The sequence below is a fragment of the Astatotilapia calliptera genome, chromosome 23, assembly GCF_900246225.1.
Source record: "Astatotilapia calliptera chromosome 23, fAstCal1.2, whole genome shotgun sequence".
Taxonomy (NCBI): Eukaryota; Metazoa; Chordata; class Actinopteri; order Cichliformes; family Cichlidae; genus Astatotilapia; species Astatotilapia calliptera.
The window spans coordinates 3,078,213-3,354,478 of NC_039323.1; the positions used below are offsets into that span (position 1 = coordinate 3,078,213).

The window sequence follows — 276,266 nt, forward strand, 5'->3', positions numbered from 1 at the left end:
AAGAAAGACGAGATGGCTCGTTTTCCTTCCAACATGAGTAACACAAATAAAAAAGTTTTGACAACAGCCAGACCAAAGCTATTAATCATCGCTGCCCACTCTTCTCCCAGATGCCTTTTCCCCCCGATCACCCTCTCTCTGCCAGCACACAGGAGCTGCCACCTCTTCCCACAGATGACTGGACCCCTCCCCACCCAGCCACAGCTCAGACAACACTAAGCCCAGCTAGCTACTCACAGCCAGTGGCTAACAGCTTCAGACAGGCGTGGGAGCGGGGATGTATCCAAGCAGGATCTGCCCCCAGAGCTGTCAGGTCAGGCAGGACAAACAGGGGCTCAGGCCAGGAAACGAGGCCTTCTGCCTCGGGGCCTGCGGCCTCTTGCTAATCCCCACCCTGACCACCTCATTACCCTGTCAGAGCCTTCACACCTCTCTGTACCTCAACACTATCAGTACATTAGTCATGTTGTACGGCCAGTCTGCATGCTTGTTTCTCTGTCACACCGTACTTTTACTTACTTTATTATGTTGTGGCTAGTCAAGAAAAAGCCCGCTACAGTAAAACATTTTAAATTAAGTCTATGGATGTGGGAGAATTAATCTAAAATGTAGAACAAGAGAAGTTACCAGCACCCAAAAAGTGGAAGTTTCATCTTAGAGTACAAAAACCCTGCTTAATTCTTAATAACTGCAAGAATAGTGACTAAAACTAACTCCAACTCTTAGCTGCAATCCAGTTGTTTAATATGTTTAATAGCTCCATTAGAACATTTTTCATCAAATTAAACTTTCATACATTTGCTATTTTTTATATTTAACTGTATATTAGACTGTAGTCAGTCAGTTGGAGTAACTTCACTGGTGGGAAATATTTGTTTGTTTTTTCGTTAGAAAAAACCCGACTTCCTTAAACCCCTCTGAACCTATGCTGTATTCTAAAGCGAGATGAATCATGTATCATATCGACAGGATTTTAACTGGAAACTACTTGGTAAGTGACAAATTATTTTAACGTAGAATCCCCCAAATTCACTATAATTCACTTTATAAGAGCATGAAGACAAAATATGAACAGGTAACTTTTTTACCAACATCAGACACACAGTTAAACGTCGCAGCCACTGTGCTTTAAAGGGTAAACATGAACTAATTAGACCGCCATTCACTGGACACTTTTTTAGTTCCACCCGTTTCACTGCGCATTAACCTAAATATATAATCAGCCATTCACATCACAACATAATGCATTTAGACATGGTCAAGTCAACATGCTGAAGTTCAAACTGAGCATCAGAATAGAGAAGAAAGTTGATTTAAGTGACTTTGAATGTGATATGGTTATTAGTACCACATGTACTGGTCAGAATATTTCAAACTGCTAGTCTGCTGGGATTTTCCCACAAAATCATATTTAGGGGTTACAGAGAATGGTCTGAAAAGGAGAAAAATATCAACTCAGAGCTGATAGGAAAGCAACAGTAACTCAACTAACCACTTGTTACAACCAAGGTGTGCAGAATAGCATCTCTGATACAGTCCTCACAGATTCGCCAGAATTGGACAATAGAAGATTGAAAAGCATTGTCTTGTCTGACGAGTCATGATTTCTTCTGCCACATTCAAATGGTACAGTCAGAATTTGGTATAAACAACATGAAAACGTGGATCCTTCCTGCCTTTAATTAACAGCTCAGGCTTCTGCTGGTGGTGTAATCATGTGGGGGAGATTTTTTCATACACTTCGGGTTGCTTAGTACTGACTGAGCATCATTTAAACACCACAGACTGCTTAAATATGCTTGATGGACATGTCCGCCCTTTTATGACCACAGTGTACCCTGCTTCTGAAGTCTCCTTGCAAGAGGATGACACACTACCACAAAGCTCAAATCACCTCAAACTGGTTTCTTGAAGATGACAATGACTTCACTGTGTAGTGATCTACAGTCACCAGATTTCGGTCAAATAGACTTTTGGGATGTGGTGGGATGGATGTGCAGCTCACAAATCTGAATCAGTGGGATGATGCTATCATGTCAATACTGAATGTTTCCAGCACCTTGTTCAATCTATGCTGCAAATAATGAAGACGCTTATGAAAGCAAAAAGCAGTCCAACAATACTAGCAATGTGCATCTAACAAAGTGTCCTGTGAGTGTAAACTGGATGCTTATTTAAGGGTAATCGAATGAAGGAAAGATAGCTACTTCATCTCAGACAGACAATTTCACATGTCCAGTTTTATTTTGTTCTAAATGTTGATTCCACATTGTGCCGCCACACTGGATATTACATCCATCCTGAACCACTTCAGCCAGAGTTTGACATTGGGGGAATTTTCTCTCAGGAACTGATCATAAGTTTGCAAGATTTTCTGAACCACTTATGCCACTGGTAGGAAATCATGTAGCACGACTCCTACAGCATGTACTTTTCCAGTTTTGTTTTAATGTTCTTCACAAGTTTTAGCAAATCTCAGTTACATTTCCAGTCATATTTCCCAGTTTGCTAAGAGATTCACTGATGGTAGCAAGTTCACAGGTTCTCTTTTCCTTTTCCATGAAATCCTGAGAAGTACTGAGGGTGAGATGGATGGACAAAGTTGCTGAGTAAACACTTGGAATCTATTCATTCGCACAGTGGCTCCAGGGGATGGGGAGGAGGGGTTCATGAGAAAAAGTGGGGGAATGAATGAGCGAGGGACAGAGGGAAAGAGAGGGAGACACAGAGAGAGAAACACACGGGAGAGCGCAACCTTTTTCTTGCTCAAGCTCATCAAGTACGGGCCAGGGCTCCTGAAAACGCAGGGATTACCAGGGAACAGGGGCTGTACTGGCCAGGGCCGCCTCTGCTCACTCCTGCACTGCACGCTACACTGCCCCGCTAAAGCACAGCGCATGGTTCTCACACACACACACACACACACACACACACACACACACACACACACACACACACACACACACACACACACAAATCAGTCATGCTTGATGCTTACATATAAGGTAATCAGAATCAGAATCAGAATCAGAAACTTTATTGTCATTGTCATGAGAACAACGAAATTAAGAATGGTCCCCGATCATTGCATCATCCCTAGCAATATCAAAATATAATATAATCATATCTCATTTTCAAAATTTCACATGAACACACACAGATAAAAAAAAGAGTGAATATATGCATCATAAATAGCTTTATAATTACTTCACAAGTAGTAATTTAAAAGTAATCATCTCTAATTATTATTATTATAATTTTTACATTTTGGGACGTTAATGCAATAATAAACTGTCTAGAGCAAACCCCAGTTTTCTACTACTGACCTCTGACCATTCAAATGAAGAAACAGACTTTACTTAATACAGAATATACAGTTTATTCTGCAATCGTTCCTTCACCAGGCAACATAAACCTTTGACCCATTGCTATATGATTAAAGATGTGCTACTTAAGTTGCTTCCTGGATAAATACTTGTCTGCCCCCAAGACACCCAGACAATCCCTCAGCCTTGGGCAATGCAGTGAGGGATGCTGCAAAATACATACGTTAGACTGAACACCAAGCAGAGGTCAAATCCTGTTAAGGTAAACACAAACAATGAGGAAGTGAGCAACATGTGCATAAAGTGGAAAACATGACCATCTGACAGAGTCTGATGAAATGCTTCAGGGGATTCTTTTAGCAAGAAGCAAGCGGTGCATAAACAGAAAACTGAAGGTTAAGGAGAAGGGAAAGCAAAATATAACGGCGAAACTTTTAGTGTTGATGTCTAAGCCAAAAAATATCAAAATAACTGACTGTTAACATCATTAAAGGAATAATTTGGCCACTTTAGAAATGCATCCATTAGAAAGATGAGAGGATTAAGTCCACTCTTTCCATTAAATATAAAGTTATAGTAGGAGATGGCTAGCTTAGCATACACAGTGAAAGCAAGCAAACAGCAAGCCTTGGTATATCCTATCTGAAGGATTAAAGAATTCACCTAACATCTTAAGTGCTCTCTAATTTAACATTGCATAGCCTAATATAGGTATTTCCAGACTTTCTACCCATTTGCTATTATAATGGACTAGTTCTTATACAGCACTTTCCACTGGTGCTGTGTGATACTACAAAAATTGGCATTTATCCGATACCAAGTAAATACAGAGCCCATACTCCCAACACCAATATCGATACTTTTAACCTATAAAGGCAGCTTATGTATGGGAGAGCAGGGCGTTATGAGTTATGAGATGAATATTCATCAATTTGCAAATTCTGAACATATTTTAATGATCACTAAATTATTTGTACTTTCTTCTATAATTGAATAATCTGTCAAAACACACCTTACAGTTTCAGCGGGTGTTTGTAAAGCTGGGTTTTTCTGGAGACCTGGAATGTAAATGTTCCTGTCTCTAAAGCACTTTGGGTCAACTTGTGTTGTTTAAATGTGCTACAGGCTATAAATAAAATATAGATGACAGTCAACACAAAAACATTCAAACATTTTTCATACTGGATGTTTAAGAAAAAAATTTTTTTAACCACAATTCAAACTTTTACATACTGAACTTATAAGATGGAAACAAAGTATCACTTTCATTTTGCTAGTATTGATCCAATACCAATACTGGCGCTGGTGTACTATCACTAATGATACTACCCATATTTGGATCCATCTGCCCACATTTACTTTCCACTATAAATTTCATTCACCCAATCGCATTCATTTTATCTAACATTCACACATACACTCAGATCAGGGACAACTTCATGTTCAGTATCTTGCCCAAGGTAACTTTGACACAAGGACACGATTGATCCAACAACCTTCCAATTGGTAAACGATCCGCTCTACTACCTGAGCCATAGCCACCCTAGTTTAATGACATAAAACACAGAAGTTCTTATATTTAGGGGCTAAAGTAGTCAGAGAAAACAACAAACAGCCTCGTTATAATAAAGTGAAGAGGCAAACACTGCCCTAATACTCCGCTTCTTAGTATGATCAGTCAACAGGGGGAAGCTTGCTGAGTGTAAAGGTCTTGGCTGACTGGTCTGTAGGTGCTTTTCTATAACAAGAGCCGCTGACAGAAGAGCAAACAGAGGAAACCATACACCCCTCTGTCCTGGAGAGCTGAGGTGGCCAGAAAACAAAGGAAGGAAATTCTTTGTCTGCTGAAAATAGTTTCACATAGATAAATAAAAACATAATAATGAAACCTTGTTTAAAGCATTAAATATACCCACAAGCAAACCTTTAAACAGAAGGAAATATAGAGCATGGTGATCTAATTCAGATACTGAACGTTGGAAATACTGTTTGTTGGCTTTACTGTATGAGGTACTGTGTTTTTGAAGCATTCCTGAGAGGCTATGTGGACCAGACTGGCAGACTGGGTGATGAGTAAAAGCTCACCACAGAGGGAAGAAAGGCATGGCTGGCTTGTGTCTGTTTACATATTATCAAATGCACACAGATGTTAGGAGTAAATACAAGTGTTTTACTCTTCAAAGCTGTTTCACCTTGCATTATAATCATCCCAAACTGCAGAGCAGAGTATCAGTGAGGTCACAGTGACATAGGTAAATCCTTCATTAGACGTCAGAGTTTCGGAGCAGAGTGAAAAGGCAAGAGAGGTGGGCTCAGAGCGGAGACAAGGACTTTCATTCAGCTCCTCCATGTCTCCTTGTAAAACTATCTTTCAACATGCACTTCTCACTCTTTCAGTGCAAGCCTTCAAGCTTCAAGCTTCAAGCTTTGAATGTCTTATTTTACTCCAGAAAGGAAGCAAAAGGAAGCCACATTTCCAGTAGAACATTAATTTTATTTAATCACAAGTATTACAAACTGACACCAAAAGTGTCAGTGTTTATGTCACCATCATTAACAACACTTCTTGTATATCTCAAAGCAGTCATTGGTGCTGGCATTGCCTGGTGGTGAGAGATGGCCAGCAAGCATGCAAGCACACAGCAGCCATCTTCAAGGCATTATTACTCTGAGAGAGAAGAGAGTCGCGATAAGACCCGGCCTTTACACAGACTGATAATGTAGGGTTAAGGTGTCTCTCTCTCACACACACACACAAACTGTATGCACACACAAATACAGGCATGCACTTGTGTGTGAGATCAGTTTTAGTGCCAAGTCCAAATGGTCAGCCTTCATCGTGAAAAACTCATTAAAACAGAAAGGTCAGAATAAAAGTAGTTTCAAAGGCTGGATGTTTTCCAACACATATAAATATAAAATATGAAGAAAAAAAACCTTACTGGGAATGGAAACGCTTTTCTACTCTATTTGAGCACTCAAACGACTTTATATAACATGCTTTGTTCACACAAGCAGATTTTTCTACACTCAAGCGCTTTCTATCATTCACACACAGATGAACGCACTGGAGAGCAACTCTGCCCAAGGATACTTTCGTAGTGGAGCAGCCAGGGATTGAATCACCAACCTTCTGATTAGTAAATGATCTGGTTGACCTCCTGAGCTACAGTCACCTCAAATAGACAAGGATAAGAAGAAATAAGAATATAAAGCCAAAAGTACATTCAGTTTTAGATACCCAGTTATTCTTATGTTCCCTCTTGCTGTCTACTTCTAATGGTTTGTGTGCTCATTTCTGTGGAAGGGACTTAAGACAGAAGTAGCTGACCAATGTTTGCCATCCAGTACCACACCCTGTCTCCTCCTATTGTCCTTCCTGTTGTTTAAGACTAGCCTATACAGGTGGGATAAGCATTCATTATGTCTTCTAAGACCAGTGTACACAAACCACCACAAGTAAGATAACTAACTAAGCAGATATTCACATATGGGCTGAAGATACACATGTAGGTACATGCATCAGGTCTGCATGTTCTCCTCTGCATCTGTCTGTGAACAGGTTCCAGCCAGGTCATCTCTGTTCTTCTGACACCCCAAAGAGATTAGCTCCAGACACCTCTTGACCCTCAACAGAAACAAAAACAAAAAAGAAATCAAAACGTCTTTACATCAACTGAAATGCAGAACAAATACAGACTTAAATGTAGTTTAAAAATTATTATTTTTTAATTAGTCCTTTATTTATCAAGGTAAAAATCTCACTAAGATTAAAGATCTCGTCTCCAAGAGAGACCTGGTGTCATGGCAACAAAAGTCAAAAACACATGCACCACATAACTACATAGCAATTAAAATAAATACAATATTCCGTACAAATATGTGAAAAATATACAATAACAGCTTTTAGCTTTTTAGTGAATGAAGTTTACATGAATGTCAAAGAAGTTGAGCTTACACTGACAGTGGATGCAGGCTCTTACACCCATCTAGTGGTTACCAGATCAACTGCAGTCTCTGAAATTACCTGAGGTCAGTAGGAATTCTTTTTTCCAACCATAATTTGACTGGAGATCCTCGGCTTGGTCACAATATGCAGTTAATCCTATAAGAGTTAAGTATAAGTTTTTTAATTACAGTCATTTTTATATATAGTGGCCATATTAAATTGTGACTGGACAATTGTAATTGAAAAATTAGGGCCAGGCGAGGTCTATTCTTTCATTATTTAATGACAAATTAAGAAACTAAAAGATCTGGAGTTGATCCCAAGTGTTGAACTTGCAATTTGTAGCGTTTCATTAGAATTCAGTCAGTGCAAGTGAAGGGGGCCATAATTAACCCCCACATAAATCTATTAGAGAAAGTTGCAAAATCAGCAATCTGGTTCCATCTTAAAAAGAATGAATACTCTGGAACACCAAAAGGTCAGGAAGATCATGGAAGACAACCAAAGAAGATGATCACAGAATTCTCTCTGTGGTAAAGAAGAAAAAAATCAGAACATCTACCCAAGTAAAGAACACTCTCAATGAGGTATGAGTATCATTATCCAGGGTTTACAGCAGGGTGCCATCCACTAGTTACACTTAAGAATGGGAAGGGCAGATTAAACTTTGAGAAAACATCTAGAAGACATCCACAAACAAGCAACAGCTGAAAAGTGCTGCAGTAAAGAGAGAAAAACAGTATTTGGTGATATCCATGAATTTTAGGCTGCAAAGGATTTTCAACCAACGAATAAAAACTGTTTTTATACTTAAAATTGTTGAAATTGTCCTTAATTTTGAGCTTCTCAAAATAGGGAATTGTGTATAAAAAGACAGTTAATGCAGTTAAACCCCATAAGGTAAACCTGAAAGTCTGCACTTCAGTCAGAGCTTGACTGCATGATTCAAAATCCACTGTGGTGGTGTACAGAGGCACATTTGCAGAAAATTGTCCCAGTTTGCAAAATCCTAAGGCTGTAACTCTATGTGCAAAGACAATTGTTGCTGTTAAAAATGAAGCAAGCTTCAGAATAAGGAGAAGGAACTTAACTAGAGCTTATGGGATATTCTGAAGGAAAAGATTACGTAGCTACAAATCGTTTAGTAAAAAAACTAATTTAGATAAGCCGTGATAACTGTACTTACTTCAGTACTGTAGGTGCAACAGACATTCCAGTTGCTTTTAAACGTCGAACGCGGAACAAAAGCGTGAGTTCATGTTTCTTCCGGTTTACAGAGTCGGCGTACAGGCGGTTTTCTTCAAAACATTATGGCGTCGAGAAGAGCGACAACAGTTCCAAGTAGTTTTAAAAGTATCCCCACCGACTCTAAAAGGTAGTTTCTATATTCCCTTTTTCTTTTACACTGCTGTTGTAACATTCTCCGGTGTGTGATTTGTTTTAAATTGTAGCTTATTTTAATGTGCAGAAAACACACTGAAGCTCAGCGGTTTTTCTTTGACGCACTATATATTCTTTTCTTTAGCGACAGGCCTAGACGTATTTAGAAATAGTTTATAAGTAGAAATACATTTACAAGAATTTTTTTGTGTAAAGAAAGCTCAGGATAGCTCGGCTAACATTATAGCGTCTGGCTTAGCATACTTTCTGTTTGTTCCAATTTTCGTCCTCATTTCTGTATCCTTTATTTCTTCTCAGTTCAAAAAGCAGTAACCCTGCTAATAAAGCCAACAACGTCGGATCTGTGAAGAAAACTGTTAAATGTAAGTATGCGATACTACTATGGGCTTAATAGATTGTTAATTTTACCTACAGCTGTCAGTGTCAGACATCACATTAATTTATAGTCCTAAAAACTCCTCAAAGGGTCTTCCACAAGGTATTTGAGCTGATCACTGTCTATGTGATTTTCCACAAAAGATCTAATAATGCAACTCAATTTGCATGATAGCTGTTAGGTATAAATAAAATAATCATGACACAATTTTTCTAGAACTTGCTGAACTATTTTTCGTTTATAGAGGACTTTAGTGATGTGAGGCTTGCACAGATGTGTTACAACAGGGGTGGGGAACTCCAGGCCTCAAGGGCCGGTGTCCTGCAGGTTTTAGATAGCACCCTTGGTCAACAGACCTGAATCAAATGATTAGTTCATTGCCAAGCCTCTGGAGAACTTCATGACATGTTGAGGACGTAATATAGCCATTTAAATCAGCTGTGTTGGATCAAGGACTCGTCTAAAACCTGCAGGACACCAAGGCAGTTGGGGCCTGGAGTTTCCCGCCCCTGTGTTACAGCAACATTCAGCCTAAATGTTTTTTTTTCTTTCTTAAATAATATCCATAAATGTCCTCATTAATCTTTAGTAAGTGGGACTGTTGTTAAGTCTCGATATCTTCAGTCTGCTGAGAAGACATCTCTTTCAAAGGTAATGCTATTTTTATTTCTGTTTTTCTGTACAATATGTGCTTCACTTGTTCATTAGATACATCGTTCTTCATCGTTTTACATAGCTTTCAAAGCTAAGATGTTGAGATATTGTCTTCAGCCTCACATTTATATTTAGCACACGTCTTAATTTCATCTTGAATTTTGCTGTCACGTTTTTCATACTGATTGCATCTCTGTAAACATTAACAGAGTAACTCACTGACCAATGAGTCGAACACTGTGCCACGACCATCTTCACCAAAACCCACAGGTGTCAAACCAAAGGCGGGTACTCCGACTAGACGCTCAATGGCCCCATATGCAACATGTAAGTAATCCCTGTGGCCATAGTTGTGACTGTGGGTGCTGATTCAGACATGTATAGTAAGTGTTGTGTGCTGTAATCATATTATCAGCTTTATAAAAAGCTTTTATTTTCATCTGTCAAGACTTTGATGCAGATCAGAGGTATCCAGTTCACTTTAGAGCTCAGTAATTAGGTCTACCTTAGCCAACATGCCAATAAAATCATGCATTATGATAATAGATTTACAAGTAGGCTGCCAAACAACCAAGTCACAACCACTTGAAATATTACAGCTACTGGCAGTTTTTAGTTTTGGACTGCAAAAGATCTTGTATCATGAAGTTTACAATACTGCATGCGATCTAGCCTTCTGGAGAGAAATTGGATACACATAAAAATAAAATAAAAATTTAAAAAGAGAGAAGTGAGAAAATCCCTCACTTTGGCTCTTCTAAGATAAAACTTTCCAACTACATTCCATCAGTTTGAGACTTGATGGAATGTAGTTTTATGCCTCTTTTCAGTTCAGCGGCTTTCCAAATCCACTGTTCCTGGATATGGATGTGCTCTGCTTGTATATATATTTTTTTTAAAAAAGGGACAATGGAAATTATGTGTTCTGAAAAAATATTATCAACTGACAAATGGATACAGTCAGCTATTTAGATTGATTCTAGTTGAATTGTTTTCAGTTAATATCTTTAGTAATGCAAAAAACACAGCATCTGAGTAAGCGTCTATGGTCTAAATCAGCGGTCCCCAACCTTTTTTGCACTACGGACCGGTTTATGCCTGACAATATTTTCACGGACCGGCCTTTAAGGTGTCGCGGATAAATGCAACAAAATAAAACTAGTACCAGTACTGAAAAAAAGATTTATTCATAACACATGTGAAAAGACCCAGGAAAACTGAGTTAGCGATAAAAATGATAACAAAATAACACTGAAAACCAATAAAAACCCTGAAAACTATACATTTCACACCTGAGCCTCAACTCTCGCGGCCTGGTACCAAACGACTCACGTACCGGTACCGGTCCGAGGCCCGGGGGTTGGGGACCGCTGGTCTAAATGATAGCTGTAAATAACACATTCACATTTTTCTTCCTTTTTAGCAATGATGTCACGTGAAAATGAAGCATCACTTCTTGGGAAAAGTGTTCTGCAGTCCACATTCTCAGATAATCCCCGCTTTCGACCAGATTTAGATATTTCGGTTATCAAAGGTAAACTGAATAAAAATGCTGAAAATTTTTTATGATTTGGACTGTCCTGTAACTTTGTTTTTTGTTCTATCTCCCAAGATCGAACAGTCATTGAAAATGCAGTAGAACCTGAAAGAAATCCAGAGAATGAAAAGATGATGGTTGAGATGGAAACATTTCTTCTGGCCTACCTCACAGCTAAGGTTAGTTGATGTAATAGATCTGATAATAGTTCAGTTAGTGTACAGTAAGATGCTAAGTAAAAACATAGTCATCTATTTTATTATTTTGGTGACTTCTACATCGAGAGATATTATGCTTACAATTTTTTACTTAAGATGGAGAGCAATACAGCAAAACTCAAGGCTGAGGCAGAAACAAAGATTCTGCAAGCAATGGAGGAAGAGCAGTCATTGCATGATGAGGTCAAGGAGAAGAAACGTCAGTACCTCCTTGCAGAAAAGAAACGGCTGGTGAATGAACTGCTGGATTTGCAGGTCTGGAATAATAAATGGTGTTTTCCTTTTTTAACATGCGTTTTAATTAATACTGTTGTGTGTTCTGTTGTGGCACTGCTTACAACACTTGTAAGCAGATGAAGCATGGTTCTCTAAAATCTGCTGGTAGATGTCTGTGTTGATTTTGGACATGAAAAATGCAGTGATCTGGACCTGGATTCTGTGACACTGGCCTTCATTCACTCCTTGTGAATCTCTCACATGTCCTTGAATCAACTTTTCTTGACAATCCTCTGAGTTCTGTGCAGCTTTTCCTACCACATTTTTTTTCCTATTTGTTGATAAGATAACAAATAGGAAAGATTGGGGAAACCTGCAGTCAGCTGAGACTGAAGAAGTCACTTGGATGAGTGACGAAACGTTTCTCCCACAAAACGCTACGTCCAGATGAACAGAATCAACTTTTGGAGAGGTCCTATTTGTTGACTTCCTATTAATATGCTTTAGTACAGCACTCTGTGAGCATTCAGCCTTTGCTGTCCTCTAGAGGGTGTCGATCATTGTCACCTGAGCTGTGTCCCAATTCAGGGGCTGCATCCTTTGGAGGATCGGGCCTTTGCGGTCTACGTGGGCCAGCTCCTTCAAAGACCAAGAAGTGTGAGGCTGTGAAATGGGATGGTCTAGCCTTCAGATTTGTTTGTATTTGAAAAGAGTAAGAAGAAAAATCTTACAACCAAGTAGCTGCCGTCATTGAATTCTGGGATAGGTTGGGCCACGACGGATACACCCGGCCCATCCTTCAAATTCGGGGAAATGAAGGACTCATTTTTCGGCTGCATTTGGAGCCTTCGAGTTGGGACAGCCTTCATCACCTGGCTGTGAGGTAATCGGCCTTCAAATGCGGCTTCCGAAGGATGCAGCCCCTGAATAGCACTGGACAACTGTCATCGGTTTTCCTCATGTGGCAGCTGTTAACCAAAATCATCAAAATTAAAACAAAAAAGGCTTGAAATATTTCACTTTAAACATACTGAATATAAACTATATTAAACCTTTACTTTTTTTAATTAAGTTACAATTGTTTTTTTGGGTTTTTTTTTTATGATTCTAGTTTTTGGTGACGCACTAGTATATTTAATGTCCATTTGAATTTTGGGTTAACTAATGCGAAAATACACTTAGGTAGCAAACTTTGGTTCTTTTGTACACTCTTTTGAATCAAGCTGGATTCTATTAATGTCTGGTCAAAACATGTTTTCGAAATGAAAAATGGTGGACACACAAAGCGTATAATTGATTCATGTTCTATAATTATTGCCCCTCAGGTTGCTACACTGACTCCTGTGGCAGAGGCTGTTGGTCAGTTTACAAAGGACTACAAGTCTTTTGCTACAGCTGTTGACACCACCCGACATGAGCTGCCTGTTAAGAATTTCTACATTGATGGAGATAGACGTGAATTTCTAGGTAATTTTTACGTTAAACTCATAAGTACGATTTAAAAAAACAAACAAACAAAAAAAACCACAAAATTGCACTGATGCAGACTCCATTAAGCCTCCATATAAATGTTTTGATCTACTACTTATGTTGGTGAAATTTAAAAGCTACATGGAGAAATCCTTTCTATGTCAAACTGTTGACAGGAGGAGGATACACACACACACACACACACACACACACACACACACACTAATTTAAAAATATACTTGATTTAGCTGTGGTTTAATAACAAAGTGCCCAGCAGGGGGGTGCTCTGACTGGAAAAATAAAAAAGACTTAAAGAACTGCATTTAAAAATAAATAAAATAAAATTCTTCCATGAATCAAGTTTTGCTTGGGCTCTGTTGCTTGGATTTTACAGGATAGTGGTATACTGTAAGGCTATGGTAAGAGCCTTGTTTTAAGTCTAATTATATATTTAGAAATATATTTTTCAGGCATTTACATGAGTGATTACACGAGTGATTACATGATCCATTTAAAACTGTACAACCACCATGGGCTTTTGTTACAACAAAAGTCATATGTGGTATGTAGCTTGGAGAAAATTATTGTTTTCTGATCTCTCTTTTTTTTTTTTTTTTTTTTTTAATAATAAATTTAAATTGAACCCTTTCAGATAAAGCTGTGGCATCCTTAAAGGAGAGTGAGAAATTGCTGTTGGAGTGCACAGAGGGTGATTATAAGGACAACAGCACATCTCTGGAGTGCCTTCGAGACATAAAAGTAACATCAAAGGACATCAGTCAGCAGCTGTCCGGGTAGGCGCATGTATAAAGAATGTTGTGTTTTGCTGTGTTAGGTTATGATTGTTTTGTTCCTTCACAGGTTGTGTAACAGTGTGGGTATGGCAGCTTTATCAAAACCTTTTAAAAACAATCACTTTTATTTTTAGTTTTATTTTTTTTCCCCTCCCAGGGCCTTTAAGGAGCAGCTGGAACTGTCATCACTGGTCTGTCGTCAAAGAATCTATGTGCAGCAGAGCACAGAGGAGGAGCAGCTGGGCAGTTCAAGATCCAGAGAGCTCTACTGCCCCAAACACTGAAGGATCGCATTCAGCATGGCATACACAGAACAAGCACTTTGGATATGCTCCAACTCCACATGTTTTATGATTTCTATATATTCACAGGTTTTGTCTGTTTTTGTGTGTACTGTGTAGGTGTACATTTGTGATTTTCTTTGTGGTTGTGTTGTAATGTTGTAAATGTGGACTAATTGCTTCTTTATAGATGTGACCAATAAATACAAGAAAGAATTTAGATTTTGCAGACTATGAAAAATCGCATTGCACTAAGAATCCATAATATCCTAACCAAGGTTGCTGAATACAGAGGAGTTTGAAACTTTGATCAAATAACTCTAACATACTTTGTCACTAAATCACAAACTTGTGATATCTCAGAAATTGGCAAAATTATTAATTTGATTTATGAGTCTAACAACGCGTTTGAATTTTTGTTCGACCCCTTATGTGTGCTTGTTTTATTTTGCAATTTTAACTAAACATCAAAAACTACGTTTTAAAGTCATAAAACATTCGACCTTAAATGAGTCCATCCTCACCCGGATGTGACGTTAATCAAGACAACAATGGGTCATTTCTATTGGTAGTTTGTGGAAAGTGACGACCTTCCCTTTACTGAGAGCCAATGAATCGCAGGAGAAGCCGTCGCATGTGAGTAAAACATTTATTTCACATAAAGTGAGCATTTCTTAAAATTGTATTATAAACCAAATGTCAGTTGTATGTTTTTTGCTTCGAAAAACAGATGTTTGCGTGGAAATAACGATGTGTTTTTGTTTGGTAGCCAACCGTCCAGACCGCTAGCTAGCCGTCCAAGTTAGACATTAGCATGATGGTCAGCGCTGCAGTAACACCTGTGGCAGATATATATATGTATGTGTATATGCGGTGATTTATCCTTTACACATTGCATGCACGACACCGTATCCTTTGTTGCGTTGTGTTATTCTAACCCTGAATCTGCAAAGGAGCAAGAGAGGTATTTTAAGATTTGGGGCTTCCTGTTTTAGCGGTGGGATGAAAACGTTATATTAAAAAAAGTTGCTTGTTGCACATTTACTTGGATAAAACTCGAATATGCACATTATAATACAAATGTTAGCAAAACGTTTATGCTGCAGTTTAAAAATGTTGAATTGGCGCATGTATGAGGATAGTGAGACGGTGGTGGCGTGTGCAGTAGCGGGCATCAGTACTGAGATTTTCCTTGTTTGCAGTGGTGATGGACAGGCTGACAGATGAGGTCAGGCAGGAGTCTCCATGGACCATGATCTCTGCAGATGATATTGTGTTCTTTAGCGAGAGTATGGTGCAGGTATGCTCTGGCGATGAGAGGAATAAAAGTCAGTAGAAGCTAGACAGAGTACATGTGTGAATAAGAGGGATTAACGCGCAACAGCGAAGTTGTAAGAAGTAGAGGTATTGAAGGTAGGTACGTTTAGATACCTGGGGGCAGCCATCAAAACCAAAAGACAAGAGAACAGAAGAAGAGGGTGCAAGTAGGGTGGAGCAGGAGGATACAAATCTTGGGACACATTTGTGACAGATAGCAGCAAGAGAAAAGGGGAAGACCTATGAGATGGTGAGACCTGATCTGTGGTTTGGAGACAGTGGCACTGACAAAAAGACAGGAGGCTAAGCTGAAGATGCTAGGATTTCCATTGAGAATGACCACAGGATTGCAAAGATAGGGACTGTTCAGGTTGAGCAGTTTGGGGGCAAAGTTGGAAGCAAAGATGAGACCAGAGAAAGCGGTAAGAGCAAAGAAAATGTATTCAGCTCCAGAGATAGTCCTTGTTCTATTCAGCAGTTATTGTTGAGTTTTGTGGACCAGCTGATGAGCCAGTTCTCCACCTTCTGCAGGGGCTAGCTACAGTGGCTTCTACCTCACAGCAGTTCCCTGGTGTAGAACTACCATCGTCAGCTCCAGTTCAGTTGAAGCTCCAGGAACACAATCCCCAAGGATGACATTTATCCATATATCATCTTTGCTTTCAAAGACTGAGTATAAGCGGTAATGTTAAGATGATGCTGGGAAAGATCATGATTTTAGAGGCAGCACAGAAATGAAGTAGCAGCCTCTGTTGTTTACCGTGGCAGACGGATTCAGGCACAAAGCAGGGCTCATTTAAGTTTGCTTGACAACGAGTAGAGATTACTTGTTGTTGAAAAAGGTAAATATGAGGTAAAAGGTGCTTCTAATACTTGCTTTGCAATATCAATATTAATTACTAATTAAACTGTCAATCAAACAGATCTCACTCACAGAGGAGGGGTGCACCATCAGAAGGACAATGGAGACAAAGGGATAAAGAGCAGTGGCAAGGTGAAGGGAAAGCACAAGTTAGACAGGCGGACGAGGAGGAGCAGAAACCCAGACAGCATGAAGAGGACACGGTGCCAAAAGGGACCTGCCAAACGATGTGCCCCGCTCAGGAGTTACGGGATCGTGAGGCTCAGAACCGACTTCACCATTTTGAAATGTTACCAGGCACAGAGAAAGATCGGCGGCCAAAAGGAGACCCATCGCGTGCCGTTAAGGAGTATTCCAGACCAGCAGCTGGGAAGGACTCAACCAAACCGAGTGACCTCAGACCACCTCCTGTGCTGCTGAAAACTGTTAACTACCTTATTAATGACATTGCAGCCGCCCCGAGCCTGTATCCATGGACTGAGGTACGTAATATTTACACCGATCGTTCAAATTGTTGATTTCCACAAAAGCTTGGGACTTTGTGTAACAGTAAATAAGTCCAACCTTTTTTCAATATTTTACAACTGGATGATGGCAACAGATTTTAAAAATGTTGGAAAAGGAAAGAAAGGCTGTAAAATGTGTAAAATACTGCATTCACAAGAGTCTTTCTGAAGTAACATTTCTCAGCAAAAATCATTTCATTGTTTATGGTACATAATATCAGGAAATGATTCATGTTTAATAACTGAATTGGTGACTTAGAAATTAAACTTTTGTTATTATTTAAAGACAGCTAAAGAATTTAAATTTAGGGCCCATTTATTTATTGTGCAGAAGTGTGTGTTACCATCTTCAAAACAACATGCACGTGCAGAAGCCAGTTCTTTATTTTACCAAGAACCTAACGGTGCTTTGACAAAAAGTGCAGTTGTAAAGCTTTAATTTTTGTTGTTGTCATAATCCCAATTCTTGAACCTTCCTGTCTTAAACTTGCTGTAGGTTATTCTGCTATATAAATTTAAACTGTATTGCAAGTGATTCTTACAAGGGATTTATGCTTCAGCGGGAAATCTACAGCGTTGCTACGTTGTAACTAATCGTTGGGTCGACATAGGCTACTTGCTGTGAGTGACTCTTTCAATGTGGTCACTTCCCCCTGTGCATTACTATTGCTACAGCTACTTTTTTGCTGCAGTTTTTGAATTTATCAGTGAAAGAATAACAATCACTTTCTCTTGAACAAATAATCATGACATCGATATAAACACTCACAAATGTCAGCAAATTCTTGAAGGGAGATTGGTGAAACTATCAGAATGAATGTGAGCAAATGTACAAAGAAGTGGAAAAATTTAAAGATACAAATATACTTGCCCCCGAAAATAACTAACCACAACAAAGAGGCGGGTCACAGCTCGCTGTACAACCCAGGGACATTACAACAAGGTAATTAAAACATAATACACCAGCACAAGCATAAATGCCAGCAACGACATTAGCCACCTACGTAGGTTATGTTATAGCCTCTCTCCAGCAGAAGTCTAAATCAAGCCTTGCAGGGAACGACAAATATTTCACTGTCTGTTCATTTTAAAATATGTGAAAATATCTGATGGAAAAATAGCAAAACAGAATCTATCATCGTAGATTAAAGATGACTAATTTGTTGTTTACTTATTTGTTGTCGCGCAGGTTTATACCTTTGTCTTTGACCGTCTTCGTGCTGTGAAGCAGGACATGATCATCCAGAGGATGTCAGGATTGGACTGCGTGGGCATTTTAGAGCGAACCGTTCGTTTCCTCATCTATGCCTCTTATCGTCTTTGTGGGGAGCCGCTGCGTCTCTACGACCCACGTATCAATGATATACACCTGCAGGAATACCTCAGCTGGTTGCTGGATTGCTACATGACCAAAACAGGACCTCATCCCAACCAAGAAGAGTTCCAGTCGCTCAGTTTGCTGTACAACTTGGGTTGGTGACTTTGTTTATCATCTGCTATTTTGGTGTATTTGTATGCATGTTCAAGCTGGAAGTCATGCATGCATTAGTTCAGTGTTGTGCAAACAGATTTTTGATGCAGGGAATGTTTTTAAAAATTAAGGACTCCTCCACGTCCTCCAGAAAGCAATTAATTTTGTATGCTTTATTTTCTCTTACAGGTTCAGCTCGCACTATGCAGCACACCATGCAACTCCCATTGCGACTACGCAGCACTCCAAACATCAAACTTGCTCTTTTCATCAACCAAGCTTTCCTTGAGAGAAACCCTGTCCGTTTGCTTCGGTTGGCTCAAAAGCTAAACTTCCTACAGACCTGTGCGCTGCACCGTCACCTGATGACATGTCGTCAAGATCTGCTGCTCGTATACAGCCACGGATACAGCAGCCGCAACTGTCGCTTTCCTCTTGACAGACTGGCTAAGCTCTTGTTCTTAGACGCATCACTTACAGCTCAACTGTGCCGGTCATGTGGAGTTGAGGTTAACAAGGACAATCAAGTAGTATTCTCCAAAGCTGCTTTCACGGAGCCGGGACAAGGAACACTGCACTGTAAACTGTATCACAGCATAGCATCTGAGAAACAGAGAGATCTCACTGTTAAGAATATTGTTCAGAGCTGTGTTGAGACAAATAAGAAGTAAACAAGCCATACAAATACCGCTCGGTATTCTTATAAATTAGGAAATTGACTGTTTGTTTGTTTTTTAAGAAATCTGGACTGTCACTGAGCTGATGGCCACGAGTTACATTAAGATGTGAATTACTTTTATATTACTACCAATATTTTGTGTTGATGTTTCCCTTGAGTATTTTTTTACAAGAACTGTACAGAAATTCAAAGGTGTAACTGTTTACTCATTCTTATAAATTCAAATTTTGGAATCATTTTAATAAATTTGGTTACAGTCGAAATACAATGGTGGTCAGAAGTTTACATACATCATGGATTTGATTGTCGTGGTAATTTTGAGCTTTTTAATGATTTCTTTCTTTAATGGCTGGAATGACTGTAAAGTGTACGTCTTTAAAGGCTTTTTCTTTAAAAACAAAATGAATTTATTTAGGATTTTCTGTAATCCACACAGGCTCGTGCACTCACTTCATTTGTTAGTAAGTGGTTCTGAAGGTTCTACAGTGTCTTCTACCTTGACAAGACTTATTAACTTATGGTGATCATCATCAACTGAAACTGGTAGTTTCTTTGCCAGTTTAAAAAACAAAAGGATTTGTCAGCACTCGTTGGACTGACCAGTAGTCGGCACAATGTTAAAAGTCCAAGGAACTTGGTGTAGATCTAAGAAGGAGAATTGTAGATTTGGGATAGTATCTTGGGGTCATTTCTAAACAACTGCATTCTAAGATCACCAGTTCAAGCAATTGTACGCAAGTACTAGTTATTCAGTTATTCACTGTCACCCAGACGTTCACCCTCAGATGAGAGGAACTTGATTACGACGTTCAGGAACCACAAAAGCTCAAGCCTGCCATGAACTGAAAACTGCTGGTTATCCAGCATCACTGTATACAGTGAAGTGGGCTTTACATCAACATGGACTGAGAGTGTGTGACCAAAAGGCCCTGCTCCAAAATTGACACCTTCCAGTCCAACTGAAATTTGCAGCTGCCCACATGGACGAGCCTGTTTTGGTGCCAGTGGTAGTGGTGCATTGCACAGTGGACGGAATAATGAAGCGTGACTATCTCCAAATTCTTCAACCTTACCACAAAAATCAACAGTTAAACGGTTGAAACATGAACACAGCTGGGTGATCCAACAGGACAATGATCCCGAACAGATCAAAATTTATTTGAAAACGAATAAAGAAGGCTAACGTTAAGCTTCTGGAAGCTAGGATACGCTTAAACGCCTTACCAGGAAACCAATTTAAATGAACTTTACTAAAAACATGTATACTGTACAATCATTCCACCCTGGACAAACAGCAGTTCGAAAAAGTAAATAAAAGACCAAAATAACCATGACATTCATGAGTGTATGTAGACTTCACGACTGCATCTAAACCTAAGTGCCACTAGAGGGCAGCAGATATCTTATCAGGGCATCAATGAACTCCAAAAGTGCAAATTTAAGTGAGTAAAACTGTTATAATCATGCCTTCAGTAATTGAATTGTGTCATTCACACCGCTTGGCATTTCTGTTGTGTTTCATAACAAAACAGAGTAGCTGCAGATTTGAGATATTCTGACTTTTTGGCTGAGCTAAAAACGTGCAGATAGTTTTTAGTGGCTAAAAGGACACGTTGCTACTGTTTCTTAAGCTGGTCTCATTCATGCTCTCTGCAGAGAAGAGAAGGTATCAAAGCGAAAGAAGCGCCGTCTGAAGCCTCTCAACGCGATGCTGTAGGAGCGGAAAAAAAGACCATCCGACTTGAGATCACCAGGAACAACCGGGACAGCGAGAGCTGCGCGGATTTTAGATGTCAAACAAATCGTAACGGTGACATTTCTCCGCGCTGAAGTGGGAGGACACTTACAAATTGTAATGCTGAAATATGAGAGAGCGAAGCCGGGGCGGGTGAAGGCACATGGGTGAGGACTGCTCGTATACTCCGGGCTCTAAAAGACGAAAAAAAAAAAGGCACGATTTGCTTGGACCTGGATTTGGCGAAGACAGATGAATTCATTAAGTTGATCTTTGGTTCTCAACGGAGCTCTGCACACCTTTCTCTCCTACCGATCTCAATGGATAAATAGATAGACCGTGAGGGCTGGGATTAAATTTCATTTAACATTTAATCAGGGCTTTCAGAGCCAGTCTCATTCAGACGGTAAAGACTGTATCCTGAAGTATCCTGGGCTCTGGAGCCAAAATGTTACGGTTGTCTCTGACAGCTTTGAGGCTTTCGTGGATTTTGTACATCTGCACCGTGAGCACAAGTTCTGCACAAGAAAGACAGTAAGTAGCCTGTGTTACATGTGGTGTCTTTGAGCTGCTGTGTGCTCTACTACAAGCATTTCCCGGTGCTTTAAGTATGGATAGACTGTGATTGTTCATTGAAAAACTTTTAAAAATTATCTTTAAAAATAGTTTTATTTAAACTGAGTGCATTTCATTGTACGGATCAGTCAGATTAAAACCTTTTTGTGAATAAGCCACAATTTAATGTTATTACTGTCCCAACCACACTGCCACTAATGTATTGTTGTCATACTTTCATTAATTGTGTTACTAACCTGTGAGGTTGTCACACAGAGTGATGCATTAGGTCAATGATAGCCCATAACTTGCCAAATATGAATAGATGCACTCCTGTGTGTCTTTCATTGTTGTTTTGTTTAACCCAGACCCAGGACGGATTCTATCAGTCAGGTGCTTGAGGGGTTAATTGTGACCTTGGGAGATAACAGACCAACTAGTTGTAGCCAGGGGCGTAATTTCCAGGGGGGTTAGGGGGGTTATGACCCCCCCCCCCCCCCCCCCCAATAATCAGACCCAACCAATATACCCCCCCCCCCCCCTCTCCTCCCCCCAATAAAATTATGAATTATCTTGCATAAATAGGATGTTGATTTTCTTTACTCATTTCAGGTATTACCAGCAAAATAGTTGCATGTCTAATCATCTGGGAATTTACCCAGATTTATTTATTTAGACAGAGATCAGCACAAAGTTACGCCGATGGTTGTAGCAATTCTTCCAGGAAGAGAGGAGGGGTTACTATCAAACTCAAGCTAAAGCAGATCTTTTTGTGAAGCTTTAAACAAGTTAGCTTAGAAGTTTAAGCAATGAGCAAAACATGAAACCATGTGACTCTTAAAAGCTTCACCTACACATGAGAGCAGGCTCTTAACTCCCACAGGACAAAAGTTGAGCAAAAACAATTAGAACTTGAGTAAATGGAGCCATGTGACTGAAATAAGCACGGTCTCCACCACCTGATCCCAGCTCATCCAAGAGCTGGTTAAACTCACTGTAGATCAAACGCACAGAGTCAATTTCCTCTTATTATCCTCATTCTCCCGAAAGCCTTATTTTCCAGGGGATTTTCTCATGACTTTTTCTCTCTCTCAGGAACTGCAGTTGCCTCTAGCTGTAATGCCGTTGTGCTGTAATGCCAACCACCTGATCCTTCTCTCATGCATGCAACTGGGCTTGTGCTCAAGGATTTGCTCACCTCTAATTTGTGTGATCTTCAGTTAAGTTGTTAAGGGGTGAGTTGGCCCAGTCGAAAAAAGCTGCAAGGCTGGGGTGAGCAAGCAATGAGTTAGACTAACAGGAAGATATTTACACTTGCGTTGCTGTATCAGCCTCGGTCATCACATGGTCAAAAATAATTAAACTGACTGAGTCTCAAACACAGCTCAACATTTGGTGGACACTTCAGTGAACTTGCTCCACACACTCTGGTGATTGAGTCATACTGGAGCATGCTAACAAGAGCACCTATTATTCTACCTTTGTTACCTGAGAGAAGTAGCCCCTTTGTGCCAGAAGGCATGTTCTTTCAAAATAAAACTTAAATTGAACCCCCCCCCCCCCACACACACACACACACACACACACACACACACACACACCCTAGACTCTTAATAAGCATCAAAGAATGACCTTTGCTCTGTGACCTCAGTGACAGGTCCCCTTCCCTCAATTAAATGTCAGAGTGACTGTGAGGAATCTCAGCCACTATTTTTCCAAACAGATGTCGAGGTTCTGTCAGAGGGTGCCGGACCACCCAAAGAAAACATTAAAGCAACAAGCTCAGTGGTCGTCAGGCACTGCATCCCTGGTGAAAACTGCAATTAACCTTGTGCGTGCACGGAAGTGAAAAAGATGAAGCGAGACAGAAAAAAATGTGTATTTACACCTGGTCTCCAATCTCCTTTTGCCTCCCTTGCCATCACCTGTATTCTCCCCCTACTGTCATCTCACCTCACTTTACCCCCTTGCTCCCTCCTTCCTTTAAACTCTTTCCCTCTCTCTGCCCTCCTGCTCTTCTCTCAGGGGTTACTTGGTCGCTGCACCCTCTGTCTTTCGAGCAGGCGTCGAGGAGAGCGTGAGCGTAACCATCTTTAACGCGAAAGCAGAAACCCGCGTCCAGGTGCAGCTGTCGGTGAAGGGACAGACGGTTGCCCACAGCCATGGCTCAGTGCTCGGTGAGAACAAATTCTTTAAGCTAAAGTTACACTGGCACAGTGGGTTACGTTTGGAAACAAAGCATGCACTGACAAGTTAGGCAAGCTAAAAGATACCCCCTTTATGTCACTGTTTTCAAAGGATGCAGGCAGGCAAAATATACACATAGATTAAAGAACACACACACACAGACGGTGTGAGCCTCTGCTACAAGACAAGCTTTGGCTTTTATATAGATTATCTGTGACTGAAGGCATCAGTTCAGTCCAACTCATCGGCCACTTAATGTACACACTGTGTGATTTGTTTGACAGCATAGATAGATGGTGCTGACTCTGCTTAGAGGAGACAGGTTGCAGCTGGAACAGCAACTGAACTGACTTAACCACAGCGCTTACAGTTAAAGCATGTTAGAAGCATGCATTTTATTGATCACTTTACAGATCTGTGAGAAACTGAGGTTTAGTTTAGCTTGGTTTATTAAGATCCCTATTAGCTGTAGCAGCACAGCAGCTATTCTTCCTGGGGTCACAGATCTCTACACTTTGACTGTAACTGATTACTCAAAGCCGTACAGCATCTTAACAAAAACAAAACGAACCACACATGCAAACAATCAAACAGCTCCTCACAACACAAATGGTGTTCCGCATCAAGCTAGGCACTGATGACATACTATTCGTACGTGCACACTAGTTCTGCTACATTGGCAATGAATTCTATTCCATAACAGACCAATAGAAAACTGCTCTACTGATTGAACTGGTTCTTGCTGTGAGTTATAAAATCTCTCTGTGGCGTGTTTGGTAGAATAATTTGTCATTCATTTTCAAACAAAATCATTGGAGTGTTTGTAACAAAAGCATGAGGCGTTTGTGCATTGTTACAATGTTTGTTCTGTACACACAACAAAGGACAGCATGTGCTGCTCTGTTTTCTACCACTTGCTACTTCTTAATCTACTTCTTTGTGCCACGTAATGTTGGGCAATAATCAAGATGAGACAATATCAAAGTCTGGACAAATTGTTTCATTGGGTTTGGTTTCAAAAACTTTGCACATCCTTTAACTACAGAAATCCAGTTTTTCCCCATTTTAGCGAATAGCTTATTAATGTGTTGAGTCTCAGGGACTTGATCATCAAGCACATCGTTAATAGAAACCTCTAAAAGAGTGGTTGTAACCCAACAAAACCCATTCAAAGTCAATTTATTCCTCTATCTATTTGCACTTAAATCTGAGGTGCAGTCAGTGGTCTAATCGAGTGTGTATGGCAGAGCCTGTGGGGGGAAAAAATCTTACTTTAAATCTCACTTTTTCTCCTTTTAGACAAAGGCGCCATCAAACTAAAGGTGAGTGGAACTTTGTGTGCCACTAAGTGCGCTTTTATTTTCTCAGCAGCGGTGACAGCTGCACAGTAGTGAGAGCCCCCTGTCCGCTGTGTGCACATTCCTCAAGCAACATGCAAATCAACACTAACATTATTTGTAATGCAACATCTGTCTCTGCTCATTCATTGGGAATAAGGTAACAGCCTCGATATAATATGCAACAGCTGTTGACGTGCATGTATGGTCCGCCGCCCCCGAAGGCTGGAATAGATCAATCTAGTATGCACGACTTTTAGAGATTCTTTGCCTCTGTCTCTCTCTCTCCCTTCCCTTCTCATAACCTCTACCCTCATTCTCGTAAAATACTGTCGCGTGAAGCGTACTCTGTTGGAGGCTGACGTCTTCTCTGCTTTTTTTTTTTTTTTTTTTAAATCTGTTTTTGTTATTCTGGAGCTTTTGTTCTCTAGAAAATGAAATTGAATAAATCACGGCCAATAATTCAGCCTCGAGTAAACACTTCAGTCCTAATTTACGTTTTCAGTTCCCGCTGACTTTGCTTTTGTATGCGTTTATGGATGTGTGTATACGCCACCAGGTTCCCTCGGGGCTGAGAGGCCAGGCCCACCTGAAGGTCTGGGGGAACCGTCACCTCGCGGAAGGAGGTTACATTTTCCACAACTACACCACCGTCACCGTGGAGAGCAAGGGCACAGCTGTGTTCATCCAGACTGACAAACCCATCTACAAACCCAAACATAAAGGTTCCCTCATAGTGCACCTGGTAGTTAATCAGTTAATCACAGAGTAATGCCAGTTAGTGGAAATAAGTCAGGGGATGCAGGCATGTTGATGCTGCATTTGAGCTGTACAAATGTTGTAGACATAGCTGCTGATTGCATAATTAAGGATTTCAACCCATCAAATGACTTCAGACAGCTGGGGTTGTTTTCTTTAGAAGTATCAAGATTTTCATGTGCGTGCAGATTTTTCTGATTAGAAACACGAAAGACTTATTTTAAGATTATTGCATTTCTTTTTTTGTCTTTAGTTCTCATCAACGTTTACACAGTTGACCCTGACTTGAGGCCAGTAAACGAGAAGGTAATTCCGAATTGATCTCATATTCAGACAAATATTAAAGCAATTTGTCGTGCTTCTTCAGCAGATTCACAATAAACAGTAAACCCATTGAATGATAATCTTTAATAAAAATGGGTTGGGTTATTAGCAAAACCTGTGTTTTTACGACAGAGTTGACAGACAGACTTTGATTTATGACCGAGTGTTTACTACAGGCATACTTTTCCACCTTTTAATTGGTGGAGTTAAGAGGAGAAACTTTGCACTGTGTGCAAGAAAATGTACAGTTGCCTATTTACTGTAGCCAAGCTAGACTCATTTCTCTTGGAATGTTAGCAATGACTCCAAAAATACTGTGCAACTGTGCACACAGACAGCTTATTGAGGTTTGCAGCTATAAAGGTACATTGCAGGTAAAAGGGCAATACTTAATTGTACAGACAGAAAATTGTTGAAATCGAAATGAATGGGATGAAGCATAGAGATAAAACACAGGATTTGTACTTTTTTTTAAGCAACTTTATTGCAACTTTTTCTTGTGTTTCTCTCTTTTGTTCTTTTTTTTTTTTGCAGATTGAGGCATATATTTTGGTGAGTGCAGGCTGACAGGACCACCCAGGGTTGGCAGAGCCACGTCCGGGATGGGACAGTGGCAATTTTAGTTCCCAGCCTGCTTGGAGATTACAGAGCAGAAGTCAGGGCAGCTCACCTAGATAACAGGGTGCTCTTTGGACCAGTACAAGGATAAACAACATGAAAGGAACCTCTTTTCTTCTCTTCTCTTCTCTTCTCCTTTGTCTTTTTGTATCTGTACATCTACAACACACTATAATCCCTGTATTAGCAAACCTAGCTCACATTGGATCTTCATTCATCTTTCCAGATCTTAGGAAATATTTGGAAAACACCAAGCAAAGACTTCATGGGAAGCGAAGAAAAGCTTATACATGAGTTAACAGTAGCAACAAGCACACAGATGCATTTTTCTTCCTCAGTTATAGACTACAGTATATGTTATTTTTGGAAAGAGTTTTAAAAGTATTTTGGAAAATATATCAGAACCCAGATATCTGGGTCAAGTTCAGTGAGGGGACTGTTCAGCAATAATAAAACTATTTATGACTTTTTCTATTGTGTGATAACAACATTCACTGAGCAACTAAACTTGTACCGCATTTTTGTTTCGGTATGTGAAGTAAAGGAATCTTAACATTGGTTTGTGACATCCTGCTTTGATCTTCCAGGATCCACGAGGATCCAGGATGGTGCAGTGGAGAGGGCTTAATTCTGTCTGCTGTGGTGAGCCGCATCATTTGCAGTATTTTTACATCATCTTTGTGTAAGCTGCACGTTTACATTTCATTGCTAGGTTGCTCTGGGGGATTGAATTAAAACACTACTTTTCTGGACTCATAATTGAAGAACGGTGATATATGATTGCTACAGTTTGGTTAATCACTATCAAGGACACAGGAATTAAATGTGTTAATTAGATTTTTGCGTCCTGTAGGGGTGGTGAACATGAGCTTTCCTCTGTCTGACCAGCCTGTGTTGGGAGATTGGTTTGTCTTCGTGGAGGTGCAGGGCCACACCTATAACAAGTCGTTTGAAGTGCAGAAATATGGTGAGGACCTACACACTGTCGCACACCTGCCATTGTTTATTGAGAGCACTGTAATGAGTGTGTGTGTGTATGTTTTTTTTAACATTGTAGGCTGTTTTAAATGCCTGTCTTTTTATTTCAAGTTGTGTTAAAAGCATATTTACTGTTTTACTCTACTAAAATGTGTGTAGTTGTCAAATAATATATTACAAATAAACAGCAAGGCTATTGATGTATAAGATATAACACAAGAAAAAGTTCAAAAAAAAAATATTGTGCTGCCTCTCTTTCAGTGGCACCCAAATTTGAGTTGGTGATTGATCCACCGCGCTACATCCTTGATCTGAACTTATGTGAGCAGGCCACAGTCAGGGCCAGGTAAGTCACTAAATATTCAGCGCTGTACGAAAGTGGAACAAGACTTTAACCTGGACTTGTGGAGTGTTTTCTTTGTTTCTTTGTTTACACTAATCAGCCACAGCATAAAAACCATTGACTATGGTGAAGTCATAATCTCATTCCAGTGCAGCACTCTTCTGAGAAACGGTGGGTACTTACGTGCGGACTTTGACACACAGCGCCTGCTAAACATTCTTGCAAAATGGGACATCTTCCCATGGTAGTAGCCTCCTCCTTTAGGGGGTGTGCTCTCATATGCCACATATCAAAAACTGCACAGGATCAGCTTAAAGGACACATTAAAGCGCACAAAGCGTTCACCTGATCTCTAAACTTAACTACCAGCATGACAGAGCAGCCATGGGGTGCACTAGAACAACCCTGGTCCACAGAGCCCACTGCCATTGTCCCGGTGCTATACATCACATGAAATCCCAGCAGGTATTGTTTCCATGCCCCCACAAGTCAGAGCAGTTTTGAAAGAATGAAGGGGACTTACTCAGTGGTAAGCAGTGTTGGTCAAGTTACTTGAAAAAAGTAATCAGTAACTAATTACTGATTACTTCCCCCAAAAAGTAATCCCGTTACTTTACTGATTACTTATTTTCAAAAGTAATTAATTACTTAGTTACTTTTTTAAAAAACGATTTACAACCTGAAGAGGTGATAAAGCAATAGATCTCTCAGCCCAATTCTACTTTTTCTGCATAATCCATCATACAAAATGTAATCAAATGGAAAAGTCTCTTTTTTTTTAAACTTGTTTTATCAGTTTTAATCTTTTAACTTTATGCATCAAGCAAAAATTAAATTATATGCAACATTCTCTGACTTGAAGAAATTAGTTTAACATTTAAACCTATTTTCTGCACATTCCAGCACATAAAATAAAAATATTTTTTGTGTTTACACTCAGTCTTTCAAATAGATGCAAGTAAAACACAGCAGAAAATAAATAAAGTCAAAGACTCAGTGGTCCTGTTGCTCTATTTTCACCTGTAAAGCAGGAGCAGGGTAGGCGGAGGTTTACCCTGGTGCAGGTGTGCCGCAGCGGTCAGGTGAAGAATCCGCGAGTTTCTCTGTGAGTTTCCCATTACGTCGTTGCGCACTCGGTGCTTGTTTAGGGGTTTTTTTCGGTGTAAAAATAAGTTTTCTTCCCACGCACAGCGGACACTAATGTTTTTGTCACTTTTTATGGAATCAAACTCAAAGTAAGGTCAGTACTTCCACGCTTCAAACGCTGCACGCTCATACTCTCTCTGCACTCGATATATGATCCATTGTTGATCTGCACACAGCTGTTATCACAAACGTCGCACTCGCTTACGTCACTGTCATGAGACATTCTCGCAAAAAAATCATGGTTTTAGTAACGCAGTAACGCAGCGTTCCTACGGGAAAGTAACGTAATCTAATTACCGTTTTTGCAATAGTAATCCCTTACTTTACTCGTTACTTGAAAAAAGTAATCAGATTACATGTCCATCTCTGATAATAGGTTATAAATGTTTTTTATTATTGTAATGTTTATTTACAATACAACAAAAAAGAACATCAATTTTACACTCTGGCATGTCACTCTTATGCAGATATACCTTTGGGAAACCCGTAACTGGGAAGTTGACAGTAAATATGACGGTGAATGGGGTCGGCTACTACCGCCATGAGATGGGCCATCCTGTCATAAAAACTATGGAGGTTAGTTTATTTAATCCCTATTCTACATGCTTTGTGAATGTATTAGAGACTTCCAAGCTGATATGGAAACAGGGTTGTTGATTGATTGTTGTTTTGTCTTCAGAGTTCCTTCAAAGTGCTACTGTTTTATGCATACACTGTAAATCATTGTTATTATCTAAGAGGTTAAGCTCCAAACCCTGACACCAAAATTATACATGTCCTGCTGTACCTGATTACATCTTTTCTGCTGTCAGATCAAAGGCTCTGCAAATTTCAGTCTGTGCGTCAAAGACATGATGCCCTTGGATGTGGCTGATCACTTCAGAGGGACTGTTAGCATTTGGGCTTCTGTGACCAGTGTAGATGGAAGCAAGCAAGCCACATTTGATGATTCCACACCAGTCCATAAACAGCTCATTGACATCAAGTACTCTAAGGATACACGCAAACAGTTCAAGCCTGGTCTGCCTTACAAAGGGAAGGTGAGAGCCCACAAAAAAGTTATTGGCACCGTGGGGAAAAAAAGAGAAGAGAAATACGAATCAGCTTGGATCTTCATCTCACTGGGATTTGCTTTGAGAAGAGCTCAGAGTATATTTATTTGTTGTGCTTTTTAAATAAAGTATGACTTTAACTGCTAGTCAGTTAGATGCTAAAGCTAAATTAAGCCTGTATGCAGCCATGTACATTACTGATTCACAAATGAGTCTGCATTTGCACACTCAGTCGTTTTCCCTCTGCTTTGTAGATCGAGGTCACCTATCCTGATGGGAGCCCTGCTGAAGGGGTAAAGGTGCGCGTTAAAGCAGAGCTGACCCCGAAGGACAACGTCTATACCAGCGAGCTAATCTCCAAGGACGGTCAGGCCACCTTTGAGATCCCTTCCATCCCGGCAGCTGCTCAGTATGTCTGGCTTGAGGTCAGAACTTCCTATTGTCACGTAATATAAACAGAGTGATGCAAGAAGTAATTTGAAGCTAATCTTAATTGCATTTTCTTGACAAAGACCAAGGTGATATCCATTGAGGACAGGACAGTTGGAAACCAGTACTTGCCCAGCTACCTTTCTATCAGTAGTTGGTACTCTCCTAGCAGGTGTCACATCCAGATCCAAAGTCCCAGCACCCCGCTCAAGGTAGGTGTGACCTTTTTCGGTGGTATGAGTTTCTTGCTTAACTTTGGATGATTTAAACATGTTTCAAAACATCAGATTGTGAAGTATATTTATATCTGTCTGCATGTATAGGTTGGACAAGAGGCAGAAGTGGCTCTCAAATCCACTTGTCCCTGTAACTTCACCCTGCATTACGAGGTAGCATCCAGGGGAAACATTGTCCTATCAGGCCAACAGGCAGCCAACCTGACAGCCTCCCACAGAGGAAAAAGGGCCACAGTCACCTTTGACAAGAACATTCACAGCACCCACCTGCCTCCTTCTGCTTCTGGTACTCATTTCTTCTTATTACAACTCTAACTTCACTGTCATCCAGGTAATTTTAAGAGCTAAAGTTTCACAGAATAATCCTTTGATGAATCAGCTTTTTTTTTCTTTCATTGTTGTAGTGCTTGGGAAATCAGTGTCCAAGCTTCTCAATCGTAGTGGTCTTTGACATCAGAATGCCAGATAGTTTTGGAGAAAGCACTGTCACCCTGTCACTCTGCCAGATGTTGCAGGCTCTTCCTCCCAGACTGAGATGGACAGATGTGTGTCCTACCTACGTTTTCCTGTTAGTCACAGCATGGCACCACTCAGCCGTCTGCTGGTCTACTATGTGAGGGAAAACGGTGAGGGTGTCACAGACAGTCTGCAAATCCCTGTCAAGCCCGAGTTTGAGAACCAGGTTTGGAAACAGAACTATTATAACTTAATTTATCCAGAGAAAAGTACTGCAGTTGGTACTGTTGCATATGCTTGTTACGAAAACACCAGTGTTTTTGGATATACAAAATTAAGTTTGTCTTTTCATGTTTTGTTTGGGGGTTTTTTTGCTGCTAAAATAGCGATTTATTAAAACCCGGAGAAAAGGGTGCACTCTCTGTATACACCTTGGAGCTGAGCCTAAGTATCCATGCACCAACCATTACACCACAGTGTAATGTCTGTAAACAAACAGCTGTGTTGGCTTGGGAGAGATCCCCAGTTCCTGCCTGCATTAGGTGGAGTTAACTCCCTGAAGTATTTACAGCTCTCTGGTATGCCCTTACAACACTAAGTGTGTGTGTGTGTTGTGCGTATGTGTGCCGGAGGAGGGGGTTGTGAGGGCAGGATGAGACAGCAGCCGCACAGGCCGCAGGCAGATAGGTGGGGTCATGACAGGAGAGGATGACAGGTTACAGAATGGTGAAAGGAGGGCAGCGGAACCGATTAACGGTGTTAATTTGTGATTTTGTGCTGGTGAGAAATAGTTCTGATTTGTGAAAGCTGACTCTGGCCATCCCTCCCTCTTTCAAAGGCTGTAGTTTTCCACTCTCAGTCAGAGCTTTCCAAAGTTTGCTGCTTAGAATTCTCAGACTGATATTATTCCGAATGCCACTGAGGATCTGCCAGCTAGTGCTGAAATTATTTAGTTTTTGACCTGACAGTTTGATATTTGATATTGACATTTTGATAGATATTTCAGATTTTTCTCTTTCATGAGGGAAACATTCAGTCTTCTGGTTCAAGTTTTATGTTCAAGTGACCAATTTGAAGACATCTCTGTGAACCTTTTCAGTAAACTTATAACCGTACAGTCTTACAAATTCACAATTCTGTGGAGCGGAAATGTGTTAAATGCACCTTGTTTATGCAGAATGCACTTATGTGTCATGTTTTGGATTGCAGGTATCTATTTCTATGTCGACCAATGAGTCCATGCCGGGGGACTCGGTGACCCTGCGCGTTCGGGCTCAGAGGGGATCCTGTGTTTGCGTGGCCACTGTAGATAAGAGTCTTTACCTGCTGAAGCCCGACTTTCAGCTGAGTCCTGAAAAGGTTGGTCATATTTATAGATTATGGCGATATTACACTTTAATAAACAATCGATTAAAGCGTTCTGTAACTTAAAATCGCTTTATAGTATAGATTTAGAGAGCTGGTTTAAATTACTTTCTTAGATCGTAGTTTTTAAGATGTTACCTGCTGTATTTTTGTAAATAACTTTACTTTTACTGTAACTTTATATAAATATGTTTTTCACTCTGCAGGTGTTTAAAGAGCTGGCAGAGTTTGATGTTTCAGACGCTTTCAACATTCCTAAAGATGACGGACACTTCTGGTGGCCTGGGCTGACGGCAAAAAGACGGAGGCGGTCCTCTGTGTTCCCATGGCACTGGGACATCACTAAGGACGCGCGCTTTGCTTTTACAGTGAGAACATACACTTAGTGAAAGAGCTCAGCTAGTGCTGTCACTGGGTTAAAAGGTAATCGTACTAGTGCGTGCAGATGTTTACTTCTCTCTATATTTAATACAGGAAACGGGACTGGTTGTGATGACAGATATGGTGAGTTTAAACCATCGGCAGAGTGGGGGCATGTACACAGATGAAGCTGTTCCTGCCTTTCAACCGCACACCTCTACCTTGGTGGCTGCTATGCCCTCCCGCCCCACAAACAGGTACAGGATGTTCTTTATAGGTGTCCAAGGCTGTCCACTGGGCATCAGCAAACTCTAATGATCTCATACCTAAAAATGTGCAAATTGTATTATTCAACGTTTTCATAAATGGCGTGAAAGTTCTTCTTGTACCAGCCGACGTTTCTTTATATTTTACTTTTCATTTTTTTAAAGTGGTTTTGAGAAATAGTTCTCCAGGCTTTTTGAAGGACTTTTAAAGTTTCTCTTTAGGCACTGGCTGCTTTTGCATTCATTTTGATGACCATGACCATTTTTCATGGAAATGATTGTCTATGTGACGCTTAACTCTGTTGAATCATTCAAACATAAAAAGGGCCCCTAACTCAAGGGATGAACCAGTCTTGTGTCTACACATAATGGGCAACTTAGCAAAAAAAGCATTTTAAATTGTATCGTTAGACACTTTGTTACTAGCAGCCCGCTGCAAAATTAAATCATTTCTTCATTTTTTTAGTTGAATCTACAAAAATCTCTATTTGTCAGCGTTTTTGCACCATTGAGGTGATTCCTAAAGAGCTGTAGCCAAAAACTAGCGTGTCCTTAAAAAATGAGGAAATTGGACAAATCCAACAAAGACCTGACACAGGACCTAAGAGATTAATCTGGCCCCTCAACTGATCCATCTGCTGTTCACTACTGCCCGCTGTTCATCAGAATTTATCTCTGTTAAAGGGTGGCTGTCAAAGAAGCCATTGTAAAGGAAGGGAAACAGGGGAAAAGGCTGAGGTTTGCCAAAGAACTGGACTAAAAACCATTGGCAACGGGTCTCATGGAGTGATGAATCCAAAATTGGCATTTTTTGTTCAAATTGTTGTCAGTATGTATGGAGGAGGTCAGGAGAGAGGTGCAGCAGTGAGTGTCTACAGCCCTCTGTAAAGTACGGTAGAGGCTCTGTCAAAAACTACCATCAGATTTTGATCTGCCATGCAGTGCAGCTGGAAAGTATCTGATTGGCTGCAGCGTTATTCAAATAACATCCAAAGAAAAGCTTTGAATTTCCTTTAAGAAGCCTGGAGAACTCTTCCTGAAAAATACTTAGAGAAATCAGAAGAAAGCTCATTCAAGAGATTTATTTGTTAGAACTATACAAATAATTGCATTTGTGCAAAACACATTATTTAATGTGTTTTGCACATAAATTGAAATTTGGCAGTTTTCTGGCAAGATATAAAGGAATGAGGGGTGGATCAAGACTTTTACACAGGACATTATAAATTTTAAAAACATGAATTATAGGAAACTAGCTTATCAAATACCATACTCTATTGGTATTAAAAGCCAAACTGTGAGCCACCTGGGTGTGGTGTCATGTCATAGTCAAGGTTATTCAGTTGTTTTTGTGTATGTTGGCTCATTAACTGATAAAAACAGATGATCCTTGTCTGTTTTGGAGGTTCTTTTAAACCATTAAATTTGTGTACTTGTATGTATTACTCCACCCTCTTTAATGTCAGAGGGAAAAAAGTGGTTATTATTGTTGAAGAAGATTAACTGTAATCCTTCACTGGACCACACACTGTAATATGGGCATGTACTTTACCGAAAACAAGGAATCTGAACGCAAACCCATAACAGAATAATAATTACATCAAGATCGCCCTCTTTGTTTGATTTCACATGTTAGGCCTGCATTCCCCTGTGCTACAAATACTTTTCATTTTAGTGCCGAACTTCAAACACATGATGTGACTTATCATTGTGGAATTTTAAATAGTATATTTTTCCATTATGTTGTTATTTTATTAGCTAAAGCTTTTTCACTGATGTCTTCTTGTGTTTTGGCTGTAGAGTAGAGAGGCGGAGGCGTACATTTTTCCCAGAGACTTGGGTGTGGCACTGCCTCAACGTCAGGTATTTAAATCTTTAAATAATATTTGTCTTGTGTGAGCGTGTCTGTGTGTCTGCGTTACTTGCCTCTGGCTAGATATATCAGGTGCAACAGATTGTCTATCCTTTTATGTGATTTAGTGCTTGAGAGAATAGAGAAATGGAAAAGAGAGGAGCAAATGTGGGAAAAAAATGATAGCGTGAAAAAGATACAGGAAAAATATTTACAGAGAGCAAAAAGGAGGTGAGAAATATGTGAAAAGCAGAATATAGGTAGAAGAAGAAAGGCGAGAGTAGAGCTGGAAGAAAAAAGATTGGAGAGTACTGGAAAGGAAAACGTGAACATGACAGACTCTTGGAAGAAATTTGTGAGAGGAAAGGTGCGAGGCGGTGCTGTATGCCAGACGGCCGATCTTCCATCATGCAGCAGCATCCGCCACTTCTCCCACTGGGTGTGAAATGCCTCATTCAATCTTGGAACAGACTCTTACTTTCTCAAGAGCTCCTTCCATTCATGTTTAGCCAATATAAATGAATTGCCCATAGATTTCCATATGCTTGATTCCCTTGGATGGGACTTCAGCTCTCACTAATTTCCTGTGAAGTGCAGAGCTCTGATTTTTCCTTAAAAGTATATTAAAATGGATTTTGGACGGCTTTGATCAAAAGGAAGGCTGTACATGCAGTTTTTGAAGTTTATTGTGCCCTCTTGCAGTTTGCCAAGACCAACATCCAGTGAGCGCTGCCAATAATGACTCCAGCTCATTTCTTTCAAAGAAACAGATTGGGTCAACACCTGACCGTCCCTTGAAACCGTCCATTTTAGAGTGTTTGCTGTAGTTATATTGGTGCAGATGTTGGTGTTGACACAGGTGCTAACATTAAAGTAATCTCCAGCCTTTGATCAAGCTCTTCCTTGTAGTTGATGAATTTTAATAGCTTGTCTTAAAAAGAAAATATGCTCGAATTATTTTATTCCACTGTTGTTTCTCCACGTAACAGCTCTGAAACTGGGGAAGCTGAACTGCACCTGGATGCGCCAGATTCAATCACCACATGGGTGGCAGAAGTTGTTTCCCTGTCCGAGCAGAAGGGGTTGGCGTTAGGAACGAGAGCAGAGCTTCGCACCTTCAAGCGCTTCTTTGTGGACTTTACGCTGCCCTACAGCTTAATCAGAGGGGAGCAGACCAAAGTTCCCCTCACCGTCTACAACTACCTGCCTACCTGCTCTGCGGTAAGATGTTTTCTTAATGTGGCAGATGGACAGGTCTCTGACATTAGTTCCTAGCAACTGCCTTCAAGTCCAATCTTGACATCATATTCTTTAAGACAGGACATGTCACATCTGTGCTTTTTAATCATTTATGACTTGTAAACCATCGCAGAACATATTTTTAATACATTTTCACTAATTATAGGTTTGTATGACATATTATGCAAACTCTTAACAGTTAGTTTTAACACTAATCCTAAAATGACTCCATCTAAACTTGCTAAGAGTCTATTAGAACATCAAGTTAGGAACCACAATGACGTCACTGAGACGTCTCTTCCTATTTAAAGGCAGTTTTTCCTTCCCACTGTCGCCAAGTGCTTCCTTACATGGAGTCGTTGGCTTTTCTCGCTATTATCGTAGGGTCTTTAACTTACAATATAAAGCACCTTAAGACAACTGTGATTTGGTGCTGTATAACAGACCATTCTCACTCCTGAGGCGTAATATACCGACGATTTGTCACGTCCCAAGGTGTTTAATAGGAACGCGCCCGGCGCGAAAGGTGACCTTCAGCATTCTTATGCTGCGTGCTGGGTTGTGGATGAAATCCAGTAGAACGACGGTCCCGTGGTAATAGACGTTCCAGCCATGTATTCCAGCCCTAACCATAACCTCATCCCTAACCTTAACCACCACTTTAATGACGTTAGATAGTGTTTTCCAAAGCGATTTAAGTAAAATAAACGTACATGTGTAGATTCATTCCAAACGGTTCTCCTGTTTCCTAATTTTTCCGATCTCGTAATATAGAGACGTGTTGGGTGCCCGGAAGCGTAATATACCGACGATTTGTCACCTAGCGTCAAATGTTACGCTTTGGGAGTGAGAATGTGTTGCGTATAAGTAAAAATGACATTAAAATTGTATTAAAGTGAAGAAGAGCAACCCATAATGTAGCGCCCGAAAAATTAAAAGACCACACTAGGCAAATATCTCAGTAATCTGAATTTGATAGTTAAATAAAAGACGTAGGCAGACAGACAGACTGCTCACAACTCTCACTATGATCAGACCCCAGATTTGGTTAAGAAAAAGGTTTCTAAGAGGAAAAGAGAGAAGGATCATCAAAAAAGAAACTGCAGGTTTGTCAGTCAAATGAGGCATAAAGTAGGTGCTCCGTTTAGTTGTTAGACAGAAGTAGGTCAACGATAAGCTGATAAAATCCATAGTCATAGAGATTTGGGAATCTTTGAACAGGATGAAACCAGCCAACACACAAATAAGTTCTCAAACCACTTCAGGACCCCTTAGAACACCTCGTTCCAGCGGATCTTTATGCAGAGCTTGTGGTTCAGACCGGATACGTCTTGGAATTTGTCCAGTCCTTCATTTTGTTCATAGCTCTGCACTAGAAATGGTACATGCCATAAATCACAGAGGATTATCCAGGTAGGAAATATTAAAATATAAGATGCAAATAACTGTGTTGATCTATTTCTTTAAATTATTATTTCTGCATGTATCAGAACTGGTTCGATATTATATACACATGCAGAACAAATATTTTCAACTGAAATAACTTCTTCGGTAGTAAGTATAGGTTTGTAATGTGACCATGAAGAGATTAGCCTAGTATGTTTGTTTCAGCACTTACTCCGAAGAGCCTTCTAAGCTCTGTCCTGGCCTTAAATGGGTCCATCCTGCACGCCATACGGATGACATCATGATGTTTGCAGATGAGCCTGTTAAATGGCCTGTGCGTGTGCTGCCCTGATGTCATGTTAGGTGAATATGCAAACCAGAATAGCCCATCCTTTGATGTCCACCCCAGCAACATGTGATTCCTATATTTTCTGCTCAGTTATTTATGACTTGTGGCATGCGGATAAAGAACAGTTAAAAGATCCTTCTGCATTACTGAGCCCTGTGAAAATTGGACGATGAGTGGAACTTAATCCTTCAGGGAGTTTGAGAAGCATGAGTCAGTCAGCATGGAAAATTCACAGTGTGATTTAAAAAATTCGCCCTTGCTTTCAGAGCTTTGATGAAGCACGCTATATGAGGGAGGGGCGTGCCTAACAGATATGATGTCATTAAAGGCTATCAGAGGAGATCGCTTTTCTCTGATTTGTCTCTTCTTCTCCTCTCCACTCGCAGGTTCATTTAAAAGTGTCGGTTCCAGAGGGCATCAAGTTTGTTGGCCATCCTGGAAAGCTTTATCTCACCAGGAAGAAGTGTGTTGCTCCTGGAGAGGCTGCTCCTACAAATATTGTATTGTCGTTCACTGAGCTGGGATCAGTTAACATCACAGGTATCCACAGAGCTCAGTCAAATTCATAAAACTCGCTTATTATTTTATTTCTAGTACTACGTTGATAAAGTGGCAGAAATGTTTTAATTAGGAAGCCATAATTATTTTGTTGGGACACGTATATGTGAGCCACAGGGCAAAGTCAGAGGGCAATTTTTCACTTCTTCCAACTGTGGAGAAGCATCTGTGCAGCAGTGCATGCTCATGGATGGTGATTGTGTTACCAGTACTATAAAAGCACAGACCTGACAATGCCATAAAGTTCCCATTCTCTAGATCAGCCATTCTTTAGAAAAAAAGAATGATGCAAGGTTTTGATGCTAATGTGAATGTTACAAGATTGATTTGTGCTGACTCATGGAAATGGCCTTATTTGCATTCTTTAGTGGCGTGGCACTTACAAGCAACAGCAAGCTTTCACCAGGACTTTGGTCCACTCAGTGTGATTCCACACAAAAGGGCGAGCCTATGACTGAGGAAAGCTTTGCTGGCCAAGGAGCCGTGTGTGTGATCTGGTCACCCACCCAGGTTACAAATAGTCCCCTCCGGAGCGCATGTGAAAACAAAGCAGGCCAGCAGTGGGGGAGTAACCAGAGCTGCACTGTGACACTCAGTGGCATGTTGATGAGTTTGCAGGTCACTGGCGGCCAATGGGCCCCCCATGGCCCCACTCCTAGTCCACTAGCCCCTTGTGTTTCCTTCTCACTACACACACACAAAGAGACACAATTGGCACAGGGCCACATTTCCAGTGGGCTCCCCAGCAAAAGAACTGGGAATCCTTTTACAGATATGCTTGTCTTGTCTAATGTATTTTGATGTCTGGAAATTTTGCAAAACATATTTATTTGACTGCTGATCATCTCACTAAGAAACTAATTAAGGTAATTAGAAAAAAAAAAGTATCCCAAATAGACTTACAGAAGTACAGATGGGAACAGGCTCACTATGCCTCATTTCCCTGGCTAAAGAAGAGCAACTGCTCAAGCCACTGTCTCTGAAGCTGCATATGGTGTCAAGAAAAACAAAATCTTAAGCTGACTTTTGTTCTGTACACAGCTCGTGCCATTGCCTTTAGTGAACCAGGCTGCTGCTCAGATGGATTCCAGATAGGCAAAATAAGTAACGACATGATCCAAGGCCAGGACTATGTCCGTAGGACTGTCCTGGTTGAGGTAAGAAAGCTGAGATTTTCCTTTAATGTTTTTTTTTAATCCTTTAATCTTTTAATAAGAAAGAACTACTTTTTTATTGTTTGTTTTGTGTATTTCTGTAATGTTTTTCTGCATCTTTTCTCTTGCTGCCACCCTGTTTACAGCCAGAAGGCCTGCCCAGAGAATACACCTACAGTGTTTTCTTCTGTCCAAATGGTCAGTGTAAATCATTTTTAATTGATATAGCATAATGAGAATAAACTTTACAAAGTTCAAGTTTATTTTGCATTTCATTTCTCAGAGAGGATTCATATTTCTACCCCCAACAAATATGAGTATCAGTATGTGAAAAAGCCAAGCAGGATGAACCAGTTCCTGGTGGCAGTAAAGACACACAACGATGCCCATTTTGCCCTCTCTGCCAGTCCCCACGACAGCGTAGAGATGCTGGAGATCGTACTCGGGGGCAGGCAGAACACTCGTTCCTGGATTTCCGCTGGCAAAATGGGCGAGCCTCTTGTCAGCGTCCCTACGCCAGGGATCCTGTCTTGGGATGAGTTCCGCAGCTTTTGGATCAGTTGGAAGGGAGGTGTGGTACAGGTAAGAAGAGAAAGGAATCATAGATGTAACACTTCCAAATGTACGGCAGATTTGCTTCGAGGTTGTGCTCGGATGCTCTGACACAAAAAGAAGTGCGGCAGGCCATGGGGTCTGTGTGTTAGGAGAGCTGGCGTCGTTTTTACTGGTGTGCCTCTGGGTGAACTCACACTTAACAGGGGACACTGAGGGCAGTCGATGATCCATGGCCAAGGACTTGCATGGCAGTGAATGGCTGGCACACCACTTCCCGGCTCCAGCCACAGCATTAATTAGACTTGCACCATTCACCAAAGGCAGTAATTAAAAAGCCGCGTATTACTTCCCAAAGTACTTTGGGAATACATTTATTTTCTACAACACCAATAGCGTTGGGAAATGGATGAGTTTCATGGTCTTATGGTGTAATGTGATTATGAAATTAAACTCTTATACGGGAGAGCAAGTGTGCTCTGCATGGGTCTGTGTGAGTGTTTGTTTTTGGGATTATCTGTGGGAGGTGCATGAATCACAATGGCATCACCAACAGCTGGAAGAAGGACCAGCTGGAAAGGAACTGTACCAGTAGGTTCACAAACCTATCCCATAAAAATTAAAATCTTTAACACTGTTAGCATGTTCATATGGGTTTTTATATATATATATATGCTATGAGAGAAGTCAAAGCCATGGCTAAGAATTTTCACTTTGTACCTCTATATGTACCAGTGACAGGAGGGCACCTGCTTTGTAACACACTAGTGGAAATCCCTTATTTTATTCAGTTTGAATGGGTACCATCCAGGCAGTGCCCACTGTGGATTTGGGACCTTTTCCATCTCCTGATCGTCTGGATGGATGTTGTGTCTTGCTTTAAGTAGCAAGAGAACCCAGTTATGAGTTATGAGACTGCAGATGCAGTCAAACAATAAAGGGGTGAGGAGGGAACTGAGTTCTTGGAGCATAGTTTCAGTAACAGATTATCTGTCAGCTATCTTGGGTCTAATCTGTGCCAATGTTTTTGTTGGTATCGTCTATAATGGGGCAAAAATAATGAAACATTTCAAGCAAATGCAGAATAATAATTACAAATAATTATTCCTGCGTTCCTTCCAGGTGGGCCATGGTTTACATCCAACCAATGAATCGGTCATCCTGCGATGGGCAGGCCAATTCACAGGACAGGTTTGACACTTTTATGACATCTTTGTTCCAACTCCAGGAAATATCTTTAGAGATCATTTCTGTAAAAATACCTTTTTTTTTCATCCAGGTGCGGCACATAGGCTTTTCTACAGGCTGGGGCTCAGTAGGGGAGTTCAAGATTTGGAGGAAGGAAGACTCTGATGACAACCACAATGAGGCTTTCACACTTGGAGTCCCACAAAACATGGTGCCTGGATCAGAAAGAGCTGCTGCATTTATGATTGGTAAACTGTTTTCTGGTTGGATGCTTATATATTCCATATACTATTATTACTTCCACCATTGTGTCATTTACATCTGAAAAAAAAACTATTTTAGATCATGCAATCCTCAAGCGAATGGAACTAATATACAGCACATTTTGCAGTGTCAGTAAGTGAAGTGTGTTTGTGTATCTTGCTCTAATATCAGGTGATGTTATGGGGCCAACTTTGCATAACCTGGACAAGCTCTTGAGGCTACCCTTTGGGTGTGGTGAGCAGAACATGATCCACTTTGCCCCCAATGTCTTTGTTTTGAAGTATCTGCAGAAGACCAGGCAGCTCAGCCCTGAGGTTGAAAATGAAGCAACTGACTACTTACTTCAAGGTAAAGAAACTGAATCCTAACAAATCGCTTCCTTGGATCAGATATTCAGTATTTTCTTTTCCTCGTAGGTTAAATATGACCTCCTCGCTTAGACAAGCTCTGATGGTCTCTTTAGAATTATTTTTTCATGTCCAAATGTGCTTGAGCTGCCATCAGAGTATTTAAGATGAATAATATATTAACGAGATGCTGAGTTAACTCAGTAACACCAATATGGTGATTCTTAAACATATGGATTACTTTCAGTACCACAGATTCTGCCATTTGTGCCCTCCCAAATACCCACCGATGTAAACCCAGTTAGAGACCAGCGCTTTAAACACAGGAACAAGGAAGTTATTTAAGTTCTTCAAGAGTGTGTCATGAATTTCAACAAGTCAAATCCTTTCTGGCATGAAGCTGCGCAAAGTGGCGTCATGCTCAAAGAAAGGAATGATTTCTAACAGTTTGCTGTTTTCTTAAAGTTATGCATCATAATTGGGCTGTCTGCAATCAACAAGAATATAGTTTACCTTGAATAACAGAGTTCATTTATCAGACAAAAAGTTTTTTGGCAGCGGAGCCTTGGACTGGCTGGGATTCAAAACTTTGAATCGTAACCCGAAACATAAAGGTTTATTCAGAGTTATCAAGATTAGTCTTTGTCCCTCACAAAGATATAAAAGGAAAACTTCAACTTTAATAAATGTCAATAGGCTTTATTATTGTGCCACACAAGGACAGGTCACCCTGCACATATATGTAAATTCAAGAGTTTGCCTTTGACACTGGGGCTGACCCTAAAACAAAGTGGAAATTCAGCTACCGAGTGTTTACTGTCTTAGGTACAGCAACAAATGTTTGAATATTGGTAAATTATTATATTGTGGGCTATTTTTCTTGTTCGTTTGTGTTTTTTAAGACCTGAAAACTATGCTGGATTCACCCTCTTGGAGGCAAGCACCAGAACATCTTTGCACAGTTTGCTTCGTTGCATAGTTGCAAGTGAAACCACTTGACTGCATATGTAAGAACATCGAGAGCATGTCCGAGTAAATGTTCTGTTTTCCTTCATTTATTTAGTCGCAGCACACTATGCACCACAGAGCTGGGTGAAGAATCAGAAATCAATGCCAAAAGAGAATTTTAGGGATCCAAGAATACCACAAATGTTATATTTTTGAAATGTATTTGAATTTTTTGGCTACCTTTTAATATACCGTGTTTAGTTTCACTGCGTTGATTCTGGTCTGCCTGATCTTCCAAGCTCACACGGGCTAGTTAACATGGTGGTGCTTCTCCTGCACATTACTTTTATTCTGTGCACATTTCTGCAGTGGTGGATAAAAACGAAAAAAATACATCCACCTCGAGATTTATCAGCAAACCTGAAAAAGATGTACATAATTTCTGCGTGTTCTTAGGAACCAACCTTTCTTACAGTACTCTCTTCTCATCCAGGCTACCAGAGACAGCTGACCTACAAGCGGCGGGATGGATCATACAGTGCTTTCGGAGAGAGGGATTCCTCTGGCAGCATGTGGTAAGTAGCTGTAGGTGTAGTTGCTGAAATGTGCACAACACATACCATCTAAGCTATGCTTGGCTGTAGCCACATTCTTCAGCTTTCAGTGGGACATAGGTTGCCGGCCAAAGCAGTAAAGTTTTTATCAAAACCTTCGTACTCTGTGCTCATATTAATCTATTCCTGTTGGTATGTTTAAATCTCTGAGTTTTTCCCTTTCGAGTGTTTACTGCATGTTTACAGTGCCTGGAGGCAGGCAGGCAGACAACCATGTTAATATTTATAAAACTCAATTCGGTTGTCTCAATGGGGAGCTCCACTGCTTGTATTTTGAGGCCCACGCAGAATGTACATACCTCTGGTTGATTTATGAACTGAGGTGGGTATTGTGATATTTAGTAGAGCTAACACCGTGAAACAGCAGGTTACATAAATGACAGAGAATCATAAACAAACTGCATAATTGGATCCCTGAGGTAGGCAAAGTTGTCAAGATTTATTTGCAATTAATCAGGGTTCATATCCGTAGCGCTGAGTGGACCCATGCTGCTTTGGCCCCACAAACAAGCTCTTAATGCCACTATTGGAGACAGTGTTATAAGTTGTCTGGAGCCACTTTACCAAAAAGGTTTTACCTTTTTTTGACATGGTCTAGAAAATAGAAATGGTGCATGTCTCCTTATGACTCACTACCTGGGTGTAATTGGTAACATTAAACCGCTGCTGAAAGCTTGAACTCTTCCCCTGATGACTGTGAGAGGATATGAGGATGTAACCAGCAGCGGTTTGGAGTTTTCCTTGGCACCCAGGGTAACAAGTGTGGGCTGTGGGCACAACACAGATGGACACAGATGGTGAACATTCAGTAAAACTGCATCAGACACTTTATGAATCCATCAACAACATGTTTGCATCCAAAACAAGCCCAGCTTTTGCTTCAGACTCCGGGTTCATGAGCAGAGCACTGCTTTACTGCCTGCTTAAAAGCAGCTGTAATGCAGTGTTAATGTATCCCAGGATGTGAAAATGTATCAGTATGGAAATTGACAGGGTTTAATGAAAATACAGAGCAGAATGACACAGGCTGGCAATAATGGTTAGGTGTGTAGCGCTAATGATCTCTGATGCCAAGGCCGTTAACAGTTCACAAACTGGGCTGAACGTTCGCTGACTTGATGTTGTGCAAAAGTAGAGAAACGCTGGCAAAGAAAGAAATTATGAGATGTGTTTCTGACCCTTTACCTCTTTCATTCTTATGGTGATAAGAATTAAAAGACCAATATTTTGCAAATACAAAAATATAGAGATAGAAGAAGCAAGTGATGACTTCACCCAGTCATTCGCACTGGAGCTGAGTTTAAGCTGAGTGCAGGGCTGTCAAAAATAAAGCCCGGGGACCAGAATCAGCTCGGTAAACACTCCAATCCAGCCCAGCTTTGGAAAATGTAAAGTAGGGCCTAAATTTTCAACTTTTATCTTAACTTTTAGAATTTTTTTCTAATGATAAAGACATTCCCATGGCCATTCTTACTACACTGAAGTAATTAAGTAATAGTTAACAATTAAAGGACCGAAAAGTTCTCCTATAGAAATTTCAGTTTTTTACAGTGTCCACAGTTAAAACAATAAATAGGGCATTCCTTAGAATTAACAGACATCTGGGCAATGAGAAGCCACATCTTTTTCTGTAATTTTACACATTTCCTTTTTCCAATTCTTACCCCAAAGAGTTGTGCTGACAGATATTTTTCATTTACTTCAAGCAGAATTTCTTTATCATGCAGAAAAACTGAGACATACAATTGAATTTGCACTTCTTTTTCTTATATTAAGATATCTCCAAGATTAAATGTGCATTTTAACCTCTATACACTGACAGAAAGGAGAGTTTCACTGATCCAACCCACATCAAAGTGATTTGTATGCGGCCCACAATGTAAAATGACTTCGACATCCCTGGCCTAGAGATTCGCTTTATGGTCCACACCATCTCTTCTGGTTGGAGCCAGGATGTTCCAAATATGGGAAGGGAGCTAGAGCAGACGAGTGCCACTTGATCCTGACTGGGGTGCATAGCTAATGTGTACACATTGTACTTAATGCCAAAATTGCCTTGTCAGTCTCTCTAGACCAGGCATGTCTTTTAAGCCAACCACGCCCCTAGAAATACCTCCTTTCAGGCCTGATATTTGCTTCATATTGGAATTAATTTCAAGATGATCACCAGCACACCGAATCGTATGAAGTGGGTTTAGCGAATGACATCACATGGACTTGTGGAACCAATTTACAGACTTACTATTTAATGAGAGAGGTTGACTCATTTTCATTTGGGGTCTATTGAAGGCAGAGATTCCTGTTTTGTTTTGTTTTTTTTTAAGCCAGCACCTGGTGATATTGTACTTTAAAGTACTTCTGGATTGTCTTCAATTTAAGATGTGAAGCCCGTTCACTGACAACATCAGTTTCCCCTCACTTAATCCCTAATGTGACCTTTACCCCTAAAAGTAATTGAAGCCTTGAACTTCATTTCAAACTAGAGGTATGAATTCACTATTCGGATACAATTACAAGATTTTTACATTCCCCCTGCACAATATTTTTAATATTCCAGGCAGACAGTAAATAAAACTTCAGAGTGAAGGCTGTCTTGCAAACTGCAATAAGCCTTCAAATTGTCTTGTATTCTTTAATTTTAGCTAAAAGAATAAAGCAAAGTTGTAGTAAATCAAAATGTGCTTTAAAAACTTGTTGCTTTTTCCTTATATAATTATCCTTAATAATAGGGTTTAGTTCTTGGCTCTACGTGTTGAGACCGGCATGTCATTTGTGTCTCGACCCAAAGGTTGATCTGACAGCATTAGCAGGGTTACAGGCTGAATACCTGAGATTAAAAGAACTGATACACAATGCTGTATTAACTTAATATCTGTTTCCATTCCTGTGCCAAACCTGTATGTCAGTGTTTGTGTTGTCGCTTGCCTTCTATTTGCAGATGTGTTGTAAAATATGTTTTAAAGTAAAGCCATTTACTGTGTTAACTATATGATATATATAGTGAATCCAGGCTCGTTACAGTAACGATAAGCACTTTCTCTGAATCCACCTCGTAAAATTCTCCTTAACGCTTATCAACCTCAGCTTTATCATGGAGCACACCCATGTATTGTCTCAGAAAAGTCCTTTAGCTCTGACGGGGCTGAATAAGTGTAGCTCATAGAGAGGATTTGGATGTGTGGAGTCAGAAAACAGGAGAAACAATAAGTGAAGGCGAGAGTCGTGAGATGGTGACCTTAGTCGTGGGGTGAGTGGTGGAAGTGAGCTTGTCTACTGCTTCCTTCCTTCTCCAAGCTAAATCATATTTACATTTTCCAGTACCTTTCCCTGAAGCCTAACATTTAAAGTCAGTGACACAATATCACTTAACATTATAAAAATTCCAGCGGACTTGTGGCTTCAGCCCTAGTTTTGTCTCTGGGGAGGAATAATCCAGGTTCCAACCACGGAAGATTTAATGTTTTTGGTTTATGAGTGCAAAGATCTTTTTTTCCAGTTCATCCCCTCTGGTACTCTTTTCTTGGAGTGTGATCTCACTTACAAGCTGCGTTGAGAAACTAGAGTGTGACCTGTTTGTTTATTCCGTTATTTCTCTCTTGTGTTTCTTTCTCTTTGTTGTAAACAGCTTACCTCATCCTGTGAGTCTCTTTTGGTAAGGGGGTGCTGTAATGGAATGTCTTGCTGTCACTGAGCAGTTGTTGGCCAGAGACTGCTGCTTTCTACCAGTACCGGGAGGTCTGTTGTTTATGGATGCGTGTATGTTTATTAGCTCAGCCGTGTCCCCCTGGGCTGACCTTAGCCTTTCTCCATTTCTCCCCTGGTTCTTCTCCACTGTGGCCCACTAAAGCCACAGCTCATAAACTCTCAGTTGCACTCCCAGGCCAACTGGATTCCCAACCTTCGTTCCTGATATTCATGTTTGTGTAAGTTTCGGAATGCTTTCGGGGAATCTTCGAATCACAACCAGAAACATACTTGATTGGCCCGTGTGCAATTTCACATTCCCAAGAGCACAGCTGCCGCATCCTGTAGCACTGATCAAACCCTGCCGCACCCATCTGCTCCCCTCCTTACTTCCTTGCTTTTTTCCATTTCATCAGCTCCATCTATACATACCAGTCCTCTTGGAAAACAACATCCCAACATTTATGGACGTCTCTATCAGCCCCTCTTCCCATTTGTTGACAGATAGAAAGAGTGTGGAAAAACGTCTCAGTCCACTGAAATAGTGATTCCATATGTTGTCAGAGATCTTTGATATCTTTTCCTTTCCCTTACTCGTCTTTTTTTCTCTCACCTCCATCTGTCCTTCCTCTAAGGTTGACAGCATTTGTGCTGAAGTCCTTTGCCGAGTCTCAAGGCTTCATCTACATCGACCCCGATGAGCTTCATGCAGCCAAGTCTTGGCTCATCAAGCATCAGGGAGATGACGGCTCCTTCCCCGCTATGGGACGCATCCTCAACAAAGACCTGCAGGTAGGGCTGTGTCTACATAGATGTGAGGTGACAGATGTTTAATTTTCTGTGCTTGCAAAGCAGGAACGGGTGTAAGAAGTAGATTGGATAGACAAGATGGATAATGGCATTGATTGAGAGGGCAATAATCACATAAATTTACAGCATGAACCTGGTGTCAGACTTTTTAGCTAAAGGATTTCTGGACCGATGAATACATTTAAAGTTTAACTATATATATACTGCAGAGAAATGAGAGCCGAGATGTTATTAAGTGAAAACATGTCTGGTTTTGACCACAGGGAGGAATCCATGGGAAGATTTCACTTACAGCTTATGTGGTAGCAGCTCTGTTGGAGACAGGGATGACCACAGAGGTAAGCAGGCCAGCAGCACTGAATGACACTGCAGACTATTTATTCCTCTCGCTTCACAGTTGCTCCTCAGGGGCAAACGAAATAGTGTTGAATTAGGCAGGCCTAAACAAACCCACTAAAACATGCTAAAGTTTCTCATTTTGACTAATACGTCACGTAAAATCAACGCAGTGGTGTAAAATTTGATTCATGGTTTCATCCAGTCTCAAAGTGAGGTGCTTTACTTAATAAAACATACCTGCTCTATACTCCTAAAGTCCTTCCTCGCAGCCTGGGTCGTGTGTGGACATATCGCTGCATTCCTCATAGTTGTGAAGATGGATGTGTTGGCAGTCCGCCTACTCAAATTTGTTATGCCCCAGTGCTGCTAATGTACCATCTTATCACGTTTAGGACTACTTCAAAAGTTTCAGGCTGATGTGCAGAGACATTTGATTCCCATGAAAGACACCTCTGTTGCATTGCTCTCTTTCTGCCATCTGTTTTTTCCCTTTGTCCCTCCGCTTTGCTCTATTTTTTTCCCACCTTGCTTTTTCTTTATTCTCCTACTAGTAGCCGCCCTCGATAAATAAACATTAGTGTTCACTAAAAGAAGTGGAAAAGTTAGGAAAAGAGTCTTCTATGATCGTCCTCAGCGTGTGCTGGAAATTCCTTAAAGATGAAAGCCTCCAAACCTCAGATTGTTTTTGTCTTTGCTCAACAATCGTCCAGATAGTTGACTCTTTATTTAGCATTTCCTCCGCCTGGCTCCTCTCCACCCATCTGTCTTTCCCCCCTTCCTCTTCTATCTCTCCCAGAAGGTTTCTTCTGAGAATCTGTGCTTTTACAACTGATAAAAACCAAAAAGGTATCCTTCACTTCAAAGCAGTACACCCCCCTCCCCCCCCCTTCAATTTCACTTAATTAAAAGATGACTGCTGCAATTACAGTGAGTGGCTCTGGAGGCCTATCATCGCATGGATGAGAGGGAAGGTCACGTCTGCATGAGATGAAAGTCACTCTCAACTTTTTAATGGCTAAAATGAGTGTTTATTCAATAACTACTGTCGTGTTTTTGGACAGAGCAGCCTCTAAAAAATATTAGGTTGGTGATGATTTTGTGTGTGTGTGTGTTTGCATTGGGGACACGGGATTAAAAGTGTAGCAGTAGTTTCAATAAGTAAAAGCTATATCTGATGATCCTGGGATATAGAATTGCACAAACAGACCAAATCACTATAACCCACTCTGTTATTTGCAATGTAAACTATAGAGATTTTGTCGCAATGTTAACAGCGCATTAAATGTGAAATGCAAATGCTTCACCCATGAACAGCGGACATCAGCTATTAGATATGAAATGTGTTTGTATCAAGGCATACACATATTTCTGCCAATATGACACTGAGTAGAACATTTTTACAGATTCTAGAAAAATGTCTCTATGCCACATTTTGTAAACTTTTGATCACACGTTCATCTGTGTTTTCCCTGTGGTCTTTCTTGTCTGGTCCAGGAAGAGAAAGTGGCAGTGGCTAAAGCCAAGGACTTTCTGGAAGGGAACACATACACTGCTGATGATCCTTACACTACCGCTCTGTCTGCATATGCCTTGGCGCTGCTACGCAGTCCTTATGCCCCGCTGGCCTTGCGCCGCCTCAACCACATGGCTATCACCCAAGGTACCACTATGAGCAATACTGTTAGTAGTAGTAGTATTTTAAATCAGAACTTAACCAGGAAAATTGAATCAAGTATTTTTTGTAACCACGACAATATTGCACGTTAAAATGTAGAGATTTAGATCTTCTTTGGTCAAATCTTTGTAGCAAAACAAAAGTATTACTGGTTTATATTTACAGCTTCCTGCTCACAATTTGAACAAGCAGTCAGGCCCAAACTATAGGAGAGCAGCTACTTTAAAACCAGCTGCTGCAGTATTCAGCAGCAGTTCGCTCCACCCCTCCCTTTCCCCTTGTCTTTCTTATCTTATTGTTGATTTCCTTTGGCCATTTCCTTGTCTTCCTCTTGCCTGAAACGTTCTGCAAGTTTGGCAGATTTAACAACGTTGCAGGCGTCAGGGGGAGTGGGGCTCTTCCTTGATAGCAATAATTTTATTCCCCAGGTACAGTAAAGGCATAGGGTGGGGTAGCAAAAGGATAATCAGGATAACGATCCATGAAATATCTAGCATAGTTAGTGAGCCCACAGTGAGCTAATGTGTTGAACTTTGCTTGTTTCACTTTGTCTTTGGGCTGGCACCGTCCCCATTCTGGTGTGGATGTTTTCTTTTAGTTTTTATCAAAGGAGATTGATGGAAGGAGCGGTGAGTCGTTACCCCTGCCTGTCTGTTTCACCTGGTTTGTCTTTATAGATGGACTAACCCACTGGAGTTTAACTGGGAGCACAATGACAGATGAAGACACTTTCATGGGCTTCAGTGATGGCCTCGCTCAGTCAGGTATATTGTACATCTGCAGAATAGCTCCTGCCTGTGTAATATAATGCAAAGGAGGTGACAGCACAGTACTATACACTAGCTTTGAATTAGCCTCTGTCAATAAAAACACACTGAGAAAATATACTGCCCTTCAAAATCAGTTTTTATTTGTAGTGGTATCAGCAGAAGTGGAGATGACCGCGTACGGTCTTTTGACCTACACGCTGCTGGGGGATGTGGCATCTGCCCTACCCGTCGTCAAATGGCTCTCCCAGCAAAGGAATGCCTTGGGTGGCTTCTCCTCCACACAGGTACCTCTGTTTTTCTTTTCTATATTTTGTTGTAGATTAAATTAACTATAAGTAATAAATGACAGCAAACTGTCTTTCAGTGTTATGGACAGTTACTACTAAAGTATAAATTGTTAACTTGATGCTTCTTGAAAACCCCTTGTGCCAGGACACATGTGTGGCTCTGCATGCTTTGTCGGAGTATGCCATCCTGTCTTATGTCGGAGGGGTAAACCTCACTATCTCACTGGCCTCCACCAACCTTGACTTCCAGGAGACCTTTGAACTCAATAGGGACAACAAGAAGCTCCTCCAGAGTGCCAAGGTAACCTGAATACATGGTCTAGTTTAATGTCAAGGCTGTTCAGCGTTTTTGCACACAGGTCATGAAGGAAAAGGAAGAAGTTGTCCTTACGCACATGTACCACACAGCAGGATATACACACATCTAGTTTAGGCTAGCGTGGTCACACACACACGCTGTGAATCCTTCTGACAATAAACAAGCTATCCTCATGTGGGAGCAACAAAGGACGAACTCTGCAATATCTAATGTCTTGAAAAGTCTGGAACTGCAGTGCGGTGTGTGAAGATGACCTAATTTGACAGCGCTTTATCAAAAATGAAATCCCTTAATCATTACCAGTACTTGAGGTGGTAAATCCTCCTTAAGAGAACCCAGTGCACTTTAATGCAGTTTAGGAGCTGTGATTGATGAGCAGTTATGTACCAGAGCCACACACCGGTATTAAACATTAATCCCCGTTTCCGTGTTCAACTGTGCAGTAGCCAGGACCTTTTGATACTGCCAAACCATACCAGGCTTAACTGGGCCGGATTTCCCAAAAGCACCTTGTTGGTCTGTTGATTTAATAACTGGATTTATACAAACCTGACAGCTTGGGCATGAACTACCTTGGCCAGAGCACTGTGGTGTCAGGTCAGCACTACTCTGTGTGTGTGTGTGTGTGTGTGTGTGTGTGTGTGTGTGTGTGTGTGTGTGTGTGTGTGTGTGTGTGTGTGTGTGTGCGCGTGCGTGTGTGTGTGTGCGTGTGTGTGTGTGTGCGTGTGTGTGTGTGTGTGTGCGCGTGTGTGTGTGTGCGTGTGTGTGTGTGAGAGAGAGAGAGAGAGAGAGAGAGAGAGAGAAAGCGCTCCATCAGCCAGCTGGAGTGGTTCAGGTGAGAGTTCAGTAGGTTCTCTCTGCCAGGCATATTCCTCCACTGTGATTAGTAGTGTCATCTTAATTGGGGCAATTAAGGCCTGCTGGTTAGTAGCCAGGGAACCACAAGTGGCAGTGTAGCAGCCTACAGCATTCATTCACTTGATAAATGACTCATTCACCTCTCTCTGCCCCCCTGACTCTCTTTGTTTCTCCTCTCTCTCCCATTTTTTCAGATCCCCAGTATCCCCACAGGCCTTTTCGTCAGCGCTAAAGGAGAAGGCTGCTGTCTCATGCAGGTACTGTGCTACTACAGACACAGGCTCACACAAACACACATTTGCATTCTTGAAAATTGCCCAAAATTGAACTTTAATGCAATGCTTATTTCAGTGACTCACAGCAACACTCTGCCAGTAGGGGAGAGGCTCCATAACGCCTCAAATTCCAACATGAAATTTGAAATGATCTGGCATAATTTGGCCAGTTGTTTTGGGGTGTGTTGATCCCTGTTGTCTCTCCCTGTCTTGTCACAGACAAACAAAAGCCCCTTTTATAAACAGAAAGAGTTATTTTTCTTTGTAGACGATGACCGTGCCTCTCTTCTTATCACTCATACTCAAACATGTGTCTGCTTTAAAACTAAACAAGTTGTAAATGAAAAAGCATGTGCGATCAAAGATGTTTACAGTCCCATTTTCCGAATCCTGTATTTGAAATCTGACTTGATTTGAACGAGGCACTAGAGGATGTGGTGGTCGGCTTCCAGCTCTCTCCCCTCTGCACGGTTCCCACACACAAACATGTTTTTTTTCTTCACACCTCTCTCCCTCTCTGCTTTCCCCATATCCACACCTCTCCGTGAGTCAACACACCTCTCTGTCAGCCCCTGGGGCCAGCAGCACCTGGGCTCTAATGAAATACTTGAGCGGTCCTGCCTGTGTATGTGTTTGTAGGCATGCAATGAGTATATGCAGTTGCCTCAGGAATATCATTTAGCAGCTCTGCTAGGGTCTCGGGTAACACTGAATGATTTATCAGAAATGTGGACAGTTCTGTTGAGAATAATCTTCTGTGAAATGAAAACGAGCATCAAAGCAGTGAATTGTCCCCAGGCTAAAACACAGGCTGCTGAATGCATTTCTGTTGTCCACAGAATATGATTTGCAGTTTATACTTTAAAGACCTTTTCTGCTTTCACTTTTTGATGTTAGAGGTTATAAAAGAAGGCGTCAAATTTTTAAACATTTTGTTACTTTATTTTTATTTTACTGACCGTGTTGGTATTTTTTTTTTTAAAGTAAAGCTTCCATCCAAAAAATGAAATAATTTGGTTGAAAACAAAAGGCTTCACCTCTGTAAGATCAAAGTTAATGAAGAGGAAATAATCAGATTTCACTTTTTTAGAATAAACTTGAAATACGACAAGGACTACTAATCAAGATTTAATATCCGGATCACAAAGGAGCATTTGAAGTCTACAAGACCAACAGGTCACAGTCATACTACTGGCTTTATAAGACAGAACTGTTCTTAGGCATCAATGTTTTTCAGTTAGCATAAGGCACCTCGAGGAATAATAATATTACTATTTGCATTTATCATTAAACCTGTGGTATGGAAAAAGTGGTTGTTAGATTCAACTTGAGGGGAGCGTGAATGTCGATAACAGCTTTAATGGTTGTCCATTAAGCAACATAATGATACAGGGGAACGTTGGGGAAATACTAAAGTCAGCAGGCTTCATGAAATATGTGAGCTTTTACCATAATTTGGAAAATAGTTGCAAAATGATGGAAAAATGCAGTCATGGTAAAAATAAAGTACACTCACTTTCACTTCTAAGAGCTTACGCAACAGGACATAACGACATTCTGTTCCTTGGAAGGTCTTAAAATTGCGTAAACACAACCTCAGATGAACAACAAAACATGATGTATTACATCCGTCATTATTTAATCAAAAGCCAAAATGAAGAAGCAGTATGTGAAAAATGAAGTACACCTTTACTCCTTCCACGGGAATTAAGAAGGTGCTGCTAATCAGATGCAGTTGATTACTTGATCATCAGCAAGTGTGACCATGTTTGTAGAAGCAGAGGTTTTGGCAGTTTGGAGGTCTGGAGCATTCAGGTGTGTTCACACAATGCCAGGAAGAAAAGTCATCAACAGTGATCTTGGAGAAGTAATTGTAGCTCCCCATCAATCTGGAAAGGGTTAGAAAACCATTTCCAAACAATCTTAAGTCCATCATTCTCCAGTGAGACATATAATTCACAAGTAGAAAAAAATTTAAACAATCTTCCCAGGAGTGAACATCCCAGCAAATTTGCTCCAAGATCTGACTATTCATTTCTCAGGGAAACAGTCCAAAAGTTGAGAGGTACATCTCAGACTCAATAGACCTCTGCTAGCATGTAAATGTTAAAGTTCGTGGCAGTACAGTTAGAAAAGGACTACCGTATTTTTCGGACCATAAGGCACACTGGATTATAAGGCGCATTAAGCGAAACAAAACAGTCAGATAAGTCAAACTTTACTCAACTCATTCTTCTTGCTTCCTCCACTTCTGTACCATTGATTCATTAATGTTGAATTCTTTGCCAGCTGCTCTATTCTCATGTTACTGCAGTATATTAATGACTAACCTCGTACTGTTGATGGATTATCTCAGTTGTTTTCCTGACTGAAGTTTGGTCTGTTTACAGCATCCTGCCATGCGATTGCATTTGTCCCTAACCATCGGGAACCCTCACGTTAACTTTTATCGAGTGGTAAAAAGTTAGCGTTCATCCTCCAGCTTCACTGTGTTTGTGTTATGCTAACATAGCTGTGTCGCTAGCGATCACGTAGCACATCATTATATACCAGCTAGCCCAACTTCAGTAACCCTACAAAAGTGCTGTTTAGTTTTCTGTCTTGATTTATGTTGGAAGTGATAGCAGAGCTGTACCTTTTAATTTTTTCGGAAATCTCTCAGTCAGAACATGCTATATCGTGTTTAGGTGGAAACTAGCGAGCTAACTTATGCTAACTCTAACTCCATTAAATTGAATAAATTCTGTTTTCATGGATGCCTGGATGTTAAACTTAATTGTTACACCTGGTAAAGCAGCAACGCTGATCATTTTATTAAAGATGAAAGAATTTAGACAGTTTTTAACTCTCAGTGATGCCGCAGTGTTCGTGCGACTTTGGGACCTGAACCCAGATTACTCCGCGAGGCTCCTGACTACGGTAGCCCTAATGCTCCGACAATCCATCAACCGGTGCAGCTTCGTAGCTTACCAAAGTCATGCTAAAACATTTTTGACAGGTTTTTTTGAGCACCATGTACAACATAAAGTTGGTTCGAGGTCAGTAAGCAGAACCAGAAGTCATACATAAGGGGCACTGGATTATAAGGCACACTGTCGATTTTTTGAAAAATTAAAGGATTTTAAGTGCACCTTATAGTCCAAAAAATACGATAAACAAGTGTGGCCTATTTGGAAGGGTTGCCAGGAGAAAGTCTTTTCTCTCTAAAAAAGCATGGCAGTACAGCTTACATGTATGTTTGCAAAATTCACCCAACGTCTGGAACAATGTCCTTCGGATGAAATGATACCAAAATGGAGATGTTTGACCCTCATGTACAGCACCATGTGTGAAGAAACCCACGTACAGGATAAACTCATACTGTAGATCATTGGTTAAATGATCGCCAAACAATATTTGTTTATGCAGACCTGCCTGACTGTGGGGGGCTAGTCCAACCGGAATAGTATGGTGGGGGGAGTTTTGTTCTTCCGGTACTACCATTGTGTTTTGTCGTGTGCTGGAGTACGCATTAAAGTTTTACAGCGGACCAACATCCAGAGTGATCATTGGCTCGTCACATCACACGAGAGTGCTACACATACCAAGTGTTACGCACGGTGGTGGCGAGGTGATGACTTTGGCTTGTTTTGCAATCACTGAATCAACCATGAACTTTTTTGTATACTAAAGTATTCTAGCGTCACATGTGAGGAAGGGGTGTTCACACTCGACTTCTTGGTCTTGGCTTTGCTTTTATTAAAAAAAAAAGAATCACCTGTGTTGTTGGTCATCTGAGTTTGTATGTGCTTTTATTATGTCCTGATAAGTAAAACCTTAGGATTGACAGAGGTTGTGCTTTCTTTCTACTATAACTGTAGCTCAGTGGTACAGACCCTGAAGCCACATTGCTAGCGTGCCTGATTTTCACAAGTATCTCCTTCTCTCTGTGTGTCTGTAGATCGACGTGTCTTATAATGTACCTGACCCAGTTTCCAAGCCAGCTTTTCATCTCAAGGTGGATCTGAAAGAGCCTTTTCAGGAACGAAACCTGCAGCCCCTCTCCTCCTCCTCCTCCTCCTCCTCCTCTGCCCGTCATTCTACTTCACGATCCCGGAGCCGCGCTGACAACCGCTCTGAGCTTAACTGGAAGCGACGGGCACCCATTGACGATGATGACCCAGCAGCCCACCAGGACAAATTGGATTATCACATCTCATTAGAAGTTTGTGCAAGGTAAATGATTACCACACACTTACACACAGAGCTGGGGAAAAACATGTATTCATCGCCAATCCTTTGTCTAGGTGGCTTCATTCAGGCTCGTCTAACATGGCTGTCATAGAAGTACCTATGATTTCTGGTTTCCGAGCAGATGTCGAAAGTCTAGAGCGGGTATGTAATCGCACATGACCACACTTTAAAAGAGGCATTTAGCATTTAGCCATAGTGACTGACATATTGCTGGACAGGCAGGTAATCAGGTAGTTGACTAAACTGAAAAGAAGGTAGAAAGAGACAGATTCATCTTGAGGCCATTTAACAATAATGAGTATGTCATGGAATTGATCAAACCCCTTTGCAAACACCACGCTCACACGCTTCACAACCTTCACAACCAAACAGGATGCAACATTTAATTCACTCACATAAACAAACACACACATTTGAGATATTGTTGGGTTTTAGCGTAAATAGCACAGTGAAGCATTCTGTCCCGTGTTGTTTGACAGCACAGCGCCGGAAAACATCCTTCAGATAGAGGCAGGTCATTTAACTACTGCATGTTATGCAATATGTGCTGCTGAAATGTTATATTCATGTGTCTGCATTAGGGCTGCCACAAACGATTATTTTGATAGTCGACTAGTCACCGATTATTTTTGCGATTAGTCGACTAATCAGATCATCATCCATTAGACGTAAAACTACAGCTTATTGCACCAGCAGCATCTGCTTTTATATAACTATCATTAGCTTACAGCTTTAAGTGTTTAAGGTCTGTGCTAACTAAAAATAAAGACAAGATGATAGTTTATTGAATTTTAATGAAATTTGCAGATTGTTTCGGTGAAGATTAATAAACTCCTTGCTATCTAAAATATAACAGGACACTGGAGTATATTCTGGAGCATCTCACACTTCTGATAATCAGCTGTCTGCTTGACGTTTATTCAGCTGTGTAAAAACTATAACTTTAATCTCATCCAAACCGATTTACTCAGGAACAAATAAAATACTAAAAAAAAAAGCCAAACAATAACATTTTAAGTTATCTAAGTGACTCATATATATTTAACCTGAGTAGCGAAAGACGGCGGTGGGTTTGAAAACGATTTGCGGGGAGTCCGGTGTTCTCACGGCGCTAGTGAGCCTAGCCCCCGGCTCGCTAACGAGCTAGTGGGTAACAGATGTCTCCGAAAACGTCGGAGCGCTTTTGAAAATATGTGGTGTCCTGATAAACTGAGCAGATATTTGAGGTTTACACAGCTACATTCTCGCCTGAAAATACGTTAAACGTTTATTTTGTGACCCAGAAAGAATAATAAGAGTAACATTAAAACTAACTAGCTGCCGCCATTGTTGGAAACTGCGCTGGGCCGCGCTATGAATTCTGGGACACAGCTGCTTCTTCTTCTTCTTCTTCTTCGGGGTTTAACGGTAGCTGACATCCTTGTACATGCAATGCTGCCATCTTCTGTTTCAGTCCATTATTACACTCTTAAATCCTGCCACTTATTCCTGCGTCTTTTGTGATCGTACAAAGTTTCAAACGACGCGTCGACTATTAAATCAGTCGTCGACGATTTTGATAGTCGACGTAATCGTGACTAGTCGACAAATCGTGGCAGCCCTAGTCTGCATGTGTGTGTATGTGTCTTGCTGATGGGGATCATTTTTAACTTGGAGGTTAAAAGTCGTCAGGCCTCTCTGGGCTTACGAGACCGTAGACATACACTTCACTAGGCCATGTGGGGTACATAGAAAACTTGTAAAGTGTAGAGTTGACAGACAGCATTATGCTGGATGGATGAAATGAGTAATGGAGAGTAAGGTAAATTTAAGGGCTGTATCAAGGTCAGCCCTCCAGCCACCAATCTGAAACTTGTCCCTCATTACTAGAAAGTTATAGGGCTAAAGTCTGCAGGCTTCCACCTCCAAAAGAGCCACCTCTCTGGCTACCTGGAGAGATGTAAAACACGCATACTCATACACACATAGTACTGTGAGTATATCAGTCATGACTGACCCGAGTTGTAGTGGCTAACAAGCTCAGTTTACACCCCTGGAGTTTTACTGCTGCCTGCCCGACTGCCACTTGCATTCCTCAGTTTATGGTGGCAAGCTTGGCTTCTGCAGTGATGTCTAGTTGCATTCATTGATGCTGCAGTACTGAATGATTAGTCCAGTGACTGACTGGGAGCTGCCACAGCCATGGCCTCTTATCACCCAATATAATGAGCTTTCTTTAACAACCCAGGGCACTTTGGGGGTATAACATTTGAGCAATGGGAGTTCATGAGCAATTTTTGGTTATTATATAGACAAACAATGCTCTCGTAAACAGTGTGTAAGTGTGTGTGTCGTGGTGGCGCCAGCTCAGGCTGAGCACCTCATAAACCCCTGCTGTCCAAAGGCTGCCACCTCTGACAGAATGAAAATCCCCTGGTGGGGGGAATTAACTGCTGGCTCTCTATGCACACACTCTGATTCTTAGTAAACAGCATCCTCGTCGGTCATTCATACCGTCCTAATTATTAGACCGTAACAAAAGCCAGGCCTGCCTATTTCAAATTCTTCCTTCCATATTTAGTGGTGAGTCGAATACAATTCTATTGCAGAGACAAATTTTTGTGACTATTAAGTTACATACAGGCGAACGTGACACGTGGCAACAGTAACGTTGCATTCGCAAGGGGATGATGAATACAAAAATCCCAAGAATACTGATGTTAAATGTTTTTAAAAAACATATAGACATGAAAATTGCTCCTTGTGTGGTGATGTTAATGCAAAGTTTCATTCATATTGCCCCAGGGTACATACAGGAATATATACATACAAACCCTATGATCATTATAGTAAGATGTTCATGTAAACATGATTATTTGTGCATAATTTAACTACTTAGAAAAAGCCTTTCTGAGTCTTTTTCATTTTCCACTGTGGACATGACTTCATGATAGAGTGGGTATGGTTTGCATTTCTGTTGTTGCTCACACATGCCACACAATAATAGAAATTCTTTATATTCACTACAGTCATAATCTGTACAAGCAGAAAAGGGAGCATTTTAGTTAAATAATAATATCCTAGATGCACTGTAGTGTAGTGGTCACGGGGTTAACATAAGAACTGTGGGTTTTCTTTCATGTTTGACATATTATATTTACTGGTCTGTGTACGGTAAACCTTGGTTGGCATGAGGTGGAGCTGTCCAGACTGCTGTGGTGCTGATTACTGCTAATGTCCATTGTTAATGACTTCTCTGCATGTTCATATATAAATACTGGAGCCGTACATGTAGCTGACTTAGCTGGATGCCATGCATTATGCGTTTTTAAATTGACATTTTATAATCTTACTCGACTGCAATTTTAGAAAATCTAAACACGTTTTTATCAGGATCTGATAAAAAGGACCTTTAATTCTTCTCAATAGGTACAAAGGCAAGAGATATTCACAAACCCCTTCCAGCATTATAAAATCAACGTTATTAAACTTTTACTATTTTAAATGAGAATGTCAAGAGATCGAGGTTAATATTTGCGTATGAAGCTTGATTTCTTTATGTACTGTGCTGGTCAACAGCTGCTTATGGACAAGAGAGTCGGTCTGAAGAGATATGAGCTGAATGGGAGAAAAGTGTTGTTCTACTTTGATGAGGTGAGTGCAATCAAAATTCTTGATTGCTGCGTCTGATTTTGCACACCTGTTGCATCACTGTAAACACAAGATAAAAAGAACCTCTGATTTATTTATTTGGTTTTTTTAAGCAGGTTTAATAATACCCATGTTTGTGTCTGTATTCATGTGTATGTGGGCTAGGGTGCTTTCATAAGTCTTTCTCTGTTTCGACCTTTTGTAGATTCCCAGCCAGTGTATGACGTGCGTGGCCTTCCAAGCTGTCAGGGAGTACATTGTGGGCAAGACGGCGCCTGTTCCGGTCAAGATCTATGACTACTACGAACCAGGTGTGCCTCTGATGAATATTTTAACCCTTTAAAGCCTGAACTGTGAAATAATTGCCATAAAATTCATATTATTTGAAATTGGAGTGTTTATTGAACCTTTTGACAATAAATAAATACATATTAATATGCATGTATCATATTTGCTACATTCTGCATTTTGTTTTTGCAGTTTATTGCTTAAATATATTGTCTGATATATTACGACTTTTTTAATAGGGGAGAAAATCACACTGATGATGAAGAAGTCTTAAAAACTCTGGGCATTAAGAGCTTAAGTGCTCCTCTTTAAGGAGTTAAACAATTTTTTTTATGACCTACTAATGGTGAGCTTCATTGTTTCATGTGTGTGGATGTGTGAACATGCTCGTGTGGGTCTGTGCTTGTCGTGCAGCTTTCGAGGCTACCCGGTTCTACAATGTTAGTGAGAGCAGTCCACTTGCACGGGAGCTGTGTGATGGACCTACGTGCAATGAGGTGGAAAGTTCAACCAATCAGTGGATAGGTGAGAAACATGTGCAGCGCTCCTAAAAGTGTGGAAAGGCCTCACTTTCATGAATCTAATGAAAAATTCTGTTTCTGCAGGTTTTGTGCAGGCGAACCAGTGCAACAATGTGTTTGGCTGTCTGGAGGAGGAGCGGTTTGAGCGCTGCACGTGCTACAGGGATTGCGGTTACGATGGGGATCCTGTTTGTGGGTCAGATGGGCAGCTCTACCAGAACCAGTGTCAGATGGAGGTCTTTGCCTGCAGAAATGGCACAAGAATCAAGCAGGTTCCGTTGTCCCAGTGTCCAGACGGTAAGAGCTCTGTCATCACGCATCATCTCATCTGTTCACAGATTCTGGACCTCTTTGTTTAACCTTAGTTTTTTTTTTTAGTTTTTTTTTTTTAAATGCCTCTAATAGTGATGTTTGCACAATACCATAGCCAAGCTGCAGACCAAAGACTCTCCCAAATCCTGGATTTGTAGTGATTAAAATAGGTCTGGTTCCTGTTGACATTTGTTTCCACCCAATGGCTGAACAAACATTTGAGCAATCACAGTTTAGGCAGTGGTAAGAATAGATCCGTCATGTCTGTTCATCAAAAATGTATTTCAAGTTTTTGCAAGTCCACATGTTAAAAAGTTGTGAAAACATCCTCTGCCAAGTTCAGTATCAACAGAAAATGTCACAGACCAGATTTATACCTGACTCGCATCACAAAGGATGGCTGAATGAATGATCCAAAACTACTGTTAAATTATTGTGTACATGTCCACATTTCTCTCTGTTCTGGAAGAGAAATGTCACAGAAATAGACAAATTTCAGTTAATATAAAGCATGTGTCATTTCATTTCTCTATACAGTTAGTGGTCTGTGGCTCTCGGGCATTAACAGCGTGCCCCAGTGTATTTTTCCTTAACTGTATGTGTTTTTCCCAACTCTCATTGTAGGTCAATGGGCTCATATGAATGTGTAATCCTCATTTTTTCCTTTATTTTTATTTGCGTCTGTTCATGTACACATGCCTCTGTGTATGCAGTGATCTGAGTTTGGGAAACAGCTGTTCAGGTGTTGAGCTGATTACTGAATGAGTTTGGGTTGTTTTTTTTTGGGGGGGGGAAACTACCCATCGCACCCCAACCCCCCACCCCCACCATCCTCTCTCACTCGCTGCTGTATTACAGGGCTCCCTCCAAATGACAGAGTGCTTTTGTCCAGCCTTTGAAATCCTTGTCACATTCCTTTCCGACGCACAGCCCAACAACAAAGGAGCCTTCATGTTGTGGAGCAGATTGGGAAAAGGCATAGACAAAACTGTGGTGGGAAAAGACCTCAGTTTGTGCCAAGTCGTTCATGCTAGAGATTATCAAAAGGATTGTATTTTTTTGTTTAGGGCCCTCTGACCTTGTTTGTTTGTGTACAGTTGTGCGAGGGAGATTCATGCCACCGTTTCCCAGTTTTGAAAAGGAAAAAGATATGATTTGCTTCCACACATGGCCTCCTGGCCATGCTTTGGCCCCTGCTATTTTTGGATAGATAGAATTTAGTGCGAGCCTCTGTTCAGACTGAGTGTGCATCATTGTCTTGCCAAGAAGTGTTGCTCAGTGGGGTGGATAATGCTTCTGGCCAGTATTTAGATTATGCAACAATGAAACTCTGTTGAATTCATTACTTGTTTTTTAGGTGCTGTGGCAGCCACATAAATGTGAATAATCTAACATGTGTCTGTTTATACTTCCAGTGAAGACCACGGAGGACAGGCAACCAATAGTGAGTCAGGAAACTGAGCAACCCTCAGTGCCTGTACACACAGGTAGCCTCCCATATCACACCTTTTCCCCACTTACACAGCTTTGCATTCTTTCATCTCCTCTCTGCACTTTCTATGCATTTTTTCTCAAACTCGTAGTTTGTCTTAGAGACAAAGCTTTGCTTTTTTTTCTTGTTTTCCTTCATTATTTACATGTTTTAAAGAGCCGAAAGCAAATCTACTGACTAATCCACTTTTGCTGCCATTATAGGTGAAACTCTATTTCTATGTTAACTAAATGTAAATGCAGTGGGCAGTGAGCAACCCCGTGTTTGTGGCACATTGGAGTTTGCAAGGGCAGGGAAGAAGAAAGGATTTAAGACCAGGATGAAAAGGTTGAGACAGTGTGTAAGGGCAGTAAAGCTAAAAAGGAGAAAAAAGAGTGAAGGGGACAACCAGGAGATGGGATCAGAAAAGAGAAAAGGAACAGGGTCAGTGGGAGAGTATAGGAAAGTAGATATGCAGGTGGGGCGTACGGCAGCACATTCCCCTGCCACCACGTCATGTTTTTACAGTCTGTGTGATAAATAGGTGGATCGTTTTCAAACAGCCGGCTTGATTGTTGCTCTGTCATGAGCTTAGATCAGCTGCCATTTTCAGGGAGGCAGCCAGAAAATTCCTGATAGGATGTTTGGCTGTGCGTGCAAGGAGGATGTAGCTGTGTTACATTTGGCAGTGCAAGCATTAAAAAAAACCAGTCATTCACAAGCTGCAGGAGCGTGTACTTGCATACTGTGTGCGCACACCGCATGCTGTTATATGTACATGATTTTAAACTCGGCCTGCATGAAAGTCTGAGTTGCCTACAGGTGCGTGTGTGTGTGTGCGTGTGCGTGCGCGCACCCCGTGTGGCACAGCCTGCACTGACTTGTTGCTGAGCCCGCTACCCTCGGTAGCTGCAGTTCACTAAGCTTCTCTCACTCAAAGGTCTCCTTAGTACAAAAGCCAATGCTTCACACTCACCACTGGAATGTTGTTTCGCACTTACACAAACACACACACATATCTATACGTGCACACATAACGCATACACTTCCTGCATGTCCATACAGGCAGATATTTGCCCACACACAGAGACACACGTGCACACTCATCTAGAATAAGATAACCCTGGGGTGATTAGATTGAATAAGTACTGTAAAAACACTGTCATTGTAAACCATTAGAATGTTCACTACATGCCAGATAAGTGCACCGAGAGTGTAATGGGTGAATGTGAGTCTTGCCATGAACCTGACAGTTTCCAGTGTAACAGCGGAGGACGCTGGAGCTCTGGAATTAGCTTCCTTGTGCAGACTTGTCATGTCGGTGACCTTCTGCCAGAGGACAACATACAGTAGAATACCTATACAGGCATTCCTTCAGCTGATTTTTGGTCATCACACATACATTTCTTTTTGGTTACAGACTTTACAAAATTCCCACATCATATTTGTCTTAAATTTGTTTAACTCTCACCATATGTGCTGCAGGCCTCAAAGAAGGAAACTCTGATTGCAGGCTACTCAGAATAAAGCGAACTTTCATAAAGCTATACCTTGAAAAGACCGATTCAAGCCTAGCACGCTTATACGAGGAGACAACATTTTAAGCAAGGTGCGACCCCTGCTGTGTGTGATGTGGTATTGCTCCTCAAGAGGTCCAGATGTGCAGTATATTAGAGGTGTCCTGTGGAGCTGTCTCGCAAGCCAGCAGGGTTAGGTTTAGATTTAGTGTTGCTAGCCAGGATTACGATCTGCATCCTGCAGGTCTAAAAACATTTTTCTTTCTCACAGTTTACATCACTATTTACTTCTTAAAAGTCTTCCTCATCCCTGTGTTGAAACATTGATATGTTTTTCGTGGCACATTACCACCCCCTGTAGTTTAGTGTAGTAGTACAACACCAACTATATATATATTCACATCAGGACAGATTTTTAGAGTATCCATGACAGCCAGAACTTTCATTTTTATCTCGCCTATCTTGTCTCTGTGTTTCTCACTAACCCTGTTCTCTCCAGGCGAAGAGGAGCAGGGCTCTATGGCAGAGGTGTCCTACTACTCCTATGAATACGACCCAGACTCTGATCCTTTCCTTGCTGATGCAGAGGGAGGGGACCATTTTGATCTTCCTGAAGGCGGCAGGGGTGTGGAGCATAACGTGCTCCTGCCAGTAGATTCCCAGCTACCCACACTGGACACAAAAAACACCCCTGAGCGATGGTATGAGCTACATCTTTGATGTATTTGTTTAACAGACTTTGGATTAGTAGACCTCTCTGATGTTTTCTAGGTATCTGGAAGAGTCTGTTGTGGATATTCATCTTTGGTAATAATATTAAAGGAATAAAAAAGCAGTTGTACATCTCCCAATATTATGTCTCCACAGACTTCAGCAAGACTTTCCCCTATAAAGAGGACATTTAATCTCCCCTGTTCCCAAATGACACCTCGGTATATATCAATAAAGTGGTTTGATGACCATTAGCTTTCCAGTTTTTCCAAGGGTAGCTGCACAGGGAGAGACTGTCCTCACTTACTTTTGATAAAAACCCAGTCACTTTGTTTTAAAGGCTTCAAGAGTTACTCCTAGGAGGCTTTCAAGGGATAAAGAGTTAAAGATGATCCTTTAAAGAACATATGTTCTGTTTTCTTGTCATCTACAGAAACACTCCCAGAGTGAAGCCATACCCACCTCCGAATTGTACATTATTTGTGAATATGCTAGTGAATGGAAAGAGAAGAGAGACTTGCTGAAAGGAAGACATGGGGGGGTCTGGAGAATGAGTGTTTGACCTTGTGTGAATCAGAGTGGATGCATTTATAAGCCTGTGTGTGCGCTTGGATGTGACTGTGTACGTTTTTTATTAAGCTAGTATCCTCCAGACTTGTATTTTTCCTCCTCTAGACTCCTAGTAATCAATAGGCACAATATCATATTTGTTAATCACTGTACTGCCATAATAATCACTAGAAGAAATAATCAAGTATTTATGTTTGTAATTACACCTGATGTTATGCAACGTATTTTGTTATATTTTCTATCTGTGGTATTTATTTTTAGATAGAGATCATATCATTTTTATTTTCTAAGTCGCCCCCTCAGTACAATCTACCTGCCCCTTGTGGATTTTTAAGATGTATGCTATACTATCCAAGGCATTTTTCTTTTTCTTTCATAGCAAGCTTTAACCCAGTTATTGCAATGTTTGATGAAATTCCTCTTCTGGTATCCTGCTGGAAAACAGACATATGCTAACCATATGCTTTACGGAAACATAAGCTGAAATGTTTTTCATTTTAAAGATTTTTGGGGGGCATTTTTGTCTTATTAGACAGCAGAGTAGAGATTGACAAGAAACACAAGGAGGCAGAAGGGGACTGGCATGCAACAAAGGCCTCTGGCCGACTCTGACTTTTACAGTTCGACCCAGCTGTAGTGTTTCTGAAACTATTCTGCCAAGATACCAGCATCTCCTCTCACCATTGAGATTTGATTGTACAGCTCATAAGCTATTTTATTTTTTTGTTCAATTTTGATCTTTGAAGCAGTCAAGTTAAAAATATTAAAGAATAATAAAGAATGAAGTTTTGATTTCTGTAAAAGTACCAAATTTGATCAAATGTAACCCAGATCGATATCAAATATTGTGATTTTTAAAACAAATGAGAATAAAATTTGTATGCAGTTTAGGCCTTTGGTTTTGTTACTTCACTACCTGTGTTTCTCCAACTGACTCACTGAGATATCTGCATCTGCAGCACAGTACGTGTCTCTTTTTTCAACTAGCAGAGCTGCAGTGCAGTTCTTTATGAGAGATGTGTTGCTCCATTTCCCTTAAATGGACGGTGAAGTCAGCAGTCAACTGTATTATACTCAGCTGTTTCAAAGGGCCTTCTGCTTTCACTCTCTTATTCCTTGTATGTAGCTGCATTAGAGACAGAAAGCATGTTAGTGTGTGTGAATTTGTACCTAACTGCATAGAATAGAATAGAATAGAATAGAATAGCCTTTATTGTCATTGTACAGAGTACAGCAAAATTGGAGTGCCACTCCCTTGGTGCAAGATTCAATAATAAATATAAATGTAAAATATAAAAAGTACAATAAAACAATCGCAAGTATTCAAACAATAGTAAATAAGATATATACAGGATAGCAGCATACTTGCACATGTTTGAGCCTTAATGTGTTGGTGTTATTTAGGTTGCCAAAGGAGGGCACCCCCAGGAGAGAGTTAAAGCCTGTGAAAGTTTAATGTTTGCTTACTGCACGTCACTTGTCGACCCTCTCGGTTACAGTTGTCTCTGGAAACTGGCAGATCAGGCCTTTAAACCGAATCAAATCAACACATAACTGTGTCTGGAAAGTGTGCTTGGCTCGAGGTTAAGGTTGATAAATCAGGGGGTTGTTAATTCACTGTGTATTCCATCAGTTCAACAGGAGATGCCAAAATACAGGTTCATGTGTGCTGCACTACATTTGACTCTGGTTTGGGGTTTTATAGCGTGTACTCTGCATCAAAGCGTTGCTGTGCTTGTTCATTCATTTTAAAGGAAATCTTCTCTCTGCGTTCGTACTTACAGAAATAATATAAAGCCATGTGGCTGCACTGTATAGAGATCTGGTACCGTCAGCAGCGTGAGGCCAAATTTGAAGTTATCAAACTCTGAGCAGTGACAGCTGATGTAGCTGCTCATTCTGAATGGAAAACTTTGTTCTTGTTGTGACAACGAGGCAGCGGTGCAGGGGACCAGGCTGCAGCAAGCTACCCTCAGCAGTCTCCGTGGCAACTGTACGCATGGCTGAAGAGTGATATTGCGTCTCCACGCTGTGATGAGCAGAAAGAGTCAAAAGAGAAAGGACGGAGAGGGGGATCTTGGTTTCATGGTTTGCAGGGGGAGCGAGCTAGCGTTACATGAGAGTGAATCGGAGTGATGACATTGTTTCTAAGTGCCAGCTGAGTGCACCTATACACCTACCCCCATGGAGGAAGGGCTAATGACCTGTCCAAGCATCCACTGATGAAGCATTTGGACAAAGGGGCAAACGGGCAGACAGAGTAAACCCTATCCAGGGTAGATCCTCCTCTGTTGTTGACACTTTGACAAGCATTATAGGTCTCAGGTTTCCTGATTGCTTTGGAGGAAATTGGTGATTGATCCTAGATCAGGCAGGGTTCTGGGTTTCTAAAGTCACCTGGGGCTTTGGTGATGCTGGATCAAGAGGAAGCACAGATATCTAACAAAAAAGAAACAGACAATAGACCAAGAGCAGCCTGAATGAAGGAATCACTTGCGCCTCTGAATCTGATGACTGAATTTCCTGAAGCCTGCCTCACTTTTAGCTGAAAAGGGACATTACCTGTGCAAAGACCCCAGTTCAGCTATTTTTATTTATTTATTTTTAAATGGTTTTACGAGCATATAATGCCCAGAGCAATCTGATACTTCTATAGAACCACTACCATTGCTGGACTCCTGAAGTAACTATCAATTCTGCAAAGAGTAAGATGGAGAAAAAATACCCAGTAATTGCTGGACGAGAAAAAGGTAAGTCATCGTGAATAATGATCATGGTTCTTTTTTTAAATGTAAATTAATATTTACAAATAAATATCAGTAGCTTAATATACTGCAGTTAAGCAGAGTGGGTCGTTTTGCAGTGGGCAGACCTGTCAGGACTTGCTCCACTCTGTGAAAAAAATGCTCCCACCTTGTTAGCTGTTTGACATAGTGTGCATAATAGTGTTTCATTCAAGGCTGAAAACTGGAAGGCTAATCTCTAAAATTCACATGAATATTAATTTGTATTGTCTAGTTATCTTAGGCAAAATTATACAGACCTTATTTGCAGAGAACCTTACATAAAGCTGCGTTCACAATCAAAGGAGCCACTGTCACTTTAGAATTGTCCACATGTATGATTTTTGTAAACTGGATGTAATTTAAGACACTTGTATTTTGAGGTTATGGCAACTTTGTGACATCTTCTGCTGTTTCAAGGGCCTGGACCTGGTCGCTATGGGCTTCCTCCCACTATTGGATTTATTGGCCATGACTTCACAAAGTCAACTAGCCCTGCCTACACTTTCCATGGAAGGATGACTGATAATAGTGAGCACTGCTCTTGCTTTATGGTTTATCAGAAGTGGGTACTTTGAGGGCTAGTTTTCAAGTTTAACTTAAAGCTAACTAAAGTTTTACTTTTTCTTTTTTTTTTTGCAGATTTTTTTCTTTTTATTTATTCTATGACTAACTAAATAACGCCTTTTTTTTGTCAAACTGCTGATTTAGGACACAAATTAGCTGAAAGCATTACAGTCACCAATACACACATTTCACAGAATTTGTGTACAGTAATTTATAATGTTTATGTCTTTGTTTTCACAATGATTTCCTCTCCTGTAAAAATGATCTCACAAAAATTTCCGTTTGGTGTGATGTCAAATTCAACCACTAGGTGGAGACAAGACGTTTTTCTTCACTTTTTGTTATTTTTTTAAAACTGCATCTACAGATTTTCAGGATCAAATCAAATCAAACTAAGCAAAAAGAATGAAAAGAAGTTTACTCTTTAAAAATATACATTTGTAATTATCCAATTAATTTTTAACAGTATATAGTGTTGACTCCAGTCCAGGGCCTCGGTATCACATTGATGCAAGAATCACTCGATTTGGAAAGGATGGCACACCTGCATACTCAATGCTGGGTAAAGTCAAAGCCCAGAGTAAGTATGCTTTCCTTCATTATTGGAGTTTATTTTAAAATTAATTGTGACATATTGTATATCAGTCAGATCAATAGATTAGTGAAGAAAACATGTACTTTTGACCCTTCTGGAGAACCCCATGTGATTGTCTTCTGCTCACTAGAGGAGCTTTTCCACACACCAGGACCCGGTGCATACAGCCCTGAGAGAGCCCCACCATGCAACCTGCAGCGCAGACCTCCATCCTACACCATGGGCTCTCGCACACACTACCGCAGTGTTGACTCGGTCCCAGCTCCCAACAAGTACTCTCTACCGCCACTTATGGGCGCTCAAGTCCCAAACAAGGCATCCAGTGCAAGCTACACAATATCAGGTGGTCTCAGCATAGGGGGACCATCTGAGGATTTAGCCAAGACTCCTGCGCCTTGCAGATACAATAGTACAGACCCAAATGTTTATCTGCTCCGACGGCCAGCGTTTTCCATGTCGGGACGTCACAGTTTACCCAGAGATGGCACCAAGAAACCAGGTCCAGGAACATATAATCCAGAGAAAGTTACAGTCCACAAGGCCCGGGCACCAGCCTACTCCCTGGGTATCAGACACTCAGAATTTGTTACTCCACTTATTGTCAATATTTCTGACTAAACAGTCATCTGAGAGAAAATTACATCATCCTTCAATTAAATAAAAAGAAAAGCAGCAAGTATTAAGGAATTAGCATATTTTATTTGTCCAGTATCAAAGAACTTGACAAATCAACCATAACGGAGAGCCAAATGTATATCAAGAAATAACATATGCACATAAAATACATACATTCAAGGAATTATCAAGAAATGTTTTAACAAAAATGTTAGGGATGTCATTGGTTTGAGCAAAATAAAAATCATATGCTCATATGGCCATTTAGTAAATAGATCAGTCTTGACAACATTACACCTAAAGATAAAAAAAAAATTGGTAAATTGTACAATTGACAGGCAAACTTCCACCTTCAAATTGTTTTAAGTTATCATTCACAGTGAAAACAAGACATTTTTGTCTCTCATAACCTCTAAAAACTGAGGAAATTTGAATGAAGAAACAAAAATATATACACACAAAACTACAGGGCATCTACACAATATATCACAACACATATAGATTTATGTGCAGGACAGATATAGGATCGAAAGACAATACATATCAGCAGAGGAGATAGCAGGTATTTTAACAGACAGCTTCCCCTTTAATCCTTTGGGAGAGGCCTTCTGAAAAGCAGTATGTGTGGCTCTAGGGAGTAAAGCAAGAAAGGATCTGTCAGCATCATCAGTAAGTCATCAAACACAGTCAAGCCTACAGCTGTACATCGTCTACACCCAAATTTGATCGTGGCCAAATAATGCAGTGTAGAAGCTGTACAATGACAGATTCAATTCTTATGTCAACTTTAGCATAATACTCATATGCTGTTGAAAGTATATTGAAGGGGTTTCAAACACGGGGGCCAAATGCAGCTCAGCAAATGCAGAGCCAAGTCAAAATTTTGTTATCAACTTATTGAAATTGAAAAAATAAGAATTTTGAGTTAGTAAGTCAAAATCTTGAGACAATAACCTGAAATTTTAGACTTAGAGCTTTTTACTGTCATTGTGCAGTTTCTTGCACAGTGAAATTGGGTAGCTGGACCACAAAGGTGCAAAAATAAGAAGAGAAAACAATATACAACAAGGGGGGAAATAAATAAGAAAATAAAATAAAAAGCAATATATGTATACATATATGCGAGTGAAACTATATACACATGCTGCATGCGTAAGAAACATTGAAACAGAAACATTGTGGGTCTGTATACAAGGGCAATTATAAAATATAATAATTGAAATGGTATGGATGTCAAAAAAACGTTCTTATGTTTGTTTATTTTTACCAACAATAACAAGGTTCTATAGGGTAATTATTAAATGTTTTTAGTCAGTAAAACACCTTGCCGTTACCAGCGTTTCTTCACATGACTGATAATTTATGGACATTTAATTCAGATTGCTTGGATCATAAAAAAAACAAACACAAAAAAACCAAACAAAAAAACCCCAATATTGCTTCTTTCCAAAAAAATTAACATTTAAATCTTCTCTAATTTTGTATATTCACTGTGATCTACACATTTTAATACATCTTCCTGGGAACCAAGGAAAAAAAGAATCTTCCCATTGAACTTTTTTGTGATTACCATCCTCTTTGGAGCTAAAAGAGGCCACCCAAACACATGGGATATCAATGGAAAGCCCAGAATGTCCTCCATTTAGTCCCTCAGGACTTAGTAGTATAGCTCAAATAAGTCAAAAGATATAGACCAAAAACAAATGCCCATTACAAAGGACATAAATGAATAGGCTGGTTCTCAGGAGGATGTGTCATAATGGTACTGGCTGTTTTTAAAACAAACAAACAAAACAAAACAAAACACCTTCTTGAAATTGTGCTTATTTTTCTTACAGTTTCTCAGGGTCTCAACCATCTCTCCTGTGGATGTACTACTTCTTACCCACACAAGATCAAACTAGGCTCTTATGAGTTTGGCCCTGATATAGGGTCACCATGAAAATCACCCTGATATAGTCATCCCTCTTCTTTGATACATATACCAGGAAGAGATCTGTTCATAATGGCCAATAGAATACACACCATGTAAAAAGGCTGAGCTAAAGCTAAAGGCTTCAGCGTAGAGTGAGCAATGTTATGGCCTGTAAATGGTAAGTGGCCTGTATTTGTATAGCGCTTTACACTACATTCAGTCATTCACACATTGGTGATGGCAAGCTACAATGTAGCCACAGCTGCTGGGGCGCACTGACAGTGGGGAGGCTGTTATAGCTTTTTTTTTTATAATAGCAACCCTGATCATTCCCTGGAGACGCTTTCCTACTCAAGTGACAGTAAACAGATGGTGAAATGTCTGGTTTAAAACAAAAAAAGAAAAGAGCCCTAAAACACATATTTGCTTTTACTGTGCTTCATAGTTTTCCAAAGGTTTGACAAATACACAGAAACGTGGTATTTTCACCACCTTAGATTCAAAGAATGATGACGTCAATTTGTAGTTCTTTAGATGCACACATGGGCGTCTGACTTAATTTTCAAGACAAGACTGAGGAAAATGTGAACTTATCCTTCACACCGTGATTACTGACCTGGTTTATGGATCATGTAGTGAATCCAGCCCTGGCTCTGTTGGACTCCAAGTCCTCTCCACTCTTCTTCTGTCATCAGGTGGGAGGAGGGCACCAGTTTGGACAGCTGCTTAGGAAGCACAACATGCCTGAGGATGGAAATATAACAAACATATTGTTAATTGCCTACTAGGGGTCAGACAGTTTATTTTGATATATTTTAATATCAACTGCTAACGCTAACACAAGACGTCTCAATTTACAGCGGCAATAAGTTATCTCCACCACGTTCAAAAGCTACTTTGACCTTAGCTAATTACTCGAACTAAATTAACGGACTCTTGAAAACGTTAAAAACACAATACCTGTACTCGAAGTCGTCATCGGTGTACTTGTCAGAATAGAAAATCTGTTTTTTCGACATTTTCAGTTGACAAAAGCAACAAAACTGAGCTTCAAAGAGCTGATATTGGATAATGTGAACCAAATATGTTCGCTAGCAGTATCTACAAGCTCAACGAACTACTGTCATCTGCCGCTGTTTTCTGGGGATGATTCAAACCCCAACGGTTACCCGCACTCCCCTGATTGGTCAAAGCAGCAGCACGCGGACTTAACAGGATCGTCTATTCAAAGAAAGATGACTCCCTCCGCAAGGAAAACACAAGCCTTGAGGCGAAGCGCTATCGCGATAGAATTTGTACATTTAACGGTATATTAGGAATGGCTATATATAAGATTAAAAAAAAATACGTTTTTGATTTTTTAAACCCAAGGTTTGTGTTGTATTTTGAAAAGTTTGTGGTCGTTTTGTCAGATATGTTGAGAAGTTGACACAGTAAAAGATCTTCGGCTCTCAATTATCTCTGCTACGTAGTTGATCTTCTGCAAGAGAGGACTTTTGACGTAGACGAGCCGACAACGGAGGGTAAACTTTCAGGAGAAAAGTACACAGGGTTGGCGATGTATCCACTGGGGGTGAAATCGTATGTATGATTCACTTCTATACTTTCTGTTCGACCTGTGGTGTATTCACAACAGCATGGGAATATTACGGAGCCCCGCAGAACACTTAGCATGACTACATACATTTTATTATTTTTAAAAAGCACTTTTGTCATAGAACACTGAAAGTGAATATGGCAAAAATATTTAGAAAAGCATCCATCAGCATTATCAGTAAGTGATTAAACAGTACAGTCAAGATGCAGGTCGTTTACACCCAACTTTCATAGCCAAATTGTATATATATGTTTTGTATAAATAGCCTTATATTCTCAGTCTACTAACTTACTGCGAACTCATTTTACATTTTAACCAAATAACAGCTTAAATTTTCTGTGCTGCAGGTACCTTATGACGTTTTGTTGTATTAGGTTGTGTCAGTGGCTGCTAATGAGTGGTGTGTTATTCAGAGCAGGATTTGTTCCACTTGTATATGTAAATTCATGAGGTAAATCCGTTGACTCTTGAAATACAGAAAAAAAATGTGTGAATTAAATTGGAATTGGTATCATTTGTAGAATGAAAGTGGAAGTAAGAGTTTGAGGAAATAACATGAACACTTTAATTTTATACATGACACTCAAGTGTTTTGCCAGGGAAAATGGGGAACAGAAAATACCGAGAAAGGCTACTGCATCTGTCAACATGTATCGATTACATCTGGTTTATCAGTAACTTTTTATACTCTAGCAAACAACCACTGCAGTGGTCATGTAGCAGCTTTCTCACAGCCTGACACAGGTAAGATCCATGCTTCTTTCTAACTTTAAGATTGCAAATGTGTCAGTCGCATGCCTGTATAATCTATTATCTTGTTACTATTGTTCTGAATGAATTGGGCTGTAGTTTGTTTACTGTAGTTGTTCTAGAGTTGGTGTTGGATAAATGCCATGGTCTCCAGGTTCTCCAGATTCTCTGAAGCGCTGTAGAAATCCCGTGAATTACAGACCTTTCTTCAGCTTTTTGGCATGACAGAGTGTTGGGTTAGACACAATATATTTCTAGAAACTTGTTTTGGGGAATAGGTTTTCCTTCTGTCTTCTGTGTCAGTATCCTTTTTACTACTGTACCTGTTTACGTGATTCGACTGAAAATCATCGTTTAACTCGCTTTATGTTTCTCACAGAGAATCCTGACTCCTGATGCGTACCTTCTGTTGCCTTTGTGTAAGACGGAGGAATGCAGTTGTGAGAGAGAAGCAGGAAAGAGGTTGAACGGGGGAAAGGGAAAAAGAGAGAGCAGCTAAAAGGATCTTGCTGAGATGGCTGATTGTTCTCTTGGGAGATGGTTGGGAGGGAGATGGGAAGGGAATTCAGGCAGATGGAATAGGGTGGATGTTTTTAGAGATGTAGTCCCTTAGGAGAGTGGCTGCATTGTTTTCTTTGTGAAGTCTTTGCCTATAACCAGGATCAATTATAAGCATACATCAAATCATACAAAATTCACTTTAACTAAATGGACAGGAAATTTTCTGATATTCATCAACATCCAAACTCAATACCCTAAATATTTTAACTTTATATCTCAATTTAGCTAGTTCTAGAGCTTTGTTCTTCTGTTGCTGTACATTTGTGTTATTTGTTTTTATGCGATTTACAGTAGTGTTGGTTACTTTTTGAACATGTGAATTTAAATTAAGGACATTATTTTGTGTTAGTTATCAAAATGCAGAGACAGTTGAAATACAGAAGGCATAGATAAAAAATAAACAGAAAATCCATAGATAAGAAAAATTCCAAATGATAATGAACTGACAATGGATGGGCAAGATGCTTCGGATGTTTCCAGCCTCTCGCCCAGTGTTAGCTGGGATCCCAGCTGGTTAAGTGGTTAAGTGGATGGATATATCGTTTTATTTCAGTCATATTTTTACCGTCTTAAAAGCAATGCAGCCTTTTTTATAATCTTAATATCACTGTTTTTTTTATTGTCGGAGGTCAAATGCTGGCATAGAGTTCATTTGAGGAGTAGATTCCAAAATGTAATGATTACTGGCTCCAATTACTGCCTTGCTGAATGTACTTTATGTAGAAACACAGGTGCTCTGTAGTGTCAATGTGTACGTGTGTCTGGGAGCCGGGTGGTTCAGGCAGATGTGTTTTGGCTAATACAGTCTGAGAGCAGCTGGGCAGGGCTAATAGACCAATGACATCATCCAAAGAGAGAGAGAAGAGAGAGAGCAAGACTGGGAGCACAGCTTGCCTAAGGCAGGGAGAGGGAGCGGGGCAGCTCAGTGAGGAGAGCAGCATGAGAGCGGGACAGTGTGTGTGTGTGAACGGGAGAGGACCAGACAGCATTCAGTTGACTTTGACAAGGATATAAGACCAACAAGATTTTCCTGCTAGTTTTCTTCTCCTCCTTCTTTGCACCTTTCCCCCTCCCCTTCCCCCCTTTCCCCTTTTTCTTCCATCCTGTGGCAGTTATCCCCACTCACAGGTCCTGCTTCAGGCGGCTACTCCGGGCATGCTCCTTAAGCCAAAGTATGACCGCTTTCGCAATGAGTCTGTGACCTCCTCCGACGACCTAATGCAGAGCTTAGCCATGAGCGGCAAAGTTGTGGCCACACCAGTGGTTCCCTCCTCCACGCCAAGCCTTCCTCTGCCTCCTTTGCCTCCCCTGGATCCCAGTGCCAGGTCCTCCTCTTCTGCTGGGGCTATGGCCTTGGCCGACTCTCCTTGCCTGGATGGGGAACAAGATGCCACGACAACCTTCTGCATGCTCATTCCTAAGATGCCTCAGTGGAAATTCTCCAACTCCCTGCTTAGCCGGAGTCCATCCAACTCCAGTTCCAGCTCCAATTCTAGCAAGGACTCGGGCAAGACAGCGGCAGCTACTTCCCAGGCCTCTGTCACGTCTTCTTCATCATCACACAGGCCCGGTGGTGGAGCCTCAGCCAGTGGCCCAGTGGCGAGCCTTGCAGCAGTGCTTAACTCCTGTGACCCGGTGTGTGTCACTCCTTGTTCCCTACAGGCCATTCGGGGGCAGCGAGCAGTAGCAGCGGCAAATTCTGCCAGTCCAGGGGGGCACGTATTTGGAGCCGCAGAGGTCATGGCGAGCCCCGGTGGCTCCAGCAACTTCAGATCGGGAATGACGCGCAGCACAAGGGTCGAAGGCATGTGGCTTGGGGGAGAGGACTTCAACCAGAAGGGCAGCTTCATCCACAAACCCTCTCAAGGCTGGCTGCACCCTGACAAGAAGATAGTAGGACAAGGAGCGTCCTACATTGTCAGGGTAAGCTAGCTGGCACTTTTTTATTTTCTTCAAAGAAATAAAAAACAACCAAAGGAAATATGCAGTAACTTTTTTCAGGTGCTCATCAATGAGTAAAGAGAACAAGATAATTGCAGAATATTAAATATATGACCCCACTTAAATATTCTCTGTCTGACTGCACAGAAGACAAAAGGACACCTCACTATCAGGCAGTTTGTTATGCAGCTCATGTGGGAAGACTGGGGAACACATAATTTAATCCAGATAGATGGCTGAGCGTTGCTCATTGGGAGACAGCATGCAGGCGTCAGGGTGGAGAGAGATAAACCATGAAATTATGTGTACAGACTGTAGAAAGGATTGTGGTTCAGCTGCACTGTTTACCAAAGGTAGAATTTATCATACTGTACTTAAACAATGAGAATCTGTATTTATAGAGCTTGTAACTTAGGTCTGATTGTAAGCTCCCACTGCAAGCTTGTGGGAGTGGTTGCTCTTTGTTTTGTTTCGGGATTGTTTACGTTCTTGTGTGCAATGAATTATTATGATTTTACCCATAAAATGTTAATTACTGCATCTCAGCATAGTCGATACCAAATGTTTATTTCATTATCATGAAAATATGCTCAATAAAGCTTTTTTATTATTCTGTAAATTTGTATCAAAATAAATTGATACATATAGAAATGAATGTGATCATTTCAAATGATATAGATAAATCTGAGTTTCAAAGAAATCTTGTTCTCAATCCGAGCTCGCTGTGTTTACAAAGGGCTACCAGCCTGAGCAGAATGCTCGATGTCCCCTCAGCAATCCCCCCATAACTGTTCACCTCTGCCCCTGTGCTCTCCTCCTCCTCAAACTAATGACATGACTCTTGATTAGCCCAGACTGGGGCCCAAGCACGCTTTCTAATAACATTATACAGGCACCATTCATTCCCATATTCAATTACATTTAATCACAGTCATTTGCATCATATGATGTGGAAGAGGATGGTTGGATCTGTATGGGAGCAGTCCAAATGTCGATTACATATGAGCTCTCACAGCCAGGAAGGGCTTTCTGAAATGGATAACAAGTGCTCTTTTCATATCTGACTCATAATCATATTAATGATGGGACCAGGCTTTTAACAGCTTGTTGTTGTCATCAGAAAATGCCCTCTGACTATTGCAGATGACCTGAAAGAGCCAGTGTTTGAACGTGTTTCACGCCTCTTAACGTAGTACTTCAGGAGACATGTATGTGCAGCATGCATTTCAATGGGAAATCTATGCAGGGAGGCGTAGTCTCTGCATGTATTAGTGTCAGAGTGATGGTTGATTTCTGCTGCACCTTGCCATTTTTAAGCAGCACGGCCACTATGCTGAGCGACTCTCATTCTCTCACTCACATATTCATACATATCCACTCCTCTGCTGGGAAAGACACAAATCAGATTTTTAGCAATGCTCTTACTCGCTCTCTCTCCCTCTCTCTCGCTGCATAGCCACGTCGAGATCTGTGTCTGGCCTGCATCTGCCGCCTCTGCTAGTCAGGATTTTGCACCGACCATCAAAACACCGCTTCTGCTAAATCATTTGCAGAGAGAGAGACAAACTGTTTCTATTTTGTGTTTTTCACTTATTTCACTATCAAAGCGAAGCATAAATATTTGCAATGTGATTGCCTGCTGCTAATTGATGCAGTTTCTAGAAGGGTCCGTAGACTTGAGTTGTTGTAATTTTACTGTCATATATTTTTGAATATGCTCTGCATAGTGTGCAGTTAACCAGGAATAGAGAGTAACCAATCACATACTTTTATCTGATCATCCTTTACTACATGGCTGTTGTTTTGTTGTAAAATCTGATCACATTGGCTAATAAACTTCTTTTGGAAATCTTTTACAGTGACAAACGATATAATTTGGCAATTATTTATGTCAAAGGCAGCCGCTACAGCAAAACACAGCTAAAGAGGACATGCTAATGTTATAAAATTTCTAAGGAATGTGTCTTGGAAAGTCTACGTCCCTGTAGTCATAGCAATAGTGTGCAAGAGACTTGGCCAAAAGGACAAGAGTGCAGATAGGGTGATAGAAGTAGGGATGTTGCATCAGTAGATTGAGTTTGTGACAATGGAAGCATTGGCAGAGAGAGGGAAAGAAAAAAGAGAGGGACAATTTCTCTGATGGAAGACGTCCCTCATGTCCAAATCTTGTTAGTGAGCTCGTTATGTTCTCTGGCTCAGAGGTCCCACTCTGTTTCTCTCTCCGTCTCTCCAAATAAGTTTCACAAAGAGCTGTGCTTTACATCCCCAATGCAATGTGCTGCATTTAAGATGAGTGTCACATGTTTTTAAGGAGGCTGCGATTCAATCAGTGTAGCAAAAAACACAGGAAAAAATGTTAATTATTAATATTCAATGTTGCATCTGTTGTTTTTACGTATTCATGGGTTTATTTACCTATGCAGCAGGAATGTGGTAAATGGTAGAAGCTTTTTTAAATGAGTTATTATCTCCGAGTTGGTTTTTAGAGACTGATTATGGCAGGCAAACAAATGCCAAGCAATTCGTTCACCACTTCATCTTTTCATGATAACCACACAGATATGCAAATAAGATGTAGAGGGCGTACTCACATGCTGATTGTTTACGCAAACACACTCACATCCCCCAGAGGGCTGAGAAGCTGCAGTTTATCCATGATTTGGAGCTCTGAGTGCTGCTAATCTAGTCACAGTGCCATTAGCACCCCAACCTGACAGGCATTAGGAAGCTGCTCAGCTGGGACCTTCCCACTGGAGGACACTACATTAATGGGCTATATGGGGATTTGATTTAGATTACTGTTGAAAGTAATCACATGTACCAACAGAGTATAGTCTATTGTGAACGTAACATCTCTTTCTGGAAGTGTTGTGGTGTAGTTAAAAATACAAACTTAATTTAAATGCAGCGCATGTTTATAGTTCTGTATTTTTGAATAGTTTCATTCAATTATCTTTTCAGATCATAAAAACATATTTGAACATATCATGAGTTTATTTTTAAATTAAAAATAAGGTATTTAACTTAGATTTTAATGATTTTTCTCCCTTTGGTTTTTTCTTTACAGTACATGGGATGCATTGAGGTGCTGAAATCAATGCGATCCCTGGACTTCACCACACGCACTCAAGTGACAAGGTAAGCTGGTAACCGTCATATCTGACAGTGTAGATGTGTAGTATTAATTGAAGTGTGAAGAGTTTTTTTAAAATATATATATATATACTATATATAAATACTTTTGCTTTAGCATGGCCAATAGATTTACACTTGTCACATTAGTCTTCTTTGATCAAGAGCCACAACTTTGAATTTCAAGTTTACGTTGCAGTGGAGCTGTCCAATAACTCATGCACTTGCAAGAACTACATGCATGAAGACAGCAGTTATAGTGTGGGACTGTTAAGAGATAAACAGAGCTGCTGTATTTGTGTTCACTGGCATCAAAGGCCAGAAGGTTACACATTAAACTATGCCTCAGGGCCTTACTATGTCTGTGTCTTGGTGTTTTTATGCCCTACACGTCATGTTATTGTTATAAAAACAGGGTTTTTTGCAGTCCTCAACCTCATGGGAGAAGTCCTTTTCCCCACTCCCTCCCTGTCTGCCTCGCTCTCTGTCTCTCACCCTCTCCTCTCTCCTGCACAATCGATCGGCAGTAATCTGAGCCCACCGTGCATCCGAGGCTTAAGTGCAGGGGGGAGGAGGTAGCAGAGATGGAGTGATGGAGAGGGAGATCTATTATTGATGATGTTCGTTAATGACTGTAGAAAGCTGCAGTGGTCCCCATGAACGCACCCTGCTGGATAATGTCTGCGGCTGTAACTTCTTGAGGGGGGAGGAGGAGGAGGAAGATGTCCAAAACAAAGCAGCAAAACAAAATGTTTGCACTGGGAGTAGCCATAGAGAGTAAGATGGCTATGTCTGGTCTTGTTTTTATGTGACTGACTGAGTCATGATTATTTCCAGCAATGATGAATGTTTTTTGTTTGCATTCCTGTCGTGGTTGATTTTAAAGTCCCATTTAAGTGTGTTTACCCCTCGGTCAAGGTCAGAGGGGCCCTTTTCACCTAGTAGCTCACATAAGGCATTTTTTAAAAATTCAAAATAGGTTCAAGTCCTCCATGATGCTAACAACACAAGGCTTTTGTTCCTGGGTCTTTCCTTACTTTGTTTGCCAAAGTCGTGATATGTGTGTATGTGAATTGCTGGATATCATTTAAAGGCAGCACAGTAAGGGCTTACATATCCATTCAGAACAGGCCATTCTTCAGCTTCCTGACTTATACACAACTTGATTTAGTCCTGGAAGACCACAACGAAACAGTCAGTAGCTTCCAGTATTTCAAAAATGTAATTCAGCTCCAGGATTTAAAGAAGGTGCTTTCTCTTAACAGTCCTCTCTGTGTTTTTTGCCGTTTAACTGCAAAATGAGTGAAACGAGGTGCAGCATTTTATTGTAGTCGAAAACAACAGCTCATCTCTCCCCCCCTCCTCTGTCTCCTCCTCCTCCTCCCTCTGCTCTCTCATCAGCATGAGTCATTCGAACATTGTGGTGTTTTTCAAAAATCCCTGAGAAGACTTTTACTCGAGATGGGGCCCGGGACGCTGCTTTTTAAATATTTACGAGCCACTTGATAGGGGCAGCTAGGTTCTTGATTGTTCCCACTGTCCCCTGGCAGAGAGCGTGTGAGCTCCCGCCTCAAATCCACTTTATGGCTCAGCCGTGCCATCATGCTCACACAGGGACAGACCCTTTAAATGCCCATTAGGCAGTCATTCCCAGGAGTTATATCAGTTTTATCACCAACTTGTAACAAATGTGCAGGGAGAATTGCACTGCAGAAAATTAATGCTAATGCCCTAAAGAGGTCTTATACACTATTTACTTTTTATTTTCTTCATCTGATGCTGTTTATTCTCCCATACTTTGGGAATTTAAATTCCCAAATTATTCATCAACAGATGAATGCTGTTATTGTTTTCTTTCTCGGGTTAACATTTCCAACATTAATGGATAAGAATGTTGTGACTTTCTTATCTATTTTCGTGACCTTTGAACTACGATTTGCCTACGACCTATGGGCTTGTTTGGAGGAAGGGAAAACGTCTGTTCATGTTTAACCTAACGTTTTCCATTGCTGTGGGGCGGCGTTTTGTGTTGTGACTCAGTTTTCTGTATTTTTGCACAGACAACACAAGTCCATATGATTTATACGTTATATAATATTATTATTATTACAAATGGCTGATAATCAGTGACCAGTATATTCGTCTTTAGTCTGATCTGAAATCTTTCTTCATGTTTCTCTTTAGGGAAGCCATCAACAGACTGTGCGAAGCTGTGCCAGGTGGAAAGGGGGCTTGGAGGAAGAAGGTTAACAGTAATTTATAATTCTAACATACATGCAGTACTTTTGACAAGCAGTCAATAGTAATTTTATATACACACAAGATGTATTAAAATAACAACAAAGGGTAGAAAGGACTGCTGCTGCTCCATGCGGCTGTTTTTCTGGTAACTAATATACAGTATGACATTTTTATCTGTATCTACAAATGAAGCTATATAACTGTAATTTTCATCGTATCCTTTATTTTGTAGGTTCCAAACAAAGCTCTGCAGTCAGTCATGGGGAAGAGTAACCTACGATTTGCAGGCATGAGCATCGCAGTCAATATTTCCATCGATGGTATTAATCTGCTCATTCCTACCACACGACAGGTTAGCTGATACTTAATTAAGGTGGCGAATGTACTTGCATGACCACAATGTGATTAAGACCTTTATAATGTGCCAGCTATTATTTTTGCATTTTTCTTTATTCCTATAGCTTAGCTTTACATTGACGTTAGCATATTTTCTCTTAACTGTTAATCACTGGGTAAAATATGTGCGAAATCACTGATGAGATAAAAAAAAATTCTTTGTTGGAAGTTTGTAGTGAACAATTTTACACTCCTATGTAAATATTATAAATAAATACCACTTTTGTGAGGTACAGAGTCAAACCTTTAACCTTTAATTGGGACTTTGCCCAGTTGTCCATTATGTGTAGATACAACAGGTTCATCGCTGGATTTAGGTGCCTTTTTTATGCTTGAATGAGTAATAGGCCAGAGTTAGGTGGCTAAACAAACAAACAAAAACATGAAAACAGTTAAAAAGCAGCCAATGTCCAAAGAAAAACTTTGAAAGATTTTCAGAAAACCTGGAGGGCTGTTGCTCAAGACCACTTTATAAGAATTCAAAGAAATTTTAGCTCCTTGGAAGCAAAATATGAAGAAATGAGGGGTGGGTCAAAACTTTTACACAGTACTGTACATTCATTGACAAAATAACGAATGGCTTCCTTTCTCTTTCAGGTGATAGCTCATCATCCCTTGCAGTCCATCTCATTTGCCTCTGGGGGAGACACAGTGAGTGCAGCATTTAACATTTACTCTCCATTAAATTGTTGGAATGAACATTTTGCCTATGCAAACATGTATGACTTGAATTAATCGTTAACAGTCTCGAGCTTCAAAAATTACTGATGGTTTTGATTTATCGAGCTGATTTTCCCCCAAACTGATATGTTGCAGGACACACCTGATTATGTTGCATATGTGTCCAAAGACCCAGTGAATCAGAGAGGTATGTTCTAAAAAGGTTCCCTTTCTCCTTCCATACATTTTGCCACTAGACAAACACGTTTATTTTGTAAGGCAAAATAAGTTGCATTAGAAAATAATGTCTGTTGTCTTTTTTACTGTGGATTATAACATTACTATTGCGATATCTATAGACATTTTTTCTTAAAAATGCTTTGATTCCACCTCTAACTGTATTATGTGGTCTGTCTGTGGCTTAATTACAATTATTATGGGTTTAGGGTGGGTGAGACTGTAACAATAACAGTACAAAATCATTTAAAAACAATATTTTATTAACAATATTGATGATTTGATTTTATCATTTGCATTGTAAACATTAGTATTTCATTTTTAAACATCACAATTATTTAAAAAAAACTAAAGTATATAAAATGTGGTAATATGCCGGTGTCGTAAACCAGTATTGTTATAAAATATCAGCCTATTGCACCACAAAATATACTTTGTTGGAAATTAAATAGCTAATAAACATTGTGTTTGCTGATGTCTTAAAAAATATTAATATTTTAAAAATCCACATATGTAGAAGCCAATAAACTATTGGCTCATTGCTGTACCGGGAGTTTGAATAGCTCGTGGCAACTTTTTAACTCCTCACTCTCTCTCTCTCTTTTTCTTTCAGCATGTCATATCCTGGAGTGCTCAGATGGTTTAGCCCAAAGTGTCATCAGTACCCTCGGCCAAGCCTTCGAGCTGCAGTTCAAACAGTATCTGCACAGTCCACCAAAAACCATGACATCTGTGGAGAGGTAACAGAAAGTCCTGCCACTTCTCACGTACTTAACTGGATAAAAAAAGATGTTAAGAGTTGTTGTTACTCTCCTTAAAATCAGTGACATCGGTGAAGCGGTGGGATATTGACTCATAAATTATCCCAACGTGTCAAATAGAAAAATCTAGTATGTTGACTTCATGTAACAAAAGCACCAAAAAACACTTCAGTTTAAGACTCCCAGGACTGTATACATCCCAAGCATTCTTACCAGCAGCTGTCAGACTCTATAATGCAGCTTAACACTCTTTTGGTCATCTTACTCACCAGCTTGTTTGTTTACTGCACATTTTATACATATCTCTGTACAATTTTTATATTTTTCTATACATATTCTGTACATTGTTACCTGTATATACCTGTATATACGAACCTCGGTTGCTTGTGTCTTCCTTTTATATTTTACTTTCACTTGCTGTAAGAGCTTTGTAACACCGAAATTTCTCATCCGTGGGATAATAAAGGTTTATTCTATTCTAAGCATCCAGCAGAAAGAGCTTATCCACCACCAACCTGATCTAGTTTAGAGTTCTCAGATTTCTTTCTTATTTATTACAAGGAGATGTGATACTTTGTTCTTGTATTTCTTCAAAATCAGTCTTACAGTGTTGTAAATACATAGATTTTCTCACACATGAGATGCTACCGCAGCGATGCCACTGCAGTCACCAGAATAAGTCCAGACAAGCAGTTTGTTTCTTCCTGGTTTCAAATAAACATCTTCTCAATTTCGGATGTGGAGATGTTACTTGATCAGAACAAATCAATTTAACAACGCTGATTTCCTCCTCAAATTAATGCTGTAACGTTAACATCATTATAGAAATGAATACATAATCATATTTGGAAGTCGTGGTTAAAATACAGTTTTTTGCTGTCTTTATTTGGACATGTAGTTCTGTTGTCAGACTTACACTCACAGTATATTTCTCCTTAGGTCTGCCAGGACAGAAGAACCAATTTGGAGGGATGATGAGGACTTCTCTGAGCCGGATTACTATAACCGTATTCCAGGGAAGGAGCCTCCTGTTGGAGGTGTGGTAGACTCCAGACTCAGGCCCAGTGGAACCCTCATTGGTCACATGCACACTCAACCACAGAGCAAGACAGCAGCTCAGGTGAGTGTCCTGACATGGCTATAGAAATACTGTTAAATCAGGCTCTGCATGTTGTAGCTCTACTGTAGCTGAATCCAGTTTTGAGGTAATTGCATATTGTGTATTTATATTTTTCTATTTGTACGGTGTATTTCTGCTTCTCCAAATTTCATCGAGAAGACCTCCGGTGCATTTTTGTGTAAAACTGTAAAACCTGCATGCTTGCACTACAGACTAAACTAAAACATCTGGTCATTATCATGAAGTATTGGATTAATGTTTCGAACAGAACTCTCTGACATCTCCCTCGTGAACTGGTGACTGATGTGTTTTCATGCTCCTGCCTCATATTGTTACATGGAATTAAAGCATAGGATCATGAAAATATACTCCATAACTGTGCCTGCAGCATAATTGCCTAAGACAAATACGATTACACGAAGAGCCTTGGGTTCTCTGTAGCCTATCAGGTGAAAGGACCCATTGCCCCCTTTGTTGCAACTTGTTCACAACAGGGTGACATGCTGCAGCTAATGTTTCAAATAGAGTGCTTCGAAACTACATTATGCAGGGACACGAGATGAGAGTTCTTGGTTATACAGATCCAGATGTATTTAGGTTGTGTTCTTGTGGTGTGACTATGTGTTAGCAGATGAGCTCACCAGCCAGGAGAGATCAAGCATCTCACCAGCCTGGTCAGCTGTGTTATGAGCTTCACTGGGACACGGAGACAACCTGCAGCTCAGGTGAGACATCCTGTGGCAGGGAGCAGCTGTAACAGCTAAAACATTGTGACCTTTTAGATTAGTTTTTATAATACAGTTGTTATATAGAGGTGATGTACTTAACTGGGGGGATTTCAAACAGGTTTTTAAATGAAGGATTTTTTTTTTTTAAATATATGAGTTGCAACGTTTTCTAGTCACATACTAAACAATGAGGATTGTCAGATTTGTTTTGTGTATATATTTATGTTAAATTGTCTCTGAAGGAGGTTAGTTGTTTTTTTTCCATCCTTATTGTATTACAAAGCTAATCATCACAGTTCTCATTGACTGAGGGAGCTCAGCGTTTGCCCTCTTAATTAACAGAAATAGGATCTTGGCATTTTTAATAAGGCCCCCTTCATACTTCATATTGTTTATCATCTTTAACTAGACTGATGCTAGGAGGATGATCAAGATAGGTACGACAATTAACTTTTTCCTTTCAAAAATATAGAAAATAATAGTTAGACTTTTAGTAGTTGGAAATTTTAAGTGACATTTTGTGATTTTTTTTTCTTTTATATAATCAGTTGTTTCCGTTAGCAGCAAACAGTGCTGTAGCACGGGGCAGAAACTAGTGAATGAAACGCATTTTGTGCGCACCTTTCTGTCTTAGGTCTGACATCAGATGGTTATTTGTGTGCTGACGGTCAGCCTCCAGGCAGCAGAGACTATGAGGAGCATCAATATGTTAACACCCAGAGTCTGGAAAACCTGGATTCACTCACTCAGGGTCCTGATGGGCACAGAGGCACCAGGGCACCAGAGAGTCCCAAAAAGGATCTCTTTGACATGAGTAAGTCCCTGCCTATGACATCTTCGGACATATATATAACAGAACGACAGCCAGACTTTCTCTCAAATGTTTGATTCCCACCAGATTCCCTTTTTGACACCGTCCTTTTACGATTATCCACGGATCTTTTACTAGTTAGGCAGACCACTACACTATGAGGAAACAACAAAACCTTGTGAAACATCTCAAGCGCCTTTGTCGTCTCTGTAGGGCCCTTTGAGGATGCCCTGAAACTCCATGAGGCCTGTGGTGTTGGGTCCACTATATCTGGAGGCTCTGGTGCTGAGGGAGGAGTGGGAGGTGGTCGGGTGTTGGAGGATCAGTGGCCCAGCCCTCCACGACGCAGAGCCCCCGTTGCTCCAAATGAGGAGCAGCTTCGCCGTGAGCCCTGGTACCACAGCCGGATGAGCCGGCGAGACGCAGAAAAACTCCTGAGCCGGGACGGAGATTTTCTGGTAAGGGAGAGCACTACCAATCCTGGCCAGTATGTGCTAAGCGGCCTGCACCGTGGCCTCCCTAAACACTTACTGCTAGTGGACCCTGAAGGAGTGGTGAGTCTCTTAAGAAGTAGTTTCAATAAATCACACTGCTTATTTGTTTTGTTATGAAGTTACACTGGTGTACTCCTTTTGTTTTGCTTTTCCCTTCAAAAAAAAGGTCCGGACCAAAGACATGTTATTTGAGAGCATAACCCACCTCGTCTCGTTTCACCTGAAGAATGAGCTGCCTATTGTAGCAGCAGAGAGTGAGCTTCATCTCAAACGGGGTGTGAGGAGGAAGCAGTGAATTACCTGGACCTGTGTGGGACTGTAAGATAGCAGTATACACTATGGACTTTTCAAACCAGATACATGAATAATTTAAGGTTTATAATGCAGACGTAAAGCAAGGAGTGCATGCTAACATTATCATTTTAAAAAGCATTGCTATTTCTTTACATTGTTGAGGTGTTCAATTTGTCTTTAACTGCAAAGGGGAGGTTCACATTTTAGCGTGTAGATTATTTAGATTCACACACTTGGTTACAATAGATCTAAGTAGAAATAATGTAGTATTTCTTTCTCTCTCGTTCTACAGTGCTAAATTCCTATGTGCCCATACAAATCACATAAAAACTGAATCTAGGACTCATTATGGGATGATTTTTCAACGGGAAGAAAGAATATCAGCAATACTTTCTTTCCATGGACAATCCTTCTAAGGAGTCTGCAGTATCTGATATATCCCTGTACTTCTGCTTGTTGACTACCAGGATAAACCAAATATCCCTCATCTGTCATAAACTCCTCAGCATGCAGTTATTAAGCTAACAAACCAACCAGGATCCACAGTCTGTGCTGTGCCCGAGCTGGATAATCACCAACCGAGGTCAAAAATTAAACTGACAACCTGTCTGGAGAGGAGCCAACCTCAGGAAATCACAAAAGGATTTAATGCACAGTGAAGAAAAGCCTGTAATTGTGAAGTGCTTCCTTTAAACCACAACTTGCATGACTAGTAAGTCACAGGTTATTCAAATCAACCAGTTGTGGGAATCACCAGAACAAACTGTCACTAATTTTCTGGTGCACCAAAAAATTCAAAACAAGATGTCCAGTTCGTCCAGTAGTTCATCTCGGTACAAATGCAGGAAATGAAAATTCTGCAACTGTTTAGAATGTAAAGACTGTTAAATGCTCATGTTCAAGGTCTGCAGTATCTGAATTTATAACAGCCACAAAGCCTTTATTGTTTCTCTGAGCTATTTTAAGCCTCACATGCATCAAAAAAAAGCATAATCATGATACACCGATTAGCCCCAACATTAAAACCACTGACAGGTGAAGCGCACATCACTGATTTACCTGGGAAACATTGGGTCCTGGCATTCAAGTGGAAGCTATCTCGAGACATCAACCACATAAACAAGTTCCAAGTAACAGCAACCTCAAGTGCTTTCCTCAGGAACAGTTGCAGAACATGACAAACAGTGCAAGCTGTTGAAACAGCCCGCCTCCCTGCAGGTTCTGTTTTCGGCCACAAGATGGGCCAGAACAAGCCAATCCACTGCACCGACTCCATGCAAAGAGCCAGACAACACGGCGCACCCCAAAACATCACCTGTCGCTGCACCGATCGGTCAGAGCCGTTTAGGTGGAACAAGCGGGATCTACACAATGGATGCTTTTAATGTGGCTTTAGTGTATTTATCAGTGCAGTGGAGATCGATACATTGTCCTGACTGAGAAGTTTGATCACATTTGCTATTAAATCTGCTATTTGTGCTGTTTGTAAGGGCTGTTCATTATTTTAGGAAGTCATGTGTGGTAAAAACTCCTCCGCATTAATGCTCAGTATAGCCATGCCCGTTCTCCCCAGCCTCCCCCACTTCAGTGCCTTAATAACTACACTGACAGGCGTTTGTGTCAGCGTGTATATAATGTGCATTTATGCTCTTGTTGCAAAAGAACAGTTTTCTTGCCACGCCAATGAGTAAATGAACAAACTTCAGGATGATTTAAAGTTGTGTACATGTAAACAGTAATGGAAGCTGCTCTTGTTTTGGGGTGAATGAGTAATACTGTCTATGATGGTCTTAAATGTTATCGTCTTATATGTGTGTCCCTCAGAGTTTTTAAGTCAGAGGTCAGTCATAGACATGTTAAAGAAGGAGCTTAATTTTTCCCAGCTCAGGGAAGTGCATCACTTTATTGTCCTTATTCCCTGTCTGTACATTTTACTGACTTGCTGGGTTTTTTTTTTTGCTCCACAGCATTTCATTCCCAGTTTTGACACTGTAATACTTTAAAATTATTTTGTCTGCTTTCTGCCCTTTTCCCCCCTCTCTGTTCTTGGCTACTTAAGTTTAATCAGGCCCTCCTTTGTTCTTAGCCTCATAAATGCACATAAAGATGAGGTAAACTTCAACAGTTTTTTTGCGAGATCCAGATCATTGTCATTCTTTTGTATCTCCCCTCAGGAATTTCCTGGACCTTTTCTTCTATGATTAACTGACTGACCTTTTGTTAATAAAATGTATTAAAAAAAGGTGGGTTGTCATTTGTGAGCATAAGTTTAACCATCTAACCAACAAGCAAAAGATCCATGTTTAGATCCCATCTAATAGGGCACAAATCCCACTGGGGTTGTGTTAGGAACGGCATCGGATGATCAAAAATGCAGTACAACTTTTTGTGAGTAAGGAAGCAGCTGAAAGTTGTTTACACCGTGTTTTTATCCTCACAAAGTATAAATGGTTGTATGCACGTATTTCAGGCATATTAGTTGGTTCAAATATTGTGTCTCTAGCTTCCTTAATGTATGTGTATAGCTGCTGCAGAGGGTCATGGATCAGGATGGCCAGAACAGCATGCTGGCTTACATACTGTAAAATAAGGACCCTTAGTGTTTTAAATACGCATTTGACATATTACTATGCATTTTTCTCGCACACTCCATAGTATAGTTACTGGAATGGATCCTATATTTGTGTGCTAATGTATCGGGTCCACAGTTAAGCCCAGAGTCAGTCAACCGACACTCTTTGATGGATCACTTTAAAAAGAACACAGTGAACCGCAGAGAATTTATCTTCTTTTTTTAATTAAAACTATTATATAAAAAAAAAACAAATCAATGCATCTGGTATCGTCTAAATATTCACTCTGTCACATTCACATTCTGCTTTCATAAACTCCTCACATACTACACAATAAAGGCACTCCATGTTCCATTTTTCTATCGGTTGTTTGGGTTACTACATTACAAGCATGCAGCTATACCTGACCACAGATCAGTTGTATTTGGCTTTATACTGGGTACTGGTCCCACAGGCTGCTGTGATAGAGCTGCTATGCTGCCCTGTAGAGGGGACTGGAGCTGAGAGAAACTTGCAGATGCTCTAAATTTCATTGCCCCTCGTGTGTCATCTTCAGGATCTGGAGTAGCAAATGCTGCACCTCTTCATCCATGCGACCCTGTTGACAGACGATGATGCCATCTTGAAATGAAAGGTAACCGATACTGCAAATAGCAGTCCAAGATACTTGTATTTCCAGAAAAACAATGTCACCAACTAAACATTACAATAACTGTCCCATTTTAAGAGAGGCATCAAGAAGACAATTCCTACCTGCTAAAAGCATTAAAGGTAAGCAACTATGCAGCCAGCTCAACAACATAGAACAATAAATTATAGCTAGCACGCCAAAAGGTAATAACAAATGAACAATGAACTGAACACTAAAAATCACTGTGATCTAGATAAATCAACTGAAAAATACAGGCGGCAGCCAGTGGTACCCCTCAGGCTCCTATTAGATATACCTTTGGTATCAATTTGACATTGACCTTGAGGTCAAGGTCACTGAGATCTAAATTTGTCCGAGATTTATAGTAGATACACCTTTGTATCAGTTTGAAACTCCCATGTTGCATCATTCTGGAGTTATCACACTCATAAACGTGTGTGTTAGCGTTGCCTGCCTGGCAGGATGACTACAGTACTCTGTCTTTTACAGCTGAGGGTTAAAAAGTCAGAACAACAGGGTCAACAATGTGTACGCACCTGATGTAATTATACAAAGACTGCTGTTGTGTGATCCAAAGTAGACACAGACACACAAACAAATCCTCAACAAATTTCCATTTCAGTCCTAATTGTTGTGCATATGAGTGCACTGAACTGACCTGCACAGCTGCCAGTAAGTGTGAGCGGTATACAGTCACCACTTTTTTGTGCTTTCTCTCCCAATCCTGCAAAAAAAGGACAATATCATTATCATATTACAGTACAAATCTGTCTACAACCCAGTCAGGCCTTTCCAGTCATCAAGTGTAGATCTTTTAACTGTTCCCAGAATTAGATCCAAGTGCACTAAAAGCTGACTTCAGTTATTGTGGTTGTGTTCATTTGAATAAGCTCCCTGCTGGCCTCAGATCAATTATATCTATCCAAACATTTAGAATGAAAAACCACTCAAAACCTTTTTATTCGTCCAGACTTATGAGTACATTTTCACTTTGAATCTAATAGATCACCTGGAGCTGTTGAGTGAGGATGGCAATCCTATTCTGCAGAGCCATTTGCTGTCCAGGGTTACCATGATGGGTTGATGAGGAGGAAGAGGTGATTCCGAGAGGAGGCGAGAGAGCCCCCAGGGCCTCTTTCAGTCGGAACACCTCCTTTGACAGCTCTGTTATCTGCACACATATTGAACACATCACTTTTCACAACCTTGTTCTTCAAGAGCAGCCGTGAACTTCATGAACAGCTAGCATCTCACCTTGCGGTCCTTCTCTTTCACGAGGCTCTGCGATTCCTGGATGTCTTTGTGGAGTTCCTGGATATGGGTTGACTGGGCTTGTAGTTCAGCAAGTTGTTTTTGAACTGTGGCGAGCTGCGACTCTGCGACCTGCCGCTCACTCTTGTTAAAGAGTGCCTCCCTTTGTACCTGGAATACCTGCAGTAGACAAATAATACCAACAGTCTCATCCTGCCTCTTAATAAAAAAAAAAATCTCTGCATTTAGCCGTTTAGTTTATTATTTAAATGCAACAGCAGATGTGAAGGAAAATTCAATTTGGAGTGTCCCTAAAATGAGATTAGATGTACTTTATTTATCCCACATTTGGGAAGTTAATTTTTTTACAGCAATTAAAATCAATTAAATGCAAAAATATATAATAAAAACTTAAATTAGTAGGATAGCTGTATTGCTTTCTGCTGTTTTGTTATATTTTGAATTGCTAGTGCACAAGCAAATTTAGTACATGACTCAGATGGGTCATTGCAGCAAAAAGTACAGAAGTAATGGAGTAGGATAATGTAAAGGCAGGCAGGAGGGCATCAAGGCCCACAGCTACTGCTGCTGTTGCAAAACAATAACATCTGAGGTCTCACATAATATCATAGACACACAGACCTCAGTGCAGGTCTTCTCGTGTTTACGAGTAAGATCGTTGAAACGGGCCGTGACGGCGTTGATCTCAGCCTGCAAAGAGAGCCGAAGGGCCTCGTGATCCTCCTTAGAAATCAGACCCTGTTCTGCAGCCTTCTGGGATTTCAGCTCTCTCAGTTCCATCTCCTTCTCACTCAGAGCATCCCGAGCTGCTGCTGCACCGCTCTCACTTTCCTGCAGGGCGTGCTGGAGCTCTGCCTGTGAGACGAGCCAGGATTAACTGAAGAGTTTTATTCCGTCTGACCATGTGTGCATTTAAAACAAACTTCTAAAATTTGGAAATTCAATATCAGTATTATTATTATTATTATCATATGCCATTTAATAATGTGCAAGATGGCAAGGTTCATTAACAAGGGATCTGTTTGCTTAAGAGTTGTGGTTGAATAAAATTAAAAGCAGAAGGAGAAGTCAACTAAAAGCACATGTGCATAGCTCTTACTTCTCTCCATACCTCAATAAACAATTTAAAGAAACTGCAAATGCCCATTTTGTAATTCGTTGTATTTAATATTAAAGATTTTTCAGGAAAAAATGGAGGCATCATTCAGGCCCTGAAGTTTCATGCTTCAGATAAAATGTATTAATTTTCACTGCAGGCAGATTCACTCACAATTAGCTTTTTACAGAACAATTACAGCAACTTATTACTGTATATTGTGCACGTGAGTTAAGGTGATGAAAAAATGTGAACCTGTCCTTTAAAAGTGGAGGAAATGGTTTTCCTTCCATTTATCAACAAGCTTCTTCTGCTGAGTCTATATTTAACATATTTAAGAAGAGCCCGGCCTTATCAGCTACTTTTGATCACTGACCTTTTGAGCTGTTATTATCATATTTGTACATTTCTGCTGACCTTGACTTTCTCATGCTCCTCTTTGGGAATGGCATCCTGCATGGCCTGCAGTTTAGCCTCCAGTGAGGCAGCCTGCTCCTCAGCATGGCCCCGAAGGGTTTTTTCTTCCTGGAGCTCTTGCAGTGTCTGAGCAAGTTGTTCTGACACCGCCGACAGCGCCTCTTTATGTTTCGCAAGTGGCACCGTGTCCTTCAGCTGCAGGGCGTCCTGTGCCCGGCTCTCTCGCTCGGCGCACAGACAATCCAGAGCCTGAGCTGCTTCCTGCCTCGCTACTTCAAGTTCTTCTCTCACTGCTGCTAAGGTGCGTCTGGAGTGCTCTGATTGGACAGAGGCACAAATAATAACACATGAACTCAACCTGTGAACTAAATACAATGGTTTTCTACTCATGCAAAATGACACTGCATTATCAGTTGTACCTGATATGACTGAGGGCTCTGAACTCTCTGAATGCTCTTCCTCCTCTTCTTCATCTTCCTCTTCTCCGTGTGGTGGAGGTCTGAGTCTCTCCAGCTCCAGGAGGGCATCGTTGAGCCTTCTAGCCACATCCGCCCTCTCCCTTGCCAGCTGCTCACACTGGAGTCCCAGATTCACCTGCACCTCCTCCAGCTCCGAGCGGGGCACACATTTCCTCAGTTCTCCCTCTAGCTCGTGCAAACGCTCCTGAAGGCGATGGACCTGATCTCCATCTCCTGCTCCGCCTCTATCTTTTTCTGATAACCTGCTCTCTGCCAGGGCTGCCTCCAACTTAGCAACGTTGTCACGTAGGCACTTCACTGTTTCTGTATCTTCTATTTTGTCTTCTTTCTCCTCTTCCTCTTTTGTAGACTCCTTCTGGGCCAGAGCAGCCTGGAGTTCCTTTACTTTCTCTGTCAGCTGTTTGATTATGTCACTGTCCGAATTGCTCTGACCCCCAGCCTCACCCGTTCTTTTAGAAAGCTCCTCCTCCAACTCTGTCACCCTGGCTCTCAGCTGCTCTGCCTCCTGGCTCAGGCCCTCCTCTGAAGCCCCAGCACCTGCTGCAGCAATATCCCCTATACCACACTCCACAGAAAGCACCCCGACACGCATCTGCTCCTTTAGCTCCTCCAGCTCAGATTTGGAAGAGGCCAACTGCTCCTCCAGCTCACGCAGCTTCTCCTTCAGAGCTTCTGTATTCTCTGAATCTGCAGCTCCTCCCTGAGAGCGCTCATCATCACTGCAAAACAACAGAGACTTGAAGTGAAATTAAGAAAACATGCTATATTCATATGAGTCAGACGTTTAGTTATTACAGAAAACAACACAAGGTGATGTCCTCAAAAAACAAAAAACAAAAAAAACCCAACGTAAATTCTAATCAATTATAAATATTTAGCCTTTATGAAAACAAGTGACATACAGCTTATTGTTAAACAAACAAGGGTGTAAATGAGTGACTGCTTCAGAATTAGATAACACTTTCTCAGTGTATTATTGAAGTGTTTTGTTGCTTAGCTGCAACACAGATGAGGTTTTATATTTTTTCAAAGAAAAATAATACACATGATGCAACAGCAGTCATGAAGCCTTATGTCACGAGGACTCAATTTGTAAACAAGCACATTTTAGAATGAAGGCCAGAGCCAGTGAACGGGAACTCTTCCTGTGATTCTAGTTTGAAGTGGTAGTATTTCAAATAAATTCTTACTGCTGCTCTTCCACACTTGAAGCCTCTGCTGAAGCCTGGGCCTGAGAGAAGCGCTCCTGAAGGGTTTCATACTCTTTTCTCAGGGTTTCATACTGAACGAGAGGGACAAAGTCCGAACTGGAGGTCTGCATGTCTGTGTCATCCTTCTCGAACATCTCCAACATCTGTACACAACAGAGGTGAAACTATAGCAGCTTATTAAAAACTCAGTTAGCTTCAATATGTGAGCCCAACAGAATGTGCACAGAAAATTCAGGTAGTGTCGTTAGAGTACCACGTTTTTGTGACAGTGTGAGCACATGAGCATATACTGCCAGTTCAATTCAATTTTACTTCAGTTTATTTAAGTCTTTATTGAGTTTGGACTTTTCATGTTTCCAGTGGGGAATGAACAATCACACTATAACAGAATGCTTCATAAAACCATCAGCACTAATAAGCTCTGATTAACTTCAACTAGCATGAACCGGTCAGCATAGAACGCCTGCAAAATGCCTCCATGTCTACATCTGATGTTGCTGTGTTCTATTTATACCTAAATGAACTAACTGCCTGGGTACATTAGTGCACCAAAGTGAAGCATCCCAAAGTTTAAGTGGTCATGACTAATGCTTGAATGAAGGACACTCAGCAACTCTTGAAACAGAATCTTCATCTCTTGCCAGGAAACCAATTAATACTCTTTTGACTACCAATTTATCTTTGTTAATGAGCCAACATAATGAAGGCATGAAAATGGTGTCTGTGCATGTGTGAGAGTAGGTACTTATGCATTAGCTGTGTATTTATGCATTTATGCTGCCTGACCTGAACTTTCAGAACAAGTTCAGCATTCTGGGAAGTAAGTTCCTCTATTTGTTTATGCAGCTCAGCAACAGCTCCTGGGTCTGCAGGGGCAGGAGAGGGGCTGACTGAGTCAATGTCCGTTTGAGAAGAGGCCTCATCCTGAGCAGGGGAGGCTCTGGAGCGCTTGGAGAGCAGCTTTTCTAGAGCGAAAGTTAAAAAGAAACAAAGACAAAAATAAATCAGCATGACTCCCTGACATGAAAGATGTAAGAATACCCAAGTGGCACAGCAATGACACCGGCATGAAGTGCATGCACGCTCTGTGCTAGGGACGGGAACGGTCACAAATATTTGGATCGCATACCTGGGAAGTCCAGCATTTCATCCAGGTCCTCAGAGTCACTCGCCCCAATACCATGGACTGCTTTCAGTTCCTCAAGCAGTTTGTCCCTCTCTGCCTCTGCCTCCTCCAGACGTTTCTTTAGTTGGGAAAGCTAGTGAGCAAACACACATAATATTGGCCACTGCAGTTGCATTCAGAAAGTACAATTTCAATCACTCATGGTTTAAACAAAATAAGGGAATGCACGCAAGGCATTAAGGAGACTCTTGTTCAGTACCTCCTCCAAGGCAGAGAGGGCACTCTGCTGCTGCTGCTCCAAGGCTTTGATCTTCTGGAGCAGACGGCCTCTCTCCAGTCGCAGCCGCCGAATCTCCTCAAACACCTCCTCGTCTTCAGCCTAAAACAAAACAAGCAAAAAACAACCCAACACAAAATAATTAAACCAACGATAGTCTGCCTTTTATGTTAAGATAAAGGAAGAAACCCTTAAAAGCCAAATAAGAGCCAACATTACAGTGCTAACCTGGGGTGACTGCTGGGTTTCTTGAGGCTGGGGAGAGGGAGGTGGGGACTGGGACTGATGGGGCTCTGGAGAGTGGGCAGGAGGAGCTGAACTCTGGGACTTTTGGGAAGGTGGCACACCCTGCATTTTTGAGATCAGAAAAAAAAATAATCAAGAGAATCACATCACACAGATCAATAAACAATCCAGTTAATGTCTTGAGAAGCAATGTTGTAGCTTAGAGATTTCACCAAAGAAATGATGGTACAATTAGTATAAACAGGGACACCTGCCAATTCTTTCAGAGTGCCAAGTGGAGCTGTAAACTAAAAATTCATTCACATCTTTTTATTTCCTACAGTCAATCAAAAGAAAATCTTAGGTGTAACATTTCTCAACTATTAAACTAATATCACTTCATGTTTAGGGTACAGGAGATACTGACAACACTGAACAGAGAAATGTTTCGTGCCCACTAACATGTTTCTTACAGTACCTGAAGAGGAGACCGAGGTGGTGGAGGAGCTTTCCGTTTGCGGGGGGTAGTCCCCCCTTGCACTGATGAAGCGGCTGAGGGGGTTTGAGAAGGCTGCATTGAGGTGAGAGGGTGATAACAAGCAAGCAAAGATCAAACTCAACTTAAAAAACAAACAAAAGGGAAAAAATGGAGAAAATCAAGATGAGACAAAAGGTCGCCAACTAAAGAGAAAGAAAGCCAACACAAAGAAAGCAGCACAAAAAAAACAAAACGAAAAAAACAATGACCTCATATTGGAAAACATGCACAATATGATTGCCAAAGTGAGCCATGATCTCATTTATGGAAGGAGTGATGCAGCACAAGAATATGCAACATTACCTCCTCCCCTGCGCCCTCAGAGACTATGTATGCATAGGGAAAGAAACATTAAAGCACTTAAACCTCACTTGCACAGAGACTCAGAAAACAGCTAGAAAAACATGCAGACAATGCCCTGAAATCCCTTTCTAATATGCAGTTTACATGGGTGCCATTCATGTATTATGCAGTAAATCTATGAAAATCTCTCAAATTATTATGAACCGATGTGGTCAGGCATCATGTGCACACCAAATTACCTCCTTCATCTTCTCAAAAAAAGTCAAACATCTGTTTTCCATGTAACCTATCAGCAAAGTCTTTGTTGAGAGATAAAAGCGGAAGCAGCCTTTTTCATTTTTATGCCCCACTTTACAATCACGCCCAGCTGTCCTTCTGATCCACTTCCCTCTATTACAGTTGTTTTCCAAGGAGGCCAATGAGAATGTCTGGATCTGGAATATCACAGCAACTCAAACCATACTCTGGGTCTGATTATCTCTGGAAAGTCACTGTGTACCATGTGTTACAGTGGGGATCAGAGTAGCTGTGTTTTCACCATTCCCAAACATTCAGTAATTTGATTGATTATCTGAGCTGCACTACTGAGACAGGTCTTTTGAGATCTTAGAACAAAAGCAAATGCAAACACTACTGAAAGAAAACTTGGGCCTCATACCTGAAGGTACTCCATCCTGCAGCATCTCAATGATACGTTGGTTGCCTGTGGTTACGCTGTAGTCGGTAGCTTTGTGTCCGAGGCCGTCGACCAGCTGTGTGTTGGCCCCACCTCTCAGCAGAGCCTCTACAGTCTCAACGCTGTCACTCTCACAGGCCAGCATCAACGCAGACCTGTGACCCCACACAATATATAATTACAAGGCAATAAAAAAAATACTTACGATGAGGAATGCAATACAAAAAGAAACTACAGAAGTATTAGAGAATGTTTATTTCTTTCCAGGCCTTCACTTACATATTGTGCAGAGTTATCTCGTTTGGCATGTCAATCATTGCAAAATAAAATATGCTAAAAAAAGGCGCAATGTTTCATTTTGTTCAAAGTTTCCAGTTATAAAAGTCAGGATGTGTTTTGAAAAACAAAAAACAAACACACTGCAGGATACTCAATATGAAGCAGAAAATACTGCAGTTTTTCATTTTATGTCAAATTTGTGTCTTTTCCCTTGTTAATTTTAACCCGAGGACTGTTCTCTAGTAATCCTCTCCAAGGGGCCGTCTAAAGCCAACCCGAAAGCTGTTGCCCCAGCTGGAGATCCTGACCTGCATCCCTCCAAATCTCTCGACTACTGGAGTAATTCTATGGGAATCCTTTCTGCAGACCCAGACTGCTGTGGGAGTAATCCTGAAGAGATTTTATTTTTGTTCTAGCTTAGCTAGAGGGTTCTAGTGGTTTCATGACACTTTCTAGTGATGTGAAATTCCAACCTGTTTGACACTTCAGTCATTGCATCTATAATGATTTCAAGAAACAGGAAATGAAGGCCCAAGCAGTCATACCCTGCCTCACCAAGCCATGCAAGGAAAACAATATTTGGGATACTATCAATAACAGTTCACTACCTTCCTTGATTATCTTGTATGTTTGCATTTGCACCTCGACCCAATAGAAAGACACACAGTTCCACTCTACTCATCTGGGCTGCCAATATCAGAGGGGTGGCCCCGTCCTGAAAAAAATAAATAAAAATAAAATTTATTTTGGGTCAGCAAAAACAGCAAACCAAACAGCTAAATTGTCAAACTTACAGTGTCCTGTGCATCCAGATTGGCTTTAAAGTCCCACAGGGTCTCAGTGCAGGACATGCAACCACTGACCGCTGTGAGTATAACCAGCGTTCAGGCAATTAAAAGTTTGCATATAGTACGTTTTGCAATGACATGATTAAATTCAACTGAATTTCTAAACAGAACGATCAATAAAATCTTGTTATAAGCAAACTGTTATGGAATTAAATAAACTGGTGTAATAATTTTATGCTGTAACAGCGACCTGCAAGATGGAGCGGTGTCCTTCCAATGCTGTCCGTGCAGTCTACCGCCATTCGTTCCTGTTAGAGGAAACAAGCACGCATCATTGGTAACCGGATAAATATTTAAAATAATGGCCATTATTTTTATTAATGATTTCAATAATTAATTGATTAGCTATGGTGTCATTGTTGGGTTTTTTTTTTTTACCTGTAACAGCCTCTTTAAGCACTCAGACTGGCCATTTTTGGCTGCAAGATGAAGGGCGCTGAAGCCTGGAGTCAGACAGTTACATGTATTTTATAAACAGCCCAGTGGCTTACAGGATACAACTATGTTTCTGTTTAATAAAATCCCTCACCAGCCCCATCGGTGACGCTGATGTCTGCACCATGAGAGATGATAACCTCCAGACAATCTAGCCGGCCTCGGGATACAGAGAGGTGAAGCCTGTCAGGAGAAACAGGACATGCCACCACATCTTACAGGTGAGAGGATAAAAATAAAAATGGCTTTTATTTCTGCATTTCTATTGCAAAATGTCACAATTAGTGATCCTTCTCATCAGTTAAGTTTCAGCTCAAGATTCTAGTTACTTTTATTTACACTTGTGGTCATAGATTGACATTCCCTAATTATGGACATGAATGTGATTGTAATTTAAGTTTTTTAATGATTTCTTTGGACAGTTTTTTTTCCAGAGTTTTTGTCTAAGGTGCACTTTTTGGTAACTGTTGGTAAGTTTCTGGCACAGGTCTAGCTGATATTTGACCACTCTTCTTGGCATAAATGGTAGAGTTCATTTGAACTGCTTGGCTTCCTGGTACTACCTGGATACAAATTTTCAACAGGGTTGAAGGCACAGCAGACTTAGGCACTCAACTTACGCCGACTTGCCCTCAGCATCCAGCTTGGTAGGACAGAGACCTTTTTTGACAATGAGAGCTGAGACTTTATCGGGTTCATTCTGCTCCACAGCCTGCAAGAGCCTTTCATCACTCTTACTCCAGTCCTGACTCTGAGGGGGCCAAAACAGAGAACAGGTCACCACGAAAACTGATACCGTACCACTTCTCTTACCATTCAACACAACAGTTGACTGAGAAATATGGAGCAGTTAGAATGGGCAACAACTAGTGATAATGATCCAGTAAAGAAAAGAAAAACACAGTAAAGACAACAGAGCACAACAATTTTATAGTTTATGCAAAATAACTTAAATACAGAAATATTATAAACTACGGAGGCAAAAAAATCACTTATATTTCTATGTGATACCTACTGGCAGCGGTAGCAGGCTGAAACAAGGACAGAACCTCTTCATCAGGCTATAAACAGGCTGTTGAGGATCCATGCTGCTAACAGGGTGTCACACACAACTAAATACAGCTACAGTATACGAAGCCACCGCAGTGTTTCCTATCAGACAATACACACTGCCACCTGGCTTCATAACAATACAAACACACTCCAAATGATCGAGAGAAAAAATCAGCTACCCCTAAGTTTCTTTAAGCTACCCTTTAGAGGTCAGAGCAAAAACACAGCAAAGCTCTACCTACCAGAGAATTTATGCTCTTGTGAAATCATACCTCCAGTGAAAACGAAGGACTGTCACACATAAACTGTGACGCACTTACACATAACACAGCTATTTTCTGTCCTCCCTCTCCGCATTTAAAACAGCATCCTTTCGTCCTGCTCCAGCTGCTAGCAGAGTCGTAACAGTCTATCCACTGCACCACACACACTCTCCCTCCTTTCCTCACTGCCCTCCTTTCTCTAACCTAACATTTTCTCTTGTGCCTTCCTCTCTATAGCCACCTCATTTCTTTTCTTCATTAGTTTTTTTTTTTTTTTTGCCAGGTCTTCCAACAGTACCCCTTGGCGTCAGCGTCACAGATCTGTGCCTCTGCAGCTTCAGAGTAGGGCCTGTGCGATGTGAGGACTCAGCAAAAACAGGAAAAGGGAGCTGGACAAGCTGCACGCTGCTCTGCAGGTTTGGGACGTCATTTATAGGGAACGGGAGAAAAGCAAGACACAAACACAAATAGGTACAAACCACAAAAACAGGACAGCCCGAACTAGCAATTTTACCTATCTGGCCTCTTGGAGTGTTAAGTTATAGTCCACACAGTCTCACCTAAAGAGGTAACCTTCATTGCCACTAAGTCAGGGTGATACAGCACAAAGAAAAGCCTATAATTGTTCTAAAAGCATCACCACCATGAAAATGCTAACACAAGTAGGTCTAGTTAGATAAACCAGCAACTTTCAGTGCAGCCTATCAGTTTGAATACACCACACTGCATCGTGTAGAGGATTGCTATAATTCTCTGTTGGTTCTTATTTAAAAAGTAAAGTTAACATTTTAAACAGCTTTCATGTGAAAAGGGATGACAGCAGGATGATAGGAGCTATTTGTGTGTGCATGTGTGTGTGTGCAGGTACATGTGAATAATTGAGGGCTACCTGAGATCTCTGGTTACAGCTGCAGTCTGGAGACAGTCCTGCCTTCCTGCTGCTCAGTGACACCAAATCCCACTGCCCCCCATACACATACACACAGAAAGCAACCTGGGACTGTATAAATGACTACATAACACAGTCCAGTTCAACACCTTAACATTCATTTAAAAACCAAATAACTTGAAGCAGCATATCAGACAGGTGTGCTCCTTTAAAACATACCCACCTGTAAAACTCAAGATGCCACACAACAGATGGCTCTTACCTCAATCTTTTTAAATTTTGCTTTCAGGCTTTTCATAACGGTTGGACAGCCTTTGTCTAAACAGGTGCACTGCAAGGTAAGAATAAAAAAGAACTAAAGTTAAAATGCTAGTGTAATTCTCAGTGGGTCTTAAGGAGGGTTTGATTCATTTACCCATTACTCAGCTCTCAACAGTGGACCAGCCACAGGGTTAGTACTAAAATTTGGGGAGTACATAGGGAATGCACCACCAGGCTAGCATCAACACTAACGCAGTTCATGCAGACACACAATTACACAGCTGGAGAAACGTGCAGCCTACCCGTGGACGACCGTCTAGCTCCAGGTGAGGGTTTCATCTGTCCCACGAGCTCCTCGCGGCAAAATACTGAAGTCACTGCTGCCTGGCGGACAGCAAGAATGCGCCCGCCCTAATCGTAAATTAACCAATCAGCACTGCAGGAAACGCCGGATCAGCGTTTGATTGGAGATGATGGATGGCAACTTTGTTCTGTCGCGTGCAGCACAGCCAGCCAAAGGCAGACTTGTTCTAAAAGTTGTGGTTTCAAGACGCGTAGAGAAGCAGTGACGAGCACAGGCGTTTCATAGGGTGATGGTGACATTATCGAGGTATTACGTCATATATGATTTGTTGTTTTGTCGCTGTTTTCTGCGGGTAGTGGTAGCGGTGGGAAAGTTCCACAGTTTAGAAAATTTTAGCCAATCACAGAAAGTAAACCTCACCAATGGCAACACTGGAGGGCCCGACCCCGGAAGCAAACACCTTTATGTAATAAGAAAGAGTGAGGTGAGGGAAAATAGAATTTACCTTAATGTTACTGTATTACAGGTGCCACGTAAAGACTAGTGTGTGTTTTACTAGACTGATTCGCTTTACTGCCTCTGCGGGTTATTTTTGTTTTTTTGTTTGCAGTTGCTCTGTTCTTTGTCATAACTGCAAGTAACTGACAAGTAAGTTAACTGTGGTTAAAGTGGGACACTGGTGTGCTCATGCTTATTAAAGAGCACATGGAATGCAATGCACACCAACCACCAAATGAGGGCAGTCGATGCAAGGCAGATGAAGCTATGGAAATCCGCTGCTTCTACAGGTCTGCTTTGCACCCCCCTCACTATCTCCTTTTGTCAAGGCAAACGCTTATGCTGACATTAAGATTAAACTCAAGGCTTTGATATATGTGTGCATCACTGTGTATGTGTGAAACCTGTAGTATGTTTGTGTTTGTCAAATTTCATAAATGATAGCACATTGAAGCCAAAATCTGAGTGAAGCTTGGAGTTCAGAGGAAATGTCACCTCTATATTTAGCCCGTTATAATGAGGCAGCCTTATTAATTCTATGAAAAGAAAAATACAGAGCTTCTTTTTCTGTTATGTAACTGCGGTTATTTTGCATGGAAAAAACTGCAGTCACTATTTACCTGTCTGATTGTGTGCCTGTCAGTCTGACTGTCTCTGATTTCATGTCGGTGAGAGATCCAAATTTTCCATTTCAGTTTTTCTCCCCTCTGTGCTCTCCATGTGTCCTCCTCTTGCTCACTCTGACAGCTTGCATGTCTGTTCATCTCTGATTGTTCCATCTACTGCTTAGTCTCTGTCTTTGAGTTCTGGCTTTCACCCTGGTCGGGATGGAAATAAAAAATTAGATGTGTCCTCAATATGGTACTCGCTAGGGGGTTAGAGGAGGTGTTGGATTGAAGGGATTGTGCAGATGAAAAAAGGGGAAGGTGTGACTAAGGGGAGGGGGAAGAGAAGAGATATTACAGCTACAGTGAAAGATATGAGAGGAGATAAAAATTCAAAGGTGGAAAAGAAAGGGCAGGGGAAGAGATATCGGGAGCTAGTAAAGCTCCAGGAAATAATGACAACCAAAAGATGGCTTTTTTCCGTTGTCATCTGGGAGAAAAGATTGTAGGTAATTTGATAACATGATTTTGTGGGGACGGCATATTTTTGTTAATAAATATATGGATCTAATTCCTATAAGATAAAATCTTTAGCACAATGCCCATATGATAACGACTGATTCTCAGACTACTTAAACCTCACAATGAGACTTTGTTTTCAACTCTGGAAACTTTCTTTTCCCCAATAAGAATAATGGCAGGCATTTAGTGGCTAGTGAAATTGAATCCCTTCTTCACATTTACTGCTTCACTGCTATAATTGATTTAAATTGAGCTGCAGGGCCCACAAAGATTTGCATTCACACTAATAAAGTGCACTCAGATTTTTTTCAGAAACACCTGGAGCCATGTTTTTGATCTCTTGACCCTCTTTAGGTATGGAGCCAGTACTTGGTAAACACTGGTGGAGACAGACTCAGTAGGCACAATGGCGGAGATGTAAAAAGCTAGATGGGATAATGTTGATGGCTGTGCTGATAGCGTGGTGGGGGTGGATTCTAGCTTGCTGACCTCATCCTTTCTCTCTCACCCCTGGGAGAAAGTGAGCTCATAAAGAAAGAGGCATTTACGGTCTTTTAACAGACTTAGATGGTCCTTAACCGCTGTTGCACACAATCCAATTTTCCTGCCTGTGCAGTGGATGATGTGACGTTTGTGAGAGGATGAAACACATTCAGAGAGGTCAGTAAGGATTGAAAAGAGAAGATGAAACACAAACATCCTTAAGTTTTTCCTCAGAGTGGATGGGACTTGATGCCTTTTGGCATCTTGTTTGTGTGGTAGGGCTTTCTTTTGTTTGGTCCCTACAACCCTGATCATGTTGTCAACTGCGTGGGAAGCAGATGACATTTTCAGTACTATTAGTGCGTTTGAAGTTCCCAGTTGTTAAAGGCAAAATCATTTAACTTACCTAGACTGACGCTGAAACATTAAAATTGTCCAATGATGTCATGCGAATAAATAATGCACAAGTTTGGATGACATTCGTGCGAGGTGTTTTTTTGTTTTTTCTTTATTTCAGCTCCTAGATTCAGTTTTTGATTTGTGCTCCTCGTGCACCGCTTTAAGAGGATGCAGCTATTGTTGAAGCATGTGCGATGTGCAGATATTTCAATGAATGAACGGTCGGCTGACTGCGAAAGGGAGTAGGATGATATTCCACAGGGAATGAAGCACCTCCCCTTTAATCGCTCGGTTGAGTTTCTCTCGGAGCTGTAGTCGGTCTCGTCACTCGCGCATTTTCCGCCAGTCGTTGGAGGAACTCTGCTGGATTTCAGGGCTCTTGTGTTAGAAAGGATACTGTTTGTTTTGGTTTTTTTCTTGTGCTTTTGTGGAATAAAAAGTGGAAGTAGAAGGTTTTGACACTTGTCGGTGTCGTTTTGTTGTCATCGAGATGGAAAAACGCGGAATTAAGCATCCAAAGTGGCTGAAGGACTGAATTGGCTGGGTGAGTGAATGTGCTTTCGGAGCGCAGCGCTCGCTCTGGCGTTTAAATTCAGTGTTTTGGTCATTGCTTTTGAGGGGAAGTTTAGGGAAATCCGCGTATCTTCGGCTTTCTGAAATAAGACTGGGTCAAAACTGAACTTATTAATTTGTTTTCCTCAAATTCCAAAAAGTGAAATCGTTAGAATTTAAAACAACTTATATTTATTTAACTCCTCGTCTATTTCTAATATTCTCTTCCACACTTTGCTTTTACTTTTGTATCACCGCGTTAGAGTCGCCTTTTATTGCTGGGGTGTGAAATGTAATTGCAGCCTTGGGCAAAGTCCAGATGCCAGACGTTATTGCTCCCTGCGTAAAACAAAAGGAGTGCGTAAAGCCCAGCTGTCGGTGTAGTTTAATGTCACACGAATGCATGTAAAAGCACCGAAATCGTGGCTCTGTGATCAGGGGGAGATAATCCTACACAAATATTGTTAGTGAAGCAGGACCTGTGGATTATTATCGTCGCGGGGTTTTTTTTTTATAATTGAAAGATTTAATTTTTAATCATTGACCTGTCACATTTAGAAAAGCACAAAATCTCACAAAGCAAATCCAGCACATAGCTCACAAAGCCTTACAAGAAAAAAAGGTAAAGCAATAACCCTTTATCTGTCCATGTCTATCTCCTCCAGCCTCCTGCTCTCCCTTCACCACACACTGGCATATTTGGAGTGGAAATGGCCAAGTGGTTAAAAGACTATCTGAGCTTTGGCAAGAAGGTGCCTCCACAGCCTCCAACACCAGACTACACAGAGAGCGAGATCCTCAAAGCCTATCGGCTCCAGAGAGACCTCGATTTTGAAGATCCCTATGAGGACTCAGAAAATAGATCCAGGGGAGAGTCTGGAACTTCTGAACCTGCAACACCTGTCTATGGGTCTCCCATGAAGTCATCCAGTGTGGACGTGAAGTCTCCTAAACACAGACTGATCAAAGTGGACTCACAGGAACTGGGACGCACCAAGATCCTACTTAGCACCATCTCTTTAGAGGATCAACAAGAGCCCGTGAGTTTCTCTTTGTACCTATATAAGGAAAAATGTAGGCGATGACAAGCTTTTTATGTGGCCTATCTCTTGAGAACTAGAGGGATGACCGGAAGGCTAGCGAAGGAAAGAAACTCTCCCACTTCTCTCATCCCATTTTCATCATTGTGACAGTTTTATTGATCAGACTCCATAAGCAAGTGACTTTAATTTGTGTCTGAAATATGTGTTGTTTACATAAATCATGATATGTCCTATGCAACACATAATCTTACTACCTTAGATTGAAGAAAGAATTATTGATGGCTTGAGCGGACCATTGAATCAGAGAGGGTCACAGTCCCCTGAGTTTATGTCCTATAAATAATAGATGTGGTTTGGTTTTGCAAGCTGAGAGAGACCTCCACATGAGCAGATGTTAGGAACCATATACTGTATGGTGTATGGTGATATGTCAAGGGCCAAAGGGAGCTGAAATTTATTCTTTGGCGCTGTTTGGGTCATCAGGACTGTATTGCTCTCTTGGCTGCGTGCGCTGCATATTGTGCTGTAGAAAAGCTACTGAGAATTACAAAAAAAAGGCAGATGTTAACAGAACGACTGAAGAAAAAAATAAAAATCTTACAGCAGTATGGTGTACACATCAACTCGGCAACATATGTTGAATAAGTTATGGAATATTTCCGGCTTTTCATCACTGCAGTTAAATCTATGACTCCACTCATGGAAAATGCTACAAGTGCAAATGTCCTGAAGTGGCTTGAAGTAGCAGTCTTAACTGAAGTCAATAGCTCCCCTCTCTGCCCCACTCTTCTTCTGTTCTCATTAATTTCCCATGGTCTGTGGGAACATCCGCATTCTAATTAACATTGCAGATTCCTGTGCATTGATAGATAACCTGTTACAGAATCAACATGGGATTAGGATGTAATTTTACCAGGGCGTGGATGTGTTTATCTTGAAATTGGCCAGCAAGTCTCGCTACAGTGATTTCCTTTGTCAGAGAGTGACAGACAAAGAACATTGTGCGTGCGCATGGGTTTGTAGATGCATGTGCGACCATATGCTTTCCTATGTAGCTGTCACTGTGCCAGATTACAACTGTTTTCCTCCTGTGCTTGTAAGAAAGAACAAATGCCACCAACTGGACATTTCCCTCTTTAATCTCCTCTTCTCTACCTTCAGCCAAAAACTGGGTCGTGCTAAGATAGGATGATTTCTCACTGTGTTGTTTATTCATTTAATGTGACAAGAAAGATGCAGTATGTTTCCTTCAAGGGATTCAAGAGTTAACTGCCTTGATTAGCTGCTAAATATAGTATACACGGTAATGCCGTACATGTGTATTTGTTTGTGAGCAAACACCTATTTAGCATGCCATTGAGTGGGGATCTTTCTGTGCAGCACTCCTCACTTTTTTGGCATTAACATGGAGACTGTGATTCCCAATTATCCAAAAAACTCTTGTTTTCTAGGATTGGCTCGTTTGATGTGCAACTCCAGAAATGATGGATAAAAGTCCAACTAATTATAGCCTGTCGCTGGACTTCTAGCTCCTTTTGAAAATGTGACTCATTATACTGAGTCAGCATTTTCTTTCCAGAGGGTCAAGTTAAAGTTGTGTAAATCTTCTCTTTCATGAGGAAGTTTGTTTTGTCCTTTAGGTGGTGCCGTCCGCTCCGTTGGCTGGAGACACAGATTATTCGGACCCATTTGATGCTCGACTGAACCACCGACCAGACCCAGATCTTCGACCTGTTCCCTGTGAAAACAACGGCTATATGGAGCCCTATGAGGCCCAAAGGGTCATAACAGGTCAGGGGGCCCTTAACACCCTAATCTAACCAGTCCCAGTTTTGCCACAGGTTTTAATTTTTTTTCTCATCCTTGGCCTTTTTCATCTAAATGTCACCCTCTTTCCTGCAGCTTCAGAATACAACAGCTGGATGTGTTGCTGATTTTAGCAGATGGCATTACGTCACCTTAATGGTATCTTCTCTTCATTAGCTCCTTGTACATTTTAGGTTCAGGTTACTTTATTTGTACCCAGAGGTAGATTTGGTCTGCAGTAGTACGTCATCCATCTTCACATGCACATTTTGAGTACAAGTACAGACATAATACAAAATACTAAGAAATAAATAATAATACCAAATTTGCACAACGTCATGTAGGACAGCCTGTAGGATGACTCGTACATGTGAGTGATGGCTGCTTGAATAAAGCTTTGTTGTTTTGCACTTTGGTGCCAGAAACCTCGTCCAGAACGCAGAAACCTGCTATGAAAAATACAAATATAACTGAACCAGTGAACCACTGTAACTGTCTGTTGTACAGGGATGCTGGGTTCATCTGTGGCTTACTAAACATCCTGATTAGAAAGATTTTATGATAATTTTTAAAGTATTTCTTGGTCTGTTTCCAAGCTACACAGCCAAACCATTACCTCCATCGAGCTGCTTCTCAGCCCTCGGGTCATTCATAGTCAAGACTGTGCCCTCCAGCTTGGAGGCGCCCAAAGTATAAAGCTTGTGGAATAAGTGCCGTTTTACTTCCTGAAGCACATTTTTATAGACTTGTGAAGTTTTTATTCTTGCATGATTGTTTCTATAACATAATGTTGCTTTAACTTTCCCTTTTTTAAATTTTCTCTCATTTTTGTTACTCTTTCTCGTTCACATTGCTGCACTTTGCAAACACTGGTTTTAAAGTTGCTATAAAAGTAAAATTGTCATTCTTAATATACGCAGCTCTTACATGTAAATGCAAGTAACAAAATCACCGATATGTAATTTGTCAGCTCTCCCTTTACTGAACAAAACCAGAAGACCAATATAACAATCCTTTTCTCTGTAGTTCAGTATAAATATCGTATAATATGTTATTTAATTGCTACATTTATTCACCACCTTGAGCCTTGTAACAGACCATCCCAGAGTATTTTAGCAGCCAGCTGTGTCAGTTCTCAGCCTCACGAAAAGTCCCTTTAAAGAGTCTAGCCACGATACAGTCTTGAACCCCTCCCCACCTCTGTGATTATTTTCTCCCACATCGTCTAGCTCACATCTATCGTTTTCCATTTGTCTCTCCTTCTATAACATCTCTGTCTGCCCCTTTAGCCCCTCTCTCCCCCTCATCTGTCCTAGTCATTTAGTGTGAAAGCCTGCCCCCTCCTCTCTCTCCATTTCTCTATCTCACTTCATCTCAAGGGCTCTCCCCGGCCCTGAGGGGAGTCATTGGCTGTCACTCTAATCTGTCCGTTACCGAATTTTGTGCCCTGTCCTTTCTCCGCCGTCACTTGTGCTGCCCTTTTAGTCGTCACGTGAAATTCATAATATCATGGATAAGTGCATGGTGCATCCCTTCCTTCGCCTAAACCAAGAAATGCTGGAGAAATTGTTTTGTGGTTCAGCTGGATGGAGCTATTGGAGAGATTAGATGTGCAGTGGTGATGGCGCAGCATTTGGGAGGCCATTGTAAAATTTCTTTCACTGACATTGCATTGAGTCTGTCACTCCTGGGCTGTCTGTCTGCCTGCTTTTGTCTGTCCCTCTGTCTGTCTAAATCTGCTGTTTCCCGCTAAAGAACAGCAAAGCAGCAAAATCAGGTGCGCAATCAGAATTTTAATGATCTCACACAAAGACTGTCCTGAAAACGGTACTTTTTAGTAGTAAAGATCTTTAATGCTTACTCTTCTTAAGCAGCTTCGTCGTGATTCTTAAATTGTGCTCGTGGGGATAAAAGATTGGTCTCCCAACACGTCTGCATGCCTAAACACTCAGCAGACTTCCTGTCGTCATTCCCTTCTATCTCCAGTGTCTGTCACTCTGTCAAATTGCTGTTTTCTTACTCCCGCCACCCCACCCCCTGCTTGTGTTTTTCTCCATCGTGTTTTCTGTGAATTTATCATTTTATTTCCTTCATGTCGGTTTTTATCTCCCGACCTTCATCTTTTCCATCTCCAGGCTGCCACGGCACCACGGGTTCCCAGCGCAGGTAGAGCAGCATACAGCCCCGCTGTGCTTCTGTCTCAATGACTTAACATCAAACACTGACAGACCCCAATCCTCCCTCCGCCCTTCCTTGCCTTTCTCTCGCGTCCTCCTCTTGTTTCCTCATTGCTTCCCTTTCCCCTTCCTTTTCCTACGGCTCCACCACATCCTCTCCTCCTCTTTCCCTCGCTTCTCTGCCTTGCTCCTTCTCTTTTACGATTTGCCCTCCACCCTCATCTCCATTACCTCTGGGTCTTTCCCGAGGGGCCCACCACTTGGTCACCATGGTGATTACAAGACCGCCCAATAACTGTATCTTGCTGTGTGAAGGTTAAAGTTTTTCTCTGCCTTTCGAAAGCAAACCTTTCCATCTACTCTTCCTTACAAAACAACCAGATGTGTGCACAGAAATGTCTGCTCTTCTATTTTTTCCTCTCATTTTCACTACTAACACTACTTTGTTTTTTTAAAGCGGGCACATTTCTGAGGTCTACATATAAAAAGCCATTGCTGATTGGTATTGCTGCAGCATAGAGGCTCTCACTGATGCATTTGGAAATCAGATTTTCACCTCTTGGTTGCATCAATAACCTTAAAGCCTTTTATCTCATGGCCACGTTTGACTCCACATAACAGTTGCAGGTGCCAAGTAGCATTTGTTGGTTGAAAACCCGCAGAGAAGGTAATGAAAATGTTAACAGGGAATTGCGGATGCTGTGTTGAGCTGTGCAAGATTGCTACTGGGATTCAGGTTGGACAAGAGGAGGGGTGGTGGGCTGTCTACTGTGTTGCTGCTCAGCATCTACCCCAAGGCATCATTAAGCCCCCCCATATGAGATTTTGAGCTCACAGCAAGCTGTGCAAACATAATTTGTCTCTTTCCCCTAATTCTAGTCGAGGCAGAGCTCAACAGGCTTCGTTTAAATTTTTTAGCTCAGAATAATATTAGCATAGGGGAACGTCATCTGTGTCAGATAATATTTTGTAATGTTATCTGTTTTCTTTCAGACTGGTTAAACGCGATGCAACAGACATATTTTTGCATGTATATGTTCGTGGCGATGTATGAACTTGTGTTCTTTTGGATCTGACGTGACAGAGCTGCAGCGTAACCCAGGAGGAGGACAGGCGCGTGGAGGGCTGCAGCTCTATGACACCCCCTATGAAGACATCCGAGGCCAGTGTCTGGGTTTGGTGTATGGAGAAGCTCAAGAAGAGGGCAAGGAGAGCAGCAGACTGCCGCAAGATGACGAGAGACCGGCTGATGAATATGACCAACCCTGGGAATGGAAAAAGGACAACATCTCTAAAGCTTTTGCAGGTAGTTAGAAAACTAACTGTAGTGCTTTTTTAAACCTTTGTCAATATTTTCCAGATTATAGGTTATTTAATGCATTTCCCACAAAATGTAACCAATGGAGACTCTGAACTGCGCTTTGTTTTATAGTTATACTGCCTAATTAGGTAGTAATTTATGAAGAAGCGGTGAATCACACCATTTCCCTTCAGTCAGTGTTAAGAGAAACAGATGAAAGTTTTCCTTTTTCACATGTCACACAAAACAGGACATGATTCACTTCAGAGGCGCTGCTCACTGCTGATAATGTCCTGTTTAATTTAAATGAGGCTGTTGCCTGGATAGAGCATGCAGGACGCATGATGCCCACTCACTCACTATTATTTTACTGGACAATTACACGTGTTATTCTCACACGGGGGCATTTGAACATTTGCATTCTCATCGGCACTCCATCAGGTAATATATATATAGAAAGGTTTGGGGTTGCAGTGAATGTGTGAAACTGCTTTAGTCAATGCAGTCTCACATAATAACAGGTTATTTGCAAAGAAAAGTGCCCACATATTGGCAGTTCTCTATTCTGTTAAAAGTACCTCGGAGTAAACCTGTGAATGCCTATCAGACGAGAGTTCTTGAAACCAGATGGTGTGATGTTAGTCTGATCCATGAGGCATGTTTAGTTTTTCAAATTTAGTTTTAGCTTTTTTAAAAAAAAAAAAGAATCTGTAGAATATGTCAAGATGGTTAAAATCAGGATTCAAATGTTCTGTTTTTAAAGGTCAGAGCACTCCTAGGAGCACACAGACAACCCCTACTGCTGATACTACATGGCGAAATAATCGTCTAACTCTCTTGACCTTTAATATAGTTATTACACCCCCTCAACCCCACCCAGTCATTACATCTCCAACCCTTTTTCCCTGGAAATAGCGAGGGCTCTGACTTTCACTCTCATTTCAAATGACGAAAAGCCTCTCTTTTAATGTTTAAATGCTTTCTGGTGAATATTGATTTCTTGCTGTCACACATGTGACTGACCGTGGACTTAATCTATGAAGTGATCATTAAAACCAATAATGGTTTCTTCTGTGTCCGTATGGGGGGAAAAGGAATAGTTGTCAAGAAGAGACGGATAAAGATCAACATTGTCATATTAGCTACAGTATGTCTTTAAAAATTGACATAGCGTGTCATTTTTCCCATTTGCTAAAGCTGTGTAGTTCATGTCTCACATCTCGTTATGTTCCATATAAGGAGTCAAGTTGGAGGGAAAGAATGAACTGGGAATGAAAGAGACTGAGGGGTAAAGCGAAACACAGTAGGACTGATAGATGATTTAGGAGTGGATCAGTGCAAGGCATTGCCAGGCCAAGCCAGTCTAATTGAGCTGCATCTCCAAGTCACCAAGGTCAAGGTGATGGGATAATAAATCAACTTGCCTTGTCCTCACTCCCCTCCAATACCACTCTCCTCCCTTCTCTTTCCCTGGTGTGTATGCCCACCACCCCATCCCCCTCTTCTCAGTTAATTACATGCCTACATGTGCGTGACTGATCTAGTGCTAATAGGAGAGTCATGGTCAGTACACCATTGTCAGACACATACACACTTTCAGAATCCTATCCATGCACACTGTGTTCATGCCCAAATCGCGCTACGCAGAGGAGCAATGAAAAGACACGGTAACCTATTTGAGAGTGATTTCAAAGAGGTGCATGGCAGTTCATTTAAAATCTAATATCACTTTTCACCTACTTAGCATTTATTCCTGCTTTATCTGTCATTTACTTCCTCTTCAGCTTTTCTTCCTGTTGCCACATACACCGTGCACTCCTGCAGAGGAGCGCTTACAGCACCATTAGAGAACGCAGTGGAGGAAAACGCTTGTGCAGCTCGAGTCGTCTGACCCCTTGTTTTTTCCATTTGGAGTCAGCACTCTGAGCTGGCGTGCTGTCTGTCTGAGCACAGCAAAGCACTGAAGTGTAAACACACAAACAGTATTTTCCATTCTCACTTTAATCCATATTCCCAGGCCCTCTCAGCGTTGCTAGGCATGGCCCACTTGCAAGGATGGGGAGAGATGGGGAGGTCAGAGAAATAGAGGGATGTAAAGAAGGGGAAAAAATGACACGAGAACTAGGTAAGAGAGTAAGAAAGATCCAAAGAGAGATGAAAACGGAGAGAATGCTAGCTGGAGCGTAATAGGAAGGGACATCCAAGGTTATGGTATGTTTGGTGGCACCTCACTGGATGTTTTTTGGAGTCCCAGTGCCTCTGCGGGGAGGGGCGGTGAGGGGTATTAATGGTCGGGAGCTATGGCGAGGTGTGGAGGAAGGAGAGTCAGGGCCATTGTAGCGGGGTGCAATCAGTCATCCACTAACGCAGGCTCACACATACACAGCAGCCGTGACAGGGCTGTCCCCTCAGCCCTTCGTCCCTGCGGATGTGACATACTCACTCAGATAACCTGCTGAAGGGGGCAGCGGGGAGGGGGATGCTATCTGCCAGCATCCCTACATCATCACCCACTCATATGCACAAATATACACACACACATAAAATAGAGTTTCTACTAGGTTTCCCAGCTCTGATTATCACCATGCACCTAATTCAAGGGTGTTGCGTGCTGTTGGCACAGATGAGTGTGTGGCTGTGGGGGAGTTGGGAGGATTGCTGTTGCATATTGTGTGTGGATCTGTCTGCACTGCATTCATGCGAAAGCTTCTCTGATTGTGATTTTCACAGCTTATCCGTGGTTACATGTAATCACATGGATGAATATTGAACGCTGTAGCTGTATTTCATATATTATCAAAAATAAGCTTGCCTCCAAAGCATTGTACTTATTTTCCGTTGGTTGCCAGGTCCATATCAGCCAGTGCTGTGAGGTTGAGCCTGTCAGTGCCCGAGGAGTCGGACATGACAGGCCTCTCTCAGCCCAGTGGGTTTTAATTGCAACGTTAGAAAGCTGTCACTAGTTACTACCATCCAGCTCAAATTACAGCAGTCATTAATTCCTGGAAGTTAATAGACGGTCCAGCAGTGAGAGATTGGCCCTGCAGCCATTCAGCATTATTAGTGAGCTAATGAAAGGCACAGTCTTATTAGTTCTCCGATGGCCACACTTAATGAACAGATGAGTGGGCGTATAAGGTATTTCATGTTTTTGTATTTTATAGTCCACGACAATAGCTTTGAGCCATGTGATGCCAGTGATGGCTGTGTGAAGTCTGAAAGAGTGGGCACATGATGAGAGAGGCACAAATCAGCTGGAAATCTGGAAAAGGGAAGCTGAATGAATAACATTGCCACCCCTAGTGATTACTATTATGGTGCCATTGAGCAAAGCACTTATCCTCCACTTGTTCCTGTGCAGCTGCTCATTAGGCACCACCAAAGGACTGCACCTCCCCATACACAGAAGCTGCTCATTATGAATATTTTGCATCCTAAAAGCAAGGTGGTGGTGAATTCAGGGCTTATTTGGGTCTAGCTTCAGAATAAGTCTTGCAGCACAAAAATACATTAAAGTGAAATAGTTATGAATCTATAGTGCATTTTTCTTTTTAAATACAGTGCATTAAATATACATAAATTAGCTTATTTCAGGCTAAAAAGAAGGTGAAATTTCCACTTCTGTTGCAGTAGGGATTTTGCAGCCTGTGCAAGTATAGCACTGGTAAATGTACCATAGTTTAAAAACCCTGCATTGTGGCAAGGTATTACTCACCGGAGCAGCAGATTCATACTGGTGACTTTTATGTTTGACTTTTGATGGCTCTTCTTCCATTTCCATTGTGCAATTAGCATTTTTGGGGTTTTTTAGTCAAATGTTTTGATAACTAGGTGATTGCTGTGAATTTTGGTTTATACTTTCGCATTTCCCAAACTGTTTTGATGATTCGTTAACTTTTCATACATCATCAGGTCAGAATTTTGATATGCTTTGGTTTGTGTTTTATGTGCAGCGATGGATTACTCTAGCAGTATTATTTCTGTAAGCATGTTATCATGGTGCTGCTAGGATTTAGCTCTTAGTACTGATGCATTTAAAAAGTAGGTTGTGCTAGCGGAGAATTGCTTGATGAATGTAAAAACAAAGAATTACCAGATTTTTTTTCTTTTTTACCAGATTTTTGTTTCTGAGAAAAATGAGATCCACATATGAGGACATTCGTTTTAAATTTTGATAGAACATTGGCAGCATAATGTCCTCGTAAGTGGACATCAGGCCCTTATAGAGCAAAATTTAGTATTTTGGTCTAGACAACCCCAAATGTGATGCCCACATATTTGGACACCAGGGCCCTATTTCAGGAAGCCGGTTTAGAAAACTCAGAGTGAAAAACGATACTCAGGGTTGAGTAACCCCGAACTGTCCAACTCGGAATATTCGGTTTCAGAAAGGCTGATAACAATTAGTTCAATCAACGTGGAGTTGCTTTAACCCCAAGTTAAGCGCGCGCACGAGGATACATAAAGCCCTGATTAGTGGAGCACAGATTAAGCGAGTCACCATGGAGACGGAGGGAAAGAAGGCGCGGTCAATGTATTTTACAGCGCTTGAGGCCGAAATTCTGATGGCAGTATAGGGCTTTGGAGCGTGATGTCACGGGGGTGGGCGATAACATGCAAATTTTGCGGGACAAAAGTAACACAGCCTCAGCTACAAAAGAAAGGGAGCATGCATGGCAAAACATTGCCGACAGAGTCAATGCATGAGTGTTAATTTAAACACTGATCTAGGGATTTCCACCCATTTAACACGTTATTTTATTATATTTTATTTTATTTTTTATTTCATACATTTTATTTTGTGATGTGATTTGAGCGCAGGTGCAACCCAACAGGCCCCAAACGTTCCTGGCAGCAAGTAAAAATGAAATATAAAAATATAGTCCAAACAGGTGAGGTGTAATTGTATTATGAGCCATAGTGCTTGGTCTGTTTGTCCGATGTAAATCAATTGCAGTTAGAGGCTACATTAATTTTCTTTCTGTAAGCACTTATTGAAATTATCTGAGCACATTACAAGTACATATTTGCTTACTCTATATTCTCAAATGTGACCCGTTATAGCCAACAGAAAAAAAGCGGAGGCCTGAAAAACAGGTGGGGGTCCTCCACCACCACCACTCACAGAGGCTGAGCAGTTGGCTTCCACATTTGTGATAATGTTGGCAGCATCACATATGATCTTCACAGTGCAGAGAACACAAATTAGCATCCATTACTATAATGAAATAATTTGTTAGTTTGAAATGCTACAGGGAACTATGTACCTGTACATTAATGCTGTGGAAAGACTTCCTGTTCACATAGTCTCCTTCATTTACTGAAGGAGCAATGATTGGAATGCAAGTGCCATCTGTACAGCCAATCACGCCTGGGAACCGTGAGAATAAATGTAACATTTAAGTAGTAGTTCAAATATCACCACATCATGAATTAAGTTTTGTTCATCCTGATACCTGCAATTTTGTGGCATCCCTCTTTGATAAATCTTGTGGGTCTGTGACCGGGGAACACCACAGATGAGTACAGGAGACGTTTCAGTGCAACTGTAACATTCCTGACTGCCCGACAGACGGTAGCCTTGGAAACGTGCTCAGCGTCACCAATATTGTACAGAAAGCTCCCGTTTGCAAAGAAACGGAGTGCGGTACAAAGAATATGTAATGGACTGAGCGCATGTCCGCGATGTGTCACATGCGCAATATATGGCCTGAGGATGTTATTCAAATAACTTATTGATTGTGCTGAGAAACGGTAACGTTCGCACAGGAAATCATCAGGTAATGATAAAATGTCCATACGCGCTCTGATCACTCTCTCCCGGTGGAGAGCTCTGCGGAGTATTTGGGCTTCAAGATCTACTGGCTCTTCAAGGAAGGGACACGCCATGTCTGACACTTCCTACTGTCAGGTTTCCGACAAAGAGGCGGGGACAGTCAGGGTTAGTTGTAGTAAACCTGCTAGGGGGCAGGTTAGCTTCACGGAGTGTGTCGTCATAGTGACTCACTCAGGCTTCAGCTGAACTCACTTTGTGAAACCGAAAAACCAGAGTTTTCGTTAACTCAGGGTATACTTAGTCAGACTTTGCACTAAACCGGCTTCCTGAAATAGGGCCCAGGTCCTAGGAGGTTAAAGATAAAGACAACAGTGTGCGTGATTCTAGCTGAATATTTAATTATTCTTCTTGGCAGAAATGGAAGAGTTCATTTAAATTGGCTGGTTTCCTGGTACGGACCATGCTTTGAAAAATAATCCACAATTTTTTAATAGGGTTCAGGTTGGGGCTTTGGGAAGGTCTGTCTGGATTGTTTATGTTAGCCTACTTTATTCATTAAAAAATGTTTGTTTGGTATCATTTTACTATTGGAACACACAGTTATGTCCAAGCCCCAGAATATGATGGTACCACCACCATGCATGATTGTTGTTATAGTGCTTTTAGGTTTGAAAGCTTCTACTTTACTACTGCAAACATTTTGTTATTGTAGACAAATAGCTCTGTTTTTTTTTTTTCTCATTTAATCATAAAACTTTCCTCCAGAAGGCTTTTGGCTTGAATATGTGAGTAGCTGCAAATTTAAGTTAAGCTAGGGGGTGTCCGTCTTAGGGCAGGGCCTTTTTCTTGGTCAGTACTTTCTCAGTCCATGGTGATGTGCAACAGACGTCAGTGTGGACAGTGACCGCCGGTGTTCCAACACTTTCCAGTTCATCAGGGTTGAACCTTGGTGGTTTCTGGTGTGTTGCTAAACATCCTAACCGATCCTAGAAATCTCATCTTAAAATTTTCCTTCTTAGATCTTCACTGAGTTCCTTGAACTTTGCCATTGTTCTGAGCATTGGCCAATCCAATGAGCCCTCACAAGCATATCCTGCTTAAGAGAAACTACCAGTTGTAGTCAATGATGATGTTATTAATGATGTTAATAAGCCATGGCCTTGTCAAGGTAAACATTGTAGAACGAGTATAACTTGTTAACAGATTTAAGTGATTGTGTTTGTGTATATTTGAGCCTGTATGTATACTTTTGAACATGTGTGGATTAGGAAAAGAATTAGCTCAAACCTGTGCATCCAGTCCTCGTTTTTCAAATGTAAATGTGTATGAAAACTTTTGATCACAGCTGTATGACCTTTTATCTGCAGGCAATTGCTTTGCAGGTTGTCCAAGAAAATATACAGATGAATAGTTCAAATCCTTCTCTTAACTAAATGGCACCGTAAGCCAGATGCTGAAGGGAGGTTTAAAGTGTTCATGATTACCAAAGTAGATGCTTTTTTTGTGCAAAGCTTGCAAAGACACCATGACAAATGGGGTGTGCGTATAGGCTTTATCTTGATGCATGTACTCTGACAAGGCAAGGTTCCCAGGGCTACCCTGAACATGCGCGTGTGTGTCTGCATGTTTGTTTGTGTGTGTGTCTATACAGTAACCTGTGTGTGTGTTTGTGTGTGTGTGTGTGTGAGGGGAAAAAAGGAAACAGCAAATGAGATTTCCATTTCTGGATTGATGCTGCTCTCTGTATCTCTAAGCAGGCCCTGGGGGCATCTGACCAGTCTCTTCATCAATTTACTCACACAATAGACTCTGCCCGCCTTCCGTCTTTCCCTTTTCCCTCCTTCAGCCTAAACCTTGACTGGCATTAATGAAAAGACATTTCATTTGTGTCTCTTCTTCACTGGCCTGTACGAGAGATAACAGAAGTAGAGTAGGGCAAGAAAAGAGACGATCAAGGTAGCCTGAAAAGAAAGACAATGTCCCAGTTAAAGGGGGAAACGGGTGAAGGAGTAGTGATGAAGAAGGAGGAATGCTCAGCATGGAGAAAAAAAAGACGGAGAGCACTATAAATCCAGAGGGACATGGATATAATGTAGGTCTGTAAAATGAAGAAAGAAACGATGGGTAAGGAGTTGTTATAGAAAGGGAACTTGTTTGAATATACATTTTTCTGGTATAAGGTGATAATTATAAATCTTACTGGCGTCTTTGTGTCCAGCAGAAGGTCTTTGTGTGTAGAGACACGCTGTGATGCCAGAGGTATTTGGAAAAACAGCTGTCTTCATTACTGGACCTAATGATGCTGTTATATTGTCTTTGTCTGCTCTCCCTTAATTATGAGGACACAGAAAACAGCTGGTGCACTTGAAAAGTTACTTATCCATCACATGAGGAGATGTGTCCTCTGTGCAACACGCAGAGTCAAACCTACTCTCATTTCCCTCCCCCTCAGATCATTTCTGGTAATTGTCAGCAGGTATTTTCGGCAACAGGAGATCTTGGCAGGCCACAAATGGCTGTTACCTGCTTCATTATCTGGGTTAAAAATGGATAAAAAAACACTCTTTTTTTTGCATAGACATTATTTACTTTACAAATGAAAAAGATTGCCTTTGTTTATTGATGTGGGCGCCCATTTGTCTGTAAACCATTATTCTCATTGTTTTGTATCGATGAACTTTCTGTGGATGACAGACCCACAGGTTCCATTAGGAGTGAATGGAAAACAGATGTTCCCTGGTAGTAAATCAGTGACATGCTGTGAGTGTGTGAATTTGAATAAGTGTGTGTGTGTCTGTGTGTGTGTGCTTGCTTGGGATTCAGTCTTTTGTTATTAAATGGAGGAGCTCTGTGGTTTGTGCTGTAATGCTTCTGCTCAGTCTTTTCCAGAAGAGAAATGCATTTGGATCGCAAAGATAACCTGTTTTTTTCTTTTGTTTCTTTAAACTAAAAAAAAACTAAAAAAAAAGATGTCCATCAAAGCTCTTGTATTACAGCCCTTCAATAAATTAAGTGAGTCTCATATCGTGTCCTCATGAAGTGTTTGATGCTCTACCACAAAATACCACCTTTGATATACGGGTGCAGCCCTCCCTGTTACAGATGGGCTGTTGTAGTCTTTGTAGCATGTGTGCAAAGGTCACAGCACAAGTTACACAGTCACAAAATCTGTCTTCTGTCTGACAGTTTCAGTTACTTTCTGAGCAGTTATTATTTAATACGTGAATGTAACCTGATATTTAAGGAGCAGTAAGGGTTCCCAGACTGTTGTTGCTGCTGATTCAGTCGCTTTATTTTTCCCCCAGTACTTTTCACGCCTTACATAAATAATGCCCCCCCCCCCCCAATATTAGTAAGTCAGTGTTAACTTTTTGCAGATTTCCCAGCATCTTACTTGTCTGGTGTTTGTATTTGTCTGACTACGAATATTTCGCCAGTTTTTGAAGGTTTCGTACTCTCAGGCTTGTTCTTGGTGATAATCAAGGCTAGTGCAGTAACATGAGGTGTCTAAATAGAAGTTGTGCGATCAATAAAGAAATTAAGTAAAACACCTTGAAACCAGTGTGTTGTTAAAAATATTCAGTCGGATTCAGTTAAAGATGAGTCGTTTTTCTATTAAAGCAAAAATCTACAAATGATGTGAGACGGGATAAACAGCTGAACCACTTCAGTCTTTCAAGAATTATTAAATTTTTAAGTCAGTTTTTTGATGAGCGAGCGCAATTAAGATTCAAGAATACCAGAAAAACAATAGGAGTAAAAATGAGGAAGCTTGATGGACTTTTCTCCTCCTGTAACACGCCACTAGCTGAGGTTATCTCTAACTCAGATGGCTGAGCACATTTTTGATCTCTAATAAATTGTCTCAGCTGTCTCCAATTTCTCTTTCTCTCTTCTTGTTACCCTTCACTTGCTTTTGTGTGCTTCTGATGTTAAACCTTCCTCTCGTTCCACACATCCCTCTCAGTTTTACTTGAGAATTAGAGGTGTGAAATGTGATGTGGAGGTGAGCTGACAGGCAGCAGAGTGTTGCAGTGGCAGCGTTTTCGGGGTTTCAGGTTAAATGTGTGCATGTGTGCGTGTGGACCTGTGTTTGCGTGCGTGTCTCCCATTGAGGGGTGCCAGGCCACACTTTAATCCTGGCTTGAGCGGAGGTGCGGCCCGCTCCAGATGGGGCCATTGTACTGCGCCATGCATCAATAATTCACCGAGAGCCAGAGAAAGTGGCGGAGTGTGTCTGCCTGTTCAATAATTAACCAGGGAGGGAGAGAGGCATGTATGTACAGCCCGGGTCTCTTTCCAAACGCCCATTCAAATGGCCTTTGATGTCGTGGGCCTAGGGGGTCTTTGGATTTGTCGGCTCATTAAGATGTCACCCCTCTTTCCCTTTTATTTGTTTTGTAATCCGTTTTTGCGGTGAGCAGGAGCTGAATGCACAGTGTGAAGCTGGAAAGATGCATAATGTACGTGTGTCTCCTTGTGTGTCTGTGTGTGTAAGGCTGCGGTAATGACTGTTACATTAGATGGTCGCCTGCCATGGTATATAATGAGCTATTTTCAGATCTGCCTCGGAGTGCACCTTCAGTAGCTTTTTCGCTGTAGGTACGACGGTAAATGGAGCATGTTTCGTCCCCACGCGTCACAGTTTCTCTGTCACGCTGCGCTGTGGGTTGTCTTGCATATGAAATCCTTGTTTTCATTACATCTAATGCTAAGGGACAGTTTCTTAAGATGAACTTATAGAGATAAATAACCCACGCCTGACATCTCCTGCTCTCTCTGTTTCATTTTCTTTGCTTTCTTTAGTCTTCTCTTCCACAATAAATTACTTTAAATATTGGCTGTGAAACACTACGCTATGTTTGTTCACGTGTGTAGAGAAAGAGGAGAGAGAAGGTACAGTATATCACTTCTCCCCTTCTGCCTAGGTTTAGTTAACTGCGCTGAATGGCACTACATATCTCTCATTTGACACGTCTTCTCTCCTACTCTCAGCTTCCTCTTTCTTTTCTTTCTTTTTTTCTTTGTCACGTCAACTTCTCACTTCTCTTCACTCTAAAATCTTGCACCCAAGTTCACTTTCACTCCTTAATCATCACCATTTTCCTCACTTGTCTGTTTTTTCATGCTTAACTTTGCTTAAACCCATCTGTTGTTTTCTCACTCCTTTTTCTCTTGCCTCCTCCCTGCTCCCGCCTTTTATTAGAAATGAGGGAGTTGGCGGAGTTGCCTTGGCCTGCCCCTGTGGGTCAGCTGGAGGAGGAGCACCCCACCAAAGAACAAGGTGACCTCTCACCCTGAACACCAACAGCCCCCTTCCCCTACTTTCCTTCTTCAACCCAAGCACTGAAACATGCAGTCGCCCTGACCTATATGACCCAAGCTGTTGTCCTGCATCTGCTCTGCCTCCACTCTGAGCCACCAGCGGCCTGCATCTGCAGCACCTGCGTCTGTCCCTGCCTGTTGTAACTGTTGGATGTGGTGTTGGGGGATGTAAGCACTCCCTTCTTACCGCATTCCCCTCGTGCATCAACCATGCATGAAAAGCTCCCCATAAACGAGGATGTCGGCTGTGTTCATGTCAGGGTACTTAGTAGTGCTGTGGTGCACTTAATGTTTAATTACAAGTTCACTAGGTTCAATTTCACAAAATTCAGGCAGAAAAGGGGTAAATAACACTTCAGTCTCTGTAATTTGCTCCAAAGTAGTATTGGTACAGTCAACATCGAGTAATCTGCATTGTCTACTGCAAACAAAGACATGTGCGAGAAGGAAGCAGAGAAGACGCTAAATTCCTGCATTCCGCTGCCCCCCTAATCTTACAAACCCACCGATCGTGGTAATTGTGATAATACTGCTGATAGTTTTGTCACTGTTGGACCCCGACGTGCTGTCCTGTAGTGTGACCCACCCATGAGGCCTATGCCGCATGCGCAGCTTTGCAGTAGCCCGATGTCTAATGTTTACCCTAGTCTGGCTGAGAGGCTTAATCCCTTTTGATAATATTGCTGTGTAAATAACATGACTCACTCTTTCTGTCCCCGCCTGCCAACAGTGCAGTTTGATAATACAGAGTGGGATCGCTCCTCATCGCCAACAGAGCGGTTGCGTCCCCTGGGGCCCAGATCCAGTCCGCTGGCGGGAGGGGGAATGAAGTTTCGAATGCCCCACGAAGGCCTCACAATGGTGGGGGAGAGAGTGGACCCTACTCTGCCTCTGGAAAAGCAGGTGTATGTATGCTGTCTTTTTTGAAACCCATAGAAAGTCAGCATCATCAGTTTCTGTTTATCAGTATGGGCCATACTAGTCAGGTTTTAATCAGATTAAGAGGCCTGCATGCTCTGATGTTCAGTTACTTCTGACAGGAAATGACTGAGTGCCCTAGATGCTGTCACTTCATTTACATTCACTGTAACACAGGATAAAGACATTTCTACAGGCATCAAACTGTACGGGCAATGCAGTGAATGATTCAGTGTTCAAACACAGATCACTCCAAGTACATTGAAGAGTTGGATGTTCAGATGTAGAATCAAACCAGGTGCTTCATAACGCAGATTCATGTGTTGTAAATTAACAAGAAAAGTCTACAAACATATATGCTTTGCTGCTATGCGCATACCTAAGGCATCCCTATAAAAGTGGTTTTGAAATTGGGGGATTGTAGGTCCCACGAAAAAAATAAAATAAAAAAAGCCAAAGCTTGTCTGATTGCACTGCTTTGATCTATTAAGGGCTTGGGCACATTAAAGTGAAACGATTATGTGTTTCGGCTAAGCAGCACTCATCAGACCTTACAGGACTGAGTAAGGTTAGAACGAGAGCTAATTAAGTCAGAACATTAAAAACACACATTTACTTTAGTCTTAATTTCAGACATCATTGGTGTAATTTATGTGCTGTTTCTGCGCACATTAAGGGTCATTTTACTAATGAAATCCAAGCACACACACCCCTTAAGCACAGATACACATTCAAACACACATGCAACACTCTGGGTTGCTCTCACAAGCCTGAACCTTTGTACACATTCACATGAGGATGGTGTTGATTATTACGCTCCATTACTCCCTGATGATCTCTTAGAGGCTGTTTTGAGCTTTGTGGTTTCCTCCGCGAGAAAACAGCATCTCTGTCAGTCTGTAACATACAGCACCCCTTGCTCAGACATCTCCTAATAAAAGCTCATCGTTATAGAAATGGATATTGCAATATCCTTTTTTTTTGTAGCCCCCCCCCCCCCCCCCCCCCCCCTTTAATGACACTCCAAAGATTCTTTGCACTATCAGTCTGTCCAACGCTTATGTTCACACTGAAGGTTTTCAGCAGTGAGTGATGCACTGCAATAAAATTCTGTCTGGACATTCATGCTAGCCAAGAGAAAGAACTGATGGGTTTGGCATTTGCAGTTTTAAGTGCTCAGCTGTTGGATGAATTGCAGCGAACTTTGCTTCAGATATCTGTGTCCCACTGAGGATGCATTTAATTTGTGTGATCCCACAACCTGCTAGCAGGCATCCTGGCTTGTTGACATTTTAGAGCTAGGAAAGTAAAATGTGTGGTGCTCTGAGTTTGTCATCATTACATTCTTTGTAATAATAAAAAAAAAATGAAGAAAGAAGGAAAAACTTTACTCTCGGGTCCACATTGTACCAAAGACTGCTGCTGCACGTACCGGGGTCAATCTTACAATATATTTTTATAACACATGTCAACATCTGTTCCCAAAGGTGTAAAACTGACCCTTTTTTTGTTTATTGGTTTTGGCTTTTTTCCCCTCATGCCTTGTCATGTCTTTATGCGTTTGCTCAGATGGTACCACGGCTCGCTGTCACGTTCGGAAGCGGAGTCGCTGCTTACACTGTGTAAAGAGTGTAGCTACTTGGTGAGGAACAGTCAGGCCAACCGCTCGGACTACTCCCTCTCTCTTCGGTAAGAAACACACGCATGCATGCACACGCAACAACAGGCAGCATAACACCTGAGCACCCTTTCAGATGAACAGCTATACAGTTTAATTGCATCTTTCTCTTTTTTTCTTGCCAAGTGTGGTAGGAGGAGTGTGTGGAAAGTATGTGTGTGTCACCACCTGAGCTACTGATATTATATTGCAGTCTCCCACACCGCTCCATCTGTCTCTCCCCCTTCTCTCCCCCTCCCTTCCCTTTACCATCACCTCCACTTAAGATCACTGCCACACTGATTCTCCTCCCGATACTCATTTGCAGGGCACAATACTGCTTATCTGGTCAAATCTCTCCCTTGTAATTACTAGCATGATCCATTGTCCTGGCCTCACCACCATTCTCCCATCAGCGGTCTGTCCTCACACCAACCTTGGGTTCTCTCTGTGGCCTTCCTTCACGGCCCCAGCGGGCCTTCTAAGTGGTAATCAGCCAGGTAGAGCACACTTCAGTGCACACATCATCCTCCACATAATCACTAATGAATATGAATTACCTTCTGTGGGACACACAAGAAGGAAATTAGGCAGAGAGAGGAGAGAGGGAAGAGGAGCGTGAGGGGAGAGGGAGGCACAGTGTGTCACCGTGTTGTGCTGACATATAAACAAGCTCATGCATTACTCATTTACATGAGAAGATGGATGTGACACACACACGCACATTTTTCTCCAGCAACAAGGTCAGTACTGGTAATGGTTCAACAGCTGGAAAATGTGCAGGAGAAGTCATATATCCAGAAACTCTTTGAACCATAAAGAAGCTGGCCTTCACTGAAGTCAACCTTCAGGGTCCAGCTAAAGCAATATGATCCTGAGATCTACTGACATACATCACTAAAAGACACCAAAAAGACAAGCAACCTGATGAATACAAAAAAAAGCTTTGTTAAGAAGAACTGACTTTAAAGATTAAAAAAAAAAAGATAAAGTGCTTTCAGATGCCACCTTATTCCCAAAAGGGTTACCACAATGGATGAATCTGCATGTTTGATTTTACAGAGATTTATAACTTGTTGTTGTGACCCCCAGAGTCTGGTTTTTTTTTCTCCTAATACTAATTTGAACCCTTAAAATCTGTAAAAGCCCAACTCAGGTATGTGTATCTTCATAATCCTTTGGGTTTTACCATCTAGTGCAGTGGTTTAACTAAACTGGCTGATCTTGTGCCAGTACCATAGCTAGAAAAGGTAGACTAAGCTACTGAAATAAGACTAAACTATTGAAATAAGGGAGAAAACTGTCCTTCTATGAAGATGTATCAGTTTAATCTTTATCAAGGTGTTTTGGCTGATTGGTAGGCTTTTTTTTTTTTAAATTTAATACCAACAATAGAACCTTCAGAAAGATTCTTTGTGTAATAACAAGCAGTACTACCTACATTTGATCAAAAAATGCATTATCTGTATGTTTTGGGGTGGGTTTATTTTCGGCCATTGCTCTTATCTGTCCTTGGAAAATGTGAACCCCACCTACGCTATTCTAAGATTACACAGAAATGTGAACAATAGAAGCAGTGACTGATTAAGGATGTTTTAATGGAGACAGGAGGAAGCCGTGTCAAAGTGAGTCAGCACTGAAGTAGGCAGGCCTGCTAGGTTTAAACCAACATGTAATATGCACAAGAACTGGTAGGTTGTAATCTACCATTTAGTACAAAGAATCCCCAAACATACAGGACTGGATGGAAACACGCTGTCAACTCTGAGCTCTGACATGATGAAGCGTCTGGCTCTGGTGCTCAGGAAGCCAGTGGGACGTTACATACTGCCGGTTGTTTGGCTGTTTATAGTTGCAGTGAGTGCTTTTGGTTTCACTGCTCTTCAAAATTTAATTTGGTTTACTTGAACAATGATAATTATGGTGACCGGTTTCAGCCCTTGTCTTTCCCTCCGCTTCTATAATTAGACATACATCATGGCTGGCTGGCTGGCTCTTAAAGGGGAAGTCCTGTCGCGCTGCACCGATTTTAAAGGGGAGGTGTGGTCCTGTGAGCGGAGCCACTTTCACAGTCTGGAGCATTCATCTTTCTCGCTCTCCCTCTGACTTTGTGTTTCTCTACCATGTGTTAAAACACCGCTTATCCATCCATCATAATGTCACTTCCTTCCTAATTTGTGACATGGTGTTAAATGTTGGTTAAAATTGTGTCCTCAAAGCGAAAGAAAAAAAGGCGTGAGCATAAATCTGGCCTGTCACTTTCACCGTCATTACGTGACAAAATGTGTGGAAGCCTGAATGGTGTTTTATGTGCCCTACATTTAATGTCATCCCTCTTCTTTTTTTTGCTCTTTCTCCTTTTTATGTCCGTCCTCAATCTACGGTTCTGCTTTCACTCTCACAGGAGCTGTCAAGGTTTCATGCACATGAAGTTCACCCAGTGTAAAGATGGCAAGTACGTGCTGGGACAGAACAGCCCGCCCTTTGACACCATCCCAGAGCTCATCCACTTTTACACCACACACAAACTCCCGATCAGAGGCGCTGAGCACCTGTCCTTGCTATTCCCAGTGCTGGTGCAGACACTCTGACCGCCCTGGGGCGCCCTTTCAGTGATCAGACACTTCAAACATGAATGTTTGACTGGATCTACCCAGTGGAGTGAAAGCGTTCTCCTCTATTTTGACTGGAAGACTTTTGATGATTCAACACATGAGGAGCTTATCTTACCTACCACTGCTGTGTACCCGTGCCAAGCTGAAACATCTTGGGGACTGATTCACGTGAAATGCAGTACCTGAACTTGAGGCACCTTTTCTCTCTCATCCAAACGAGGCTGACTTAAGGACAAAAAAAACGTTCATTTCATTGCATTTCTTTCCAGTGGATGTTTGCAGAGCTCCGAAGAGGAGAAAGTGTGTATTCTGAATGTACCGAAGACCAGCAGGAGACTGAGATTAAATTATTGCTGTTCCACATTAACACCTCATCGACACTGGTAAAATATTGCTGTTGTTAGGTGAAAACCTTGCAGCCATTGTGCTGATTTTTCATATTTCTGCTAGAATCAGTCAGTTGAGTTTTACTGTATCAGATTAGATTCCTTCTTCATCCTCAGGCTTGGGAAACCCTTTTGTAAACATTGAAAAATCCATGTTGCAAGTATGCTATTTTCAAGTGTAAAAGGTTTTTACCAGCAGCAGTTATATTCCAAAAGCTTTTCTACATAAAGTCTTGCTTATTTCCATCCAGTCAGTTCCGTACAGTTTTCTATTGATTTGCTTGACAGAGTTACGTTGTTGATTTTCCTTCATAAGCGAAGAGAAGCTGTGTTGTATTTGCCTTGAGCTCACTGACCTTTTATCTCTTGTTTCTTGCATTTGAAAGACAATACTGGGTTTATAAAAGCTGGTCTCGTCTTTGACTAACTTAAAGATAAGATAAGCCCAGAAACTGAGGAGAAGGTTCATATGAAGAAAGAGATGCGAATCAAATATTGAAAGCCAAAACAAATTGGGATTATTAAGAACACTGGCTATATTAAATCACATTTGATTGAATATTGCACAATTTTTGTCTGGCATAGTCATTACATGCTGTTAGTAGAAGATTCAGTTCAATTCAATTCAATTTTATTTATACAGCGCCAAATCACAACAACAGTCGCCTCAAGGTGCTTTATATTGTAAGGTAGACCCTACATTAATACATACAGAGAAAAACCCAACAATCATATGACCCCCTATGAGCAAGCACTTTGGCAACAGTGGGAAGCAAAAACTCCCTTTTAACAGGAAGAACCAGGCTCAGGGAGGGGCGGGGCTATCTGCCACGACCGGTTGGGGTGAGAGAAGGAAGACAGGATAAAAGACAAGATGTGGAAGAGAGACAGAGATTAATTATGATTCAATGCAGAGAGGTCTATTAACACATAGTGAGTGAGAAAGGTGACTGAAGAAGAAATACTCAATGCATCATGGGAATCCCCCGGCAGCCTACACCTATTGCAGGATAACTAAGGGAGGATTGAGGGTCACCTGGTCCAGCCCTAACTATATGCTTTAGCAAAAAGGAAAGTTTTAAGTCCAATCTTAAAAGTAGAGATGGTGTCTGTCTCCCGAATCCAAACTGGAAGCTGGTTCCAGAGGCCCTCTTGAAGATGAATTAGATGTTTGCAAAATGGGATGGAGTCTCATTGCTGCTGTCTGGTAACAGCACTGACTGTGTGGTTTAAAACTCCTGTTAGGAAAGGGATGGTTTCTACCAGACACATTCGAAAGGAAAATTAATTTCAATCATTGTTTCTTAAGGCTATAAAAATGAAAATTTAAAAAAGGCGCGAAAGATGTTAGGTTGCACTCTATAACCTCTGCATTACCCTGTAATCAAATCAGTGTTTTTAAAGGGTTGTCTTGTACATTTTTAATCACAATTAGTGGTTCCTGACTTGGGGAGGAAATGTAGAAGATTTGGAAACAATAAAAATCTCATTTCTGCTTTGCAACATTTTTTTAATTTCTTACTCATTTTGATTTTCTTATTATGAAATAATTTTCTTTGTTTGTTTGCAATTTACCTCCTTTGGAAAAGCTACTGGGGAATGGGAAATAGCAGAATAACTGCTTACAGCTTAGATGTGCATCCTGTGAGTAGTTCTAACACGTTGATGTTAGTCATGTGTAATAAAGGTTAGGAACCACTAATGTAGGCGGGAAAAACCTTCCAAAATATTCTGATTAAGAGCATTGCTGATGAAATTGTATACAATAGGCTCCTTTGCAGCAGGAGAAAAGAGGCACAAAGGACTTGGCAAGATTGCGTGCTTCACATACTCAAACACACACGCACACACATTTGCTTTCCTTCATCCATTAACAGCAGGGTTGGGAGGGAGAGGGTGAGAACTAGGGGTGAGGTGTGGCTGAGGAGGGGTGAGGCAGTCCTCATTATTTGGGCTGCGCTGCAGTGAAAAGCACTGGGATTGCTTTCATTACTGAGGCAAATGAAATAGCAGAGGCTGATTACCCGCGTGACGGAGAGAGGAGACGAGCTGGATCACCCTGTTTTGGGGAGAAAGAGTGAAGGGGGGAAAATGGGAGGGAGGGAGATGAAGAAAGTGAGGAGGAGCAGGAGGGATGGGAGGGAGACGCAGCCTGGCTGTACTTCCCCAATAAGACTCCAAACAAGTGTGCGCGTGGGTGTTTGTGAGTCTAAGAGTGAGACGGTGACATTACGGGGAGGGGGGGCTGCTTCAGTCCCATTTTTTCAAACAAGCCTCCCTGGGGAGGAATATGAATAATAACGACAGCGGGAATGCAGCATGTAAAAATCAAACAAATATTCCCACATTTTTCTGGCTTTTGTCTAGCGCTTAGCTGTTCTCTGCTTTGAAGGGTGTTTTTATTCGATTTTCTTTTGTTTTTATCAGACAGAAACTTGCCTACTGTTAAGCTATATTTTTATGAGCGCATTTGTGAAGGTTGGAGAAGTGGCTCCATCCCTTCAGCAATATCCAGTAATTCGGAAAAATGTGTGTCTTCCACTGTGTCTGTCTCTGTGTGTGTGTGTGTGTGTGTGTGTGCGCGCGAGCGGCTGTCATATCAGAATCAGAATGTGTGTAATGTCAGATGTGGTGGGTGTCGGCGATTATGCGGTGACGCCAGCTGTTAATCCATCAGATAAGCTTGGAGGAATGAACACCTGTGATCACCTCAGAGCCAGACAGCATTTAGGGAACCACATAACGTATACACACAGATCCATAACATGCAAGTAGAAGTATTCAATACATAAATGGATTTCTTACAGTTTAGATACCTTTTGTTTCAGGGTCAAAGTCTTGCTGTTGTAGAAGCCTGATTGTGAAAAGAACACAAAGACGTAAAAATTTTGGTTGTTTTACGAGACATTTCGGTGGGGACTAGGTGACCCATCCGAATATTGCAGTGTTTAAACCCGGACCTGATGACAGACTCAGACATCTGTTGTGTTTAATGAATGTTATGTAGAAATATTTATTCCATCTCCAGCCCCAAGTTGCCTTGGGCTTTAACATTTATGAGATGCACACTTTGGATCTTCAGCCTCAGTTTCTCTTTCGCACAATATTGCACAGAAACCTCCAGGCTGTTTGCATGCACAGAGGCAGGGAATTAGCCAGCTGTGCACACAAACTCAGTGCCACAAGTGAGGGACGGGACATGCATGTCAGACTAAGAGGCCGCCATCCTCCCTCTCACTTAAACCCCTATTCCAGACATGTTAATCCCTACAGTTGTGGCAGGCAGGCGTACAAGAGATAAATTGGAGGTCAGTGTGAGCAGGTGTGTGTTTGCCGTCAGAGCCTGCCAGAAGACTGCAATCAGAGAAGGCTGGGTGAGGGAGGCAGCTGCTGTTTTGGGGGGTTTTGAGAGGGAAGGAATCTTGAAGAGATTGCTTACCCACTCCTGCCACCTATCTGTTCAGCTGTTGCCGAACGGCTGGTTGCTCAGACTGATGAAAACATGACGTGTGTTCATTTAATCAGGTACTGTATTTAATTTTTCTTTTGCAAGAGAGACCCGGGTACTGCAAAATAGAACAAAGATGAGCTTGTTTAACACACCACACGCAATCACACTCAGGTTTAAAATGCACACTCACTGACCATGGAGTTCTGGTGACTGTGCAGGGCATTTGAGATAATTTGAGCTTTGTGACAGCCGTCAGAAAAAAAAGTACACTGTGGTCAAAAACGGGCCAGCAACAGTAATCAGGTAGGCTGTGGTATTTAAACAATGCTCATTTTGGTACTAAGAGGCTCAAAATATTCCGGGAAAATAACCCCCACACAATTACATCACCACCACCAACCTAAACTGCCGGAGCCATGACGGAGCCATTCAGCTTGTTCATGCCAAATTCTGACCTACCATCCATATGTTGCAGTTACAATCAAGACTCATCAGACCAGGCAACATGTTTCCGTCTGAACTGTAGTCTCAGTTTCTTATTCTCAGCTGACAGGAATGACACACAGTGTGGTCCACACTGTAGTCCAGTGGCTTCATTTTTCCATTTGTACTACATTCAGATATAATCTTTTGTATACTTTGGTTGTAACAAGTGGTTATTTGAGTTACTGTTGTCTTCCAATCAACTCAAAGCAGTCTGGCCATTCTTCTTTGATCTCTCGAGCGCTGCCGCTCACTGGATATTTTCTCTTTTATGGACCATTTCCTGTAAACCCTGGAGATGGTTTGTGAGAAAATGAGAAATATTCATACCGGCCAGTCGGGCACAAACAACCACGGCACATTAAAACTCACTTAAATCTCCTCTCTTCCTCATTCTGATCCTCTAAAGTTCAGCAGGTCGTCTTGACCATGAATGAGCATAAACGCATTAAGTTGTTGCCATGTGATTGGGTGATTCGATATTTGTGTTTACGGGCAGTTAAACTGGTATACCTAATTATGTGGCCGGTGAAATATTAAATTCCATTTATGTGGTGCAATGCATTAGACTTCAGACTTTCTAGGTGTGGTATTTGTGTGGCGTCATGACAGATAACCTGATAAACTGGAGATATGATGTCCTCCTTGAGCCTTTCTGGGAGACATTAAAATATTACTTTACAAAAATCTCCTGTTTTTGTTGCCTGCATGTCGTGTAGTTTGTGTAGTTTGGGTGATGAACACAATATTAATTCCTGCAAACAGACACAGAGCACAGATGAAAAATACTTCAGACTGTTTTTGGACAGCTGATCATGACAGAATAAAATATTTCCACTATCAAGCGCAGACATGATGGCTAGGAATAAAGATAAAAATAGATGAAAACAGAGTCTCTATTCTCATATGAAAAACCAGTAAGTAAGTCTCTCAGCATTTAATCAGACATAAATAGGTCATTAGGTAATTTCTCTAGCAAATATTACTGTTTATGTGAAAATGTGCAGTTTTCTTTGTCTCTGTTTTTTTACCATTCACACTGTTATTAAGCCAATAGGCTGTTTAAAACCATCTAAGCAGGCTTTGGAAAATGGAGATGAGAATTTTTCTGTTATTTTCACACAGTTTGTAGAAGGATTAGTACATTAATCAAAAATCAATTAAGAGTGAATAATTAGTCGCAGCCCTACAAGCCACAGAATTGGCTCTGTGCTCATCTTTGATCAGATATTGTCTCGTGGTTGTCTAGTATATTAAGATGTTTTTGTTGATGCTGAGAAACAAAAAGTAAAAAATGAAAAAATGACTTAGCTGAGATGATAAAAAAGGCTGTCAAATTCAACTATTCTGCTTTCATTCTACTTGATCAGCACTAGACAGGAGAATTAATGGCAATGGGGTGCTGAGGGGAATGCTGGGAGGAGTGTCCACCAATCCAAATCTCAGCAAGCTCCTCCAGATATCCTCCTGCAAAGTGACCTTTGCCTCGGCTCCCTCGGCTTCATCCCACCTGCTCCCTAGATAAAGCCCCGTGATCCTGGGGGGCTTATCACCAAAGTCTGTTTGAGTCTTTGCTCTCTTTGTTCCACGTGTAATTACACTGTATTGAATCGAGGAGCAATGGAAGTGAAGGCAGGGGAGGAGAATCATCACACACCAGATGAATGATTCCCTCCTCTGGTGAGAGTGGTACAACTCGGCTGCAGAGCAGGGAATGGCTTCAACTCGGGAGCTCCCAGCGTGAGTGGCCGCCTCAAATGGGACCCCTCGCAGCTCTCGGCCTGGCTCCACTCCACCTCCAAGCTACATCAAAAAGGGACTTGAGAATGACAGAAGTGTTTCATACTGGCACATTCAGTGACTGGACCAGATGGAGTCTTTGTTCTTTCTCTGAAACACGCGGCGTGCACACGTCTGTGCACAAAAACGGGATGTGTGCAAATGCATGCACACGCATGCACACTTCCTCAGCACACAGCGGTATAAAGCCAGGATTGTGATGATGGGAGGGGGTGTGATTCTCTTGTCCTCCGTTGTGTTCACATTAGTCATATGCAAATAAGCATTGTGCACAGAGAATAACACAAATCCACCATGTCTAAATCCTTAAAGAACACTAGTCATGGCTATTTAGTTAACATGATTTATTAAGGTGATTGACCTAGTTAGCACACAGACCATTTACGGTGTTTGCTTCAGGTACTGGAGAAATTGAATCTGTCATAGCTTGGATTTGAAGAACAGGATTATTATTTAGAAAAACAACATTTATTCACTTTTCTACTTTATGTCTTCACAGTCCCCAAATTAAGGCCCCTGGGCTAAAGTCCTTTTCTTTATCTGGGCATAGATGTTGGGCAAAGAAAGAAGGCTTTTGGATTAGAAAATGATGCCGACATGTGCAACATTGTGTCTTTTATTTCCACCTTTTTGTTTTCTCTCTTAAAAAATAATGACTGTTGTCTGCTTCTGTGTTTGTTAAGAAGGTTTTGTACAAAAATCATTATCAGTGGCAGTAAGTGATGTTAGGAAACCACAGCTGATATATACTGTAAGTTATTATAGGTTTATATTATTAAACGTTTGCCAGCACATCTCCAACACTGTAAAGCAGGTTATTTCAAGAAAATGTACTTGGGTCAACCAAGAACTGTCTGTCATTTCAAGACAGACTGACATCTTTTTATGACTTTCTTCTAATACGTTGATCCAAATACAAGGTCAGAATGAAAAAAGGGGTTCTAAAATCAGCTGGAAACTGTAATTCACTGTACTTTCTTAACACATAAAGTACACATACATACTACACACGTCCTTAAATAACATTTCAGCCAACACCACTACAGTCAAAAGAAAATCTTAGGTTACATTTGTAGTCATTTGTAAATGTTAGTGTAGCTTTGTTTTGGGACCTCCCCACCCTTTCTCATAAAGCATAAAAACATAAGGAGCTCACCTCCCCACTCTGGAGGCAGCTGGAGGAGTGAGATCAGTAGCAAAATCCCAGCATAGAACTGAGCAGTAAAAGGGGTGGAATACAGGTGGCTTGCAAAGAGGCTTGCAAAGATACCGCAGCTCTGGGCAGGTTAAGTCAGCATGGACTGTTTTGCTGAGATTTGGCGAGTGGAATGTCTCAAACTGCTTCAGCTGAGCCGTCACCCGGTGCTTGGTGACACTGAGATCAGCTGATCTGCACAGCTGTTAAATACTTTGGTCCCTGTAAAAATCCCACATTGTTGTAATCTTGACCACTGTGATTGTGTTGCTTCTATTTTGGACAATTCTGCCTATGATTTTTTTCCCCCAAGTTATTTATTCATTCCTTGTTTTTCATTGTATTGTCTATGTTTTGGAGTAGCAGTCCATCTTGCTGTTACATTATTTGTACATGATAGTGCCAGAATATTTAGTTTACTTTTTTTTGCCATGACATTAAAAGATTTATCTCAAACTCCAAACTTTATGTTAAGGAGGGGATGAAGAATAATCATCCTTTTTGGAATAGATTTAATTTAACGTGTTTTAAATATCGCTGGATCCCCTCGGTGAAATTTCTGAGAGTGAAATTTTCTATAATTCTGTATGTTGCTTATTTTTATGGATTTTTATTTATCTTCTATTCTTTGCAAACCTGTTTTCAGACCAAAAAAAGACAGATTTAGCGGAACTAAAATGAGGATGTGATTTAATAAAGCAATGGTGAGGATGAAGCAGAGATTGGGTAAACTGTTTCAGGAAACACAGGATACACTGTCTATAAATCACACTACACAGCTCAACATTTGGACATTTTCCGGTGTTCCACGTGGCATAAGGCCACAATCATCCCCAGCTAATTCAGAAAAGAACGTGTTCAGACATTTCTGACAGGAAGCAGTCAGTGACCTTTAAGCTGGAAATGTTCGGCCGGTATTGCGTCCTCGCTGTCTCTCTTCATCAGAACTGGAAGTGCAGAGCCGAGACACATCCTTTAGCTGAGGCAAGTATAAAATGCCACTCTGACAGCACCTGTCTGGTCTAGCGGTGCAGTAAAAAGATCAAACTCTGCTCATTTGTCAGCTCAGTGTAAAAGTACGCTTTAGTGCAGCAGTATTTTAGGACAAAAACAAACAAATTCTTTCCTTGTCTTTAGTTATCAACGTCTAGAAAATATGCTGCTTACACATCTGATTATTATCTGTTATACTCTGCCAATCAAATCATTCACACAGGTATCACTCTTTTTTTGTTAAAGAAACATCCTAAATGATTTTCATAGAATTCATACAACACCCAGACTGTTTTTCCACAGTAGCCACAAGTAGTATGCCTTTTATCGGCAAATGACCTCACTGACTGGAAAGATCAAGTCATAATAAGGATGAAGAATTTTTTTTGCATTATTCATCAGCGTCTGACCCATGTCTGCATGTGTAGGCGTGTAAGATAGCAGGAACGTGCTCCCATTAGGGTATTAAATGAGTGCAGCAGGTTAAATCTGATGACATTTCTTCTCTCCTCTGTGAAAAGCAATTAATAAACCAACGGCAAATTATACCGCACATTAATAAATGTGTGGAATTCACGGCTTAGGCTTCAATAAGGATCTTATGAAGGATTGATAGTAGTAGAATCTGCCATTCATTTGGCAAAAGGTTTTTATCATCGGGTTTTATGACTATTCTTTAGCAAATTTATGCAGCTGGCGATCACAGGGACAGACGAAAAGAGAGGAAGGGGATTCGGAACGAGCCCCTGATTCCATAAAACAAAATGACGCATGAAAATCGGATAAAAGCGAATAGAATTTTATTTGCTATTTAACGTATCAGGCAATACATCACCCTCAGCATAAATGTCATTTACAGTCTACAACTTTTAAATAATTCACATCCAACACTCGTATTTACTAGTGGTTAGTTGATGGGCAAGTGGTTTGTAGATGTGCTGATGAGACCCTAAAATTTTCACGATTGTCGCTATTAGCCAGGCCGATTTTGCTCACAGTGTAGCTTCTGTTGACCTGAACCTGAAATGTCCATGAGTTGAATCCCACAAATTAACACCACCTCCTGCAGCACTACCATCAGGGCATACTTTACTATGTTGCCCACTAGTGGTAAGAATCAACTACTAGCAGTGTCATTTTTCCTTCAACCAACAGGTTTTTTGTTGTTTTTGGTTTGTAATTATGCACATCACAGCCTGATGAGGCTGCTAGTCTGGCACTAAACTTATAGAATAGGTTTCTCTCACAGTGCATTGCAAATAATCAATAATAAAGTGAACAGTAAAGTCCTAGTACCATGATGGGTTTCATGCACACAAAGCAAAAAACAAACAAAAAATAAAACACTGCTGTGTAGCATTAAGGTGGCAAATGTTCTCACAGAAAATAAATAGTCTATCAGTCAAGTAATGAAAAATGCAGGTGTTTGAAGATTTCCTGCGTATAGTACATGCAAAAAAAAGAAAAGTGCAAGAATTTGATCATTTTGCTTAAAATGACAAGAAAAAAAAAAACAACTCAATGACAGACAAAACACTAAAAGAGTAAATCATGCTTTCAATATGAATTCAATGTCAAAAATTTCTAAATCCAAGTAAGTCTCCGACGCTGTATTCGAGCGAGTTTAGTGTTGGAAAAGACATCTGAGTTCCTGTAAATAGTGGCTTTAAGAGTTCCTTTGTACTATGATTCAGAATCAGATGCATTTGGTTCCAAATGAATTTCTGAATGTATTTATCATTACTTCATCTAAGCCATGCTTCCCAAACGACACTGTACAAGCAAAAAGTGGCTGGTAGCAGGATTATATCAGACCAGTCTGTTTCTGTGTAACTGTAACACCTCATTTAGGCTTTTCCATTTAAAACTTGTTGAGGGCTGGCAGCGCTCCCGCCTTCACAAGTACAGCTGAAAGCAGGTCTGCTGGCCCTGAAGGATGGGGCACGGCAGTGGCGGAGGGATCTCCGTGCTTGTTGTCTAAGTTCACAGGTGTGGGAACCTTCCCTCTATTCATTGTAGACTTCCCATCCCCGCTCCCCCCTCCTCCACCAAAACTTGTCTTGCTGTTTTCTCCTGTGGGGATGATTGTCCCTAGGTTGGGGTTGCCCACTGCAGGAGTCCCAGTGTGCTCCATGCTGGTCTGACAACAGCACAGCAACCGGAAAAATGCGCTTCTCATTTCTCTGCTGGACAGAGTATATATGAGGGGGTTAAGGGCAGAGTTGAGTACAGCAAGGGCAATGAACCAGTCCACCTGGTAGAGAACAGGGCACTTATCTGGACTGCAACCAACATCCAGCAGGAGCAGGAGAAACAAGGGAGACCAGCACATGACAAAAACCCCAAGCACAATAACCACCGTACGAAGCAAGGCCAACGAACGCTCTGAAGGCCGGCTGCTCACCCTGCGGCTACTGGAGGTCACCAGACGGTAGATCCTGATGTAGAGTATAATGATGGCCACCAACAGGGCACTGAACACACTGATGCAGAAAGCAATATAACTCTTAGCATAGAGCGGCAGCACTGTGGAGCAGGAAGGCAGATTGTTTAGGCAGTTCCAGCCCAGGCTGGGCAGAGCACTCAGCAGTACCGACACAAGCCAGCAGGCTACCAGCAGTGCTAGAAGCCGACCTCGACCTGCTGTCTCGCAGGGGCGCAGACGCACCATTGTCATGTGCCTTTCGATCCCAATGGCCAGAAGGCTGAAGGTAGAAGCGCTGAGGGCTACGAACATGCTGCCTTCTCTGGCCAGCCACTCCAGTGGTGTCAAGAAGAAGGTTTTGGGTCCCGAGGTAAAGATGTTAACCATGTAAGCCACCCCAGCCAGCAGGTCTGACAACGCTAGGTTTCCAATGAGAAAGTACATACGGCTATGGAAGCGCTTATTCCTCCAGATGGCGAGGAGAACTGTAATGTTCTCCAGAACAATCAGCACGCAGATGAGAAGCAGCAGCACCATTTTACAGGCCCCACTGACGCGGGGCCGTTCCCACTTTCCCGAGTGGTTGTAGTGGATGACTATGACAGGGTTCATCCCCTCCTCTATTTGATTACTCATACTGCCTGGCCCTTCTTGACCTTCCTCGGTCACACAGCAGAGGGCGGCACAGCACTGGACACAGAGGCAAGGGTGGTCAAGTTGGCAGAGTCACATCCTTTGAGGAGCCTGTGAAGAAAAGTTAAAAGATAACGTTTAAAAATTACTCGGTTTTCTCTGAGCTTGGGAACTAAAGAAGATTATTCTATAGAAACATCAAATCTGCATTGAAAAAAGGAAAGTATTGCCAGTTTAAAGCTATGCAACTAAGCAAATAAGTACATCAGAACAAAAATCCCTTCAGACAAGTGTCCTGACAAAGACAGCAGTGGCACTTACAGGTTAAATAGAACACAGTCTCATGAAGAAACTGAAAACAATCAGATGATCTAAACTGCCCGTTCTTTTGTTCTATCCACTACCACTTACTTCAAGTACTTACAATTTTGGCATTATAGTTGAATAATGAGTCTAGGGAGTGTTTATGTCATCATTTATTATTCTTTCTTTCTTTTCCTTAAAAAAAGAAAAGACTTTTATAAAGGTCTTTAAATGATCCAGAAATGCCCCCCTCACAATGACGCTGAACATAAATTAAGTTTCTTCCAGTTTCAGAAACAAGGCACAGTGTTACAGCCAACTTCTTTACAGAAGTAAAAAAATGCCAGAGGCTTTAATTGAAATCCTGCCTCTGCGTAACTTTCCTCTTCCTGACTTTCCTGTTTTGTGAAAGTTATCAAAAATGACATAGAGCTCGTGCATTGTTAGCGCACAGTCTTTGCGCAATCGGTGTGTTTTTCTTCGCTCCCGCAACAGTATGCTAGAAAGTTATCCTACCTGTCAGAACGATGTGGCTCGTTTGAACATCCCTGCAATGAGCAGATTTCCAAAAATGTCGAAGTTGTTGTTTTATTTGTTTTTTCCTCTCGTGCGTAAAGACGCAGAATTGATGCGTTCCAAAAAGGCGGTATACTCGATGTAAAATTAAAGTTTCATGTCCTTGTCCGCTTAAAAATAGCAGTAAAGTAAAGACCTCGTTAATATCCACAGTAGGTTCTGTCCTAACTTTCCAGCGTCCTCTCACTTTGACTCTCCAGCTTCCAGCTTTGACTGTCCCGGTCTCACCCCTCACAGCCAACGGGGCGGGATTTTCCCTCACCTCTCATTTGGTTTTCACCATTAATTATGAGTCAGGAGAGAAGTCGAACCCACGCGAGTCATTGCGCTATACTTTTGAGCCGCGCAGTGTGAATGATACCGTTTATTTTCCAAGTGTAGGTCAAAGCGATTTGTTTTTGTTCTCCGTGGTCAAAGGACAGCTGACTATTTCAGAGAAGAACGTCTAATTTGTTTCTTCCAGTGTGTCATAAAATTGCTGCTCTTACTTGTTGCAACACATAATAGATTTTGCCCGTTGGGCCTTAATACGCCGCTTGCATTACATCACTGTAGCACGCCTGTTGTTTTGATCGTTTGATGTTTACCAGTATAAAATCATATTCCTTAAAAACATCGGAAATGTTGCAGAGGAAAATCACAAACCAAAGTATATCACTCTATCCAAAGGTTAATATTTCATTTTCATAACACAATCAGCCATCTGTGGAATATTCTCCTCCACTGACAGGCCAAGAAGTTGCTGGAATCCACTCATTGTTTTTCATGCTCAGATAAAGGATCACTGAGTCCCTTTAGTGCTCTAGGAGTGTGAGATAGGTCAGACCTCTCCCATTGGAGCCAACTGGAAGGATGGAAAAGGAAGAGTTACAAATTTCTTATCCTTTTATGCACTTTCTCTGAACAGATAAGATACTGGGGTATTACGTACATGGGTGTCATCTCTAGCTTGTGGAGTTCTGACAGTTAGGTCATTGCAGAAAGGTCCATATTGGCGAAAAGGGTTAGGGATGGATTTGTGAGTTCCAAAAAGGAGATATACTCAATGTAAAATCAAAGGTTCATGTCCTTGTCTGCTTAAAAAGTAGTAAAGTTGACCTCCTTAATATCCACAGTAGGTTCTGTACTAACTTTCTAGCATCCTTTCACTTTGACTCTCCAGCTTTGACTGTCCCAGTCTCATCAGTCCTGGCCAGCAGGGTGGTATTTTCCTTCAACTCTTCATTTGGTTTTAACTATTAATTATGAGTCAGGAGGGAGTCAGAACAGCATTCAAAGGGAAAAAACAAAAATGAAATTGGACATAAGTAAGAAGGTAGAAAACACTATGGCAAGCCTTATCATTATTGCATAAAACCACTTTATTTAGTCCAACTTTATCAGGTTGGACCTTTTGCCTTCTGTCCATTACACCACATCCCAAAGGTCTGTCAAGCCCATTTCAGTAGAGTGAATTTATTGTCATGTTCAAGAAACCAGTTTGAGATTATTTGATCTCTGTGGCATGGCTTGTCAGAAGATGGGTACACTGGTTATAAAGTGACATTGATATCAAGGTAACAAAATGTGCCAACAAAATATCCCTGATAGTATTACACCACCATCGTGAACTTGAACCGCTGACAGAAGGCAGGATGGGTCCATGGTTTCATATTGTTTACAACAAATTCTGAAATTAGAGCAAGCGACATTTTTTCAAGCTTCTATTCCCTAACATTGGTGGGCACGTGTGAACTCGTGGTGTGGTTTTCCCTGTTACTGCTTCAGGGTTCAGTGTTGTGCAGTCGGAGATGCTGTTTTGCATACCTTGGTGGTAATGAGTGGTTGTTTGGCTCGGTGTTCCCTTCATATCAGCTTCATGGACTCTGGCCATTCTCTCCTGACCTCTGGCATCAACGAGGCATTTTCACCCAGAGAATTGCAGCCCACTGGATTTTTCCTCTTTTTTTCTCTTTTTTTCGATGTTCTCTGATGTTTCAGTGTTCTCTGGTTGTGTGAGAAAATCCCAGTACATCAACAGTTTTCGAAATACTCACACCAGTCCAACTGGCATCATCACTGATTCCATATTCAAAGTCACTCAAATTGCCTTTATTCTCTAATCTGATGCTTGGTTAGAACTTCGGCAGGTTGTCGTTACCGTGCCCAAATTCCTAAAATGCGCTACTTTGCTGCCATGTGATTGGCCAATTGAATATTTGCATAAATGAGAAACTAAACAGGTATACCAGAGGAATGAATGGTGCTTTCCCCACTTTTCCTGCTATAGTGTAACAATGGAGAGACTATTTTAATTCCTGACATTATTGATTTGTAACAAATCAAACATAAGCTTTCAGTGTTAAGTAAAGACGGATAAATAGTAGTGAGACCACGTTCCCCCACTTTATGTGGAAACTAACTGCACTGCATTTTTATCTGCATAAATTCACTCAAGTTTATGAAAGTTAACACTCTCGTAGGAAATCTGCCCTAAAAACAGTAAGAAATTTGCTGATCTGTGGTTGTATACCTACTGAAACCTAAAGAAAACTGGCAAAAAAACGCTCAAGGAGTTTTGAACAGTTATAACAGTTATGGGAAGAAAAAGAAATGACAAGAGAAAAGTATAAGCGCATGGAAAAAATTAGCTTTTCATTTAGCTTTCAATAAAAAACAGCCATTTGTCAATAACATGATCGATGTTAAACCTATAACCAGCATAATTTGTGTGTCTGTTTAGGTTACATATACTTTGAATGTGACTACGTTTCAGTCATTTCGACCTAAAAGTGAAAGTAAAAAAAATACAAAACTACACATGAATATACTGCAGTGAAGTTTAAGGACGGGATCCAAGGCCTTGTTCTGCGGTCACAGATTGATTTGACTTGTGCTGCTCGATAAGCCTATTCCAAGGCAAGGTAGTCATCCTTGATATGTTTTAAAAGCATCTAAAAAAGAAGTGAAAGCGGGGGCTATTTTGTTTTGTTTTCCCTTTTTCTCTTTTCTAAGAATGGCTCTGTTTTTCAAAGTGTCCATCACTTCCATTTTTTTGTTTTCACATTCTTTGTTTTTCCTGGATCGAAAGAGCTTGAGTAGCATTGGACAGGGTGGAAAATGGCTCTTCTGGCTAACTCAGACCGACAGCGTAACAAATAGTGATGAAAAGAAGAAGAGATGGTAAGAGACAGAAAAAGCAGGAGGCCAAGGTGCAGCCGAGCAGACAGCTTCTTCTTATTCCCGCTGTATCGCTGGCTCTGTGATATCACAGATAGTGAGCGGTTACAGGCAGCCTGGCCCTCTTACAAATGTCAGCCCAGGGATGGTAGATTAATGAATGACCTCCACAGCTGTTGACTTTACCCTGAGAGCAAGAGATGTACAGACACTCTGACAACACATTTATAACCAAAGAAAAACACTCCAAAGGCCTTGGCTCGGTGTTGGATACACACTTCCTAGATTTTTGGTGCTGTGTTGGAAAGAGGAAATGCTTCAGGTCACCAGATCCTGAAAACTAGGCCCAGTAATTTGCCATTGCTCTGCTGTGTGTGTGTGCATTGTGCATATGCATGCACATTAGTGAGTGAGTCAGGGCACAATGACGCAAGCTCCAGTGGTGAGTTAGATGTTTGGGAATGCAAAGTGTAGTGGGAGCGAAGAAGGAGCTGTGGTGGTGGAAAAGGAAGGCCTCTTAGGCCGTAGACCCACTGCCCTCCACTCCTGCTGTTTACCCACACCCACTAAAAAAATGTTCTGTTACAAAATTAGACATACATAGATTTACAGTACGTATATTAAGTATGCACACATTGTTATTATTTATTAACGATGAATTTGAGAATATTTTATGTCCTCGATAAGTAAATGACAACTGATGTACCACCGTAATCCAACTTTTGATGGGCACCATGCAGATATATGTAACAATAAATGTAATGTGTGCGTTACATTTGATTAGATTGGTTTCCTTAACTTCTTTAATAACTACATTTGGTTGAAGTTTGGAAGAGAACAGCATTAGACTCTATTTTCCTTTGGTTCGCAAATCCATCTGTTGTTGATGAAAATAGCCAAATTTCAGTTTGTATAAACCATGCAACCATTTGGCAGGCTGAAAGGACTGAGCTCAAGAAGAGACCGACCAGTGTTTGATTTATCTTTAGTGTGACAGAGAATGTTAGTAAAGACAAAACTTTTCCTTCGTTTCTAAAGGGCTGCCAGTTTCTGTCTGCTTTTTGGTGGAAGTATCCACCACAAGTATCTGTCTGAGGACGGGGGCTAAGGTTACATCAGTGTTTGTCTGAGTTTTTGGGCAGAGAAGATATGGCCAGACTTTTTTTTTTTACCTGATGGCATTTGGTTTGTGAAATTGCCAAACTACATCATAACTAATAGGTATGAATCGAATTTAGGTATTCAAATTCAAGTAGTGTTGTGACATGTCTAAATGTCTAAATTGAGCGTTTGAGCTGTTAGCTCTGGGGCAGTCACCACAGCCTTTGGGTTTTGGAATCTAGACTTTTGGCTGGATAGTGACATGTTGTTTGGAGGAACCTCTGGATATACTAATTTGGTGTAGCCCCCATTTATTAATTTCAGTTTTGGGTTTGGTTGCTGGAATTTTGCCAAAGCGGTGCAGATTTGTTTTCTAGAACTCTCTCATCATGGGAACATTTTGCTTTCAGTTGAGAGGTTAGCAAATCTGACAGATGTTTTTCTTTTCTTTTCTTTTTTGCTTATAGCTATTTGGCAGAGGATCTCTGTAACATTGTTCACAAAATGAATATTCATTGAAAGGTTGAAAGGATGAGTTTTTTTCACAGTTTTATGTGTGCATGTACATGTGCAAACATGTTGACTGAAATTTATCGTTGGGGAATTCCATGTAAAAACCTTTAGTTTACAATCTTGTACATGCACAGTCATGAGGAAAAGAAGGTTTTCACAAGACACTGTGCGGTCTATGAAAAACTAAGTAGATTCCATGACTCAGTAACTTGTAGAACCACATTTAGTAGCAATAACCTGAAAGTTATTGCAGGCATTTCTTTATGCACATCCCTCTTTAAACTCATATCAGTGTTTAAGTTGAATTGAGACTCGGACTTTGACTGGACCACTTATATATATATATATATATATATATATATATATATATATATATATATATATATATATATATATATACATATATATATATATATATATATATATTAGGGGTGCAACGATACACAAAATTCACGGTTCGGTTCGATACTTTGGTGTCACGGTTCGATATTTTTTCGATACAAAAAAAAATGTTCATGCCTTTTTAATTTGTCATTTATTAAAATTATAAATATATATTTTAACTCAAAAGTACAGTTTTTAAATTTAACCCTAACCCTTGTGCGTGTTTTTTATTTTGACAGCGAATGCGCACCTGCGGACCACTTATGTGCAGCCCTGGTTATTTAGCTCATCATATCACAGCCACAGAAATTCTTTTGTCCATGAAACCATAAAGCTGCACTTTCTTTTTGCCTTATAGTCTGATTTGTCATAACTTCTCCGTTTTGTGGTAAGCTTTTCCTTGGCTGTCACTTCTTCACCCTGACCTGTCTTATTTGGCTCAGCAGAACTAAAATATATATCTGTCTGTGAAGGTTCTCAGTCATCCAGGTCATCGTAGTCAAATATATATCCTGCTGCTTTTACACACGCACTCACATAAGCTCAGCGATTCTCTGCGCGATCAACCTCTCACATGTTTAAGCTGCGGGAGATTTCACTTGTCATGTTTGCATAGTAAGCTAACAATTAATAAAACGATGTCAGAGGAATTGGTGCGCAAATTATCATCACTCACCAATCAGTGCTGTCGCTCTCTATACACAGTTCGCACGATTGCAAAGTGAAAGCAAAAAACAAGCGCAAATTCAAACGCGATTTCAATATGTCACATATTGACAGTGGCTCACCGATGCCAATGACATAATTACCCAGCTACATTTCTGAAAGAATGCAAAAGCATTGACATATATTTTTCCTTCCTACAATAGCCCGACGGGCAGGGCAGAGATAGATTTTGGTAGCCCGACTGGAAAAATCGCTAGCCCCGGGACGTCGGGCAGGCGATTTTGCGAGCCCTGTATCTGATTGAGGAATCAGTCATCTTTGGAAAAGAGAGTTTATTACAGAGAAATGGCTCTTTCCAAAATAAAAGCTATACTATACGCTTCTTCTGGGCTATATTCTCAGCAGCATATTGTAGCGGGTCAGGGCTGTTCGGGGTTCTGTTTGTACAGTTATGTTTTGTTTATGTTGCCATAGTGACGGGTGACGCCCTCTCGCTGCGACGGTGTGTCCTTCCGGGGTCAGAGGGCGCCCTGTGTGTTGTTGTTGTTGTTGCTATGCGGTTGCCGCGCTGAGCAGTTAGCTAGCGGCAGTGTTCTTCTGCAGATGTCAATAAACGGCTGTGCTCCCTGGCTAGCTCACGGGAAGCAAGACCAAACGACACCTCCGTCTCCTCCTTGTCTGAGCTCGCCACAATATTAAACATATCAGGTCCCCATAAGGAGAATCATGTGCTAACGGCTGTCTAAATGACTCGGGTAAAGTTTGTAGCATGCATGCTTGTTGTTTTTGTCTGCTTCCACTTGTCTTTGCACTAGGATGATGTCGGCGTAAATGTGCAGTCATATTCGTTGTGTTCCCTCTAGTGCTGTCAGCGTTAATCTCGTTGAAATGACATTAACGCCACAACACGGCAAATCTCCGTTAACGAGCTACCCCTGCATGGGGCTAGACGGCCAACACGTTAACCAGCTAACTGCGCTAACACACTAGTTCCCACCCATGTAATTGAGCATTGCGTGGCACATCCAACATACTGTTTTACTTTAGTCCATGACGCGCTTACCTTCAGGGTCATACATCACATGAAAACCAAAATAATTCCAAACGCCAGATCTGAATGAGGGTGGGGGAGGTTCAATTTGCCATGTTGCAAGGAGAGCTTAACTTCTGTCTCGCTAGCTTGCCCTGCGCTCTTCCTTCTGATGATGCTGTCTGTGTTGAACGCTCAGTGGATCTGCGCTCGACAGTGCAGCCTAGGCGGAGTAGTCGAACGCAGATTCACTGAGCGCTCAACACAGACAGCATCGTCAGAAGGAAAGTTGATAAAATAAATTACAAATGTTGTATTGTTCGATACATATGCGTACCGAACCGAAAGCACTGTATCGAACGGTTCAATATCGATACGAGTATCGTTGCACCCCTAATATATATATATATATATATATATATATATATATATATATATATATATATATATATATATATATATATATATATAAGACGGCCGTAGTGATCGATGTAGCGGTTCCGAATGACAGCAATATCAGGAAGAAGGAACACGAGAAGCTGGAGAAATACCAAGGGCTCAGAGAAGCGCTCGAGAGGATGTGGAGGGTGAAGGTAACGGTGGTCCCCGTGGTAATCGGAGCACTAGGTGCGGTGACTCCCAAGCTAGGCGAGTGGCTCCAGCAGATCCCGGGAACAACATCGGAGATCTCTGTCCAGAAGAGCGCAGTCCTGGGAACAGCTAAGATACTGCGCAGGACCCTCAAGCTCCCAGGCCTCTGGTAGAGGACCCGAGCTTGAAAGATAAACCGCCCGCAGGGGCGTGCTGGGTGTTTATATATATATATATATATATATATATATATATGTATATATATGTATATATATGTATGTATATGTATATATATGTATATATATATATGTATGTATATGTATATATGTATGTATATATATATATGTATGTATATGTATATATGTATGTATATGTATATATGTATATGTATGTATATATATATGTATATATGTATGTATATGTATATATGTATGTATATGTATATATGTATATGTATGTATATATATATGTATATATGTATGTATATGTATATATGTATGTATATGTATATATGTATGTATATGTATATATGTATATGTATGTATATATGTATATATATATACGTATTTATATGTGCGGGTGTGTGTATATACATAAACATGTTTACTATTTAATACATGTTACTAACTTGTGTTTAATTATTGTATTTTTATTTATAATGTGTCAGTATATTTATCTTATTTAAGTTTTTATTTGTAATGACCATAGAGAGCCTTCAATCTTGAGTCTGGAATCCTTTAAATTCATCAAAATTTAAACATCAAAAGCCTTATAACACTTAAAGCATCTTCTCACACAACAAAAGTGAAGACTCACCCACACTTTTTGTTTACATTTGTCTTTATTATTGCATTATGACATCCACGGTGGAAACAAACCACAGATCAAGATTGCACAGCTGCAACCAAACTAATGATCACAAATATTAAAATGAAAGCAGCTCTACTGCTTAGAGGCAAAATTATTTATTCTGATTTTCAAATCACTTTCCAGATCACCTCAGACTACATCAGTGACTTCCTTTCAATTCCTGACAGATTAAAAAAAAACTCTGCTGGTGTCGATTGAAGCGACTGATGGTTCTAAGAGAAATGGATCTGTTTACAGTTTTTTGCAACTTTTATTTGGTTTTATTTTAAAACATCCTCTCTGTTTACCTCACTCGCTTGGTTACTTATTACTAAAACATAAATGCATTCTCTCTTTTGGGGTTTAGTGGGTTTTTTTTAAATTTCATTATCGAATATGCACAAAAATTGAGGTATTATTCCTTTGATTTCCCCGGAGTAAAAATATTCTATTTGCACTTAGCGGATCCAAACAGAAAATTACAGCAATAACAACAAAACCCCCTGTTTGATTCTGCTCAGCCCACATGATTTTAACATTATCTGGATACTGAGTACCATCACATATTTTCTTTCGTGAATCATGTTACCTCACTGTTGGAGGCTGTGAGTAGAGTTCTGAGGGCTGATAGTGTATCTGGAGGACTGGTGCTGCTGGTGGGTTATCAGCAGAGGTCTGAAATCTTTAAGGGCACAAGGTGACTGCCTGTCTGAGATACAGCCATACTGCTTCTTTTAGATAACGTTCTTATCTGCATTTAGCTCAAAATAGTTCCATCAAAGGACGCACAGCTGGAATAATAATTGGAGGACAGATGGATGTACATATTTAGCGGTAAGTTAGCTTTGTTAACTGGCACAGTTACATTACATTAAGATTCCATCAAAGTCTCTCTTTTATATACATAAACACACACACACACACACACACACACAGGTGCAGGAAGATATGAACGTAGGATATGGGAAGATAAAGCGACGTGTGATTTGACAAAGACTTCATCCTGCTTGTAATCAGTTGTCAGGGGGGAGGAAGGCAGAGGAATTATCAGCTAGAAATCCTCAGTCAGCCCTTCTTGGTTCACACTCTCACACACACAAACACGCAAACACACCCTTCTTGCTGTGCACTTTGGAAAAGTGTGAAAAAAAAACTGATCTGAGACAGGAGGTTGAGATCTCTTGTGTTGCAAAATTCATGTTCAGAAACAGCTGCATGACTTAAACTCTCAAGATTCGCAGTAAAACACAATGAAAAAGCTGTGGACCTCAAAATAACATTGAGTGCATGTAAACACAGCTCCATATCTGAACTTCTCATCGTCCAGCCCCCGCCCCACCCCCAACTTTGAAATGTCACCATCTATTTTCTCACACAATAAGCCTGCGACTTCACATGTCAAGATCTTTATGATGTTATTTATATTCTTTAGGGCTCTAAACACTAAACTTCAAACTATTTGCCAGAAAAAAATGGTAAAAATAACTTGGACCCCTCTCATGTAAACAGTCATGCCCAATTTTCTCAGAACTGCTTCTCTAATGTCTGGGAAAGAATCCTCTGTGTGTGCGTGCATGTGTGTAAGACGAATGAGTTTTTCTGTAGGCATGATGCATGTCTGCGTCTAATTACTTTTGTGTGTGTGTTTCCGTACTCCGTTTTCATGTGGTTTTCATGACTATTTGTCAAACACAAACATTTAAGAGGCCGTCATGCAGAAGAAAATATGCATCCTTTACATTCAGGAATTATGCATCCTGTTTTTTCAGGTTTATTTTCACCGCCTGTTATTTTTACGGCTGCTGTTCTTTACGATGATGTCAAAGGTGCATTTCCCTTGAGATGAGCCCAGTGTGTCTGCTCCACACATGTACCGCTGACCCCAATCAGACACTATCCGCTACCCCCACATCCACCATTACCAGCAATCTTCCCAAGTGCAGAGAAACCCTTTACCGAACCCCACACTCTCAGTTCCTAAAAAGAAAGGCAGCAGAAGCCTGAGAAAGAACTAACCCACTGACAGAAGCATACCAGGCTCAATCTACAAATGCCATCAGTGCAGATTTAGAATCACTCAGACCTTTGAAAGACGAGCACGTGCATGCTTTCCCCTCCCTGTCCTTTAACTAGTAGCACAAAGTGGTACACAGATCCGACCTCACGAACAGTGCAGATCTAAATTCATAAACAAAGCTAAATTATACAACAGTAGATACACATACACTCAATGGCCAATTCATTAGGTACACATGTTGGAGTGAAAAGGTGATTTCAGTGACTTTGAAGTGGCACGGTGCCTGTAGTTCACATGGACTCACCGAAACTGCAGAAAGCATATCAGAAAAAATGTTGCCTGGCCTGATAAGTCTCGATTTCAGCATCTGAGTGGCAGGGTCAGAATTAGACCATGTCCATGTCTGTGTGACATCAGCATACGCATCTTCCAGCTGCTTCCACTAAACTAAATGTGGTCACTTGAAACTTTTTACTTTTAACTTTTTACTACTTTTTACTTTTAAAATGTTGATATGCTCAGTTTTCTTATAGAGAGTTGTATTTGTATCTTATCTTATGCCTGCAACACACCTAGACTTAAACAAGGTATAAAATTTGTTACGTGGTACAAAAGGGCAAAACACTTTCTTTTCATCAGTATATAAAAGTAAGTACGTAAATAAGTATTTGCTTGTCACTATATCGTTTTGTTTTTCCTCAATTTTCATCAAAAATGTATTTAACAAATGTTGCATACATTACATAAAAGTTCTGTATTGCGTTATCTTTCTACAGAGGCTGGCTCTTTGGTCTTGTTTCCATTCTTTCTGCTAAGTCAAGCTAACCACCTGCTAACTAGCTTAAAAAGTTTACGATTTCTTAGTTTGATTTGTATCTTATCTTGTGGCTGCAGAGCACCACACGCCCACAGCTGTGTCCACATTGTTTTTCTAAATTACATTTTTTTAAGGCATTAAATAAGATTTAAAATATATACTGTGACAGGCTAGGACAGAACTCTTTCTTTTCATCAGTATACAATAGTAGGAATATAAGTAAGTATTAGCTTGTCACAATATGTTAGTTTTTCTAGCAAAGTCAAGCTAAGCTAGCACTAGCTACTCAGTTTGGCATTTGTTTTCTCCTCTTACTTGCAAAAAGGGTAACAAAATTCATCCATCCATCCATTTTTTTTCACTTGTCCGGGCCCGGGTTGCGGGTGCAGTAACCTAAGTAGAGAAGCCCAGACCTCCTTCAGCTTGTCCGGGGATATAACAAGGTGTTCGCAGGGCAGCTGAGAGGTATAATCTCTCCATGCATGTGCTGGGTCTGCCCCAGGGCCTGCACCCTGTGGGACATGCCCAGAACACCTCACCCAGGAGGCATCCTAGTCAGATGCCTGAACCACCTCGACTGGCTCCATTCGATGTGGAGAAGCAGCGGCTCTACTCTCAGTCCCTCCTGGATGGCCAAACTACTCGCGCCTCTCACTGGGCCAGTCACCCTTCGGAGGAAGTTCATTTTCCCCGCTTGTATCCGCGATCTCGTTCTTTCGGTGACTACCCACAGCTCGTGACCATAGCTGAGGGTAGGGACATAGATCGACAAGTAATCGAGAGCTTCGCTTTTACACTCAGCTCTCTCTTAACCACGACAAACTGGTAAATTTGTTAAAGTACGGTGTAACAAAATTAATAACTAATTTTTCAGCATGTCAGTTGTTGTATAGCATGTTAATGCACAATTACAAGTTTAAATTTTTTGTATAATACAAAAAAGTCTTCGGGTGAGGGCCTCCAGCTCGCACTGGAACGGTTCGCAGCCGAGTGTGAAGCAGCGGGAATGAGGATCAGCACCTCCAAATCTGAGGCCATGGTTCTCAGCCGGAAAAGGGTGGAGTGCCCACTCCGGGTCGGGGATGAGTTCCTGCCCCAAGTGGAGGAGTTCAAGTATCTCGGGGTCTTGTTCGCGAGTGATGGGAGAAGGGAGCCGGAGATCGACAGACGGATTGGGGCTGCAGCTGCAGTAATGCGGACGCTGCACCGGTCCGTCGTGGTGAAGAGGGAGCTGAGTGTAAAAGCGAAGCTCTCAATTTACCGGTCGATCTACGTCCCTACCCTCACCTATGGCTACGAGCTGTGGGTAGTGACCGAAAGAACGAGATCGCGGATACAAGCGGCAGAAATGAGCTTCCTCCGAAGGGTGGCTGGCCTCTCCCTTAGAGATAGGGTGAGAAGTTCGGCCATCCGGGAGGGGCTCAGAGTAGAGCAGCTGCTGCTCCACATCGAAAGGAGCCAGCTGAGGTGGTTCGGGCATCTGACAAGGATGCCCCCTGGGCGCCTCCTGGGTGAGGTGTTCCAGGCATGTCCCACCGGGAGGAGGCCCCGGGGCAGACCCAGGACACACTGGAGAGATTATATCTCTCGGCTGGCCTGGGAACGCCTTGGTATTCCCCCGGATAAGCTGGAGGAGGTGGCTGGGGAGAGGGAGGTCTGGGCCTCTTTGCTTAGGCTGCTGCCCCCGCGACCCGGCCCCGGACAAAGCGGATGAAGATGGATGGATGGATGGATGGACAAAAAAGTCTTACATTTTTTAAATATTATAAAATGTAAATGAGGAAAATGAAGTTATGTTGGTTCAGCTGATCAAATTGCTCTTCAGATATGGTTACTACATTAACAGACATTTCAAATACTTTCTATTGCTATAAAAAAACACTCTGCAGACACATTTTGCTCTGATCTCTTAGCTTTTTAACTAAAGTTCATTGTGTTCTGTATATAACTCTTGAATTTTTCAGAGATTTCAAGGTAAGCCACTAACTATAAGGAGCTTCCTATAGTGCTGATAAATTAAACAGCAAAACCCTTTCATATATGGGGCTGGACTATGTGGACATGCTCAGGGGCATTCTGACAGAACGTGACCTTGCCATAGTCACTGTTTGAGATGAATGGTGCATGTTTGTGAATGAATTACTGTGTGAATGGTGTTCAGCCAGGGTACCAGTCTCTCGCTGACAGTGGGCTCTGTGGTCTGTGTGACATAGCGATGGTTCACATAAAGAAAGGCTCGATAGAGATCTGCAGAGGTAGTAAAGGCTGCCATGGTGACCACTCAACCAGCAACAACAATAAGACAGGTTGGCCATCGGACACAGCAATCCTAAAGCTCTCTGGCTCCAGGGACATGCCGGACAAAATAAAGGCTAAAACACACACTTCACATCTCATTAGACAGGCCCACTGTGATAACCGACTAAGGGCCCAACAAAGGTTGACTTGACCATGTAACCTTCCCAAAATCTGCATGTGAGGAATACAAATCATCAAATGTTTACCTGGTAGACCTGCTTGTAAAGAATAATTATTACCCCTCTAACATACTTTTACTTAGAAACCCTTTGTCATACTAAAACAGCCATGATACTTAAAATGTTTGCATGGTTTTTAAAATAAAAATAAAAACAGACTGCAAGACAGGCTGTTTTTATAGCAAGACTGTTTTCCTAGAGATCCATGCTGGAGTAACCCATTTACAAAGTGGCTTCATATTGTCTTACTGAAGTAATCCCCCCAGTTCACCTTAAATGAGTTCAGGCCCAGAGAAGGGATTTCCAGAGGTCACATAAATGCAGCAATGAACTGTGGATTTAATGTAATGCATAAAACACTAGGACATTACAGGATCATATCAGTTTTCATGAAAGTTTAAAACAGGGAGCAGGAAAACAACCGGAGGAAGCACTCACAGAACAGGTTTAAAGACTGATAAACCAACCTTCATTATTATGGTCAAAAGAAGAGAAAACAATAACAAAAAAGAAAAATGGGGCAATAAACAGGAACTCACAAAGTTGCGGTAAACAGACGCTCTGGCTGAGAGCACTTACCAACTGACGCTTTAAATATACAACAGGTAATGAAGGAAGTGGAGCACTGACTAATGTAATGACACACAAGTAAAAATAAATACAAGACACATTAGAAAAATGACAGGAAGTAACTTGACAGGGAAACGCGTAGACTGAAGCTCAAGGAATCAAATAGAAACCACAGCCTCAACCACAAACAGAAAGTAGATTTCAAGGGTGGCAACAACTAAACTGAGAATAAAATCATTTAAAAAAAAAACAGCAAACATTCACCATGCAAAACTCAAAAAGATCTCAATCAAGAACACAAACACAGAAAAGCAAAACTACAAATAGTGAACCCATCATAGAACCCACATGTCAGTACAAAAACTGCAGACACAGTGTAGACACAACCAACCAAGGGTGCATGACAGTTTTGTTGCAATAGTGCCTAAGGGCCTGAATATCACATCCATTTCATTCCAACACAAATTATCTGACTCTACTAAGGAGTAATGATTATAATTCAGTTTTAAAAGTTTGGTTACTGAGAAGAGTTACTTTTGAGTTATTTGCCCAGGCAATGCATCAGTGTTTTTCCACCCGTTTATGTTAAGCTTCAAAAAAACTTGTTTTTTAAGCATGTTTTTGTCATGCAGCCTGGTACAATGGTGTTAGCACTGTTGCCTCACATAGTGTTGGGGAGTAACGAAATACATGTACCGGCGTTACGGATTTAAAATACAAAATATAAGTAACTGTATTTTGCTACAGTTACCGTTTAAATAGGTGATAATTAGAATACAGTTACTTTGTTGAAATAATTGGATTACACGGTGGTCTTTTCCTGTTTCATATGTTTGCCTATGGCCTCTCTAATTTTGGTAATTAAATGCATTGCCGGAAATCCAAACAAAACATGCAATAAGATGCTCTAATGTAAGCGTCCTGTTAATGTCGGTGGTGTCAGTTACACGGTGGACCCGGAGCCAGCACAACAGAGCCAGCAGTGCACGGGCAGGAATAGATTTCTTACTTAGAAACTCCAACACCACTTCATATTTAAAGAAGAAAGGGATGGGTGAAATCTGACCGTGCAATGCAAAGTCTGTTTGTCAGCAACCTGCTGCTCTCAGCGTCAAAAGACTCCACCTCCAACCTAAAGAAACATCTGGAAGTAAGTTCTTTTTTTAAAAACTAACGTTAGCCTACTGCAACTACCTTGTTTTAGTTGTCCGACCTTTTTAAAAAAAAGTTTTCCCATCGACATCAAACTGAAACCAGTCACTCTAATTTATTAAATTTTGACATTATAGTAAGTTAACTGAGTGTAGATAGATATATTTGATTGCATAAGTATAATTACAATCAAATCACACATTACTGCGACTCTTTCATTTAAGTAAAGCACTGAATTTCAGTTCCTGGTCAACATGCTTTCACTGGCACACAGGTTTGAAATGTTCAAATTCCTCAGATTGAACACAGTGATGAGTAATGATGTTTTCAGCCACTGTATACTAAATGTGTTACAAAAGCTCGGGCCATCTGCGGGGCACATGTTGCTGCAGTTCATCTGGTGACACATACACATTTCCAAGAAGGCACACAGCGGTTCAGAAGTCTACCTTTGTTTATGATTCCAACACATGATGGTCCATCACACTGTTGAGATCACAGCAGTCTGCTCCACCTCCCATCCAGCCAGCCAGTCATGCCACATCTGTCATCTTCTCCCTGCGAGTGTGCTGTGGGAGCTCTGGTGGTTTCTGAGAGGGTCTAACAATGGCATGTTGAGAAAATGTGGCTGTGATCGTCACAGTTTGTTTATTGATGAAGGCTGAAAGGAACAAGCAAGAGGAATGAGGGTGGAAGAGGTGTACTGGAGTTGCCCGGGGAGAATGTGCTGTTAAAATAAATGAACTGCTCTGCAAACGGTAGATCCAGCAGCAGTGTGTCAGATCCAGTTCTGTATAAGCTTTGTGCGGCTGCTGTATAAGCACTAAAGATTTGCCTGCTTTGTGAGATCATCCTTTCCTACAGGAAAGCCATAAAGCCAATGTCTCCACAACGTCTCTGACTGAGGTAAAGTAAATCTGACATTTGCACAGACATGCACAAACACACACACATGCAGACACGCACAAACCTTGCACAATGCACAACTGCCACGACCTTGCCCTCGCCTTGGACCTCTGGACCATTTTCCCTGGAGGCTAAAGTAAAACAATCAAACCACAGGAAAGTAGACATATGTCTCCAACACAGCCGTCACCTTTACAAGCCACCATTCTGGAAACACACACACATGCACACACTTCTTAAAACATTGTCTTCTAGATAAGATCTCTAAATTGTTATGAAAAGCTAGCAGTCGCAAATAAGAAGGGCAATTTATCTTGTGTTTGTAGGTTTTGAACTTGTCTCCAGCACCCATATTTCAGCCTGCTGTACTGCTACAGTTCCCATCTTGGTTCTGCACCTTATCATACTGCTGAGGTGCTCATCAGAGCAAAGGCTTATCAAGGTGAGACGAATAAAAACAGGGAAACTTGCATTTCTAAAGAGGTTGGGCCTCTTTGTTTCCTCTGCAATTCTCAACCCAATGGATTTTTTTGTGTCTTGTTTTTTGTGGACACATGCCAAAAGATAAAGACCTGACCTCTCAGTGGACTGCCAGTTCTCTGAGACCGTCACCACAAAGGCACTCGCTCACTTGGCATTCTTGTTGTCTTGGAACATTTTACTTCCAATATAGCCGTAAACCGTTTAAGGGAAAACAGTCATCATGGAAAATTACCACACCACTTTTGTTAACAATCAGAATAGAGACGGGCACAGGCTACTGGGACAGGTTTTCCTACTTTAGTTTAGGTTGTTCGTTATTAAGTATGATCATTGCAAACACATATAAATATAAACTGAAAAATGCTATTTAAAAAATCAATAAGGAATATGAACAATTTCCATGGAGCAAGATTGAGTGACTTATGTGATCTACAGTAGCAAACCAGCGACCGTTAAGTAATGGCGTAACATTTCAAACAGCCTGTATCCACTCATATGACTGTGAGCCAGTAAAAGGCAGCTGGTTACGATCGCAGATTAACTGTGGATTGGGAACAGTAGACAGGTTGTGTGCTGTATCTATGGGACTTGTGTGTACACACACCAGTGGGTCTTCAGAGTGAAAGGCCTATGTGTCTGGGCGTCAGTGACTTAATGACACCACTTACCGCCCTAATTCACACTCAGGTTCTTGTACATATTTTGAAAAAATAACACGAACGGAAATCCTGCAAACAGAGAATCACTTGTGTCAGTCAGATGGGAGATGTTTGACCTGCTTTGATCCTTCTTCTGGGTTAAAATAGAATTTTGTTGACGCTTTAGTGCAACGGGCATCATTTGGTAATGTTGCACATTAACTACCTGAAAAACGATGCCTTTTAAAAAAAGATGAAATGTTTCAAGTCAACTCAGCTGCTGAGCTACTAATGAAATAAGTTGGGGCCAAAAATGGTAAATCTGAGGAAACGTGGTTTGGAGACTTTCTGTGAAACGGAGAGTGATATGGGAGTCAGAGGGTGGAGCAGCACTAAAAGGGGACAGGGCAGAACCACATACAAATTTCCACTCCTGTGTTTTTATTTGAGCTTGTTGTGTCTCACAGGAAATGCCCACAACTGTTCCACGAAAACATCTTTTTCTACAGGAAAAGTCATGCAGACTATTAATAAAATACGAGGACAGAATATGCTGTTAGGATATGAGTGTAACCATAGCATATATTTTTGTATTTTACATTAAGTTATTCCCAGTTCAGTAAAAGTAACTCTGCAATTTGCATTTGTCACTTTATATGAAACAATTAAGACTCTGCAAAAGCACAGGAAAGGAAAAAAATGTCAGTCTTGCCCCACCTCAGGTTTCCCCTCTCTTCTAAGTCGTGCTTTGATAACTCACACTGGGCAACATTGTTTTGCCATGAAATAGCTTGTACTCATGATTCAGATCCTGTGCTACCAAATCACTGCCCAGGCAGGCATCTAACATTAACTGGAGTTTGTTCACACGCACACCAACACAATACACGGAAACTCAAGTCTCCCGAGTCTTATTATATCACCTACGACTGTATTCATCTTTGTATTATTGGTCATAATATATAACAGCGCTAACATTCTTTACCGCACTTGATCTTTAGCACCCAAACAAATCAGAGATCACCTCCTGTAGATAAGAAGTATGACATCCTGAGATCTCTTTGAACATTTACTTTCTTTCTTTTTTTACACAGAGTGTGAGCCTGCTTGGGTATGACACGTGAGGCTGAGAAGCAATGTGAAATATCACACGGGGAGGGGGGTGCCTCACTCTCAACACACGCTGTCGGTTGCACGACCTCCTGTGTTTTGCTGTCTCTTTCAGTGTGTTGGTTTAGTGGGGAATCCAAATAGAAGCCCTAAATCCCAGTTAATCTGTCACATCATTGGGGAAGCTAGACACTCCACGGTGAGGCTATCAGATCATCAGCTTTCCACTGGTCTACTGCGTCCCCGCTGAGACACAAACATCCTGTTTAGAGAGAGAGAAAGAGAAAGAGAATGAAATTCCAGTGAATATCCTGAATAAGTGAATGAGAACGGGTAACGGCAAGTATGTCTTACAAAAGGTGGGTAGAAAGTTCCAGAACTACCTGGGGCTAGAGACAGGATTGTCAGGACCCGTGTTTGCATTTCTTAGAATTTGTGTCCATGCAGGATCACTAAGTGTAAAAGATGAGGGATGTTAATAAGCCTAGAGAAACCTGGGATGGAAACATGCCAGCCAGTACCCTGAAAATAAGACCACTTATATCCAAAATGTACTGCTATAAAACTTTTGAAAACCCCCCAGACATGTATACTAAATGTAGAACTAATAGAGCTAATGGTTAAGAAAACTTGTAGTTTGTGAAACAGAGTAGTTTAGTGCCAAGCTCGAGCTCCTGAGTTGAACAATACATAAGTCAGCATTGCCCCCTTGTGGAATGGTAGTTACAGTGTAAAAGAAAGCATACTGTTACATATAATTTGTCATATGTTTTGAAAAAATATTTAGAGGCCTTATTCTGAGTCACATCAGACAGAAGAGAAAGATTTAAAACGAAGACAGAAATCAGGACAAAGCTTCACTGTTCCTTAAAAGAATAAAGAAAGAAACATTGTAAACAGAAAATGTATAGGTCAGCATTATTCTAGCAACATTGTAAACACTTTGCAGTGATGTACGTGCACAGGAGACCAGTTGCACAAGGTATTTCTATTGTCGTACTTTATTAAAAGTACAGTTTAATATATGTTTTAAATGCATTAAACACAGCTCAGTATACGAAGAATAAAACAGATGTTTAAAGTTAAAAAAGGAGGTTCGTGTTTTTACACAGCTTGACATTTTTTGTGTTACACTGGGTGAGCTGTGGTGGTTAAAAAGTTGATAATCATGAGCTCGGTAAAGAAATGAACGCGGTCAGCCACACTTAAAAAACAAAAAGTCATTCCCAGGAAGTCACTTGAGGAGTAAGGAAATAACTTCTTCCTCCCATTCTTTTCTAATTACTTTGTGAAATAAGGAACTACAAAAGGTGAAACAGATCAGCTGCAGATAGTGAAACTACTCCAAAATGCTTTGCTTGTTGGTTTTCCACCTCCTCCCAAACTATGTCAACACCAAGTTTTATTTACAACGTACAAAAAAGTTGATTTCCTGTTCCTGTTGATGTTAAATTAAAACAAACTACCAAAGTAGGCATCCATTAGCTCCCCAGCTACCCAGTACCTTACCCAAAATAATTTACACACTTTGTCAAATCATAGATTACCATTTTAATACTTAAGTTAGTAATTAAAAAAACATTTAACTACTTTGTAGTAGTTTTAATTGCATTACAGTGTCACTTTTCATATTACAAAAAACCTCTGTATATTTGGCTTTTATTAAATCAATCCCAAGATTACTAAATGTGTTTTCAGTGCATCATTTCTGAAACATTTATCACATGGGATGAGATCACATTTCTTTGCTGCACAGTTGGCATTTCACTTTGACTCTTGTGACAACTTAGTGCTTACCACGTGTCTAAGTTGCACTCAGGCAGAGCAATCACTAATCGCATACAGTGCATCCAGCGATCCATTTTAAACGACCGCACATATTCACAATCATCGCAAACAAATGCCCATGTCACAAACACCCACCTCTGTTACTGTTTTTACTTTTCTGTGCAAAGCAGTTGTTCTGGAACAAACCCTAATGTGCCCTGAGGCCTATCAGCTGACTGCTACCCTGTAGCATTCTGCTGGGGCTCGTGAGGTTGTCAGGATAGCACAGCTTCCAAACGAGTCTCAGATTGGACAGTCTGAACCTCCTGACGTGAGTTCTTCTTTTGAAAAGCATATGTACCGAGTAAAAAAAAAAAAACATCTGATCTTCTGTGTGCTCTAATGAACATTTTAACATCTAATCACTTACATCACGTTGTAATGTCTGCAGTGTGTCCTCTCTGTGTTTACATTTCTCTGACTTTCTGCTCTGTCTTAAAAAAAAGACACTGGGTGATAGCTGTTACATTGTAACAGTCAAGCTGACTTTTAACAAATGAAAATAGTTACAACTTAATGTACAGTTTATGTATTTCTTACATTTCATTTTACACATATTTTATGTTAAAGCAGTTTATAAAACATACAGTACACTTAACAGAAAATGAGTCATAAAAAGAGAGACAGTATGAGACACTAAATATAATCCCTGCTTCACATCTGCCTCTCATCTGGAGCTGGAACAGGTAGTCCTCCCCATAACAGCATGGTGTTCGTGGGTCATGGTTCAGTCCCAGATCCCTGTGATGCACAGCTAATTCTCCTGTATTAACACCACATGCAGAATATTTTTTAAACTGAATCGGGGTGTTTAGTTAGGGTTAGGGTTTTCAGTGTACCCTCAATCCAGGAATCAGAGAAAATTAAGGATAATTTGGATTAATGATCCACTCTGTCTTTCAATTCAATTTTATTTATACAGCACCAAACCACAACAACAGTCGCCTCAAGGTGCTTTATATTGTAAGGTGGACCCTACAATAATACATACAGAGAAAAAGCCCAACAATCATATGACGCCCTGTGAGCAAGCACTTTGGCAACAGTGGGAAGGAAAAACTTCCTTTTAACAGGAAGAAACCTCCGGCAGAACCAGGCTCAGGGAGGGGCGGGGGCGTCTGCTGTGACCAGTTGGGGTGAGAGAAGGAAGACAGGATAAAGACATGCTGTGGAAGAGAGACAGAGATTAATAACAAGTCTGATTCAGCAGAGAGGTCTATTAACGCATAGTGAGTAAGAAAGGTGACTGAAAAGGAAATACTCAATGCATCATGGGAATCCCCCAGCAGCCTACACCTAAGGGAGGATTCAGAGTCACCTGGTCCAGCCCTAACTATATGCTTTAGCAAAAAGGAAAGTTTGAAGCCTAATCTTAAAAGTAGAGATAGTGTCTGTCTCCTGAATCCAAACGGGGCCTGAAAACTGAAGGCTCTCCCTCCCATTCTACTTTTAAATACTCTAGGAACAAAAACTAAGCCTACAGTGCGAGAGTGAAGTGCTCTAATGGGTTAATATGGTACTATAAGGTCATTCAATTGTGGATTTAACAGGGAGCCAATGAAGGGAAGCCAATACAGGAGAAATCTGCTCTCTCCCTGTCAGGACTCTGGGCATGTCTTAAAATCAGGATTCACAAGTTGTAGTTTGTCTGGAATACCAGGCAAAGTCTTCATCTTCTTCTTTTGGTTGCTTCCTTTAGGCATCACAGGAGTGGATCATCTAAATCCATCTCACCCTATCCCTAGCATGCTCCTCCGTCACACCAATCCCATGCACGTCTTCCTTCACTACATCCATGAATCTTCTTTGTAATTTTCTGTCTCTCTGATCTTGCAGCTCCTGATCACTTCTAATGAAAACCTTAGCATCTCCAGCTCCACATCTTGTCTTTCTGCCAGTGCCACTGTCTCCCAACCTGACGTCATAGCATTGCCTTTTCGCTCTTCCTCCTTCCATCACAAATCACTCCTGACAGTCGTCTCTACCCGCTCCACCCTGCCTGCACTCTCTTCTTCGCCTCTTGTATGCATAGTCTGTTGCTTTGAATGGCTGACCTTTGGTATGGGCATACTATTCAAAGCATTATATATAATAGATGGAATATAAAGTAAAGACACCGTGTTTGTTTACTCCTCAGTTGAATTGCTCAGATTTGTATGTCTACAGAACCACAGAGTGAAGGTATTTTCCTCACTTATCACCCAGTCCAGACATTAAACAGACTTTGCAATACACATGCCCTCCACTTACCAGCAGTATTCACACAAATACCCATATAATACTAAATACGTAGGCATAATCTAAGCAGTCTATACTGAATATACAACTTTCAAGAGTCCTCAATATCTTAGTTTGCTTCACTTTGGGGTTTTTTTCTTAATAACAGTTTCTAATTTTAAAAATGCACACAAAGTTTGGAGAAGGAGAGAAACAGCTTGTGATCTGAAGCATACCACATTTCTGCCAAAGATAGTGGAGGCAATGTTATGGAATGGGCATGTATGGCTGCCAGTGGAACTGGGCCACTACTGTTTGATGCTGTGACTGCTGATGGAAGTAGCAGGACAAATTGTGAAGGGTACACTGTCTGCTAAGATTCAACCAAATACTGCAAAATTGATTGAACAGTGCTTTGCAGTGCAAAGGGGATAATGAACCAAAAAGTAATGCATGAATATCAAATAGCAAAGTCAGTCACCTGATCTCTCTTATCAGTCGTCCATGCTTTTGTCACTAAAAAAAGCATGAGACACAAACAAACAACAACCGAAGGGAACTTGTTCATCTCAAGGGAAGAAACACAGCTTTTGGGTTTGGGACTCCTAACAGTCATTGAATGAATTTGATTTTCAACCAAGAATTAAAAACAATTGTTATACTGAAAATTATGCTTATTTATTTGACTCTACAAGTACAGAAATAAGTATAAAAATCTCATTCTTAATAAGATAAAGCAATACTTTTGTTAAACACTTGGAATTAATGCTGAAAGTCTGCACTTCAGTCACATCTTGATTATTTGATTTTAAAAATCCCACTATGGTGATGCACAGAGGTAAAAATACAAAAGTGACACTGTCCAAATACTTACGGCCCTGACAGTAAACTTATAAAAATAACTTTTACACTCCACTTCTGTTTTGTTCATTTTTCCTCTAAGTATGAATATTTGGAAGGTAGTTTTCACATAAGGCACAAACTGCTTTTTTCCCCTGCATGCCATAAAAGTCTAGGTCTGTGTGCTAACATGACTTCTTTCATTGAGTTATGATTTTTTTTTTCCTAGTGTGTGACAGAAGCAAAACCTCCTTAACAAGCTAGTATAAATACCACTTTAGGTCATTTATTATTATTATGCATAACTACTATCTCAGATATAAATGTTGTTTACTAGAAATTACAACTGATGATATTTGTTGAAGATGTAAATGGTAGATAACAAATCTCTCCCCAGTTGAGTCCAAGAGCTTACGCTCATCTGTTGTTATGTGCATAACCAGTTATGCACATATTATGCATAAATTATTGCTACATTCAAAAAGAAGGTACTATTTTTAACCCCTCATCAATTGCTTCCCTTTTTTCTCATTTTGTGATGGAAGGATTTGTTAAGTATAGTGTTTGTAACGTTTACACTTTCATACAACTTTTAGCACCAACAAAGTCTTACCTTACACAAACATTCACTTGCTTGTTTTGTGGACAACTTTCACCTTCTCACATAAAGCATAAACTCTCAGTTAATGAGTCCCAAAGAAACAAAGGGAATGAGTGTCATTGCTTGTATGACCCCACTCTCAGTGAGGGAGTTTATCACTGTCTCTTATAGCCTACTGTTTGTACACATGTTGATTTATGTCCAATCTCTTCAATATGTAAAACAACAACAACATGACATAATTAACAAGATGATGACAGACATATTGAACCATGTAAAAACAAATGTAGGGTAATATAATATCTTTACTATTACTAGACTGTAGTTCTGTCATGGCTGTGTGGCAGGCAGGCAGGAAAAGGGACCCAACATGCAGGACTCACAAAGACAGGACTGGAACTCAAAACGGAGCTTTAATGCTGGAAAAATCTCCTTGAAAATAACTCTCACAAAAACACAAAACTCGGACCTGAGGACCTGACTGGAACACGACAAAAACACAGCATGGAGAAAGTACGACAGGACAGAGCGCAAAGGCAAACACAGGGCTTATATACACAGGCGAGTAATCAGGGAATGGGAAACAGGAGGGAGACACAGCTGGGAGAGATTAGGGCTAACGAGACGGGGGCAGGTAAAACTGAATACACTGACATAGGACTGGGACTATCAAAATAAAACAGGAAATAAGAAACAAATCACAAAGACGCAAACTTGACACTGAGAGCTCGACAGGCAGAATATAACACATAAAACAAAGAAGAGTGGGTGGTAGGGGGTCCAGGAGCTTAACCAAACTAGAGTCGACTGAGACTGCTCAGGAGGCCGACCCGGGGGCTGACAGCACAGGAGTCCGAGCAGTTCAGGTGGCCGACCCGGAGGCCAGTGACAGAGACAAAACGGGTCTAGAGGCCGACCACAGGGAAGGCAGTGGCGGCGACAAAGCAGTTCATGTGGCCGACCGCGCTGACGGCAGCAGCGTCGACAGAGCAGGTCCGGAGGCAGACCACGCGGGAGGCAGTGGCGGCAGCGACCTTGTTCAGGGGGTTGCCCTCAACAGCGATGAAGTCCAGCTAGAGGCCTGGAAAGTGGCTGGCAGAGGTGAGGTGGTTCAGGCCGAGCTGGACCAGACGAGGCGGGACCAGACGGCAGCGTGGCAGCTGCGTATCCAGACGGCAGCGTGGCAGCTGCGTATCCAGACGGCAGCGTGGCAGCTGCGGGTGGTGGCGCTGCAGGCGATGGCGTGGAAGCCCCTGATGAAGGCACTGCAGGCGACGCAGGAGGTGGCAGATTGGTTTCAGAGCCGTCAGCGGCCACAAGGTGCTGAAGCGAGTCCTCCGACCCTTCATCAATGACGGACGGCTGAAGCGGCTCCTCGGGCCCCTCAGCAGAGATGGCTGAAGCGGCTCCTCGTACCCTCCAGCGGAGACAGGCAGCTGAACGGGCCCCCCGAACCCTCCAGCGGAGACAGGCTCAGGGCCAGCAGGCACGGAGACCAACAGGCACGGAGACCTCTGGCAAGAACGAAGCTGGTTGGAGCTGCACAGGACAGTGGCTTTGTTCTGGCAGCGCTGACACGGTGCAGTTCTCAGGTGGCTGCTTAATCTTCAGGGTTCCAGAATCAGCTGGGGACTGAGATCTAGCCTCTGGGGAGGCCCTGGAGTAAATAAATGTACCTAAAGCAGCTAAGTTATGAGAAACACCCAGGGTGGGAATGAGATTTCCTCCCTGCATAGAGATGATGATGACTGAGTGGCTGACAGAATTGAAGACTGAACTGGGGACAGCTGAGCAGCTGAACGCGCTTCAGGCTGGGCAGCTGATCCAAAAAACATAGCCCCAGAATAAATAGTCCCATTGTCCAAAGCAACAGAAAAATTGTCTTTTTCACTCACCACAGCCTGTGAGTGATATCGCGAAATCTGGCTGAGGGGTGACGCTCTGGTGGCGCAGCCGTCACTTCCTCCTCGGTGATGGTTCCGGTGAGCCGGGCAACTCCAAATCCGGCAGGCCGGGCAGCACATCCTTCTCCGAGCTGGGTGAGTAAGTGGTAGCAGCAGGGGAATGCAGATGAAGCTCATTAAGGAAAATCTCCTGTATGAGTGGGTGAAGAGAGTCCAAAAGCCAGGGGAGACCGGAAACCAGTCGCTGTAGCCGGTAGGTTACAGCACGCTGAAACTCCTCCTCTGGATGATTCAGCCACAGGTCACATAATTTATTCACTGAATAAATTATATCCTCCTTAAGCTCATCAGATGGGACGAGTTCTGCTGGGTCCATGTACTGGTCGCGTCGTTCTATCATGGCTGTGTGGCAGGCAGGCAGGAAAAGGGACCCAACATGCAGGACTCACAAAGACAGGACTGGAACTCAAGACGCAGCTTTAATGCTGGAAAAATCTCCTTGAAAATAACTCTCACAAAAACTAAACTCAGAACTGGCCCACGAGAACCACACAGCATGGCGACAGTACGACAGGACAGAGCACAAAGGCAAACACAGGGCTTATATACACAGGCGAGTAATCAGGGAATGGGAAACAGGAGGGAGACACAGCTGGGAGAGATTAGGGCTAACGAGACAGGGGCAGGTAAAACTGAATACACTGACATAGGACTGGGACTATCAAAATAAAACAGGAAATAAGAAACAAATCACAAAGACGCAAACTTGACACAGAGAGCTCGACAGGCAGAATATAACACATAAAACAGAGAAGACAGTGACTTAAACTAGAGGCCAGAACAAGAAATAACGTAAAGAGAACAAAACCAAGAATAACCCTTAATACAAAATCAAACCAGCACAACTGAAAACCCCAAACAAATCATAATTTAGAAAAACACCAAAACAGAAACAGAAAAAGCTGGGTCAAAATGATCCAGAACCGTGACAAGTTCAGTCTCAAGAAAAGTTCTCTGGGCTTCTTGAAAGACATTCAAAGCTCTTATTTGGATCTTGGCTGCTTTTTGTTCTGTTCTGTGTCAAAATGATCCCACACACGGGCTCTGGGGAGTTCATTTCCATGACTTATAGGGCTCCATTGTATCTTCTTGTATCCAGGTGTGCTTTTACTGCACTGGCCGTGTGTTTGGGAACCCTGTCACAAAGCCATTGCCAATCAGATGCTTTCCAGATGCTTTCCATCTTGCATTAAAATTTGACTCTACTTTTATGTGTCCAAAATTCCATCAATTTTTGACAAATCCCCAACCCCACTGACTGAAATGCAGCCATGCACCATGACAGAGCCTCCACCATGCTTTACACTCACTGCTGTACCTCTCTCCTGACCTCCTCTGCAAATACTGACAACAATTTGAACCACAAATGTCAAATTTGTATTCACCACTTCGTGAGACCTATTGTCACCGATGTTCAGTTCAGCTCTGGTATAATTTTTCTCTTTTTCCCTCATTAAGATGAGCTTCTGGATCAACTGAAGGGCCTGATGCATGTCTCAGATCCTGTGTCAGGTCTTCTTCATATCTCTTAGGGACATGAATTCCAGATACTGTTCATCTGCTGTAGATAGCCTTTAGCCCACTTCTACTTTTGTTCTCCACATGTCCAGCTGTTGTAAAAGACAAACTGCACCAAGTTTCTATACCAAGGTATACCAATTTTTGGCTCATAGCTATTTGGGAAGCACCCTGATGGTCCAGAAATATTATTTTGTGCCCGTGTTATCTTTTGCATTCGACACAGATTCAACTAAAGAAATAGGAACAGATTATATGTGTTTCAGCTGTTAGTAACAAAGTGCCTGAAGACACAATTTAAAATGAGGGCTTTGCTAAGCTGTCTGGTTCGTCTCATGAGTTAGGTGCTTTTCTCTGCTTCGGTGATTCAAAGGTAAAGTGAACAAGAAAAAGCTTCCTCATGAAATGGTCAGGTACAACTGGACTAAAAATAATTGAAAAAGCAACCAATGTCCAAAGAAAAATTTTGAAGGACCTTCAGAAACCATTTTATAAAATTACAAGAAAGTCTGGCTCCTTGAAAGCAAAATGTAAAGAGATAAGAGGTGGTGCAAGACTTTGAAGACGTTGAATAGTATTTATGCAAATACTATGCCATCCTACGCAGACATTCTTCAGTTAACGGTATTTAACAAGTTTTTTTTAATCTTCTTAGTTAAATGTTGATACTTTTTGTTTTCCCACTGCTTCTTTTTTCTTTTTTAATATTCTCACCTTCGTTGCTTGATATTCAAGTTTAGTTGAGGCATGTCAGAGAATATGGTGACAACACGTAGAGCTACATTATATGCTTCTATAATCGCTGACAACTTTGAGCAGTCACTGGCTGAGGACAAAGCCATATAAGCAATCTTTATCTGCTTTGGCCATGTCCTGTCCCCTCCTCCACTCGCATAATCAGCACAAACCGTAGTGTCTTTCAGCAACCGCACGTGGACGTGTTGGTAAAGGGGTGTATTTACATTTAACTTAAAGATGCGTTCAGTGCCAAACTATTGTTTACTAATTTAATAGCAGAAGAGCAGAAATTGGGTCACTATTATGTTAAGTTTTAACGCGAAGAATAATTGAACTGATCAGTCGATACATTTCCCTTTTCTTTTTCTAGTAATATTTTTAGAATTGTTACTTACAGTAAAACAACATTTTTAGAGATGATACCGAAAGTGTTGGTTCGGGGCGATTTAAAAAAGTTACTTAAAACTACGAAGGATTTAAAAAAAAAAAAGTTGTAAACTTAAACAAAATGAACTAAACTACTGAAAAAAAGTCATTGTAACTGTGTGCGACGCTGCACTGCAGCCGCTGTTGCTGAATCGTTGCGGCAATAAACGGAGCAGCAGAGAAGAGTAGACCTACAACATCCGGGCAATAGTCAGCTTGCGCAGAAACGGAATGGCGGAGGTAAGTGAGCGAAAACGAGAAATGTAATGACCCAAATGTTAGAGAAGCTGGGCCGAATTTAAGACTTCTGTCACTCCGTACGATACACAAGACTGCCGAGGGTTTGGCCGGCTGGTGAACGACCGCTGAAAGAGAGCTACGGGGGCTATTTAACTGGGAAGCGGCGGAAGAAATGGAGAACCTCTCCAGCGTATCGCCTCTCTCCGCGTTCTTGGCTTTAAAGAGCCATTCCCTCAGCCTTGATAGTAAAGCCGTAGAAAACAATAGGGAGCCCGGTAGGGTCTAACACGGGGGTGCTGAACTATTTCAGGTGTGCCTTGCCGGCGAAGTGGGTTTAGTGAAAAAGTTGGGAGACATGTCATGACTCGGCGGCGGTAAACTCCGACCGTCTCTTTCAGAAATATTGAGAAGTAGTTATTTCCTTCTTGCCACTCGTAGCGAGCCGGAGAGAGGAAGAGGCGTTCAGCACCAAGTCGCAGGAAAGCGCCCCTGGTCAGTCAGACAGCGACCGACGGGTTGGGAGATTTTTGGTGACTTTTGGCGTCGTGAGAAGTAGATTATAATCTAATTTAGAGAGCGCTTGGACTTCATGTGAAGTAGGTTTGGGCGAGATTCTTGTACGGTTACTGCTGTAAGCGTGTTACCCAAAGTTTCCCACTATGGTTATAAACTCTTTATGTGGCCTTCATCCTGTACGTACATTGTATCTGATTAGTTCAGACCAAAGCCGAGCCTGGAATCGTGTCGATGAATCAGGAAAACCACCGTGAAGCTTTTTTTGTTAATGTAGTATCACAGCAAAACCGACCATCCTGTGGTGACAATTCACAATGAGCTCTTGGACATTTAAATATCTTTAAAGTTACATTACATTGCGCTTAAACTTCCCACAAGTGCTATGATCAATCTGTTATTAAGTTTAACACCTAAGTCTGGATAGCAGAAGGTCTCATAAGTTGAAAGAAGAGCCCTTGAAAAGTGAGGAGTCAGCTGACCTGTAATGGGATGAGCCAGGATCAGCCACTATTTGATCCTGTGTTGTTCATGTGTTCATTTGTGCGAGTGCCACGGCACCATTTTAATGTACTGTGCTATTTTACATGAGTTTGAATGCAACATAACAGACATACTGTCTTTATCTATGTGCATGTTTGTAGGTGGGTGATAAGCATCTAAACATGAATGCAGAGCTTGTGGCCTAGTGGAGAGTGGAGGAGATACAGCAATGAAGGCCCTCATCTGGAGAAGCAGAAGTCTTTACGGGTCTTAGAGGAGTTGGAGGAGGAGAAGAGTCCTCGCTCGATGAAGATGGCGACACCATCCCACACTGTATGATCACGTTCTGCCATGTTTATATGTGTGATAAACACAAAAATATTCAGCAAAATAGCTTCCTGTGATTATGGGAACCTTATAGTTGCAGGGTGTACTACATCACTGACAGTAATGGCATCGACTATTATTGTTCAGTACAGTTTTGTTACTCTAAAGTCATGTAACATTTGCTTTTGAAATAATTCAGTTACTAGTTCATAGAAATTTTAACAGCAGCGTTTTTTGACAAAAACGAAAAACAGTCTGAGGACCAAAATCTATCAACATACTGCAAGTGAATGTGAATTTTAATAATTACTCTAACCAGCAGCATCGATAACTCTTAATAAACCCCCCTTTTTATGGGCATTATTTGCCTTCAATATAACATTTCAACAGAATTATTTTAAATTGTAGTTTAACAGAGGAGTAAATATGAAGTTGAAGTTGATGAGTTTCAGTACCTGACATCAACCATCCAAAGCAACAGACAGTGCACAAGAGAGGTGTAGACGAGAGCGCAGGCAGGGTGGAGTGGGTGGAGAGGAGTGTCAGGGGTGATTTGTGACAGAAGTATAGCAGGAAGAGTGAAAAGAAAGGTTTATAAGATGGCAATAAGGTGGTGGAGTTAGGAATGAGTACATCAGAGGGACAATTCAGGTCGAGCAGTTTGGAGAAAAAAGTTAGAGGGAAGCTGAGATGTTTTGACATGTGCAGAGGAGAGAAAGGCAGGCAGCAGGAAAATAGGAAGATTCATAGATGCAGTGAAGGAAGACATGCAGAGGGTTGGTGTGACAGAGGAGGATGCAGATCATCCACTGTGGCGACTCCTAAAGGGAGCAGTCAAAGAAGAAGATGATTTAAATAATCAACGCAACCATTTACTTTTCTCATAATCTCTACGTCTGTTGTCATAACATGTAAAGTAAAGAAATATTCATTTTTACCTTTAAAAATGCTGAAATTCTGAACACCGTGTTCAGGAAATGACATGGGACGTGCAGATGTTGACTCTGACATTTTTACAGAACAGTTCAATTACTTTGAGTAAACTGAGTACACTCTGGGGGTGTTTTAGGCATCTTACAAGGAGACTGCTCAATCAGTCTGATGGCATTATTTGGACAGACCAGGGAAAAGTGTCAAGTGTGCTTGAGATAGCTAAACTGACAGACATGTAGATGATTTTCAAGAAATGTGGGTGTTATTTATACATTTCTGTGGTTTCTTTCCCTCTTATACCCCATCACCTCCCCTCCACCTGTCACTGCCTCCCTCTGTGCCTTATTTGTAGGCCAGTGAGCTTCCCTTGGAGGAGCTGTTGGCTTTCTATGGCTATACAGTATCAGATCCAGAGAAGGAGACCTGTCACATGGCTGCCAGTTTGCCAGACATGACACTGGACAAGGTATACAACCTGAGGTGCACAGAACACACCCGTGGCCTCATTCATCTTTCATTTATTCATCAAAACAGATTTTGATTGGTCGAATTGGTCAGAGAACTTTTGAGAATCAGTCAAAAATATCAAATTGAATGATTGTACATCTAATGAATATGCTAACTCTGTTTTTCTATTTTTACTGTTCTGTCTTTTGTTTTTATTTTTTTGTCTTATTATATGTTTGGTTTAGGATCAGATAACTGAGGATCTCTTCCCTGGGGAGCAGGAAGAATCATTAGCCGACGATCTCACCCCCTCAGTCACCTCAAACACCTCGGATCTGCTTCGCCGCATCCAAGGTAACACCCAGGGAGACACGCATTAACACATTTTCATATAACACTAAAACTCGCTGAAATTTTCTGAGCTAAAGAAAGGTTCGCAGTTTGAAATTGAATCGAATCGAATTTCTGGTGCTTTGATGACATTTCAAATAACACAACCTGTCAGGGTTTGTGATCCTAGGGAAATGCACTCATAATAAGCATTGATTTTATACAGTTCTGTGGAAGTTGTTATGAGATGTTCCTGTCTGATAGCATATATGTGTCACTCTTCATATGACACCATTAAATCAAAGGCAGAGAGATATTTCAATCTACAGGAGTTTTAATATATTGAAACAGTCATATCCAGATAGTGATTCTATGTGAAAGGTGCTGACTCTATAAAACATGAAAACCAAATGTACAGCAGGTATGCAGCTTTAGTGTTGTTCATGGTGCACAGACTGAACACACTGAACAGGTTAAAAAGAGGAGGTGCCACTTTGCTCATTGATGTTGTGCATATTCTGCTTTATACTGAATTGTGGTTCATACTGAGTTAGATGCAGTGTATAGTCATTTTATTTTTTATCATGACTATAAAGAATTGTGGTTTTAAATATGCTTAAGATTCCCTTTCTTAATCAGCAGAAAGATTTGGCTTTTAAGATGGCATGGAAAATCTTGTGGCGTTATTTGAATGTTCTCCTGATCTTTCTCTAATATTTCATGTGTTTTAGGTGGAGACAAAGACACGTTGATCAGTTCATCAGATGAAGACTCTGATGATGTCTCTATTCCATCCAATGAAGAGCAAAAGGTGGGTTACTGAGCATAGTAATCTTATTTTGACTAAGTGACTCTCAATCACCTTTAAGTTTAAGGGAGACACATTACGTTGCAACTTGTCTTTATGGGAAAGCAAATCAGATAAAATGCCAATAGCAAGACAGTTAGGCAGCAATAAAATATGGGTTATCAACCCTTTGGTAATGGTTCTTTTGATCAGTGCAATCAAAAGCTGAATACACACTAGGCTTTGGTTACATTTATATAAACATGACACTTTTTCCTGCTCTGGCACTAATTATAATTCAAAGTTAGGCTACTGAGCTGAGACCTAATTTCAACAGAACCACGATGCTTTTAATGGGTTGGCCAAAAATGCTCTACTTAAGAAAATTCAAATTCATATAAGCCAGAGAAATGGTTAATAGGAAAAAAATCTCCCAAGTTCTAAAACCACAGTGGCTCAGCTTTCTAAATGTAACAGCTTGTTTTGGACAGGCCTGTGTTTCTCATGGTTGTAGGTCGACACAAAGAACACTAACATGTGTACATTTTAAAATAAAATTTCAGCTTTTATAGGCATGATCACACGTTTCACAATTATGACTATTCATGTTTGGATTTCCTGTTTAGGAGATCATGGTTGGCTCCATGTATCAGGCAAAAATCCCTCCAATCAGCCCGTACACCTACCAGGAGAGAGGTAAGCAACTGAAATTGTCATTTTTGACAGTTGTTCTGATATATATACACACATATATATTAGGGGTGCAACGATACACAAAATTCACGGTTTGGTTCGATACTTTGGTGTCACGGTTCGATATTTTTTCGATACAAAAAAATGTTCATGCCTTTTTAATTTGTCATTTATTAAAATTATAAATATATATTTTAACTCAAACGTACAGTTTTTAAATTTAATGTTGCTGAAACAACAAAGTAATTAAAAAAATAAATCTATCTGATGGAGAAATCACTAATCTTTGGAAAAGAGAGTTTATTACAGAGAAATGGCTCTTTCCAAAATAAAAGCTATACTATACGCTTCTTCTGGGCTATAGTCTCAGCAGCATATTAAACATATCAGGTCCCCATAAGGAGAATCCTGTGCTAACGGCTGTCTAAATGACTCGGGTAAAGTTTGTAGCATGCGTGCTTGTTGTTTTTGTCTGCTTCGACTTGTCTTTGCACTAGGATGATGTCGGAGAAAATGTGCAGTCATATTCGTTGTGTTCCCACTAGTGCTGTCAGCGTTAATCTGAAATGACGTTAACGCCACAACACGGCAAATCTCCGTTAACGTGCTGCCGTCCAGCGTCAACACGTTAATGAGAAAACTGCGCTAACACACTAGTTCCCACCCATGTAATTGAGCATTGCGTGGCACATCCGACATACTGTTTTACTTTTGTCCATGACGCGCTTACCTTCAGGGTCATACTTCACATGAAAACCAAAATAGTTCCAAAGGCCAGATCTGAATGAGGGTGGGGGAGGAAGTTTGCCATGTTGCAACGAGCTTCTGTCTTGCTAGCTTGCGCTGCGCTCAGTAATGGATCTGCGCTCGACAGTGCAGCCTAGGCGGAGTAGTCGAACGCAGATCCACTGAGCTCTCAACACAGACAGCATCGTCAGAAGAAAAGTTGATAAAATAAATTAAAAATTTTGTATTGTTCGATACATTTGCGTACCGAACCGAAAGCACTGTATCAAACGGTTCAATATCGATATGAGTATCGTTGCACCCCTAATATATATATACATATATATACTCGACTCGGAAGTAGACCTGTTGCTCTGTCTGTGGCTTTTCATCACACTCGGGGACCACAGTGTTGTTTTCCGTAGACATTTCCCTCGTTGCCGGGTTTCAAAAATGGCGATGTTGAGTTTCGTGAATGAGACTCTCTTGACTCATTAAGTGACACCGCTGACCAGCCAATCGGTGGCATGCAGTCTGACGATGTCACATTTTAGTATCTGCTCAGATCACTTGGAACCCCGGCCAAGCATGTGTACCTTGTGCCTGGTACGTTTTTTTAGGAATGATCTAATGGAAAATCCTGAAAACTGTGGTGAACCGTGGCGAGTTGATCAGATGGTACTAATGGAAGAGGGGATTACGTGTTTAGTACTGTGTCCAAGCACTTTTGACTCCCCAGAGTTGGTGTGATTGATGTGTACTGTGCTGTGACCTGCTTCAAGATGTAGGACCAGCACAGTTCTGTTGGACTCAGCTCAGTGTGCAGAGTGTGGTCGTGCTGCCTTCATTAAAAATTGCTGTTACATTATTAACAAATCTATAAGGAATGTGGGAGGACAATTTGTCACTGCTTCTAAAAAACCGCCCAAATACATCCACAAAAAAATACATCAACCTCATTGTGCTCGGCAAGACTGCCTTTCAAAGCATGTTGATGCATGAAAGAGAGAGTGAGTGTGAAAGAGAGGAGCTGAGGCACTGAGAAAAACCGAGGTGTATTCAAGTCCATAATGTAAAGCACAGTGCAAACACGAACACGATACAGAGTAAACGTGTCTAATGTGTCCGCTGTAAGTCTGAGAAACTGTGCCTGTCACCCTCTAGCTTACAGCACCGAAGACCAGTTGTTGTGGAGGCCAGGGGTTCTGCCAGTGCATGAAGTGGAGGAGTTCTTGCTGAATGCACAAAGACCCCGTGGCCAGGAGGAGGCAGTAGGAACCGAGGAGGTCATTGTCCAAGACAATGAACAGGTACATCTCAGCAAACACTGCTGGCTACTTTTGTTTGTTTAAGCTAGTCTGTAGTAACACGTAAGCGCCCCTCTTCAGTAACGAAGTATTCTTCCTTCATGGCAATGTCGCAACTGCCCCCCACACAAAGGCGAATGACTCATCTTAACCAGTTTTTAGCTGTGGTAAAATATAATAAATGTGCCTTCTGTACACGCTGAAAGAAACAAACAGCTGGATAAAAAGAAGTCCATGTATTATTAGATCTGTGTACTTGAAGATTTTACTTTTGTCTTGTTATTCAGATGTCTGGATTACTAACCTCATCCCAATCTCCTTAAGACGTTTCAGAAGACTTCTTCTACTTGTCTCGTTTAGTCTGCATTACCTGAACTCATAGTGGACCATGGCTAAACATGGTCAGCCTTTATGTCCATAATCAAGAGTTCTTGTTTTCTTTAACTTGCCTTAAACCGAGAGGTAAGTCTTCACTGAGTGACAGTTTTTGTGTTTCCTCTAAACCTTCAGGCACTGTACGAGTTAGTGAAATGCAACTTTAATGTCGAAGAAGCACTGAGGCGATTTCGTTTCAACGTGAAAGTATTCAGTGGTAAGAACTATCCCGTTGTGCTACTTTCCCCAACTGGGCATTTTACACCTTTGTGAACAACCCAGAATAAGTTTGTAATAATGATTGATAGTATGTAAATTTAAAGTCATCAGAAAATCGTTGCACCCATATGTCACAGGTTTTTGCAGTTACAGTGTTTTATACAATTTTTTAATCCATTAGCAAGGGCAAAACTTAACTGAGGAATTCCCAGACATGAAACTGTGGCCTATTTTCAACCATTGACCCTAGTTAGGCATTTATACCCACAACACACAAAATTTTATCATATTTAGTTACATAAAACCGTTACCATACTATACAATATAGATACAAGTCAATAAATAGAGATAACTAGGGAAAAACATAAATAAAATGAAATGCACATAAAACGATACAGAAATTAACAAATGATTTTTATTTGCCATTAACCAAAATTTGACTTTTAATAAGATTCAATATCTATAATTAATTTGATTTCAGGAGGCCTGACAGGACATGCTTCCTGAATAGGTGACAGGTCATTATGGCGAATGCTGATTGTCCAAATTTAGATCTTTGATGTGGTGTTTTACAGTGTCCAACATGGTCCTAGTGACTGCCGTCACCGTCTTATGCATCTAGAGGTATGCGGCCAGTCTGCATTTAAAAACTACTTTAACACAAAAGATATGAATGAAAACATCAAAACTAAGTGGACTGTATTTTTTTAAATTCATTATTTAGAGTCTGTTTATAAAAAGATAGAAGGTGCTTAGTTGTAGATGGTGATACTTAGACCCATACTGTCATAAAATATCACAAATTGCGAAAATATGAAAGAATGCATAAACAGCTGGGCTGCTGCAAAGTTCATCTAGTGTTGAATAAGATTGAAAACACTCAGATTGGTCTTAACAGTCTTTGAATTTGTTTCATGTTTATCAAATTTGAGTTGCGGATCTCAAATTATTATTAAAAACGTAAAATGTTATCATCAGCCTCTGGGTAGCTTGCAGGCAAATCACTGATAAACAGAGTGCAAAGCATTGGAACAAGTAGCAGTCCTTGGGGAATGCCCATTCTGTTTTTCAATAGTTTCACTAATTTTCTTTCTTGTTCATCCATCACACACTGCACATTTGGGTATATTGTGATTGGCAGTGTCAAATGCGTTTTTTAGATCAAGAATAACAAGACCCTCAAAAGTTTGTGTGTATTCCACCCCCACAAAACTGCCACCAAAAAAGCCCTTAATGGTGTTAGTAAAATAACAGGTTACTATTTCTGCGTAATATTTTGGTCTAAAGCCGAATTGTTTCAGGGAAAAGAATTGATTGGTCTGTAGATGTGTAAATAGTTGTGTTACCACAACATTTTCAAGTATCCATGACAAAAAAGCGAGTATGAAAAAAGTTCAGTCGTTGAAAGTCAGCCTCCCCTGGTCTTCTCAATAAAGCCTGTGTTAGAATTAGATCTGCAGTAACAGCATACCAGTGTCAATGAAAAATCTGTGGTATTCTTAATAAAAGAGAGAAATGCAGGCTTATTCAACAACCCAAGGCCAGTGTAATTCTTTTCCGGTGCAAAGTATGACGTTTCATTACCATTTCGGTGGAACTATAGCTGCCAACTTCATCACTGCAGAGAAGGAATAACTCACTGATGTGACCTCATGACCTTCAAATCAGAAATGAGCCTCCAGTTTAAGACCAGTTTTATTATGCTAGAAACAGGAAAGCAAAATTAACAGATTATGATATTAAGAGTGTCACTTTTCATTTCAGTTTTTCTGTTCTATTTAGTTTATGTGATTGTAATTACAATTATGTAAAAATGTAAAATTATTATGTAGTTTTATAAACTTATTTTTGATGTCCGCTGTCTTTAGAAGAGCTCTGCTCCTGGAGCGAGGAGGAGTGCAGGAACTTTGAGCATGGGTATCGAGTTTATGGGAAAAACTTCCACCTCATTCAGGCAAATAAGGTGAGCACCCAGAGGATGACCTGCTACCTGATATGCTGATTTTAAAGTGTTGACTATTTTCCGCTAATGCAAAAACAACCTCTTCTTATCCACAGGTACGAACACGCTCAGTGGGCGAGTGTGTGGAGTATTACTACATGTGGAAGAAGTCTGAGCGTCACAAGTACTTTACTCAGCAGGCTACCAGGCTGAGCCGCAAGAAGTACAGCCTGCAATCAGGGAGCATGTGAGTGTTGCTGGGACACCAATCTGAAGATAACCAGAGTCTTTTAGATAAAAGGTGCAATCAGAAAGAACGGCACATAAAAAGCAAGAACAGCCATCGGATTTCAGGTTTGTCTCCTTGTGGAGCACTGCACTGCTCCCCGCTGCTCCCATCTGTCCACTTGCATCTTAATTATGGCCAACAAATTCACTCAAACCTCTTTGTGAATTTGTCCTGTACTCCACAATGAAATCTAAATGGAAACAGTTTGGACTACAGAAATCCAGCAAATGTACATGTGCAAGTGATCCGAGTGGGACTTTACAGAGAGCAGTTCTGAAGTGTTAAAGTGTTGCACAAGGAGACAGCCTTGAAGGGGAAACCTGCTTTTAGGAATGTGTCAGGAAGTACTTCCAAACTCTGCCATATCAAACATGCTCTCCAGAGTAGCTCAAAGTAGCTTTAAGATTTTTGGTTTTTTTCTGATCCCTGCAAAAATTTTGGTATTTTGTTTTTCTAAATGGTAAAAATGGTAAATGGCCTGTATTTATATAGCGCTTTACTAGTCCCTAAGGACCCCAAAGCGCTTTACACTACATCCAGTCATCCACCCATTCACACACACATTCACACACTGGTGATGGCAGCTACATTGTAGCCACAGCCACCCTGGGGCGCACTGACAGTATGTATGATTCTGTCTCATAACAGAATCATACAAAAACTATGAAGCTCATTTTCATGACACTTGATAAAGAGGTAGAGTTCGGGTAAAGGAAGTGCTAATTTACACTTTGGTACATGTCTAGAATCACTTCCTGTAAAATTGCCAGATAGGCTTTGGACTTCAGAGAGGTCTACTTTCTAAGCGTGAGACCTGTCAGGTAGCTCAAGGATCAATTCTAAATCTCTTACTTTTTAATTCTTACATGCTGCCATTGGGCAGTATTTTCATGAGACACGGCCTCCTTAATATTCTGTGGGTTACTGATGATCCTGATGGTATTGATGATCTCTTGCTCGCTCAGTTTTAGATTAAACTGGTCTAGATGTTGCAGAATTTTTAAGAACATGATAAATAAAAATTGTTGACCTAACTTGCAAATTAGAAAACCTGATGCGCGCTTTTAGTGCGTTATTAGGTTAAACCATTGTTACGCTCTTTCTCCAGTCCACCGAATAAAATGTAGTACAGGTAAGTAAAAGGTCTACACTAAAACTACATCAGGTTACACCAGATGACCTATTACAACTGGAACCTGGAAGGGCCTAATTCTTCATTCCCACATGTTTTTGCTTCACTTTAACAGCATTTTGACAAATTCCACCTCACTTGATCTGTAAGCAAATAAAGTTTTCGTGAGCTATCTGTTAAAGTCTCTCACCTCAAAGGACGTCTAAAGATGCTGGTGGTCTGCAAAGAGCTGGTTAATCCAAGTTATATGAACAGATTTTACAACAACTACTGTCTGAGTGAAAACTGTGAGCTCTGTAGGTCGCAAACACATAATTTATCAGAGCTGGAAGTAGTTCTGCTGTGTGTTGCAGGGAGGATGGAGACCAGGATGGGGAGGTTGTGGAACTCGAGGGAAACAACAGTTCCACAAGGTTGTTGCCTCACAGCTCCATGGGCACAGGGCAGCTGGAGTCCCCGTTACCTCCACAGTCGAACCTGGACCAGGACAAACAAGGTAAAAACCAGAGGTCGCCTCATAAAAACACCTGACGTGATGGCTCAGATGGAAGCTCTTTATATTTACTTTGGTGAGCTCTTGCCACACAAAATGTCCTTTCTTACAGAGAACTAAAATAATATTCAAATAATAGTGAAGCAAAGGCTTCAGTCTAAAGTGTTATTAACTGTGGCCTTAAGTTCAAAGTAAAGACACAAGCTTCTTCTTCTTCTTCACAAAAGAAAAAGTAGATAAACAAAAGTTTCAGTGTCTGATAAAACTGAATCTATGTATGTTTACCCATCTTTTTGTACATAAACCATTTACATGCCATGTGAAACATACATGCCAAATCATCTTTCAGTCATGTTATACATGGGCTCCATTGATTTCCTGTTTGTTTATATATTCTTCCTGTTTATTTTGACATATTTATTATCCCTGTCTCATATGAAACATTTTATGTCTCCCTTCCTTTGTTTTCCCCAATATTTTCATGGTATACATTTGTTTTGTGTTGTGTTTTTGCTCGCATGTATGCACGTCTGCGCGTGTGTCTGTGTGTGCGCGCTTGGGCATGTTGTGCATGTTGATGGTGCTCCAGAAGAAGAGGGCCGCCCCAGGCGCAGACGAACTCCCCGTTTTCTCTTAAAGCCATGACCTCAGTCCACTCAGGCCACAGACAGCAGGTTGAGCAGCCTGCAGGTAAAGAGGATGAGTACAGAAAACTAAAATAATGTGGTCACTGGGAAATAATCAGACAAATAAATAGACAAAGTTTAATGAGAAAGGAAAGAAACGGGTCTAATGTAAACAGCCTCCTCTGGCTGTGTAATAATTAGCGCATTTGCAAATAGTGTCTGAATAATGTTGGAGATGTTATTTAAAATATTGCTTTTTGCTTTTTTCCCTTTGTTTTTTCCAAATACAGTTTTTTCCCTTATATACCGTCACATCTTTTCAAAATAAGACTGCTGTATTAAAATAAACTTCAAAATCAGTGTAGCAAAAAAAAATGCATTTATTGCAGTGGCTCGCTGATATACACAGCACAGCATGTGTAGAATTCACAGTATAAAACATGCAGTAAACAGAGTTGTGTAGATATTTCAGATAGTTCATAATCTCCTCATATGAGGAAGATGTTTGAGGAGATTACCCAGCAAACATGGTTCAAACTGCGACGTCGCGTCCCTGGTCAGGACAGGTCGGGGTGCGACGCCGATGTAGAGCGATGGATGTAGATGTTGTTTCCGCATAGAACAAAAGGGACGTCGGCTCGTCTCTTAAACGGTGAGAAATGAATATTAAGTTATTGCAAAGATGGAATGATAGCCATTTTTATTATTTATTCATTATTTTTTCACAACTAATATGTGGTTGTGAGCAGATATCCACATGAATATTTCCGTGGATTTTACATCGTCACGTACTCACAGAGTCGTGCTCCTGGAATCTTTTTAAATGTTTTAAATAAACAACACTTTTAAGTTGTTTTCAGTTTCGTAAATCTGAATTTCTTTTCATTTTTTTGTTGGTGAATTTAGCACATTGGACAATTATTCCCTCTCTGTCTGCGACGTCGACTCAGGAATGCTTCATTCAAACATGAAGTTCGGTTTTCTCGACCTGAAAGCGTGAGGTCACGAGTTTGAGTCACCACTAAGGTTTCTTCTTTTCTTCTCATGCTTTTCTTGAGAGAATTTAATTTCTATTTCCTTTATTCTGACAGTAAAACAGAATTTTTAAACACAAACTTTCTCGTGCTTGAAAATCTAACAAGGACGTTCGACAAGAACCTCGTTTATGTTAGGAAGTTGGTGCTGATGTGAAGGTAACATTCTTGATATCGGTTCAGCTTTCATTTTGGAACTATGACTATCGTTCGAGAAAAGACCGCCAGCCGTTTAAATGTTTGCTGGGTACTCTGTAGTAGAAATAGGTACGCTAGAAGAGCACAAAAGCACTCCTCAGATGCCATTGTAACCATAGACATCAAACATACATCCTAGAATATATGACAACAGTAATGGAGGTTTTATTAATCTGTCGTCCTGTGAATTTCTATACGTCTGTCCAGATGGCGAGCTGGTGATGGGCTTGTCAGAGCTGTGCGGCGACGAGTGTCCTCAGCAGCTGTTCGGATGTCCTTTCTCTCTCCCGCCCATAGACGGCCTGCAGGAATCTGGCTCAGATAGTTGTTGTCCTTCAGCTCCAGTCCAGCTCCAGTCTCAGCTCTTTGCTGAGACCTCCCAGTGGGCCTGCGGGAACTCTCCGGCCCTCCATGACAACCACGGGCTCCCAAACTCTTGTTTCTTTCAGCTACACATGCGTGGCGAACATTTACTTTCTGAGGGCCCTGACTGTGGCACAGTGAGCGGTGGGGCCAGTGCTTCCCACATGCTGCAGGTGGAATTTAGCCTGCCGTCCTCTTCATCATCCTCAACCGCTGTCCTCCCGTCACACTTCCAGGCATTCAGCAGTTTGCTTCACCCCTCACCCGTCCAGCATCCTCGCTCTCTCACACAGTGAAGGGGACATGGAGATATCTAAGTGGTACTCTGTGTAATTTGCCCTGTGTGTTTTTGGTTGGTAGTGATCTTTTACAGCAGGGTGAAAAAGAAATGAGAGGACAAAAAGTGCGTTAATGCAACTTGCTTGAAAACAGATGGACCTATTACCTGTGTTAGCAGGTGACTTGTGTGCCTCTTCTTAAAAGGAGCCGCTCGAATCCTACGCCCATTGTGGAATGATGACTGTGTTAATCACTACTTTCAGGCATTGAATATGTGCTGCTGTCCATTATTCCTGAAACTGATTATTGACAATGTTGACCACTGCTGCTTTGTTTTCTTATTTATCAGAACAGACAAATTTGACTGCTGCTCAGATTTGGTTTTCCCCCCCAGATTCTTACCGTGAATACAGACAACATGACTGTTTTTATGCTCTTCATATCAGTCAGCATTTTCACTGCTGCAGCCATTTCAGATCTGCTATTGGACTGTACCTCACCTGATGTAATACGGGGGTGGGGGGGTCTGACTACAGAGTAGTTTATTTAAACATTAACTTAAAATGTTTTCTCCTTTCTTGGCCCTACATATCTGCTTTGTCTTTATTCTACACAAAAGTTCATCTTTCTTAAGATTTAAAAAAATATGAACACCTTAAAGGAAAAAAAGTTCTACGGTTGATTTGAATATGCAGCAATGTAGGAGCCTAATGGGGCGCAATAACTTCCTGTTTTATTGTATTTTATTTCTTTTTTAAATTTCCTTTCTTTTTGCTTCTGTGGAAATTTTCCTCTTTTTTCCCACCACTGAAAATGTATATAGATTTATAAAGGTGCAGGGTTTTGTCATCAGTCATGAACACCATTTCTCGTATGATGAATAACTGCTACCATGACGAGCCTGTTTCATATAATGGGCTTAAAAATGAAAGACTGAAATATAAAACTTTACATGCTAAGCTGCCATATACAGAAGTGAGAATACCCGTGTGCAATATCGCTGAAATATAAAACGGTTCACGAGTGAAATATTTCCACCACATAAAGATAAAACAAAAACATAAAATATACATAAGCACAAAAACAAACAAACGCAGTTGTGGTCAGAAGCTTACACACGAGTCATCATGTGCATGAATGTCATTGAAATCTGGGGCTTTTAATTATTTCTTTGAACTGTTCAGTTTCTGGGGAGTCATCTTTAATGACTTTACAAACATGAATTGTGTTTGAATTTGTTTTCGATCTTCACTAATCCACACAATGTCAAAAATGTACATAGAGCTTTTCAGATTTATACATTTGGTTAAATTTCCTTTATCGACCTGCAGCTGAACCAGACACCTTAGTAGCTGACATTTCCAGCTGTAAATTTCTCCCCTCTTCTTGGCAGATTTGGTAGAGTTCATACCCATGATGTATGTAAACTTCTGACCACAACAAAAAGATCAGCGACAAGTCAGAAAATCTGATTACTGAAACCAAAACAAGTCCTTCTCAGATCTCCAGTTAGCCTGGATCCATTAACATGAGCATCAGAACGTACAGTTTATTTATTTATGGGTGTCTATCAGCAAAAGAACAGATGCATAAATAATCAGAAGAAGTAGATCAAACCACAGTAGCTGTTCTCTAGCACGGGCTAGCTCTTGAAAACACAGCCACGTGTTAGATGACTCACATACGTTCACCACAACGAACAGGAAGTCTCTCTCCAGCACAAAACTGTTACAAACATGAGAAGAAGCCTGACGCTTATTAGGAGCAGATTTCTTAGTCAGATGACGGATGAATTTGTTTTCCCTAGATTTGTTCCAGCATGTTTAGCATAAGCTGGGCCAAGACCACCACAGTGAATACAGTCCCAGCAGTGAGGCAGGGAGGTGGGACTGTGGCTGGATGAAGTGTTGGGGGAATGTTTCTTGATATCTTGATAAATGTCTTTAGATAAATTACTGGTTGACAGGATGACTCCAGTCTCCAGAATTTTCAAAAAAGATTGTCACTGCCAAAAGTACCATAGGAAGAAAATAGTTTAAACTGAGACGACCACATCTGAATCCAACAGAGCACCATATGAGTATTTTAAAGAGAAAGGCAGAGCAACAAGGAGCAGCTGAGAGGACTGTCGAACATTGAAGCCAACACGCTGAGTAATTAAAAAAATCAAGATTTTTGTTGCTGTTTTGTCTGTTTTTAATATAATAAATTAAATGTTTTAATAAAATATTTAAAAAAAATTAAAAACTTCAGTTTTATAGATTAAATGTGACCTTGCTGTAAGAATATTGATATTACATGTGTTGCCTTCCAGCTAGTGCCTTGGAGGTTGTTTTTTATTTTAATTTTCTATGTATATCCCATCCAAAGGGCACTTCAAATAAAGCAACAAAGAATCCAGAAGATGAACAAACTCATATATTGCTCGTGTTTTTATTTTAGCATAAAACCCAATTGCCCAAAGTTTGACTTAAACATTCAACAGTGTAGTGATGCTGCACGAGTGGACTTAATGCTTTTTCCACTCTGATGAATGAAGGTGAACAGTTTTCTCAGTTTCTGGTAAAATTATGCTTTTTGTAAAGTCAGTCATCACTCCGAACATCCAGAGAGGAAAGTGGTTTATATTTACAGCTTGTTGGTCCGAGACGTCGTGTGTGAAGATTATGCCATCATAGAAGTTCAGAGACCTGCTTGTCTCAAGTTCCCAGGTAAGTCCCACCTTTGATCTGAGGAATTCCCCGTTCTTCTCTTCGAGCCTCATATATTTAAAATGACAAGTTTTTAGTTTATAATTGATCATTTATTGAACCATGCTGGCATGTCCCAAAACCTCTGCAAGCCACAAAGTGACTGAGAGCCTCGACTGAATGAAAAGAGCACTCAGCTAACAAATCTTAAAAAAGAGGCGAACATGATGATGACTCAAGAGATGATGAATGCCAGTTTATATATATATATATTTGTATAGTGCATGATACACAGCATACTATTAAATTGACTCTTACTGGAACAATTTCATGGATTCTTTTGGTAATTTCACAGAATCATAATTGTACATATGTAATGTGTACATTGATGTACTAAACTTGCATGTCTGTAAGTTTTAGTCCAAGTTGCACAGAAAACAAAGATTTGGCCCCAGCTGTTTCCTTCCATCTATCCCTGTTTCTCTTCTCTCTGTGCTGGGCCTTTCAGTCCTCCAGGTTTAATGCTGGTTTCAGATCAGTGCTTGTTTTGTTGTTAAATGCTTATATATGCAGGCACTTTGGATAAGACAATAAAGGAAAACTAGTACAATTATTTTTATATTATTATTTTTGTCTGTATATTTTCTTTGTCTTTATGATCTTTGCTTTTAAGACATAAAAAAAATTACTCATGAAAAAAGCAGACTTTTATCTGGCCTTTTTCTCTACATTTGTTATTTGCAAAGGAAAAGGAGTTAATTTAACAGCATTTCTCTTTTCTTCATTATTATCATTATTATTTTTTACTAGCATATTTATCCATCTATAAGCTTCTGCTTCTTTCTTATTTGTTTGTAATCGCTTTGAAAAAGTTAAAAAATAAATAAATAGAACAATGGAAATGTTCAATTTATTCCTAAAGTATTATTGGTTTTCACAGATGATGTGGCACCACTTGTTTGTGCAATACGCAGTGTTCTACAAAAATATGAAATCTTAACAGCTAATAGTTGCGGTGGGAGAAATTGATTGCAAAAGAGCCATAGCTCAGCTGCTCCAGTAGCTCTCAGACTTGATCTTTAATGATGGCCACTTTTCTTAAGAAAAGCTCTTTGTTTTCCTTTTTTTCTGTCTTTCTTTCTTTTTTCTTTAATATAATTGTTATATGTTTATATCAATATTTTTGCTGTGTTATCCCCCTCTGTTTATAGTAAAACAGCAACTGTTAATGGGCCTGTTGCTGGTTAACCTGGCTCCAAATGTAGCTGTTAACACATTCACTTTAATAGTCCACAAGGAAACACCAACCCACCTTCAGGGGATCATGAGTGCTGATCCCAAGCCTGGGTTGTGTCAGGAAGTATAAAACCAGTGCCAGATCACATGTGGATCTATCCGCTGTGGAGACTACGTTGGGAAATCAGAAGCTGAACCAGAACAGAGTTTGCTGTCAGTACAACTTTAATTCTGCCCAAATTTTTACCCCTCTAGATTTTGTGTTTTACCATCTTAAGAGATTTTGCCTTTGTGTCCTCTCCACTGTTATTTAAACAGCTTTGTGCCTTCTTACTACTTGATTCTCTAGCGCCCTCTTGTGGTACCAGGCTGCAGGTAAAGACCCAGAACAGCAGTGCAGCTTTCCTACGTTGTACGCGGACCATGGCCCCGTGGAGAAGCATGGACTTCATCACTCAGTAAAAACAAAGGCAGAAAAAAAAGAAAGTTCAATTAAATATTATATATAATTTTTAGGAAGGTTTACAATAAGTCAACCTAATTCCGCCACTGCCACTGATTTGTCAGCTGTGTTTCTGACATATTGGGGCCTTTTCTCACAGATTAACGATGCAGCACTAAAATATTTAACAGACTCTTCTCAACAAGAAGCAAAGTTATGCTGCGAGTCTACTCTGCAACCTAAGGCCTGAAATTTTTTAATATTAAAGCTCAAATGGGAAGACGGGAGTGTTTGTTTTATGACCGTGTGAGCTGACGTATATAACAGTAAAGAGGTTTGTCACTGACATGCCACACTGATAATATTTTATCCATATATTTCCCTTCTTTTTATGGTCTTTATCTTTTAAAACTGAATATAATTACTTCTCAGAACTTCTATATATTTCAGCATACTGTTTTCTGGCCTGGTTCCCGACAGTACGCCCTTCATTTATTGACATTTATGAGCTGGGTTCAGATAAATGATGGAAGGTCTTGTTTGTTGCTGGTAATGCTACTTTGCTCCATGCTGTCTGTGTGGATTTATGGGTCAGCGTGTGCTCCCACACAACAGCGCGTGAGCTAATTGGCAATTTCAGCAGTACCCTCATGGATTCAGTGCAGTGATCAAGTACAGCAAAGGAAAGAAAGTATTACATTCACACCAATGTTTGGTAGTGGGTGTATACTCTCCAAGGTAACAATCCGAAGGAGGGCAATCTAGCTAAAGGTCCCCAAGCTGCTGCATGTGTATGAGCAATGGAAGATTCATGTGTGCAAAGTAAGAAATCTCACAAAGAAACCTAAGAAAAATAAGAAAGACACAGAAAACATTTATTTTTGAGTGTTAAATCTCATCATACGTTGAAATGACTCAAGAAGACATGTTGATACATATCCATGACAACAGAAGTCCTCAACACTGTCTAAAACAGAGCCATAGATGACGGGTTTAGTGAGCAACAGGCAAGATACGGCCTTCATAAAGAGTATCATTTTATATTTACTTGGGTTAAGTGTTTTTTAATCTCATATCAAAATTTATTTGATGTGTTGAAACATTAAAGTGTGATAAATACAGAAACAAAGAACTCAGGGAAGGAGGCAAATGCTTTTTTCTCTTCATCACGAATGATGGCTTTCCAGATGTGGAAACTAATGGCACTAATGCAACTCTATACTGTCAGAGATGTAGCTAAGACACCATTTATATACTTAATCATCTCACTGACCTGTTGCCAGTGAAACTAATAAGTCGGAAAACGTTCCTCCAGTATTTTGAGACTAATATTATAGCTAATATTTTCCATGAAGTAGTAAAATGTCTCAGTTTAAACATTTGATAAGTGTTCTGTGCTCATTGTAATAAAATATGAGACAAAACTGTGGTTTTATATGCTACATTAAGCACATTAAAAACAAAGAAACATGAATGCAAAAAACATGCTAGTAACAACAATACCAACACCTTCTCATGTAGATGTTTCCACCTTTGCTCAGGTGTTACCAAACTGGGTCACCTTAAATAAGGTTCCAGTTGCAGAGCAATTCAAAACCACTCCATTCAAACACTTTTTCATGAGAGTATTGCAGTATTTATCCTCCTCATTAATGAAATTACAATCACTCCAGTTGAATAACTCAGACTGAAAAAATAAATGGACATTACCTTCTACAGAAATGATAATGAAGCCTACTAGCATGCCTGAATTGTTGCTTTAGCAAGATATTTGACACTCAGACAGCTTTCAGAGACTCACCCAGTGGCCTAGAATTTAAGCAAAGAATGCTTACGCACTCTGAAACATCTTAGACTCTCTGTGCTGACTCTTAACTGTCTGTTAAGATGCCCTGCTTCATGTCAAGGGGCTTGACATTGACTAACTGTGAGAAACATCACAAGCTTGTTCATTAATTGCCAGACTGGAAAGCTTCCCACTGGAATCTGAAATCTGGCAAGTAACAGAAAGTGTAAGCACAACACAAGAATTTCAAGGACCTTTATACCTTTGTGTTGAATGAAGCTGAGATCACCTACAGTCCTATCTTTCACTCTGTTCATTCATCAGACCGTGAGAAGTCAAAGAGACACTGAAAGAAACAAGGTCACCTCTCAAACAGCTGAGCATGAGAACGAGAAGAAGATTGGACCAGTAGAAAACTGCAGCTCCATGCATTCTTTCCCAGGCATCAGCTCCATGTGTGTTAAAAGTTCACAAAGGTGTGTATCCACCACTCAACACTCAAATAATACTACATTCACCTACCACAAAAAAAGAGAGATGGATGCAAAGAAACGACACAAGCTTCAGGAGCTCAGTGATACCCTGATCCAGATCTGGGAGATCTCCCTGGACGCCATCTGTCTTCTCATTAGGAGCATGCCCTGATGTTGTCAGACATGCATACAGGCACGTGGAAGTCAAACAAACTTGTGAGTACCATTCACAGATGCTGCAATGAAATATTTGCAAAAGGGACCCGCCTGCCGCATCATTTTGTCACTTTGATCTGCAGGGTGACAATTGATGTGGCATCCTTTTGTTCCTAATACATTATTCAGCATTATTTTTGTGACCTCACGTGTTTTCAAAGTCTTTCTTTAATTTTTTTGAGCAGCTGATTACAAGTGTTGGTGCTTGCTTTGATGGAAGCACCAGGACTTGATCTGACCACCCATCAGTTTAAAGCAGGTTCCTCAATTGGATGTGCAAACTATGTCCACGCTGAGGATGCTAGCCTGCCAGAGTTGCACATAAACTCTTTGCCATGTGGGCACTCTGACTACACAGCTTCATGGTAAATGCCAAATACATGTTGAGAGTTTACCACCTTCTGAGACAAACCAGGAGTGAGAATGTGGACGTTGTATTCAGTGATCTGCCACTAGAGAGCGCTCTCAGTCTTGGGAAAACATTTTGAGTCTGACCCCTTCTGACTTATTAAGAACCTTAAGGATCACATTAAGCGTGCGTGTAAAGACAGGAAAAGACAAGGTTTCTTTGTTCAGACTCTTTACTCGATCTGCAGAAATAACATAAGCAGAACAAGCTGCTTGAACATCAAGCAGACTTGCAGTTAAGAGTTATGATGACTTAGTACAGGACCTCCTGCTTGGATCAACCTACATGCATGAAGATGTGCAGCTGTTTCGTTCTGATAGGACAGTCATGCTGACACATCACCAGGCGATAAGGTGCACCAGGGTGTTAGAAGACTTTGAAATGAAAACTAAACACACATTTACAGATGAAAATAGTTATTTAGTTGTTTATTTTAATGGATCTCCAAATTTGTTTGATTGACCGAGTGACTGATTAATTGGTTACTTTAATGAAATGACAAATTGTGGTCAATTTGGGGAGGAAACAAAATAAGAATCAATGTGTTGGCTGATGGCATCTTTCTCTGTTTTCAGTGAGTCATACATAAAACCATAGATTTTTTTCACCTCAGAGTCTGTTGCAGAGTTTCTCAGCTTTTAGCTCATTATTTTTCTCCTGCAAACCTTTCTCCTTTGAGAGTGTGTTGCTCAGCACCTCCTGACTTATAACTAGTCTTATAAGTACTCAAAGTTTCATAAACTTTGACTTTCATTGAGAGTAATTCTTTTCTTCAAGGCATCAGCGTTATTTTCTCAGCTTGTGCTTATATTTCCAAGCTTCTTCATTCAGAACCTTTCTGTAGACCTTCACGTGAGTTTTAATTAGGACTTTGCTCTGTGCCTGCATGGTGCCACCTTCTCCTCAGCTTCCAGTTAAAGGTATCTGTCCTTTAAAGTTTGTTCGATCTGCAGCTGATGGTTGACAACAGCTTCCAATTTGTCCTTTTCATTGTGTTTAACCGCACAGAGCCTCTCCAGTATTTACTTTTTCTTTCATTCTTGAAGAGATTCTGGCGTTCCCGTCGTAAGGCATCACTGTGATGACTCAAGGCCTCTTTTGACACTACACTGTTGTGGTTTCTTGCAGAGATTTTGCTCTGGATGTGTCTGTGGATCTCCTGAATCTCCTGTTGCGAAGCTTCATTCTGCTGCTTTTGTGACATCCAGTGAGTTTGGTTGCTCATGCTTGTCCTTGAGTTGCTGGATTTCCTTTTGCATTGCTGTGTTTTGTTGTCTAATTTTCTCTGTGGACTTTTTTTATCTCACCACACATTTCCTCAAAGGCTATTTTGTTGTGGACCTCTTCCTCTATGTGCTCAAGTTCATTATTGAGCACCTCATGCTGCTGGTTTATGGCTTCACGTTCTGCTTTAATTTAATTAAAGTCAATGGCCATGGCTATGTCTTTCAGGCTTTTGTTAAATTTGTTGCTACAGAGTGTGAATTTTATAGTTCAGCTCCTCATTAGCTTTAGAAATTTCATCAGAAAAGCTGTGACTCTGGAACAGTTTGTTGAGCTCATGAATTTGGAGTTGCAGGGTGTCAAGCTGCCAGCTGATGGCTTGCAGGCTCACATTAATGGTGCTGTAGCTGGCTGCTTCACCTCTCTGTTCCTGGTGGAGGTCTGTGTTGGCACACCCTGCAGACTCCTGTTGGCTGCAAATCACTTTTTGCTTTCTTAAAGCTGGTCAGTGAAATATGCCTGTCTGCATTATATTTACTACAGCTACATAAAAATAATAAGAGACTGATCGCACTCAAAAATGCTTGGTGTCCATAACTGTAACGGTACAATCTCCAAAATGCAAAGCAAGTTTCCCAACAAACATGAACAATAGTTCCACTGATTTTAGCATGTTAACATTTTCCCTGCAGTGTTCATGAATGTGTCAGTTTAAGAGGAATAATATTTCTGCAGTATTCTTGGCGTTTTATACAACAATCTGCTCCTTGTGCATTGTTCTCCATCTCTGTATTGATGTGTTTGAATTTCTTGAGTTTTCACTTCAAGTTTCTAGTTTGTATTGTAAAAAATATATTATATATATTTTATACTTTATATTGTAAAAATGAGACCCAACAATATTAGAAAGAAAACCTCAACAATCAGATTATCCCCTGTAAGTGTGGACTTGGTGACAGTGGGAAAGAAAAACCTCCGTTAAACAGTAAGAAAGCCAGACTGATAACTCACTGATCTACACGCTCAGGTCAGTAGTGTACACATTTAATGTTATACCTGAAATTTGAATCTGTTCATCTGGATGCAGCATTTCTATGTCCACATGGGATTTCCTTTTCTGGATTGTTGAGCATGAACAAGTACCACAACCATTCATTCCCGTATGAATGTATACTACACTTGTGAAGCTCTTGCCTGCTCAGTATATGAATGACTTTGTGAATCCCTGTTTCTAGCTTCTGTACTGTAAACTGGGGGCGAATGGGTTTGGGGGGAGGATCATATTTCTGGCTTCTTCTGGCACCTAAAAGAAGCCGTCTATGGTTAGGAACAACCAGAAGGGGGCAGAGAAGCCATAGCTTTAAAATGACTCCAAGTATGCAGCTCTCTGTTGTTCTGTGTGTTGTTGATGTTTACTTTGCACGCTATAACATTTTAATTTATCTACTGAGTTGATTTTACTGCTTAAAAACGTGTAAAATTCAAGTAAAGCTTCAGTGTGTGCATGCAAGATTATCTGCTTAACTCAAGGATGCTGAACTAATATACTTCGGGGGGTAAACGTGCTGTTTGGCATGCAAACAGAGTGAACTGTTAATGCACACTCATGACTTAAAGCTCTACACACATGACTGCATGCAGACAGCAAACCTTGTAATGACTGGCGGAGGGGAAACATCCTGACTGCCTGGGGCATAAAGCACTGTGGCCTGGAGTCCTACTGATGTAAAGTCATGCTAATTTTGCTTCAGCCGCAGGATGCCTTGTAAAACTCTCCCTGGTTTTGTTGGGATGTAAATTCTGTCTTCTACCAAGTGTGCTCAGTCCTAACTTATATAAAAGGGTTGGCTAATATGTTTACTTCTTAGCCATACTTTAATATCTCTCTTTTATATGTGTGAGAGGGGTTTGGGGGAAGAAAGATCTCAAGAGAAAATGGCACCAAGTTTGTTGTGTGGGTGTGATTTAAGAAATGGGAGCTGGATATTCACGTGAGGCTGCTTTAGTTCATTTAAGTAAACGTTAATAATTAACCCCATCAGTCAATTCCTTCTGTTAATACATTTATCCGTTTCGGGAAATGGCATCTTCCTTCTTCCTTCGTATTTTAAATCCGAGTGCACTTTTTTCAGCTCCAATTAAAGCAGTAATTGAGTCGTCTCTACTGAACATACATGAAAGGCGTAACACTGGCAAAAGCACAAAGAGAAAAAAACTTCTTCCTCCCTGTTTTCTGCGCACATGTGCGCAAAAGCTCGGTGCCTGGTGGTGATCGGATGAAGAGAAGAGCCAGACGAGGAAGCAAGGAGGAGGGATCAGGAGCAGTGGCGTGGTTTGACCGGAGTTTATTCTGGATTCTGCGGACGCCTCCGTCACAGTTCAATCGGATGGTCTCTCTCTGGTCTTTATTTGATACCCAAATCAGTTATGTGCGCAAAAGGACGCAGAGCGTCAGAGGTGTGCTGCTCCGAAAGGAGTTTGGATAAAGTGGCGCTATAAGAAACTTACACACCTCCGCTGTCACTGTCATCGCAGCACAGGTACGAACCAGGATCCCGGAAGAACTCGTTGTACGGGTTACCCTTTGTTTTTAGAGTTACTTGTACGTTTCTGAGTGAACGAACTCAGATGGACTTGTTTACTTTATTCAAGAAAAAAATTATCTCTCAAAGTTTCTGATTGTAAAGTAAATTAGCGGAAAGAAAATGAAGGATCAGAAGAAGAAGAAGCTGTTCGTGGTGGTGGATGTGCTGTGCGTTACAGCTGGTAAGTTAACAACCTGTTCCTTTTATTTAGCACACGGACAATGCGCAAAAGTCGGCAGGCGTCGCTGGTAATATATTTGTGGCTACATCCGTTTCTTCTCATAATTCGCATTTTTTGTGTGTGTTTTGCACCGATAACAGCAGCTTAGGGTCTCTTGTAGTAATGGGAACTCAGCGGTGTTTGTTTATTTGCACGTTAAACTCAAGCGCGATTTTTTTTTAATCAGACAAAAGGTTTTCTGGCTGGCTGCTGATTTTAATCTCTGTTGCTGATCCAGCAGCTGGACTGCCACACTCGGGTCTGGCGCTAAATGAGCAGCCTGTCACTCACTTTGTTTATGGAGATCCGGGCTGGGATAACGTCCCGGCCTTAAATGTTGGTGCAATTTCACCATGGCAGAACATAAGAGGAAATCTCAGTGTCATCCTCCTCGCAAGCTTGCATGCTTCAACCTACTCACCAAAACTTTGCAGGACTTTACAGTGCCCCAGGAAGCTGAATATTTGTTTATGGAAATCTGATACGCATGTGTGCGCCCCGCTTATTCCACATATTTTGTCTGCCAGGAATCCTAAAAAGACTGCTCCCAACTTCCTACGTTTGGTGCATTTTGGTACATTTGACTTTCTGCTGCGCTCGGAAACGGATGTTCCGCGTTTAACTTCAGGCAGAAACAGTATTTTCTGCTGTAACCAATGAACTAATATGTATCGGATTCGTCTCCTCCCTCCTCTGGATAGTGTCAGAAAATGCACCATACTAACAAACATTGTAGTAACAGCTTTCCACACTGATGAGAGTCTTTTGACATTCATCTTCAAGGTATGGACCACGATTAGGGAAGAAACAATGAATCCATTACTGGAGATTTACACGAACTGTATGAAATTACTTAATCAGTGCAGCTGTATCAATAACTCAATGCATTATAAAGATAATATTAATGTCACCGTATTCAGATTTGCATGATGAAAATAACCATGTACATACTGTACAGACTTTTGAGAGACGTGTGAATCTTTTAATAATTAGCTGAGATTCAAAGGGGGTTTGTTAAAAACATATAAATACAGATGCCAAAATAAATAAATCACCGGGTTTAATAATCTGACAAATGTTTTCATCATAAAGATAATGATTAGATCAACTTTATCAAACAAAAAAAACAACAAACATAAAAAGTCTGAGCTGACATGTCCAGAAGAAGTTGTTTTCAGATGCGGACACAAGGATAATATGCACATGTGGAATATACCAGTGTGGTGGGAGGTTGGTTCACTGTGTTAATGCCACATGAGCACGACAGCCATCTGTTTTGCAACGGTCTGGTGTTTGGCACCTTGTTTATCACTTGTTTTGTCTCGGTTCTACCGGTGAGGTACAAAAGAGGAAGGAGTTCAGGACAAAGACTTCCAGGGCCCCCACTCCATCCCGGGCTTTACAAAGAGCTTAGGAGTATTTTCCATCAGTGGGAATATCCACAGACTGCTGAACATGATCAGCCTTACCATTTGATTGTCACAAGTCTGGGATTAATGTCTGGGTTGGTCGGATGGTTGGTCAGATCTCGATGGATTATCCACCCTTTTTGCCTTCGCTTTCCCTACTGCCACCCATGTCATTCACCCAAATAATCGTCAAGTCAACCCCAAGTTTATGTGAGGTTTCCCCAGGCGTGTAATAACAACACGATAGAGCTTATAATTATGCTGACCATTAGCCTGTATGGAAACAGTGTTGAGTTGGGTTTCTTCTGCATTTTCAGACTGTTTACATTTCTTGAATTTGTGAGCCTTTCAAATCTGCCTTTTTCTTCTCTCTGGACTTTTGCTCAGCCGAAGAAATATGTCTCACATTCAGCAGACTGCCTTCATCTATCCTTTGTTCAGGAATCCAAAGGCCAAAATCAATGGTAACATGAAAGAAAGATTTCTTTGGCATGCTCTCTATCTCTTTCACCCTGCCCTGCCCAGGTCAAACTACACTGATAACTGGTGGTATCATACGAATAGATGTGCCTCTGTCTTTTTTGTTGTGGTTTTTTGTTTAATACAGTCCACAACACAGTTACTGAGCACCTTAATGGATGAATGTGGTGTAAAATAGCTGGTTTGTGGTAGTTTACTGATGCCTTCCTACTCGAGGTCTGTCGTATTGTGTATTATTTGTCTAGTTTAAGCCTCCTGTCTCTTTTTCTTTTGTGAGGGACATTTGAGGTTGTTGTACTCGTCAAAGATCTACCTTGGTTTTGAATTTCTTGTTTATTGTGAGCTTCTGGCCTCGGTTCTTCGTCTATTCTTCCTCCCTTCCTCCCACTCTCCCTACCCCGTCTGTGTAAGTCTACACTCAGCACAAATAGATATTGGGTGTTGGCTCGAGAAAGGAAAGACCGGGTTTTAACCTCTCCCTGCCCACAGCTCTGCAGGTGTAACATGTATGTCACAGCTCACCTCATTTCATGGGTGCTCCTGTTGGAAAAATGAATGACATTTTGAATCGTGAGTAATGCGCTCGATAATACACCAGGCCAATAGACTAAATGGCCTTGGGGCGAGGCACTGCCAACACATTCTTGTTTTCCCATGTGTCCGCTCGTTATTGTCTGTAAGATTGTGCCAAACCTGTTCTGTGTCATTGATTGCTGACCCACTTACAAAACGTGTTATGTATGTATTGTACAGTATGTAAAAGTTGATATTATGTAAAAGAAACATACCTGCATTTCTTAAAATGGTGTTAGAGTCCATCCATCCGTCTCTTCTGCTTATTCTAATTAGGGTCACGGGGGCTGGAGCCAATCTCTAAGATTTACAGTATTTTATAATTTTGTTTTCAGAGAATTGTATACTTATCACTTATCACTCTGCATTTGTTGGTTTCTTTTGCACAGCTAAAGAACAATGGCAGCAGAGTTTTTGATTTGCGCCTGGCCTGCACATATCAAGTTGTTCTCAGTATTTTATATGATCACAATCACAGTGACACATACAATAGCGCTTGCTCACAGATTCCCACGGCAGGAAAACTGTCAGACTTTCTACACATTTCATTGCATTTTTTACTCTAAATGCACTCTGTCCCCTTGCTGTGTTGCTTGCCAACCCTGGTTAGTTTGTCGGTGAAGCCATCCAGCGGAGTCTTCTGGGAGCCGGGCCTCTCATGTGGTTTTTGTTGGTAAGACTGATTGGCTTGAGTTCTCAGAGCAAAGCTATGAAGATGCTTGATGGGAATGGTTTTCCTTAGGAGAGCCATGTCATGGAAACTGAAGCCCTTTTAAACAAACAGACACGTTCCACTGAGAGAACTTAGTTTCTTTATATTTTGGTTGCTGATATTCAAATAATTTTAAATCGTTGAAAGTGAGGTTGAGCGTGGAATTCAGGTATTTTATAGGCATACATTGATTATTTTTGACTGTTTGTTTCTACAGTTTTTTTAAGTTTTTATTTGTATGTTCTTTTATGTAGCTCTGCCATGTCGACATCCAATATTCTATTTTTCTGTATATTTATTGATGTTTATTACAGGATACCCACTGCTCTTTGCAGATCTACGTTATTATTTTGGACTTTAGCAGAGCTTAGCATGATTCACAGTTCAAAATAATCTTTGTTTTGGTGTAACCCCCCAATTCGTGCACTCTGGAATAAGCTCTATAAGCACTTCTCTCCTTAGGTAACCTTTTTTTCTGAATGATGAACAGCAGGTGTTTGGGGCTGCTGTGCTCACTGCCAGAGCTGTCACTGACATCATATAAAACCTCGAGTATCAAAAATGTAAACAGTGCTGTTTGATCACTAGAAAAAGATACGAGCTGTAAATAAGCCAAACGCAGTCTAAAAGACATGTTTCTTGTTAATGTCGATCCAAACTAGATTTTAAGGACTAATCCAAACAAGCTGGGAACGTATAAAGGCAACATCAAATATATACAGGATAAAGTACGACACAGCAAGGCAGCAGTTTATTTAGTAAGGTCAGGATTATTCATTGTAGCTGCACACATCAGACTGCCTTTTAACTCCTCCCGCAGGCCTTTCTGGTTTAGGTTGAAACCTGTGTGGCCTACTTCTTTGATCCCCTCCAAACCCAGACTCTTTGATTGCTCACCCAGATTTAGCTGCTCTCCCACCACTCGCACAGCCTCGCCTGCCGCCATGTCTCCTTCTGCTCTGCTTGAAGCTAAGCACGCGTAAATGATGGACGGAGTGAAACAGTGGGATTAAAAATAAAGAATGGACCACAGCAGCAGCAGGATTTGGTGTGACTGGTGAAGTTGGGCGTTCCTCATGTGAATTAGAATTCCAGAGGCCTACGCCGGCAGAGGTTGTAGGCTCAGCACATACCTTCCACATTAGTCAGTCCAGCTTGGAGGGGCGACAGTTAGAAGGAGAGAGAGCTTTAGCTGGTTTTTTAACTGCAACACATCTTCTTGAGCATGACCTGCTTTGACATAAAAACATGTTTGAATTGGAGGGAACAAACGAAGGAGAGAAATTTTTATTCAAAGGAATAAAAAGTGGAAACACTCCAGCTAAAAGAAAGGGGGGGAGAGCCTCCCTCTGTCCTCATCCACGCAGGCTGGAATTGGAAGCAGTCAGGAATTGAGTAAATGACTAAAGAGTGACACAGATTTCTAAGAAGCGGTGAAATGTAAGATGAAAGTAAAACAGTCAACAGGAAGAAAAGAAGGCTAGAAATACAATAAGAAGAAGGTGACCTTCATGCTGCAAAGGCAGGAAACCAGAGTGGAAGAAATTAGATGGAAGAGCAAATGTTCCAGCTACGACCCCGAAGGGAGGGCATCCTAAGGGCATGGGAACACCCATCTCACGCCACACACAGGCTATGCACTCTTTAGGTATGCATAATAAAAACCCAGACTGTATGTTTTTCAAATTAGGGAACATAATTGTCCATCTGTGTGGTTATGCAGGTGCAGCAAGTTATGTCAGAGAAACCACGGTGAGTAGGTGTCAGTTATTCTCAAACTATGACTTCCAGATAATCATGGCAGTTTGACTGAAGGGACTAAGGTCTCCAGAGCAGAAAAATGGACCCTGTACAGCAAATACATGTAGACATGAAAAGGAGGGAAGGGAAATGGAAGAAAAAGACCTAAGCTAGCAGAGGATGTGACGGGCCTTGAATGTCAGCACCAGAGTGCGATTGTGGTCCAAATGGTCCTGCATAATTGCACATCTACCAGCTAAATAAAGCATTACCCAGTGAGGCCTCTATATTTACAACAGAGGGAGAAGTGTGTGGGAGGACACTGTGATCGAGTGAGTGACAGAAAGAGAAGAATGAATGGCTTTAAGCATGACAGAGAAACAGGATGTGATTCAGCAGCGGTGGAAAGAATGAACATGCTGCTGTTGTTCATGTATCAATTAATGCAGAAATCTCCTTCTGACTGAGCTGGATTCCTCAGACAGTCATTCTCAGTTACTCTCATATAGCTTCATTTTGCTCTAGTATCCATTGTAGCAGTGGGAGTCACCAAGGTATTACTGCAAAGTGGAACCAAAGACTCTAAAGTGAACCTTCTTTAAACGGAGGCAGAAGGACTGCACATTAGAGGCTCAGGCAGGAGCGTTTCCTGGCCACATTTTCCTCTCTCAATCTTTGGAGGAAACATCCAAAAACAAGGCTTTTCGCACGCTAAAGAAATAAGTCTACTCTTTTTATTGTTACTTCCATGTATTCTGTGTTCTTTCAGATTTTCTCAACAGAAAAATCTCCAGTAGAGTCAGAGACACTGCTCGGTCTTTAAGTGGAGGCAGCTCTGGAGCAATGTCAGTTTGGGTTGTGGGATTGTCTCGTGGTATGCTGGAGGCCTATTTTGTGTGCCGATGGGTCTAATTTTGTCTGAAAACTGTGTTGGAGTATGTCTGCTTTTCCAGAGACTGGCTGGTTTGTTTCTTGCAGATATTATACGCAGGGGGACTGCTCATGAGACACACTCGCATACGCACCTCAGGGCGTACCATTTATTTTGCCCATGAGAGCAGTCCAGACTCCTTACATCATTTTATTTCTGCCATTTCCCCCCCTTTTCATCTGAGCTTCTGATTCATGACTTAAAAGTTAAAGGCAGGTGTCAGCTGAATTAGTGCTTCATGGATGAAAACAGACATGAAAAATTAATACTTTTTTTACAAGTCAGAGGGGCTTTTTAAAGACCTGCAGGCTGACTTCATTCAGTCCATAAACCCTGTCCTGTTAAGAGGATTTAGTAAGCATTAAAAAACATAAAGATATTGAGCTGATGAGATGAATACATTTTTGCAGGCAGTAGAATAATGGTGATGATGGACGTGCAAAAGCTGTTTAGCCATGTGTGAATTTGTGCGATATTTCATTAGCTGGCACATCATTTTAAAGGTTTTTTCCCCCTTAATTCTTCTCCTGCTTTGCTGTGATTAATGGCCTGGTTCTATCATGCGACTCCAGCATAGAAATAATTATGTTGTACTGCTGCTTGACATTTACCATTCTGTGTTAGGTAAATAAACTTCTCTCTAGAGTTTGTCTAGGCCAACCTTATAAAAACCTTCAAACTTGGTGCTATGTATTCATGGAGGTAGGTTTCATTTAAACCTGACTCTGATTTTAGTGCAACTATTTTTTCCTGACTCCACAGAGAAATAAAAAGTAGTAGTTGTTGGGGTTTTTTTTAAGTTTGCTCCATTTTTTCCAGCTGGTAGCAGGATGCAGGATACAGATGGATAAGCTGCCACCCAAAAGCCACATCAGTAAATCTGCATCAGCGAGCTCCCCTGTGGTGCTTCAGACAGGATGTTAGTTAAATATAAGAGACTGTATTACACTACAGTTATCACAGACAGGATTTGGTGGCTGTAACAGGAAAATGTGTGGAATAGGACTTTAAAATCCTGGTTTACCACATCCTGCACACTGGAGTCCTGTGCTCATGCAGTGATTGGTGGGAATCTGCCACACAGTGAAAGGTGACAACCAGCTGCTGCTTGTAATGTTACTGGTCTTAGAAATAAAATAATAAATGTACTTAAACTGCCTGTAGGCACTAAAATTACTTAAACATTTATGGCTGCTGCATGTAACAATAGTTGCATGTTTTGGAAAATGTTTCTGATTGTTTTTACGCATAGTGGGAAAGCTTCCCACGTCCTCCCCAGGGTACTTTGATTAGAAAGACTAGTCTGGCAAAAGGCTTTTAAATAAATTTACTTTGTGACTGAACACTGTCTTTGTTAAAGGTAACGTCTCTACTTTTTTTCCTTCAATGTTTGTCTAGTCTAAATCCAGCTCCATCAAGGCCAGGTCAGCAGGGGTCAATGCACAATCATGTGTTCATCCAATTGAGCACTATTGTTTATTCTGCTCTCAGCACAAAGCCTGTATTTTGCTGCTGCCTTTGCTCACTGAGCCCATAAAACCCTTTGTCCACAGGTGTGCAGGCGATATGTCTCTATATCCCATCTCATCCCGTGTCACCTTCGACATAGAGAGATAAGATCAAGTGCATGTTATTCTTCTTCTGTCATCATACATGGCCTGTTGCCGAGAATACTGAACAATAGCGAGGGGTATTTCTAAGAATTTGAGTTGTTAAATGTACTGAAGTGACAGTTTTCGGGTCCACTTACAAACTAAGTAGTGCTTTTCTTTGTGACAGTGTTCATACATTTGCAGTAGGCTGTTCTCCGATATCTGTCACGAGGTGGAATTAAACATGGAATCAACAGAGCATTTATCTCAGCTGAATCCCAATCCGCCTTCCTCTTGTATATTTTCCTTTAGTTTCAGTCTTAATGGTCTCTCATCAGTCAGGTTCACTGGAAGTCTTCCTAGAAATATGTCAAGGGCAGACTTTTTTTGCTTTTAAATGGGAGGGGTGCACAGTTCATTTACGCAGAAATTCAATGCTATTGGTGAGTGAACTTTTCAAGTTCTTGCGATGCTTTTGCATTGCTGTTTTTGTTGCATTTCGCATGCAGGCACTTGGTATTTTCACAGTGGGCCCAAGACTGTCCGCCTTCTATGGATAGCAGTATTAGGGTGGAGAACACATTCCTTACTAGGGCTGGAACACCTGATCATTTCCAGCCATTTGTCAGTTGATTGTTTAGTCTTTGACTTCTCTAATGAATGTCAGAAATACCCGTAACCCTATAAAACTACAAGTTTGCAGTGCCATGTGAGGGACAAAAGATACCTATACCTGTGCATATAAGGCCTTTGTCTCACATATTGTCTAAATCTCACATATTGTCTAAATCTCCCTAGGTGGAATTCACCACTCTGCATTGTAGTCTTGAAAGGGGATCGCCAAAGACAGCTAGAAGCTCGTTTTAATTGGGTCACATTGCTAAGATGTAGAAATAAGTATCAGCTGTTTTTCAGCAGTCTCATATCTTCAAGTCTCATTTGAGCTTCTGCAAATTTAACAGGTTTTTGATTCACATAGCAAAGAAGCAATTTGCAAAATGTATTCAGAAACTGTTTATTAGTTCTTCACATTCTGAAATGTGCTTGTTAGTGAGTGTCTGTTAGACAGAGAGGAAGATGGTGAGCGTGTGGTTTAGGAATTGAGTTTTCTGAACCTCTCGAGGACATCATGCATTCTCGGGGGAGCTGTAAGCAGCTATATTTGGGCTTATTTTGCACACAACCACATGCCTGCAGGAATTTGTGTACAGTTTTTTAACTGTTTATATTGTACACATGGGTATATGTCTGATGTCTGATCTTTTTTTTTTCTTTTTGCATATACTCATGAATATAAAATCTATTTCCCACTGTGTATTTTTGCCTACATTTAAAGCACAAAATGTGTTTCTCCTTGTGGGTTGTTTTCATCCTTGTGAACTTAGCATTTATCCTTAGAAAAAAATTTCATCCCCCAAGTTAGGACATGAGATAATGTCTGAAAAATACAGAAAAATAGCCAAATGTGTTTTTCTACCTCATTAGTCTTTGATTTTAAAGTACATTAACTTGGATCTGGGATCCTCTTATGTGCCGCCCAATCACGGCCGAAACCCAGGAACTTCTGTTACATCACAGTCGAACACCTATGCATCCATCTCATCCCAGCAAGAGCAAAATTTATCCAGATATGCAATTAGTCTAACATAATAAGACTGTTCATCTGGTTTGTTTTCCCTCCAGCGGCACTGCCTTTCATCATTATGACCATTGTCTCCAAGCCATACCAAAGAGGCATTTACTGCAATGATGACAGCATCAAGTATCCCCTAAAACTAGACACCATCACCCCCGGTATGCTGGCAGCTATCACCATCTGCTGCACTCTCGTCATTGTAAGTGTAACAGGACGTTTCATGACATTGTTCTAGCTGACTTTACTCATTTGACACAATTCTATGGATGCATTTTGCCAGAACTTGACAATAAGTTGATATAGAAGTAGGAGAAGACTTTTTATGTAATGGAGGAAAAATGTGGGGGAAAAAACCCAAGAAATAATCTTTGATTTTTTTTATTCTCTCTCCTCAGATCTCATCTGGAGAGGCTTATCTGGTCTACAGACAGAGGATTCAGTCTAACACACAGTTCAATCAGTATATAGCTGCACTCTACAAGGTAGTAGGCACCTTTCTGTTTGGAGGAGCTGTCAGCCAGTCACTTACTGACCTTGCAAAGTACACTATTGGGCGTCCAAGGCCAAACTTCATGGCAGTATGTGCACCGAAAGTCTGCACAGGATACATGCTGGTGATCAACTGCACTGGGACTCCTGAGGATGTCACAGAGTCTAGGTAGGAGGGAAAGAACTTCCATCAGTTTCTTTATAGAGGAAACAAGAACCTCACACAAATTACACAGATTGTAACATACTGTAAATCAAAAAAAAAACAGACATTGTCTGTGAAAAGGAAGTCTAACACATTTTACATGATATTGATGCTGCAAAATGCTACTGTACAAATATCCTGTGTAAAGCAGTTACATCTGAATTGTGTTTTTTCTCTAGATTGTCCTTCTATTCTGGTCACTCCTCTTTTAGCATGTACTGCATGCTTTTCCTAGCGGTAAGTACAGAACATGAGCTTCAAGAAATAAAACCCATCTCTCTGTACAGTTAAAAAAAATTAAATAAAAAAACTCCTAAACCTCTGGGCTCCTTTAAGAGCATTCTCATGCATTTAGATCTGTACTCAGAGACATAAAAGGGAAAAGTGGAGTCCAGGGGAAGAATGTAGTGAGACAAATGATCTGGAATAGTCTGCAACCCTTTTCCCAGCAATGATGAAGGCAAAGCACGAGCTCTGACCTGTCTTCCAGGCCTATTCAGCTCATTCCACTTGGCCCCATCTCTTTGTTTTAAAAGGCACCGCAGCTAGACAGCAAGCTCCAAGCAAAGCAGCTTTTATTTTTTTCAGTTCCAAGAAAAGAGCGTCCAGCTAGTGTCCATTCCTGTCTTTGGCACTCTCTGTTTTGCAGGCATATGCTGCAAACAAACATAGAGCTCAGCTGTGACATCCAGCCCTTGTCCTCTGGGCTGCCTTGAAAGAGTATGCTATAGTGCTGAATGCAGCGTAGCTGTATGGCAGGCGGACGGTGGTGCGATGCCAATTTTTACACCTTTAACAGCAGCCGAGCAGAGTTTTTAACTATTGCCAGATTCATATTTTGTTGGCATCGGTGCTTTCCAGCATAAATGGGGTTCGAGTCTGTGGAGAACATAAATTAGATTTGTACTCAGCACCTTTTTAAAGTTAAATCTAATTTGAGAGGTGCCAGCTACTGTTTTCACTGCAAACTCAAGCACCAAAGTCATAGGCTTTTTTTTAAAGGATCCAACCAGTATCTTGATAGTGCTGCAGTTTAAGCACATTTAGAAATGGCAGAAATTTCCCTACTTTACTGTTTTGTTAGCATATCACATTGCAGTTATGATGTATGATGCAGTGTTGCCATAATATAACTGGTGACTATGCTGTTATGTATTGGTGTGATAACCTTTTTAGGTTCCAGCAGTGCTAATAGTATCATTGCTCTCTTTTTCCTCTCTGTTTCCACCTCCAGCTTTACGTGCAGGCGAGATTTGTGGCAAAGTGGGCCAGACTTCTCCGGCCCACCATCCAGTTCTTCCTGGTGGCCTTCGCGGTTTATGTGGGTTACACCCGAGTCTCTGATTACAAGCACCATTGGAGCGATGTGCTGGTGGGGCTGCTGCAGGGAGCGCTTGTTGCTTTGCTAAATGTGAGTCTCCACGGCAACGTCCTACAAGATAAATGCTACAAAAATTAGTGATTTTATAGTAACACAGCCATTACTTTTAAAAGCTTACACCTGGGAACTTTTGCCAGTTTTTCTTTTTACTTCTCCTCTTGAGAATTTATGATTACATGGAGACTTTTTTTCATTACATTTTTTGCACCACCAGCTTCCTACCTGATGACATATTAACTTTGCATCTTAGTCCTGTGGTTTCCAAGTGCTGGAAAGGCAAACACGGGTGTGACCGTCTAAATCATAAAAATGACATTTAGTGGAAACGTTAGCAGAATAGCTCAAAACATATATTTTATTCCCAAAGTTAAAAGCCATGTAGAGAGGAAGCATGAGTAGAGTGAAGTGTGACAGCAGCATGGTGTGTCTTGATACAAACCCACATACTCACAGCTGGCAGGTAACAAGTCCATTCACCTGCTTCATCCAGCTGGGCTTCTTTATTGTTTGGCCACTTCCCTGTTATGATTGAACCACTGTCAGCTCTGCCTCGTGGAAATTCTGGAGTGGTAGAGCGTGTGTTTGTGTGTCTGTGTGTGTCCATGCATGATTAATTGGGATGTGAGCCTGCACCTTTGGCCTTCACAGTGCTGCGCGCAATTAGAGACCCTCCTGGGCATAGGATTTTATGGTCTGCAGGGGTTGTGCCTGCTCTCTGTGTGTTCCTCTCTGATGTGTGTGAGAGTCTGCGTTAGTGTGTCATTTAACAGCTGTTCACAGTCCTCTCCAGACACGTGTAATCACAGTTTCCAGCTCTGCCCGACCTCCTCAGTGTCCCTTACTTGTTTATACTCCAATCTCTGTAGCACAAATAATTTTCTAAGTGACCTGCAATCTTGTCTGGCTTCCTTTTTTTGTCCCCTCTTAATCTCTCCTTTCCTCTCCTCTGCAGGTGCACTTTGTGTCGGATTTCTTCGAGAAGTGTCCTAAACGTTCCAAGAGGCCGGGCACTCGCGATGGTGAGGAACCAGAAAGGAAACCCAGCGTGCAGATTGCAGACTCTGAGAACAGCAACCATTACAACTACCACAGTCGTGGCACTGTGTGATAGTGGACTTAGGAACAAAGACTGCAAACCTGCAGACCACAAACCTGTGTGATAGCGTCAAATCCAGGGGCTTCAACCTGGTTAGATCAGGTAATAACCTGGGTTATATGCAATCCTGACTCTTCAGGATGCCTTCTGTCCTGGAACTGTGTCAAATTTTAATGTTTTGGTAAGTTTTGCAATCGGCCCTTTGTATTTGTGTTTTAAAAAAGAAAGGAAAAGCTAGACTTCTGGCCTGTAACTTTCAACCTCTTTTCTCTGCATCAACCACTCACTTTCCACCTGCTCCACTGGACTGAGGGATGCAGCCCATCCCTAGGCACCTGAGACACAACCATGACACTTTTCTCCTGTAAGAGAGAAAGAAGCATATTTTCAAGCTATCATTATTAACGGTAAAGCAAAAAAAGCTTTACCAAATGCAACATGGGTAACATTGTTACCTGTGTTAGCAATGCAGGTTTCAATAGCTGTAAGCTTCCAGTGTCTTTTTCCAGCACACTGACAAAATAATGTCAGATAAAAGTCTCTCTGCATTTGGGTTGATACATATTCTACTTTCTTTACTCATTACTTGCAAATTAGGGTTGTTATTATTATACAGTATGCATGTTATCTGTTCCAGAATGGATCAGTGACAGCACCTAGATTTCAGTTATACAGAGCGAATGCAGTGATAACCTAAAAGTGCCTGAAAAGTGCCAAAAACTGCACCAGAATCTGGGCACGGTTTCAGAATTCAAAGCAGCTATTTCACTTCCAGTGAGTTCTTTAATTTTAATTAAAACTACACCGATTAATGGAGCTTTAACATCAGAGTGTATTTTTTGATTTGTGAAAGTAGAAAACCAAATTTGTCTAGAATAATTGTAACGAGAAGAATGTTCAGGCAGGAATGTTTCTAAGTGTTGATGGATTCATGTCATTTTATTGGACCTACAGTAGAAGAATACTGAATTTCTGACTGTCGGTTAACTTATTTTCCTATATAATGCCATCCTGTTGACAGCATGTCTCAAAAGCTAAAATACAGGTTTTTTCCTGGCAGTCGACCAAATCGTGGAGTCCGTGTCACCTCGTTCAACAGACATCTATGGATCTTGCTGCCTGTTTGATAAACACATTTTTAAAATGCTTGAGTAAATATTACCCGAATTAACAATGTTGTTATAATTTTTTATTACATTGCTGATTTTGTGGTGGTTTTTCTTTGGCTCTGGCTAAAATCTTATTGGCATGTGGCCCTAAAAACTCCTGAAACGTTAGCTATAGACCATCCAGAGCTGCTTACATGAGCTGTAGAGCCAGTTAACCAACATGGGAAACAAGAACATCCAGTAATGTTTCATAACTGCCGTACAAACAGATCTGTGTCTCTGCTAGAACAAACATTTTGTTCTTAAAGTGCTAGACAGGTTTACCAGCTGACAACACACTAATTAGATTAGTGCTCATTCATGTTGGCAGACTTCACTAACTGTCATGTGATATCACTGATTTCATTACGTTTAGCATGAAACTGAGCTAAAGTGAGGACACATCGAATCTTCAGCTTTTAGGCTCATGTCCAGACTGGAAAGTTTCTGAAATGTAAACATGTAATTGTGGATTAGATTAATGATTTGTTTGATCACCTATGTGAAATGGACTGCAGTAGCAGACACCATTGATGCCTGTAGCTTTTATTTCTGCTGGACTTGATGTGTCATACCACTACTATACAATCAATCAAATATTAAGAAACGTTGCCTCTATCTTGTGTCCCTTTTCCACTTTTTTTCTAATTTTTTGTTAGAAAAAAAAAATTTGTTTAGCAAATAATAATCAAAGATGGACGAGACAGCCATTTTGAAAGTGGTTAATAAGTTATTTTGAATATAAAATGTTCTTTATGTACTTTTATAAGGTTGGAAGTGCCAGCTCTAAGGTTTTTTGTGCAATCACCCCAGCTTGCCACTATGAGCCACAAATACTGTATCCATGAATGCTATAAGACATGTTTTTAAGTTTTGTGAAGTACGTGTGTGTTTATACACCTATATTTGAAATAAATAACAGACAACAACAAAAAGAATGATTAATATATAAATTGTATGCTTTTATTTCAAATGTAGGGATGTTTTAGTCTTACCTGTACAGTGTGCTTTGGCCCGGGATTTCTCAGACTGGTGCCTGTTGGATTTGCTACACAAACAAATCCAATTCCAGGTCCAAACGGATGCCAGATGCCTTGGCAGGGCTCTTAAATGGCTGCTGTAATGATGAAGAGTTACATACCCAGCTGTGTATTTGAAGCTTGTAACACTGCTCTGGTTCCACTTCAAACATTGGTCCATGTTCCTTTTCCCCTTCCTGTGCTGATGAATGGTGTGCATAAGGTCTCATGTGTAGATCTTGTACAGTGTATAAACAAGCACCGGGATGATGGACAATAGATCAGACAGACCACAAACCTGATAGGCTGATGGACTTGGTGAGAAAAGAACACAGAGGGAATCTTAACTGGCAGTGACTGTGAGGCCCCAAAGCTGTGCTGTAGTGGGGGTGGGGTATCCTATGGCAAACCTTAGTCCACAGGGATTTCCACACATTTAAAGTGCACATTTACAACAAGAAGCATCTGGAAGTGGTTGCACAGATGTGCAATGCTCTGCTTGTGCTTGCTACTTATATCTAAAGCATGTGTATATAACTCAACCTGACGAATGGCAGAAAATAGGGATGGGTACCGGTGTCATGGCACCGGTTCTGACATAAACGGTAGTAACCAGACCGAAAAGCAGCGCACATTTCGGTGCTTTATTTCGGTGCTTTTTTTCCCTGGGCTGTGATACAAGTCTAGCCAATCACTTTACGTTTCCGAGGATAGTAGGCGGGTCCAGGTACGTACGTTCTGTTAGAGCAGAGCTACAGATTAAAAATGTCCAAGGCGAAGCGGTTAAAAGTCTGGCTGTACTTCACAGCAAAATATGCAAACTCAGCAGCCTGCAACAAGTGCTTTAAGCTGATACTGTGATACTGTCAAAGGAGGTAACACCTCAAATCCGATGAAACACCTGGCGACGCATAGCGTTTTTTTTAAAAGCCGAGAAATGCGCCGTATCTGATAGCTTGCTGCGAGACCTCACACCGTGCACGTCGGGTGGGTTGCCAGTTATCGGGCCCGGAGCAACATCCCCCAAAAACCCGAAGAATAGAGTCCTGGCCCCTCGCCCTGCCAGTGTAGCAGAAATGATGAGGATGATGATGGCAGCAGCAGCCGTTCTTCTCTGCATGAGTAGCTTCATGTTGTTCGTGTGTAATTTACGTTGAGTAGGCTAACCACGTTATTACATTAATGCATGTAAGGTGAACTAGCAAACATCATCATAGCTACATGCGGCTGTCCTCTTGTTTGATGGCAGATACTCCCTTCACCCTGGCCAAAAAGGCTAAAATGACCAAAGAAAAAGTGGGAAACAGTTAAACATGAGAGGGTTTAAGTTTGTGTTTTTTCCATTGTTTAAGCACTGCTTCCAGCCAAGAGTGATGCCACATAGCTGCAGAAAAGGCTAACATTGTTATCTTTTTACAAAAAAAACCAGCTGAACGTGAGAGGTTTTTGGACAAAGTTTGTGTTCTCCATTCTTTAAGCACCGGTTCGAGCACCGTTTAAGTACCGGCACCGTTTCAAAAGTACCGATTTGGCACCGGTATCGGATAAAACCTAAACGATACCCATCCCTAGCAGAAAATGAGGATGACGGTGTAGAGGTATCATGGTGTTCGACTCCCCTCAAGCTTTTTGGAAACTAAAGTTCTCAGCTGGCGATAAGTCTCCATGTGTATGCTTTATTGGTTTAATACTTTAGATTTGATACTTCTGTTTATATATCGACTTGTGCCTGTGGTTCATGTTGTGTTTGCTTGTGTGTAACCTATAGATTATATCTATAGTCTTTAAAGCAGCAAATTTTGAATAAAGTTATAATTTACACTTCAAATGTATTGTTGGAATGTATCTCTTTAGCATGACTGATGTTACAATACAAGCAGAGCTGACTATGAAAAGCGTTAACAATAAGATTTGAAGCTTCATAGATTTCATATATAATATAGATATTGCCATGCTTTATAAAGGCATTACTTCAGGTTTAGGTTGCTGAAGAGAGTTATGTGAAAGGAGCTTGCAAAGAAAAGCGTCTGGACTTCTTTAAGTTGTTTGAAGACGTTTCACCTCTCATCCGAGAAGCTTCTTCAGTTCTAGGGTCAAATGGTGGAGAGTCCCAGATTTAAACCTAGTGGGAGTATCCGATCGTTCAGTCTGACGTCACTAGCCGTGTCTGGGCCTAAACTCTGCTGCAGGTCCATATATCAAATGATCACTATGGCATTACTGAGAGTTAAAACACTGTCTTAAGTCTTTCATCTTTAATAAAATGATCAGCCTTCTCCTCTACCAGGTGTAACAACTGAGTTTAACATTCAGGCATCCATGAAAACGGAATTTATGACATTTAACGGAGTTAGAAGTTAGCAGGAAGTTAGCTCGCTAGCTTCAATCTAAATATAATATAGCATGTCCTGACTGCGGGGTTTTGGAAACAAATTAAAATGTACAGCTCTGTTATCACTTCCAGCATAAATGAAGACAGAAAACTAAACAGCAGCGACGTTTGTAGGATTACTGAAGTTGGGCTAGCTGGTATATAATGATGTGCTACGTGACCGCTAGCGACACAGCTATGTTAGCATAATATAAACAAGCTAACTTTTTTCCCACTCGATAAAAGTTAACGTGAGTGTTCTCGGTGGTCAGGAACAAATGTAATCGCATGGCAGGATGCTGTAAAAGGACCAAACTTCAGCCAGGAGAACAACTGAGATAATCCATCCACAATACGAGGTTAGTCATTCATATACTGCTGCATGGGCGGTGCTGTAGTTACATCCTAAGGTTTTAAAAACTGAGCTTAAATAAATGATTAGCGGTAATAAAAGCCGAGGGAGGTCAGCGGTGATCACTGACTGTTTTAGGAGCTTTTTGAGATTAAATAGAAGAAAATACAAAACATTAAACATGTTAACAACACAAAAGCCATATTAAACGCAGACTACTTTAGGCCCGGAAGTAGGATTCGTCACGTCATCACTTAATAATCCCCACAGAGGGACAAAAGGACCCCCTGATGATCCTCTAATTGCCTGAGCCAAGGTGTGAAACTGGGTGTGGGTTCCAATCAGCCAGCAAGAGAGTTATGTGAAAGAATCACAGGGTCACATAAAGGTACTGAGCCATAATTCTAGCTCTAAATACTGTTAATATTTCACGTGTTCTCAGTATTATATAGGCCAGTTTTGACTCAAGAATTACTAATAATGATTGTGTGTAATTAATCTTAAATTAGAGATCTATTTGAAATATTAGATATTGAAATGTCAGTCCCTCTGACTTTAGTAATGATTGATCCTTATTTAAAGTTTCAGAGACAAGAGATGGTATCTATCATTAAATTTCCCAAACCTCTACTGCTCAGTTGACTTCTGTTCAATTCAGTTTTATTTATATAGCATCAAATCACAACAACGGTTGCCACGTGCTTTATATTGTAAGGACCCTACCATAATAGAGAGAAAACCCCAATTAGCCAAACAATGAGCACTTGTTGACAGTGGGAAGGAAAAACTGAATTTTAACAGAAAGAAACCTGTTCTGCCAGAGGTTTGATGGCGTGACAAAAGACACATTGTGAAAAAGAGATTAATAATAGTAATTAAATGCAAAGTGGTGTATAAAAATATAGTGAGTGAAGAAGAAGCTCTCGGTGCATCAGGGGAAACCCTCAGCAGCCAAGACTTATTGCAGCATAACTCAGGGAGGATTCAGGGCCACCTGATGCTGCGAATAAGCTGCATCAGCTGTAATGTTCGTTTTTTGTAAAGCACTTTTTAAATGAGAATGAGTTCACTGCGTCGACAGCCTGGAGTCAAAGACGGATTTTTCCTTGTCTGGCTGAGTTTACTGAGCAGCAGCGCTATTTTATACAATAAAATAATCTCTTTTCCCAGAAACATCCAAACAGTTTACAACACAGCAGGTTTTTAACTCACAGACTGGAATATTTTATATTAGAAGTGAGGAGAAGAAAATGGACAACCTGTTATGCTGTTAACTGTTTGGATGGGATTTTAAATACCTTCATATAATATACTCAGGTGCCTTTAAACCCCTCTGGTTTTATCTCAGCCTGGTTCTAATTTATTTTTAGATTATGTATAGTGCTTGCAGGGGCAGATCTCATGTCTGCGTTAGGGCACCCTCTAACCTCTGTATGACCTCTGTTCCACGTGTGCACCACGTAAGATTGGTCCTTTAGTGTTTTACTATTTCATATTTTCAAATGGCAGCAGGTACCTTTCTCTGCAGAAACATGGGAAAATGTGGTTGTAATACAAATATTTCTTTTTGACAGTGTCAAGGTTTAGTATAATCTCTGTCACCACTGTCCCATAAACAAATACACACAGATAGGGATGAACTGGTTCACGGTTCCAAGATTCCCTAAACCACAATTTTCCTTGATTTGACCCACACCGGTGAAATTTGAACAGGAGCAGCCTCAATATACACAAATTTGGTGTACTTGTACAGTGGTGTAAAATTTAAAAAATATTTTCATTTTTGTGTTTTTGTGGTCACTTTTGGAAAAGTCAGTGACTTTTATAGTAAATAAATCACATTTAGGGAATTTTTGCTGCTTTCAAACGTCAAAATGGGGAATATTTGACTCGCACAGTATGTGAGGTTTCAGATATACCAAATGCTTTGAGTGCTGCTGCACTGAAATTCTTATTTAGTTTTACCTTGGGAGACATACTGAATAAATGTATTTCTTTTCATCATGAAAAAAAAATCCTGTTGCTGATGAATCAGGAAGGGTTAATCAAGCCTCGCTCTGCTGTCTCAGTGCGTCTCGGCTGGAGAATGGAACAAGCCACAAAAATAAACACATATATTTATAACGAAATAAACACTGGACCCACGGGGTACATTTGTGGGAGTTTTGTTGGCAGCGGTACTGAAAACCACTACCATTCCTCATTTAAAACAATATTACTCACTTGCATGTTGTGAAAGTTACGCAGACACAGGGTGATTTTTTTTACTGCGATGTCAAAACAAGTAGAAATGGAAAACACTAAGGTCTTCTATTTACGTGACTATTTAGCCATTTAGCTGCTTCTTCTTCAGGGTGATTTACAATATGTGAGTTCACCGCTGTGTCATTAATTTCTCCAGAGAAATGCATACTATACCCCTACTGAATATATTACCCTGCAGGTCTGGTGAAAAATATAACCCTTTGTGTCACGAGATGTTGGTAACCAGGGCATTTATGAGTTTACTAAACAATTAACTAAAGGTTAATGAAAGATTAAAGAAATATTTCAGGTAGAGTGCAGACAGAGATTCCACTGGTTTTAGATTTTTTTAAAAAGAAGAAGAAGAGGAAGAAATATTCAGTAATGATGGTAGTGATGCATCAAAATCCTAATTTGATTGTGCCTTAACATCCTGTACTTAACTAAAAGTAGTAGTGGTAGTTCCAACCATAGACTCTGTGTATGGTTATGTATACTTAGACCCATGACTCACGCGCTGTTTGGTGAACTCCTGTTTGGATCATTTTATTTTAGCCCTTTGGCCCCTGCTAGTGTTTAGGAAACAGTGGTGTGTAAAGTTATCAGCTAACTAGGAAGCTTGCTTAACAAGCCGTTTCCATAGATCCTGTGTACAGACAGGAGAGTGTGGTGTGCAAAAGTCTATATTATTACCAAAATAAATCATAGAGCTATTCATCACCTGCTCAAGTGTAGCAGAAGTAAGAACAATGTTTTTTGTCAGCTGAATGGGAATAAATAGAAACACTCTAATCTGTACTTAAGCTACTTTCTGCAGTTCCAGTATTTCACTCCTTTCAAGGGCATGTTCAAAAAGCACAAAAACAAAAAACAACAAATGGATCGGATCTACTCTACGGAAACAAGCTGAAAAATATTCCTTAGAAGCCATCACAAACCATGAATGGTCCCGTCCTCCGAGATGGAATTATGTGAATGACTGAGAGTCTGGTGCGAAGTGGCTCTTGAGATGACTGGTTTTGGAAAAACCTCAGCACTGAAAGCAGTAACGCATGACAGAAAAAGACTTAGTTGCCAGTATTTTGATGCTGCGGTAGACAACGCTGGATGTTATATACTCACTTTGGTCAACGTCCCCGTGGAAGATGGCCATATATTTAAAACAGGAAGGGGTGCTGCTTGAAATCCTATTTCACACAATGAAAATCATCTTATTTAGAACTCTTTTCTTCTTAATTCGTCCCTTTTTTCTCTTCCTCTTGCTGTATCTTTGTAACTATGAGTGAATTTCTGATGGAAAAATTATAGTTTTTAATATAATGAGGGGAAGTGATAATCAATCACAATAATCTGTATTGTCTATCTCAGTTTATGGACAGAGAGAAAGGGAGTATGCAAGTAGAAAAGGGAAGGTCGGAATCAGACATGAGCTGTTTTATATAAGCAGAAGTGGCTCCAGTGTTTAATTTAATTGTTCTGTGGCTTCTATTGAGCTGGAACTGATTATATCATATTTTCAGCACTTAAAGGGGGGCAGGCATCTAAATCAATTAGTGTTTAGAGTCTCATAACCACAGATATGCATGGGGCACCACTATTGGAACTACTGGTGCTACTGACTGAGAATATCTTTTTACTCTGTAAACTTTAGCAGGTTTTTTTTCCTTCTTTTTTGCTTTTTGATGCGGAAAACTAGTTTCATCTAGCGCTATTAGTACATTGCTGTATGATGTTAATTTTGAAAATTACCATTTTTTCCCCTCCAGTATTGATTTGGAGGTGTTACAGGGAGCAGCTTTTGTTACTTTCTCATGCTGGAAGCCAGTGGAGACATTTTTAGCTTGGCTCTGTATTCTAGCAATTAAAATGCCTCCAGAAATGAGCAGCTAGTCTCTGTTGTTTTTCTCTTCCTATTATAGACAGCAGCTAGTCCTTTCATCATCGCTAAACGCTATGCTTCTGCAAAGAGACACATTAATTGAGCCCACTCTGTTCCTCATACAAAAGGACATTCTCAAACATACCTACATTATTTATGCAGGATCATCAACCATTAGGTTAAAGTATAATTGGCTCTCAAGTTTTAGTCTGAAGAATAGTTTGGAGTGACCCTTTTGTAGTTTTTATGGTTAGAGTTTTAGTAGTTAATCTTTTTTTTTTCTTTTTCTTTTTTTAGGTCCTATGTGTTACACTCAATCTCAAGAGTCTTGTTTTTCTGTATAAATATATTTTAACAATTACCTTTGACCCAATCATCCATTATCCAAGGGAAACTTTATATCTCTTTGTCAGGTTCATCACACTTCTGTCTGGTTGTTTGTGCTATTGTCTTCCTGCACAATGACAAAAAGACCAAACATATGTTTAAATAATTTAAACATCTACGGTTCTTAAAACATTTGCCCAGCTATTTTTAAAGAGATATCATTATCTTTCAAAGTAAAATGTATTTCTTTTACATTTAGCTCAGCCAGAATATTTGTTCTTAACATGCTGTGCTTAATATCCTATTTTCCTTTTTATGTGCATTTAAATGGTTTATTTCCAGCCTACAAACCCGTTGCTTGTCTTTGGTACATCCATATATTCACCCAAACTGAATGCATTTTTAAATTTTATTCAGAAGACGGGATGGTTGATTGTTCTTACATGTTTTTCTATTTGAAATACCAGAATAATTCTGTTACTGACTGGCAGTTGTTGGTAAATTATAATTACACTGGTAGACGATGGGAGTGATTAAAATGTTGGTGAGGGCAACAACACTACAAACAGATACCAACTTCTGACCTTGATATGCTTGACTGAATTACTGTGCAGCAAAAGTTGTGATGCGTAACTGTAGCCAGAGCCCGACAACACTACAACCCCAACTACGCCTGTAATATAAAGTTTACAAGTAGGCTCTCCCTGTATTTAATTCACTGATGGTCAGTTATGGACATTTTCTACGGAGGGAAGCCACAGCTTCTTGAACATCAACAGTGCCTGGTGCATGTGAACTATATCAGGACTATTTTATGAGAAGCTACCACTATGATAATAACTCTTTTTCTAAAATTGTATTTATTTTATTTGCAGATGTTTTTCTCGAGAAGTAAAGGTCATAATCGGTAGTTACCAGGCGTCTTAAGCTCTATGACACTGTATTAACAGACAACACAGACATGGATGCCAACAAAGTGGACGAGATAAGCTGATCTCAAAATCTCCACTTTGACCGCACGGTTTACTGCAGCACATTAGCAAAAGAAGAAACTAGAGCCAAAGCACACATACACATACTGTGGGGCAAAAAAGTATTTAGTCAGCCACCGATTGTGCAAGTTCCCCCACTTAAAATGATGACAGAGGTCATTAATTTGCACCAGAGGTACACTTCAACTGTGAGAGACAGAATGTGAAAAAAAAATCCATGAATCCACATGGTAGGATTTGTAAAGAATTTATTCGTAAATCAGGGTGGAAAATAAGTATTTGGTCACCTCAAACAAGGAAAATCTCTGGCTCTCACAGACCTGTAACGTCTTCTGTAAGAAGCTTTTCTGTCCCCCACTCGTTACCTGTATGAATGGCACCTGTTTGAACTCATCATCTGTATAAAAGACACGTGTCCACAGCCGCAAACAGTCAGACTCCAAACTCCGCCATGGCCAAGACCAAAGAGCTTTCGAAGGACACCAGGAAAAGTATTGTAGACCTGCACCAGACTGGGAAGAGTGAATCTACAATAGGCAAGCAGCTTGGTGTGAAAAAATCAACTGTGGGAGCAATCATCAGAAAATGGAAGACATACAAGACCACTGATAATCTCCCTCGATCTGGGGCTCCACGCAAGATCTCATCCCGTGGGGTCAAAATGATCATGAGAACGGTGAGCAAAGATCCCAGAACCACACGGGGGGACCTGGTGAATGACCTGCAGAGAGCTGGGACCAAAGTAACAAAGGTCACCATCAGTAACACACTACAACGGCAGGGAATCAAATCCCGCAGTGCCAGACGTGTTCCGCTGCTGAAGCCAGTGCATGTCCAGGCCCGTCTGAAGTTTGCCAGAGAGCACATGGATGATACAGCAGAGGATTGGGAGAATGTCATGTGGTCAGATGAAACCAAAGTAGAACTTTTTGGTATAAACTCAACTCGTCGTGTTTGGAGGAAGAAGAATACTGAGTTGCATCCCAAGAACACCATACCTACTGTGAAGCATGGGGGTGGAAACATCATGCTATGGGGCTGTTTTTCTGCCAAGGGGACAGGACGACTGATCCGTGTTAAGGACAGAATGAATGGGGCCATGTATCGTGAGATTTTGAGCCAAAACCTCCTTCCATCAGTGAGAACTTTGAAGATGAAACGAGGCTGGGTCTTCCAACATGACAATGATCCAAAACACACCGCCCGGGCAACAAAGGAGTGGCTCCGTAAGAAGCATTTGAAAGTCCTGGAGTGGCCTAGCCAGTCTCCAGACCTCAACCCCATAGAAAATCTGTGGCGGGAGTTGAAAGTCCGTGTTGCTCGGCGACAGCCCCAAAACATCACTGCTCTCGAGAAGATCTGCATGGAGGAATGGGCCAAAATACCAGCTACTGTGTGTGCAAACCTGGTAAAGACCTATAGTAAACGTTTGACCTCTGTTATTGCCAACAAAGGTTATGTTACAAAGTATTGAGTTGTATTTTTGTTATTGACCAAATACTTATTTTCCACCCTGATTTACGAATAAATTCTTTACAAATCCTACCATGTGGATTCATGGATTTTTTTTTCACATTCTGTCTCTCACAGTTGAAGTGTACCTCTGGTGCAAATTACTGACCTCTGTCATCATTTTAAGTGGGGGAACTTGCACAATCGGTGGCTGACTAAATACTTTTTTGCCCCACTGTATAGTGGTATCATGTTTCTTATTTGATGCACTGCTCTGTAACGAACAGTTGCCCATTACTTGTCCAAGGATAGGACTCTAAAGCCATTGTTGTACTAATGATTAAATGAACTTTTTGACCTCTTGTCAAATATTTGCATGTGAAGCACATATGGCTGCGATCTGACTTTGACCAGTATCGTATCCTGGCTCCAAGCACTGCTTGGAAAGCCCACTGAGTCTCTCAGTTAAAGACCATAGAATGGATCAAGGAATGAGCATCCATATAGAGTCGTGAAGTTGTTGCTGAACAGCATGCTTTTAGTCATCACCTTTTTTTGCCCCATCAAAGCTCTTGAAACAAAGTGTCCAAGAGAAATAAGTGAGTAAAGGAATTACTGAGGCCTGTCTTACTGCTTAACGGTCAGATGAACATATAGTAAGCAGGAACATTTAATGCATTATTTGTGACTCTTGCAATCTTAGCTGCAGTCTGGACAGCTGAGTGAGACTTTTGGTTTGAGAAAAGCCTTCTAAAGTCTCCAGACTAATTTAAATTTTCTGGAGATCAGCCTCACACTGGCTGAGGAAAGCCTGCATAGCTTCACTGAAACCGCTTCATTCTAACTAGCAGTGGCCTGCTGGGAAGAAAAAAGTAGTAAAGAGAGGGTAGTGAGGCAGGAGGAACTTTTGGCTGTAGCAGAGGTGGTCGTAAACAGTCTGAGGAGGTATCTAAAGCTCTCTCCCATGCAGCTTCCAGTCTCCAGTGTCTTGGCATTTGCATGTTGCTTTGGACACTAGTTCTGTGCTCAGGGGCCCGGCTGCAGGGGCCTCGCTGGATAATGGCACATTTCTTTCAGGCAGCTCAGAGAGAGTCAGAAGGAGAGAGAGCAGAAGCAGCTTATCTGGCTGCTGGCCATCCTCGCCACTACCACCAGTGACCCTGATGAGGGATTTATATATTTAAACACACACACTGCTTTACTTGCTTTGACCATGGGCTTCATGTCCCTCCACCTCAACTCTGCAAGTCATGCAAGACTTTGTAGATTTATGGTTGAGGGGAAAACGTGTCCCACTGTGGAATAGTAGTGACACAGAGAGGTAAACAAACCTTGCCATGTGTGACACGGCCTGCGTTGGGAAACAGCCCAAGGTTCTGTTTCAGACTCAAATGATGTCATTGCAAATGGAAGTGCACGATGTAGTCGAGGCCACATATATTCATCTCTTAGTATTAATGCACAAGAAGGTTAATCCGGAAAGGTGTAGTTCTGTTTCTGTCACATGTTTACACAGGAAAAATATGCGAATATACAGTAACAGACTGTAAAAGACTCTACAGAGACCACCCATCTCATCAGCCAAGAGCCATGAGTCTGTTTTATAGTTTTGTTATGCCGTGCTGGAGTTTCCAGATTTAGATTCCAGAGAGATGTGTACTATCTTTTGGAAACTTAGAGCAGATACAGGCGTCAGTGCACTGTATTTGTGGATTGAACCCCACAGTAAGGCCAAGACATACAGTTCAAACTCTCTAACTCAGCATTTGCACAGTGTCGAGATGGTAATTCACAATTCTCGTATTTCTTAAATAACACTTTAACAGCATTTTTTGGGAATGAAAACTAAACGTTCTGACCAGTTGTTAAATCAGTACACAGACAGTCACCTCAATGGGGTTAGGAGGTGTTGTATATCATGCAGAGCTTGTCATTTAATACTGCGACTCTAACTTGGGTCTGTCATAAAGAGCCAAATATGAAATCAACAGCTTCGCAAGATTTTTTCCCCTCTTTCTATTGGACTGTGTTCAAGATTACATGATCTCTTCAAACAGCAGGACCAGAAGGAGAAAGCAGAATGAGGATGTTCTACATATACACGAGTATTTGACTTCTGACTCTTGAAAAAGATTTCACTCTCGCTATGAATAACATTAAGTCAGTTTTTCCTCTCTGTAGACTGTCAGAAAAATGATCTTTAATCTTTCCAACTGTCTTTTCTCTTCCTCTGTAGCCGCAGTGCACGTAGCTGTAGAAAAGAAAAAAGGACCACAAGGGGAAACTGGAGGCTCGGGTCTGCTTAACTATACAAGTTGCCTTCCTGTGCCAGAAATCTGCAGATCAAGAACAAACAGTGAATGAAAGAAGGGAAAATGTTAGTGTAGTTAATGCCAGCCAAGACGGAGAAGGAAAGACTGGTTCATATTCTTAAATTCAACAATCTTCTGGAGAAAGGAAAGTGCTGGCAGATATTACTAGGAGGTGTAAAGAAAGAAAGTTCCTTTTGCCTCAGAAGGTAAAACTGATAAAGAAAAACCTACAGTCTGGCCTGAGACATTAAGGATTATGTTCTTTTAAAGATAGGGTAGGTAAAGTATGTAATACTGGAAGCTTTTTCTTTAAAGTGAGTTTGAAGTGCTGTTTTTCTTTTGTATGAATTAAAAAAAATCCTCAAACAGCCCTTATGCTAAAGCATTTAATGACTGTTAAATGACTTTTTCTTTTCATGGGTAGGTTTACTGTTGTTTGCATATTTCCATACTATTTACAAAATTTCCAATTTGTGCAGACTTTACACAAAAATTCAAAAAAATTCAAAGAAAAAGTTCTTAGTTACTATAATCTGAATTTACTTATTCTGATATGTAAAATGTACAAATAGCTTGTGGGATACAGTATATAGAAGCCAAAATCCTTTAATGGTTACAGCTTTCTTATTATTTTTTCTTTATTACGGCTTTTAATTTCAGACCCATTTAGTTTCCACTACCTCTCTAATGCTTAAAAACTCCATCAGCACCAACCTTGTGAGATTTGACATTTAACACACACTTAATCACAGAAGGTGCCAACAAAGGGTAACTGTTTCAACAACACTAAAATTAAAGTCTTTTTCCTTTTTAGCAGTCTGTATGTTTTGTGGCTCATGTTGACACGGGAACTTTTCCAGGAGGTCACTATTATGCTTTTGAAACATCAAAGTAAAAAAAAAGACTTTAGTTTGTTTCAAAGTCAAAATTAATTGCAGTATGTAGCAGCATAAGCAGTTGCAAAAGCAGCCTACGCGGCTACAAGTGGTAATTACACAATTTTGGTGCAGTAAATTTTGCCGGGGACCAAGTTTAGGCAGTGAAGGTCACTCAAACACATCCTGTCAGTTCCTCTTTCAGCAACCACAAAATCATCATCTTTAGTATATAGTAGTAATTTTAACTTCCACAGCAACAGGCAATTTAATAATATATGAACCTCAAGCAAAAATGTTTCGTTTTATATTACTTTACTTTGTAAAAAGTCCTTGAAAGAAACTGCCTCCTTCGGGCTGTGTGCAGTGACCGAGATCCTTGGTAGGAGACGACGACTGACCTTCTTGGCCCCAGGTTACTCCACACTTGTCACAACTGTGAAAGGGAAGCAGGAGAATTGGTTATTATCATGGATCCCAATAACAGCTGTGGGAAAAACAATGCCAGCAATTCCCTGCAAAGCTGAAAAAGCCCAGGCTGGGGTGGAACCATTACTGGTCAGTGATCTGTCAGTGCTGTGGTTAGACCTGATCCCAACCAACTAAATGTGGGACAAAGAGCTTGTTTGTGTGGAACAGTATGGGAAATGTTGCTAATTCAGTAAGGTGGCCTGAAATTTTGACCAAAAATCTAAACAAACTATGGTTATGGTTCAGCATGTGAAGCACAAATATACAGCATTTTATGTGCAAGTAACTTTTATAAAAAGAAGCTGAAGGTTGTTCAGTAATCTTCTCACACTCATGAATGTCCTTCTTTTTTGGTTTCTTCTTTGTTTGGAATGACTGTAAAAAAAAATTAAAGGTTATTTGTGCTGTTCAGTCTAATTGTCACTTTCGCATTTCACTGTGGATGCATCTCCACACACACTTCTGTTTTTGAGGGTTTCTTATGAGAAGCACATCATTTGATGTTATTCTTCTTTTAGGTGCAAAACTGAAATGTTAATAGTAATTAAGCCAAAGTACACTAAGAACTAATTTCAGCCTTTTCAGTATTTATTGTAGCATTTTCTTTATTTGCGGTAGTTTCCATCATATTCTGTAAAAATCTGCACAGCTTGTAACTTTGTGGTGACTTGCAGTATTTCCTGTTGAGTGTAGAACACGCAGCAAAATAAAGGAAGACATGTTAACCTGCACTTGACCCATAATGACAGTCTTCCCAGCCTCCTCCACACTGTTTTCTAAAGCCAGACTTTAGAAAAGTGTCTCTTCTGCAGTGCTGACTTTTCAGTTCTGCAGCCAATCAAAATGCGAGACATCATCTCAGTAGTAAGACAGAAACACAGAGGATCAACATGTCAGTCCTTTATTATCTGGTTCAACTGTTGCAACCTAATTACAAATTAGTTTGAAATTCAGCTTCAGTTTCAAATATGAACGGGCAGCTGCTCAAGAATCCCAAGCTTGTTCTGTAAGACCAGGAGTGGGGAGAGGTATCCACCAATCAGTGCAGATGGGAGGAGTTTAGTAATCAGGAGATTAAATAATGCTGGGTTTAGAATTAGTTAACCTAACCCCACTAACTACATATCTTTGGACTGTTGGAGGAAGCCGGAGTACCCAGAGAAAACCTATGCAAACTTCACAAAGAAAAGCCCGGCCTGATGATCGAGTTGACCACCATGCCACTGCTGCCCCACCCCAAAGTCAGACCATGCACACACAAAAACAAAAGTTAAGAGCCCTATCTCAGACACTACAGGTCTTAGATAGCATGTTGAATGTTAAACTTCACAACAGTATAATTAGATATGGACTAAACAAGTATTGCATGTTTGGAAGGGTTAACAGGAAAAAGCGTCTTCATTCTGAAAAATGGCTGCACGGTTTAAGTTTGCAAAGCTGCATCTAAACAAACCACAAGACTTCTGGAACTATGTCCTGTTGGACTGTAATGCACAGCACCACATTTGGAAAAAATCAACCAAAACAGCACAAACACCCCTCATACCATCCACCAAGCAGATCATGGAGCTGTTTGCATCCATTTGATAGCTAAAGCTATACCAAATTGAAGGGTGGCATGGGGTAGCACATGCCCCCTTCAAATAATTTTTTCAAACAACTTGGCTACCGATCACATCTTTCTTCATGGTTGGTTATAAAGCTCTAAAGCTGTGAACTGGGATGTTGTGTTTTTCTCTGTGTTGCACAGTATACAGCCAAATACTGCTGTAATGCTTAGAATAGCTTTTATGAGGGCAAATACTGATTTTAAAACATGTGGCTGTTATCTTACTTCATGTGACTGGCTTACTTCTGTTTGGATTTGTAGCTGCATAACTGTTAATAGCTTAAATTTATCTGTATTTTTAAATAAAGCTTGTGGTTTGTAAGGGAACAAAGCATGTAAGAGAATTTTAAAATCTATACAGCACAAGCTGAGAACATTGATTTGTTTGAGAGCAAATACACTTAAATGATTGTTACAAATACTTTAAAACTGATAATCTCGACTGTAAGCTTTTAATAGCTAAAAATGTTGATCATTGTTGTATTAATGTAAAAAACGTAATCAATATAACATTGGCTTATAAGACAAGTTACAAAAGTGTTCTGATACCTTTTTGTGATTGCCAGTGAAGCCCCCCAATTTAGAAATTCCTAGAATCGCCCCTGAACCATCCGGCTGAAACGCTGTAGTGGGATCTTTGTAGAAAGCCCGCAAACCTCAACAACTGAAAAATGGGCCAAAATTCTTCCACAAAAAGGTCAATCACTTACATTTACAAAAATAAGTGTGAAGCACCTGGCAGGCAAACATATACCTACATCAGTACACCGCAGTGTGAACTTCTGTTTGGCTCATTCCTGAGCGGAACAACAGAGCTACACGCAGCACGGGATTCACTGTGTAATGGTGACACCGTGTGGTGAAAGTTCTTCACTGCAGTTTGGGACAGGATAGTGGCGTCTTGGCACGCGACAGTATTTAGCGTCAGTTTCCACTCACTAATGAAGGTTTTCAACGTCTGAGACGGACAAGCGCAGTGAAGCTGGCGATTAGAAACGCCCAGCAGAGCTTCTGATGGGTATGCAGTCTGTCAGCGTGTCTGTGTCCGCCTGGTGAGCTCCTGGATTTAGTGGAAAATGCTGCCCAGCGGGTAACCTTGACCTTACCCCTGGGGGAAAAGCAGGTTGTACGAGGTCAAAGGATTCATAGTCCTCAGTGCTGCTATTACAAACCCCCAGTGAACATATGAAGCTATATGAGGTATGACAGACAGCGTAGACAATGATTTATTCATTTATACCGTCCTGGAATGACACATAAATAAGATACAGTATACAATGTAGCCTACGGTACTGCATATGCCGCTGATTGCATTACTTATAGATTACAGCAGGTGGCAGCATAATGCAATGTGGTAGCTTGTTCGTTGCACGTCTAAGTACAAATTCACAAAATACATATTAGGAGTTTGATATATTTGTGTTGTTGTTTTTAAAAAGAAAAGCTCTATGTTTAATCTTTTATTTAAACGAACCCTGATATCTACAGGACCACAGTTAAGCTGTAACTGTGTGCTTTTTCTTTTAAAATGTTTTTCATGCATAAATGTGAGGTACTCAAATTATTTATTAGTTTTTTGTTGATAAGGAGAGTCGTGTTGTTATAGACACATTTTGGAGACAAATTCTATCAACTCAACAGGATTTTGTTTTCTAGTTTATGTGAGTTTTCTTCCTGTGGAAATTTTTTTTTATAAATATACAAATTATGACCCGATCTGCACTCTCCACTTTCCCAGCACTCAGTTACAGCGGAAACCTGTGGCAGTGGCTGCATACTTCTCACAGGAGAGCATCCCACCGCTGTGTGAGATGAGTGACAGCGCACGCAGAGTGCTGTCAGTAGCATTTGCAAGTCAATGCTCAGATTTAACCTCTCCACTCTCCCTCCCTTCCTGCATTCAAAATCAAACTCTGAAAAGATGCTCTTTTCTCACTCGCTCCTTAAAAAAATGAAAAGAAAGAAAAAGAAAATGTGGGAATATGAACCATCGCATTGACCTTGTCTCGAAATTTCTCTGGCACGTATGAAGTTATCTTTTTGCAATGGGGGTCTATGAGGAAACCCCTCTAAGACGCTTCCTTGCCTCATCGTTACCTCTGAGTACACAATGCCATTTCAGATTTCATGGCCAAATTGTGCAAGCAGCTACACCGCCAGACATTTGGAAAGTCAAAAGGAGATCTTATTCGGCTTCACCGTCATACAAATCACTCCATTGTTCTGTTTTATAAAGAAAAAAAATGCCAGTGAAAAGGAGAGGAGTGCATTCCATCTTCCCGAGGCTACAACAGGTCATGATGAAAATGCCGTCCTATTTACAAATGGAACAATTTAGCAAATATCAAAGGAAAAGATTGCTCTGTATTGATCTCGTCAGCATTATGGTATGTGGGCAAAAGACTGCGGGAGACTTTTGAGCAGGGACACAATGTTATGCCGAAACACTGGAATTCCTCAGTTCTAAGATACACATGCCTGTGGGCATAAATGTGTCAGCGCCTGTTTTATGTGCGCATATGTGTGTATGTGTGGGTGTCACACAGGGTATTTATTTGTATCCGCCTGCAACGAGGAGAGAAGGTGTGTGTGTGTGTGTGTGTGTGTGTGTGTGTGTGTGTGTGTGTGTGTGTGTGTGTGTGTGTGTGTGTGTGTGAGTGAAGCTGCTGCTGATGTGGGTCATTACCCCCTTCTTTTCCCCGGGGGGCTATACAGCAGGAGAGGACAGAAGGGGAGGAGTTGGATTGAGGGTTTGGGGGCAGGGGTGGGGGTGGGGATGGGAAACATGGAGGGTGTTGTGTAGGGGATGAGAAGGAGGTAGAGGATGAGATTGTGTGTTGGGGAGGAGGGGTCCCAAAGGAGTAGAGACCAATAAATCACAGGGCCGTCTCTGCGCTGACACCCAGCTTGTCTGATGAGGGACAGAAAGAAGGGTAGGGGGGTGGGGGTCAAAGTAAGGCAGCGGGGAGGGGTGAGGGAGAGTGGGGCGGGGGGGGGGGGGCATTGTGACAACACTGTGGCCTTGTCTTCCTGTCACTCAAGCCAATGCAAGGCAGGAGCCGTTCTCTATACCAAACTAAAGGAACTGATGAAATTAGGGAGAGGGGGTGAGGCTGGGAAACCTAAAGTTTGACCCACGCAGGGCACCTTAATCTAAGATCATCCATCCCCTTTGCTGCTGTGTTGGAGAAAGTTGAGATGAACAAACTCTTCTTATTTGCCTACATTCTTACAGGACAATGGTGTTTATTCGAGGGCTTAAAAGCTGCTTTCGGCTACTCCCTGATTCATAAGAGGTCAGAGAGCGGGTAGCTCCACATGTTTGATTTGGCAGATTTTATTGATGCCCTTCCTGACACGACCCCAAAGGGATTTGTGTCTCCACCCAGGATCAAACTGGGGATCTTTTTCTGCTTAGGTGAATGTGTAAACCGCTACATTATGGAGACGTGTTTAATGTTTGAATCAAGCAATTTCAGATCTCAGAACATTTAGAAGAAAGTGGAATTTAACTTGTTACACAGCGTCCGTGTTATGGATGGGCCTCCGTAAGTTACACTAATTCATTTTGGTCATGAAAACCATAAACAACCATACTGGCGATAAGTTATTGCATTGCAACCTCAGTTTAATTATTCGGTTCACAGCAGTTTAGTGTTTCTGCCACAACTGTTGTGCCCAGCATGACCAAAGAGGACATTAAGCAGATCAGCCTATGCAGGTCAGACTTTGGGAAGTACCCCTCATGTGTCTTTTCAAACTTAAAAAGAGATCACACCTCAGCTTGTGCATTTGGTTTCAAAGCCTGACCTTACTCGAAAACTGCAAAACACATGGGGGATATTGTGCGTTCACAGTCAACTTGCCCTAGTATGTGTGGTAAGTTCACTGATCCACATCTGCAGATAGATAGATAGATAGATAGATAGATAGATAGATAGATAGATAGATAGATAGATAGATAGATAGATAGATAGATAGATAGATAGATAGATAGATAGATAGATAGATAGATAGATAGATAGATAGATAGATAGAGTAACAGGATAAACAATAAAAATAATAATGTCTAATAAAAAAAACAGTTAAAGTGTCACAAAAGCATCTTGAGAGCTTTATAGTGTATAGCAAACATTTTAACCCCAAATGTGGGGAAAATACAGAAAATACAAAATAAAAATGTATCTCGTATCTTCACACCATAGGCATTTGCCTTCAGATGACCCCAAAGATAAAAGTCTAAGGGGGTCAGATCGGGAGACCTTGGGGGCCATTCAACTGGCCCACGATGACCAATCCACTTTCCAGGAAACTGTTCTTCTAGGAATGCTCGGACCTGGCACCCATAATGTGGTGGTGCACCATCCTGCTGGAAAAACTCAGGGAACGTGCCAGCTTCAGTGCATAAAGAGGGAAACACATCATCATGTAGCAATTTCAAATATCCAGTGGCCTTGACGTTTGCATTGATGAAGAATGGACCCACTGTCGTTGTACCCCATATACCACACCAAACCATCACTTTTGTTGTTCCAACAGTCTTGGAGGGATCCATCCAATGTGGGTTAGTGTCAGACCAATAGCAGTGGTTTTGTTTGTTAACTTCACCATTCACATAAAAGTTTGCCTCATCACTGAACGAAATCTTCTGCGTGAACTGAGGGTCCTGTTCCAATTTTTGTTTTGCCCATTCTGCAAATTCTGTGCGCCGATTTGGGTCATCCTTGTTGAGATGGTGCAGAAGCTGGAGTTTGTAAGGGTGCCATTTGTGAGTAGCTAATATCCGCCGAAGGGACGTTCGACTAGTGCCACTCTCCAGTGACATGCGGCGAGTGCTACGCTGTGGGCTCTTGCTGAATGAAGCTAGGACAGCCACTGATGTTTCTTCATTAGTGACAGTTTTCTTGCGTCCACATTTTGGCAAATCCAACACTGAACCAGTTTCATGAAACTTAGCAAGCAGTTTGCTGACTGTAGCATGGGAGATGGGTGGTCTCGTAGGGTGTCTTGCATTGAAATCTGCTGCAATGACCCGGTTACTGCGTTCACCAGATATCAACACAATTTCGATCTGCTCCTCACGTTAACCTCTTCAACATGTCAATGGCTGTGAACAAAGAGAAACTTGTAAATAACTCATAAAAGAATAAAGTTACGTTGAAACCAAGCACACCATTGTTTTTCTTGTGACATTACCAATAAGTTTGATGTGTCACATGGCCCTCTTCCTATTGAAAAAAACAAAAGTTGTATCCAAGATGGCCGACTTCTAAATGGCCACCATGGTCACCACCCGTCTTGAGGAGTTTGCCCCCTCACATAGACTAATGTGCCACAAACAGGACTTTAATATCACCAACCATTCCCATGTTATTACGGTGCATCCATATAAATGGTCCACCCTGTATTTTGAAGGCCTATCTCTGAAACCGTCAATGCTTTACATAGTTGGCTATATTTTCTGTATTAGCTTGAGTGCTCTGAAGTGATGTCAGGTCATCTAGACTTTTTCCTTTCATCACTGCTATCCTTTCTTGACTTTCTGAGAACATGTAGCAGCTTGCATTTTTATTTCTGGATGCAGTATCACTGTATAATAACACAAATTCTCATGTCTAGGGAGAAAACATCCAGACAGGTGAAGGTTATTGATCCAAGCAAAGCAGCAATAACCACTCTCATCACGCTGCCCGCCGGAAACAAAACATACAACGGTCCATCGTCTCAACAGGATGTCTGTTCGGTAGGCTTTGTCCGTTGTTATTGGGGCATCATTTAGTATGAATATCAGTCACAGTTTGACACTGATATTGCTGCTGGCAACCACAAGGAATGAAGCTGTCTCTAAAGAATAGTGAGAAGCGAACTTGTTTTCATCGCCACTCCCTCCTGATGTTTTGCTGCTCGGTGATACTTTATGCATAACCAGCGTCTTGGCCTTCGCTCCTGTTTTCTTTTCTTAGCAAAGCAGCCCTACTCCCTTGGGAACTTTCCACCGTCCCCCCCGAGACAGGTGTGTGCGGTCATTATGTGTTTGCTTAAACTCGGCACACATGAGTCTGATAGACCTCTCTTAACAACCTCACATAATTGAGGTAAAACCGAAAGGTCCCGTGACGTTGCGACCACGGCTTCCTCTCCTTTTTGTAGAGCTTTTTTTTTTTTATGTCCCTTTGCTCCGAGCGGTTGAGTATAAGGGCACTGTGGACGGAGTGTGTTTAATCACTGGAGCTCAGCCAACACACACACACACACCTAGAGCACTCCTTCACCTGACCTGCCAATAGCAATAATATGTGTCCTTCACTTATCATTTTCTATCATCTATATTATTATGCCCCGCCAGCACAACATAGCCTCATACATCCCATGAACCCTCCCACCTGCCGTCTTCCCTATGCCCCCAACACACACGCACGTGCACACACAACAAGAAACATCTCCCTGTGCAGCAGCAGACTGCAAAGCACTGCATTCCTCATGACTTTTTTTTTCTAATAAATGTGATCCCAGAATCCGGGAGGGAGACCAGTGCTGTGCATTAAAATTCATGGGAAAAAATGGCAATAAAATCTTTCTTTCTCTCTCTCTCTTCCCTTCTTTCTTTCCTTCCCTCTCTACTCTCCCTACTTGCTCCCCTTCGCCCTTCTCTCTTTTTTCATTCCCTTACTTGTCTGCTCAACACATGCACGCACACGCAAAACCCACATGCACAAGCGACACACACACACACACTCATTTTTTTTCATCACCCGTGCTCTCTCTCTCTCTCTCTCTTGTTCAATCTCCTAACCCTCCTACTGGCTCGTCTTTCTCAGCATCCCCCCTGCTGTCCTTCATCCTTTATTCTCTTCCTCCTCCCTCCCTCCCTACCCCCCTCTGCCTTTTTCTCTCTGTCTCTTTCTCACACACATATATATTCTCACACAAACAGACACACACACACACTCTCACACACCCATCTATATTTTCCAGCTCCACCTCTGGCAGGTTGTGATTTCCACTGTCAGAAATTGCTTTTTCAATATCTCTCTCTCTAATTATGAGCCCAGCTAAAGGGGTCATGCCACCAGAATACCAATTTTTCCACCATTTCTCCCTTCTCCTCCAGAATAATTCTCCTTTTCCAGGTAACAACAAAGTGCACGTCAAAAGAATAGCCTTGTGAGTGTTGCACCATCATCACTGTTGCATTTATGTGGTTTTCAGATGCCTTACTTTTAATGTGTTTTGCCAGTTCTCTGTGGTCAAGCTTATTTTTTTCTCATCTACAAATGACTAAAATGATGCAAACATTAGTGCAAAGTCTATTTATTTCCACACTGACGAGGATGAAAGGCGGGGTGAGGGGTGTGTAAGTTTTTTTTCTCGAATGCATTGCCGAGTTTGTGGGGAGAAAAAGGAAAACCACTGAGTCTTGATACAGCAACCACACAACTCCTCGCCTTCTCAGTCACTAGACGAAGCCAGGAAAGGGTTAACCTGACGGAGCGGTTGTAGCCCCGCTTGATTGACGCGTGGAGCATTGTGCTAGCTATCCCCTCCAATCGGCAAACGGTCGCCACACCCCACGTGGGTGTTCTCCATACTCATTGGCTCGTTTTACCAGTGTTTACCGTGCCGAGGCCGAGCCCCACGTGGAGATTTCATTCAATCACTGAACAATTCCTCAGAATCCCTTCTTTCTAAATACATTTTGGACTTTTTTATAAAATTAAAAAATTCCCAGTTGTGCGGATACGTCTTTATTTCCGACGCTGGATGCGAGTAAAGCTGGTTACAGTGCATCCCTAACAAGACACATGCTAAGGTTTCTTGGCAAATATCATCAGGCTGTTTGAAGAACAGCATTGTGTAAATGCTCTGATTTGCCCTCTATTTATATCCTGCATAGACTATATGTGCAATATTTCATTCTGTTAAAAGAACAATAGAAAATCTTAAGGCTGATAATTGTGAAGCAAACCGTGTCTTAAGGTTCTCCCCCAGCCCCCCCTTCCTCAAAGAAAGCTACTCGTATGTAATGTCCCATTGAGGATCAGAGCAAGGGGGAGTGAGAGAAGTGAGGGACTGGGAGTGTTGTGTGAAAAGAGTGCAGGCCAACGAGCGAGACAAAAGAGGCTGCGGCTGCATTCAGTGTGCTGGTGGTGTGTCCGTCTCCGAAGCCACAAGCGAACCACATTTCCCCCCTTCCTTCTCTGGCGTTTTACGCTACAGACGGCGAATATATATATTTATATATATATTTATCGAAGAGGAGGGAAACAATTTGCCTCAGTGTAATTGCTGGAAGCGTGAAGTTGAGGACTTGGAGGAGAGCTTCCTTGGACCGGGTGTTTCTCCCTCTCCTCCTCTCCCCGTCCTTACTACTCGTCGAGCGCGGTGCGGTGTGGGGTTGGAGATATAACCCAGAACAAAGGAGTCTTGAAGCGAGGAATGAGCGAGTCGAGGCTAGCTTCGCTATTATCTTTGAAATCCGGCCAAATGCCTCTGTGAGACCAACAATAGTACATCGACTGCTCGTATTTTTCGACGAAGCTTTGGGCACCGAAAAGGGGGAAAAAGGACAAAAAAATAAATAAACGCAAAGACTCACAAGTCGGCGGCTACAATGTTTCCCCAGAACCGACCACCGGTAAGTAAGCTAGCTACTATGTAACCACGCGCTTATTGAGATTATTGTATCAGACTGAGTAGCAGTTAAATTCAGTGTGATTGAAACATTTTTTGAACCTCAACGAGAAAGTGCGAGTCAAAATTGCTTGTCTTTTGTCCTCAGTGTGTATTTCCGGGGACTCTCTTGTATGGAAAGTGTGATTCTCCTCAGGCTCTTCTCTAGAACATATATTATTTGCCTTCGTTGCTAACGCTGGGTGTAGGCTTTGTCTTATGAAGGTCAGGAAGATTGTTGTCAGTAAGGCAAAGCCCCACTCACACAACGTCCAACTTTACCCACTGCCTTTGTGTGTAAATCTCGTGTCCTTGGTGGCCACCACCAGAAACGCAGAGCCTCCCATCTCCACACTATTGTGGACTTGACCCAGATGATGAAGTGTGTGTGTTTGTTTCTGCTTTCCTCGTGAACCATGAGGGGGGGAAGTGAGTCAGCTTGGCATGTCACCTTCCCTTAATGGCCTGCCCTTCTCAAGTGCCACTCATTGTTTTTACAAATTCGGCTTTTGCTTTTTTTCCCTCCCATCATATCAAGTGATTCATCGCCCTGATTTACCGATGTGATGCTGGAAACTATAAACCCTTTTCAAGAAGATAACTGCTAGTGCCAAACGATCTCAGTAACAGCACGTGGGCTCAAAGAAAAATAAAATAAAATAAACGAAAAGAGAAAATGACAAGGTGTTTGTGTTTTGAGATAGATTTTTGCAAGGTTAGGACAGGAAATCTGTGCTGCATGGGTTTAATTTGCTTTAGTGGAGTTTATGTGGAGAGCTTTTGAGCAGGCTGAAATACATAAACACTGGTCCTCCAGCTGTGTGAAGTATCAATTAAGACCTGCTCATTTGCCTAACCCTCCTCTACATCCCTCAGTCATGCCACCCTGCACCCCACCCCTGACAGTGTTTTGACATTCACGTCCCTCGTATTGAAAAGTTCATGGGAATGTGTGTGTACGCCATTGTAATTAACGTTTCACAAATCCAGTCAAGCAGGTGGAGACTAGAAAGACATCGTTTGGATTTTTGTGGGTTTGCCATTGTGTCTATTTCAGCATTTCAACCTATACTTCCTTGTAGGAAAGACTGCATTATTGGAGCCCCCGTCCCAAACATACAGCACATGCAGAAAGATTACACACTAGCAGCAGCTGTGCTTGTAGTATAGCTGAGTGCAGGAAGGCAGGGCAGGAGGCAGACTGTGGGTCTGTGGTTTGCACTGTAAACCCAATCCCTCTCATCCAGCCTCTCCTCACTGTGTTCCTGTGAGAGCTAAGAAACCACATCTTAATGTATGGGCAGGCGTCCCAGGGTGAGAGTAGCAGACTGTGGCGGGTCTGGGTGGGATGTTTAGGACAGCGGTCCCTTTTGATTTGAACTCTCCACAGAGCTTAACGGTACCATGTGAGGCAGCCGTCATAAGGAAGTCTACGGCCATCAGCGGCTCTTGTTTGCACCTCGGAGTGAAGGGCCACTCAACCCAGCAAACTGTTTAATCTCGGAAATGCTAGGCTGGCAGTAACCTGTCATCACTGGATATTGGTGTGCTCTGAAGGAAGTGACCCATATAATATACAAACACGCAGTCACGTATTCTGACATGTATAGTTGCCAAATGGTAACTGTAAAATGCTGCATGTATTTTCACATTCTAAGAAAGAGACTTTGCGGTTGTATCTGGCAGTCAGCAGGTAAAATAACCTCAATCGTGAGAGCTTCTTACAACAGATCTTCTTTCCCGATTTCCTTCTTTCAAATACAGGAGGTGCTTGGTAATCACGAGCTTCAAATATTCTACTAGAAATGACTCTTACCTTCAAAAAAAATATACGCACATACTGTTGTAAAGTGCAAGAGGCAAATCAGAAATTAACTTTTCAATCACACATCTTGCACATCTTGGAAAATGAACGCTCTGCATGCCAGGGCTGAACTTTTCACCAGCTAATCAAAGTAAAATTATGTGCACAAATTAGATCCCTATGCCAAAATAGCATTAAAACCGCATGGAAGAATTCAGTGTCTGTTTTCAGATTATTTTAGGGTCCAAGCGATGCCAAAAACAGAATAGGAAAGAAGTGCATAGATCATCAGAATCAGAATCAGAATGGGTTTATTGCCAGATGTTGAGGTTTACAACATTAGGAAATTGCTGCGGTGCTTCAGTGCAGACAATAAGAATTAAAGTGCTATGTAGAAAGAAAGATATGTGCATGAGATATACATGAGAATAAGAATTGGCAGGCATGGCAGGCATGTCTGGCTGTCTTAGGCCATTAGTGTTCATTCAGATCAGCCACAGTGGCACAAACACGCACAAACACAAAGAAGAAAAACATCAGAAACATAATATTAAAATATATTTAAATAGGAAACCTCCTACACTGACCCTAACCATTTAATATACATTAATGACATGTAAGATAAATGTGATGATTATTGGATGGCTAGTTAGATGTCAGGTATTCCTTGACCATCTGTTTTACTGATTCTTTTATTGTCAGAGTTTAGGGGCAATAACATAATTACCTACCTGCCATTTTATCCTAAGCAATGTCCTGGTCTAAGGGGAAGGGGTTGGTTTCTATTAGTTTAAGTCATTATGTCTGATTAAAACTGTCTATTATCCATTTAGTAGTGGCTAATGTTAGATGCACTGATAGAAAACTCACCTGAGGTCTCTCCAGAAATTACAGACATCAGTTAGCAAATCTAACACAACATCCTAGATGGAAATATCGTAGACTTCTGTGAAGGTGACATTATTGCTGATTAATATAAAGCATTTCTTTTTCAGCCTAACTCATTACCTCACTGATGCCAATTCACCCCAGCACCTTTAAGAGCAGGGACAACAGGAATTAGAGTTCTGGATCTCCTTTGGTCTCTCTTTTCACAGTTTGTTAAGTAAAGCTTGAGCTGCTAAGGACATTTGTTTTTGTTTTTTTTAGGTCTGGTAGTTAGTCTAGAGTAGCATAACAGAAAAACATAATGAAAAAGGCTAAGATGTGCCTGATGGAAGCCTAGGGTTCAAATCCAGTGTGAGGCCAGAAATCAGCAGAAATATTTTAGGGCTTATGCCCCAGCTTGTCTGGTAGGAGGAGCGCCATGTGTTTTTAAATTCTGGCTTTTTCATCTCTAGATTTTCACCGTTGCTGCTGTTGTTGCTTCAATCATAAGGTTTACATCATTTTCGAATTACTGTTTTGCTTTTGAGACCAAAAGGAGGCATGCATTTTCACCTTGTATATCTCCTTATTATCCACTAACACCAAGCAAGGAGTATTTCTTACTGAATTAATTTTATCTAGAGTGAGAGTAAAATGCAAAAAAGAAAAAGAAAAGAAAAGGTCAGAGAGACGAGTCATCGGCTCTCCTCCCTCAGAGCTAGCATAAAGCAAGACCCACTTCCGTAGTCCTAGCATGCTTTTAGCTCTTTATCACCAGTGTTGTCCTATGGTGAGAGCGTGGCTATCGATCTGCAGCTCGCCTGCTTTGCTCAGCCAGTGATTAGAGAGAGAAAGAAAAGGTAGAGGAAAATGAAGGAAAAGAGGCTGAAGGGATTTCAGGTTTATACAAGCTGTTGTGGCGATGTGTCTCGGCGGAAGGAACAAACGAGCTGAGGGGGTTACCTAATAAAAGAAGGCACCTCCAGCAATTAAGCCAGCTGACAGGCAAACTGTGGCGCTTTGCTAATGTGGGCTGACAGCAGGGAAATTTGAATAACGAGGCTTGCGGGAGGAAGGAGACGGGAATGAGGAGGTGGTTGTGGGGGGGTGCTGGTGGTGGTGGGAGAGAAGAAAACTGAGAAAGAAAGATGTGTGGCACTAATGAAACAGGTGCCTGGCAACCCCTCCCCTGTAAGAAGAGAAGTCATTGAGAGATTACCAGCAGGTTTCTCCAGCACCGAGACCTACTCGATGGAAGGTGGCGGGGGGCCAGAGGTGTGGGGGCAACTTCTCTTCCACACTGCACACTGTTTTAACAATGCAAATGACTGTCAAATGTTGACAGTCATGCCTGAATAATTTCATATGAGAGGCTTTAATTTCAAAAGCTTTTTTGAGAGGACAGGATATCGACACGTTTCGTGGCCCTCAGAGATGAGTAGGTGTGGGGGTGGCGACACACAGATACGCATTCGGACATGCTGTTCGGGGTTAGACCTATTGTCATTGCGTCCTTGGTGGTATTCAGATGAGACACAACAGGAGAGAGCTCGGTGGGTGTTTACTCTGATCGACTCTGTGGGTAAGCGGTGTAATTAGTAGCCTGACTAATGAGCTATATGAGGGGAGGCAGCAGTAAATTATTTTCCCAGTTGTAGGAGACAGACGGAGGAATTGACATTCGATGAAACAATTAAACATATATTTGGCAAGGGTTTTTTTTTTTCAGTCATGCAAGTAGAGTGACTCGAGGGATGAGTCGGTTGGTCCGCCACTTGGTGTCGGTCCAGCCTGAAATGTCTCATTATGTCCTGGCTGGATGAAAATGAAATTTTGTTGACATTTATGCCTCCCCAGCAGTGAATCCTGCTGACTTTCACTGGTGTTATTATGTTCCTGTATATATATTTTATTTGTGGAAACAAATTCATTGACTACATTGTTACATTGCTGTTCCCCTCACGAAGGATTTCAATCATTTTCCTGACCTCCTGACTCTTTTTTCTAGTGGCATTAAGTCAGAATATTGCCATATGCTCTCTTTCTTACTTATGATGTTTCAGTACGTCTCAGCTATAGTTCGTTTCCAACCCACTACCCAGAAGAGCCTGGATACTATGTAACGAAATACAGATTGAATGTTCAAAATGGGATTTTCTATGAAATATAGTGTCTTTCTGAGTTTAAGATTATGGCTTTATTAGGAAGGTGATTCTGTTAAGCTGCTCAGCATAAAGTTTCAAAGAATTTGGATTTAAATCTGGAACCGTATCTGGAATAATCTCTGTATGCAAGGCTGAAGACTGAAAACTAAGACTGAATTTCTGTGATTTTTATTGGCCTTCAGACGGCACTGCATTAAAGCATGATTCTGTAATGGAAGCCCGCACATGGTCTCAGGGACACTCCTGAAAACATAATTTGGAGCTGCACCCACAGGTTTGGGTAAAAGACAACAAAAAACCCCAAGAAGGAACAGTCTTTTCTATTTCGCCAAGATGATGCCAGATCACGTTTTGCTTCTATTACAACACCGTGGCTCGTATGAGTCAGAGTGCTAAATTGGTTTACCTGCAGCCCAGATCTGCCACCCACAGAAATTTGGCACATTATGAAACGAAAAATATGACAAAAGCTTTTTAAAAAAACTAGGCCACGCACCACCTTGCACAAACTTGCCACGTTTTAAACTTTTTTGATGCGTGTTGCTGGCATTAAATTTTCAAATCAGCACATAATATTCAATTATGATAAAATGGTGACATTTTAAAGAAAATGCTGTGTTATTGATTTACAAATCCATTCTTTCTGTTTTGTTTACATCTACAGCATCATTTCTTTTGCAATCAGAGTTGTACTTTTGATTGGAAAATGTAATCACGCTAACACACAATGAATGTGTACATGGTAAATATATCCACTAACTGCTGACGCTGTCGTGCGGAGAATGTCTCACCTAACTGCTAGTGTTATTTGAGACTCTTAATCTTGTTTTACTGTGAGCAGGCTTATTTTTAAGTTGAACATGTTTTGCTGCAGTGTAAATATTGGCGTTGGTTGCATTCTTTTGCAAAGGCACTATTCAGGATTTGCAGTGTGGAAGTCAAATCTTTTATTTTTTCTTTCTTGGATTGTGCATATGGAAAAACACATTTTTTAGTGGTGAAGACTACAGTTTAAAAAAAAGTTATTGTTTTTGTCCACTGGAAATCTCTTCCTTCCCTAATTACCTGCATCCTTATAAAGAAGACACTGAAAAGCATTCTTCAGAGTGGACACAACTACCTCATGACAGCGACGGCCCCATTTCCGCTCCATTTGCGAATTTTGTATCACTGTAGGTCAGCGTGAGTAGCGAGGACGAAGACACATCTTGCAGGTTTCCGCTGATACTGACGTTGGAGCTGCAGTCATGTGTGAATGCAATGAAGTGCATATGTGCTTGTAAATACTTGTGGAAAATTTAATGTTTATAATGGTCATGTGTGGGTGTGTTGTCTCATCTGTGAGTCTGATTGCACATGTTTGTTTGAGAGCGTGGGGGTTCGAGCAAGGATGTGAGGTCATGGCGGTTTGCTGCTCGTGGTGTAATTTGAGGTAACTCAAATAAAAACAGGAATGATATAATTCAGAAAACACCACACTGGCAATGGTCCCTTTACATCAGATTTTTAATGGGTGCTTAGTTTCTCCTTTATTCATACATTTATAATTTTGCTTGTCTTTGCACTGTCGGGTGCATTGTTGGATTGTCACGGCCACGCTGCTGTGTTTGATTTTTGGATGCAGTGTTTGATGTTAAATAATATCTGTCTTTATGGATGGCTGTGCTCTCTTCCAGGAAAGATCTTGTTTAAATCTGTGAAACTGAACTAGGCTTTTCAGTACTGACAAAGATTAGTGGCGAATATGTCTGTGTGTGTTCGCATATACATTTAATCTGATGGGGTCGCAAGTTAGGGTCCTGGACCTCTAACTTTAACTTTTCTCTCTACACAAGAATGAGCAGTTTCATAATGATTTAACTGAACAGTTGAGTAATCAGATGATCTCTCATCATAACAGATAAGCTTTCCTTCCGTGTTCCTTGCCACCCAACTTCCCGCAATCCCTGCCCAGTATTACAGAACCTGACTTCATAATTGTATCACACACAAAAAGGTCGAGCCTGTAATTGTGTAACAGTGATTTTCAGCCTATGTAAGCTTTGTTCAAGGGCAGACGGCATGTCTCTTGTTTGCCTTCGAGCCTGGGACACGGCAGAGGAGGGAGGGAATAACTGACCGTGGGATTATCAGGTGAGGCTCCCCGCCTAGATCTATTCCCAGAGGTTACCAGGTCAGCTTAATGGTCTGACCTCTCACTTTTAAGCCTGCTCAGCTGTTTGCCAGATCAGGGGTTTGGACAGACTAAGAGCGCTGGTTCGTGGGAGAGGAGTTAAGACGCTATGCTGTGATAGGATGGATGCTTTAGTGTTTCACAGGCAACATCTGTATGTGCATCAGTGTAAAAAAACAACAAAAAACCCAACAGACTGACATTTTACATAAGAGGGGAATGGTAGATTCCTTATTTTCGGAGGGGATAAAATCCTCTCTTTTTGAAGAAGGCACAGTCTCTCCTCTCACCTGTCCTTTGAAGACATGAATATGAGATAAAATGGGGGATATTTTTTTCTAACGTCCAGAATATGTTGAAGAGAAGTAGAGGAGGAAGGAGAGCGATAAAAAGTCCCCTCTTTCTTACACCTTCCACTGTCCTATAAAATGGCCATGGCCTTGGTGTTCTTTTTTCCTCTTGTGAAGAGTAATTGCTCTCCGTGTGTGCGCGCGTGTGTCTGTGTGCGTGCGTGAGAATGAGCGGAGTGTGTGCGTTTAATCAGAAGTGTGTGGGGAGTGTGTGACTGACAAAATGTGTGTGTTTTGTGGGGGTGAGTGTTTGTAATACTGGGTTTGAGTGTGTAAGGGAAAAACGGAGTGTGCGCGCACACGTGTTTGTGTGGCTTTCTGTGCTCTAGGAGGGGGATCTGGCCGACAGATTGAGAGCAGCTTGTTAGAAAGAAAGAGGAACAATGAGGCCACAGCCCTTCTTCTATCAGCCATTTTTCTTTTCCTTCCATTTCTTCTCTTTTCTCCTTTTTCTTGTTCCATTTCTCCCCCCTTTCTCTTCTCCATTTAAATCTCCTTTTAGAAAATTCTTCCTCATTCACCTCTTCTCTGTGTATCTCCAAAAATAGTCTCATCCATCTTATCTGTCCATTTTTACTTTTCATCAGTCTTACCTTTTCCCCCCTTTAAATTCTCCTCCCAATTTCATCTCTATTCTCTGTCCTTGCACTCCCCGTCTTTCCTCAGTATTTAATTTCCTTTCCTCAGATAATGTTTCACCTGCTGGCAAACCTCTCCTGGTGTATCTTTCTTTCATGCGTCTGCACACATGTGGACACGCACGTTTTTATTTAACATCTTTTACACACTGTTTTGCTGCATTGTAGCTGAGCGATGTTGTAATTAAGCCTTTAATTATACATCATTAATGCCTCACAGACACTGCTGATTTGTACAACATCAGGATTTGTGGGGTTATTTTTTGAAACCAAATTAAAAATTGTCACAATCCACGCTTAGAGAAATAACCTTTTAGGTTATTTGATGACAAGGTGGGCAGCTTATTATTTTTGGACACGCTGTGATGTCCTAATTGGCATGGTGTAATTAAACTACATCGCATAAGTGGAACTGAAGGATATCTAGTTTTTTTTTATTTTTTTGTCTATCTTGTCACTTTATCCCTTCAGTGTGGTTTTATTTGTTGTTTCATATAAATGCAAAACTTTCAGAAATGGAGAAATTCTAGCCAGATGGCTTGGAAGACAGGATAGCATATATAATGTAGTCTCCGGAAGAACTGGATGGGAAATGTATATCGTTAAAAATGGAATCAAGCAAAAATGTTTAACCCTGCACGTGTTTAACTTAAACACACAGTCTGCTATATGCTTGGGTTTGACAGAATGCAGGTGTGAGCACAGCTTTCTCCCTTTGCATTCAGCATAAATATTCCACATTGCACAGGGAACTTGAGTACTTCCTAGCAAATCTCCAGGCAGCGAGACAAAACGTAGCAAAGCTACATGACTACCAGTTAAGAATGCATATAAGAGAAAAATGAGTTGCACTCTTCTACTACCCTCAAAGGAGAAAATAATGCCGCAGGGTAAACACAATGTGTGTGGCACTAGTAGACAAGTCGTATCTGCCCTGGCTGGAATTGTAACACTGCCAAAACTTTTGGTTTATTCTTTTCAAGAGAGAAGAAATCTGCATTTATATCATGAAAACGCTCAAGAAATTCAACGTTCCAAGTCTGTTTGTACAATTCCTGATTTTAAAAACGGCAAAACATCGTCAGCTGTTTCAGATTTTAAATGTATCGATTAAGCAGCGCTGTGTAGAGTAAAATCTGTGGCCTACCAAATATAAGTTTTAGTACTTATGCTTTAGTTCGATATAATTTTTTAAGTGCTAGAAGCTAAAAATGAACATCTTAGATGACAATCATGAAGCTTGTGAACCGGCTGTCTTTTCTTCCCTCTGTTATTTTGAGAGAGAGCCAAACAGACAGACAAATGGACTGACAGCCCCGACCACCCTCCTAGGCCTGCTCTTAGCCCCCTTTTGTCTGCCTGTCCTGCAGCATTACCCCTATGGTTGTAGTCTCCTAATTGCTCTGGATCCCGCAGAGAGGAGAGGCTATACACAGGGGTTGGAAGGGGTCTTTGGCCACGATGGGGTCCTTTTCCTCCCCCGTTCTGCACCCCCGCTGCTCTATTTTGCCCTTTATTTCTTTTTTCTTCTACCCAGACTTGCAATTAAACAAAGTGTGCTCATTTGGCTGAGAAGCTCTTGTGTCTCTCCGCCCTATTCTGCTGACCCGCTCACATCTGGCAATAACAGTATTTCTATATTCAGCAGCTCCTCACAGACGTGAGAATAGATACGGTGCTCACGATTATTGCTTCTTTGATAACATTCACTGTAGCAAATTCCTCAAGGACACCGGGAATGACGCGATTTTGACATTTAATTCCAACAATCTTTTTAATAAATATTTCTTGTATTTTCAGGCACCTCTACAGGCACCCCCAGGATCCTCTGCGTCAGTGGTGGCAGCTGCAGCGGCAGCGGCGGCTGCAGCTTCGGGGACGCCCCAGTCACTGAAACTGACCTACCCAGAAACTTTGGACCGCATCAAGGAGGAGTTTCAGTTCCTTCAGACCCAGTACCACAGGTGGGTGTGGAGCAGTTTTCAGTACTGTTTGCAGTCTGTTTGCTTCCAGTGCCCTGGGCATTCAGGGTGAAAATTAAATGATCATGTGAAAGCTTCATGTCTGAGTCGCACCATGATCACTTCTCTGTAAACTTCACATTGGAATGGACAACAGCTACATGAGATTTTAACACTGATCATAGCTGCATAAAGTCTGAAAACAACACTTTAAATATAGCCTGCATAAGAACACTTAAATATACCCCCCCAATATTTGCTAAAAAAGTATTGGTGACACGAAGGTGTTGTCCTGGTGTTAAATCAATGAGTTTAAAGCTTATCAGTCACTAAATGACTGCGGTGATTTATTTTACTAGAGGAGCTACAACTCTGGATCACAGCAGCATCCATGCTGTTATCTGTGGGAAAAGCAGAGGGCTAAATAGTAGAATTAGCATCTTCAGCGCTGCCACATGACTGTGCAGTAAAGTGTCGTGGCAGAAGTTGAGGCAGGCTCAGCTTTATTCCCAGGCGACACACTGGAATTGTTTCTCTCGCCCATGCCATACACATGCAAACACACTTGATCTGGCTGAAATAATGCAAGATAATGCTATGTGACGTTTTGACATCTACTCTTTTTGCCTGACTGTATGGTGTGCTTGATGCGCAGGAATGTGCCCAGAATGCCTTTGAATGTGGGATTTGGGCTGGCTGTGCAGTCCCAGCCTTCTCCCTCTTTTCTCTCTCCCTCTCTCTGCTCTCTTGGCACACCTTCACAGGGTCATTCCCGCCTCCCAACTCTTCTCCTCTCATCCTGCTTTGATATAGCTGGCCAGAATCTCCTCTCCCTCCCTTTCTGTCCCACTTCAAACTTCTTTTGTACACCCATCCCTCCCCGTGCACAGCCCCTCTAACCCCTGCGGCTACTGTTACCCCTGTTCACACCACTGCCTGCATGTGTTGCTGTTCTTATTTCACTGTCCGTTTTGTTCACCACAAGCTCGAAAGTATAAATCTAGAGAAAGAAAACACACAAATTTCATACTTTCCAGTGGATTGCTTCCACATATAATGCTAATTTTTTCTATTGACTATGAACCGGAGCATAAAGTTTGTATGGAGATGCATAAGAGTCACATTGACGAAGATAAATGTAAAATCTGTAATTAGCATGGCCGGTTAGAGGCTTAGCAATGCCTGTTTGGTTTCTCTAACTTCTGGTTTGTGCAGCATTTTTTTTTAGTCATGAGACTTTTTTTACGAATACCGACTGGAGTAAACGATGTATAAATGGTAAAGCAAGCAGTGAGAAGAAGGCAGCATGTGCTGTTTGTTTTAACCTCAAACCAGTAAAAACATATATCTTTACTCCAGTTTTCCAGTCTTGTCACATATGCACACTTATTCAGTGCAATGCTAGAGGTATGATGCCGGCCACGTCTAAGCCGTATGATATGTTTTTGATGTGTTTGTTTGCATGGATGAAGCAGTTTATCTCCTTGTCATCGCTGTCAGCAACAAGCCCCCCTCCCTCGTTATTTGCATTGTCCCTGCGACAGATCCAGTCATTCACTGAACACGAGTTACCTCTGAATCTCATGGTGATGAACTCCTCTGGCGGGAGCTTAGCATAACACCTCATGTTACAAAACACCTGGAGCATCGCCCTCTTGCAAGTGCTGGTACTGAGAACTACTGAGCAGGATCAACAATAAATTAATGATGTGATTAAGAACACGACCGAGAGCGGGATTGGGATTCTATCTGCGTCGTCCAGTTTCGATAAGTCGGCGTGTTGTTTTAACGGGTTCAGGTTTCCAGGAAAGATTGTTTAACCACCCTGCAAGGTTTCTCCCAACAGCCCTGCGGGATGTTTAGAGCACAAAGAATCAGAGCAGATTAATTCACTGCATATGACTACAACTGAAAACTAATACTGTAACCATGGCTTGGAACAATAGCAACAGTTTCTGCAAGTGGAACAGCTTGTGTTATCAGACATCTTCTCACGTATCTGTCGGGTGCATGTTTAATCTGGCAGGTGGGGATGAATCTGTTAATTGGATTGACTGGTTTGGCTCGCTCATAATTGGCGTACAAACAGCAATAAACTTGAGCTGCTGCTCGTGTTGTGTTTAAGGAACAAAAACAACTATACTGCTTATCTTTTAGGAGTAAAAAAAGTTATTTTAAATGAATTATTCAATGAAGAGTCAATCAAGCCAGGATCACAATTATCTAATTGGTGTTTAACTTGTTTAACCAAATTTTACATTGTAACATATGTAAAGCAAAACAATGTACTGCTTTGTGAATTTATTACACTAAAGGTTAACTCGGGCTAATCTCAGTAGGCAGTTATTAGGTGCACCAAGCTAAATCTAATGCAGTCATGTACAACAGACCTTTAAAATAATCCTGCCACCTTGAATGTGTAGTTATGTTGGAAGTAGGGTTAGTGTGCACGAAAATCACCAAGTAACCAAAATATGCAGGCCAGCCTCGCTTGAGCCATATGCCACTGTGAGGTCATAAAACCACTGTCGTGCAGTAAAATTAGAAGTAATACTTTACCATTGCAAGTGGCGCAATAAAGCCACTTGCCCCTCTCACAATTGAGTAACTCCTGGAAGCTGTTTGGTTCGGTTACCCCCTCCCCCCAACAGTTTGGCAGCAGTTTTTGAAAGGAGCACACATGCATACAGTGGCAATCAGTATGATTAGCAGTGGCCTTGTTTAGTCCAGCAGCAGACAGGTTGCACCACAGAACCACTTCTGATTGCAGGCTACACCTTCATGTAATCAGATCCACTTGTACACTATTCACCCTGCAGGGAAAACATGACCTGAACGCCCACAGAGACAGACACAAACACACTGACCCGTTCAGACAGACTCCCAATCCGATGCATATGCTTAACACGCTTAGACACATGTACGGGCCTCCCCAATTATCTTCACACACAAATAGATGTTGTCTGGAAATAGCTAGGCTTAGTTGTGTATTTTGGCCACAGGGAAAGTGGCCAGATTCTGATAGATGCCGGATTAGATGGCAGGAAAGAGATGGTGGGAAGGGATTTGGGCTGATGAGCTGAAACTGTGCATTGTGTGTGCAGGCGGGCGGATAGATGGATGGGTGGGTGGTAAGGGCGCGTTTCTAAATTTATGTGTCCCTTTTTTTTTTTTTTAGGTGCTGCACGTGGTTGGTAAGATCGAGTGAGAAAGATTTCTAAGCAACCTAAAGAAAGGGAAGAGTTAATTAATTAGAGGGTCATTGCTGGGTCAGCTCGTGTGTGTGTGTGTGTGTGTGTGTGTGTGTGTGTGTGTGTGTGTGTGTGTGTGTGTGTGTGTGTGTGTGTGTACATGTGCACGCACGTGTGTGTGCTAACTATCTAAACAGGCTGTAATCAGCAGGCTGAAGGGAGACGGGAGGAGCTGCTGACACAGAGCTCTCATTACAGTAATTTTCTTTCTGTACAAACGCACACACACGTTGTTCTCGGTGACTGCAGACGTGCTTGCATTGTAACTCTGTGTGTGTGTGTGGTCTGCAGAGTAAGATAGACTCTCCACTCACCACTAATATGCTGCCACTCATCACTAAAGAGCCCCTCCACTCATCTCTGCCCAAATACGACATAGCGGCACTGACGCACATACAGTCAGTGCTGCGCGCGTGTAATAATTTCACAATCAACCGATCATCTGATTATTGAACCTTATACAAAAAATACCGTTTTCTAGTTTTGCGTCCGTACACGACCACACAGGGTTTTAAAGCCGACCGATCACGAGACACGTGCGGACTTTCAGCTTTAATTTTGAGGGTTTTACATCATTTTGCGTAAACTGTTGGAGAATTGTGGTCATTTTTATACACAGGCTCAAAAGCAATTGGACAATTGACTGACAAGCAGTTTCATAGCCATGTGAGGTTTGTTTGCTTGTTATTTCATAATTAGAGCGATGGGAACACTAACAAATATGGAGAAGAAGACAAACATCTCATGATCGGACACATCACACATGGCACAGGCAGCGTTATGGCATGGAAACGGGTCACTAGTGTTTATTGATGATGTGACTGCTGGTAGAAGTAGCAGGATGAAGTGCACAGGAATATACTCTCTGCTCAGATTCAGCCAAATGCTGCAAAAACCGATCAGACAACGCTTCACAGTGCAAACGGATAATGACCCAAAGCATCCCGAAAAAGCAACCCACGGCTTTCTCAAGGAAAAGAAACGGAATATTCTTCAATATCAAATAGCAAAGTCAGTCGCCTGATCTCAACCTCACAGAGCAGCTTTTCACTTATTAAATAAAAAAACTGAATGCAGAGAAACCCACAAACAAGCAGCAACAGAGCATCTTAAAGGATTCTTCTTAACCCCTTGAACTAAAGCTGAAAATCTGCACTTCAATCACATATTGATTGTTTGATTTAAAATCCACTGAGGTGGAGCAGAGAGGTAAAAATTCAAAAACTGTCTCTATCCAACAAATTATCTCTGGGTTATGGACAATAATGGTTTGGACAATAATTCATAACACAGAGATAAGACATATTGAGACAGTGCTCAGACTGAAATCTTTTCACGGTTTCATTTATGTTAATAGGCACAAATGATAAGTTTAAAAAAATTAGTAGCGCTAATTAAGTAACTCTGTCATTTGCATACCTCTGTTAGGCAATATATTACACAGTGCTGCATGAACACCGAATAAAGCGTATTTAATTTCTTTAGAAGCTTTTGCTGTACCTCTTTGTGCTTAAACACAAGTATGTAACTACGCCTGTTGGCTCTTTACTAGAAGGTCGAGATGCACAAATACGGTGACGCGTGATGCGTTCGCTGTCATCAGTCAATCTGCAAATACGATGGCATTTAGCAATGGCAGTGGCCAGTGTTTACTTTTGTGCCGCATTGGTTTTTGGCTTGGTAGATTTTCAAAGATGAGCCATAATTTTAAAATTTTTATTTATTTATTTGTTGGTTTTTGTTTGGTTCACTGGCACAAAAGGCAGAACAAATAACAAAACAAAAAACGCCGTAGATGTTGGTATCGGCCAATAATGTCAGAATCGCTGCATCTGTACTAAGTCGACTTACATACGCTGTCACCACCACGTGTGGGCCTGAATTGAATACGTCTTTACAGCGCATGTAAATAGATAGGTTGTGTTTGTGCGTGTTTACAGTTATAATTGGATAAAACGGGTATCCTGTGTTTAACTGTCATTCACCAAATGATAAAATTATATTTGCTTTAGAGCAGGCTGAGGGTTTGTGGTTTCTTAATGTGATTCTTTTTTTTTGTGGGTTGGTTTGTGTGATGCAACCTCTCCCTTTTTAATTCAGTGTGTGGTTGTTTGTGTGCATTTGTTGGAGACAGTTATAAAAGACCAGCCTTTACAGTAAGCCTAGCGGCATAGAGGGTAACAGTTGGCCTCTTATTGTGTGACAAGTTCCTGGCTTGTGTGTGTGTGTGTGTGTGTGTGTGTGTGTGTGTGTTTGCTCTTGTACTTGCCCTTGAGAGATGATGAAAGAGTACACTGGCAAGTTGGGTGGGTCCCTGGTATGTATGTTTGTGCGTTTCAGAGACAGTGTGTGTATTTGAAGACAGAGACTGGGACGCAGGCCGGAGGTTTTTGTGGCAGAGCAGAGAGGGGAGGTTGATCAATAGTTAATGAGATGTAAAGTGAACAGTCACATACCTGCAGGCTGGCAGGCTAAATGGTCCTGACACTGTAAAGGCACTACACTGGCGCAGTCGCTCCCATCGGTGTGTGTGTGTGTGTGTGTGTGTGTGTGTGTGTGTGTGTGCGCGCGCATGTGTGCATAATGCGTGTATGTTTAAAGCTGGGATTACTAGTTAGTATTCTGTATTTCTGCAGCACTTTGTCTGAATTGATGGTTCTTTCTTTGTTTCCTATCACTCTGAACTCGGTGTTTATCCTGTGATTTACAAGAGGAAATAATTGAGACAAAAATTTAAAGACAAAAGTTCTCTGCCAGCTTTTGGCACTTGACACCATTTGACAAACCGTTTTTGTTACGATCAGTCCACACATCATTTCTTCTCAGCTGGTCTTTATTCACTTTATTCAAAAGTGCTCAAAACCCAAGTTTTTTTTGTTTGTTTTGGGGGGGGGGGTCATCTATTTTTCCAAATCCCTAAAATATTTGCTTATATTAACTACGAAATTAATTAAACATCTGTGAATCTGGCACCAGCTAATGTTTGCAGTTTTTCAAGAAATATAACAATTAAATAACTCCTCTGTGTTTACGCTTTTCTGAATGTAAATAGATTTAAATGTTATATATAATGTGGTAAAAGCTTTATAATGTAAATCTAGTCCTGCCTCATTTCACACGCTCCTCTCTTCACCTCTGGGGAGAAGATTTTTCGACCACACCTATAACTGGCTTGTGGAAGGAAGAAATTAATATTTTGTCAATATTTTGATGGTCTTTAGCGACACTTGCCCAACGTGTGCAGAAAAAAATATCTGTTATCACAGGAAAAGAACAAATAATTTGGCAATTACTGTTTCATCATTTACCATCATTCATCAACTAGCTTACAGAGATCCCATTTCTGCAAATCTGATCACTCATAAGAAAAATAAAATGCTCCTCTTGTCCCCTTAGCTGAAAAAAAAAATCCTCAAGTAAGCAGGAGCAATGGACAAGCGTGTTATTGAGGGAAAATATGAAAATACCTTTGTTCCTTTAGCATAAAAAAATCAATGAAGGAAAAGGAAAAGTATTGTTTAGAAAAACAAATGCTAGGGAGGAAAGCGTTGACATTTTTACAATACCCACAAGCCCAATTTTAAAACACGGCGACTTAAAAAGCAGTCGGCACATTTCTTCTCCAAGTGCAGAATTAGATGCTTTACTGTCTGTAGGCTCTCATTAGAGTGTGTGTGTGTTCCTCGCTGTGTTTATTTAGCAGCTACGTGTGCACGTGTGTGGGTGTATGTACAGTCTGTGCTCACGTGTCCGTTATGTTTCCGTGCGCCTGACACATGCAGTGTATTCGGTTAATATGCTGGTTTAGTGTGTTCTCACACACATCACCATTTTCTCCCATGCTTTATGTGGTTAGTTTGCGCGTTTCCTTGTGTGCGTGCGTAAAGAGCATTTGTGTGTGAGTCTGTGTGTGTGTGTGTGTGTGTGCTCAGTAGCAGGGCAGCACTGACAGAGCTGTCTGAAGGCTGGCAGGCTGCAGATTTGTAGCGCATTCGGCTGATCATCTTATCTCCTGTCACCGCCAGTGAAAAATTGGAGGAACCGAGCCCACCATGCCACACAGGCACACACGTGTGCGCACAGACACACACACGCCATTTCTTTTTTCTTCTTGCTTTTTTCTCTTGTTCGCTCGCTCAATCTTGCTTTCTCTCCATCCTCGGAAACCATCTCTCCCTCCCTCGCAGTAAATGGTGCTGAGCCAAAGACTAATTATTACAGGCAATCATTTCGACATGAAATACCTACTTCCTGCTCACCGCTCTCCTCCCCTCTCTCCCTCATTTTCTTCTCCCGCTCCAACTCTTTTATGCTCCCACAGTCCCATCATGACAACACACACTCGCGCAGTAATTCCAATCCTTGAAGTCCATTTTCTGGGGAATGGTTATTGCTTTCTGAGTACGACCTTGGGGTCTTTCTTGTAAGCACAAGAGCTGTCCATCTGCACGCTGTTTGGGTGTAGGCGTGTATATGTGCATACGTTTGTTTTTGGCACAGCGCTCCATAAATTGCTCAGCAGCATTGCAAGACTTTGTGGCTACATGGATGTTTGTTTTTCTTTTATTATTTTGTAGATCGGGGGTATGGAGGTGTTTGCACTTTAGTGGTTCATAGGATGACTAACTGTTGCTCATTTGCTGATTTAGTGAATGTGGTGATTTAGTGATTGTCTTTTAGTTGTCGGTTGTGAATTCTCTAAAATAAGTAAGGAGGCACGCGTTCTGATGGACGTTATCAGCTTTATTAAACGAAGCAAAAGAAAGTGGGAAACAATACATAACAATGTGTTGATGATAATTGGTTAAAAAGTGAGTCATTTTTTTATTATCATTATCATTATTTCATCATCATTTATTTTTTCGTTTTGCACTTTTCAGGAGAAACACTCAGGAGAAATGGGTAACTGCGCAGGGGAAATGCAAATCAGACCACTCATGAATGATTTCACATGGCATTCCCTATTTTTTGTCCTTTCAGTTTATTGTGATTGTGTTTTTTTTTTTTTTGGAAAATGGTGAAAGTGTTGCATTATGGCCGTTGTTTCATGATTGTGTTGTATTTATTTATATAGAGAATCGCTTGATTAGCTCTGAGCCGGTGGACAGTTTCTGTGTGTTTGTGTTCACAGCTATTCTGTAAGCATAATCCCAGTTTTTCATGATTAACACACTGGAAGCCATGCAAACACACACACACACACACACACACATACGGAGTTGCATTAGTTCCCAGCCCAGCTGTGAGTGACTTCTGCCGAGAGGCAATTCCAGTGTAATAAAATCTATAGGGTGGCGGTGGCGGGGTGGGGGTGGTGAGGTTAATCCTCACTACCCTCCCTCCTCCTCAGTCACCACCACCTTCCTCTCTCACTCTGCGTCCTGCTTCTCTCCATCTCCTCCCTCGTCCCTCTTCTCCTCAACTGACTGGCAATGATAAATGAGTCAATTATGTGTGTGTGTGCACGCTGCACTGGAGAAAGGGAGCGGATGGGGCTGTTATTACCTGTTGCGGCTGGGGGTAATGTTGCGGTATTAATCATATTCTAATTTTCCTCCGCCAAACGACCCCCCCATCACCACCGACACCACCCCCGCACACTCTTTCCCGCAGCACCCACCTTTAATGTCCCACCTCACCGCAACCCCCCCCCCCAATCAATCTATCTGCTGCCCGCAAACAAGTTGGCGTAAACTGCCTCAGGCCCAAAATGTACTAGGTCTGTTTGGAGGGAGGGTGTGGGTGTTGGGGGTGGGGGGTTGAGGTCAGTGTATTTCTGTGTGCGGGAGATGAAGAGAGCGCTGCAGAGGTAACAAGGAAGGTGTTTGTTTGCTCGGACCTGAGCGCATTTAGAAATGGTGTGTGTGTGTGTGTGTGTGTGTGTGTGTGTGTGTGTGTGTGTGTGTGTGTGTGTGTGTGTGTGTGCGTGTGTGTGTGCAAGTCTAGCAACTGACATCATCCAAATTTAGGAGACATCAGGGACCAGTTTGGGTGTGAGGAGAGATGAGCAGACGAAGAGGACAGACAGAAATATAGGACACATGGGAGCTGTGTTTGGCTGCTATCACCTCAGATACATTTTTGTGTTTGATTGCATTAGACTCCACGCCAGGCCTCGGAGTAAGCAGCATCCCGAGACACTCACAGACAGACACAGGTCACGTCCCGAACACACGCACAGACAGGTGAAACAGAACTGCCACACTTGACCCACTTGAAACAGAAACTTCAACTTCAGTCAAACTTGGCAAAGTTTGCAGTTCAAATTGAAGCAGGGGACGGTCAGATCCAAAGACAAACAGGCTGGCTGGCAAATGGGAAAGCAACAAAATGAGGATGAATGGATGACACATGGATAGACTGAAAAAGAGAACGAGGGAGAGACACCTCGGATGTGCCTTCCTGCCTGCAGTCTTGGCTGAATTTCAGGCCCCGAGCGTGACTTTGTCTATTTCTGCTCTGCTCTGAGGTGATAATGGGCTGTCAGCACCCCGGTCACCCTGCTCCCTCCTCCCCAGTGAATGATGGAAACAGGAGGGGTAGGGGGAAGAGAATGAGTAGGGAATAATTTGTTGTCATGTTGCTAATTACACTGTGTATTTTTTATTTTGGCGTGTGATACAAATCAAAATGGCCAGCCTATATTGTTTCCATTCTTCTCTGTGTTGCAGTTTGAAACTGGAGTGTGAGAAACTGGCTACAGAGAAGACTGAAATCCAGAGACACTATGTTATGGTGAGACACACACATACACACATCTTTCCACATTTACTCACAACAAGTGCAGAGCCAAGTCCCCTGAATCCCTTTCATCTGCTAACAGCTGCCAAACAACACCCAGCAAAAACCACACACAAGACCACACATGCACACACAAACACATATTAGCGAACTACAAAATAAACCCAAATTTTAACAGTTTTTTTTTTTTTTTGATGGGAAAGTACTGGTACGTTTGTGTTTAGAGAAAAATAAAAATGTGGTTTATTTTCTCCAATAAGAAAACTCTTTATTAGAAATACTTTATATTCCTCGAAGGAGGAAACAGATTGGCAGAAGTGATGAATGTCTTAAAATTGTCTTGAATGTGAATTTAAGGTGGTTTATTTCGACTCTGTTGGGATCTTTTTCGTTCATTGATTGGAGCTGAAAATGATCGCCAAAACTGGCGTTACTCAGAGCGTTAGACGTCTCACCAGCACAGCTCTGATTGATCACTTCTGGTCTGTCTGTTCTGGTGCTGCTGCGTAATGTGCCCAGTCATTGCAGATATTCCACCAAGTCTGAAACATTTGCATCTCATCACAAAAATGAGAGAAAGTTATAGAAGCTGATGCAAGGCTGTGATTTGAATAGCAGAAAATATCTGTAAATCTGGGCATGACAACAAGAGTAACAAAGCGTAAAAGTGGTCCCTCTACCTCCGTGCTACTTAGAGGTACGACTGATTGTGAAGGATACATGATCAGCAGATCTTTTTCCAGATAAAGGGAAGGCCAAAACTCTTTGTCTTCTTCTCTTTTTTTGCTGTTTTTTTAGTCTGCAAACCTCCAGCCTTGATTTACCTGTGATCAGAGCCATAAACAACCACAGCTTACAGAGTGTAGGCTGCCCAGAACCCGCTGTGCCAAAAAAGAGCTATGTGGCAATCTTGGCACAGAGCGGGGGGCTTGAAGCAGGGAGGGGGATTGAAGTTTTAGCAATGGGGAGGAGGGGGTAGCTGGCATCAAGCACAGGCCAGGTCTCTTTGCTGGCTGATGATTTGGGGGAGTTTGGATGTTGCTTAGCAACAGACGAAACTTGGCAAAGCAATTGCCAAGCAGAGCTGCCAGCTGCCAGGAAAGGCGTCTTTTATGGAGGCTTACAGGCAAACACACACACACACACACACACACACACACACACACACACACACACACACACACAGGGGAACGTGCACACGCGCCTTGAAAACACACACTCACAGCAAAGCATGCACACAAAGCACATAGATGCACACGCCTACACACTTTGAGACTTGTGCTAAAAAACACATACACCTGCACAGACACACACACAAACACACACATGTGCGCTAACTGCCAGGAAAGATGTCTGGAGAGAGAGGACCCCTGCCATCTCCACTCCCATCCTGCCAGCCTGTTCTGGCTGTCCAACTGCCAATCTCATCTCTCCACAACCAGCCACGCTGAAAAGCAAATGTCAGCCTGCCACTTTTCAAGGCATCTGACTTTAAAATGTTCTCCCTTTCGGTCCATCTCTGAAAGAGAAGAGGGGGGACTGAGTGAAAGAGAGAGATCCTTACCTGTCTCTCTCTCTCTCTCTCTGGCATTCAACACCTCGTGCATTCCTTGCAGCTCCTTGTACTTTCGGGTAAAAGCCAGGGTCAAATAGCTCATATTAGACATGATTATTGCAATCGTCTGCCACCTTCCTCTGCCCGGTGACAATTTCCCTCCCCCGCTTTGGGTTTCTGGCTTCCGAAACACGCCTCAGGGTCATTTTATTGCCATTGACTTTCAGCAGATTCAAGGTGAAATTAGCAGCGATGAGCTTTTAGGGACATGCGGGCACTTCAGAGTGCTCATGCTTGGCCTAACGTCGGGAAACTGGGAGCAAAGGAAAAGGTTGCGAGTGGTCCGGGAGAGTTGATTTGTCTCAATTCTTTTGTGTATGAAAATAAAAATAGGTATTCTTCTTGGGTATACACTCCTTGTCTAGAGAATATTTGTTTTTCAGGTGAGACAGAAATATACTTTTTATATGTTATTGAATTAGGCTTAAAGTCTATTGATCCTGTGAAAATGCCAAGACTTTCAATACTTTTGACTTAGCAGCCTAGTTTGCAGCAGTGTATTTGTTGGGCTGTTTTATCACAGCCTTATTGGTTTAATGAGAGTTGCCGAAAAATATAAACTGGGTTTATTTTATGTTAATGTCCGTGTTTTATCTTTCAGCGGATGACTTGTTTCCTACAGTGTATCCATGGGAGATGATTTCATTGTACATCCTGTGTTACCGCTGTGTTTCACAGTCTCTTATTCTCTATGTACGTTCATGTCTATTAACCGATATTCTCCTTTGTTTCAGTATTACGAAATGTCCTACGGCCTTAACATTGAAATGCACAAACAGGTGAGTCAGGATTCTCTCTCTTTCTGCACCCCCACCCCCACCTCGAAGCTTTGCATCTTTCTCTTGTATTATCACTTCTGCCTTCCTTTGCCCTCAATCAGCTCGAAAACTGTGAGAATTATTTTTTAAGGAAAATCTCCCGTCTCTGCTGCTGTTATGTCAATCCTCTCTGTGACGGACTTGTAGAGCGGTGTTATGCTGTGGAGGTGTTAATAGGATCCACAAACAGAATTCATTTCTCCACCACAGACAGATGAGAATACTCTGCCCTTCCCTCTTGCCCATCATAAATCCCCGTCTGTTATTCCCTCCCTCTGTCCTTTCAATTCTCTCACTGTTGCCCTACTTCTCCATCCCATCTTCCTTTTTTTTTTTTTATCTTTTCCCTTCAATTTATGTCTTACTGTATCTTTTTAATGCTCCCCGCGCTTAATCTCCATTTCTTCACCATCTCTGTCGCTCTTCCTTTTGATTGATTTCTCTTTCTCTTTATCTCCCTATTTTCCGTGCACCCTGTCTCCACCTCTGTCTCCTTCTAGACATACAGTCCATGCTGAATTTCACTTTAAATCAGGTCACTGCCTTCCTGCTGTCTGCTCTCTTTCCTTCTCTTCGTTCATTTCGCCATCTCAATCGCTTTGCTTTTGACATGCTGCTGTCCCCCACCCCACTCCCACCTCACATACACACACACATGCACACGACACCACCACCACTTCCCAATCTCGATTTTCCTCCTCCGCCTTCCTTCTGTTCTTCTTTCTATTTCTCTTCTCCCTCCTACATCCTTCGTTCATTGGCTGTCATTTCCTCAACCCAATCTGCCCTTTTCCTCCTCCTCCTCCTCCTCCTCCTCCTCTCCTTCCTCTGCCTCCTCTTTTCATTTCCCCTCTCTCATTTTGTCCTCCCCTCTTTATCCTCTTTCTCTCGATTGCTCGTGTTCGCTCCTTCTCTCTCTCTCTCCCTCCTGAAGATGTCATTTAGTAGTTGGAGCTCTCTAACAAGAAATCATTGTGTCTCCCTTGGGGTGGGGGGTGATGGATTCAGAGGATGGAGGGGAGAAGGGCAGGAGTAGAGGGGGGCACTCTGGCTGGCTGACAAATGGAGAGTAGAGGGAGGGAGAGAGGTGGGCAAGCAAGAGGAATGAGAGAAAGAGCATGAGAGAGGAAGAGCAAGAAAAAGGAAGGGTGGAAGTTCAGTCCAGCATCAATAAATCACTTAAGAGAGAGAATGGGGTGGGGTGAGTGTGGCTATGCACACAAACACACTCACATGGATTCTCACACATGCGAGCACACATCCACACAGAACAGGGTCTAGCTGTCAACAAGATAAACAGCCTGTGGCCATAATGATGTTGTCATGATCTCTGCATGCATATCATTACTGGCCCTAACGGCCTTGTTGGGCCTGCCGCTAAACATGATTTTGCGTGCGTGTGTGCGTGCACACGCGTGTGTGTGCGTTAGACGTTACATGGCGGAGCTTGTAACACTGATTACTGTGCTAATATTAGGGAGGGAGGAATGAAACGAGGAATAGATGGATGGAAAGAGCGATAAATGGAGTGGGATGGAAGGAAAAAGGGAAAGAGAAATGGCGGTGAGTGGGGGGGGGGGGGGGGGGGCGTGGAGGAAGAGTTTGCTGTTGGCTGTGTAGTAGAGCAGATCGAGACAGACACACACCCACAGCAAGAATCACTGACCCCCAGCAGGAAACACACACACACACACTCAAGCATGCAAAATGCAAACACACACACAGACAAACAGACATGCAAGGACACACCAGGAACACATGCACACACACAAGATGGTGAGTTGGGCGTGTATCCACAGAGACACACACGATGTGTGGGCTGGCTGTGGCCACAGCAGATGCTGTCCATGAATATTTTAGCCAAACTCTCTGGCAGAGTTTCCATTTGCATGGACCAGATGTAAGCAGCTGAAATATTTACCACACTGGCCCTGGGAGAAACAGGCCACAGCCACACTGTGTGCGTGCGCCTGTGTGTGTAACCTTCACGAGGGTGTGCGTGTTCTTTGTGTTCATGCTGAATCTTGGCTGTGCGAGTGTTTGTGTGTGTGTTTATTCATCAAAGTGACAGTACCTTTTTTTCTCTTTTAGACGGAGATTGCCAAGCGGTTGAACGTGATCTGTGCTCAGCTCATCCCCTTCCTGTCACAGGAGGTGGGACACACACACACACACACACACACACACGATGTGTCACATTCAGTCCTCTTTCTTTTCTCTCCTGCGTGAGATCGACGCACACAGGAGGTGTGCACATACATACACATTCATCACTGTCACACACAGAGCTGCAGATGGACAGAGCACATTCATTTTCTTCAGCCACTAAAATCAAACAACAAATGCTATAAATTATACTTGTTATGAGTTCACTGTTGGGGGAAAAACAGACTAAATGTCCATCTACCTGCCCTTACTGACACCTTGATTTGTTCCACAGCACCAACAACAGGTGGTCCAGGCCATGGAACGCGCCAAACAGGTGACCATGGGGGAGCTAAATGCTTCGATAGGGGTACGTGGGCTCCCCCCTCTGCCTCATAGCGTGTGTACCTTATACTCCAGAATTTTTATTTTTCTTTCTGTTCTTTTCCTTTTAGTAAGAATATTCATTGGCCAGCTCTAAAATATGTTGATTTTTTATTTTTGTTTTGTAAAAAAAAGACTATTTTTGACTATTTATGGTGTCTGACAACCACCTAAAAAAGGCCCAAAAGTCATAAATTTAAATGATGTCCCAGGTAGTTTGTTTGGAATTCAGATGCAAATTAAATTCATGGAAAATTTGGCCTTGCTTTAAAATGACTTCCCATCCCTTTCAATTCGACTGCAAAGCTTCCCATATTAAAGAGCCACTCCCTCGACCTTAACATGCCTCCTCTCGTGCACATCGCAGCAATTAGTTCCCTTCTTTTCCTTCCTCTTCTCTTCCTCTCGATCAATTCCTGTGAAGTAAGCTTGCGCTTGTAAGTCACCCAGATATTTCTGTCTCCTCTTTTTCTGTTTCTTTGTATTTCTCGTTATAGCAGCAGCTTCAAGCTCAGCACCTTTCCCAGCACGCCCAGGGTTTGCCAGTGGGCCCACACCCATCAGGACTGCCCCACCCCAGCCTGGCCCTCAGCAGCGGGTCCGGCCTCCTGGCCTTGTCTGGCGCTTTGGGTGCCCAGCTCGCTGCCAAGGATGAGAGAGCTCACCTCGAGGCAGCCGCCGCCGCCGCCGCCGCCGCCGCCGCTGCCGAGCATCACCGAGGTACAGCGGCAGCGCACTTCTTGTTTCAATTTGTTCAAAGGAAAACACGTGAAAGTCCAGATGAGTTCGTGCCCGAGAGACGAGCTGGATTACACCTCGCTGGGTTAGCAGCAGAGCAAACATCAGAATGCGCTCTATGAGCTCCAATGATCGCCTTTTGCTTTGGAATTTTGGCAGGGCACCGGAGCGCTGCTGATCGCAACACCCCTCAGGGATATTTTCCCACTGAGTCATCAGCTGCAGCGTGATGTATAGTGATGGCATGTAGTCTGACGTTTGTGTATCTTTATGTGTGTGTCTGTCCGTCCTGCTGTCCTCTGACTGGATGTGCTTCTGCATGGAATGAACAGATCGTGAAGCAGGACCAGTGAGTACAATTTACTACGCAGTCGCTTATATATTATTTGTTGATGTTATAATGGATGTTTTTTTCTTTATTTACAATTTCTTTTACTGTTGCGCATTATTTGCCTGCAGACACATTTTCCAGTATGTCGGCATAAGTAAACATTTCCTTCTTGCATGTGAGCACAAAGGCGACATGTTTTTACAGCTCTTCTCGTTCTCATTTAACAACAGTAACGTAGCTTTTAGCGCAGAGTTACTGTCGGCTATAGAGGAACCACTATGATAACAATTTTTATGCCAGCGCTATAAAATATTTATCTGGCTGGGTTAAAAAAAAAAAAATGGTATCAGTGCCAAATCATGCTTTGACCACTCGGCACTCTTTTCTGCTGCCTTCAAGAAAACTTGAAAGATTCTTTCTTCTCCTCACTGAGCCGGCCAATCGATGCAGCCTGATATTCTTTCACATTCATCTCTGCAGCTTATGAGCCTGACATGATTTATGCAGTCCCTCTCACCTCATTATCACCCTCTTCCTTCGCGCCCTCACGAATATTTCTCCACTGCTCTGTCCTTCTTACCTTCATCTCCTCCTCTTCTTTGCACCTCCCCGCACACACCTCCCCCTCGCTCCCTGCCTCTCTGTCTCAATTCCATCCTCTCTGCCCTCTCTCCCTCCTCTCCGCAGAGCTCTCTGTCCAATGGGGATAAGGGTCGCCCAGCAGACTACCTCAGCAACGGCAAGAAGAGGAAAGCTGATGAGAAGGAGTTCATGACAGACTATGTGAGGACGTTTTCATAGCGCTCTTAAATGTTTGAGCAACTGTAAGAAAGTTCCATCCAACTCTGCCTCGTCAGATAAGACTGGTGGTGTCTGCGTAGCGAGAGGCCAGCAGACTTTTAAAAGCTGCTCTTTCTTCCAAAGTAATTGAAATAGTTTCACTTTCTGCTGTGCTTACTTTGCTGCTGGAGTAATTGTGAGAGATCAGATATATCAGACCTTGAGAGGATTTGTTTTAGCGAGAGATAAATGCCTCCTCTTATCCCGAAGTTCAGAATTATCAACGTGTTCAAGACCTAAAATAAAAACACAAGCCTGTTCCTGAGAGGATTTCACATGTCCGAGTTAAGAATCTCTAATTAATTACATTTCTATCGTTTATTGTCCACGTTTACTGAACTTCACCTTCACCGGGTATTAATCAAAAATTTTCCAAATGCAATAAACTACACACAGAGAAACTTGTTTGCGTGTGACTTTGTGTGTTGTATATTTCTACATGTAATCTGCATACATCAGACCGCAGAGCGGGAGTGTCTCATCTCACCTTCTTTCTCTTTCAGGGCAGCGATGCGGATAAGAGTGATGATAATTTGGTAGTAGATGAGGTTAGTAGGCGGCCGCTGGCCTCTGTTTGCCTCACTTGACCGCTTTCATCTGCATACATCATGTAAACATACCCAGCAGGAACACGTGAATAGTAATTATACTAATCCCTCTCCACCCTCCTTCACCTCCACCTGTCCTCATTTAGCAGCACAGAGCTATAAAATACATAGGTACACAAACGCCACTGTGGTTCAAGCTGTCCTCATTTTAAAAAGCCTCTTGATTAGAGGTGGGTTTTTTTCTTCAAGTTATGAAAAAGTGGAATAAAATAATTTATTTACAGCAAAGATTAACAAAAAAAAACAGTCAGCACATTTATTCTTTATCTTAAAATTATGCAAATAAAAGAATAAGCATCAAAGCAAGGCGATGAGCTTATATCGGCTTTTAAAAATGTTGTGTTAGTTTAAAATGAATTAAACAAACAATAGCAGCAGAAGTAGATCTTCCAAGTTTATGTAAGCAATTAGTTTCCACTAAAAATAACACAGATAAAATCTGTGCATCTATCATGTTGGGTCATATATCTTACACATCTTACAGACAAGACTTCTGCTGCCACAGTTGTTTTATGAGTCGCTTCAAATATCTAGCAGTGAGGCTTAATTGGGTTACGAGGCCATTACAATGGCAGGCTCCGATCGGTCGGTGTAGGACCTCCATTGAAGCGATGACCAAAGATTTCACAGCGATTGTTCAACCCGCGGGTCGTCTTTTATCTTCAAAAGCCCAAAATAAATTCTTTGTTTCGCAAGGTGTGAATGCAAAAGACGCGTCTTTACCGATTTGACTTTACCTACTCAATGGGGCAAAGGATGAGGACGTCATTTACACTGGAAAGCATGTCAGCCAAACATTTTTCACCTTATGAACTGGCAGAAGAATTACAGCGAGAGAAATTGGTTTCGTTATTTTGTTTCCTGGCTTTTTTGGAAAACATAGAAATGTGTCTGTTTGAAGTCGGGAAAGATATGACTTCTAACTTCTGTGTTTTCAAACTCAGGATCCATCGTCGCCCCGCAGTGTGCAGTCCTACTCATCCCGGGAAAATGGTTTGGACAAAATGCCCCCGTCCCGTAAAGAGGGTCCCCCGCAGGCCAGTCCCACCTCCCTGGCCTCATCCAGCAGTGCCACCTCCCCGTCCCGTGGCAAAGAGCCCCCACAGGTAGACAGACACAATGTTTTATCTCAAATGGAGACAAGGTGAAGCAAGAAACCCCATTAATATATTAATTTACTGTAGGGTGCATTTTATTCAGCTTTTCTCTTCATGGTTGATAGTTTGTCTCTACGTTATTTTGTTGGATGCTCCCATCCCACAATGGTCCCGTCCACTCTTGGTCTTTCTTAATGTCATCTTGTGTTTTATTTCCCATCCTTCTTCCTCACTGTCTCTTTCCTTCTGTCCTTTATTACTAAGTCCTCCCAGATTGAAAACATTCTTTTTCCTGTTCCACTCTCCCCCAAAAGAGAGAGAAATCCAGCACTCCAGGTATGAAGCCAGGGACCCCGATGTCTCAGGAGTCCAATACCCCAGGACCAAGCGGACCCCCACAGTTCAGACCTGTCCCCGGCAAGCCTGGCGTCGACCCCCTCGGTGAGAACGTCCTTAGCTTTCTTTAATTCCCCTAAAGGGCGCATAGCCTGTGCTTTATTGCTAAAACCCTTCACTGGACTTCAGGGAGACTGTAGATAAAGTGTGAGGCGGACAGCCGAGGACACCGCGGACGAGCAGTTCTTGTTGTACTATTTCCTAATCCTCTTGGAGTGTGCGTACATGCTGCTCAGAGGATCCATTAAACATATGACTCTGTATCTGCAGAGCCGAGCGTTTAGCTCTGTTACATTGGCTTTGTTACACGAAATGTTTCTAGCAACATCGGGCTGCAGTAGTTGGTATGGGTGTCAGCCAGCTCCCCACCACCCACCACCATCTGGACTTAATAAGCAGCTGTGGGCAAAAATATTCTGTGTGCCTCACTTTTTAAATGGAAAGATTAGGGGAGGTGATGGACTGTGACTGTGAGCTGCTTCATAATGAGCCTCCATCTATTCCAGTGTATCATCTCTTTTCTCTTTTCTCACGTCACCTGTTAGCCTCTGCTCCGTTTTCTGTCCGCACACACATCTACACTATTATGTATGCATGCATGCGCCGTCGTAGGTGCACCTACACGTGCAGATGGAGGGATGTAGAGGATGCTAATTTGAGCGCACAGAGACGTACATTGCGTCCCCCTGCAGGATGGTAAGCTGGCCAGCAGGGGTCAGTAGTGGTCTAGTGCTGATATCATCCAGCCTTTTGTTGCAGCTTATTCACAGCCTGTCAGTCACAGCTGTCGCTTGCTTTAAAAGACTCTGCAGAGGGAGTCACCTTAATAACATGTGTATGTTATTCCAAGCTATGTGAAAAAAATCAAAATTAAATATGAAGCTCAGGTCTCATTCAGTAATTTTGCCACCTGACTAATCCAAAACAAATCATCTTTTCTGCCCCTTCTTTTCCCTTCAGCTCTCGGTCTGAGAAACCCCCTGGCGGTGCAGGGAGCGTACCCACCGGGGGCTTTTGGCCTACCCCCTCCAGGGGTGAATGGGGACCTGCCCGGGGCTGCGGGCTATGGCGCTGGTCTCCACTTGGTCTCCCCCCAAATGAATGGAGCTGCAGCGGCGGCGGCAGCAGCTGCCGCAGGCTATGGACGGTCCCCTGTGGTGAGCTCGACGCTCTGCACATAATTTGTCTTTGCAGTGTCACTGTCATATGTCATACCTCAGCATATAAACCAGTCAGAGGGCAGAAAGAGGGATATTTATGGAAAAGAAGAGAGCAGCTGCTTTGTCATTTTTAAAATCTACAGGCTCTGCTCTTCAGAAATCATATATGTCATCTCGTTTTATTTTGATCTTTCAGATTTACGCTGCCTCTGTTTGACCAATTTTAACAAATTAACTGTGATCTCTTCTGTCCTCTACCATGAACCATCTATTTTACTTCATAGTCTTCAGTGTTATTTTCTTCCCTATGTTGACTTATCTCTGACTCTTCCAGGTGGGCTATGAGTCTCCACACCCACACATGAGGGTCCCTGGGCTGCCTGCCAGCTTGCAGTCTGCTGCCTCCGGGAAACCGTGAGTTTCCTCTTCCTTGGTTGCTATCATGCAGATCTTCTCCTGTTCACTATTAACGGCACTAGGAAGCTCAGTTTGTCCTCAGAGTTCAGTTACAGAGCTTTAAGAAAACAAAAGATGAACAATTAGAGATTTTGAAGCCTTTTGAGATTTTAAACCTTCGTTAGGCCAAAATGTACCAAGGCATTTTATTTTAAATTAGAAAGGTGGCGTTCATGCATTAAGAGCTTGTAAGTGAGTTCATCCTTAAAGCATTTGAGAAATGTCTTTAAAAGTGTTAGCAGTGTGCCTCGTTTCAATTTCTTGTAATATTTCTTACTTTAGCAGATGAATAGCCAGAGTGTTCTGTGATGTTTTAATTTAAACACAGAGATATGACCAAAGTACAAGAGCTTCATGTGTGCTTTTTTAAACTGCATACATAGAACGGTGCCCGTCACAGTAACTTGTCCTGACGTATGGTTACTGCAGCACTGAATCTGTTATCCATCTCTTTCTCTTCCCTCAGCGCCTACTCCTTCCATGTGAGCGCTGACGGCCAGATGCAGCCCGTGCCCTTTCCCCCCGACGCCCTGCTCGGACCGGGCATTCCTCGTCACGCCCGTCAGATCCACACCCTGAGCCACGGGGAGGTGGTGTGCGCCGTCACCATCAGCACCTCGACGCGTCACGTGTACACCGGAGGGAAGGGCTGCGTCAAGGTGTGGGACATCAGCCAACCAGGAAGCAAGAGCCCCATGGCCCAGCTGGACTGTCTGGTGAGAAATAAAGGAGGACAGATAGATGGATGCTGTGCAGATCGGTTTTAAAGCTTGCTGCCCATCTCGTGTCTAGTAATGTTATTTTACTGCTGAAATTGATGTGCTTGCTTTTCACACTTTGAATGATGAATCACCTTTTCAAGATCAATCCTGCAGCATCTTTATACTTTTCTGTAACCACATGCTTTAATTTATATCACATTGTTGAACTACCCAGAATATATCTGTCGGTATGATTTTATAGTGATGCATTTATCATTTTATGATGCTCAATCAGAACAGGGATAACTACATCCGATCCTGCAAGCTGCTCTCTGACGGTCGAACCTTGATTGTCGGAGGAGAGGCCAGCACGCTATCAATCTGGGATCTGGCCACTCCTACTCCTCGCATCAAGGCGGAGCTGACGTCGTCCGCTCCCGCTTGCTACGCCTTGGCCATCTCGCCCGACAACAAGGTCTGCTTTTCCTGCTGCAGCGACGGCAACATCGTCGTCTGGGACCTTCACAACCAGACGCTGGTTAGGTAAGAGGAGGAGGAAGTGGCTGATTCATCGTCTTCACCGGTTTCCTGCAGTCAGATGAGGAGAGCAGATGGGAGTGGGAAATAGCCAGATTATTTTCAGGTTGGGAGACGAGAGACTGATGGAAAAGGTATCGAGTGGGATGTTGAGAAGAGAGGGAGAGTAGTATAAGGAATTGGTGTAATTTTACAATCTGCGCTGTCAGTCATGAAATAGACATAGCGCCAGGAAAAACTGCACTTGGGGCACCAAAGCAACGACTTTTTTGTAAGTTTGGAGCTCAGGCTGTGCATTTATCTTCTAGCCAGAGTGACGACTTACAGTCTTCCTTCCTATCTGTCTTTAAATGGGTTTTACTGGTGGTTTTCCACATTCACGTGTGCAGCATTCTGCTTTTGACAGTTTTTATTTAAATACAATCTTCAGATTTACCTGTGTAGACACTTGTCTGCACTTATGGAAGTTTCAGATGTTTAAAAGTAACACAAACACTATAAATTTGTGCTTTTGATGCTAAATGCAACTTAATTTTGCTAAGTAAACATTAATAAAATCTCTGTAGCCTTGAATTCTCTCGTCTATTTGTGGTATGAAATGCTGAGTAATGCAGAAAAAAAATTGCTCACTTCAACAAATTGTAAAGATTAAATATTAAATGTACTTAAATGAAATGCAGTCAGGGCTGTGTACCTTAAGGAACGTCTCTCTGGTTGTAGTTTAGTCTAGCTGTGTTGACTACCTTGTGTCTATCCTGCAGGCAGTTCCAGGGCCACACGGACGGAGCGAGCTGCATCGATATCTCCAACGACGGCACCAAGCTGTGGACGGGAGGGCTGGACAACACAGTCCGCTGCTGGGACCTCCGAGAGGGACGCCAGCTGCAGCAGCATGACTTCACATCACAGGTGCACACACAAGTCTAATACACATAAACCTCATTACCAATAACACTTTACATCTGTCATCATCGCATTTCCTCCCTCTTTGTCTCCAGATCTTCTCTCTGGGCTACTGTCCGACAGGCGAGTGGCTGGCTGTGGGAATGGAGAGCAGTAACGTGGAAGTTCTGCATGTCTCAAAACCTGACAAGTACCAGCTGCACCTTCACGAAAGCTGCGTTCTCTCCCTCAAGTTCGCCTACTGTGGTACGCACACACACACACACACACACACACACACACACACACACACAGACGACACGTACACACCGATTAGATTGATGGATTGGTTACATCACACTACCTGAGGGTATCTAATCAGAGGGAAGCAGAACAAATCTTTTGCTTCTCTCATTAGAACACAGAAGCTGTCCTTTCCCTTTCGCCTCTTCTCTCTGCTTTTGCTTCGCAGCCTCTCAGGCTTCTCCATATCTCTCCTCCCCTGAGGCTTTATCTGCTGATGGCCGTGTGTGTTTTTTCCTGTAGGTAAATGGTTCGTGAGCACAGGCAAAGATAACCTCCTGAATGCATGGAGGACACCTTATGGATCCAGCATATTTCAGGTAAAACCCCAGAGTTTAATGCAAGACACGCAGCCTGATCTGATGAGAAATTTTGATCTCTGGTCTGGAAACAATTGAGCTGTCAAAGCTTTAAAAATAATACAAGCTTTTTCATTTCCCTGCTCATCTTCTTCAAATATCAGAGGGTAATTTGGGGACACAAAAGTACCTTTAAATAACAGCTGTGAATTTCTGCATTTTGATTCACTGATGATGTCGTCTCTGTCTTTTTGCTTAGTCTAAGGAGTCTTCGTCGGTTCTCAGCTGCGACATTTCACCCGACGACCAGTTCATCGTCACTGGCTCCGGGGACAAGAAAGCCACAGTCTACGAAGTTATGTACTGAACTCCGATTGGCTCCAAAAAAGCAAACTAATAATCAGGGGGCGGGGCCAAGGCTCCCTCCTGCAGCATTGACTGTACAGAGCGTTGGTGGCATGGAAAGCAAGAGACACTCAACTTGTACTTTTGTCGTTTTGGTTATGTTTGTGAAAGAAAAGAAAGCGAAGCAAAAAGAGGCAAAGTCACATCTCTGGAAAAAAGAAAAAAACTGATTTTAATGCTCTAAGAATGCTGGTTAGTCTATAGCTGCGCAACTGTGGGATTCCTCCAAAGAACTTTTTTGTTTTTGTTTCCCTTTTTTGTCCCTTTTTTTAAAAAAAACAAAATGAAACCTCTGTAGTGAACAAGAAATTAGGAAAAAAATATTTTTTTAGCCTTTGAATTTTACGCAAGCAGTCGGATGGCATTGAGTGGAGGAACAAAAGACAAAGGTGTGGGACTGAGAACACGTGGGGGAGGGTTCAGAAAACCCTTGATGGAAAAATCCGGTCCATATTCTGTGCTGTGTACAAAGTCCAAGTCTGAGTCAGCTTGGCCTCGTTCGGCCCGGTCCGGTCCAGCTCTGTCCACAGCACCAAGCCACTCCTCGGGGCGGCAGATGCATGGCAGATGGCGAGACGATGTGGCGTGAGGTTCCAGCTATTTTCTTTTGCTCCTGGTTAAGTTTAAGCAGCAACACGATTGTATCATCTCTAGTGCATACATGACAAGAACAAGGCTCGGTCCTCTAAGGTGTCCTGAGACTCACATTGTCTTTGTTGTTTTACTGGTTTTTTCCTCCTGTTTCTTTCAAAAGAACAAAGACAAACGTGTTCTGAAGATGTTTGATAGAAACCAAAATCAGACGGAAGACTAAACTCAAACAAGTACTCTCCAGTATCGGGACATCATTGACACTCACTCTGCATTAAGTGTGTTTTTTAAATTTTTTTTATTTTAAATGTATTTGTTAGGGCACATAAAGACAGACAGTTTCACAGCTGCATCATGAACTTGAACCTTGCTATATATGGACATGTAAATAAAGTTCTCTAAAGGCAACCAAAGACGTAATCTGTGACTGTGAATTTTCTTGGAGTGTGTGTGTGTGTATTTGTTGGCTTTTTGGGGGGGGGTTTAACTGCAAACCCAAGTCAGGCTCTCGGCAAGTCTGGCTCGGACATTTAAAATGAACCATTTGTTGAATATTTGTTTAAACCCTAACAGCCAGAAAAGCGCGCTCTCAGCGTGGTGCCAGAAAGCATCTTAGAAATATAAAAAATGAGGGATCTGAATGAGGGTGCACACACTGTTCTAAGGGAATACGGTGTTTCTCCAGTCTGCATCTTCAGACATGTGAGAAAGCGTCTTGGGATTCAAACCCACAGCATGAGCGAGCTCTGATTCACAGCTTCTTTGTGACTGGCGCTCTCAGTAAATAATGCCGTCTTACAGTTGTGTGGGTTTTTTTCTTTCTTTTTTGTGCAGAGTGAGCTTGTAGTGTGATGAGACAAAGGTGATCTGCAGCACAATAAACTGTGGGATGGGTTATTATTGCAATAATGCCCAAGAGGGAGTTCTTCAGTGATTATGGGTGTCGTGGTGACTGTTCTGCCAAGACAAAGCTTTAACTGCGTGAGAAGAGAACCTGAGGAAAGAAAAACAAAACAAGTGAAGCATTTATCTCCTGTCTGGAGTGTAGGGTTGTTGGCATACTTGTGGATAATGATGCATTTAGCTTCATTTAATTTCAATTTGAGCAGGATTGAAATGCAGGTTTTAACCCTTCAGTGCCTGCGATCGCAGCACTGATTTGCCACAAAGTTATGGCTTTTGTACGGTGCGGCAGCAAGCTAGAGCAGAACGGAAAGTGTTCAGGGAAAATGGATTTCTCACCTGCTCTGGGCATTAGTTGTATCACTGAGCTGACACTGCCAGACTGAATAGAGATAAATGAGAATGCGGACTGCCAATTAAACACAGCTTTGGAAGGCATTTGTTTGGTTTTGTACTTCAAATTTAGGCCCAAAGTACTGGGATCTTTTTAAACGTTGACACATATGGAAATGTGTGCAAATGAGCCTGGGTATCTGCTTTATTTGATGCGTGCAACTTATTTAGAATCCTGAAGAACCTCCAACACATCAAATAGGGTCAGCGGGTGCCTGGTTTTTTAATAATTTTTTCCTGTGTATTGTCCGTGTTATGCAAAACATTGTGGCATCAATTTGTCTTTGTACTGTCACGGGTCAAACGTCATGTTTAGTGTGCAAAACGTTTTTCAGAAGAAAATGAATGAAGGGATGAAGAGAGAGGTTTGTCGTCAAATCAGGTAAAACTGAGGCGGAGGGAATGAATTTTCTCTCGTTAATCAGATTTTTCTTTCAGCATCCAAACATCAAGACTAAATGTCTGCTTCCATAGTGATTTTACATTTGAATCATTTTACATTAAAGGGAGGGATTGTTGTAGAAGAGAGTGGACATATTCTTCCACAGTGTGTCCTTTGTCCCGTCTCCCTCCCCTCACCAACAACTGGTCACAGCGATTGCCCATCCTTGAGGTTCCTTCCTGTTATAAGAGTGTTTTTCCTTCCCACTGTCACCAAGTACTTGCTCACAGAGGCCATCTGATTGTTGGGGTATTCTCTGTATTATTTGTTGGGTCTTTACCTTACAACATAAAGAGATTTTAGGTGACTGCTGGTGTCATTTGGTGCTAGCATTCATGAACCTAAAGATAATTAAAAGCTGAATTTGAAGCCCCTGCTGGTTTTATAGTGTTTTCTTATAGAGTTGATTGATGCCTTTCATTTGGGTCTGATGCAGAGTTTTAGGGAACAAAACATAAATTTGCATGTTTCCTGCATCTATGGCAGCCGCTCCATTTAGGCGGAGGAGATTCCTCAAAGTTTAAAATATATATAAAATCTCCATTATAGAATTCTGTATGCATGGGGCAGAGAGGAGGACAGCACTATTTTGTCTATGACCACCTCTATGAATTCAATGCAATTTAATGATGTTCTGAGTCAACAACCAGAAGAACAACCAGAAAGCATTACTGGCAAGATTTGGTCCAATCATCCTTCACTTTTTACTTGTAATGTATAATGTGTGTGAAGACCAGAGTGATGTAAAAACTTCTGCTTAGACCTGTTTGAAAGTAGAACATTTTGTATTTTCTGATTTCATTTCATGTCGATTTTTCTTTTTGTAATGGACCAATAGCTAGACACCACACTTAGCCAATGCTAACAACAAGCCAGCAGCAAGCTTGTTGTAGCAGTTCCGAGAGACTATTAAACTAACAGAGAGAATACATTTGGACTGGAGGTGCATGGATGGAGAGCCGTGCTCTGCTGGCACATCCTCGGGCATCGCTGCCTCTGCTGTCTGGTATGGACCTGGCTCTGTGCACCTGGCACTGTATCCCATAGTGGGCAAGAAACTGCTGCACAGGCTGCAACATGGAGGGTTGTGTGTGTGTGTGTGTGTGTGTGTGTGTGTGTGTGTGTGTGTGTGTGTGTGTGTGTGTGTGTTATGGTGTTTTATCTTACAGCCACCCTTCAGTTCTGTCCTTAAATACACACGACTCATCACACCTAAGAAGATAATCTCATAATAATTTCAAGTCACAGTGGGTGGAGGCATTTTCATTTTAAAAAGTGTGTTTAACTGCTGTTGTTATCGCGTCCCCATTTCTCACTAAGGACATGGCTGTAAAAAAAAAAAAAACGGTGTAAAAAGCAACGGCTACCTTGTTAAAAAAAAACAACTTAATTAACCAATCAGGTGAGGCTGTAATTATACAACTGCCAAAGTAAGCCTGAGCCCTTGAATACTAATAGTACTTGAACAGTATTACTATTCAGGAGCCATTCATCCTTTTGACTTTTGCACATTGAATTACAGCATGTTATCCACAAGCGGAGCAACTGTGTGAAGGGCCTTGGGGCAGATATTTGGGGGGGGGCTTACAGCCATATTATACTGTAGCAACTGTAGCACTTTCTCTCTCACACACACACACACACACACACACACATGGTGACAATGTTTCAACCTTTACAAGCACATAAACCACTCACCCTTCAGAATTTTGACTTTTGAGCTTTGTGTTCAGCAAAGTCATTAACAGCACTGCTCAAATGCTCAGTAATGGTGGTCGTCCTGCTCATGTCTTTCTCTTTTGAGCACCATGCTTTCTTTCTTTTGTTTCTTTTTCCTCCCCCTTTTTTGCTTATTCAATGCAATTTTATTTATAAGTTCCTAATCACAAAAACATATTATATTGTAAGGTAAAGACACTACAATAATACAGAGAACAATCACATGACTGGCGAGAGGAGGAAGGAAAAAGTCCCTTTTAACAGGAAGAAACCTCAGAGGGGCAGCCATCTGCAGAAAGCACACACTGCAAGAGAGTTTCCAACAGCACATTAGCTAGCTGGTAACTTCAGTTGCTTTTTCTCTGGCCTTGAATCATTGTGGCAAAGATTCATTCTCACAATGCTGCTGTGAGATTTGTAAAAGAAGTTATCTAAAGAACACTTGTGCACAAAAATACCAGCTGACTCTGTGGAAAATAAATGTAAAGTCTGGAATATGAGTTTTAAAAAACTTGGCCACCATGAAAGAGAAAGAGAGATACAGACGGCACTTCTACAAAAACTGGTGAGCAAGACACCAGAGCACCAGAGCACCAGAGCTGTACATAGTGCAAATTTGTGCATGGGAGAGTAGTGTTTTATGGTTTATGAAATTAATTATCATTAGTGTTGGTCAAGTTACTTGAAAAAAGTAATCAGTAACTAATTACTGATTAGTTCCCCCAAAAAGTAATCCCGTTACTTTACTGATTACTTATTTTCAAAAGTAATTAATTACTTAGTTACTTAGTTACTTTTTAAAAACACGGTTTACAACCTGAGTAGGTGATAAAGCGATAGATCTTTCAGCCCAATTCTACTTTTTCTGCACAATCCATCATACAAAATGTAATCAAATGGAAAAGTCCCTTTTTAAAACTTGTTTTATTAGTTTTAATCTTTTAACTTTATGCATCAAGCAAAAATTTAATTATATGCAACATTCACTGACTGGAAGAAATTTGTTTAACATTTAAACCTATTTTCTGCACATTCCAGCACATAAAATTTTTTTTTTTTTTTTAGATTAGATAGAACTTTATTAATCCCTCAGGTGGGTTCCTCTGGGAAATTCGATTTTTGTGTGTTAACACTCACTCTTTCAAATAGATGCAAGTAAAACACAGCAGAAAATAAATAAAGTCAAAGACTCAGTGGTCCTGTTGCTCTATTTTCACCTGTAAAGCAGGAGCAGGGTAGGCGGAGGTTTACCCTGGTGCAGGTGTGCCGCGGTCAGTGGAAGAATCCGCGAGTGTCTCTGTGAGTTTCCCATGTCATTGCGCACTCGGTGCTTGCTCGGAAGTTTAGGGGTTTTTTTCGCTGTAAAAAGAAGTTTTCTTCCCACGCACAGCGGACACTAATGTTTTTGTCACTTTTTATGGAATCAAACTCAAAGTAAGGTCAGTACTTCCACGCTTTAAACGCTGCACACTCATACTCTCTCCCGCACTCATATATGATCCATTGTTGATCTGCACACAGCTGTTGTCACCAACGTCTCACTCGCTTGCTTACGTCACTGTCATGAGACATTCTTGCAAAAAATCATGGTTTTAGTAACGCAGTAACGCAGCGTTCCTACGGGAAAGTAACGTAATCTAATTACCATTTTTGCAATAGTAACGCGTTACTGCCCATCTCTGATTATCATTAATTTGCATATTCTGAACACATTTTAATGACCACTAAATCACTGTGATTTTTACGACAAAGCCCACCTTTCAGCTTTTGGAGAAAAGACCAGGAATTTAAATATGCCCCAAAGGACTTTGGGTTAAAAACGTCATAGTGCATGTTTGAGGTATATTTTTTATTTCCAAAAACAATTGTTTATTTAAAACCAGAGGTGGGACCAAGTCATTGTTTTGCAAGTCTCAAGTAAGTCTCAAGTCTTTATCCTCAAGTCTCAAGTCAAGTCTCAAGTAATGTCAGGCAAGTCAGAGTCGAGTCTCAAGTCACTGGTGTAAAAGTCCGAGTCAAGTCACAAGTCTGAAATTTTGAATTTCAAGTCCTTTCGAGTCTTTAAAAAAAAGAAAAAGAAAAAATAATGTTGCAGTTATATGCTAAATGTAAATATTAGACCATGTAATTTTTAAATCTGTGTTTTTCTCAACACATGACAAAATAGTGAACTTAGAAAATATACACAAATTGTGAAATTGCACCTCTTTAAAATGCAGCTCAATTAAACCTAGCTCCAAGAATAATTTTCACCGACAGTTCTGAGATAAGCTGCATGTTATTCTTGGATGTGGTTGTAGGACCGGCTTTAAAATCGCATGACAAAAATATCATACACATTAAAAAAACTGTATCACCAACGTAGCCTGGACAACATTTGCTAGTTAGATGAAGTCAGCTATCTCATCGTAGCATATTTATATGCATATTTATAATCATACGCTTCTTGGAGTGAGTGCACACACTCGTGAAGTTTAGTAACTTCCGGTCACTGCAACAAGCCCAGGTACAGTTTACCGCCGGATGGGTGCAGGACCTTGAAATGCACCGTGTAGAAAGTAAAGACCATCGTAAGTATCATAAGTTTACCAGTCTCACAAATTGTCGTCATAAATACACATTCCTTAACCGTTTATTAATATAACCTTTGAGCTCAACGGTAATTAATTAGCAGTGGAAATCATTTCTGGTAGCATCACAGAAATGTAGCAGTGACAATAATATATGCTGTAATCGTACTGGGCAATTAGTGATACAAAACAACTGTTTTATCCTGTGAATAAAAGTATATGTTTTTGTCAATGTACCATAATAACAGAAGCGAAACGCAATATTGTGTCAGGACAATTCACTATTTATGCACAATAAACAAAGGAGCATAGCGCGACAATTTCTGTTCAGCGCCAGACTTGCTTGTAACCTATATCACCAATTATGTTATGAAAATGACGTATTAACTACTAAAAAACACTGACCTTCGTGTAAATGCTTGGAGCAGACTAACCTGTGAGCTGGAGTGTTCTGGGACGTTATAATTGGTCTTTGAATGGCTGCAATCCAGGCCATCCGTCGCCTCTTTGTTACTTCGGAAACATGGCTCGACGTAATCCGATAACAACCGATCTCTTTACCCGTCGGCTTCCCGTGGCTGTCATGCGACCGGCTATTGCAGTTAATAATACAACAGCTTCTTGACATTTTTGTGTTTCTTTTTATCGCTGTATAACTGATTTTAATTGAAAGCCTGCGTGCGCTAGTACCGCTTGACCGCTTGCCACGAGTTCCCAGAATCCTTTGCGGTTCTACCCGTGAATGACGTCACATTTTCAATCTCTATATAATATGCATGTTAAATTTTATATTTGGGGTAAAATATCAAGTCTTTTCAAGTCCAATTCAAGTCCCAAGTCATTGGTGTAAAAGTCCAAGTCAAGTCACAAGTCTTAGAACATTTTTTCAAGTCAAGTCTAAAGTCATAAAATTAATGACTCGAGTCCAAGTCATGTGACTCGAGTCCACACCTCTGTTTAAAACAGTATAATGTGCTACATACTGAACTTAGATGACAGAAACCAACCATCATCAATCATAATGCACTACTATCGATCCAGCATTGGTATTGATACGGTTGATATTTAAATCGCTCCACCCACCTCAAATATGAACCTCTTTCTACTTCTGTGCCTTGCTGTTGACTGAAGTGCCAGTGTACCAGTGTGTGATATTTTGATGTGGTTAAATTGTGCATTGAACCTTGCTTGGCTGGATTTAGCACCATGTGTTTGCAGCATTTGTTTGTTACCTGTATGGTGACAGATTATAACCTCCGCAGGCTTGTTTTTGGTCTGTTATGTTGTCAGGCAATGAACATTTGTGCTAAACTGAAATGTTAAGCAAGGACAGACAGTTTTATGCGTGTGAAGAAAATAGTCTTTGTAACCAGTGGCTAATACAGGCAGCCTACTGGTAGTTTAATGATAGGAACATGAAAATTTAAATGTGCTGAATACGTTTTAAATGAAAGTGTCTGAGAAAGCGGGACACAGTGTCAGTTTGATAAAGCATGTGATGGCCCTGTGTCTGATACTGTTTTTGCACAATATGATAGAGTTCAGTCCAATAATTCAGGGTTATTGTCTCACTTGAGTTCCTAGAAAGAAATTACCCCACACCACCGGCAGCAATGATTAGGGTTACAACCTGCCTTTAGAGTCAGAACTCTTTTTTCCCTTTGTGGCACAGATTCAACACATTCCTGGAAACATTCCTCTGAGATTTTGGTCTATATTGACATGACAGCATCACACAGCTGTTGCAGATTTGTCAGCTGCACATCCACAGTGCAAATCTCTCATTCCACTAAATCCAAAAACTGCTCTATTAGATTGAGTTCTGGTGGCTGTCGAAGCCATTTGACTACAATGGCTTCCACACAAACCCGTGTAAAAGGATTTGCTACATGATGTACTATTGTACTAGCACTGTGGTCATGAAGGGATGGATAGCAGCAATTCTCGGGTAAGCTGTGGTGTTTAGACAATGCTCACTTGGAACTAAAGGACTCAAAGTGTGCCAAAAAATCTCTCTCACACACTGTTCCACCAGCATCCCCAACCTGAACCGCCGGTACAAGGTTACACTTTTCATGTTGTTTATGCCAAGTGCTGACCTTACCATCTTAATGTTCCAGCAGAAATCAAGACTTGTGTTTTTCCAGCCTTCTGTTGTCCAATATTGGTGAGCTTGTGCGAATCATAGCCTCGGTTACCTGTTCTTAGCTGAAAGAAGTGGAACCTGGTGTGGTCTTCTGCTGCTGTAGCCCATTTGCTTCCAGGTTAGACATGTTAAGCATTCATAGATGCTCTCCTACATGTCATTGTTATAGCAAGTAGTTATTTTAGCTATTGTTACCTTCCTATCAGCTTGAAGCAGTCCTGCCATTATCTACTGGCAAATTTTCACCCAGAGAACTGCTGCTCACTATATACTTTCTCGTTTTTGGACCATTCTCTGTAAACCCCAGAGATGGATGGTTGTAAAAATCCCAGTAGATCAGCAGTTTCTGAAACACTCAGCCCATCTCATCTGGCACCAACAACCTTGGCTCATTCAGAGAGACTTAAATCACCTTTTCCTCCATTCTGATGGTCGGTTTGGACTTCAGACCGTCTTGCCCATGATTACATGCCTAGATGCATTTAGTTTGTGCCACGTGATTGGTTGATCAGGCAGCTGCATTAATGAGTCGTTGAATAGATATGCCTAATATAGTTGCCATGATTCGCCTCCACAGCCCACAGTGATTGTCTTTAAGACACACTGTTGTTTTACAGCGATCATAAGAAAGTGGAGATAAGTAGATGGTGTAAAGTTACATGACGAGACCATTTCACTGCACTCCTCTCTGCTCACCTGTGATGTGTACGCATGCCGTACAGGTTCTGCAAACAGTAATGAGATTATGGTAAACAATGGAATCAGTTTCTTTGGTGGTTAAACTTGCACCTCACAGCAAGGTCCTACTGGCTGACTGGGGCTTTTGTGTTTGTTCTACCTGTGCCTGCGTGGCTTCCTCCCACAGTCCAAAGACATGCATGTTTGGTTAATGGCTGATTCAAAATTGCCTATAGGGGTGAATGTCAGTGTGAATGGTTGGCTGACTCTGCGTTGGCCCTGTGATGGACTAGTAATCTGTCCAGGGTGTTCACCGCCTCTCAACCTACGACAGCTGGGATAATCTCGAGCCTGAAAACTGCT

General features: G+C 41.3%; 12 protein-coding genes and 1 long non-coding RNA gene across 38 annotated transcripts; 9 read left to right on the plus strand and 4 right to left on the minus strand.

Moving 5' to 3' along the window:
• Positions 1–6,453: 6,453 nt before the first annotated feature.
• On the minus strand, positions 6,454–8,516 carry LOC113015793 (uncharacterized). Its single transcript, XR_003271158.1, has 3 exons — positions 8,462–8,516; positions 7,354–7,431; positions 6,454–6,954 (listed from the first exon to the last, which is right to left on the minus strand). It is a non-coding gene; the product is annotated as an uncharacterized LOC113015793 (long non-coding RNA).
• On the plus strand, positions 8,510–14,442 carry haus8 (HAUS augmin like complex subunit 8). Its single transcript, XM_026158087.1, has 10 exons — positions 8,510–8,650; positions 8,974–9,038; positions 9,642–9,703; positions 9,916–10,033; positions 11,130–11,240; positions 11,319–11,422; positions 11,558–11,716; positions 13,003–13,144; positions 13,800–13,941; positions 14,099–14,442. Exons 1-10 carry the CDS (start codon positions 8,586–8,588, stop codon positions 14,223–14,225), a joined length of 1,095 nt encoding a protein of 364 aa, XP_026013872.1. The 5' UTR covers positions 8,510–8,585; the 3' UTR covers positions 14,226–14,442.
• Positions 14,443–14,736: 294 nt separating this feature from the next.
• sac3d1 (SAC3 domain containing 1) lies at positions 14,737–19,320 on the plus strand. Of its 2 annotated transcripts, none has more exons than XM_026158086.1 (4): positions 14,737–14,858; positions 16,463–16,883; positions 18,097–18,379; positions 18,568–19,320. In XM_026158086.1, the coding sequence occupies exons 1-4, from the start codon at positions 14,833–14,835 to the stop codon at positions 19,047–19,049; spliced, it is 1,212 nt and encodes a 403-aa protein (XP_026013871.1). In that variant the 5' UTR covers positions 14,737–14,832; the 3' UTR covers positions 19,050–19,320. The 2 variants fall into 2 exon arrangements, with proteins under 2 accessions (XP_026013871.1, XP_026013870.1); XM_026158085.1 differs by lacking the exon at positions 14,737–14,858 and adding an exon at positions 14,999–15,186.
• Positions 19,321–19,401: 81 nt separating this feature from the next.
• cpamd8 (C3 and PZP like alpha-2-macroglobulin domain containing 8) lies at positions 19,402–66,810 on the plus strand. 3 transcript variants are annotated; one of them, XM_026158082.1, is made up of 44 exons: positions 19,402–21,326; positions 23,373–23,524; positions 24,834–24,856; positions 25,431–25,596; positions 25,884–25,936; positions 26,489–26,506; positions 27,160–27,214; positions 27,426–27,539; positions 27,812–27,896; positions 29,507–29,615; positions 29,852–30,079; positions 30,346–30,516; positions 30,604–30,732; positions 30,844–31,042; positions 31,263–31,438; positions 32,422–32,571; positions 32,784–32,945; positions 33,052–33,194; positions 35,004–35,066; positions 36,045–36,276; positions 38,416–38,569; positions 39,629–39,744; positions 39,888–39,939; positions 40,025–40,323; positions 41,416–41,484; positions 41,573–41,729; positions 41,917–42,093; positions 43,534–43,615; positions 47,974–48,130; positions 48,412–48,486; positions 49,982–50,147; positions 50,840–50,926; positions 51,080–51,216; positions 51,365–51,520; positions 52,591–52,653; positions 56,612–56,886; positions 56,958–57,045; positions 60,463–60,537; positions 60,740–60,845; positions 61,237–61,347; positions 61,428–61,640; positions 63,071–63,142; positions 65,143–65,344; positions 65,788–66,810. In XM_026158082.1, coding segments are annotated over exons 1-44 (5,604 nt in total). In that variant the 5' UTR covers positions 19,402–21,240; the 3' UTR covers positions 65,789–66,810. The 3 variants fall into 3 exon arrangements, with proteins under 3 accessions (XP_026013867.1, XP_026013869.1, XP_026013868.1); XM_026158083.1 differs by lacking the exons at positions 19,402–21,326; positions 24,834–24,856 and having other exon boundaries at positions 23,440–23,524; XM_026158084.1 differs by lacking the exons at positions 61,428–61,640; positions 63,071–63,142; positions 65,143–65,344; positions 65,788–66,810 and having other exon boundaries at positions 61,196–61,248.
• Positions 66,811–69,108: 2,298 nt separating this feature from the next.
• cimap1d (CIMAP1 family member D) lies at positions 69,109–70,507 on the plus strand (the record flags this gene model as incomplete). The annotated part of the gene is made up of 3 exons (XM_026158687.1): positions 69,109–69,238; positions 69,741–69,854; positions 70,000–70,507. Coding segments are annotated over 3 exons (732 nt in total), but the record flags the coding sequence as incomplete, so codon positions are not given.
• Positions 70,508–70,548: 41 nt separating this feature from the next.
• On the minus strand, positions 70,549–73,540 carry cks2 (CDC28 protein kinase regulatory subunit 2). Its single transcript, XM_026158685.1, has 3 exons — positions 73,360–73,540; positions 73,016–73,143; positions 70,549–71,114 (listed from the first exon to the last, which is right to left on the minus strand). Exons 1-3 carry the CDS (start codon positions 73,416–73,418, stop codon positions 71,071–71,073), a joined length of 231 nt encoding a protein of 76 aa, XP_026014470.1. The 5' UTR covers positions 73,419–73,540; the 3' UTR covers positions 70,549–71,070.
• A 104-nt stretch (positions 73,541–73,644) lies between these two features.
• shc2 (SHC (Src homology 2 domain containing) transforming protein 2) lies at positions 73,645–90,408 on the plus strand. Of its 10 annotated transcripts, none has more exons than XM_026158674.1 (15): positions 73,645–73,770; positions 73,872–73,980; positions 76,420–77,230; positions 80,316–80,386; positions 82,565–82,625; positions 82,854–82,973; positions 83,615–83,668; positions 83,834–83,885; positions 84,528–84,654; positions 85,615–85,795; positions 86,424–86,520; positions 87,158–87,337; positions 87,548–87,888; positions 87,995–88,146; positions 88,415–90,408. In XM_026158674.1, the coding sequence occupies exons 2-14, from the start codon at positions 73,958–73,960 to the stop codon at positions 88,121–88,123; spliced, it is 2,247 nt and encodes a 748-aa protein (XP_026014459.1). In that variant the 5' UTR covers positions 73,645–73,770; positions 73,872–73,957; the 3' UTR covers positions 88,124–88,146; positions 88,415–90,408. The 10 variants fall into 10 exon arrangements, with proteins under 10 accessions (XP_026014459.1, XP_026014460.1, XP_026014465.1 ...); XM_026158675.1 differs by having other exon boundaries at positions 73,645–73,706; XM_026158680.1 differs by lacking the exon at positions 73,645–73,770 and adding an exon at positions 74,690–74,740 and having other exon boundaries at positions 73,782–73,980; positions 75,126–77,230; positions 88,415–90,407.
• Positions 90,409–90,957: 549 nt separating this feature from the next.
• On the minus strand, positions 90,958–103,369 carry ankrd24 (ankyrin repeat domain 24). Of its 2 annotated transcripts, none has more exons than XM_026158841.1 (22): positions 103,298–103,369; positions 102,997–103,065; positions 101,150–101,280; positions 100,624–100,712; positions 100,473–100,537; positions 100,285–100,342; positions 100,041–100,111; positions 99,855–99,961; positions 98,950–99,122; positions 97,929–98,002; positions 97,454–97,573; positions 97,208–97,327; positions 96,952–97,081; positions 96,609–96,787; positions 95,802–95,965; positions 94,552–95,330; positions 94,133–94,449; positions 93,241–93,474; positions 92,602–92,778; positions 92,357–92,518; positions 92,006–92,071; positions 90,958–91,293 (listed from the first exon to the last, which is right to left on the minus strand). In XM_026158841.1, the coding sequence occupies exons 2-22, from the start codon at positions 103,030–103,032 to the stop codon at positions 91,225–91,227; spliced, it is 3,321 nt and encodes a 1,106-aa protein (XP_026014626.1). In that variant the 5' UTR covers positions 103,033–103,065; positions 103,298–103,369; the 3' UTR covers positions 90,958–91,224. The 2 variants fall into 2 exon arrangements, with proteins under 2 accessions (XP_026014626.1, XP_026014627.1); XM_026158842.1 differs by having other exon boundaries at positions 103,150–103,369.
• A 71-nt stretch (positions 103,370–103,440) lies between these two features.
• shdb (Src homology 2 domain containing transforming protein D, b) lies at positions 103,441–129,927 on the plus strand. Of its 6 annotated transcripts, XM_026158847.1 has the most exons (9): positions 103,618–103,783; positions 103,910–104,087; positions 107,024–107,398; positions 109,042–109,192; positions 112,469–112,690; positions 123,667–123,744; positions 124,516–124,690; positions 126,273–126,392; positions 128,765–129,927. In XM_026158847.1, the coding sequence occupies exons 3-9, from the start codon at positions 107,069–107,071 to the stop codon at positions 128,949–128,951; spliced, it is 1,263 nt and encodes a 420-aa protein (XP_026014632.1). In that variant the 5' UTR covers positions 103,618–103,783; positions 103,910–104,087; positions 107,024–107,068; the 3' UTR covers positions 128,952–129,927. The 6 variants fall into 6 exon arrangements, with proteins under 6 accessions (XP_026014631.1, XP_026014632.1, XP_026014630.1 ...); XM_026158846.1 differs by lacking the exons at positions 103,618–103,783; positions 103,910–104,087 and adding an exon at positions 103,441–103,605; XM_026158845.1 differs by lacking the exon at positions 103,910–104,087.
• Positions 129,928–138,061: 8,134 nt separating this feature from the next.
• On the minus strand, positions 138,062–141,592 carry s1pr3a (sphingosine-1-phosphate receptor 3a). The gene is made up of 2 exons (XM_026159673.1): positions 141,161–141,592; positions 138,062–140,452 (listed from the first exon to the last, which is right to left on the minus strand). The coding sequence occupies exon 2, from the start codon at positions 140,342–140,344 to the stop codon at positions 139,145–139,147; it is 1,200 nt and encodes a 399-aa protein (XP_026015458.1). The 5' UTR covers positions 140,345–140,452; positions 141,161–141,592; the 3' UTR covers positions 138,062–139,144.
• A 28,194-nt stretch (positions 141,593–169,786) lies between these two features.
• On the plus strand, positions 169,787–185,726 carry mier2 (mesoderm induction early response 1, family member 2). Of its 3 annotated transcripts, none has more exons than XM_026159679.1 (13): positions 169,787–170,054; positions 171,212–171,383; positions 172,663–172,776; positions 173,003–173,111; positions 173,819–173,898; positions 174,501–174,570; positions 176,458–176,603; positions 177,111–177,192; positions 179,063–179,157; positions 179,253–179,383; positions 180,911–181,053; positions 181,643–181,740; positions 183,116–183,174. In XM_026159679.1, exons 2-12 carry the CDS (start codon positions 171,237–171,239, stop codon positions 181,693–181,695), a joined length of 1,170 nt encoding a protein of 389 aa, XP_026015464.1. In that variant the 5' UTR covers positions 169,787–170,054; positions 171,212–171,236; the 3' UTR covers positions 181,696–181,740; positions 183,116–183,174. The 3 variants fall into 3 exon arrangements, with proteins under 3 accessions (XP_026015464.1, XP_026015462.1, XP_026015463.1); XM_026159678.1 differs by having other exon boundaries at positions 169,788–170,054; positions 181,640–181,740; XM_026159677.1 differs by lacking the exon at positions 181,643–181,740 and having other exon boundaries at positions 183,116–185,726.
• Positions 185,727–194,310: 8,584 nt separating this feature from the next.
• Positions 194,311–209,135, plus strand: plpp2b (phospholipid phosphatase 2b). Its single transcript, XM_026159518.1, has 6 exons — positions 194,311–194,792; positions 203,952–204,103; positions 204,300–204,562; positions 204,778–204,835; positions 205,833–206,009; positions 206,932–209,135. Exons 1-6 carry the CDS (start codon positions 194,732–194,734, stop codon positions 207,085–207,087), a joined length of 867 nt encoding a protein of 288 aa, XP_026015303.1. The 5' UTR covers positions 194,311–194,731; the 3' UTR covers positions 207,088–209,135.
• A 23,012-nt stretch (positions 209,136–232,147) lies between these two features.
• tle2a (TLE family member 2, transcriptional corepressor a) lies at positions 232,148–266,743 on the plus strand. Of its 6 annotated transcripts, none has more exons than XM_026158523.1 (20): positions 232,148–232,761; positions 242,594–242,757; positions 252,677–252,740; positions 255,096–255,140; positions 257,271–257,333; positions 257,620–257,724; positions 258,206–258,428; positions 258,779–258,795; positions 259,465–259,560; positions 260,121–260,165; positions 261,170–261,331; positions 261,637–261,763; positions 262,679–262,875; positions 263,213–263,292; positions 263,801–264,050; positions 264,331–264,578; positions 265,334–265,481; positions 265,571–265,721; positions 266,001–266,077; positions 266,316–266,743. In XM_026158523.1, exons 1-20 carry the CDS (start codon positions 232,738–232,740, stop codon positions 266,421–266,423), a joined length of 2,394 nt encoding a protein of 797 aa, XP_026014308.1. In that variant the 5' UTR covers positions 232,148–232,737; the 3' UTR covers positions 266,424–266,743. The 6 variants fall into 6 exon arrangements, with proteins under 6 accessions (XP_026014308.1, XP_026014309.1, XP_026014310.1 ...); XM_026158524.1 differs by having other exon boundaries at positions 258,209–258,428; XM_026158525.1 differs by having other exon boundaries at positions 257,620–257,694.
• Positions 266,744–276,266: the final 9,523 nt, after the last annotated feature.

What these genes read in the sequence shown, in the direction of transcription:
- haus8 (XM_026158087.1), top strand. Translation starts at nt 8,586, where the DNA reads ATGGCGTCGAGAAGAGCGACAACAGTTCCAAGTAGTTTTAAAAGTATC. An exon ending in AGAAGACATCTCTTTCAAAG is followed by an intron (nt 9,704 to 9,915) that starts GTAATGCTATTT and finishes AAACATTAACAG; the next exon opens with AGTAACTCACTGACCAATGA. An exon ending in ATCAGTCAGCAGCTGTCCGG is followed by an intron (nt 13,942 to 14,098) that starts GTAGGCGCATGT and finishes TTCCCCTCCCAG; the next exon opens with GGCCTTTAAGGAGCAGCTGG.
- sac3d1 (XM_026158085.1), top strand. Translation starts at nt 15,083, where the DNA reads ATGTGTATATGCGGTGATTTATCCTTTACACATTGCATGCACGACACC. An exon ending in TCTGCAAAGGAGCAAGAGAG is followed by an intron (nt 15,187 to 16,462) that starts GTATTTTAAGAT and finishes TCAATCAAACAG; the next exon opens with ATCTCACTCACAGAGGAGGG. An exon ending in GCCTGTATCCATGGACTGAG is followed by an intron (nt 16,884 to 18,096) that starts GTACGTAATATT and finishes GTTGTCGCGCAG; the next exon opens with GTTTATACCTTTGTCTTTGA.
- cpamd8 (XM_026158082.1), top strand. Translation starts at nt 21,241, where the DNA reads ATGTTACGGTTGTCTCTGACAGCTTTGAGGCTTTCGTGGATTTTGTAC. An exon ending in AGTTCTGCACAAGAAAGACA is followed by an intron (nt 21,327 to 23,372) that starts GTAAGTAGCCTG and finishes CTCTTCTCTCAG; the next exon opens with GGGTTACTTGGTCGCTGCAC. An exon ending in CCACATGGCTATCACCCAAG is followed by an intron (nt 50,148 to 50,839) that starts GTACCACTATGA and finishes TTGTCTTTATAG; the next exon opens with ATGGACTAACCCACTGGAGT.
- cks2 (XM_026158685.1), bottom strand. Translation starts at nt 73,418, where the DNA reads ATGTCGAAAAAACAGATTTTCTATTCTGACAAGTACACCGATGACGAC. An exon ending in GATGACGACTTCGAGTACAG is followed by an intron (nt 73,144 to 73,359) that starts GTATTGTGTTTT and finishes TTCCATCCTCAG; the next exon opens with GCATGTTGTGCTTCCTAAGC. An exon ending in CTACATGATCCATAAACCAG is followed by an intron (nt 71,115 to 73,015) that starts GTCAGTAATCAC and finishes TTTACTCCCTAG; the next exon opens with AGCCACACATACTGCTTTTC.
- shc2 (XM_026158674.1), top strand. Translation starts at nt 73,958, where the DNA reads ATGTATCCACTGGGGGTGAAATC. An exon ending in GGAGACAACCTGCAGCTCAG is followed by an intron (nt 86,521 to 87,157) that starts GTGAGACATCCT and finishes TTTCTGTCTTAG; the next exon opens with GTCTGACATCAGATGGTTAT. An exon ending in TAGTGGACCCTGAAGGAGTG is followed by an intron (nt 87,889 to 87,994) that starts GTGAGTCTCTTA and finishes TTCAAAAAAAAG; the next exon opens with GTCCGGACCAAAGACATGTT.
- ankrd24 (XM_026158841.1), bottom strand. Translation starts at nt 103,032, where the DNA reads ATGAAAAGCCTGAAAGCAAAATTTAAAAAGATTGAG. An exon ending in GATGCTGAGGGCAAGTCGGC is followed by an intron (nt 100,713 to 101,149) that starts GTAAGTTGAGTG and finishes TTCTCCTGACAG; the next exon opens with GCTTCACCTCTCTGTATCCC. An exon ending in TGAAAGAGAAGGACCGCAAG is followed by an intron (nt 92,519 to 92,601) that starts GTGAGATGCTAG and finishes ATATGTGTGCAG; the next exon opens with ATAACAGAGCTGTCAAAGGA.
- shdb (XM_026158846.1), top strand. Translation starts at nt 107,069, where the DNA reads ATGGCCAAGTGGTTAAAAGACTATCTGAGCTTTGGCAAGAAGGTGCCT. An exon ending in CTGCCTCTGGAAAAGCAGGT is followed by an intron (nt 124,691 to 126,272) that starts GTATGTATGCTG and finishes GCGTTTGCTCAG; the next exon opens with ATGGTACCACGGCTCGCTGT. An exon ending in GACTACTCCCTCTCTCTTCG is followed by an intron (nt 126,393 to 128,764) that starts GTAAGAAACACA and finishes TCACTCTCACAG; the next exon opens with GAGCTGTCAAGGTTTCATGC.
- s1pr3a (XM_026159673.1), bottom strand. Translation starts at nt 140,344, where the DNA reads ATGAGTAATCAAATAGAGGAGGGGATGAACCCTGTCATAGTCATCCAC.
- mier2 (XM_026159677.1), top strand. Translation starts at nt 171,237, where the DNA reads ATGCAGAGCTTGTGGCCTAGTGGAGAGTGGAGGAGATACAGCAATGAA. An exon ending in CATCCAATGAAGAGCAAAAG is followed by an intron (nt 173,899 to 174,500) that starts GTGGGTTACTGA and finishes TTTCCTGTTTAG; the next exon opens with GAGATCATGGTTGGCTCCAT. An exon ending in AGCCTGCAATCAGGGAGCAT is followed by an intron (nt 179,384 to 180,910) that starts GTGAGTGTTGCT and finishes TGTGTGTTGCAG; the next exon opens with GGAGGATGGAGACCAGGATG.
- plpp2b (XM_026159518.1), top strand. Translation starts at nt 194,732, where the DNA reads ATGAAGGATCAGAAGAAGAAGAAGCTGTTCGTGGTGGTGGATGTGCTG. An exon ending in TCTGCTGCACTCTCGTCATT is followed by an intron (nt 204,104 to 204,299) that starts GTAAGTGTAACA and finishes CTCTCTCCTCAG; the next exon opens with ATCTCATCTGGAGAGGCTTA. An exon ending in ACTGCATGCTTTTCCTAGCG is followed by an intron (nt 204,836 to 205,832) that starts GTAAGTACAGAA and finishes TTCCACCTCCAG; the next exon opens with CTTTACGTGCAGGCGAGATT.
- tle2a (XM_026158523.1), top strand. Translation starts at nt 232,738, where the DNA reads ATGTTTCCCCAGAACCGACCACCG. An exon ending in TCCCCCCTCTGCCTCATAGC is followed by an intron (nt 257,725 to 258,205) that starts GTGTGTACCTTA and finishes TTCTCGTTATAG; the next exon opens with CAGCAGCTTCAAGCTCAGCA. An exon ending in AGCATGACTTCACATCACAG is followed by an intron (nt 265,482 to 265,570) that starts GTGCACACACAA and finishes CTTTGTCTCCAG; the next exon opens with ATCTTCTCTCTGGGCTACTG.